Genomic DNA, 272,069 nt, shown 5'->3' with positions numbered 1-272,069 from the left:
TTCAAGAGCCTGATTATTGTTACGCAGAAGGTGCTCTTGAACCTGGAGCTCACGGGTCTCAGGCTCATGAACACTTTACTGACCTGATGTCAGTCAACATTAATGGAGAGAGAAACACACAGCCAGAATCACAGAAGTAAAGAATGAGATACCTCAAGTGGAAGAATTCAATATTGAGTCCAGAAGTCTGTAATTGCCCAGACAGAAGATGAGGCATTGATGCGTGTGTTGGGCCTGGCTGTAACAGTGTAGACACACACAGACAGAACGGTCAGGGTGGGGTGGGGAATTGAAGCAACAAGCAACACGGAGCTCAAAATCCAAGGACTAAACACAGGTTTTCTGCCAAGCCATTTACCAATCTGTTTGTCTTGTCCACTATAGAATAGACCACACTGTGAACATTAATGGAGTTCGCTAGATTGGAATAATGAGATAACTCAATGAGATGTGGCCAATAGTGCCGCCCAGTAGATGCTGCCCAGAGCCGGCGACCTTGGTTCCATCCTGACCTCAAATATCCGTGGAGAGTTTACACGTTGTCCCTGGGACTGTGTGGGTTCCTCTGGTGGCTCTTCTTTCCTCCCACATCCTCAATAATGTGGGTTAATTATACACTGTAACTTGCTCCTAGTTAATAATTGAATGTGAAAACAGGTCATTGTGGGCTTGGTGGGCCGAAGGGCCTGTTTCTGTGCTGTATCTCTCCATAATGATAAGTGCTAGTCAATCACTGCTGGTATCTGGGCGGTGGGGAGGGAAGAGGTGAAAGGATCCCTGCATTTGTATGGGAACTGCTATAAAACACGGAGTGGTTAGTGGATGGAAGGATGGAGCAGGGAGTGGTGGTGAATGATCCCATTGAATTTCCGAAGGCAGAGGAAATGGGAAGTTGTGTCTGATGGAGGAATCTTGTGGGAGCTGGTGAAAATTGTGAAGGATGATGTGTGTAGGTGGAGACTGGCGGAATGGAAGGCATGGGCTAGGAGAAGTATCCTGAGTCAATCCAGAAGGTGGAGGTTTGTGTGTGTGTGTGTGTTTGTGGGGGGGGGGGGGGGGGGGGGGGGGGGGGGGGGGGGGGGGGGGGGGGGGGGGGGGGGGGGGGGGGGGGGGGGGGGAGGGAGGGAGAGGAGAGGGGGGGGGGGGGAGAGAGAGAGAGAGAGAGAGGAGAGAGAGAGAGAGAGAGAGAGAGAGAGAGAGAGCGTGAAGCTGGAGGGGTAGGTGTGGGGATGAGAGAACAAGAGGTGTGGGAAATAGCTGACATGTCTTTAGCTACTCCCTGTCTACTGGTTAAAGGTTGGGAAGCATCAAATGAAGGCACCTTCCGTGCACAAACCAAGCGTACTATTGGCCCAAACAGCAATATACATTATGCTGGTGAGAGAACCTTTAAATAGAAGCAAGGAAGTGAAAACGGGAAAGTCCCAGGATGAGGTTCAACCCTGTTAGAAACTGGTTTAACAAAATAATTCAACTCCAGCTTCCTTCCCCCTCCCCCCCCCCCCCCCCCCCCCCCCCCCCGCCCCCGTAATCAGTCTGGAGAACGATCCCGACCCGAAACATCACATGTCCACGTTCTCCACGGATGCAGCCTGACCCACTGCGTTACTCCAGCCCTGTGTATCTTTCTTTGGTAAACAGGCATCTGCAGTTCCGTATTTGTTCGAACAAAACAATCTACTGATTTGCACAACATTGACTCCGCCCTATTCCCACCCTCACCCAGTGAGACGAGGGAACAGAGAGTCGTCATCAGTTGCCGGCTAAAGTGGGTCAATGTCAGTCTAATATTGTTGAGTTTGGCCCACTTTTGTTCTTTCCTCTGGCTTCACATTTCATGCCTCTTCTACCCTTATATTCTTCTCAGACTTTTTGTATTCTTGTCTCTTGCCTTTGTCCAACCACCTGACAATCAAAATAACCCTCACCTGTATTCACCTACCAATCAGACAGACACAAAATGCTAGGGTAACTCAGCGGGTCAGACAGCATCGCTGGAGAAAAGTAATTCAGCAGACAAACAAGCCGAGACGTCACCTGTTCCTTTTCTCCAGAGATGACTGAGCCGCTGAGTTATTCCAGCATTTTTTGTCTATCTTCAGTGTAGACCAGCATCTGAACTTCCTTCGTACATATTTTGTCTGCACCAACTATCAATTGCCAAGCTTTGTCCTGCCCCTACCTCTCTTCCAGTTGTCTTCACCCTCCTACTATCAGCTTGAAGAATTGTCCGGTCCCAAAAACATCTCCTATCCACGTTCTCCACAAATGCTGACTGACCCACTGAATTACTCCAGCACATTGTGTCTTTATTTGGAAATCAGCATCTGTAGCCCCTTGAGACTAAATCATTGAGTTTGGCCTGTCTGCACACACATTTATTTTATTTCAAATCTAATTATTAAACATATAAACAGGAAACACAATACAAACATTTACAGTCCATATTAGTCAATACATTCTACATATATCTGCTATCTGCCGCTGTCTACCGCATCAGAGACCTTTCTACCTCAGAGACCCATCTATCTCACCAGAGATCTTCATTCGGACTTTACTGGACTTTATGTTGCACTAAACGCTATTTCCTTTATCATGTATATGTCGATTGTAATCATGTATAGTATTTCCTTTGATTAGACAGCACAAAATAAAAAAGCTTTTCACTGCACCTCAGCATATGTGACAACAAATTAATAAACAAATATGTAGGAAGGAACTTCAGATGCTGATTTAAACCGAAGATAGACACAAAATGCTGGAGAAACACGGTGGGACTGGCAGCATCTCTGGAGAGAAGGAATGGGTGACGTTTTGGATCGAGACCCTTCTTCAGACTGATGCCAGGGAAGTGGGAGATACATAGATAAGGAATTGTCAGCTGTGAAAATATGACAAAGGGAATGGAGATCAAGAAAAATGAAGAATAGATCATTGTTATTTGATGTATTACAAGAGAGAGTTAGATATAGCTCTTAGGGCTAATGGAATAAAGGGATATGAGGAAAAAGTAGGAACGGGGTGCCGATTCTGGATGATCAGCCATGATCATATTGAATGGTGGTGTTGGCTTTGAAGGGCTTAATGGCCAACTCCTGCACCTACTTTGAATGTTTCTATGTTAGCTGGGAGAAGGTAACAACAAAGCAAATAGAGATAATATGTATTTAAGAGGGAACTGCAGATGCTGGAGAATCGAAGGTTACACAAAAAAGCTGGAGAAACTCAGCGGGTGCAGCAGCATCTATGGAGCGTATTTCCTTCGCTCCATAGATGCTGCTGCACCCGCTGAGTTTCTCCAGCTTTTTTGTGTAACCAGAGATAATATGTAGGTGGAGACAGTAAGACTTGTTGGAGAACTGGGTTGGGGAAAGGATGGAGAGAGAGGGAAAGCAAGGGTTGCTTGAAGTTAGAGGAGTCAATGTTCATACCACTGGGGTGTAAGCTACCCAAGCAAAATATGAGGTGCTGTTCCTCCAATTTGCTCTGGGCCCCAGTCTGACAATGGATTCAAGATTCAAGGGGTTTATTGTCACCAGTTCCATACATGGTACAACCCTGTGTGAAAAACTAGTGCTGGAGGATTCCGTACAGTAAATTTAACGTTGAATTATAAAGAGGAGGTGCAGGACAAAAAGGTCCATGTGGGAATGGGAGGGGGAAGTTAAAGTATTTAGCAACAAGGAGATCGGGTAGGTTTAGCCGGACTGATAGGAGGTGCCAGAGAAACGATAGCCGAGCCTGCGCTTGGTCTCTGCAATATATAGGAGTCCACGCCTGGAACAGCGGATACAGGAGATGAGGATGGAGGAGGTGGAAGTGAACCTTTGCCTCACCTGAAAAGACTGTCAGGCTCCTTGGATGGAGTCAAAGGGGGAGGTATAGGGACAGGTGTTGCATCTCCTATGGTTGCGGGGGAAAGTACCTGGGGAGGGGATGGTTTGGGTGGGAAGGGATGAGTCGATCAGGAATTGTGGTGGAAACGATCTCTGCGGATAGCGGAGATGGGAAAATGTGCCTGGTGGTGGGATCCCGTTGGAGGTGGGGAAAATGTTGGCGGATCATGTGCTGATGGGGTGGAAGGTGAGCAATAGGTGGACTCTGTCCCTGTGATGACCAAGGAGAGGGGGAGCAAGTGCAGAGCTGCGGGATATCGAGACCCTAGTGAGGGCCTCAACTATGATTGGAGAGGGGAACCCCCATTGCCTAAAGAATAAGGACATCTGCAATATCCTGATATGGTACACTTCATCCTGGGTGCAGATGTAGCGTAGCCGAATACAGGAAGCGGGGTGGGAAGACTTGTCATCTAGATAGCCGTGGGAGTCCGTGTGCTTATACAATAAACAAAGCTCTAGACTGTGATCCTCCCCAAGAGCCTTGGTGTTGTCTGCACCAAGCTTCAGTGCATCCATCAGCATGCAGTCCTGCAGTCTGGAATGGGCCAATTGGCAACATTCCCTGCTGGACTACTTGCTGTGCTGGGAAACCAAGTATCAAGCAGGCCAATGAGAGTCTTTCACCGTCAGATGGTCTTTCAGCACCACTTGATGCCTGTCTCCAATAACATCAGGAGTTGCTCTCTGTCAAGTAGAATGCTGCCTGGAGTGCAGGGTTATAAGTAGAATGCTGCCTGGAGTGCAGGGTTATTAGCAATAGGCAGTGGTTGAAAAAACTTGCATGGTTTTCTCCAGAATACTGATGGGAGGCCTGATAGAAGTATATAAAATGATGAGATGCATGCATAAAACAAACAGTCAGAACTTTTCTCCCAGGGTGGACGTCAAACACTAGAAGGGGGAGATTTATGGAATGTGGGGAGAGTAAAAATAGATCAACATAAGATTTGTGTAAATGTGATGATGGAAACTGTCTCAATGGGCCAAACGGCCTGTCTGACTGCTGTACAACTCCTAATAGCGTGTGCTGCATTCATCACCACTGATATCAGCTGGAACATGGGCCCACCTCACCAGAGGGTCTGACAGTTTGTTTGTTACTTGGACAATCGAGGAGACCTCTCAGTTTGTTCTATTGTTGCTGAATAAAAATTGCTCTTTCCTAAATCATGTTGTCTAGGTGATAGTTGCTAAATTTTGCTCCATTTCCAGAGTTTGGTCCGCACACTAAGTCTTTTGGAGTGGCTCCCGAACAAGGCGAGCCCCAGGCTGCTGCAGGGCCTCCAGCCATTGCCTAGCCGCGATAGGGAGAGGAAAGGTTGAGGTTATACTTGCAAGGCCCGTGTAAAATGTGTAAAATGTCCTAACTGAAATATCATGCTTAAAATGGTTGCTTTGCTGAAGTCCATATATAGAGCATCTACAGCTCTGCCCTCATCAACCTTTTTGGTTACGTCTTCAAATAACTCAATTAGATTTGTGAGATACAACCTCCCACGTACAAAACCATGTTGACTATCCCTAATCAGCCCTTGTCCAACTAAATGCATGTATATCCTATCCCTCAGAATATTCTCTAATAACTTTCTGCAGACGTTAAGCTCACTGGCCTATAGTTCACAGCATTTTCCCTTCAGCCCTTCTTGAATTGAGGCACATTTGCCACCTTTCAGTCTTCCGGAAACTCTCCTGTATTTAAAGACGCCTTGTGAATTTGAACCAGGGCTTTCCACAACGTCCTCGGATATATCTGATCAGGCCCTGGAGATTTGTCTACCTTCGAACACGATAGTACCTTCAGCAACTCCTCGTCAATAACACATGTCTTCTAGGGATGTAACGCTGAGGCTCTCTAAGGCGATGGTGAGGCCGCATCTGGAATAATGTGAGCAATTTGGGCACCATATGTAAGGAAGGATGGGCTGGCTCTGGAGAGGGTCCAGAGGAAGTTTACAAGAATGATCCCAGGAAGGAGTAGGTTAATCTATGATGAGCGTTTGTTGGCATTGGGCCTGTACTCGCTGGAGTTTAGAAGAATGAGGGGGGACGTCATTGACACATACAGAACAGTGAAAGGCTTGGATAGAGTGGATGTGGAGAGGATGTTTCCACTAGTGGGATACTCTAGGACTAGAGATCATAGCTTCAAATTAAAGGACGTTCTTTTAGGAAGGAGATGAGGAAAAATTTGTTTAGTCAGATGGTTATGAATCTGTGGAATTCTTTGCCACAGACACCAAGTCAGTGGATATTTTTAAGCGAGAGATAGATAGATTCTTAATTAGTACAGGTGTCAGAGGTTAAGGGGAGAAGGCAGGAGAAAGGGGTTAGGAGGGAGATAGATCAGCCAAGATTGAATGGCCATCTTAATGGGCCGAGTAGCCTAATTCTACTCCTAACATGTATGACCTTACAACTTCCAGCTTTCAAGACACTTCCATTGACAGCCCTAAGTACCTCCGTCCTCCTGCCTTTCTCCATGGTAAATGCAGAGGAGAAATACTCAGCGAAGACCTTGCCCATCTCCTCGGCTCCACACAGAGCTGACTGCCTTGATTCCTGAGGGATCCCACTGTCCCTCTAGTTACCCTTTTCCTCCTTATGTATTTATTTATTTAAGCTTTTCTGTTTATTTATTATTTACTGAGTACTGTGTTTACTAATCTGTTGGTCTGCTGCAGGTAAAAATGTCATTGTTCTGTTTTGGGACAAATGACAATAATGCACTCTTTACTCGTGAATGTTCATGGAAATTTGTACAGAGCAATGGAAGGGTGAAAGTTTCTTGAACAAATCCAATGACACATGGTGAGCACAATCAATAGCCAAGGCCATTGAGGGTCATAAAGCCAAGAAGGGACGCTGTCCTGCCATCAGTTACCTCTGTCTATGATGGGACAGGAGAGGATGAATGTGCTCCTCCTGCTGCCGTGTTTGTGGACACTCGCTGTGGATGATGGAGTTTGGGGACTCTCTGGGACCCTCAGCTGTTGGGGTCCAACCTTGAACAGAGAGCAGGAGCGGGTAGGAAAGGTCATGTTCTGCAAGGCAGGTGAGGTGGGGGTGTGAGGGCTGAGATGAGAGTGTAAAGGCGTTATGCTTCAATAATGGTTGGACATGACCTGGAATACTTTGTGCAGTTCTAGTCACCCCATCCGAGGGGGAGTGTGATTACAATGGAGAGGATACAGAGCAGATTCCCCAGGTTGGAGCGGTTCAGTGATCTGGAGAGGCTGTTTCTGTTCCCTCTGCAGAGGAGGAGATTGAGAGGGGACATGATTGAGGTAAATACAATGACTAAGGGACACTATTCTCATATCAGAGGTGAATAAAACTGGAGTACTGGAATGGATTTAGGATACGGAGGAGGAGATTAGGAGGGGGACTGGTGAGCACCTGGAACACACTGCCAGACAGAGAACAAGTCTCGATGAGCAACTTGAATCGCCAGGGCGTCGATGGTGGTTAATACAGGAAGATGGGATTCATTCATAAGGTAGACACAAAATGCTGGAGTAACTCAGCGGGACAGGCAGCATCTCTGGAGAGAAGGAATGGGTGACGTTTCGAGACGAGACCCTTCTTCAGTAAGTGTCACCACTGGTCAGTGTGGACGTGATGGGCCGAATGGCCTGGCTCCCTGCAGTCGGAATCTCTGATGGGGTGTTGCCTGGATTCAGAGGGAAGCACCGGACTGTAAAGGGTTAACTTTGGCTGCACTCCCTTGTGGAACGGCATCGGAGCTGAGTCTGACCGAGCAGCGACGGGCGTTGTACTGGGTGGGAATTGCTAACTGGAAAGTCCCTGGACCAGAATGAACCAAACATCCGCCCGGCTGTATCTCCGCCCCACAGCCCAGCAGCAGCCTGTGACAGGTGACAGCACACAGGCATCACCGGTTGCTGGCTGGAATGGATCAGTGAGAGTCTGAAACGGCAGCGTGTTGTCTGCAGGATTAGGCTTTCCTGCACCAGCAATGAGTGACCTCCACTGGACTACCCGACCGATCTCTCCGCACAGCCTTGCCACAGGAAGGCAGGGCAAACCCGCAGTGATCCCACTGCCCCCTCGCCCCACTCAAGCCCCCACACACACTCCCCACTGTGGATTGGAAACCACTGCAGACACTGCAATGTGCAGGGAATGTTGGGCACACACAGCAGGTCAAGCAGCGTGTGTGGGGATGAGGGGGAGCCCACAGCACAGTAACAGACCGTCCAGCCCAACACGTCGACCAACATACCCCAACTGTCAGTTCCATTTGTACGTTTGGCACATATGCCTCTAAATCTTGCAATCTAACCTAACACTACAGGTGTCAGAGGTTATGGGGAGAAGGCAGGAGAATGGGGTCAGGAGGGAGAGATAGATCCGCCATGAGGATTGAATGGTGGAGGAAACTTGATGGGCCGAATGGCCTAATTCTGCTCCGATCACATGATCTCATGATCTTTCCTCCACATATATTCCTATTGGGTTCCATATGTCAGATTGGAACAGGTGAATAGAGGGAACAATATGTCAGAGGAAGTATTGTTCCTGCCTCAACAACTTCTGGCAGCTCATTCCACACACCCACCAGGTTCCTATTAAATCTTTCCCCTTTCACTTTAAAGTTATGTCCTCTAATTCTTGATTTGTCAAACTGGAGAAACTAAAACAATGTGCATTTACCCTGTATCCATGCCTGCTATTTTATACATCTCCATCATATAACATATAACAATTACAGCACGGAAACAGGCCATCTCGACCCTTCTAGTCCGTGCCGAACACATAATCTCCCCTAGTCCCATATACCTGCGCTCAGACCATAACCCTCCATTCCTTTCCCATCCATATAACTATCCAATTTATTTTTAAATGATAAAAACGAACCTGCCTCCACCACCTTCACTGGAAGCTCATTCCACACAGCCACCACTCTCTGAGTAAAGAAGTTCCCCCTCATGTTACCCCTAAACATCTGTCCCTTAATTCTCAAGTCATGTCCCCTTGTTTGAATCTTCCCTACTCTCAGTGGGAAAAGCTTATCCACGTCAACTCTGTCTATCCCTCTCATCATATTAAAAACCTCTATCAAGTCCCCCCTTAACCTTCTGCGCTCCAAAGAATAAAGACCTAACTTCTGATCACCACTCATCCTCATGTGCTTAAAGGGATAAAGTCCTGGCCTGTTCAACCTCTCTGTAGTCCAGGCAACACAGTGACACAGCTGGTAGAGCCGATGCCTCAGTGCCAGAGACACGTGTTCTCATTCTGACCTTGGGTGCTGTCTGTATGGAGTTTGCACGTTCTCCCTGTGACTGCATGGGTTTCTTTTGGGTGTTCCGTTTCCATCCACATCCCAAAGACTTGCTGGTTTGTAGATGAATTGCCCTCTGTAAATTGCCTGGAATATGTAGGGAGAGAAGTTATTGGGTAACATAGAACTAGTGTGAGTAGTGAGCTGAAGGACCCGTTTCAATGCTGTATCTCTAAACTAAACTAAATAACCTCAGGCCCAGAGTCAACATTCAGGAGCTCCAGGTACAGAGCCAATAGCTCCGTCACCAGGACACTAACTGTCAGGTCTGGGCTAGGCCCCTCCAGTCCGTGCAAGGCCTCGAATGTCCCCTCACCTGGGTTTCATTGTTAGCAGTCAGGAGGTAAAATTATGTTGATGCACCAGAGTTTGTCTCTTCTCACCACCCACCGAGTGCCCACTGTTAGACTAGCACATAGTGAAACTTCTGCCATCCAGAATTATCAGAGGAATAGATCAGATCGATGCACAGAGTCTCTTGCCCAGAGTAGGGAATCAAGGACCAGTAGACACAGCTTCAAGGTGAAGGGGGAAAGATTTCATAGGAATCTGAGGGGTAACTTTTTCTCACAGAGGGTGGTGGGTGTATGGAACAAGCTGCCAGAGGAGATAGTTGAGGCAGAGACTATCCCATTGTTTAAGAAACAAACAGGTACATGGATCAGTCTGAAGAAGGGTTTCGGTCCGAAACGTTACCTATTTCCTTCACTCCATAGATGCTGCTACACCCGCTGAGTTTCTCCAGCATTTTTGTGTACCTTCGATTTTCCAGCATCTGCAGTTCCTTCTTGAACACAGGTACATGGATCGGACAGGTTTGGAGGGATATGGACAAAACGCAGGCAAGTGGGACTAGTGTAGCTGGGACATTGTAGGCCAGTGTTGGCAAGTTGGGCCGAAGGGTCTGTTTCCACACTGCATCACTCTATGACCATAATCTCCTCGCCTCCTCGCTTCACCCCCTGTCTGCTGAACCGACTGCTGGCCACACCTGGTGCCCCCTCACGGCTCAGCTGGCCCTTTAAATCCCTGCCAATCACTCACAGCAACACACAGGCAATTAGTCAATTAGCCCCTCAACACGCATGTCCCTTGGGATGTGGGAGAAAACTGGAGGATCCGGGGTGGGGGAAACTAAAGCAGTGACATGGAGAATATGAAAACTCCACACAAACAGCACCCGAGGTCGGGGTTGAACCCACATCGATGGCGCAGTGAGTGAACAGCTCTACTGTTGGACCATTGTGCCACTCACTGTAGTAACAAGCCACACTCATTACAACATCCCTCTCCCCACAAGGCAAGTGCAGAGCCTCAGGGCAGGAGGTTGCTCTTAGTCACCCAGCCCAAAACACCACTCCCAATCCCACACCCACCCTCACACATCCCTCTGACCGAGGGCCCGTCGTGCAGGCTGTGACCAGGGACGTCAGATTTCAACTCGGGGTCCTCTCCACAGAGAGGAGGCAAGTGTAGACCCTACGAGGCAGGAGGTTGCCTTGTGATGGGAGGATCTCGGATCTTAGCTTCACGGCCAGTTTGGAGGGTTCAGTGTGAGAGGTGTGGGGATTCATGTTTGGTGCTGTTCTGGTCTCCAGTTTCACACCAGCGTGATACCGGGTTCACCAGCGACTCAGGTACCCGATGTGAACAGTGGGACGTATGCAGTGTGATGTGGGAGGCCCCAGGGAGAAGGGTGTGGGGCCTATAGCACTGTCACAGTCACTGAATGGGCCCCTCCTGTACAAGGGTCCATGCAGGGCCCTCCATGTCCCCCCACCCAAGTGTTTCACTGCTGCCAGTCAGGAGCAGGGTGCACAGTGCACCAGACAACCCCTGACATCCCGCTCCATCAGTGTTGCCATCACGGCCGGGTTAGGTGGGCACCGCAGACCCACAGCTGGCCGAGCAAGAGCTCCCCGCAACAAGTGATCTTCCCCAGGGTTATCGATACACGATAGGACGATAGAAAACATAGAAAAATAGGTGCAAGAGCAGGCCATTCGGTCCTTCAAACCAGCGCTGCCATTCAATTTGATTATGGCTGATCAACTAAAATCAGTACCCTGCTCCTGCATTTCCCCATATCCCTTGATTCCTTTAGCCCTAAGAGCTAAATCTAACTCTCTTGAAACGATCCAGTGAATAGGCCTCCACTGCCATCTGTGGCAGAGAATTGCACAGATTCACAACTATCTGGGTGTAAAAGTTTTTCCTCATCTCAGTTCTAAATCTTCTGTATACACTGATATTGGGCAGGAGCAGAGAGCAAACTCCCCCATCGACAGTCTTGGTTTCCCTGGAAGTGAAAGCAGACAGCTCAGCTCAGAGCTGGAGCTAGGGGCGGAGGAGAGAGTCACAGGGAAGTGAAAGCTTCCTTGTGGTTTCAATGCGAAGAAGGAACACGTCTAAAGCACCAAACTGAATGATGGCAAAATGTCAACACCAGACTGGGAAATGCAGGACTGTCACTGTACCCATTCCTGTACCGGGCAATCCTGCTCCTGAGCAGAACTGACACCTGGTTCCTGCATCACACAATGGACCTCCTAGGAAAGGCCACAAGGACAGCCAGCTTGTCTGTCAGACTTGATCCAGTGGGTGAAACTCACTGATTCAAGGCTTGCTCCTGAGCCTTCATTTCATAAAGAGACTGGCTTTTGTGTCAGGGCCAGAGAGCTTCACCCTGGTACCCAACACCAGAGGCCACAGCATTTGGGTAAAGGGGGAAGAGGTTTAAAGAGGATCTGAGGAACAACCTTTTCTCCCCAAAGGGTATTTGGAGTCTGGAAATCATTGCCTGAGGGGGTGGTGGAGGCCAAGACTCTCACGAGGCAGAGAAGGTGATGGACCGAGTGCTGGTAAACAGGGGCAGCACAGTAACGCAGCGGTATATTGTTGCTGCCTTACAGCGCCAGACACCTGGCTTCGATCCTGACTATGAATGGTGCCCATACGTAGATTGTACATTCCCCCTGTGACTGTGTGAGTATTATCAGGAGGCTCTGGTTTCCTCCCTCACTCCAAAGATGTACTGGTTTGTAGGTTAGTGGGCTTCAGTGAAATTGTAAATTGTCCCTAGTGTGTAGGATAGTGCTAGTGTATTGCTGGTCGCTGCGGACTCGGTAGGCCAAAAGGCCTGTTTCTGAGCTGTATCTCTAAAGTCTAAAAGTAAATGGGAGGCTGATGGCTAGCATGGACAAGGTGAGCTGAGTGGCCTGTTTTGGGGCCGTCTGAATCTTTCTAGAATTAGGTTTGATTTTCCACCCTGACTGTTCCAGCTGTGCCCACGGACTAGGAGTTGATTGGATACATATAAAAAATGAGCCTGAACAGTGGGTGCATGAACGGAAATGATAGATGACTGTATCAAAAGGAACTACAGATGCTGGTTTACACTAAAGATAGACACAAAATACTAGAGTAACTCAAGCAGTATCTCTGGAGAAAAGGAATAGGTGACGTTTTGGGTCAAGACCCTATTTCAGACTGTGATTCAGGGGAGAGGAAAACTAAAGCTATGGAAAGGTGCTGAACAAATCACTGATGACCAAGGAAAGGTGGAGCCCATGATTGATTACTCCTGCATGTCTGATATGAAGCAAATTCCCTGGTGATAGGGATGACAATAACACTGGTTACAGACTCTCATGCTGCTGCTGTCTGCTGAATCACCACCACTGGTGTTTGTGTTCTGTTGGAGGGAGGCCACACAACTGGGGACAATGCTGACTTACAGTGTGGGGTCCATTTACAGATGAAGTGCTGATGTCAGTTCTCATAGACACGTATAATGATCTGTGGAATGGAGCAGTTACTCCCACAGACCAGCGAATCACATTTTAAGAAGTGCTTGTCCGGAGGTTACAGTATCGCTCTCTGAGAGAGGGGGCTGACCATAAAGTGGCCAATCTGGTTCAAACCTGACATGTTTGTACACAAACAGTATTCAGGCAACCAAAATGGATTTAGAACAGAGCCATCAAATTGTATGACTGTGCAGTGTGTGTGTGGCTGGAGATTAGCTTTATCTGTTTAACTGTGTACTGAGGGATCTTGGGTCCAAGTCCATAACACAAGTAATTAAACTGTCAATAAAGGCAGATTGTGTGATTGCTTTATTGGTCCGGGCATGAAGTATAAGAATCAACAAGTCATGTTGCAGCTTTAAAGTATTTTGCTAAGAGCATTTGGAGTATTGTGTACAGTTCTGGTCATCCCGTTACAGGAAGGATGTGGGGGCTTTGGAGCGAGCAGGTGCAAGAGGTTTGCCAGAATGTTGCCTGTATGGGAGGGTATTAGATGTAAAGAGAGGTTAGACTGATCTGTCCCCAGCATTAGGAACTGATGTGATAGAAGTATATAAAATTGTGAGAGGCATCGATCGGTTAGACAGTCAGATGCTTTTTCTCAGGAAGGAAATGTCAAAGACTAGAGGGCATACTTTAAGGTAAGAGGGGTAAAGTTCAGAAGAGATGTGTGCAACTTTTTATTTTAACAGAATGGTGGGTGCCTGGAACATGGTGCCAGGTGTAGTTGTAGAGGCACATACAATAATGGTGTTTAAGAGACTTTTAGACATGGATATGCAGCAAATAGAGAGATATGAATTATGTGCAAGCAGAAAATATTAGTTTATATTGACATCATGTTTGACACAGACATCATGGGCTGAAGGGCTGCTCCTGGGCTGTACTATATGTGATGCCTGGAACAGGGATTGTTCCCTCATTTTTACTATGAATGTTCAGTCACTCTATACTTCCATCCTCCACCAGGAAGGCCTTAAAGCCTTCCGTTTCTTCTTCGACTGCAGACCCAGCCCATTTTCCTCTACAAACTATCTCCACAACCTAGTGGATCTGGTCCTTACTCTCAATAACTTCTCTTGCGACTCCTTCCACCTCTTCCAAATCAAAGGTGTAGCTATGGGCACATGCATGGCTTTCTTGAGTACATGGCCATGGCTTTTTGTTGGGTACGTCGATCTATCCCTGTTCCAGGCAAACACTGGGCCTATTCCCGAAGTCTATCTCCGCTACATTGATAACTGCATGGGGGCTACCTCCTGCACCCATGCAGAACTCATAGACTTTAGTAGCCACTACTAACTTTCACCCTGCATTCAAATTCACCTTGACCATCTCCAACACCTCTCTCCCCTTTCGTGATCTCACCGGAGATAGACTTTCAACTAACATCGATTACAAACCACTGACCCCCACAGCTATCTTGACTACACTTCTTTCCACCTTGCCTCCTGCAAAGACTCTATCCCCTACTCCCAATTCCTCCACCTCTGCTGCATCTGCTCCCAAGATGAGGTGTTCCCATCCTGTTCCATCCGAGATGCCCTAATTCTTTAGGGACGGCGCTCCCCTCTTCTATCACGTGTGAGACCCTCACATGTGTCTCCTCTGTATCCCGTCGTTCCACTCTTGTTCCAATCACAACAGGGACAGTCCCCGAGTCCTCACCTTTCACCCCATCAGCTGTCGCATACAACACATCATTCTCTGACATTTTCAATACCTCCAACAGGATCCCACCACTAGTCACAACTTCCCATCTCCACTACTTTCTGTTTTCTGCAAAGACCATTTTCTCTGCAACTGTCTGGTTCACTCTTCCCTTCCCGCCCAAACCACCCCCTCCCCAGGAACCTTTACCTGAAACTGCAGGTGGTATAACACCTGTCCCTACATCTCCTCGCCCAACTCCATCCAGGGACTCTGACAGTACTTTCAGGTGAGGCAGAGGTTCACTTGTACATCCTCCAACCTCATCTACTGTATCCAATGTTCTCGATGTGGGCTCCTATCTATCAGTGAAACCAAGCGCAGACTGGGCGATCGTTTCGCTGAAAGCTTATACTCAGTCCACCTTGGTCTATGCGATCTCCCGGTTGCCAAACATTTTCATTCCCATTCCCATTCCCATAATGACCTTTCTGTCCTGACCCTCCTTCACTGTCAGAGTGAGGCCACACACAAATTGGAGGAACAGCACTTCATATTACCCAGTCTATTAACTACCCATGTCTTCAGCTGCCCTCTAGAGATTCCCACATTCCCGGTGAGGTGAGCCTGAAGGTTGTTTGAGTCACCAGTTGTCAGGCAGAAGACTTAAGGATAAAGGGGAAATCCTTTAAAACCGAGATGAGAAGAACTTTTTTCACACAGAGAGTGGTGAATCTCTGGAACTCTCTGCCACAGAGGGTAGTGGAGGCCACAGTTCATTGGCTATATTTAAGAGGGAGTTAGATGTGGCCCTTGTGGCTAAGGGGATCAGGGGGTATGGAGAGAAGGCAGGTACGGGATACTGAGTTGGATGATCAGCCATGATCATATTGAATGGCGGTGCAGGCTCGAAGGGCCGAATGGCCTACTCCTGCACCTAATTTCTATGTTTCTATGTTTCTAAGCTGGTGTGAAAGTGAGAATCAGTGCACATTTTTGGTGGATCCAGGAATGTGAAACACACATGTTGCCAGACTGGATGGGGGGCACTGGGCATTGCCCATTGAGAGACCAACATTACTGTTTACATGGGGCAAAGACTGGTGTGAAGTGTTGGTGAAGATGTAACCAAGGAGAGGGTGTCTGGGCAGTGGGGAGATGGGCTCTGTGTTAACACTCCTGGTCTGAGCTCCAGCATAGCTCCAGGCTCTCAGTACCCAATCCAAAGGCAAGAGGTGAAAAGGAGACAAAAGGCTGTTATATAAGGAGAGGAGGAATTAAGTGTAAGGAGGATAAATCCCCTGGGCCTGATGGATTACATCCAAGGGTCTTGAGGGAGATAGCGGTGGGGATTGTGGATGCATTGGTGATAATTTTCCAAAACTCCCTGGAGGCAGGAACGGTCCCAGTGGATTGGAAAATGGCCAATGTAACACCTATATTTAAAAAAGGAAGTAAACAGAAGGCGGGTAACTATAGACCGGTTAGTCTAACATCGGTGGTGGGTAAAATGTTAGAGACAATTATTAAAGAAACACTAACGGGGCACTTGGATAAACATGACTTCATCGGACAGAACCAGCATGGTTTTGTGAAGGGGAAGTCCTGTTTAACGAATCTGCTCGAATTCTTTGAGGAAGTAACAACCCGGGTGGATAAAGGGGAACCGGTGGATGTGGTATACTTGGACTTCCAAAAGGCTTTTGACAAGGTGCCACATAAGAGACTATTGCTAAAAATAAAAAATTATGGGATTGGGGGTAATATATTAGCATGGGTAGAGGATTGGCTAACAAATAGGAAGCAGAGAGGGGGGATAAATGGTTCATACTCGGGATGGCAACCGGTAACTAGCGGGGTTCCGCAAGGGTCGGTACTGGGACCCCAGTTGTTCACAATTTATATAAATGATTTGGAGGAGGGAACCAAGTGTAATATATCAAAATTTGCGGACGATACAAAAATGGGAGGAAAAGTAGGGGATGAGGAGGATAGGAAGAGTCTGCAAAAGGATATAGATAAGCTAGGTGAGTGGGCAACAACTTGGCAGATGAAATTTAATACTAATAAATGTGAAGTCATTCACTTTGGGAAAAAAAATGATAGGGCAAGTTATTTTCTAAATGAGGAGGAGCTGCGTTGTAATGCAACGCAAAGGGATCTAGGGGTATTAGTACATGAATCACTGAAAGTTAGTATGCAGGTGCAGCAAGCAATTAGGAAGGCCAATGGAGTTTTGGCCTTTATTGCTAGGGGGATTGAGTATAAAAACACGGAGGTCTTGCTGCAGCTGTACACAGTATTAGTGAGACCACATTTGGAATACTGTGTACAGTTCTGGGGGCCATACTTAAGAAAGGATGTACTAGCCCTGGAGGCAGTGCAGCGAAGGTTTACAAGATTAATTCCTGCAATGAGGGGATTGACATATGAGGAAAGGTTGGGTAGGCTGGGACTCTACTCTTTGGAGTTTAGAAGAATGAGAGGCGATCTCATTGAAACATATAAGATCGTGAGGGGCCTTGATCGGGTGGATGCACCGAGGATGTTCCCAATGATCGGGGAAACTAGAACTAGGGGACATAGTTGCAGAATAAGGGGGGGCTCTTTTAAAACTGAGATGAGGAAGAACTTCTTCACCCAGAGGGTGGTTAATTTATGGAATTCACTGCCCCAGGGAGCAGTGGAAGCAGAAACTTTAAATATATTTAAGACTAAAATAGATGGTTTTTTAGCTGCCAAGGGGATAAGGGGCTACGGGGAGAGGGCAGGGATATGGACCTAGGTATGGTTAGTATAGTAAGACCTGAGTGATCTCCTGGACAAGTGTCGATCGCCTGGATTGGGGTCGGAGAGGAATTTCCCGTTTTTTTTTCCCGAATTGGACCTGGGTTTTTATCCGGTTTTTTGCCTCCCCCAGGAGATCACGAGGTTCTTGGGGTGGAGAGGGGTGATAGAGGTATAAAGGGGAGGGTAGTGTCTTGTGTTCTGTGTCTTGTGTCTACTGTTTGTGGTAAGTGTGTCTGTTTAGTGTTCAGCCATGAGCGAATGGCGGTGCGGGCTCGACGGACCTGGTGGTCTACTCTCGCACCTACTTTCTATGTTTCTATGTTTCTAAAAGGGGGGTTATAGGTGGAGGGGATAGGGGGGTGGATGGGCAGGGGGGAGGTGCGGGGAGAGGAGGGATATTGGTGGGTAGAGTGTCATGAAAGATTCCACCAGTCTCTAGGGGCTAGCAGAATAAAGGGATATGGGTAGAAGGCAGGCTCGAAGGGCCAAATGGCCTCCTCCTGCACTTCTTTTCTATGTTTCTATAAGCTTGCTAACTGAATAGAGAATTGGCTTCATGGAAGGAGTGGGTGATGGTAAGGTTGTTTTTCGGACATAAGAACATAGAAAATAGGTTGCAGGAGGAGGCCATTCGGCCCTTCAAGCCAGCGCCACCATTCATTGTGATCATGGCTGATCGACCCCTATCAATAACCCGTGCCGGCCTTCCCCCCATATCCCTTGACTCCACTATCCCCTAGAGCTCTATCTAACTCTCTCCTAAATCCATCAAGTGATTTAGCCACTGCCTTCTGTGGCAGGGAATTCCATAAATTCATAACTCTCTGGGTGAAAAAGTTTTTTCTCACCCAGTCTTAAATGACCTCCCCTTTATTCTAAGACTGTGGCCCCTGGTTCTGGACTCACCCAACATTGGGAACATTTTTCCTGCATCTAGCTTGTCCAGTCCTTTTATAATTGTATATGTTTCTATAAGAACCCCCCTCATCCTTCTAAACTCGAGTTAATACAAGCCTAGTCTTTTCAATCTTTCCTCATATGACAGTCCCGCCATCCCAGGGATCAATCTCGTGAATCTACGCTGCACTGCCTCAATCACAAGGATTTCCTTCCTCAAATCAGGAGACCAAAACTGTACACACTACTCCAGATGTGGTCTCACCAGAGCCCTATACAACTGCAGAAGAACCTCTTTAGTCCTATACTGAAATCCTCTTGTTATGAATGCCAACATTCCATTAGCTTTCTTCAATGCCTGCTGTACCTGCACGCCAACTTTCAGTGACCGGTGTACAAGGACACCCAGGTCTCGCTGAACCTGAGAACTTGACTTGAGAATTAAGGGACAGAAGTTTAGGGGTAACATGAGGGGGAACTTCTTTACTCAGAGAGTGGTAGCGGTGTGTAATGAGCTTCCAGTGGAAATGGTGGAGGCAGGTTCGATTTTATCATTTAAAAATAAATAAAAGGTATATGGATGGGAAAGGAATGGAGGGTTATGGTCTGAGAGCAGGTAGATGGGACTAGGGGAGAATAAGTGTTCGGCACGGACTAGAAGGGCCGAGTTGGTCTGTTTCCGTGCTGTAGTTGTTATATGGTTATAACCTCCCCCTTACCTAACCTAACCCCATTGAGTTAATAATCTGCCCCTTGTTTTTGCCGCCAAAGTGGATATCCTCACATTTATCTATATTATACTGCATCTGCCACTCATCTGCTCAATCACTCAACCTGTCCAGGTCACCCTGCAATCTCCGAACATCCTCTTCACAGTTCTCACTGCCGCCCAGCTTTGTGTCATTCGCAAACATGCTAGTGTTGCTCCTAATTCCCTCTTCCAAATCATTAATATATATGGTAAACAGTTGCGGCCCCAACACCGAGCCTTGCGGCACTCCACTCGCCACTGCCTGCCATTCTGAAAAGGACACATTCACTCCTACTCTTTGCTTCCGGTCTGCCAACCAATTTTTTATCCATGTCAACACCCTACCCCCAATACCTTGTGCTCTCAGTTTAGTCACCAGTCTCCCGTGCGGGACCTTATCAATGGCCTTCTGAAAGTCTAGTTACACTACATCCACTGGCACCCCTTTACCCATTTTATTTGTCACATCCTCAAAAAATTCCAGAAGATTAGTCAAGCATGATTTTCCTTTCATAAATCCATGTTGACTTGGACTAATCCTTTTACTGCTATCCAAATGCCCCATTATTACCTTTTTAATAATTGACTCCAGCATCTTTCCCACCACCGAAGTCAGGCTAACTGGTCTGTAATTCCCCGTTTTCTCTCTCGCTCCTTTCTTGAAAAGTGGGATAACATTAGCTATCCTCCAATCCACAGGAACTGATCCTGAATCTATTGAACATTGGAAAATGATCACCAATGCATCCACTATCTCTAGAGCCACCTCCCTGAGGACCCTGGGATGCAGACCATCAGGCCCAGGGGATTTATCATCCTGCAGTCCCATTAGCCTACCCAATACTATTTCTCGCCTATTGAAAAATTATTTCAGTTCCTCTACCCCCTTAGATCCTCTGTCCTTCAGTACATCTGGGAGATTGTTTGTGTCTTCCTTAGTGAAGACAGATCCGAAGTACCTATTCAACTCTTCTGCCATTTCCTTGTTGCCCATAATAATTTCACCCATGTCTGCCTTCAAGGGACCCGCATTTGACTTTGCTATTCTTTTTCCCTTAACATATCTAAAGAAGCTTTTACTGTCCTTCTTTATATTCCTGGCCAGCTTCCCCTCGTACTTCATCTTTTCAGCCCGTATTGCCCGTTTTGTTTTCTTCTGTTGTCCTATGAAAGTTTCCCAATCCTCTGGCTTCCGGCTAGTCTTTGCTGTGTTATACACCTTTTCTTTTAGTTTTATTCTATCCCTAACTTCTCTTGTCAGCCACAGTTGCCTCCTACTCCCCTTAGAATCTTTCTTCCTTTTTGCAATGAAATGATCCTGTGTCTTCCGGATTATGCCCAGAAATTCCTGCCATTGCTGTTCCACTGTCATTCCTGCTAGGATCCCTTTCCAGTCTACCTTGGCCAGCTCCCCTCTCATGCCTTCATAGTCCCCTTTATTCAACTGCATCACTGCCACATCCGATTTAACCTTCTCCTTCTCAAATTGCAGATTAAAACTAATCATATTATGATCACTACCTCCAAGCAGTTCCTTTACCTCGAGTTCTCTTATTAAATCTGATTCATTGGACAGTACTAAATCCAGAATTGTCTTTTCTCTGGTCGGCTCCATTACAAGCTGCTCTAAGAATCCATCTCGGAGGCATTCTACAAACTCTCTTTCTTGGGGTCCTGAACCAACCTGATTTTCCCAGTCTACCTGCATATTGAAATCCCCAATCACCACAGTGGCATTACCTTTGTTACATGCCAGTTTTAACTCCTGCTGCAACTTACACCCTACATCCGGGCTACTATTTGGGGGTCTGTAAATAACACCAATTAGTTTCTTCTTGCCTTTACAATTCCTCAACTCAATCCACAATGACTCTACCTCGTCAGTCCCTATGTCTTCCCTCGCAAGGGACTGAATTCCCTCCCTCACCAGCAGAGCTATTCCCCCTCCTCTGCCCACCTGCCTGTCCTTTCTATAGGATGTATAACCCTGAATATTAAGTTCCCAGGGCAGATCCTCCTGCACCAGTCACGGACCTGGTATGCCTCAGGGATTCATACTTTGCCCATTGCTATTTATCAAGTATATCAACAAATTTAGGCAGGCACATGGATATACCCAGGATACACACAAATACACAGCATTCAGATTCAAGGAGTCAGCAGCAGGCTCAGGGAATGGCAGCTTTTATTACAAAGGACAAGGTATAAATGTGAAGATGTGTGTGAAAGAACTGCAGATGCTGGTTTAAACTGAAGATAGACACAAAATGCTGGAGTAACTCGGCGGGACAGGCAGCATCTCTGGAGAGAAGGAATGGGTGATGTTTGAAGATGTCTGACCATACAGGGAACTGTGAGGCCACGTGCTGGAGTACAGCCCACAGGTTCACTTTCTTTATTGAGGGAGGGATGTACCTGCAGGGGGGAGAGTGCATGCTGGTTCACTGTGATCATTCCTGGGGTAAATGGGTTCTCCAATGAGGTAAAGTTGAGCTGGGTGAGCCTGCAATCATAGGCGTGAATAAATGAGGTGATTGTGATCACACCTGGGTTCTCAGGAAGGGTTACTTGTCAGGTCTCGGGTTTGATCTAGTTTCTGGTTCTTATTGTTTTTTAGTATTAGAGTGTGCATTCTTGTTTTATTTTGGTGTTTCACATTTCCTCTTGTTTCAGGTCCCATTTCCTATCAGGTCGTTTACCCTCATGTGATTATTGGCCCCGCCCTGATGTGTTTCACCTGTGTCTCGTTATCCCCTGCTAGTCTGTATTTAAGCCTTTGGTGTTTTAGTGCTCATTGCCAGTTCGTTGTGTATGATACTTGATTGTACTGTTGCCTCTGTTTTGCTTACCCATGTACTGACTTGGACCGATTTAACTCTGAAGACTGATCTGCCCTGTGTCTGAGCCTGCATTTGTGTCCTCCTCCTTGTTCAGTTCTGATATTACGAACTGGCCAACAATGGACGCAGCGGGCTCTGATCCTTTTCGTGCAGCGCTCCAGAAGCAAGAGGAGCGCATCTCGCATTATGAGGGTCAACTCACTTCGATCGTCGCCGGGTTCCGGGACCTCGGTGAGCGTCAGCAGGGGTTCCAGGCGGACATCGGTTCACAGGTGAACACTTTAAGTTCTCGGTTTGAACACCTGGTTACTCGGCTGAATTCTTTGTTTCCTGCTGCGGCTCCTGTGCCTGCCGAGTCTGTTTCCTTGTCTGGGTCTCCAGGAGCTCCGAGTGCCACGGCTGCTGCAGCATCTCCATTCGTCCACCTGGCAAGACCGGAACACTTCTTAGGGGAATCGGAGAAGTGTAGACCTTTTTTGATTCAGTGTGGACTGCATTTCGAACTTCAAGCGGCTTCCTTTCCATCAGAACGCTCAAAGGTAGCCTTTATCATCACGCACCTGTCGGGTAGGGCGGAGGCTTGGGCCACGGCGGAGTGGTCTCGGAATTCTCCTGTTTGCCAGACGTCGGTCCTGTTCATGGAAGCTCTGTCTCGCACGTTTGATCACTCCAATCCTGGCCGAGAGGCTTCACAGAACCTGGTCTCCATGAAACAAGGTAATCGCTCAGTTATGGATTTTGCTATTGACTTTCGAACTGTTGCTGCTAAGAGTGGATGGAATGAGGCTGCTTTGTTGGATGCTTTTCGCAATGGATTGTCTGAAGCTATCAAAGATCAATTGGCTCCACTAACCCTGCCTTCCGACTTCGAGTCTATGATTTCGCTGGCTGTCCAGATTGACGCTAGGCTCAGAGAAAGAGAGCGAGAGAGGAGATTGGCAGCAGTTCGTTCCTCCTCCCAGCCGTGGCGGCAGCGTCGCCCTTCGCCTTCCGGTCGGGCCTTGTTCCCTCTCGGCCAGTCCAGTCAGTCCACAGTTCTACCTGTCTCTTCGGAGGAGCCCATGCAGGTGGGACGAGCCAAACTCAGCCCGGAGGAACGGCAGCGCCGCCTAAGGGAGGGGAGGTGTTTTTACTGTGGTAAACTGGGACATTTGTTGAACAGCTGTTCAGTAAAAGAAGGCTCACCAATGAAAGAGAGGACATGGGTGAGTTGTACCACTCCTATGAGCCATTCCTCTCATCAATTGTCGACGGTACAATTGTTGGTGCATTCCCAGTGGCACTCCCTGCAGGCTTTGGTTGATTCTGGGGCAGATGATAACTTCATGGACATTCGCTTGGCTGATGAATTGGAACTGGAATGTGAACAGCTTCAAAGTCCTCTGGAGGCTAGTGCACTGGATGGGCGCCTACTGTACAGGGTAACTCACCGAACTCAACCTGTTCAACTCATCATGGCAGGTAATCACCTTGAGACCATCAGTTTTCATCTCCTCGACTGTCCTCTTCATCCTCTGGTTTTGGGGCTCCCTTGGCTGTCTTACCATAATCCTCACATGAACTGGGGTACTGGGGAAGTAATTTCTTGGGGGAATAACTGTAAACTCATCTATCTGCATGATTCTTCTCCTGAGTCTATGAAGGATCCATCAAGGAGCAGTTTGCTGGGATCTTCCAGGTCCACCCTCCAGCAGCCTCCCCGTTCAAGGGAGGAGGATTTTCCAGATATCTCCAAGGTTCCCTCATGTTATTTAGACCTTAAGGAGGTGTTCAACAAGGCCAAGGCCACATCTCTTCCGCCGCATAGACCGTACGATTGCTGCATCGACCTTCTGCCAGGTACAGCGCCTCCTAAGGGTCATCTCTACTCCTTGTCTTCACCTGAGCGGCTCTCCATGGAAAAATACATTGACGACGCCCTTGCTGCTGGGATCATCAGACCTTCCTCTTCACCTGCAGGAGCTGGATTCTTCTTTGTGGATAAGAAGGTTGGTACACTTCGGCCCTGCATTGACTACAGAGGACTCAATGACATTACTGTTAAAAACAGATACCCTCTTCCTCTTATCTCCTCTGCATTTGAACTGTTAAAAGACGCTAAGATATTCACGAAGTTAGATCTTAGAAATGCTTATCATCTGGTGAGGATAAGGGAGGGGGATGAATGGAAAACTGCGTTTAACACACCCAGTGGTCATTATGAATATCTGGTCATGCCGTTTGGTCTTACTAATGCTCCAGCAGTGTTTCAAGGAATGGTTAATGATGTATTACGGGACATGCTGAACAGTTTTGTGTTTGTGTACCTTGATGACATTTTGATCTTTTCTCCAGACGAGACTTCCCATGTGCAGCATGTACACCAGGTGCTGGAACGTTTGCTTCTGAATGATTTGTTTGTGAAAGCTGAGAAATGTGAATTTCATGTTAACACGGTTCAATTCCTTGGTTATATTGTATCACCTGCTGGTATCCAGATGGACCCGAGCAAGGTCAGCGCTGTGGCCACCTGGCCTACACCCTCCAGTCGTAAGCGACTTCAGGGGTTCCTTGGGTTTGCTAATTTTTATAGGAAGTTTATCCGGAACTTTAGTGTCACTGCTGCACCACTCCATGCTCTTACCTCGCCCCACGTGCCTTTCTCTTGGTCCCCTCAAGCAGAAGCTGCTTTTATGAAACTCAAGAAGAGCTTCTCCTCAGCCCCCATCCTGGTTCACCCTGACCCATCACTCCAGTTCGTGGTTGAGGTGGACGCCTCGGGTGTGGGCATCGGGGCTGTACTCTCCCAGAAATCCTCCACAGATGGTCGATTACATCCCTGCGCTTTCCTCTCAAAGAAACTTTCTCCTGCTGAGAGAAATTACGATGTGGGTAACCGTGAACTGTTAGCGGTTAAAACAGCCTTGGAGGAATGGATCACTGGTTGGAGGGCACAGAGCAGCCGTTTCTAGTTTGGACAGACCACAAGAACCTGGAATACATCAAGTCAGCCAAACGCCTCAACTCGCGCCAAGCTAGGTGGGCTCTCTTCTTTAATCGATTTGATTTTGTACTGTCTTACCGCCCTGGTGCCAAGAATGGCAAACCTGACGCTCTCTCCAGACAGTTTGATCCTGACCCGTCCCCTAAGGTTTCAACTCCCATTCTGCCGGCTTCCTGTTTTGTTGGGGCAGTTACTTGGGAGATTGAGAAGAGAGTTTCCGATGCAAATGCTGGGGTTCAGTCACCGCTAGGGTGTCCTTCTAATCGTTTGTTTGTTCCCGAGTCTCTTCGTTCACAGGTGATTCACTGGGCTCATACGTCTCGGATCTCCTGTCATCCCGGTGTCCGCCGAACCCTGTTTGTGGCCAAACAAAGGTTTTAGTGGCCTTCCATGGAGAGGGAGATTAAGGAGTACGTCGCCGCCTGCAGTATTTGTGCTCGGAACAAGACTTCACGTCAGGCCGCCTTTGGCCTCCTGAATCCGCTGCCTGTTCCCTCACGCCCCTGGTCAGACATCTCCATGGTCTTTTTCACGGGCCTGCCCTCTTCTGAAGGTAACACCTCAGTCATGACTGTGGTGGAGAGATTTTCTAAGATGGTTCATTTCATTCCGTTGCACAAGCTTCCCTCCGCCAAGAAAACGGCAGAGGTCATGCTGTCTCATGTGTTTCGTCTTCATGGATTTCCCAGAGACATTGTGTCTGACCGGGGGCCTCAGTTCGTGTCCAGGTTTTGGAAGGAGTTTTGTTCTCTGTTGGACGCCACGGTCAGCCTTACATCTGGTTATCACCCGGAATCCAATGGACAGACTGAACGACTTAACCAGGAACTGGAGACAGGACTACGGTGCTTGGTGGCACAGAACCCTTCAACTTGGAGCAAACACCTTATTTGGGTGGAGTATGCACACAACACACTTCCTTGCTCCTCCTCTGGTCTCTCTCCATTCCAGTGTGCCTATGGTTATCAACCGCCATTGTTCCCTGCTGTGGAGAAGGAGGCCAGTGTGCCCTCCGCTCAGGCTCTCATCCGTCGCTGTCGCAAGGTTTGGAATGGGGCTCGTCAGATGCTGTTGCGCAGTTCTGCGCGTTACAAGAGGATGGCTGATCGTGGAAGAACGCCGGCTCCAGTATACTCGCCTGGCCAAAAGGTGTGGCTCTCCACTCGAGACTTACCTCTGAGGGTGGAATCTCGGAAGCTGGCTCCTCGTTTTATTGGTCCTTTCCCCATATCGAAGGTGATCAACCCTGTGGCGGTTCGTCTCAAACTCCCCCGTGCCATGAGGGTCCACCCTACTTTCCATGTCTCCCGACTAAAGCCATTTAAGGAAAGTCCTCTGGTCCCTGCCTCTATACCCCCTCCGCCCCCCCGGTTCCTTGATGGGGGTCCGGTGTTTACGGTCAGCCGGTTGCTGGGGATGCGTCGGCGTGGTCGTGGTTGTCAGTATCTCGTGGACTGGGAGGGTTATGGACCTGAGGAGCGGTCTTGGGTGCCGGCTCGCAACATATGCGACCCGGAACTTATTAGGGAATATCGGCGCCAACATCCTGAAGATCCTGGGCCGTCGGGAGCCGGCCGTGGAGGGGGGGTACTGTCAGGTCTCGGGTTTGATCTAGTTTCTGGTTCTTATTGTTTTTTAGTATTAGAGTGTGCATTCTTGTTTTATTTTGGTGTTTCACATCTCCTCTTGTTTCAGGTCCCATTTCCTATCAGGTCGTTTACCCTCATGTGATTATTGGCCCCGCCCTGATGTGTTTCACCTGTGTCTCGTTATCCACTGCTAGTCTGTATTTAAGCCTTTGGTGTTTTAGTGCTCATTGCCAGTTCGTTGTGTATGATACTTGATTGTACTGTTGCCTCTGTTTTGCTTACCCATGTACTGACTTGGACCGATTTAACTTTGAAGACTGATCTGCCCTGTGTCTGAGCCTGCATTTGTGTCCTCCTCCTTGTTCAGTTCTGATATTACTGCCACCTAATGCCACAGAAGGGGCCCATTTTCACAAGGCTGCTCATAAAGTTTGCTCAACCCGGGTTAATGTTTGGCTGCCTGGTTACACTACAGGACTGGACAGACAGGTGATAGGTCACTGTCAGGACAATCAGTAGATATCGGCAGGTATCGTGAAAGTCCTCTGTGATCATTCCCTCTCAAACACACACCTACCATCCTGGATATCGTGAGAGGTGAGCTTGTCAGGGGAAAACAGCACCAGCCTCGTCTGTAGCATCAAGGAGGTTTGGCTGGACAGCATGGGAGGGGAAAAACCATATAGAGCCCAGAAACAGGCCTTTCGGCCCAGCTAGTCTATAACAATCAAGATGGCCAGTCCCAAGCTAGTCCCATTGTTCTATATTTGCTTACAGAATAAAATTCTAGCCTGACTATAGCTCAGGCCCTCAAATCCTGGCAACATCCTCGTAAATCTTCTCTGTACCCGTTCCAGCTTATTGACATCCGTTCCATAGCAAGGTGACCAAAACCCAACACCATCGTCGAGGTATAACCTCACCAATGCCTTGTACAACTGTAACATAACATCAAACATCAACATGCAATACCCTGACTGATGAAGGCTAATGTACCAAAAGGCTTCTTGAGCACCTTATCTACTTGTGACATCACTTTCAGGGAACTATGTACACGAACATCTTGATTCCTCTGCTCTGGAAGTTCGGCATGTCCTCAATAACCTTCACCAACTTCTACAGAAGCGACATCAAAAACATTTTAGAGGGATGCATCACAGTCTGGTTTGTGAACAGCTCCATCCAAGACCGCAAGAAATTGCAGACATAGTTCAGACCATCACCTTCCATTGACTCTATCTACACTTAACGCTGCCATGGCAAAGCCACCAACATAATCAAGAATCACACTTACTCTTCTCCCCTCTCCCATCATGCAAGAGGTACAGAAGTCTAAAAATGTATATCTACAGATTTAGGGAGTTTCTTCCCAGCTATTATATGACAACTGAACATCACAACATTAGCCACTCTCCAGTCACCAGGCTCCTCGCCCAGCTATTGATTTGTGTATCTGTCCATATGGTGCCAGTGCAATAACCTGGCCCTCAACACCAGCAAAACCAAGGAACTGATTGTGGACTTTGGAAGGAGTAGGAGGGGGACCCACAGCCCCATTTATATCAACTATGGTTGATAGGGTCAAGAGCTTCAAATTCCTGGGCGTGCACATCTCTGAAGATCTTTCCTGGTCCGAGAACACTAATGCAATTATCAAGAAAGCTCATCAGCGCCTCTACTTCCTGAGAAGATTACGGAGAGTCGGTTTGTCAAGGAAGACTCTCTCTAACTTCTACAGGTGCACAGTAGAGAGCATGCGGACCGGTTGCATCATGGCTTTGTTCGGCAATTTGAGTGCCCTGGAGAGGAAAAGACTACAAAAAGCAGTAAACACTGCCCAGTCCATCATCGGCTCTGACCTTCCTTCCGTCGAGGGGATTTATCGCAGTCGCTGCCTTAAAAAGGCTGGCAGTATCATCAAAGACCCACACACCATCCTGGCAACACACTCATCTCCCTGCTACCTTCAGGTAGAAGGTACAGGAGCCTGAAGACTGCAACAACCAGGTTCAGGAATAGCTACTTCCCTACAGCCATCAGGCTATTAAACCTGGCTCAGACAAAACTCTGATTATTAATAACCACTTTCTGTTATTTGCACTTTATCAGTTTATATATTCATGTGTGTATATATTTATATTATGGTATATGGACACACTTATCTTTGTAGTAAATGCCTACTATGTTCTGTGTGCAAAGCAAGAATTTCATTGTCCTATACAGGGACACATGACAATAAACTCACTTGACTTGACTTGACTTGATCTCAGGGTGCTTTAAATTTATTCTCTAGCTTCCTACAATGTCCCTGGATATATCCGATCAGACTCGGGAGATTTATCCACATTCATACATCTTAGGATGTCCAGCACCTCATCGATGGTAATATGGATGTTCTCAAGACATCAACTGTCCCAAGTTCCCCAGTCTTACAATAAAAACTGAGGAGAAATCTTTGCATCTTCCTTGCCTTGGTACAACAAATATTGTTCATTTATTCAAGAAGGCCCAATGAGTCTTACACCAGTGTTGGGAAATTATTGGAAACAAAATTGGAGCAACGTTATTTATCTTCAATAGGAAAGGCAGGGTTTTATTTGGGATTGCCCATGTGATATATTTCATGGGAAGACACATGTCTCACTAATTTGACTCATTTATTTGGAGGCTGAACATAATGGTGAGGGTAGTGAAGTAGCTGTGGGCTACAAGAACTTTAGTAAGGGTCACATGGCAGGCTGGTACAATGGGTTTCAGTCCATGGGATCCAAGGAAAATTGACAAATTGGATACCAAACTGATAGGAAGCAGAAGGTGGTGGTAACAAGGTTAGGATGTGCACAGTGAATGTTCAGGCACAGGCAGAGCTGATGAACAGAGACATCTAGAGTACATCCACTACTGGGGAAAGTAGCTGCAGCACAGGTGGATACTGTGATGAAGAAGAAGTAAGGGATGGTTATCTTCATCAGCCGTGTCACAGAATATAAGAACATGGAACTCAAGATAGTTAGACTTCAAAATTAGGAGGAGGATCGATAGGGGCAGGTAATAAAAATATTTGTTGCCATCATGGGGGTGTTTGGCAGGGGTTTCACGTGAGATGCTAGGTAGCGAGAGGGGGGGTCTAAGGAGGGATGTTTTACCCCAGAGCGTGGCTGCAATCTGGAAGGCACTGCGTGAGTGGGCGGTGGAGGCAGAGGTTCGCACAATTATTTAAACACACACTTCAATGGTCGAGACACAGAAGGGTACGGATCTCATGGGGTCAGTGTAGGTATGTACAGTGGGCTCCATGTAAATGGTGGGCCGTTCCTGTTATATGCGACTCTAGGAATCATTCTCTTCAGTCCCAGCAGTGAAGGACGGGTTAAACAGCGTGAGGGAGCTGCTGGAGGCATGACCGTGATGGAAAGTCCCAGCTCCGCTTCCCCGGCCCCTGCACTGATCCCTGTCCGGTAACAACTGCGGGCAGTCTGATTGGAGCAGTGGGAACCCAGCGCTTTGGTGGAAAGTCCCAGTCTCACAGGTTGGACCAGTCGGGGCTCAACCCTCGGGGCAATGACAGCTTGTGTTTACAGTCCAGAATAGCAACGGGCTGCTTTATTGTTTGATTTCAGATATCACATTCATCAACAGACAACACACTCTGTGGCTCGGGTCACGGGTGAATCTGCCGAAGTCAGCATTGAATCACTCAGGGAGATGTCAGCGGCAAACAAACCACACATTGTGTCCCGGGATCAGTCCCACCTCACGGAACGCCGTTAAAATAAAGTCCAGCAAAGTAGACCTTGTGTCGGGAAGCATTAAGGTGGCGGTAATCGGAAATCTATCATCTAGTTTTAGAGGGGATAATTAAAGAAAAATGCTGGAAGACAAGGTTATTGGGTGAGAGCCCCGGCTACTGTGTGAGTTCCCTCCTGACAGACAATCGGTCAGCAGTCGCCGGACAGAGAGCGCCGCTGAAAGTTTCCTCCCGGAGCGGGCAGTCCTGACCCCACACTGAGGAGTCAGTATTAAACACCTTGGCCGGAGGCCCCCTAGATTTTGAAGCCCTAGGCTTCAGCCTACCAAGCCTATAGGGTGATTTCACCAAAGGTCAAATGAGCGTAGATTCCCCCCTCACGTGACCGAAAAATTTAACTGGAGGACATATGTCACTTCGGTACATGTTAGTGAATGGGGAAACACGCACTTTCACACCCGTTAAAAACATGGAAAACGGCCGATTTTTGAGCTGAAATGTTCTGTGCTAGTCGGGGTGACCATGAAGCACAGCGACCTAAGTTTTCAGGCAAAAAAAAAGATAGAAAGTAAGGTAATTACAAGAGGGAACTGAAGGTGCCAATCCAGCGGAAGTGCTTATCGGACATTTGCCGTGGAGATTTAAAGATCCAAAATATCGGGGATTATCGTGTTTGCTCACTGAATTTCATCAAAAGTAAGTTAATAATGCCTTACTTTTGATGAAATTCAGCGAGCAAACGCGATAATTCCCGATATTTTGAATCTTTAAATCTCCACGGCAAATGGCCGCTGTTCACTTCCGCTGGATTGGCACCTTCAGCTCCCTCTTTAATTTACCTTAGTTTCTATCTTTTTTTTGGACTGTAAATCTAGGTAGCTGTGCCTCACGGTCACCCCGACTGGCACAGTAAATTGTAGCTCAAAAACTGGCCGTTTTGGATGTTTTTAACGGGTGGGAAAGTGCGTGTTTTCCCATTCACTAACATGTACCGGATGTATAGCATGTACTCCACTTGAGATTTTCGGTCACGTGGGTGCGGATCTACGCTCCAGTGACCTTTCGTGAAATCACCCTATAGAGGACACAGGCACAGATATATATATATAGAGTACACAGGCACAGACATATATAGAGTACACAGGCAGAAGTTTTTTTCTGCAGGGTGGTAAAGTCAAAGACTAAAGGGCATAACTTTTAAGGTGAGAGGGCCAAACTGCGTAGGAGATGTGCAGGGCAAGTATTTTATACAGAGGGTGGTGGAGGCAGATATGATAGTGGGCTTTCAGTTGGGCACTTTGAAATGCAGAGAATGGAGGGATATGGATTACCTGCAGGCAGAGATATTGGTTTAAATTTGTATTAGGTTCAACACAGACATGGTGGGCCACTGTTCTTCTGTTCTGTGCTATGTTAGTCATATCAAAATCGTTAATGTTTACAAGAATTAGTAAGTGCGCAGCTCCACTCGTTCTAGTTAGACATCCAATCACAAAAGTACCAAGACCCTCTGTCTCTGATTATCTGCCAAATTTAGATCTAATTAGCTCACTTGCCCTGTGCCACAGGCTCTAACCTTTTGGACCACTGTCGCATGTGCAACCTTATCAAAGGCTCATAAACCACATCGACTGCACTGTCTTCATTGTCAGACATGATCTCCCACCAACTAGGCCAAGCTGACTCTGTGATTAATCTCTATCTTCACAAGGGTAGATTAATATTGTCCCTCAGATATCTTTTTCCAATAATTTCCCCAGAACTGACATAAGGTTCAAGAAGGGTCTCGACCTGAAACGTCGCCTATTCCATCTCTCCATAGATGCTGTTCCACCCACTGAGTTTCTGCAGCTTTTTTGTCTACCTAAGGCTCACATGTTTTCTCCCATCTCCTCGCTCCCCTAAGCTGCAGCTTGTCCCTGTCCAACCAGTCACTCTGGTTTCAGACAATGGGAACTGGATCTGGGCTGGAAAGTCCCCAGAAGTGAAACCAGGAACCAACAGAAACCATTGAGTCCTGTCACATCTACCGCTTCCCTACCAGTATTCCCCAATCACAGGCCTAGTCCCTCACTCGTCATCAGTTGCCGGGTGAACTGCGTTGTTGACGGTGTTTATCTGCCCCAGTGGTGAGGATTGACCCCCAGAGGCCGCTGGTGGGACTGCAGATAAACCACTGCTGCTGTCTGTGAGGCGAATCATTCAATGACCGATCAAGTAGCAGCGGGATAAGCAGCATCTGTGTATAGAAGGGATAGACCCTTCTATCCAGAGATGCTGTCTGTCCCACCGAGTTACTCCAGCATTTTGTGTCTGTCTTCAGTGTAAGCGATCTGCAGTTGTAAGTGATCAAACCCGTGCTGTTTGATCCGAGGCCCAGGTGCATGAAATACTATAACAGTGCATGGCTCACTATGCTCATGGTATTATTGGTTCCATAAGTCTGTAGTACGAACACCCTCCATGTACAGAGTACATCACCTCCTGGGATGAGACAAACTTCATGTGTCTGAGAGATTTCTACACAGACTCAGCCCCTCAAGTCCAGCAGCAGAAGGACCCTAGACTGTGTCCTCCACCATTGAGCCTTGGTGCTAGCTGCACCAAGCTTCAGTGTGTCCCTCAGCACATACGAAATTCACATATTATCGGAGCAAATTAGGCCATTCGGCCCGTCAAGTCGGCTACTGTGGGAGTTCCCTCCTGACAGACAATCGGTCAGCAGTCGCCGGACAGAGAGAGCCGCTGAAAGTTTCCTCCCGGAGCGGGCAGTCCCGACCCCACACTGAGGAGTCAGTATTATACACCTTGGCTGGAGGCCCCCTAGATTTTGAGGCCCTAGGCTTCAGCTTACCAAGCCTATAGGTAAATCTGGCACTGCTTCCTATAGTGTGGTGACTACAGCTGTGACTGAAATAATGTTGTAGAAATTTGGAGCATAACTTCCATTCTCCTGTGTGCTGTGTCCAGATAATAAACGCAACTACCTCATGTCTAAATTACTACCACATCTACCCGTGCTTCCACCTTCAGGGATCCTTGCACTCGCACACCAAACATCGTGTTCCAATCTTCCTTCAGGTCTGACCATTCCGTGTGTGTTGTCTTTATTGGTCCCCCCAAAGTACACATCACAAAAATGCAGATTAAATTCCATGTCACATTGGCTGAGACCATCCTTCTCACAGTCAACATACTAATTTTCCTGCATTCTGCAAACTTAGTAATCACATCTCCTTCATTGGTTAGACAACTTCCGGTGTATTGTGTGCAATTCTAGTTGCCCATTGCAAAAAGGACGAGGAAGCTTTGGAGAGGGTTTATGGAAGAGTTGTACCTGTACCAGAATGCTGCTGGATTAGAGACAAACGTGGTTTCAAGTACACCCTCCCTAACACATTGCTGGTAAATGTACCGCTATTGAAAACAATTAGGATGAACCTAAAGCTAGACTTACCAACCTAAGGGAAAAGAGGGACTCCTGTGTTTTACAGATACATGGCTCACCCCTTCCTCATCTGACTGTGCCATTCAACCTGAGAGCCTCTTGCTGCATTGGATGGACTGCATATCATCCTCAGGCAAAGTAAAGGTCTGCTTTCTAATTAACTCCACATGGTGCTTGAACGTGACAGTCCCCATAAGTGAAATATCTGACGGTGAAGTGTCGACCCTACTACAGGTTGAATACTGATTTTCCAGCACCCTCCGTGTAGGAGGGAATTTTGTGCTATTTTGTGCTATACCCATTTACTCAGATAGGCACAGGCACAAAATAAAACAGTTCGTAGATCAGTGGTGAGTCTATTGAACAAGTTGGTTTATTGAAAGCCTTATCAATGCACACCGGGAACACTGATGAAACCCAAAGTAAACCGCATCCACTGACTCGCCATTGTCTATCCTGCTATTTACCCTGAGGTTGAGTTGGGACAAGGACGAGATCGGGCTGGGGACGAGGTGAGGTTAGTTTGAGGACGAGATTGTCGAGATGGTTCAAGGACGAGGTGAGGTTGGTTCGAGGACGGGGTCGGGTCGGGTCGAGGGCGGGGTTAGGTCGGGACGAGGACGGGGTTACGTCGGTCTGAGCCTCGAACGGTCGAGCCTAGGATGGAGCCTCGGGTCGAGACAGGCCGAGGACAAGGTCCGGCTGAGGATGGGGTCGGGCTGAGGTGGACAGGTTATGTCACCAAGAACAAAGGGGCACCTAGTGGGGGGGATGAAAATGGATGAGTGCTTTTAGTTACTTTGTCCGTGCATTTGTGGTGACTCTTTTGTGTCATAAACCACATCAACTGTGCTGTACAAAGAATTTTACTGCAGAGATTACCCAGCTTGGTACAAGTGACAATAAAGTATCATCATCATCATCGTCACTCCCTTGGAGAATGAGGAAACTCAGCATGAATGTCTCCAATGACTAACAAACTTCTATAGGTGCACCATGGAAAGTGTACTGTTGGGTGGCATCACAGCTTGGTTTGGGAGCAGCTCTGCTCAAGACCAAATAAATTACAGAGTTGAAGATGTAGCCCAGTCCATCACACAGACCAAAGTCCTCACCATTGACCACGCTATGTTGGAATACCAGCCAACATAATCAAGTACAAGGCTCACTCTGGTCATTCCATTTTCTCCATGTTCCCGTCAGACAGAATGTACAGAAGCTTGAACGTGAACACCAACCGACTCAGGAAGAGCTTCTTCCCCTCTGTTATTAGGCTACTGAATGGTCCCTCCCATAAGCTAGGTAATGTCTTTTTCACCTCTACCCCATTGCAGACATTGGACTTTGTGTATGAAAATGATGCACTACAGTGCTGAGAACTATGTATATTCTGCACTCTATCTACTTTTTACTATACCTATTATACTTATGTTTGACTTGAAAGTATTCTTGCACAGTATTATCTGATCTGATTGGATAGCATGCAAAACAAAGATTCTCATTTAACTTCAGTACACGTGACAAAATAAACCTAAATGATATTAGAACAAATTTGGATTGTTTTCTCTGGAATGTCAGATGTTGAGGCCAGACATATATATAGAGTACACAATCACAGACATATATAGAGTACACAATCACATACATATATAGAGGACACAGGCACAGACATATATATAGAGTACACAATCACATACATATATAGAGGACACAGGCACAGACATATATATAGAGTACACAGACATATATAGAGTACACAGGCACAGACATATATAGAGTACACAGGCACAGACATATATAGAGTACGCAGACACAGACATATATAGAGTACACAATCACAATCATATATAGAGGACACAGACACAGACATATATAGAGTACACAGACATATATAGAGTACACAGGCACAGACATATATAGAGTACACAATCACAATCATATATAGACTACACAGGCACAGACATATATAGAGTACACAGACATATATAGAGTACACAGACACAGACATATATAGAGTACACAGGCACAGACATATATAGAGTACGCAGACACAGACATATATAGAGTACACAATCACAATCATATATAGAGGACACAGACACAGACATATATAGAGTACACAGACATATATAGAGTACACAGACACAGACATATATAGAGTACACAGGCACAGACATATATAGAGTACACAGGCACAGACATATATAGAGTACACAGACACAGACATATATAGACTACACAGACACAGACATATAGAGTACACAGGCACAGACATATATATACACAGACACAGACATATATAGAGTACACAGGCACAGACATATATAGAGTACACAGACACACACATATATAGACTACACAGGCACAGACATATAGAGTACACAGGCACAGACATATATAGAGTACACAGTCACAGACATATATAGAGTACACAGACACAGACATATATAGAGTACACAGACACAGACATATATAGAGTACACAGGCACAGACATATATAGAGTACACAGTCACAGACATATATAGAGTACACAGACACAGACATATATAGAGGACAGGCAGAAGTTTTTTTCTGCAGGGTGGTAAAGTCAAAGACTAAAGGGCATAATTTTAAGGTGAGAGGGCCAAACTGCGTAGGAAATGTGAAGGGCAAGTATTTTATACAGAGGGTGGTGGAGGCAGATATGATAGTGGCCATTATGAGTCTCTAAGATGGGCACATTGAAATGCAGAGAATGGAGGGATTACCTGCTTTTTATTCTATCTATTATACTTATGCAGAGTTATTATTTTAAATTTGCATTATGTTCAACACAGACATTGTGCACCACTGTTCTGTGCTATGTTAGTCAGATCAAAATCGTTAATGTTTATAAGAATTAGAAAGTGCGCAGCTCCACTCGTTCTAGTTAGACATCCAATCACAAAAGTACCAAGACCCTCTGTCTCTGATTATCTGCCAAATTTAGATCTAATTAGCTCACTTGCCCTGTGCCACAGGCTCTAACCTTTTGGACCACTGTCGCATGTGCAACCTTATCAAAGGCTCATAAACCACATCGACTGCACTGTCTTCATTGTCAGACAGGATCTCCCACCAACTAGGCCAAGCTGACTGTGATTAATCTCTATCTTCTCAAAGGTAGATTAATATTGTCCCTCAGATATCTTTTTCCAATAATTTCTCCAGAACTGACATAAGGTTCAAGAAGGGTCTCGACCTGAAACATCGCCTATTCCATCTCTCCATTGATGCTGCCTCAGCCACTGAGTTTCTGCAGCTTTTTTGTCTACCTAAGGCTCACATGTTTTCTCCCATCTCCTCGCTCCCCTAAGCTGCAGCTTGTCCCTGTCCAACCAGTCACTCTGGTTTCAGACAATGGGAACTGGATCTGGGCTGGAAAGTCCCCAGAAGTGAAACCAGGAACCAACAGAAACCATTGAGTCCTGTCACATCTACCGCTTCCCTACCAGTATTCCCCAATCACAGGCCTAGTCCCTCACGCGTCATCAGTTGCCGGGTGAACTGCACTGTTGACGGTGTTTATTTGCCCCAGTGATGAGGATTGACCCCCAGAGGCCGCTGGTGGGACTGCAGATAAACCACTGTTGCTGTCTGTGAGGCGAATCATTCAATGACAGATCAAGTAACAGCGGGATAAGCAGCATCTGTGTATAGAATGAATAGACCCTTCTATCCAGAGATGCTGTCTGTCCCACCGAGTTACTCCAGCATTTTGTGTCTGTCTTCGTTGTAAGCGATCTGCAGTTGTAAACGATCAAACCCGTGCTGTTTGATCCGCAGCCCAGGTGCATGAAATACTATAACAGTGCATGGCTCACTATGCTCATGGTATTATTGGTTCCATAAGTCTGTAGTACGAACACCCTCCATGTACAGAGTACATCACCTCCTGGGATGAGACAAACTTCATGTGTCTGAGAGATTTCTACACAGACTCAGCCCCTCAAGTCCAGCAGCAGAAGGACCCTAGACTGTGTCCTCCACCATTGAGCCTTCACGCTAGCTGCACCAAGCTTCAGTGTGTCCCTCAGCACATCCGAAATTCACATATTATCGGAGCAAATTAGGCCATTCGGCCCGTCAAGTCGACTGTCATTTAATCATGGCTAGTCTATCTTTCCCTCAGCCCATACAAAGTTCATAAATTATTGGAGCAAAATTAGGCCGTTCGGCCCATCAAGTCTACTGTCATTTAATCATCGCTGGTCTATCTTTCCTTCTCAACCCCATTCTCCTGCCTTCTCCCCATAACCCCTGATACCCTTACAATCAAGAATCTGTCAATCTCTGCCTTAAAAATATTAATTGACTTGGCCTCCACAGCAGAAGGCTGTGACAATGAATTCCACTACCCTCTGTCTGAAGAAAATCCCCTCATCTCCTTTCTAAAGAAACGTCCTTTTATTCTGAGGCTATGGCCTCTGATACTAGGCTCTCACACTAACCATACTTGCAATTTAGACTTTTACTTTAGTAATATAGGAATGAGCCTCAGTAGTAAAGGAATGGGTAACATTCCCCGATGGACATCTTGCTGTGTGGGGAGACCAAGAAGTTTTGGGCAGACAAAGCAGTGTCGTTAATCAAATTGATGGTCTTCCCACAAGGTTTGATGTCTGTTTCCAAGTGTGAACCTGTGAAAAGCTTGTATATCAGAGAGTCCTCTGTTATGCAGTTGCCCGGGATGAAGTGACAAGGATCCATGCATTCTACTGCCTGAACTTCTTAGCAAATATATAGTCCACAAGGATCCTCTCATCCTCACTGTTTATATATCCTTAGATGACTTTATTGATAGGATCACTGTAGGATAATGAGTGATCTTATAGTGTGTATAAGGTCATGAGGGAATGGACAATGGAAGGGGAATCAAGAACCAGAGCACATAAGTTTAAAATGAGGGGGGAAATATTTAATAGGAACTTGTGGGACAACTTTTTCAGAGAGAGAGTGGAGTGTATATGGAATGAACTGGTGGTTCAACAGGAGGTAGTTGAGGCAGGTATTGTAATGGCAGTTGAGACATTTGGGCAGGTACATGGATAAAAAAAGTTTAGAAGGATATGAGCCAAACACAGGCAGGTGGGATTATTGCAGACGGGGCATCTTGTAGGCATGGGCATGTTCGGCCAAAGGACCTGTTTCTCTACTTTATGACTCTGACACTATAGCCAACCCCAGGCGCATTGGTTGTATTACTGTGATGGTACAAGAAAGAACTGACTGGGAGGAATCCTCTGACCACCAGCCAAAGTAAGGTCCTGGTGCTTGTAAGTGAATCATGGCGATAAAACATTTTGCCGGACAAGCTGGGCAGTCTGCTCAGTGAACCACCCCACAGGATCCATTACATTCTTCTTCTGCAGGATGTTCCAGGCTGACCACTGCCCGCTGGACTTGTAGTCAAAGGTGTTGGTCCAGAAGAACTTTTCCACAAGGGCCAATAATGCGCCAATGTCCAGCTGACTGTCACATTGTGTGGCATCTGTGCCAGATTCAACACTGGACAATTAGACTTTAGAAATACAGTATATAAACAGGCCCTTTGGCCTTCACTGAGTCTGTGCCGACCAGTGATCATCCCATTCACTAGCACTACATCCCACACACTACACACTAGAGACAATTTACATTTTTTACCAAAGCCAATTACCCTACATACCCGTAAAAGTAAAGACTCTATCCCCTACCCCCAATTCCTCCGTCTATGCCGCATCTGTACCCAGTATGAGGTGTTCCATACCAGGGCATCGGAGATGTCCTCATTCTTTAGTGAAATGGAGTTCCCCTCTTCCATTATAGATGAGGCTTTCATTAGGGTCTCCTCGATATCCCACAACTCCGCTCTTGCTCCCTCTCCCCCCCTGGAGCAGACACTCTCCACTGGAGCAGGCACTCTCCACTGGAGCAGACACTCACCACTGGAGCAGACACTCACCACTGGAGCAGACACTCACCAGTGGAGCAGACACTCTCCACTGGGGGCAGACACTCACCACTGGAGCAGACACTCACCACTGGAGCAGACACTCTCCACTGGAGCAGACACTCACCAGTGGAGCAGACACTCACCACTGGAGCAGACACTCTCCACTGGGGCAGACACTCTCCACTGGAGCAGACACTCACCACTGGAGCAGACACTCACCACTGGAGCAGACACTCTCCACTGGACACTCTCCACTGGGGCAGACACTCTCCACTGGAGCAGACACTCTCCACTGGAGCAGACACTCACCACTGGAGCAGACACTCACCACTGGAGCAGACACTCACCACTGGAGCAGACACTCTCCACTGGAGCAGACACTCTCCACTGGAGCAGACACTCTCCACTGGAGCAGACACTCACCACTGGAGCAGCAGACACTCTCCACTGGAGCAGACACTCTCCACTGGAGCAGACACTCTCCACTGGAGCAGACACTCACCACTGGAGCAGACACTCACCACTGGAGCAGACACTCTCCACTGGAGAAGACACTCACCACTGGAGCAGACACTCACCACTGGGGTCAGACATTCACCACTGGAGCAGACACTCACCACTGGAGCAGACACTCACCACTGGAGCAGACACTCACCACTGGGGCAGACACTCTCCACTGGAGCAGACACTCTCCACTGGGGCAGACACTCTTCACAGGGGCAGACATTCACCACTGGAGCAGACACTCACCACTGGGGTCAGACATTCACCACTGGAGCAGACACTCTACACTGGAGCAGACACTCACCACTGGAGTAGACACTCACCACTGGGGTCAGACATTCACCACTGGGGGGCAAACACTCTTCACAGGGGCAGACAGCCACCACTGAGGGCAGACAAGCCACTGGGGGTAGACACTCTCCACTTTTTCCCCATATCCCTTGATTTCTTCCAGTGAACATCCAGTGAATATGAGTTGTTTTGGGCCCCATATCTGAGGATGGCTTTGGAGAGGGTCCAGAGGAGGCTTATGTGAATTTTCCTGGGGATGATTTGGTACGAGGAGCATTTGAAAGCTCTGGGCTGTAGTTTATAAGGATGAGCGGAGATCTCACAGAAACCAATCCGAGTTATGAAAGGCCTAGAGAGAGTGGACATGAATCAGTCTGAGGAAGGGTCTCTAACCAAAATGGCACCTATTACTTCTCTCCAGAGATGCTGCCTGTCCCGCTGAGTTACTGCAGCATATTGTGTCTATCTTCGATTTAAACCAGCATCTGAAGTTCTTTCCTACACAATAAGAAACCTAAGGGGGGGAGGATTGAGATGGGGTGAGGATGTCTCCAAGGGGATAGATGGACTGAGATGGGGGTGGAAGTTTTCTGAGGAGACACTGGCAAGAGGGATGAGGCTGGAGGGTTGAGGGAAAGTGTTGGGAGGGACGGGCTGAGATAGGGGTGGCTATTTCCTGAGGTGAGATACAAGGGCTAGGGTGAGGAAGGGAGAATGAGGGGAGGTTCTGGGAGGCACAGGCTGAAATGCGGATGGGGTTTCACGAGAGGGGATGCTGGGTGTTTGTAGGGAGATACTGAGAGGTTCGGGCTGAAATGGGAGTGTGCGTTTCCGGATGGAAAGGGATGGGTTGGGTGGGCTGGAGTTCCTGCTGGCTCCAGGGGTCTGTGGTACTGATCTGGATCAGTGAGCCACATAGAGGGTGCGTGTAGAGGGGGAGCCCATGACACATCAGGAGCAGCTGCAACAGAAGCCTGACACCACCCAGGACACAGCAACTGCTGTTCAAACAGTCCCTTTCTCCACACCCGGGGTCTCAGCAGGGCAGGGGTCCAGCAGATGTGGAGATGAGCTTGATGCTGGAGTGTTGCTCTGGGTGGGTGGGCACAGTGTGGGAAGGGGTACAAGAAGCTGGCAGAAGCGAGTGAGATCACCATCAGACGGAGCTTCTGTCAGCCCCCATCTCCACTGACATCCACCATCCATCGATCAGCCACCACCCATATCCAGCATGGATGCGATGGTATGTGAGAGCCCCAGTGCCCATCCCCACATGCAGGTCACCCTTCACTCCATCACTGGGATGATCCCCACCACTTCACAAAGCCCCTCTGCTTTAGGGCACCAGTGTATCCGCTAATGTGAAGGGTGGGGTCCCAGACAACAAGGATCGGTGTAGCACCAGGGAGGCCTCGTCTGATTCCATCCATGTGAGTGACCCCAGTAAATGAGGTGAACTTGTCTCCCATCTCCTCACTCCCCTGAGCTGCAGTTTGTCCCTGTCCAACCAGTCACTCGGGTTTCATACAATGGGAACTGGGCCTGGGCTGGAAAGTCCCCAGAAGTGAAACCAGGAACCAACAGAAACCACAAATTGCTGGAGCAACTCAGTGGGTCAGACAGCAGCTGGGGAGGGAATGGACATGTGATGTTTCAGTCTGATGAAGGGTCCTGACAAGAAACGTCAATGACCATTCCCTCCCCTGAAGCTGCCTGATCCGCTGCCAGCGATCCTCCAGAGCTTTGTGTTTTACTCAAGATCCAATCATCTGCAGTTCCTGGCATCAATCCACAGAAACTATTTACACCATGTCATGTTTATCTCTTTCCTACCAGTATTGTCCAATCACAGGGTGAGACCCACATGCGTCATCAGTTGCCTGGTGAACTGCGCAGTTGGTGGAGCTAATTTGTCCCAGTGGGTGCGGGCTGACCCCTAGAGGACGGTGGCAGAACTGCAGACGAACCACGACCGCCCTCACTCACCCGGTCTGTGGGACACCTGCCGGGGGGGAATCATTCAATGGAGCAGACACTCACCACTGGGGGCAGACACTCACCACTAGAGCAGACACTCCCCACTGGAGCAGACACTCACCACTGGAGCAGACACTCACCACTGGAGCAGACACTCACCACTAGAGCAGACACTCTCCACTGGAGCAGACACTCACCACTGGGGCAGACACTCCCCACTGGGGCAGACACTCACCACTGGAGCAGACACTCTCCACTGGAGCAGACACTCACCACTGGGGGCAGACACTCACCACTAGAGCAGACACTCACCACTGGAGCAGACACTCACCATGGAGCAGACACTCACCACTGGAGCAGACACTCACCACTGGAGCAGACACTCACCACTGGAGCAGACACTCTCCACTGGAGCAGACACTCACCACTGGAGCAGACACTCACCACTGGAGCAGACACTCACCACTGGAGCAGACACTCACCACTGGAGCAGACACTCTCCACTGGAGCAGACACTCTCCACTGGAGCAGACACTCAGATTCAGATTCAATTTTAATTGTCATTGTCAGTGTACAGTACAGAGACAACGAAATGCATTTAGCATCTCCCTTGAAGAGCGACATAGCAAACGATTTGAATTTAAAAAAAATAATAATAAGTGGGGGGGGGGGGGGGGGGGGGGGGGGGGGGGGGGTGGGGGGGGGGGGGGGGGGGGGGGGGGGGGGTGATTGGCAGTCACCGAGGTACGTTGTTGAGTAGAGTGACAGCCGCCGGAAAGAAGCTGTTCCTCGACCTGCTGGTTCGGCAACGGAGAGACCTGTAGCGCCTCCCGGATGGTAGGAGGGTAAACAGTCCATGGTTGGGGTGAGAGCAGTCCTTGGCGATGCTGAGCGCCCTCCGCAGACAGCGCTTGCTTTGGACAGACTCAATGGAGGGGAGCGAGGAACCGGTGATGCGTTGGACAATTTTCACCACCCTCTGCAGTGCCTTCCGGTCGGAGACAGAGCAGTTGCCATACCATACTGTGATGCAGTTGGTAAGGATGCTCTCGATGGTGCAGCGGTAGAAGTTCACCAGGATCTGAGGAGACAGATGGACCTTCTTCAGTCTCCTCAGGAAGAAGAGACGCTGATGAGCCTTCTTGATCAGAGTAGAGGTATTGTGGGTCCAAGAGAGGTCATCGGAGATGTTGACTCCCAGGAACCTGAAGCTAGAAACACGTTCCACCTCCGCCCCGTTAATGTGGATGGGGGTGTGCGTGCCACCTCTGGACTTCCTGAAGTCTACAATGAGCTCCTTGGTCTTCTTGGAGTTAAGGGCCAGGTTGTTGTCAGCGCACCATGCTGCTAAGTGCTGGACCTCCTCCCTGTAGGCCAGCTCATCGTTGTTGCTGATGAGGCCTCCTCCCAATCACCGTTGTATCATCTGCATACTTGATGATGGTGTTAGTACCATGTACAGGTGTGCAGTCATAGGTGAAGAGGGAGTAGAGGAGGGGGCTCAGCACACAGCCCTGAGGAACGCCGGTGTTCAGGGTGAGGGTTGAAGAGGTGTGCTTGTCTAACCTCACAGACTGGGGTCTGTTGGTTAGAAAGTCCAGTATCCAGTTGCAGAGGGAGGGGTCGATGCCCAGGTTACCGAGTTTGGTGATCAGTTTTGATGGAATAATGATGTTGAATGCTGAGCTGTAATCGATGAACAGCATTCTTACATAAGTGTCTCTGTTGTCAAGGTGGGAGAGGGCGGAGTGAAGTGCCGTTGAGATGGCATCCTCCGTACTCCTGTTCTTGCGGTAGGCAAACTGATAGGGATCCAGTGTGGGGGGTAGGCAGCTTTTGAGGTGTGCCAGGACCAGCCTCTCGAAGCACTTGGTGATGATGGGGGTAAGTGCAACTGGGCGGAAGTCGTTGAGGCTTGCCGCAGTGGAGTGTTTTGGCACTGGCACGATGGAGGTGGCTTTAAGGCAAGTGGGGACAACTGCTTGGGCAAGTGACAGGTTGAAGATGTCAGTCCAGACGTCTGTCAGCTGCGCAGCACAGGCACTGAGCACGCGCCCGGGGATGCCGTCAGGGCCAGCAGCCTTACGTGCATTAGTCCTACTCAGTGCCACGTACACGTCGTAGGGGGTGAGTGTGAGGGGTTGGTGATCGGCAGGTAGCACAGCCTTGATGGCTGTCTCTAGATTGTCCCTGTCGAAGCGGCCATAGAAATGATTAAGCTCCTCAAGGAAGGAGGCGTCGCTGGATGTGGGGGTGATGTTGGAGGGTCTGTAGTCCGTGATGGCCTGGATGCCTTGCCACATGCGTCGGGGGTCGGAGTTGTTGTTAAAGTGCTCCTCAATCCTGAGCTTATGGCAGTGCTTGGCCTTCCTGATGCCCCTCTTCAGGTTAGCCCTGGATGAACTGTAGGCTCGAGCATCGCCTGACCTGAAAGCGGTGTCCCGTGCTTTCAGCAGTAGCCTGACCTCGCTGTTCATCCATGGCTTCTGATTCGGGTATATGGTCACCTGTTTGAGGGAGGTGACACTATTGATGGTGGAGTTTATAAAGTCCAGAACAGAGGATGTGTAGGAATCAATGTCCGTGTGAGAGTCAAGGGTGGCCTGGGCTGCAAACGCCTTCCAGTCAGTGTTTCCAAAACACTGCTGAAGTGTGGAGTCTGCTTCCTCTGACCAGACTTTAACTGTCCTTACAGTTGGTTTAACCCGTCTGATGAGTGGGGAGTACTTAGGGAGCAGGAACAATGAGACGTGATCAGACTGACCAAGGTGGGGGAGGGGGATGGCTTTGTAAGCTTCAGCCATATTGGTGTAGACTTTGTCCAGTGTCTTGTCTACTCTAGTGGGGAAGGGTACATGTTGGTGGAATTTGGGGAGTACAGTCTTCAGGTTGGAGTGATTGAAGTCACCCGCAACAATGAAGGCTGCCTCGGGGTTGTGCGTCTGTTGTTTGCTAATGGCAGTATGCAGCTCTTTCATTGCAAGCTTGGCATTAGTATCAGGAGGGATGTAGGCTGCAGTCACAACAGTGGAGGTGAACTCTCTGGGCAGATAGAACGGTCTGCATCTAACCAAGAGGAATTCAAGGTTAGCTGAGCAGTGACTCTCACCAGTGGAGCAGACACTCACCACTGGGAGCAGACACTCACCACTGGAGCAGACACTCACCACTGGAGCAGACACTCACCACTGGAGCAGACACTCACCACTGGAGCAGACACTCACCACTGGAGCAGACACTCACCACTGGAGCAGACACTCACCAGTGGAGCAGACACTCACCACTGGAGCAGACACTCACCACTGGAGCAGACACTCACCAGTGGAGCAGACACTCACCACTGGAGCAGACACTCACCACTGAAGCAATTTAAACCAGCATCTGAAGTTCTTTCCAACACAATAAGAAACCTAAACCTACTTGAAGGCCGAAGGGCCTGATTCCAGGCAGCATAACTCGATGACTCTCTGATGTGAAGGGCCGGTGTTATTCCTTGTGTGTGGGGGGATTCCTGTGAGAAGGGGAGTGGTAGAACGGTCCGAAGTTGTGGAGGGAATGGTGTCATCAAAGGAGGAATAGAAATGGCAGGCAAAGTGAGGGGAGGGGTTAGTCCGGAGGGGCTTTCCTGAGGGAGATACTACGAGGGAGGGGGTCAGACTGTCGGAGGGGATTTGTTCCCTGAAGGAGAACTCAGTGAAAGCCAAGGTGGGTGGAGGGGGGGGGGGGGAGGGGATGGGAGGACTTAGGTGGGGTTAGGATGTCTCCAAGGGGGAGATGGACTGAGATGGGGGTGGGCGTTTTCTGAGGAGACCCACTAGGGGTGGCTATTTCCTGAGGTAAGATACAGGGGATAGTGAGGAAGGGAGAATGAGGGGAGGTTCTGGGAGGCACAGGCTGAAATGCAGATGGTGGTTTCTCGAGAGGGGATGCTGGGTGTTTGAAGGGAGATACTGAGAGGTTTGGGCTGAAATGGGAGTGTGTGTTTCCTGAGGGCACTCGGGTTTCATACAATGGGAACTGGGCCTGGCCTGGAAAGTCCCCAGAAGTGAAACCAGGAACCAACAGAATCCACAAATTGCTGGAGCAACTCAGTGGGTCAGACAGCAGCTGGGGAGGGAATGGATAAGTGATGTTTCAGTCTGATGAAGGGTCCTGACAAGAAACGTCAATGACCATTCCCTCCCCTGAAGCTGCCTGATCCGCTGCCAGCGATCCTCCAGAGCTTTGTGTTTTGCTCAAGATCCAATCATCTGCAGTTCCTGGCATCAATCCACAGAAACTATTTACACCATGTCATGTTTATCTCTTTCCTACCAGTATTGTCCAATCACAGGCTGATACCCACATGAGTCATCAGTTGCCGGGTGAACTGCGCTGTTGGTGGAGTTGATTTGTCCCATTGGGTGTGGGCTGACCCCTAGAGGCCGGTGGCAGAACTACAGACGAACCACGACTGCCCTCACTCACCCGGTCTGTGGGACACCCCGGGCCATCCTGCCGGTAGTGGCGGGCCTACATTTTTGGGGCCCTGAAGTTTGAACTGTTATGGGGGCCCCTTCGCAACCAGCAACGAGGTCTGGATAACCACTGTTATCTTCTTCAATAGGGTTGTTCCACGACAGGCTGGCTGGGCCCCCGGGTGCGGTCTGGGGGCAGCACCCTGGTGGGAGTTCAGGGGGCAAAATGCTCCTGCATTTTCAATAAATTGAAAGTGCATCCCAAGCTTTCTGCTGGTAGTTTACAAAACTGAAGCTTAGAATTCTTCTAACACGTAAGCAGTAAAATAACCCCAAAAATATATAGAAACATAGAAATTAGGTGCAGGAGTAGGCCATTCGGCCCTTCGAGCCTGCACCGCCATTCAATATGATCATGGCTGATCATCCAACTCAGTATCCCGTACCTGCCTTCTCTCCATACCCCCTGATCCCCTTAGCCACAAGGGCCACATCTAACTCCCTCTTAAATATAGCCAATGAACTGGGCTCAACTACCCTCTGTGGCAGAGAGTTCCAGAGATTCACCACTCTCTGTGTGAAAAAGTTCTTCTCATCTCGGTTTTAAAGGATTTCCCCTTTATCCTTAAGCTGTGACCCCTTGTCCTGGACTTCCCTAACATCGGGAACAATCTTCCTGCATCTAGCCTGTCCAACCCCTTAAGAATTTTGTAAGTTTCTATAAGATCCCCTCTCAATCTTCTAAATTCTAGAGAGTATAAACCAAGTCTATCCAGTCTTTCTTCATAAGACAGTCCTGACATCCCAGGAATCAGTCTGGTGAACCGTCTCTGCACTCCCTCTATGGCAATAATGTCCTTCCTCAGATTTGGAGACCAAAACTGTACGCAATACTCCAGGTGTGGTCTCACCAAGACCCTGTACAACTGCAGCAGAACCTCTCTGCTCCTATACTCAAATCCTTTTGCAATATATATTTAATGAAATAGACAATAGACATTTCTATGATCATTCACAATCTGTACCCCATTCCTGCCTTCTTCCCATATCCATTGAATCTGCTATCTTTAAGAGCTCTATCTATCTTTCTCTTGAAAGCCTCCAGAGAATTGGCCTCCACTGCCAATCCACTCTTGAAGATAGCGGAGTCAGGGGATATGGGGAGAAGGCAGGAACGGGGTACTGATTGTTGATTATCAGCCGCGATCACATTGAATGGCGGTGCTGGCTTGAAGGGCCGAATGTCCTACCCCCTATGGCCTGTCCCCCACACCTCTGTCCTAGCAATCACCTGGGCTGTCTTCCAGTTCCTCTGGTGACCAAAAATGGATCGGATCCAAAGGTCACAATTGACAAATCCACAGACATTGGGACAAAATCACACCCAACATCTCTCTCATCCAGGCATGTTCATAGATCCAAAGCCCTTGGGCACCAAGTATTACCTGTCCCTAGTGTTGCAAAGGATGGGCCCAGCGTCATTGCTGTGTAATGCTGCAGTCAGCTGGACATTGCCACACCACCTTGTCCTTTGTGGAAATGTTCTTCTGGACCAACACATTTGTGTAGAACATCCAGGCATCAAGACTTTGTTTGGCAGACGTTGAGAGGGGTCCTCCCAGTCACATCCTCCCTGTGGAGACTTATTCATGATGCACACTGTCCTTGGGCAGCGGCTATGCTATGACTGTTGCCCACCTCTTTACAGAGAAAATTGCAAGGGTCCTTGTCAGATTTCATCCTGAGCAGTCTCCTAACATATGACTCTCTGAATTACTGGCTGTTACCAGCGATGCATTTGGAGACGGACATCAAGGGCTGCTGGAAGACCATCACTTCAGTGAAAGACACTCCTTGGTCTGCCTGAGATTTGTTGATCTCCTAGCACAGCAAGCTGTCTGCAAGAGAATGTTGCTGACTGACCCTATCCAGACTGTAGAATTATGTGCTGAGAGATTCTGTGAAGCTAGATGCAGCCATCACAATGCCATGATGGGGGAGGCCCACAGTCAAAGTGTCTTCTGCTGCTGACATTGAGAGGCTGAGTCCAGTGGAAACTCCCCTCAAGTAAGGGAAAGGACATCACTCTAGAGACACATGAATGGCAATGGGGCAATGCGTGGAGAAAGAGAGGTGCTAACACTACTCATTGAATACATAGACAATGAAAATGTATTAAGAGTTTTGTAAGTATTTGTGTATTTTTTTAAAATCACAAATTATGTTTATATTTGAAATTAATAAAATGCACTCCCAGGACTTGGCAAAGGCATTGTACTTCCTATGCTGGTGTTTGCGTTGTTCTCAAATGCAGAATACTTGCCTGCACAATCTGTAATAGTGGGGGACAGAATTTGCGCTCAATCCATGACTCTCAATATCACAACAGAACTATCCAATGTATTTGTGACATTTAGTTGTTTGTAATTCCCATATATTCCACACTTACCTGTTTCACTCTTGCTCTAAACAGTTTCTTGTTATATTCTTTCATTCTATATTCTAATTGTGATTTCAAAATTCAATATTACAGCTTCAATGTTACTGCCACATTATACCTTCTTTTTGCTAGTTAGATATGTCCCCCCCCCCCCTCTGGCCATCAAAGTGTGGGCCACCGCAATACACCAGTACACTGTCAAAGTCAGTGTTAGAATTCTAAAGCACCAAACTGTGGCTGGTGGTGAGAGTGGCTCTCACCGTTAGATCATTCCCACACTCTCAATGCAGAATGCACGGGTCCTTGTCAAGATACACAGCAGCTGTACAACCGAGGACTCTCTTATCTATGGACTGTTCCCAGGTACACACACCAAGCCAATTGTCAATGTATACACAGCAGTACAGGGCAGTTTTACATTTTTATACACAAATATAACCATACACGAACAACGATAGTATCAATGATCATAACTGCTTCAATATTTAGAGCATGACAGGTAATATTTGCATTATTATATATTTACAATGGTAGCACATCCCAACTGACAGACATCTCTTAATATTCAGATATCAGTGAAAACAAAACCCCTAACGGCTGAAAGAATTCTGTGGACATCTCCAACCTCTCATTACTGAGATGTGAGGTCCCCACCTGCTTTAAAATGACATCAGTACGGTGCCCAAGAAGAGTAAGGTGACGTGCTCAAACATGTTGGTGATACCAATGTCTGTGGCGATGAAGTGCTTTAAAAGGTGAGTAATGGTGCATATCATATCCTATCTTAGCAAGAACATGGGCCCCCTACAATTTGCCATGCTCCACAATATGTCAACGGTGGTTGCGATCTGGCTAGCTCTCCACTATGCACTGGACTGTAAGGACACTTCTACCATATAACTCATTGGAAATCCTTGAACTATCTTAATCAGACTTTACTGGGCTTTATCTTGTACTAAACGTTATTCCCTTTATCCTGTAACAATACATAGTGGCCAGCTTGATTGTAATCACGTACAGTGCTTCTGCTGACAGGGTAGCCCACAATAAACAAGTTTTTCACTGTAACTTGGTACATGTGACAATAAATTAAACAAAACTAAACTGAAAACTTATGGCTGGCTGCTGTTTATCAACGACAGCTCATTGTTCAACATTATTGTCCACTCCAAACTTGTTCCCAAGCTCAGGGTAATGGATCTTTGCACAGCCTTATGCAAATGGGTCCTTAACCATCTCATCAACAGGCCATAATAGATAAGAAGTTCCTCCTTGATGGGCAACACCGTGGTGCAGAGCTAGAGTTGCTGCCTTACAGACGCCATAGACCCGGGTTCGATCCTGACAGTCTAGACAGAGGTTGTAAGTTCTCTCTGTCACCTGGGTGAGTTTTGTTTGAGATCTTCCTACACTCCAAAGAAGTATTGGCTTTGCATAAATGTAAATTGTCTCAAATATGCGTAGGATAGTGTTAATGTGCGGGGATTGCTAGTCGATACTGATTTGGTGGACTGAAGGTGAAGAGATGTAGCTGTGTGATCAAGATGTGGTTGCCTTACACTCCTGTGACCACTTGGTGGCTATCAGTTGGCTGGATGGATGCTAGGAGTTGTTTTCCATGTGGAGCAAAGGGGTGACCGGACTTTAGTCGCGGTGGCCTCTGCTGTCTGCAAATAGCCTGATGGAGGAGGTGATCTGGGTCCATGGCACGACGAGATAGTGCCAGTTCCTCCTTGCCTTTGGATCCCTGCAGTAAGAATGCCTGCAAGTATAGGGAGCTGCTCAACTGGAATAGGTTGAAGGCACCCAGTGATGGTTCACAAGGTGCTGTTCCAGCCTGTATCTACCAGGCTAGTATGTCTGCTTCTACTCCATACGGGTGCACAGTACTCAGCTGGGGAATACACAAGAGCTAAGGCAGAGGTACGAAGAGTTGATGGACTGGCTCCCCAACTTGGTCCTGCCAGGCGTTGGAAGAGGCCACTACGTGCCATGACCTTGTCGCGGACACCAGCCAGGTGTTGACGAAATGGAAGCGACCTGTCCAGCTTTACGTCGAGGTAAGTGGATGTTTGTTGGAAGTCCAAGCGCCTGTTGTTAACGAAAACAGCTAGCTCTCGCTTAGCTTCCTTGTAGTTTAGATGGAATGCTGTTGACACTGTTTTGCCTTCGCTCAGCTTTAGACGCCAGTGTCGTAATGATACTGCCAATGTCCCCATGTCTTGACTCAAGGAGCTTTCGATTGTCTTCCACTCTTTGTGTCTCATCAGGATGGCTAGATCGTCAGCATACCCATATTTTCCAGCGATGGTCTCTGGCAGGTCATGGATGTACACGGTGAGAACATGTTGTAAGCCAAGATGGATCCCTGTGGGACACCATTCTTCAGTAGATCAACCTTGGCTGAAACCTTCCCGCTCGTGGTGTAGTTGAGGGTCTATGATGGGGTTGATACGCCCGTGGATCAGCCTCTCAAGTAGTTTGTATGGGATGCAGAGGAGCGAGATGGGCCGGTAGCTTTTAGGATCAACCTTGGGCTTGTTCGGCTTAGGGAGAGTGATGACTGTTACACGATGCCAGATCTTTGGTATTTTGTACCTCCATGGGGGTTAACAGGTACTGTTGGATCCAGTTGGAGATTACCTGTACAAGAGGGACAAGTTGCACCAATATTCTGGCAGGGAGGTTTGCTCAGGAGGGTTTAAACCAGAATGGCAAGGGTGGAGGGGGGGACCTTGGCAGCAGAGGGAAGGACTAATGAGAAAGTGGAGGTTATGATAGGTAAATCTTAAAGGAAGAATAGGCAGGGAGATGTTCATGAATGTGGGGATAATGAAGGGCTGAAGTGTGTTTACTTCAATGCATGGAGTATTAGTGGTAAAGCTGATGAGCTTTGAGCCTGGATTAGTGCTTGGAATTGTGATGTTGTGGCCAATACAGAAATAATGTATGGTGACACAGTGGCAGAGTTGCTGCCTTATAGCGCCAGAGACCTAGGTTCGGTCTTGAGTATGGGTGCTATTTGAACGGAGTTTATACATTCTCCCAGTGACCATAAGGATTTTCTCCGGATGCTCCGATTTCCACCCACACTCCAAAGACATACAGGCTTGTAGGTTAATTGACTTCTGTAAATTGTCTCTAGTTTATAGGATAGTGCCTGTGTACAAGGTGACCGCTGGTCAGCATAGACTCGGTGGGCAGAGGGCCTGTTTCCATGCTGTATATCTAAAGTAAAGTAAAACTAAAGGCAAGTACAGAAACGTGGTTGCGAGATGGACACAACTGGCAGCTCAGCAAGCCTGGGTTTCAATGTTTCAGATGTGATGGAGAGGGGGGTAAAAGTGGTGCTTTGCTAATCAGGGTGAATGTCATGGAGGTACTCAGGTAAGACATATTGGAGGGTACGACTACTGAGGCTTCATGAGGTGATCTTAAAAATAAGAAAAGAGCAATGACATTACATTATAGGCCAGCAGGAGATAGAGGATCACATATGTACACAGATTACAGAAAGATGTAAGAACCACAGGGGTGTTGTAGTGGGTGATGTTATTTTCTCCAATATTGACTGGGATTTACTCAGGAGAAGAGGATTAGACAAAGCAGAATTTGTTAGGTGTATTCAAGTATATTTTCCGAAATAGTATATAGATAGTCTGACTCGAGGAGGGAGCATACTGGGCCATGTATTGGGAAAGGAGCTCCTGACTGGTGTTGCAGTGGAAGAAGAATTTGGAGATAGTGATCAGAACTCCATAAGTTTTAAGATTGTTTTAAATTGGGACAGGTCTGGATGTTGGGGGAAGGTACTTAGTTGACACAAGACAGATACAATGTCAGGAGATAAGGACCATAGTTTGGGATCAGTTGTTATTGGGTAAATCCACAAATGACAGTGGAAGTAATTTAAAGGCTAGTTGATACAAGTATAGAATGAGCATGGTTTACTGAGGTAGAGGGATAAGGATAAGGATAAGGAAACCATGGATGACCAGGGAGGTTGTAAACTTGGTCAGGCAGAAAAAGGAAGTGTACGTCAGGTTTAAGAAGATGGCATCAGATGGAGCTTATGAGGAAAGTAAAGCGAGTAGGAAAGAATTCAAGTTGGTGATTAGAAGGGACAAATTGGAAATTGGTGAGGCTTGACTTTAGAGATACAGTGCACCGAGTCTGCACCGACCAGCGATCACTGCATACACTAACGTACACACACTGGAGACAATTTTTACAACTTACAGAAGTCCATTAACCTCCATGTAAGAAAGGCATATTGGAGATTTCAATATGCAGGCAGACTGGGAAAATCAGGTTGGTACGGAACCCCAAGAAAGGGAATTTGTAGAGTGCCTCTAAGATGGATTCTTAGAGCAGCTTATAGTGGAGCCTACCAGTGAAAAGACAATTTTGGATTTAGTGCTATGTAATGAACCGGATTGGATAAGGGAACTCAAGATAAAGGAATCATTAAGAAGTAACAACCGCAATAGGATGTTTTAATCTGCAATTTGAGAGGGAAATGGTGATATCAGATGTGTTGGAATTGCAGCTGGGCAAAGGGGACTACAGAGGCATGAGGGAGAAGCTGGCCAAAGTTGACTGGAAAGGGACCCGAGCAGGGATGACGGTGGAACCGCAATGGCAGGAATTTCTGGGAATAATCGGAAGATGCAGGAACTTTTCATTACAAAGAGGAAAAAATATTCTATGGGGAGAAAGAGGCGACTGTGGCTGACAAGGGAAGTCAAGGACAGTATAAACTAAAAGAGAATGTGTATAACATAGCAAAGATTAGTAGGAAGCCAGGGGGTTGGGAAGCTTTTAAAGAACAGCAGAGGGTAACTAAACAATATGGGGAAAAAATATAATACAGTTTCTTCAGGTACATATAGAGCAAGAAAGAGGCAAAAGTGGAAGTTGGACTGCTGGAAAATGATGCAGGAGAAGTGAAAATAGGGAATAAATATCAGAGAATAACATTTTGTATCAGTCTTCACACCAGCAAAGTGCCTGAAATTCAAGAGAGTCGGGGGGTGGAAGTGAGTGGAGTGGCTATTACGAGGGAGAAGGTGCTTGGGAAGCTACAAGGGCTGAAGGCGGATAAGTCACCTGGGCCGGATGGACTGCACCCCAGGGTTCTGAAAGAGGTGGCTTTAGATATTGTGGAGTAATTGACAGTGATATTTCTGGAATCACTAGAGTCAGGAGTGATCCCAGAAGATTGGTCAATTGCCAATATTACCCCACTGTACAACGAGGGAGCAAGCAGAATAGTGGAAACTATAGGTCAGTTAGTCTGACTTTGGTGGTTGGTAACATTTTAGAGTCCATTATAAAGGATGAGGTTATGGAGTACTTCGTTCACGATGAAATAGGCCAAAGCCAGCATGGCTTTGTGAAGGGGACAGATTTGCTGGAATTCATTGAAGAAGTAAATAGCAGGACAGACAAAGGAGAGTCAGTAGATGTTGTTCATTTAGATTTTCAGAAAGCCTTTGATATGGTACCACACGTTAGGCTGCTTAACATGATGACAGCCCATGGTATCAAAGGGCAGACGCTAGCATGGACAACATGGATAGCAGGTTGGCAGAAGACAAAGAGTGGTAATAAAGGGGATTTTTTCTGGTTGGCTGCCAGTGACAAGTGGAGTTCCGCTAGGATCAGTGCTGGGGCTGCCACTCTTCACGTTGTATATTAGTGATTTGGACGAGGATTTAAGGCTTTATGGCAAAGTTCGTGGATGATATGAAAATAGGTGCAAGGGCAGGTAGTGTAGAGAGAGCAGGGACTCTGCAGAAGAGCTTGGACAGGTTGGGAGAGTGGGCAGAGAATTGGCAGATGGAATATCGAGCGGCAAAGCGTGGAGTCATGCATTTTGGTCGTAGGAATAAACGCATAGATTATTTTCTAAATAGGAAGAGAATCCAGAAATCGGAGCTGCAAAGGGACTTGGGAATGCCGATACAGGATTCCCAAAAAATAATATGTAAGTTGAATCGGTAATAAAGAAGGCAAACTCAATGCTAGCATTTATTTCAAGAGGGCTTGTATACAAAACAGGGATATAATGTTGAGGCTTTATAAGGCGCTGGTGAGGCCACATTTGGAATATTGTGAGCAATTCTGGGCACCATATCCGAGGAAAGATATGCTGGCTCTGGAGAGGGTCCAGAGGAGGTTTAGAAGAATGATTCCAGGAATTAGTAGGTTGACCTGTGATGAATGTTTGTCAGCACTGGGCGTACACTCGCTGGAGTTTAGAAGAATGAGGGGGAGGGGGACCTCATTGAAATATACAGAATAGTGAAAGGCTTGGAAAGAGTGGATGTGGAGAGGATGTTTCCACTAGTGGAGGGATCTAGAACTAGAGGTCATAGCCTCAGAATTAAAGGATGTTCTTTTATTAACGAAGGAGATTACGAGAAATGTCTTTAGTCAGAGTAGTGAACCTATGGAATTGTTTGCCACAGAAGGCTGTGGAGGTCAAGTCAGTGGATATTCTAAGGCAGAGATAGATCCTTGATTAGTACAGGTGTCAGAGGTTATGGGGAGAAGGCAGGAGAATGGGGTTAGAAGGGAGAGATTGATCAGCCATGATTGAATGGCGAAGTAGACTTGATGGGCCGAATAGCCCAATTCTACTCCTATTCCTTATGACCTACAAATGCGTACTTCTTTGGAGTGTGGGAGGAAACAGGAGCACCTAAAGAAAATCCACGTGGTCACAGAGAGAATGTACAAACTCTGTACAGATAGCACCTGCAATAAGGATCAAACCCGGGTCTCTGCTGCTCTAAGGCAGCAACTCGACTGTTGTGAAGTTGTGCCACCTAAAACAGATTAAGGTAAATCCCATGGCTTTGTATAGGTACATTAAAAATAAGAGGGTGACCAGGGAGAAGGTAGGACCGCTCAAAGATAAAGGAGGGAATATATGCTTGGTGTCGGAGGATCTAAGTAAGGTACTAATCAAGTACTTTTGCATCTGTATTCACCGAGGAGAAGGACTTGGAGGATAGAGAGATCAATGTGGAGAATATAAATATTCTAGGGCAGTTTGAAATCACGAAGGAGGCAATGCTGGCCTTTTTGAAGAATATTATGGTGGATAACTGCCCGGGGCTTGACGGGATCTATCTCAAATTGTTGAGATAAGCAAGAGAGGAGATTGCTTGAGTTTTGACAAGGATCTTGGTTGCTCCTCTAGCCAGAGGCACGGTACTGGAGTACTGGAGAGTGGCCAATGTTGTTTATGAAAGTAGTGAGAATCCAGGGAATTATAGGCTGGTGAGCCTCACGTCAGTGGTAGGGAAACTATTGGAGAGAATTCTTCAAGGCAGGATTTATACCATTCGGACGAGTTTCGGATAATTAGGGATAGCCAGCGTGGCCAGCAAGGCATTGTAAGACTGACGCAGAAGATTAGGATTTATTGGACTCACGATGATTGGGTCATATAGATCCATAACTGACTTATTCATAGAGGACGGAGTGTTTTGATGGAAGGTGGATATTCTGTTGTGAGGTCTGTGACCACTGGAGGTCTGCAGGGATCTGTGCTGGGATCTTGTGATATATATATAAATGAGATAGATGTAAACATAGATGGCTCGATAAGTAAGTTTACTGATGACACCAAAATTGGAGGAATTGCAGACAGTGAGGAATGTTGTCAGAAGTAACAGTGGGATAAAGACCAGCTGCGGAAATGGGTGAAGAAATGGCAAATGGAGTTTAACTCAAGCAAGTGTGAGGTATTGTACTTTGGGAGATTAAATGTAACGAGAGAGTTTACAGTTAATGCCAAGACCCTTAACAGCATTGAAGTGCAGAAGGATCTTAAAGTCCAAGTTCATAGCTGACTAATGGGCCTGTCCCACTTAGGCAATTACAGGTGACTAGGTTGTCACCGCATGGTCACCGGAGTGTCACCTGTATGGTCGTTAGTAATCTCCTCAGTCATCGAAATAGTCGCTGCTGGATTTTCAAGAAGTTGAATATTTTTCGGAGACAGTCGGTGACAGTGGGTTTGAAGCCAATGAGCGTAGCTTGACCTCTCCTGACATGTGTGCTGTCGTATTTGTCACCAGGTTAATGTAGGTTGTCACCAGGTTAATGTAGGTTGTCACCAGGTTAATGTAGTTGGCACCAGATTAATGTAGGTTGTCACCAGGTGATGTAGGTTGTCACCAGGTGATGTAGGTTGTCACCAGGTTAATGGAGGTTGTCACCAGGTTAATGGAGGTTGTCACCAGGTTAATGTAGGTTGTCACCAGGTTAATGTAGGTTGTCACCAGGTTAATGTAGGTTGTCACCAGGTGATGTAGGTTGTCACCAGGTTAATGGAGGTTGTCACCAGGTTAATGTAGGTTGTCACCAGGTTAATGTAGGTTGTCACCAGGTTAATGTAGGTTGTCACCAGGTTAATGTAGGTTGTCACCAGGTGATGTAGGTTGTCACCAGGTTAATGTAGGTTGTCACCTGGTTAATGTAGGTTGTCACCTGGTTAATGTAGGTTGTCACCAGGTGATGTAGGTTGTCACCTGGTTATTGTAGGTTGTCACCAGGTTAACATGTGGACTTACCATCGCGGAGCTGGCTGACTTCGGAGTTTGTGGCGGCGCTGTGGCTACGACACGACCATAGCATCAGAGGCTATGGCCGCGGGCTCATAGAGCAGCTTGTAATGGAGCCGACCAGAGAAAAGGCAATTCTGGATTTAGTGTTGTCCAATGAACCAGATTTGATAAGAGAACTAGAGGTAAAGGAACCGCTTGGAGGTAGTGATCATAACATGATTAGTTTTAATTTGCAATTTGAGAAGGAGAAGGTTAAATCGGAAGTGTCAGTGATGCAGTTGAACAAAGGGGACTATAAAGACATGAGGGAGGAGCTGGCCAAGGTAGACTGGAAAGGGATCCTAGCAGGAATGATGGTGGAAAAGCAATGGCAGGAATTTCTGGGCATAATCCGGAAGACGCAGGATCATTTCATTCCAAAAAGGAAGAAAGATTCTAAGGGGAGTAGGAGGCAACCGTGGCTGACAAGATAAGTTAGGGATAGACTAAAACTAAAAGAAAAGATGTATAACACAGCAAAGAGTAGCCGGAAGCCAGAGGATTTAGAACATTTTATAGGACAACAGAAGAAAACAAAACGGGCAACACGGGCTGAAAATATCAAGTACGAGGGGAAGCTGGCCAGGAATATAAAGAAGGACAGTAAAAGCTTCTTTAGATATGTTAAGGGAAAAAGAAGAGCAAAGTCAGTTGTGGGTCCCTTGAAAGCAGACACGGGTGAAATTATTATGGGGAACAAGGATACGGCAGAAGAGTTGAACAGGTACTTCGGATCTGTCTTCACTAAGGAAGACACAAACAATCTCCCAGAAGTGCTGGAGGACAGAGGATCTAAGGGGGTAGAGGAACTGAAAGAAATTTTCATTAGGCGAGGAATAGTATTGGGTAGGCTAATGGGACTGAAGGATGATAAATCCCCTGGGCCTGATGGTCTGCATCCCAGGGTCCTCAGGGAAGTGGCTCTAGAAATAGTGGACGCATTGGTGATAATTTTCCAATGTTTAATAGATTCAGGATCACTTCCTGTGGATTGGAGGAAAGCTAATGTTATCCCACTTTTCAAGAAAGGAGCGAGAGAGAAAACGGGGAATTACAGACCAGTTAGCCTGACTTCGTGGTGGGAAAGATGCTGGAGTCAATTATTAAAGAGGTAATAATGGGGCATTTGGATAGCAGTAAAAGGATTAGTCCAAGTCAACATGGATTTATGAAGGGAAAATCATACTTGATTAATCTTCTGGAATTTTTTGAGGATGTGACAAGTAACACTCTGAATTTCCTTAATTGCCTGAGGTGGTACACCTTGGCAGGACAAATCAAAATAGGACGTACATGGTAAATGGTAGGGAATTGAAGAATACAGTTGAACAGAGGGATCTGGGTATAACCGTGCATAGTTCCTTGAAGGTGGAATCTCATATAGATAGGGTGGTAAAGAAAGCTTTTGGTATGCTAGCCTTTCTAAATCAGAGCATTGAGTATAGAAGCTGGGATGTAATGTTAAAATTGTACAAGGCATTGGTGAGACCAAATCTGGAGTATGGTGTACAATTTTGGTCGCCCAATTATAGGAAGGATGTCAACAAAATAGAGAGGAGATTTACTAGAATGTTGCCTGGGTTTCAACAACTAAGTTACAGAGATAGGTTGAATAAGTTAGGTCTTTATTCTCTGGAGCGCAGAAGGTTAAGGGGGGACTTGATAGAGGTCTTTAAAATGGTGAGAGGGATAGACAGAGTTGATGTGGACAAGCTTTTCCCATTGAGAGTAGGGAAGATTCAAACAAGAGGACATGACTTGAGAATTAAGGGACAGAAGTTTAGGGGTAACATGAGGGGGAACTTCTTTACTCAGAGTGGTAGCGGTGTGGAATGAGCTTCCAGTGGAAGTGGTGGAGGCACTGTTTCCGTGCTATAATTGTTGTATGGTTATATGGTGGTAAAGGCGCTGCCTTGCCTTACTCACGAGTGCAGCGGCGTGTGATGTCCATGTCATATCCTCAGAGATGAGGACTCCCAGGTATTTAAAATAGCTCACCCTATCCACAGTATCCCCATTGATCCTCAATGGTGTGTACGTTCTCGGATGATGTGCCTTCCTAAAGTCCACGATCAGCTGCTTAGTTTTTTTGATGATCAAGTGGTCCTTTGCAGAATTGCAGGCAGTGGCGAGTGGAGTGCCACAAGGCTCGGTGTTGGGGCTGCAACTGTTTACCATATATATTAATGATTTGGAAGAGGGAATTAGGAGCAACACTAGCAAGTTTGCGGATAACACAAAGCTGCGTGGCAGTGTGAACTGTGAAGAGGATGTTAGGAGGTTGCAAGGTGAACTGGACAGGTTGAATGAGTGGGCAGATGCTGTATAATATAGGTAAACGTGAGGTTATCTACTTTGGTGGCAAAACAAGGGGGCAGATTATTATCTCAATGGGGTTAGGTTAGGTAAGGGGGAGGAACAGAGAGACCAGGGTGTCCTTGTGCACCAGTCACTGAAAGTTGGCGTGCAGGTACAGCAGGCAGTGAAGAAAGCTCATGGAATGTTGGCCTTCATAACAAGAGGATTTCAGGATAGGAGTAAAGAGGTTCTTCTGCATATGTATAGGGCTCTGGTGAGACCACATCTGGAGTAGTGTGTACAGTTTTGGTCTCCCAATTTGAAGAAGGACATCCTTGTGATTGAGGCAATGCAGCGTAGGTTCACGAGAGTGATCCCTGGGGTGGCGGGACCGTCATATGAGGAAAGATTGAAAAGACTAGGCTGTATTCACTGGAGTTTAGAAGGATGAGGGACGATCATATAGAAACATATAAAATCATAAAATGACTGGACAAGCTAGATTCAGGAAAACTGTTCCCAATGTTGGGCGAGTCCAGAACTAGGGGCACAGTCTGAGAACAAAGGGGAGGCCATTTAAGAGGTGAGAAAAACCTTTTTCACCCAGAGCGTTGTGAATTTGTGGAATTGCCTGCCACAGAGGGCAGTGGAGGCCAAATCACTGGATGGATTTAAGAGAGAGATAGATAGAGCTCAATGGGGCTAGTGGAATCAAAGGATATGGGAAGGCAGACATGGGTTATTGATTGGGGACGATGAGCCATGATCACAATGAATGGTGGTGCTGGATCGAAGGGTGGAATGGCCTCCTCCTGCACCTATATTTCTACGATTGTAATATCTGGAATTCGCAGGTCCCTGCTTGGTGACCGATTTTCGTGAGCTCCCGCAACAGAAGCTGAGTCCTCCACGAATCACGGGCTTTGAATCTGCCCGTTCGCGTGGCCTTTCATCGCCTGGCGCGGCTTAAAACCGGCTGCGGGATCTACCATCGCCTGGCGGAAGCTTCAATATCGATCGCCTCGATGCAGCAGTTTGATTTTTGCCTTCCATCACAGTGAGGAGGTGCCTGGATGGATGTTTGTGTTAAATTGTGTTAATTGTGTGTTTTGTTGCTTTTTACTGTCATGACTGCATGGTAAAATAATTTTACTGTACCTTAATTGGTGCATGTGACAAATAAGTGTGAGCTTGAACTGCTAAATAGGCACTAAATAGAAAAGCACAACCAAAAAGGTAATAATCTCTGGATTGTTATCTGAGCCACGTGCTAATAAGTTATATTTAAGAGGGAGTAAGATGTGGCCCTTGTGGCTAAAGGGATCAGGGGGTATGGAGAGAAGGCAGGTACAGGATACTGAGTTGGATGATCAGCCATGATCATATTGAATGGTGTTGCAGGCTCGAAGGGCCGAATGGCCTACTCCTGCACCTATTTTCTATGTTTCTAACTGGCACAGGATTGAGAAGATTAGTGTTGAAAATGTGCCTCAAAGACTGGTGTGGTAGATAGATAGATAGATAGATAGATAGCCTTTTATTGTCATTCAGACCGAAGTCTGAACGAAATTGCAGCAGTCATACATATACCATACAATAAAACAACAATAAACACATATTAACATCCACCACAGTGAGTCCACCCAGCATCTCCTCACTGTGATGGAGGCAAAAGTCTTAGGTCTGCAGTCTCTTCCCTCCTCTTCTCCCTCTGCGCTGGGGCGATATCCCCCCCCCCCCCCCCCCCCGGGCAATGTTAAAAATAGTCCCGCGGCTCAAACACCGCGGCCCGGGGTGGTTGAAGCTGCCGCCCACCAGTCCTGCAGACGCAGCCGCTAGCCCGCGGCCGAACCCCGGACTCAGGCCACCACCGCCATAACACCGTCCCAGCCACCCTCACGTGAGTACTGCGCCGTCTTCAGCCTCGGGCTGGGCCGCACCGACTTGGGCGCCGAACCTCCCCCGGACCGGGCCACCCCGACTTGTGCGTCGCTTCTTCCCCGGGCTGGGCCGCCCCGACTTGGGCGCCGAACCTCCCTCGGGCTGCCGGCGCCGCACCTTCCCGACCTCGGCCGCTCCGACGGGAGCCTCGTTCCACCCTCGTGCTGGCCGTCCTCACGGGAGCGTCCCAACCTTTTCCAGCCCTGAGCCGGACCACCCTCATGGGAGCGAGCTCAGGGCGAGTCCTGGCGGGCTCTGCCTCCGGAGCCTCGAGGTCGTCAGCTCCATTAGGCCTCAGCACAGACGGAGGCAGAGAAGGGGAATACGACAAAAAGGTCGTATTCCCCCGCAGGGAGAGACTGCAAACCCCGTTTCAACCACCCCCCCCCCCCCCAAAACACAAGCTAAAACCAAAAAACTAGACTAACCAAAACAAAATAAACAACATAAAAAACACAAAACAACGGGACCGCCGGTAAGCCGCTGCAGCCAGAGCCGCGCCGCCACTCCTCCTGGTGGAAGTAGGTTTGAATTTGTGGGACATGGGCACCAGTATTGGGGAAAGAAGGAGCTGTTCCACTGGGACGGCCTCCACTTGAAGTCGGCTGGTACCGGGTTCCTTGCAAACTGCTTAACCAGGGCCGTAGATAAGGCTTTAAACACCAATGTGTGTGTGGGGGCGTCAACAAATTGGTAATGTATGAATTAAATTAATTGGAAGGAGTGTGCAGGAGAGATTATTGAAGTCTCCAGAAGTAATAGGATGGAAAGTTTAAGAGGGATAAGAGAGTTAAGTCAGGTAAAATCAGGACCAATGTGAGAGGAGGAGTGGTGAATACCAAATTAAAGGTGTTATATTTGAATGCATGTAGTATAAGGAGCAAAGTTGATGAGTTTGTAGTACAGTTAGAAATTGGTAGGTACATTGTGAGCATTCCAGAGATGTGTTTGAGTGGATTACAGCTGGGAGCTGATTTTCCAAGGTTACAGATCCTATCAAAATGACAGACAGGTGAAAAAAAAGGAGGGTAGCTCTGCTGGCAAGGAATGAAATTGGGTCCTTAGCAAGGAGTGAAATAGGATCACCAGATGACTTTGTGACTAGAACTAAGAAACTGCAAGGGTAAAAAGACCCTGATGGGAGTTATTTACAGGCCCCCAAACAGTAGCCAGGATATAATGTACAAAGTAACATTACATTGCCATGTAAGCAAGGCAATGTTGTGCAAGGCAAGGCAAAGCAAGGCAGTGATCATGTGGGATTACTGGGGAAATCAGGTTTGTACTGGACCCCAAGAGAGGACATTTGTAGAATGCCTCCAAGATGATTACTTAGAGCAGCTTGTAGTTGAGCCAACCAAGGAAAAGGCAATTTTGGATTTGCTGTTCTGCAATGTTTCGGAAAATTAAAAAATGAATAACCCCAGTACTATTGCGAAACAATAGACAATAGGTGCAAGAGTAGGCCATTCGGCCCTTCGAGCCAACATCGCCATTCAATGTGATCATGGCTGATCATCCCCAATCAGTACCCCGTTCCACCCTTAAGCCCGTTGTGCAACCAACACAGTGCATAGTTTAGTATGTGTTCAACAGCTTAATGGTTATTGAGAAGCAGTTCTTCCTGAACCTGGAAATCATGAAGTTCTTCCTGAACCTGGAAACTCCTATACCTTCTTCCTGATGGTAGGAGTGAAATAGGTGCATGATCTGGGTGGTGTGGATCTTTGATGATGTTGGCTGCCTCTTTGAGACAGTGCCTCCTATAGATCCCTTCGATTGTGGGGTGGTCAATACCCTTGATGGAATGGGCAGCAGCCATCACTTCTTGTAATCATTTTCATTCCTGGGAGTTCGAGCTGCCGAATTAGGCTGTGTTGCAACCAATCATCATGCTCTTTACTGTACACCTGTAGAAGTTCAAGAAAGTATTTGTCAACATACCAAATCTCCTCAATCTTCTAAGGAAGCAGAGGCTTGATGGGATTTATTGATCATTACATCAATGGACTGGGCCCATGACATATATTCAGAGATATGCATTCTCTCTCCATGACCGATCTAGCAACGAAGACAGGTCCGTGCATCCCCTGCTTCCCTTTTCTAAGCTCGTAGGTCTTAGTGATGTTGAGACCAGGTTTGAAAAAACAAGGAACTGCAGATGCTGGTTTACAGAGAAAGACACAAAGTGCTGGAGTAACTCAGTGGTTCATGGACCATCTCTAGAGAACATTGAGAGATGGCGATATATCTCTCTCTAATACTCCGCCTCATCTTTAACCATAATTCATCGAACAAGATGGCATTAGAACTTTGTCAGGCCACAGTCATGGGTGCAGACTGAACAGTGAGGGGACTGAGCAGCCCTTAGATGCAGAACAGTTGATGGCGCGGGTCGGCAGTAATGTTACAGATAGGTGCAATAGAGTGAACTGGTATGGTTTATGTTATTTCCACTGCGTGGCGCCGTCGATGGCAAACTCGCCAACTTGTCCTCTTCTGTCTTTGTTGTTTATAGTACGTTGTTAAATGTATGTTTTAGTGTATCTTTAGCTTTCTATTATGTTGGGGGGGGGGGGGGGGGGGGGAGGTTGGGGGAAACTTTTTATCTGTTTTCCTCGATGGAGATGAGATTTTTTTTTCCGTATCATATCTCCGTCTGCACTGCAGCCTAACATCATGGTGCTGCCGGTCCCTTTGCTGGGGATCAACCTCGGGAGCTCCACCGCGGGAACCTGCGGACTTAACATCGTGGAGTCCGTGGTCCATTGGTTAGGAACTGACTTCGGGTGCTCCAAGCCGCTGGAGCTTCGACTGCCCCGATCGCGGGAGCTTCGATCACCCCCACTGCGGAAGCTTCGACCGCCAGTTAAAGGGATCAGAGCAACCTCCTATTGAAAGGGCACTGTCACAATGGTTACTGAGGAGCAGGTTTTGATGCCACTTTGCACTCATTGTGATCTGTGATGAGCGCTCAAGGATCATGTTGCATAAGGATGCTCAGAGACCCAGTTCTTGAAGGTTAAAACAGGTTTGGAGTGGATAATGGTGTTTGAACAGTGAGCTGTAGCATTTTAATCAAACTAAACTTTATTCAACATTAAACATATATACCAAACAAGAACCGTGCAACAATTCGTCCGACATTCTTGAAGGCTATACATACATCCATTTGTGTTGTATCGTAGTGTTCACAAATATTTCACTGATACTCATGTGGCCCCCTGGTGTGAAAACCCTTTCGTTATTTAAGGGGCATCTCCACCACACCCTGCCCTCTAATAGAATCGTACACTGTCGTCCTCCCCCACAGAGCCTTGGCGTTGGCTGCATCGAGCTTCAGTGCGTCCCTCCGCATATACTCCTACAGTCTGGAGCAGGCCAGTCGGCAACATTCCCTGACAGACATCTCACTCTGCTGGGAGACCAACAAAGTTCAGGCAGACAAAACACCGTCTTTCACAGAGTTAATGAGCTCCCAGCAGCAAGGCGTGTGTCTGAATGTGTCCCGGGGAACAGTCTGTAAATCAGAGTCTTCTGTTACAGTGCTGTTCGGGATAAACCTTGATAGGGATGCTTGCATTCTTCTTCAGATTCTCTTTGCAAATCCATACTCTGCCAAAAGGTGAAAGACCATCTTTGGTCTGCCTGAACTTTGTTGGTCTCCCAGCAGGTGGGTGGCCATCCTGAGAGCCACGTGCACTGGTACTGAGGTTTTGAAGGCAGAAGAAGGATCGGAGGAGGGCTCCCTCTCACCGCCAGCCAAGCCAGGTTTTGGCGCTTGTTGGTGAGTTTCACCGATGAGGCATTTTGCCTGGCAAGCTGGGCAGTCTGCTCAGGGGACACATCATGGCATCCATAGTCAGTTCCCCTCAGTTCCTGCAGGATATTCCGTGCTCACCACTGCCAAGCTAGTTTTTTTCAAATTCATAATAAACTTTATTCAGAGTAAAAATATATATACAACACTAGAAATGTGCAAACATTCTTCCAATATTCTTGGTGGCTCTACATACATTCCTTGCATCATAATAAAATTGATCCCCCACCCTTTCTACTCATGTGCCCCCCTGGGGTGGTATCCCTTCCTTTAATTGAGGGGGCGTCTCCACCACACCCTGTCCCCCAATGTAGGTATGTTGCAAAACTTACCTTCAGCGGCTCTGCAGATCTGTCGCTGCCCTTGTGCGCGATTTTGGCGCCTTTGAGAGGGGGGCGGGTTTAAAACGCGATTTTCTCTCGGCTATTCAGATCTCATGTAGGGGACAACGCAAGGTAGGCTGTTTATTTTTACATTAAAAAGCGCTTCTTAAGATCCCTTTATACAAATTTTTATGTTGCGAGTAGCTGATTTGGGGGCCCATTAAATCCTGCAGTATTTTTCTGGGCATATGGGGTACAAATTCACCACAATGGGAATGTTCCAAACCAGCGCTTTCCACAGGATCCCACTCGAAGGCTGATTTAAATGGCCATTCATTTACAGCAATTGAACACTAAATCCCTTCCATTTGGCCTATAAATTAATCTCAATGAGATTTAAAAATCATGTTTTATTGTGAATTCTTGTGTGAATGTTCTTTGGACACTTAGGCTATTTAAAAATGTTAATCTTTCCTTAAGAAATGGGTAGATGTTTAGATCTAGTAATTGAATTTTGGAATTAGCTACAATTGGGTAACTAACTAATTATATGCTTTAATTTCAGGTCATCCAAGTAAGAATGTTTAATATTTGTTTCAGAATGCTTCAATCTATAATATCTGAAAATTTCTTTCAGTTCTCTTAATTTTTAATAAAGTTATGGGCTTTTGACTGTCCTCGATCACAGCTTTTGAGTTAAGTCAATGGGAAATCAATAGGGAACAAGATGCTAATTTCCGAGTATGAAAATAGCCATACCATTTTTAATACTGAAGATATGAAAGTGAATTGGGTGTCAAATTAAACTTCTTTTTATGCTTTATCTGATGGGATAAATTGCAGACTTGATTTTTTAAATCTCAAAATTTTGTAACATTGCTACTATATCACCGTCTATATCTCTTGTTTCCCTTTCCCCTAACTCTCAGTCTGAAGACCCGAAACGCCATATATTCCTTTTGCTCTCGCATATTCCTTTTTGCTTGAGATGCCGCCCGTCCCGCCGAGTTACTCCAGCAATTTGTGGCTGTCTCCAGTTATATTCGTACTCTTTAAAATATACGTTATTCATATACATTGTCGTCCCTCACTGCAACAAGCTCATTGTCAACATTGACTGCAAGTTGGGACAGTCGGTTTCTAATTATTTCCGCAACATTGTGTTGTACATACGAGTTCTTCTTCTTCATCTCCATCTCCTCCCTCCCTCCATAACTTTTTTAATACTGAAGATATGAAAGTGAATTGGGTGTCAAATTAAACTTCTTTTTATGCTTTATCTGATGGGATAAAATTGCAGACTTGATTTTTTAAATCTCAACATTTTGTAACATTGCTACCCAGCAGCAGAAGGGCCCGAGACTGTGAACTCACCACAGAGCCTTGGCGTTGGCTGCACCAAGCTTGAGTGCGTCCCTCAGCACGTGGTCCTTCAGTGTGGAGCGGGGCCAGTCGGCAACAGTCCCTGACACGTGGACATCTCGCTCTGCTGGTGTCAGGGCGGCCGCTGGCCTTCCTCCACCATCTCCCTCCTTCCATCTCCATCACCCTCACCCTCACCCTCACCCTCACAAAGATCTAGCTCTGCCAGAAGATCTTCGCTCCCTCCATCCCGGCGCCGTCAGCGAGTGACTGAGCGCGAGCGCGCGCTGCTCGGATGCAACGGTCGGTGCGCGCGGGGCGTGGGGGGAGGGAGGGAGAGAGGGAGAGGCTGTGATTGGTGGAGCGCGGGGTGAGAGAGGGAGGGAGAGGCTGTGATTGGTGGAGCGCGGGGGCGCGGGTGAGAGAGGGAGGGAGAGGCTGTGATTGGTGGAGCGCGGGGTGAGAGAGGGTGAGAGAGGCTGTGATTGGTGGAGCGCGGGTGAGGGAGAGGGAGAGAGAGGCTGTGATTGGTGGAGAGCGGGGCGCGAGCGGCAGGATGCGGGGGGCCGGGGCTGCAGCTGCGCCGACAGCCAATCAGCGGCGGCCGGGAGGAGGGGCACGTGAGCGGTTTGAAAGAGGCGGGTGGGGCTGTGATTGGAGGAGAGCGGGGGCGCGAGGAGCCCAACGGTGGCGGTTGGCGGTTGACAGTTGACGCGGGCGGAGGAGGCGAGGGCGCGAGGGGGCGCGAGGCCCGGGTGGGTGGGTGGAGGGGTCCAAGAGGCCGCACTTAGCGGCTGCGAGCGGAGGAGGGGGAGATAACGAACCAGACGATTCCAGAGGGAGAAGGAGCTCAGACTGCGGACCTTCCCCACAGCCCCCGGTTGATGCTCAGCGCGGACTCCTGGACCCTCCCGGACATCTCGCTGCGCTGGATGTGGAAAAGCACCAGCTGTGGGGCAGAACAGAGGCGTCTCTCACCCACTGGTGCAACATTTGATGTGTGGCCCTGGGAACAGCACGAAGATCACACAGAGAGTCCTCTGTTAACCAGCCAGCTGCTTGCGATGGACCTCGGTAAGGACCAAGGACTCCTGCATCCTTTCCCGCACCATTTTTGTAAATCCACGGTATTTTTTTTTTCCAATCATCGAATTTAAAACATTACATAGATTATATTATTCAAAAACTAAATTAAATAAAATCTTCCCTAATGTTTCACCAATCTGTGATAAATGCCTATGTCAAGAAGCTACCATAGCGCACTCTTTTGTTTTTTGTACAAAAATCCAAAAATTCTGGTATGAAATATTTTATATTTTTTCAAAATTGATCAAAATAAAACTGGTACCAAAACCAGAATGGATTATCTTCGGAATATCGGAAGATAACCCTGAATTAAACGTGGTTCAGAGGAATTTATTTAATTACGGGCTAATAATGGGTAAAAAGCTTATACTTAAATTCTGGAAAAATGCGCCGACACCAACAATAAAAATGTGGATATCAAATATGTTTGAAACATTACATCTGGAAGAGATGAGATTCCTCCTAGCAGGTAAAGCAGACCAATTCCAAAAGACGTGGTCTATGTTTCTGGACCTATTACAAGTATGAGGTGCAATAGTAATTAAAAAAAAAACAAATATATAAATAAGTGGTATCAGGACCTGGTAACGGGAGGTAAAACAACAAAAACAGACTTGATTGGTAGTCCCCTTTCTGCGGAGTTTAATGTTATAATAGAGCGATTGTTTCTATTTTTTCTTTCTTTCTTTTCTAGGGTCTATTTTCTCACTTTACTTCCTTCTCTAACTTCTTTCCTAAGGGGCTTTCTTTTCCCAACACTCTTGCACTGCACGACTCTCTTGCACTTTCTTTACTTTCCTTACTTCTACCTTTTTCTTAAAGCTCAAAAAAAAAAAAAATGAAGCGGTACAAAAAATGTATTAAGATATATGTGTTGTGTAGGATTGTAATTTACCGTACTTCTAATAAAAATAAAATTAAAAAAAAAAAAAAGAGTTGTTGATGCCCTTCTCAGCGCTCATTAGGGCAGCATGTGTCGGGAGTGACTCTGTAGGAGGAAAACTCTGATGGGAAGGGTTCCTTTCACTGCCAAGCAACTGATTCTTGGTGCTCATTGTAGGTATGTTACAAAGCCTACCTGAAGCGTCGCTGAGAATCTGCCCCAGCCCGTGTGTGTGATTTTGGCACTGTTTTGAGGGGGGGGGTTTAAAACGCGATTTTTACTAGGCTGTTGCAATCGAAAATGTTCAGCCTAATAAATCATTAACGAAAAATCGCTGAAAGACTCCGTCGCAAAAGGTAATATTAGTTTTTATGGCCTTGTATAATAGTTATAGTAGTTAAAAAATCACTCTCTGAACCCGCGACCTCTCGCAGCCCCAGGGTTTTATAAATCAAACAATTAAAGGTATGTACCTTATTTTTACATTAAAAGGGGCTTCTTAAGAACCCTATATATAAAGTTTTCTATAGCGAGTAGTTCATTTTGGGCTCTTTATATCCCGCAGTATTTTTCTGGGCATTTGAGGCATAAATCCAGCGCAATGTGAACGTTCTAAACCAGCGCGTTCACAGTAACCCACTAGAAAGCTGATTTAACTTGACTTTAATTTACAGCAAGTGAACACTAAATTCCTTCCATTTGGCCTATAAATTAATGTAAATGAGATTTAAAAATCATGTTTTATTGTGAATTATTTGTGAATATTATTTGGACACTTGGGCTATTTAAAAATGTTAATCATTTATTAAGAAATGGATAGATGTTTAGATCTAGTAATTGAAGTTTGAAATTAGCCACAATTGGGTAACTAACAAATTATATGCTTTAATTTCAGGTCATCCAAGTAAGATTATTTTATATTTGTTTCAGAATGCTTCAATCTATGATAACTGAAAATTTCATTCAGTTCTCTTAATTTTTAAGAAGGTTATGGGCTTTTGACTGTCCACGGTCACAGCTTTTTTGTTATGTCCATAGAAAATTAATAGGGAACAAGATGCTAAGTTCCGAGTATGAAAATGGCCATAACTTTTTTATTACTTGAGATATGAAAGTGAATTAGGTGTCAAATTAAACTTATTGTTATGCTTTATCTGATGGGATAAATTGCAGACTTGATTTTTTAAATCTCAAAATTTTGTAACATTGCTATTATATGGTTATAAAGGATCTATAACGACTCTACAATCTTTGCTCCAACTAGAGTACACGCGATGAACTGCAGGTAGGCACTATCCATTATTTCCAGCGTAGCGGGCCCGTTAAAACCCGCTGAAATTGTCAACTTTTGTGCTGTAAATAATTATGGAAATCAGGATAAGCATGAGAGACATTTAGCCAACTTCAGAATTCCAAAAGTGAGAAGAAATGACAGTGGATAGAAGCGAGAGCTGAAGGGACAACAACAGCCAGAGTGCTTGGCGAACATTGGCCGTTTGCTCACTGCATTTCATCAACTAAGGCATTATTTGTGTTTTTTCTTGATTCCTTTGGCATCTAAAAAGTTTCAGAAGTGATAAATCTGGCTGTAATTTTTTCAAATCGCCCATGGTTCCCAAGTGGGTTTTTACATACAAAATGAAAACGCATCGGACAGCCAGCTTTATCACTTCTGAGACTTTTTAGATACCAAAGGAATCAAGAAAAAACACAAATAATGCCGTACTTGATGAAATGCAGTGAGCAAACACACGATAATTCCCAATATTTTCAATTCCGATATCTGCCCAGCCAATGTTTACCAAGCACTTTAGCTGCTGTTGTCCCTTCAGCTCTCGCTTCTCTTTACCTTCGCTTCACGTTTGGAATTCTGAAGTTGGGTACGTGTCTCTCACACTTACCCCGACTTCCACAATTTTTTTCAGCGCAAAAATTGAACATTTTGGCGGTTTTTAAACAGGTAGGAAAGCACGTGTCTCTTGCATTAATAACATATACCGGAAGTTACGGATGTCCTCCAGATGGATTGAGCGGCTCCGTGCGTCAAGCCCTCTGCCCAGTGACCTTACATGCAATCCAGTGACCTATTGTCATTGAATGTAATTTAAACCAGGAACAGCAAATGACGATTAGTGCCCGAACGTGACACAAAGTGCTGGAGTAAATCAGTGGGTCAGGCAGCATTGCTAGAGAAAGTAGATAGGTGATGACTAATTCAGTCTGTCTACTCCAGCATTTTGTGTTGGTTCGCCTTAAAACTAAGCATGAATGCCGCTGGTCTGCACTAGCGAGCCCTTCAGCTCATGCAGCCATTGGTGGGGCTCATATTGTAGCCCCTGGGTACGGCGCATTCTTCAGGTTACTGCAACTAACAGGATGCCCTCGGTCACTGTGGGCCTCCCTCCCCTCTCACCAGCTGCCACTACTTTTAGTGGTCGGGAAGGTATTGGAGAGGATTTCCTGCAAGTTTGAGCTCAAGGACATCTACTGGCTCCAGGACTTCTCGGGTAAGAGCTGCCCTCAAGCACCCGGTGGGATGGCAGAAGCTGCTGCAAGACACCCGGGAGAAAGGGAATGTAGATTAGCTGAAGGTGCAACCACTCTTCATCGTCCCCATATAGAAGGAACGGATGATTACGATGCACATGTTCAACCCATATGTGCCCACCATGGATGTCTTCACCGTGGCTCGTTATATTGAAGGAGCAAGGAACTGTGACGTAAAGTTCTTGTTCGTGATTTGGACAAGGAAGTGGCAAGTGAAATAAAGATGAGGATGAATGGGAAAGGAGCAATCCAGGGTGTGCAGAAAGTGCAACAAACCTGGACACAATGCGGCCCAATGCAGCACAGTTGTTTGCAAGGCCATGAGTTGAAGGAATGTAAGGAGAGTAAGTACTGCAAACTGTGCGGGGAAGCAAGACTCCTCTACAGGGCCTTGTGCACAGATGATGAGGGACATGTGTCAATACCCCCAGGGTTGGTGACATGCCCCATAACATGCCGAACCCCCAGAAGAAACTGAGGTCAAGAGGAATGAGAACAGCCCGACTCTTGAGCCCCCAAATGCCGGACAGGTGCTTCCCCAAGAGGGAGAGTCAATGGAAGAGGGGGAACAAGAGGGGACAGCAGTTAATGGTGAAAAGGAAAATACACCAAGGTGCTATGCCCAAAAACCAAAGGGCAGAGGAAAAGGACACCACCAAGAAAAGATTCCTTGGAGGCAGAGGAACAGAACAAATGCTGAGGTTGGGAAGGAAAAGGACGGCCAACCTACAGACACGCCTGTTGTCCCCCAGCTCAGAGACCGGGAAGACTGCAGAGGACAGTGGCCCCCCAGCTTCGAGAGACCAGGACCAATGAGGTGCAGAGAGTACCCCAGCTATAGGAAACCGGGAGCAGTACAGAAGATTGTGGACCCCAGCTCCGGGGGACCGGTTGCAGCAAAATGCCCATCGCAGCCTGAGTATGGGACATGAGGGGTTCTGTGCTCCCAAAGCAGAGATGAACAAGAAGGGATTTCCCCCTGACTGCATCTCCAGCTTCTGAGGAAGCCAGTACCTGAGCCCTGCAATTCACTGAAGGAGGGAACAGGACGAAGGTCAGTTAAATCTAAAGAACTATGGAGGTAAAACACATCTTTAAACGTGCAGTCTGAAGAGCACTGTCAATGTGTCAAGAGGTATGTGTCAATGCCTTGCAGTACTTGACCAACATCAAGGCAAACATGACTTTTCTGCAGGAGTGTGTCTGCCACACCGCTACTATTGGAGGTGGTCCTGAGGGTAACCATGTGGGCTGTGTGTGGTCGGGGGGCAATGACTGTCATGCTTATGTCATGAGGATCCTGCTGCAGGGAGGAAACATGATCACTGAAGTCGAGGAGGGGGCATCTCGTGGTGGATGTAATAGAAACATAGAAATTAGGTGCAGGAGTAGGCCATTCGGCCCTTCGAGCCTGCACCGCCATTTAATATGATCATGGCTGATCATCCAACTCAGTATCCCGTACCTGCCTTTTCTCCATACCCTCTGATCCCCTTGGCCACAAGGGCCACATCTAACTCCCTCTTAAATATAGCCAATGAACTGGCCTCAACTACCCTCTGTGGCAGAGAGTTCCAGAGATTCACCACTCTCTGTGTGAAAAAAGTTCTCCTCATCTCGGTTTTAAAGGATTTCCCCCTTATCCTTAAGCTGTGACCCCTTGTCCTGGACTTCCTCAACATCGGAAACAATCTTCCTGCATCTAGCCTGTCCAACCCCTTAAGAATTTTGTAAGTTTCTATAAGATCCCCTCTCAATCTCCTAAACTCTAGAGAGTATAAACCAAGTCTATCCAGTCTTTCTTCATAAGACAGTCCTGACATCCCAGGAATCAGTCTGGTGAACCTTCTCTGCACTCCCTCTATGGCAATAATGTCCTTCCTCAGATTTGGAGACCAAAACTGCACGCAATACTCCAGGTGTGGTCTCACCAAGACCCTATACAACTGCAGTAGAACCTCCCTGCTCCTATACTCAAATCCTCTTGCTATGAAAGCCAACATGCCATTCGCTTTCTTTACTGCCTGCTGCACCTGCATGCCTACCTTCAATGACTGGTGTACCATGACACCCAGGTCTCGCTGCATCTCCCCCTTTCCCAATCGGCCACCGTTTAGATAATAATCTGCTTTCCCGTTTTTGCCACCAAAATGGATAACCTCACATTTATCCACATTAAACTGCATCTGCCAAACATTTGCCCACTCACCCAGCCTATCCAAGTCACTTTGCAGTCTCCTAGCATCCTCCTCACACCTAACACTGCCCCCCAGCTTAGTGTCATCCGCAAACTTGGAGATATTGCCTTCAATTCCCTCATCCAGTTCATTAATATATATTGTAAATAGCTGGGGTCCCAGTACTGAGCCTTGCGGTACCCCACTAGTCACTGCCTGCCATTGTGAAAAGGACCCGTTTACTCCTACTCTTTGCTTCCTGTTTGCCAGCCAGTTCTCTATCCACATCAATACTGAACCCCCAATGCCATGTGCTTTAAGTTTGTATACTAATCTCTTATGTGGGACCTTGTCGAAAGCCTTCTGGAAGTCCAGATACACCACATCCACTGGTTCTCCCCTATCCACGCTACTAGTTACATCCTCGAAAAATTCTATAAGATTCGTCAGACATGATTTACCTTTCGTAAATCCATGCTGACTTTGTCCAATGATTTCACCACTTTCTAAATGTGCTGCTATCCCATCTTTAATAACTGACTCTAGCAGTTTCCCCACTACCGATGTTAGGCTAACTGGTCTGTAATTCCCCGTTTTCTCTCTCCCTCCCTTCTTAAAAAGTGGGGTTACGTTTGCTACCCGCCAATCCTCTGGAACTACTCCAGAATCTAAGGAGTTTTGAAAGATTATTACTAATGCATCCACTATTTCTGGAGCTACTTCCTTAAGTACTCTGGGATGCAGCCTATCTGGCCCTGGGGATTTATCGGCCTTTAATCCATTCAATTTACCCAACACCACTTCCCGACTAACCTGGATTTCACTCAATTCCTCCACCTCCTTTGACCCGCGGGCCCCTGCTATTTCCGGCAGATCATTTATGTCTTCCTTAGTGAAGACGGAACCAAAGTAGTTATTCAATTGGTCCGCCATATCCTTGTTCCCCATGATCAACTCACCTGTTTCTGACTGCAAGGGACCTACATTTGTTTTAACTAATCTCTTTCTTTTCACATATCTATAAAAACTTTTGCAGTCAGATTTTATGTTCACTGCCAGTTTTCTTTCATAATCCATTTTTCCTTTTCTAATTAAGCCCTTCGTCCTCCTCTGCTGGTCTCTGAATTTCTCCCAGTCCTCCGGTATGCTGCTTTTTCTGGCTAGTTTGTACGCATCATCCTTTGCTTTGATACTATCCCTGATTTCCCTTGTTATCCATGGATGCACTACCTTCCCTGATTTATTCTTTTGCCAAACTGGGATGAACAATTTTTGTAGTTCATCCATGCAGTCTTTAAATGCCTTCCATTGCATATCCACCGTCAACCCTTTTAGAATTACTTGCCAGTCAATCTTGGCCAATTCACGTCTCATACCCTCAAAGTTACCTTTCTTTAAGTTCAAAACCATTGTTTCTGAATTAACAATGTCACTCTCCATCCTAATGAAGAACTCAACCATATTATGGTCACTCTTGCCCAAGGGGCCACGCACAACAAGACTACTAACTAACCCTTCCTCATTACTCAATACCCAGTCTAAAATAGCCAGCTCTCTCGTTGGTTCCTCTACATGTTGGTTTAGATAACTATCCCGTATACATTCCAAGAAATCCTCTTCCTCAGCACCCCTGCCAGTTTGATTCACCCAATCTATATGTAGATTGAAGTCACCCATTATAACTGCTTTGCCTTTGTCGCAAGCATTTCTAATTTCCTGTTTGATGCCATCCCCAACTTCACTACTACTGTTAGGTGGCCTGTACACAACACCCACCAGCGTTTTCTGCCCCTTATTGTTTCGCAGCTCTACCCATACCGATTCCACATCCTCCAAACTAATGTCCTTCCTTTCCATTGCGTTAATCTCCTCTCTAACCAGCAACACTACCCCCACCTCCTTTTCCTTTCTCTCTATCCCTCCTGAATATTGAATATCCCGGGATGTTCAGCTCCCAGCCTTGGTCACCCTGGAGCCATGTCTCCGTGATCCCAACTATATCATAATCATTAATGGCTATCTGCACGTTCAACTCATCCACCTTATTACGAATACTCCTTGCATTGAGACACAAAGCCTTCAGGCTTGTTTTTACAACGCTCTTACCCCTTATACAATTATGTTGAAAAGTGGCCCTTTTTGATTTTTGCCCTGGTTTTGTCTGCCTGCCACTTTTACTTTTCACCTTGCTACCTATTGCTTCTACCTTCATTTTACACCCCCCTGCCCCTCTGCTCTTGTACCCATCCCCCTGCCACATTAGTTTAAATCCTCCCCGACAGCAGTAGCAAACACCCCCCCAATGTACCATAACTCTCCATTCTGCTGATCAATGTTTACGCCTCACCCATACGAAACGAGTGGCTGGTCGTTCTCCAGCAGCTCCCACTAATGCTGGTGACATCCTGGCTGGTCATTGTGGCCAGTGGCTTCAACTGCATCGTCGATGTGGCTGGACAATCTGGCAGTGCTGACCTCAGACTTGGACAGCACCTCCAAGCTCCTGACGGAGACGGTCAAAGATGTAAAGTTGTGCGGCGCGTTCAGCAACCCTGCAGGTGGATCTCAACTGCAATTCACGTGGATGAGACCGGATGCTTTAGTACGGTCCCGAATAGACTTCCTCTTCATGTCACAGTCATCATGGTCAGACACAACGATGTTCATCTCCAACCACTGCCTCCTTCAGGCTTCCTGTCATCTCCAGGAGGACCGGGAGACCGACAGAGGGACAAGGAAGTTAAATGTTAAGTTGCTGACCCCAGAGAATATCGATGAGCTAAACAAGGACTATGCAGGTTGGAGAAATGTGAAGCTCCTTTCGACTCCCTGACACACTGGTGAGAAGCAACCATAGGGAACATCAAGAGGTTCTTCATCCTCAAAGGTGTTCAGTGAGATGGAATCATAGGGAATTAAGGCAACTCCAGACAGATTTGCAGCAACTCCTGCATCCGAAAGGGGTGGATGTGAGGGAGAAACTTCAAGAGGTGAAGGGCCGGCAAGCTCGACTCTGCCTCAGAATTCTCCAAGATCAGCTTCCGTGTTCATACTTCTTTCATAAGGTTCACAGGGGGAACCATGAAAATTTCTACACGGGTTCTACAGCCTTAAGGAAGGGGGCAGCACAGTAGCATATTGAGGATCTGCAGGACCTTCTACGCTGGTCTGTACGATGGAAAGGCCACAGACAGCACAGCCTCCCAGAACTACTTGTCCTCTATCATGGAGGTCTTGGAGAACAGCAAGCTAGAGCGTGTGAAACAACCTCTGACCCTGGAAGTGCTCACTGGCTCCATCCATTCCTTTTGACTCGAATAAAACCACCCGGGTGCGGACGTAACCCTGGAAAAGGGGCAAGTATCTGGCTCGGGCAAAGCCCTCTTCTGCCTGGCGCCGTGACTCATGGATGGCCAGCTTGGCCAGGCCTTGGAGCAACCCAACCAGGACAACGTCGTCCCTGCCTGGATCCCGTCATCAGTCCTTCCGTCGCTGACAGCATAACCACTCCTCCCTTAGGTTGAGTGGCGGTGCTCCTTGCCCTCTGGACCCTGGCTACAAGGGATGCTCTATTGGTCCTTCGACCCTCAACAGGAACAAAACTTCTGGTCTTGGCGTCCCCCAGGTTGTCCAAGAAAGACCTGAGCTGACGCCGGTCGTTCCCCTTCCCCCCTGCACCTCCTTTCCCTTCCCCATCCTTTTGAGGGTGAGGTTCAGCGACCTGGTGAGCCCATGTAGAAACAGAAAATAGGTGCAGGAGTAGGCCATTCGCCCCTTCGAGCCAATGAACTGGCCTCAACTACCTTCTGTGGCAGAGAATTCCACAGATACCACTCTGTGTGAAAAATATTTTTCTCATCTTGGTCCTAAAAGACTTTCCCCTTATCCTTAAATTGTGACTGCCTTGTTCTGGACTTCCCCATCATCGGGAACAATCTTCCTGCATCTAGCCTGTCCAACCCCTTAAGAATTTTGTAAGTTTCAATAAGATCCCCCCTCAATCTTCTAAATTCTAGCGAGTACAAGCTGAGTCTATCCAATCTTTCTTCATATGAAAGCCCTGCCATCCCAGGAATCAGTCTTGTGAACCTTCTCTGTACACCCTCTATGGCAAGAATGTCTTTCCTCTGATTAAGAGACCAAAACTGAACACAATACTCCATGTGTGGTCTCACCAATGCCCTGTACAACTGCAGTAGAACCTCCCTGCTCCTATACTCAAATCCTTTTGCTATGAATGCTAACATACCATTCGCTTTCTTCACTGCCTGCTGCCCCTGCATGCCTACTTTCAATGATTGGTGTACCATGACCCCCAGGTCCCGTTGCATCTCCCCTTTTCCTAATCGGCCACCATTTAGATAATAGTCTACTTTCCTGTTCTTGCCACCAAAGTAGATAACCTCACATTTATCCACATGATACTGCATCTGCCACGCATTTGCCCACTCACCCATCCTATCCAAGTCTCCTCACAGCTCTCCTAGCCCTCCTCACAGCTAACACTGCCCCCCAGCTTCGTGTCATCCGCAAACTTGATGTTGCATTCAATTCCCTCGTCCAAATCATTAATATATATTGTAAATAGCTGGGGTCCCAGCACTGAGCCTTGCGGCACCCCACTAGTCACTGCCTGCCATTCTGAAAAGGACCTGTTTACTCCTACTCTTTGCTTCATGTCTGCCAGCCAGTTCTCTATCCACATCAATACTGAACCCCCAATACCGTATGCTTTAAGTTTGCATACTAATCTCTTATGTGGGACCTTGTCGAAAGCCCTCTGAAAGTCCAGATATAACACATCCACTGGTTCTCCCCTATCCACTCTACTAGTTACATCCTCAAAAAATTCTATAAGATTCGTCAGACATGATTTACCTTTCATAAATCCATGCTGACTTTGTCCAATGATTTCATCACTTTCCAAATGTGCTGCTATCTCATCTTTAATAACTGACTCGAGCGTTTTCCCCACTACTGATATTAGACTAACTGGTCTGTAATTCACTGTTTTCTCTAAGTTTGGCCACTGGAGCGACGCTAGTCTGGGCTGATGTTGGGCTCCTTCAGTGGCCTCGATGTACTCACGGATTTCCTCCACTCGTCCTGGGTGGGTTACTCCAGGGCTCCAGTGCATGATGTGCGACTCCCTCCCCAACATGAATCTCCCCCTGCTCCATATCACCCGAGTAGTCCCCATCGCCACCTTCTCCAGAATCTCCTCCAGAACATGGGACCGGGGCCCGAACCAGAGGCTTCCTCTATCACAGTTCCCGTTTGCCCGCCTTCCACTCCTCCCTGGAATTCCTCCTCTTTTTAGATGGGGAGCTCACAAACTCTGGGGTCGCCTGAGTTACCTTCGTCTGCTGCACCCCCTCCTCCCGCTCGATCCCCTCCGCCCTCGGTTGGAATATGGGAGGTGACGGGATGGGTGGAACGTTCTTGTCTCTGCGGGTTTTGTTCTCCTTGCATTTCATATTCTTTTCCACCTTGCCCCCCCCCCCCCCCCCTCTTTTGATCCTCCCCACCCGCGTTCTGCACGACCTCTAGGTTCCTTGACTCAACTACGGGGGGGGGGGGGGGGGGGGGATTGGAGGGGGGTTAGTGGCACCCCTCGGTACTTGGGGCATTAGAAACATAGAAATTAGGTGCAGGAGTAGGCAATTCGGCCCTTCGAGCCTGCACCGCCATTCAATATGATCATGGCTGATCATCCAACTCAGTATCCCGTACCTGCCTTCTCTCCATACCCCCTGATCCCCTTAGCCACAAGGGCCACATCTAACTCCCTCTTAAATATAGCCAATGAACTGTGGCCTCAACTACCCTCTGTGGCAGAGAGTTCCAGAGATTCACCACTCTCTGTGTGAAAAAAGTTCTTCTCATCTCGGTTTTAAAGGATTTCCCCCTTATCCTTAAGCTGTGACCCCTTGTCCTGGACTTCCCCAACATCTGGAACAATCTTCCTGCATCTAGCCTGTCCAACCCCTTAAGAATTTTGTAAGTTTCTATAAGATCCCCTCTCAATCTCCTAAATTCTAGAGAGTATAAACCAAGTCTATCCAGTCTTTCTTCATAAGACAGTCCTGACATCCCAGGAATCAGTCCTCAGAATATGCCCTACTTCCTTACAGGCATGGCAGCTTGGGTATTCCAATGTCCAGGAGATGTTGAAGTCATGCCCATCCTGATGGACACGGAAGTGCCCGTCAACTACCTCCCCCCCAGTCCAGCATCATCGTCAGTTGGCGTCGGAGGGAGAGAACGTGCCGCAGCTCCTACCTGGGATGTCGGGGTAATGTCCGTGAGTACCTTCCCCAGGGTGTGAAGGTGGGGAAGGAGGGCCTCATTTATGATGTTGGACAGGACCACCTGCTGTGCAGTGGTCGTCTAGGGCTCGACCTGCAGAAATGTTTCCCCCACTGAGATCCCATTACTCATGGCCGCGTTCACCCCCTCAACAAACTTGAGGAAGAACACGGCCTTCCCAAACATCCTGCCCACGTACAGGATGCCTGCGGTCTTGGCCGCCATAGCAGCCGCGCAGTCCTCCCAAGTTTATCTGGGGGGGGGGGGGGGGGGGAGATAGTGGCACCGTATTCCTTACTCGAAAGGCAGGCTCCTCATGGGGATCCGGGCCCCAAGAGGAGCAGCTGAAGCAGCTGCCTTCGCATAGCTCCTGGAAGACCCCGGTCCCCTAGAACACTGACCCTGCATGGTATCAGGTGCTACAATTTAAACATAGCACTTAAACACAATACCAGACAGACACAGACAGTCCAAATGGCCCAGAGCCTAGTCCACACTATGGAACAGTTCGAGGGAGGGAGGCAAGTGGTGTTGCCTCAAACTTCCATTCGTCGGTGGCTACCACCTCGTCACCACCTCTTCGCCCGTCTATCTTGGCTTTCCTACGTTTCCTGGAGAGCTGCAAACTTTCTCAGGCAATCCCGGCTGGCCTTCGCCACTTGTACAGCAACTAAACGGATTTGCTTGCAGTTTTTGTTGTTGGAAGTCTCCTATCTGCGCCGGTCTTGCCGAAAGAAGGGAGGCTTCGTCAGCTCCAGGATCCAAGGCCGCAGAAAATTGAGATGGTGCAGAGATCCTCCCACACCACACGAAGCCAGACCGGCCCAGTGAGCACCGACGAGATAGTCGGGGGGGGGGGGGGAGGTTTCTGGATGCAAGTGTAAAAGTCCAGATCAATTTTCTCCTCCTTTTGATGCACAACAGTTTCCTGGCAGATTGCCATGCGCCGCTGTGGGAGCTACGCAGTTAGCTGATAATACTGCTTGCAGTCCGAAAACACGCAGAAACATTTTAAACAAATCTCTGCAGTGTCGCACAGATACTCAAAGTACCTACTCCGAATTCCAAAAAGATGATAAAACTCACTCATTTTTATGTTTAGACAGGAGCTCCGCAACACCACACCTACTCGCGTAACCAGCTTGGAGGGGATGATGATATTGAATGCCAAGCTGTGGTCTATAAGCAATAGCATGACATATGTATTTTGATTGTCCACATGGGCCAGTGCCGATTGCCGAGCCAGTGAGATCGCATCCTCCATTGACCAATTGTGGGCGGTAGGCAAACAGTAGTGGGTCGAGGTTCTTGTTGTTCACCATGGATGTTAGTGCCACAGGTCGATAATCGTTGTGGCACATCAACATTACTCTCCTTGGGTATTATTGATGCCCTCTTAAAGCAGGTGGGAACCTCAGACCTCAGTAATGATAGATTGAAAATGTCCACAAAATCGCAAGCCAGTTGGTCTGCACAGGTGTTGAGCTCGACTGGGTATACCATCTGGTCCAGACACTTTCAAAGGTTCACCTACCTGAAGTATATTCTGACGTCAGCCTCTGTGACTAACTGTGACTGTTGTACCATCAGGGCATATGAGGGCTCAGAAAGGCACAACATTGGTCTCACCATCAAAGCGTGCGTACAATGCATTGAGTTTGTCAGGGAAACAGAAAAATAGGTGCAGGAGTAGACCATTTGGCCCTTCAAGCCAGCACCGCCATTCAACATGATCATGGCTGATCTTCTAAAATCAGTACCCTGTTCATGCTTTTTCCCCATATCCCTTGATTTCTTTAGCTAAATCTCACTCCCTCTTGAAAACATCCAGTGAATTGGCTTCCACTGCAGGGCTCTCACTTAACTTTTTTCCCCTGTTGCCAGCCGGGCAACCTTGGAACCTTTTTAGGTTGCTAAATGATAGTTTAGGTGGTCATTTAAGACAGTTTGGCGATACCCCACCGGGCGATGTTAAAACAGTCCCGGGGTGGTCGAAGCTGCCGTCCACCAGTCCTGCTGCCGCAGCCGCTGGCTCGCGGCCGAACCCCGGACTCAAGTCACCGCCGCCAGAATGCCGTCCCAGCCACCGGAGCACCGTTCCAGCCCTGAGCTGGATTGCCCTCGCGTAAGTACTGTTCAGCCTCGCGCCAGGCCGCCCTGACATGGGCGCCGCTCCACCCTCGGGCTGGGCCGTCCCGACATGGGCGCCGCTCCACCCTCGGGTTGGGCCGTCCCGACATGGGCGCCGTACCTCCCTCGGGCCGGGCCGCCCCGACATGGGCGCCGCTCCTCCCTCGGGCTGGGAGCGCCGTACCTCCCCGAGATCGGCCACTCCGATGGGAGCACCGTTCCTCCCTCATGCTGGCCGCCCTCACGGGAGCGTCACACCCCTCACGGAAGCCCTGGTCCAGCCCCGAGCCGGACCGTCCTCACGTCAGCAAGCTCAGGGCGAGTCCTGGCGGGCTCTGACTCCTGAGCCTCGAGGTCGCCAGCTCTGCCATTAGGCCTCAGCGCAGACGGAGGGGAAAGGGGAATACGACAAAAAAAATCGCATTCCCCCCGCACGGAGAGACAGCAAACCCTGTTTCAACCCCCCCCACCCCAAAACACAAACTAAAAACCAAAAACTAGACTAACCAAAACGAAAAAACCAACACAGGATGAATGAGGGGATCAGTACAGGGTGAATGTGGGGCGGGGGTGACAGGACAGGATGAAGACGGGGGACCAGTGTAGGATGGAGGGGGGTTGGCAGGAGAATCAATGCGAGGTGGATAGGGCGATCAGCGCAGGGTGAATAGATGGGGAGGGGAGCACAGGGGATGTCAGTGAGGACTGAATAGATGCGGGAATAGGGATCTGTGCGAGATGGAGAGGAGGGTCTCGGGATAAGGGGGGGGAGGAGGTGGGGAGGAAGGAAGGTCAGAGCTCCTCGGACAACATCGCCCAGCTGCCTTGGCCGTCCCTGTCCACCGTAAAGTGCTGCCGCCAAAGGGGGAGGCAGTGGGGATCTCCTCGCCACCGCCTCCTCTCCTCCGCCAGCCAACAGCAAGGTCCGGGGCTGACCTGTGCAGCTGCATGATCCTATAGCTATAGGATCTTTGGTGTAGCTGCCTCAGACGGCGGAGGGAGGCCTCCCCCTCCCTCTCTCCTGGCCTCGGCGTGCGAGAGGGTTTGTTTTGAAAGCGCAGTTAGCGGAGGGCAGCGTGTGGGAGGAGATGGAGCCGCTATCGCAGCCTCTGTGCGGGGCCTGTTATTCGCTCCAACCCTTCGTCACCCCGCACCTAATATCTTTGCCCCGCATTACAGCCATCGGCGGCACATCCTTTTCTCCAGAGATACTGCCTGACCCGTGGAGTTACTCCAGTTTTTTCTGTCTATCTTCGGTACAAACCAGTATCTGCAGTGCCAAGCTGGGCAAAATGACTCGGCGTTTAGCTTGCCCGGCGGCACTTTGGGTGGTGTGCAATGGTCATGTCATTGGCACCCGGGTAACCGTTAATTTCGAGCCCTGCCAAGACCAGGAATTTGTAGAATGCCTACCTCATAGCTTCTTAGATCAGTTTTAGTCGAGCCCACTTGGGAATAGGCAATTCTGCATTTGGTGTGCAATGAACCACACTTGATAGGGAGCTCTAAGTGAAGAAACCTCTAGGAGGCAGTCACAAAAAGCTGGAGTAACTCAGCGGGACAGGCAGCATCTCTGGAGGGAAGGAATGGATGAAGAAGGGTTTCGACCCGTAATGTCACACATTCCTTCTCTCCAGAGATGCTGCCTGTCCCGTTGAGTTACTCCAGCTTTTTGTGTCGATATTTGGTTTAAACCAGCATCTGCAGTTCCTTTTACGCACTCTAGGAGGCATCATCCTCTGGGTGGACATTCTCCAGCAGCTCCCACCGCTGCTGGTGACGTCATGGTCTCTCGTTCCGACCGGTGGCTTCAACTGCATCATCGATGTGGCTGGACACACCGGTAGTGCTGACAGCATCTCCAAGCTCCTGATGAAGACGGTCAAAGATGCAAAGCTGTGCGGCACCTTCTGAAACTCTGAAGGCAGATGTCTGCTGCAATTCATGGAGGGCGACCGAGCCGGGGATCCTGGAGGAGAAGGAGTCGGCGGAGGCATTGGAGGGGACGCAGGCGCAGCAGCGGTTGGACGGGGAACGAGGGCTGTCAGGCGGAGAGCGGGGCTGGATGAGCTGAGATGGCAGTGAGCGAGGCATGCGTGGGGCGGCGGAAAGTGTAGCGGACAACGGAGGGGAGAAAGGGTCGGTAAGCGGTGGTGGGGGCTCGTTGACAAGCCGCAGATGTTGGCGGGACCGGCGGTAGATGGTACCGTCGTGGTCGACCAGGTAGGACCGCGGCAAACCAGCATCACCGACGACGGTGGCAAGTTTGGAGTGACCGGAGGGGGACTGCATCCGGACGACTTGGCCGGGGAATAGACGCGGCAGGGGACGGCAGGACTGGTCGTGGGAGCGCTTTTGCACTGTGTGCTTGAGGGCAATGCGCTCCTGGACAGCAGCAGGCTGGAGATCAGAGGGCACGAGGGACTGCTGGGTCACAGGGAGTGGAGGTCTCGTTGTGCGAGCCATCAGCCGCTGAGCTGGCGAGCCCAAGGCAGTGTCGCGGGAGATGTTCCGAAGATTAAGGAGGGCCAGGTAAAAATCGGATTTGGACAGTCTACAATGCTCCAGCAAGTCCTTAGCACTGCGGACAGCGCGCTCCGCCAGGCCGTTGCTTTGTGGGTACTCTGGACTGCTGGTGTAGTGTCGGAAGTTCCAGCTGGCAGCGAAACCCCGAAACTCGGCACTGGTGAACTGGCTTCCGTTGTCAGATTGGAGGCTCGCCGGGGAGCCGAAAGTGGTGAAGTGGCGGCGCAGCTTCCCGATGACGGCCGAAGAGGTGAGGGAGTGCAGCTGGTCGACCTCGAACCAGCTGGAATAAGAGTCAACGAGGACCAGGAAGTGCTTGCCACGCCATTCGAAAATGTCAGTGGCGACTGCCATCCAGGGCAGTTCAGGGGCATGCTGTTGCAGAAGCGGCTGACGTTGCTGATGGGGAGCGAGGCTATTGCAGGTAACGCAGGCGGAGACCCTCTCCCGGATGTCTTGGGCCATGCCGGGCCAGTAGAACTGACTCTGGGCGTGGGACAGAGTGGCCTCGGCCCCAGGATGACCGCGGTGGGCGGCTTGAAAATAGTGGTCCCGCAGCGCGGCGGGCACAACGACTTTGTGTCCTTTCACCACCACACTGTCGTGCAGGACAAGCTCGTCACAGACCAGGAAGTAGGGCATGGCACCGGCTGGCAAGGATGAACGGCTGTCTGGCCAGCCCTGTCGGATGACGTCGGCAAACTGCTGCAGGGCAGGATCCTAGGCAGTGTGCTTGACCAGGGACTGCATCTGCTGTGAAGGCACAATGTTAACGTTAAGCACCATCAGGTCAGACGATTCGTATGGGTGGCGATCAGTGGACGATAGTGGTGCGCGGGACAGCGTGTCGGCCCCGAACATGTCCTTGCCCTTGCGATACACAATTTAAAAAGTGAAGCGCTGTAGCTGCAGCATCATGCGCTGCAGCCGGGAAGAGGCAACGTGGATCGGCTTGTTTAGGATGGTGACCAACGGCTGGTGGTCGGTCTCGATCGTGAAGTTGTTGCCCAGAATGTAGTCTTTGAACTTGGAGCAAGCAAATACCACGGCAAGCAGTTCCTTCTCAATCTGAGCGTAGCGCTGCTCGGCAGAGGTCATGGTGCGGGACGCATAGGAAACGGGCAGCTGCCGGCCATCGTGGAGCTGCAGGCAGGCGGCCGGCACCCAGACCAAGTTTGGAAGCGTTGCAGGTGAGAACGATGGGACGCTGTAGATCGAAGAATTTTAAAGTAGGGGCACTGACTAGTCTAGACTTCAGGACGTCGAAGGCATGTTGGTGATGCGAGAACCAGGCCCAGGCAGTGTACTTCTTGAAGAGCTCCCTCAGGGGCGTACTCAGCTCGCTGAGGTCAGGGATAAATTTTCCCAGGTAGTTGACCATGCCCAGGAAACGTTGCAGGCTGGGCACATCGGTGGGTGAGGACATCCCGGAGACAGCAGCCGTTTTTTGCGGGTCAGGCTTCAGCCCCGAGGCAGTAAAAACGTGGCCCACGTAAGTGACCTCCGGTACGCGGTAACGGCACTTCTTTGGGTTGAGCTTAAGGTTGATTTCATAGGCCTGATCTGGGACTTGACGGAGGTGGAGGTCGTGCTCAGCCACGTCCTTACCGTAGACCAGAATGTCGTCAACGATGATAGCACACGGCACACCGGCAAACAGCTGCTCCATGGTGCGCTGGAATACCTCGCTGGCAGAGTTAATCCCGAATGGCATGCGGAGGAATCGGAACCTTCCGAAAGGCGTGCTGAAGGTCGTCAGGTAGGAGGATCGCTCGTCCAGCGGTATCTGCCAGAAAGAGCTCTTGGCATTGAGGACTGAAAAAACAGTGGCCGGACCAACCTGTGCAGCGACGCCCTCCACTGTTCGCATTGGATAGTGCGGGCGTTTGATGGCCAGGTTCAAGTCCTTGGGGTTGATGCAAATGCGAATTTCAGTTTTGTCTTTTTTCGCGGCAACAACCATGGTGGAGACCCACCGGGTGGGATCGCTCACCTCTTTCAGTATGCCCATGGTGACCATGTTGAGCAGCGTAGATTTCACCTTGTCCTTCATGGCGAAGGAGATGCGGTGCGGCGGGCGGATCACCGGTTCAACGCTGGGGTCGACAGCAATCTTGTAGCAGCTGGGCAGCCTGCCCAGCTTTTCGTCGAAACGGTCGGGGTATTCGTGCAGGGGGTCCATGAGGGTCCGCACCTGGTGGATATCACGGTGAAAGGAGACCAAACCGAGGTCTTGGCACGCCTGGGCACCCAGCAAGGTAACGTTGTTGGAGTCTAGCAGGTAGAAGGTGAGGGGCCGAGAGGCCTTCAGGACCTTGCAGTGCAGGGTTGCCTTTCCCACGGGAACGAGTACGGCTCCCCCGTAGGCATGCAGGCGGGAGTTGGCAACAGTCACTATCTCATTAGTTCTTATCTTTTTGAAAAGGCTTGGTGACAATACATTGATTACGGCCCCCGTGTCAAACCATTGACAGTGACCTGAACCGAAGGCTCCGTTATCAAGGCATGTGCATCCAAGAGTGAAAAAATGCTGGTCTCCCCCTGGGATGAACTGGTATCAGACAAAGGGAGTTCGTCAGGCTGAGACTGGGAACCAGGCTCGCTATCAGCCTGAGCAAGGTTGATTAACATTCTCCGAAGAGGGGGGGCCGGCTTCCCTCGAGAGCAGCAGGCTGCAGAGAAATGGTTTAACTTCTTGCAAAAATTTGCTTGTCTTGCCCAAGGCAGGGCACACATTAAACTGATGGGAGGCAAAATTGCAGTTGGGGCAACGTCGTGGGCTCCCGCCCCCGGGTGCAGGGGAACCCTGTTGCCGTGGCGGGCCAGCGTTCCGCCGGCGGCCAGCAGCAGTGGCAAAGTTAATGTCATGATCAGCAGGCGACAGTGCCGAGGTGATAGCCTCAGCCATGCAGGAGGCGTGCAGAGCCTCCTACAGAGACAGGTCGGGCTTCCGCAGAAGTTCAGCCCTTAGCTTCACATTGAGAAGGCCATATACTAGGATGTCCCGGGTCACTTGATCGGGGGTCAGAGCGTCCAGACGACAACGCCTGGCCATGTGTCGCAACGCAGCGATATAGTTGTCGACTGACTCTCCAGGGATCTGACGCCGGTTGAACATTTTAAAACACTCTAAAATGCAGTTGGTGGGGATGTCACACATTGCTGTAAACTTAGCTATAAGACATACCGGGTCTCGAGCATCTTCACCTGCAGCATATACAAACGACTCGGGTCGTTCCAGGGCATCGGGACCAGCCAGGTTGAGGAGCAGAGAAGCCTGCATTTCAGCAGTGGCAGCAGGATGGGCGATCGTCACGTAGTGCTGGAAATCGTGCCGAAAGACACCCCACCGATGGGCAATGTCCGAGTCGAAGACAAGCACATCGGGCTTGCGGCAAGAGGTAGCCATGGCACGGGAGATAGAACAAGGGATAGGGAACTGGGTCAAACGTAAATAAAAACCGACAAACAGGAGGTGCGGAGGCACGATTGTGACACCATGTAAAGGGGAGTCATGAACACACTGTGTCTTTACTACTTTTATTGATATCACATAACCGTTGCTGCCCTAGCTGTACGTGGGGCTAGAGAGGGATCAATGGGTGGGGAGGTTGCAATTATACTTCTGATATGGGGAGTGGTTAGTAGTGGTGAGGTCACTATATTAAAGGTACATGCACATGTCATCTACAGAATCCTCCAAGATAAATCTGATGTGGTGCAGGATGAGATGTGCTCATGCTTCTTCCATTAGCTTCACAGGTGAGCTCTCTGATCTGCAGCCTTAAGGAAGCGGATGGCCAAGTAACATCCTTGCAGCCAGATATATTGAGGATCTGCAGATCCTTCTATGCCAGGTTACATGACAGAAAGGCCACAGCAGTACAACCTCCCAGGGCTTGCTGTCCTCTATAATGGAGGTCTTGAACAGCAGCACATGGCAAAGTCTGGACCAGCCATTGATGCAGGAGGAGCTGACCATTTCCATCCATTCCTTTAACTCAAACTATACTCCCAGAAGCGATGGTTTTAGGGTTGTTCAAATGTTCAACGGTCAGTTTATTGTTACGTGTACTAATTATGGTACAGCGAAACTCGAATTACCATACAGCCACAGTAAAAATAGCAACAAGACACACAACTACATAAAAGTTAACGTAAACATCCACCATAGCGGATCCCCCACATTATTCACTGTGATGGAAAGCAATCATCTTCCTTTTTATTCTTCCCACAGTCGTGAAGTTGAACCATCTGCAGTTGGGGCGATCGGAGCTCCCGCACCTGATGATTGAAGCTCCCGCATCGGGGCGATCAAAGCTCCCGCATGGGGCGGTTTAAGCTCCTGTGGCTTGGAGCTCCCGAATTCGGACTCTACGATGTTCCACGATGTGAAAGTCCGTAGGCACCCACAGTTGGATCTCCGAGGTCGATCCCCGACAGGGGATCCCCAGCTCTATGATGTTAATGACCGCAGGCTCCCACAGTTGGAACGCCCGACATTGGTCCCCAACACAGGCTGCAAACTCCTCCATGTTAGGCCGCAGTGCTAGGCCGCATATGGATGAAAATCGCATCTCCTTTGATGTTAGGGATTAAGAAATGTTTAGTAATTGGATCTACATTAGTAACTGGATCTACATTGTATCTACACTGATATCTGTAGTGCTGTCCAATGGGTGTGAATCGTATAGCTTACCGTGAGGTCTGGAGTCAGGCAGGGCTGCTCACTCTCCTATCTTGTTCATCTTGTATTGAACCATTTGCCGAGTCCATCAGGAAGGACGAGAGCATAAAAGAAGTGACATTACCAGGCAGTGGAGGTACTCGGGTCTAAACCCTGTACATGGATGATGCTGCCGACAATTGCTGTGATCTAGGATCAGTCTGCAGATTAATTAACAGCTGCATGCAGTTTGAGTCGGCACCGGGAACCAGGGTCAACCGCAGGAAAAGCATGGCCATGCTCAACCAATCTTCCATCCCCATCATCATCTAGCCTGACTTCCTGAAGGTGCTGGGGATCTGGTTTGGTGTGTGTGTCGGGTGGGAGGGGGTTGTGGGGATTGGGTGGGGGGTAGGTGTGTGATAAGAATTGCTTGGTGTAAATAGCCAGGGTTGGAAAATAAACTGAGGCTGGAAGCATCGCTCTGTCTTAATAACGGGAGGGGGAATTTGGTCATCATGTGTGAGGTGCTTGCATGACTGCTGGACCCGGGCCGTCTACCAGTTAATCTGGGGTTCAAAGATGGACCAAGTCGGATGGGTCACAATGCACAGGTTGGCAGGCAAGGGGGCAAAAGCATTCTGAACGTTGCCCTCACCCTGATGCCCACCTAAGTGTGTTGCTGCATCAGGCTGTGCATAGACCCAAAGCACCTGAGCGCTAAGTGTCACTACCTGCTGAGGTTCTACCTGTCTTTGCAAAGGTGTTGCAAAGGTTGGGCCTGATGCAGATGCCATGCAGTGTGCCAGTCAGCTGGACATTGCTGCACCATCCATCATTCGTGGAAAAGCTCTTCCAGCCCAACACCTTTTAGAACAAGTCCATCAGGCAGTGGTCAGTACGGAAACTCGCTAGGTCCTGTGGCATGGTTCATGAGCAGACTGCCCAGCTTGTCTGGCAAAATGCCTCATTTAGAACTTACCAACAAGCACCAAGTCCTGTGTAGGAAAGAACTGCAGATGCTGGTTTAAATCGATGGTATATACAAAATGCTGGTGTAACTCAGCGGGACAGGCAGCATCTCTGGAGAGAAGGAATGGGTGACGTTTCAGGTCGAGACAAGTCTGAAGAAATATCTCTACCCGAAACGTCACCCATTCCTTCTCTCCAGAGATGCTGCCTGTCCCTCTGAGTTACTCCAGCATTTTGTGTCTAGCACCAAGACCTGGGGTTGGGGTTACTCTCCCTGTCTGATCCTTCCTGCACTATCGGGATTTTACGATCAGTGCACACTGCCCTTGGGATGATTGTTATGGAGAGATTTTGCGAGGAGCATCTGGAAAATTATGCAAGTGTCCTTGTCACGGTTTATCCCAAACAGCTCCAAAACGGAACACTGCCCAAAACATATTGAACCCCCTCAGTAGAGCAAGAAGTCTGTCAGAGATGTTGCTGACTGGACCGTTCCAGACTGCAGTGCTAAGGGACTTGCTGAAGCTTGGTGCAGCCAACACCAAGCTCTGTTGGGGATGACCACAGTCGAGGGCCCTTCTGCTGCTGGACATTGAGGGGCAGGGTGTGGTGGAGATTCCCCTCAAATGAGGAAAGGGATATCACCGCATGGGGCTACATTAGTGACAAGGGTGCCGGGTATAATGATATTTCTGTGAACACTCCATATACTATGCTAATGAAGGTCTGTGTAGCTGCTGGGAATGTCAGATGAATTTATGCACAGTTCTTGTTATGTATATTCTTTATTCTGAATTATTATTTTATCCAAAATTAAACCTCAGTTGCCAGCTCTGATATATTCTGGCCTTTTATTTCTTCCAGTTTATTCCCATCATCCCCTTTCCCCAACCAACCTGACCTTTCAGTCCCTCTAGCATTTTGTGTCTACCTCTGGTGAGGGGGTTACCCGAATGGCAAAATGTTGGATACATGATGCGAGCCCAAGAGGGATACATGGTGGTGAATTATGAAGCTGGTTAACAAACTGTATGTGGAGTAGGGGGGGCGTTTGGGGAGAAAGTCACATAAGGTTCCAGACGAGGTGTAATAAATCAATTCTCAATCCATTTAAAAAAGGTTAGGCTCATTAATACAGAAATAGAGATTTGTCTTCACTAAGAGGGTTCAAGGGTTTGGCTTTCGATACCCCACATATTTAATGCATAGAGATTTCTAGACATTAATATCTTATATCTAGACAATCTTCTTCTTGCGTATGGCTTGCACAGCCTAAAGTTGTAAGACAACTTGTTCTGTCTGATCTTCTGTTTGTGCATGGCAGGTTAATTGAATTTGTTGAAGCAGGGTGGACCACGTGAAGGTTGCAATCTCCCAACCCATCTAGATAATAAAGGATCTAGAGAGGTGCAGCACAGCAATGTGTGGTGATGTGATTAAAGTGAACACAGGGCAGGTTTATGTTTTCTCAGTGGAGATACGAGACGATAGATGCTGGAATCATTGCTCAGCTGCTCACTCTGACCTGCTGGCATGTTGTACTTTGACCTTCTCATTACATATCTTTCTCTATTATCTTGTTCATTCCCATAAATGGACTGACTGCAGTTTGTTTCAGTTTCACAGATAGGTAGTACTGTTCTACTGTTTTTTCTCTCTCCACACCCACACCGGGTGAATGAGGCTGCGGTCTGGTCTCCGGTTCCTGACCTCTTCGATCCTGGCTTCTGGCACGGAGTGGGTTCAGTGCCCCCGGTCTCAGCGTCGTAGACATGAAAAATTCACTCGCGTGGATTTGGTGAGCAGACATGTTGCTGCTCGTTCGTTTTCTTCCACTGCTGCTTGCACTGGGTGTGTTCTTGGCAAAAGGTAAGAGTACAAGGGAACAATTTCAACCGACGTGGGACTTCACATTGCCCATTCCCACATTTCCCACCTGCTCAGTGTGGGATTGTACCTGCATGTTCTCAATGCAATGCTCTTAATATTAGTGTCCTTTGAAACATGGCAAAGTTCTGGTCAGTTCAGCCGCCCTTGTGGAGGGTGTATAGTGTTAAAAGGCCGAAACGCCCAGTGATGCAAGGGTACACTACTGATGATGTGTCCTGTGCCCAACTATCCTGAAGGTTACACAGGCCAGGATATATGTATCACCCCCCCGCCCCCCACCGATGTTGAGCGTCTACCACTCTCAACAATCAACGAATGTCGTGAAATGCTCCCCACCTATTGGCACAAGGGACTTTTAACATCTAGTCCTGTGTATTTGATTCAGGTCTCTTTCACAGCAGAAAGTCTGCATCGAGCGTGCAGTCTTCAGTGCAATAGTAGTTGGTGTCAGTGACATTCCTGGGCCTTGTCGGCAGTTGTTCCTTCATTGGACTCGGAGTTCAGTGTCAGTCACAGAATGATGGAGCACTGAAGGAGACTGCTCTGAATGTCATGTCTGTGTCATGCAGTCAGGATTTTTTATGTTTGGGGTTTGGCTGTCACACTGGACATAGATTTACTGCAGATGCCGTAATCTCCTCATACCTCCTCTTGGTCCATGGCCCCACAGACGAACACCAGGCCATTAACTCTCAGACTGTCTCTGATTTCACCATCTCTGGCAATCTGACCTCCACAGCCTCCAACCTAATCGTTCCACAGTCCCGCACTGCCCACTTCTACCTTCTCCACATAATCCACAAACTACCCTGGCAGACACGTTGTTTCTGCCTGCTGCTGCATCTGAACACATCTCCACATACCTCAATTTTACTTTCCCTTATCCAATCCTTTCCCACCTATGCCCAGGGCACCTCACATGGCTTTCAACTCTTTTAATGCCAAATGTTATTAAAGCTATTAATTTCTAGACCCTAATTGTCTCATCTTGACCATGGCGTCCAGTCCCTCTACACCTTCATCCCCCACTAAAAAGGCCAAAAGGCCCTCAATTTCTTCCTTGAACAAATACCCAACCAATTTCCCTCTGCTAACGCCTTCCTTTGCCTGGAGGAACTTGTCCTCAACATCAACAACTTTTCTTTTGACTCTGCTCACTTTCTCCATTAAAGATGGACTTACCTGGGTCCCAACTATGCTTGCCTTTTTGTTAGCTACGTCAAATAGTCCTTGTTCCACATGTACACTGGACTTATCCTCCAACACTTTCTCTGTTGCATCAGTGACTGCACCTGGGCTGCCTCCTGTACTCATGGACTTTATTAACTTAATTATTAACTTCAACCCTGCCCCCAAAATCACCTGGAATATCTCTGACAGCTCTCTCCCCTTTCTTCATCTCTCTGTCTCCATCATAGGAGACAGACTATAAACGAACATCTACTACAAACCTACTGACTCCGACATTTATCTGGACCACACTTCTTCCCACCCTGTCTTTTGCAGAGATGCTATCCCCTACTCTCAATTCCCCCATCTCTGCCGCATCTGCTCCCAAGATGAGGTTTTCCATATGAAGAACTCTAAGATGTCCACATGTTTTAGTGCACATTGTTTCCCCCCTTCTTTAACTTTATCTGGCTCGATTTGGCCTGTTCTTTCTTCGCTCCAGATTTCTCCCCCATTCTACATACTACAATCAGTCTGTAGAAGAGTCCTAACCTGAACCTATCCATTTTCTCCAAAGATGCTGCCTGACCCACTGAGTTATTGCAACATTTTGTGCTGTATCATTATGCTTTAACTACTTTTCTTTTCCCAAATGCACCACCACTGCATGCGCACACATTTCTCCCACCATCTCACTGCCCACTAAGTAACCCTACTCCTGCTTCCCCCAAATCCCTTTTAACCCTCCTCCTGTCCTATTCTATCCATATCCCTCCATCTGGCTTTACATTTCATGACTCTTCTTTCCTTATTTGAGGCCTACTTCCACCTCGTCTATTGTCATTTACTCCACTCATCTGCCAATCACCCCCCCACCCCCCCACACCTATCATCTATCCACCAGCCTTTGGCCCATCCTACCTTTTCTTTCCAGTTTTCGCCCCCTACTCCATCAGTATGAGGAAGGGTCCTGAAAGTTTGCCTACCCATTCTTTCCACAGATGCTCCATTGAAGAAACTTGCAGAGCACCTTCAGCATTTTGTTTTGTTTTTGCTCAAGATTCCAGCATCTATAGTTTCTCTTGTCTCCATGTAGATCTAGATTTTGCTCCTCTCTGTGGTTCTCTGGTATAAGTTGTTACATGCGGGGCTGTGGACTCGCTTACCAAGTCAGGCTATTCAAAATGAGAGAGACATTTGAAACAAAATTAGAGATGGATGATGGACAGAAATGCTCACTTCTGATGCAGGCCCAAAACGAACCCAAGGTTAGAAAATTTGATATATTTTTGAAGAATAAAATGTGATGTGCCCTGGGTTCTGTATGATCTGGATCACTCTTAAGATTATTATTTTTTTAAATTGTTGAAAATCTGAAATAAAATCAAAAAAATGATAGAAACCTCAGCAGTTCGGGCACTGTCTATGGAATGTTTTATTTTACATCACATAATAAATATTAATGATTTACATCTGGGAGCTTTTATAAGATCTGATAGAGAAACAAATGACTGGGAGTGGTAGCCAAGAAGCAAGTGCAGGACAGGGAGAGGCAAAGAGTGAGTTACAGTGGACTGATGCTAAATGGATTAAATAAAGAGTCAAGACCTTAATTCTCATGTCCGTTGGGAATGAAAAATGAAATTCTTAATTCCAGCAGCTTTACAGGCACATTAAACACAAAGAAACAGACACAAACAGCAAGACAATAAATTGTCAGTTTAATTACATAGCCAGGCCATAATAGTGCCTATTAATGTGTAAAGTAGTTCAGTGCTGAAGTGCGGTTGTGGTTCCGGTTGTGCATGGTGCAAGGTTTAAGAGCTTGATGTTTTAAGGGATGAACCTGTGTGTGGAATGGTTCTCAGGCTCTTGTGATTTTGTCCTGATGGCAGCAGTGAGATGAGAGTGTGGCCAGGGTGATGTTAGCTGCCTAATTTGAGGCAGCTCTACCTGTAGATACCTTTGATGTAGGTACAGGAAGACAGTACCTGTGATGACAGGACCGGGCAATGTCTACCACTTTCTGCAGTCACCTTCATTCTTGAGCATTTGAATTATCCAACCAGGCCTTGATGCAACCAGTCAGTATTCTTTCCACAATACAACTATAGATGTTTGATAAGAGTATTCAGCCATGTGTGTAATTATTGTTGTGGATCGATATACAGTGAAATATTTTGCATGTTATCCAGTCAAATCATACCATACGCAAATCCAATCAAGCCATACACAAGTACAAACAGGTAATGCAAATAGAAAGATAAACAGTGCAGAATATGTCGTTCTGCACTGTTCCAGCTGCAGCAAATGTGAAGTAACATTGAAGCTGCCAACATACAACAAGTGCACCTCCTGTCTCTCCAGAGGCCATCATCCACTAATGAACAATCAAAGACACTCACTGCTCTTTCCTCTGATTGCATTATGATAAATCTGACTACCGAGGCTACCTTTCGCTTACAAGCGGAGACGGAAGTTGCCGAACTGGTACAGAAAGTCATACAGTACTATTCTGAGGAAGCAGATTAGATCCATTGCCACTACTTTGAGTCAGTGGGCTGGGGGCCCATAATCAAGAACTCAGCAGCCAAACTAAATGAGTATGCCGGTACACAAAAGTGCTGGAGAAACTCAGCGGGTGCAGCAGAATCTATGGAGCGAAGGAAATAGGCGATGTTTCGGGCCGAAACCCTTCTTCAGACTGATGGGGGGGAGAAGGAAGGAAAAGGGGAGGAGGAGGAGCCCAAGGGCGGGCGGATGGGAGGGTGGGAGGAGACAGCTAGAGGGTTAAGGAAGGGGAGGAGACAGTAAGGGCTAGCAAAATTGGGAGAATTCAATGTTAATGCCATCCGGACGCAAGGTCCCCAGGCGGAATATGAGGTGCTGTTCCTCCAATTTCCGCTGTTGCTCACTCTGGCAATGGAGGAGACCCAGGACAGAGAGGTCGGATTGGGAATGGGAGGGGGAGTTGAAGTGCTGAGCCACCGGGAGGTCAGGTTGGTTATTGCGGACTGAGCGGAGGTGTTCGGCGAAATGATCGCCCAACCTACGCTTAGTCTCCCCGATGTAAATCAGCTGACACCTAGAGCAGCGGATGCAGTAGATGAGGTTGGAGGAGATGCAGGTGAACCTTTGTCGCACCTGGAACGACTGCTTGGGTCCTTGAATGGAGTCGAGGGGGGAGGTGAAGGGACAGGTGTTGCATTTCTTGCGGTTGAAACGGAAAGTGCCCGGGGAGGGGGTGGTGCGGGAGGGAAGGGAAGAATTGACAAGGGAGTTGCGGAGGGAGTGGTCTTTGCGGAAGGCAGACATGGGAGGAGATGGGAAGATGTGGCGAGTGGTGGGGTCACGTTGGAGGTGGCGGAAATGGCGGAGGATTATGTGTTGTATTTACCGGCTGGTGGGGTGAAAGGTGAGGACCAGAGGGACTCTGCCCTTGTTACGAGTACGGGGATGGGGAGAGAGAGCAGTGTTACGGGGTATGGATGAGACCCTGGTGTGAGATTCATCTATGGCGGCGGAGGGGAATCCCCGTTCCCTGAAGAACGAGGACATTTCCGATGCCCTGGTATGGAATGTGCGGGCATAAATGAGTATGCCACTGTTGTCACAGACTACATCAGCAAGTGTATAGAGGATTGTGTGCCAAAGAAGATTTTATAAATGCACCCCAACTGGAAACCATGGATGAACCATGTTCCATTTCTGGGCAAAGACCATGTCTGCAACATTCAGGTCAAACAATCTTGAGTGGTACAATAAATCTGTGCATGGGTTTCACAAAGCCATCAAGGATGCTGAAGGCGATTCTGGGTCAATTTAGAATTGCAGTAACCACATGGGCACCCATTGCTCTCGAAGGCTAACATGTTATGTTGGACTAGATGGGAAAGCCAGGCAGAATCAGTGGCAACATTGCATCTCAACTCATTCCCTGTTTACCTTGAGGAGAAGATCAATGGCATGATGTCATCCACCCTGACAGGCTTGGATATGCCTTTATGCAGATCACTATCGCAGTGTTAATCAGTCTACCTGAGAGCTAACCCACAGAAAGCAATTGATCCGTTTAGAGCACCTGGCTGTGTCTAGTTTAGTTTAGAGATACGGCATGGAAACAGGCCCTTTCGGCCCACCGGGTCCACCCCAACCAGAGATCCCTGCACATTAACTCTATCCTATACCCACCAGGAACAATTTTTACATTACCAAACCCATTAACCTACATACTTGTATGTCTTTGGAGTGTGGGAGGAAACCGAAGATCTCGGAAAATACCCATGCAGGTCACGGGGAGAACATACAAACTTCATACAGGCAGCACCTGCAGTCGGGATTGAACCTGGGTCTCCGGTGCTGCATTTGCAGTAAGGTAGCAACTCTACTGCTACACCACCATGCCAGGTTCCTTAGAACCTGAGCAGACGTGCTGGTAGGAATGTCTTTAACCTCTCCCTATTCTATTTTGATGTTTCCCTGCTTTAAAATGTCCATGTCATCCTGATGCTGAAGGAAAGCAAGATTAATGATGACCATTGGGTGGCTCGCATCATCCACCATAACAAGGACACCTATCCGACTCCGATGACTATAGCTCTGCGTTCAACACCATAATTCCAACCAAACTCGACCTGGATCTTAGCACCCTTCCCTGCAACTGGATATTTGACTTCCTGACCCTTTGACCTCAATCAAAGGATCAGCAATGAAACATCCTCCATGATCTCAATGCTGGTGCTCGGCAAGGCTGTGTTCTCAGCCCCCTACTATACTCCCATTAAAATTCCTCTCTTGCTCCGTTTACTGATTTGCAGATGGCACCACCATAGGGGACCAGATCTTCAAAAGTGACCAGATGGAGTACAGGAAGACGTAATCAAGGACCAATTATATCCTGAGCACTCGTGCTTCTCCCCTTTCCTGTTGTGAAAGGACATAGCACCTGTTTAAGGAAAAGCTTCTTCCCCACTGATATCAGACTGTTGAACTTCTCAGAATCCATTTAGTCCCAATCTTTCAATTTAATGTAATTGTCAATTGAAGAATTTCTTCAAAGCCAACCTTGTGAGCATACTGGAGTTTGGCAGGATATCTACAGGCCCCTGAATGGATGATTTACAATGATGATGTGTACAGTCAACAGATCTATATTTTGTGGCTAATTGTCACTGCTTCTGTGGAAATACACTGACTGTAAGATTATTATTATTATTATTATCAGGCTGACCTTTTGCTAATAGTGTGGGTATAACAAGGCAAGGCAATGTTGGAAGCATGAACCATTTGCTCATGTCCCTGTCAGTAGGTTGCAACATCCTCTCCATAAAGAAAGGGAAGCATTGTGGTGGTACAAACAGTTATCGTAGCAGACTGACTATTAGGAGCATGCAAGAGATCAGAATGGGAAAAGCAAGAACTGCGATTTTCTTTGTATCTTGTGGAAGATCCAGAGAAAATGAGAAATGAAGGCCTGGAGGAATTTGAGAACAAGATGAAGAATTGAGAATGTTAAAGCCAGTAGATGGATAGAACAGGTGCCAATATAGACCAATGAGCGATGTTCTGTTCAAACACGTAGCCTGTTCAAAGATAGCATTACGAAACATAGTCCACAGGTATTTGGAGGTAACAATGTAGTTAACAAGGTAGTTAATAATTTGCAAAAGATCCTGTGCTTTATGATCAAATTACAGCAGTTAAGAAGTTATGTTGAACTAACACACGGTTCAGGCCAGCCATAGTATCACCCATTTCTGCACACAGTAGGAAAGGTGTGAAACATAGAAACATAGACAATAAGTGCAGGAGTAGAGGCCATTCGGCCCTTCGAGCCTGCACCACCATTCAATATGATCATGGCTGATCATCCAACTCAGTATCCCATCCCTGCCTTCTCTCCATACCCCCTGATCCCCTTAGCCACAAGGGCCACATCTAACTCCCTCTTAAATATAGCCAATGAACTGGCCTCAACTACCCTCTGTGGCAGAGAGTTCCAGAGATTCACCACTCTCTGTGTGAAAAAAGTTCTTCTCATCTCGTTTTAAAGGATTTCCCCCTTATCCTTAAGCTGTGACCCCTTGTCCTGGACTTCCCCAACATCGGAAACAATCTTCCTGCATCTAGCCTGTCCAACCCCTTAAGAATTTTGTAAGTTTCTATAAGATCCCCTCTCAATCTCCTAAATTCTAGAGAGTATAAACCAAGTCTATCCAGTCTTTCTTCATAAGACAGTCCTGACATCCCAGGGATCAGTCTGGTGAACCTTCTCTGCACTCCCTCTATGGCAATAATGTCCTTCCTCAGATTTGGAGACCAAAGCTGTACGCAATACTCCAGGTGTGGTCTCACCAAGACCCTGTACAACTGCAGTAGAACCTCCCTGCTCCTATACTCAAATCCTTTTGCTATGAAAGCCAACATACCATTCGCTTTCTTTACTGCCTGCTACACCTGCATGCCTACCTTCAATGACTGGTGTACCATGACACCCAGGTCTCGCTGCATCTCCCCCTTTCCCAATCGGCCACCATTTAGATAATAGTCTGCTTTCCCGTTTTTGCCACCAAAATGGAAAACCTCACATTTATCCACATTATACTGCATCTGCCAACATTTGCCCACTCACCCAGCCTATCCAAGTCACCTTGCAGTCTCCTAGCATCCTCCTCACAGCTAACACTGCCCCCCAGCTTAGTGTCATCCACAAACTTGGAGAGGTCTGAGAGACATGTGGAGGGGAATTAGCAGAGTAGTTCTACGGATGAGGAATCATTAGTCTCTGGAAAAACTGGATGAGCTGAGGTTGGTAACTTTTAGTTCTAGTTTTTAAAATTACTCTGACTGGGAGAAATATAACATTAAGCTATCCTAAAGGATCAAGTAACATATGGACATAAGTAACTTTGGTTGTAATTCAGTTACATTTCTCTGTGTTTATGTGTCACTAAGTTGTTCAGCATGGAAACAGGTCCATTCAACCTGGACTTTACCATTCGCTGTTGCATTTCAATGTTTCACTGGCATCACAGCTAAAATTATTCTTTCTTTTGAAATCATGAACAGTGAAAGCCAGAGACGTGCTTGGTGTCCTTGGCTCATCAATTTTACTGGATCCTGAACTCAAAGTTGATCCCAACAAGAATGAAATTACTTGGACCTTCATTAGCAGGAGCATTTTACATCACGTCCCAGGCCACCCCACGATGGAACCAAGTATATGGTTCAAGTCTCGTTTGCAATATAATATTTCTAGCGGTACTCTGATGGTGAATAGATTGAAACATGGTGACCAAGGAGGTTACACCTTCGCTATAGATGGAAAAGTGTGGAGAATAATCCAACTGCTGGTCTTCGGTAGGTAGTTTTATGTTTTCTGATAGGATTGGCGAAATATTGAGGACACAATATGTTATTTCCATTTGTCTGTCAGCAACTCTTTGTACAGTATATCCATGTCTATCAGGGAATCCTCTACATCTCTGCATATCCATATGCCCATCCAAAAGTTTCTTAAATGCCACTACTGTATCTGCCCCAACCATCACCCCCAGCAGCACATCACAGGCACTCGCCACCCTGTGTGTAACAAAATACTTACCTTGCATATCTCCTTGAAACTTTGCACCACTTACCTTAAATCTATGACCTCTAGTATTTGATGTTATCTATTCTGGGAAACAAGTTCTGACTGTCTATCTTATCTATGCCTCTCATAATTTTACACACTTTTATCAGGTCTTCCCACAGCCTCTTGAAACAATTCCAGGGGAAACAATCCAAGTCCAACCACAGCCTGCAATTTAATCCAGGCGTCATTCTAGTAAGCACCCCTCTGCATCCTTTCCAAAGCTTCCATGTCCTTACTGTGGTAACCAAAACTGCACTCAATACTCCAAATGAGGCTAACCAAGGACATAAAGTTACATCATGGCTTCTTGACTCCTATACTCAATGCCCTTATGAATGAAAGCAAGCATATCATGCGCCTTCTTTACCACTCTATCAACTTATACAATACAATATTTATTGTCATTTGAACCTCAGTGAGGCTCAAATTAAACTCTGTTTATGCAGCCATACAAACAAAAACGATTCCTACTAGACACACAACCAATTTAATTCACACAAACATTCATCACAGTGAACCTCCTCACTGTGATGGAAGGCAAAGTCTTTTCTCTCTCCTGCTCTCCATTTTACTCCCGATGTTGAAGCCCCAGGCGGGCGATGGTAAGCCCCACGGCCATTTTAGGCCGTGCCGGGCGATGTACAGCCCCGCTCCAGGTCTAAATGTCACAAAGTTGGAGCCCCGGGCGGGCGCTGAACGTCCCGCGGCCATTAAAGCTGCGCCGGCGATGCACGGACCCGCTCCAGGTTGTTCTCCAGGTGACCGTGCGATGTCCCAGTCCACAGAGGGATGTCAGGACTGTCTTATGAAGAAAGACTGGATAGACTTGGTTTATACTCTCTAGAATTTAGGAGATTGAGAGGGGATCTTATAGAAACTTACAAAATTCTTAAGGGGTTGGACAGGCTAGATGCAGGAAGATTGTTCCCGATGTTGGGGAAGTCCAGGACAAGGGGTCACAGCTTAAGGATTAGGGGGACATCCTTTAAAACCGAGATGAGAAGAACTTTTTTCACACAGAGAGTGGTGAATCTCTGGAACTCTCTGCCACAGAGGGTAGTTGAGGCCACAGTTCATTGGCTATATTTAAGAGGGAGTTAGATGTGGCCCTTGTGGCCAAGTGGATCAGAGGGTATGGAGAGAAGGCAGGGATGGGATACTGAGTTGGATGATCAGCCATGATCATATTGAATGGTGGTGCAGGCTCGAAGGGCCGAATGGCCTACTCCTGCACCTAATTTCTATGTTACAACCCCACGACACGGGCTGGAGAAGTTGCGTTGCGGGAGCTCGGAAAAGCGGTCTCCCACCCGGACCCGCGAGCTCCCGATGTCCCAGTCCACAGGTCTGCAGCTGCAACCTCCGAGCTCCAGAGTCGGGCCGCAGCAGCGAGCCACCACGCTCTGAGGCCGGCCAGCCCCACGATGGTGAGTCCGCAGGCTCCGCACTTTCAGGGAGTTATGTACTTGGACCACACAGTCCCTCCGTACATCAATGCTATTAAGGGTCATGCCATCAATTGAACATTTTCACCTTGCATTTGACGTCTCAAAGTGCAACACCTCTCTCTTGTTCAGATCAAGCTCTACCTGCCATTTTCTTTCAAGCTCCCAAGCTCCTGCTCAATAAAGTTGTAGTTTACCTTGCTACAATTTGTACCTTCCTGCAAGGTCCAGCTTTCTCCCTATTCAAAACATTAAAAAACACATGAAATTGTGAACACTATTCCCCAAATGCTCTCCACTGTAACACCAGTCACCTGGTCAGGCTCCTTTTCCAAAGCAAGGTCCTGTATGTTCTCTTCTCGGGTTAGACTATCCACATCCCCTCAAGCAACCCTCTAGCATATGCAGTACCTCTCAATTCTGCCCCATCTAAGCCTTTGGCACTGATAAAGCAAAGTCCTCTATCTGCTACTTGCTATTGGGGGCTCATAACCATATAACCATACAACAATTACAGCACGGAAACAGGCCATCTCGGCCCTACAAGTCCGTGCCGAACAACTTTTTTTCCCCTTAGTCCCACCTGCCTGCACTCATACCATAACCCTCCATTCCCTTCTCATCCATATGCCTATCCAATTTATTTTTAAATGATACCAATGAACCTGCCTCCACCACTTCCACTGGAAGCTCATTCCACACCGCTACCACTCTCTGAGTAAAGAAGTTCCCCCTCATATTACCCCTAAACTTCTGTCCCTTAATTCTTTAATTCTCATAGTATAATCATATTAGAGTGCTTGCATACTACTTTAGAACACTGGCAACAGTTTTAATTTTCAGAATGTGGGCATAGATTAATTCATATTTTCCTCTCTAGATAATCTGACAGAAGCTTCCATTTTGCCCAACACCAAATCACTGGGGTTCACTGTCCAGCTCACCTGTGAGGTCAGTGGAGATCATATTGAGTATCAGTGGCAAAAAGATGGAGGAGAGGTCTCACATCATCACTGGCTAATGGATGGAAACAGGACCCTGGTCATCCCAAGCGCATCGATTGATGATTGTGGAATGTACACCTGTGTTGCAACTAATCCCGTCAGCTCCATCCAGGCAAATTACACCTTAATTCTTCAAGGTAAGGTTTTGTTTATGAATGATATTTTGAGAATATTTCTAACCACCTTAGTGAGCTATTAGATGCAGTTTGTGTGAATTAACACTGCAGCAAAGACAGGCAAGAGCCAAATTAATAGAGTTCACTGACTCGTGGAATGACTATAACATGGAAGGTACACATTGTTCACAAATGTACTAGTTTTATGCTAAAGCAATCAAGTTAATCACACTATCATCTCCTCTCCCCATTGCCCTGCAAAGTTTATTTAAGACATTTATCCAGATCCCTCACAGACACTACAATTGACTTTGTACACTGCCCTGAGTGAATTCCAGATCCCATCCACCTGCTGTGTACAATAACTTTCCTCATGCCACTTCTTTCCTTTGCCAGTCACCTTCATTTCCTGTCCCTAGTTCCTGGCTCCTCCATCAATAGGAACAGTTTCTCTATTTACTGTATCTGCATTCCTCTCAGTGTAGTTATCTCAACCAGATCTCCTGACAATCTATTCTGATCCAGAGACCTCCTCAGTTTCTACAATCTCCACATTTCTGAAAACTCCCATTTTGGACCCTTTCCAAACTCATCACACCAATCCTAGTGATGGACACAACGTGCTGGAGCAACTCACCTGGTCAGGCAACATCTCAGAAGAAAAACGATGGTTGACATTTCCGTTCGTGCCCCTTCCTCAGACCATTGGGAGCAGCCGTATTTGGAGAGAGGCTGTGTTGAGGCGAAGTACTGTGGAGAGGTAAAGTGAGAGTCTTTGGCTCAAGAGTCTTAAGTGCTGTGGAGAGGTAAAGTGAGAGTCTTTGGCTCAAGAGTCTGAAGTGCTGTGGAGAAGTAAAGTACTAGTCTTTGGCTCAGGAGTCTTTGGTGAGGAGACAGAGGCAAGGAGGCTATCAGAGCAAATCGGAGGATAATGTTCAATGTGCAACGTTATTTAATTATTGGTTTAGTTGCAAGTGGTAATGGCAGGTAAGTTAGCACAATGTTCCTCCTTCAAGATTTGGGAATTCAGGGAAACTGCTGGTGCCCCGGGGGTATAAAGCGCGCGTAGATTTGAAAAAGGTTCACCATAGTATCTTTGATTTTCACTGGGAAAATCCTTGCCACGGAGATCGGACTAAGTATGACGACATCGCAAATGGCTCTCAAAAGAAGCAGGGCCCTCAACAGAACAAATGGCGCACGACTGTTGTACTGCTAGATGATTTTCACGCGACCGTCACTGTCGGCCTGTCGCGTAAATGATGCACAAATTATACCCAAGTGGGACAGGCCCTTAACATGGACAGGATCTTACACTGTGAATGGTAGGACTCTGGCGAATGTTGGAGAGCAGAGGGGTCTCAGAATACAAGTACATAGTTGCTTGACATAGAAACATAGAAACATAGAAATTAGGTGCAGGAGTAGGCCATTCGGCCCTTCGAGCCTGCACCGCCATTCAATATGATCATGGCTGATCATCCAACTCAGTATCCCGTACCTGCCTTCTCTCCATACCCCCTGATCCCCTTAGCCACAAGGACCACATCTAACTCCCTCTTAAATATAGCCAATGAACTGGCCTCAACTACCCTCTGTGGCAGAGAGTTCCAGAGATTCACCACTCTCTGTGTGAAAAAAGTTCTTCTCATCTCGGTTTTAAAGGATTTCCCCCTTATCCTTAAGCTGTGACCCCTTGTCCTGGACTTCCCTAACATCGGGAACAATCTTCCTGCATCTAGCCTGTCCAACCCCTTAAGAATTTTGTAAGTTTCTATAAGATCCCCTCTCAATCTCCTAAATTGATGGTGATATCATGTTCAGTTCTGGACACCACGTTATAGGAAGGATGTTGTCAAGTTGGAAAGCATCCAGAGAAGATTTATGAGGATGGTGCCAGGACTGGAGGGTCTGAGATATTGGGAGAGGTTGAACAGGCGAGGTCTTTATTCGTTGGATGGCAGGAGACTGAGGCTGATCTTAGAGGTGTACAAAATCATGATAGGTCAGGTAAAATCATAGAGACTCATGCTCAGAATAGGGAAATTGAGAACCAGAGGACATAGGTTTAAGGTGAAGGGGGAAAGATTTGATAGGAATCTGAGGGATAACCTTTTCACACACAGGGTTGTGAATGTATGGAATGAGCTGCCGGAGGAGTTAGTTGAGACAGGAACTATTACAACGTTTAAGAAACAATTAGACAGGTACATGGATAGGACAAGTTTAGAGGGATACTAGACTAAGTGGGACTAGTATCACACAGGAGGGCTGGTCACCCAATGCAATATTCCACCTCTCCACCAATTCCAATATTGCTGGCGGGGGGGGGGGTGAGGGGGGGGGGCTTTCTGTTGCTCTAGTATGGACATTGTGTGCCGAATGGATTCTTGGACTGGCAGCTCAGTCACTGAGGCCAGGCAGCTCAGTCACTGAGGCCAGGCAGCCTGGCAGTCACTCACTCGGACCTGGCAGGCTGGCAGCTGAGAAACTGCCAGAAATTCTGCCCAAAACAGGTGACAGACTCTGCGAGAGAGAAGGGAGAGAGGATGGACTGAATGGATTATTGGGCTGGCAGCTCAGTCGCTTACAGATGGTGGGCTGGCAGTTCACTTACTCACGGCTGGTGGGCTGGCAGTGCAGTCACTCATGGCTGGTGCGCTGGCAGTTCAGTCACTCACAGCTGATGGGCTGGCATTATTCTTTAAAAAAATCGCAAACCGTACATAGGTTTTGAATTACATTTTACACAGATGCAAGCCAAGGAATGGCATAATTGTTAGCTGTTAATTGGACATAATCAACCTCAGCAAATTGACAATATCCTATTGAAAGACAGTGGGTGTTTAAGCTGTCAGGCCATTTTATTATTTGCCAAAATATACATCTCAATACCATAATTATAGATATGAATTATAGAAAGTGACAGAACTTTTCCACACACCACTCGTAAGTCTGGAGATTTTTTTAATGATAAATGTAGCTTCAGAAGCGTTTTCTTTTTGCATGTAAAAACCCACTTCAGAACCATGGGCGATTTAAAATTTTTACAGTCAGATTTATCACTTCTGAAACTTTCTAGATCAAGAAAAACACGTGCCTTACTGTTGATGAAACGCAGTGAGAAAATGCGATAATTCCCAATATTTTCAATCTCGATATCTGCACAGCCAATGTTCGCCAAGCACTTTAGCTGTTGTTGTCCCTTCAGCTCTCACTTCTCTTTACCTTCATTTCTTTCACTTTTGGAATTCTGAAGTAGGATAGATGTCTCTCATGGTTACCCCGAAGTCCACAATTATTTACAGCACAAAAAACTTACCATTTTGGCAGTTTTTAACAGATAGGAAAGTACGCGTTTCGTGTATTAACAACATATACCGGAAGCTGCGATGTCCTCCAGATGGATTGTGCGGTTCCATTCGTCAAGCCCTTTGCCCAGTGACCTTACGTGCAACCCCCATACACACACAGAGACTCACACACACACACACACATAGACATACACACACACACACTCACCCACACACTCAAATACAGACACAGCCCCACACAGACACGGACACACACTCACACACACACTGACACACAGACACAGACACACACACACACAGAGACTCACACACACACACACACACACACACCACACACACACACACACACACACACACACACACACACACACACACACACACACACAACACACACACACGCACAACCAATACTAAAATGCCAAGTAATTTCAGAACATGGTGAAGATACAGTGTGTAAATCGAATGATTCAAACGTTTAAAGCCTCTTGTTGAGGCTGCTGATGAAGCAAAAAAGTGCTTTAAATAACGTCCAACTGGATAAAATTACTATATGACAGGCCGACTGCTAGAATATTGACCAACCACATACTTTCTCTGAAATTTCTCTTATCCAGGGGCAATAGACAAGGTTGTGCAGAAAAGCTGGAGAAACTCAGCGGGTGCAGCAGCATCTGTGGAGCGAAGGAAATAGGCAACGTTTCGGGCCGAAACCCTTCGTTTCGGCCCGAAACGTTGCCTATTTCCTTCGCTCCACAGATGCTGCTGCACCCGCTGAGTTTCTCCAGCTTTTCTGTGTAACCTTCGATACTACAGCATCTGCAGTTCCCTCTTAAAGACAAGGTTGTGCACCCCTGCTATTTGCTCTTGCGATAGAGCCCTTAGCGGAAAGTATAAGAATGCATCCGAATATTCACGGTTATAATACTAAACATTCCAATAAAAAAATATCATTATATGCAGATGACTTATTATTATACAAAATCTCACGTTAGTATACCAAATATATTAAATCTAATAGAGGAATTCAGTTCTTTCTCAGGATATAGAATAAACTGGAATAAAAGTGAAATAATGGCAATAAAACCCCAAGAGTCGACACACCTTTTAAAATTTCCTTTTAGAATTGCTACAGAAAAATTTAATTACCTCGGTATCCAAGTAACCAGAAAATATAATTATTTATTCAATGCAAACTTCCTGCGTTTAAGTTACTAAATGAAACGTTCTGATTCAATTCTGGAAAACACTTCCGATGTCTCTAATAGGCAGAATAAATGCCATAAAAATGATCATTCTCCCACAAATTCTCTACTTATTTCAATCAATACCCATATATCTACCTAAATTTTTTTTTTTTTAAACTTGATTCCCATATTACAAATTTTATTTGGGATTATAAATCACACAGAATTCATAGACGACATGTATGTAAACCCAAAGAAATTGGTGGACTGGCGCTCCCCAACTTCTTGTACTATTAATGGGCAGTGAATATTAAAAATCTAATTCACTGGCTGGACAAGTCATGTCAACAGGTAGATTGGGTAGTAATGGAGAGAGAGGATTGTTTGCCTTTTAACTTCGGCGTGATCCTTCTCTCCCCAATAAAGTTGAAGAATACAATATACAAGAAAAAACGATTATTCATAGCACTTTAAGAGTTTGGAGACAAGTAAAATTTACTCTTAAACTAAGACATCTATCTCTTCTTTCTCCAATAGCTAATAATCTGTCGTTCAAACCATCTATTATAGATAAAACGTTTATTCATTGGGAAAGACTAGGAATTAAAAAGATTAAAAGATTAGAGATTTGTACGAAATGGGAAACCTTTTTATCATTTCAGAAATTACAATCAAAATACAGTCTGAAAGGTAATCAATATTTTAGAGATCTTCAAATTCGAGATTATTTGAAAACATATACCCACGAATATCAAACTCTGTTCCCAGATATATTAGATGAAGGTATGAATAGAATCCCAGGGTCAAATAATTTAATATCATACTTGTACAATATCATTCTAAATATAGAAATTCCACTGTCAGATGTAATTAGAAGAGAGTGGGAACAGGAATTAAGCTTAAAAATTCCCAAAGACAGATGGGGAAAATATCTTCTATATGTACATAATTGTTCGATTAATGCAAGACATATTCTAATCCAATTTAAAATACTACACAGAATATATTACTCAAAAACTAAACTGAACAACATTTCCCCAAATGTATCTCCCATTTGCGACAAATGTTTATTTCAAGAAGCAACTATAACACACTCCTTTGCCTCTTGCAAAAAACTCCATAAACTTTGGAAAGAAATCTTTGAAATCTTCTCAAAAGTATGAAAAACAAAACTGGACCCCGTACATAATTGATTATTTTTGGAACAACAGGTGCCTGCTCAGAACTTTCAATATTTCAAAGACATTTCCTGAATTACGGCAAAAAAACGTACACTTCCATTTTGGAAAAATGCATCCACCCCAACGCTTAAAATGTGGATCACAAGCATGCCTGAGACGCTACATCTTGAAGATATGAGACGCGTCTTAGCAGGAAAATCAGAGCAATTTTTAAAGATATGGTCTCCTTTCATTGATTCACTACAAGTATAGTATGGTGCAACACAACTCTGGAATTAAACTGATTCACGGACAGGGTGAGAGATGAAGCAGGTATATCAACACGTAAAGATCCCTTTTTTATTTTTCTTTATTATTTTTGGTCTTTGTCTTCTTATTCTTCTATAGGCTTTTACTCATTCACTCCTGGACTGCACTATCTGGTAGTCTAGGGGTTTACACATTCATTATTTTACACTCCCTCTTTCTCTCTTGTTCTATTTATTTATTGTTACATTTAATGTACATCTTCCATTTTAAATTTATTTTGTCATATGCCACGGTTTATACTACTGTACATTGCTTCTAATAAACATTTTTTTTTTTTAATTAAAAAAAAAAGCCAATTAGGCAAACACTTTGCAAGCCAACGAAAGACGTTCTCCGAAAGCCCTTTAAAAGCCAAGCCAATTGGGCAAACACTTTGCAAGCCAACGAAACACATTCTCTGAAAGCCCTTTAAAAGCCAAGCCAATTTGGGTCTGTTTCCCCAACGCGCGTTTGCGGGGGGGGGGGGGGGGGGGGGGGGGGGGGGGGGGCTGAGTGGGGGGGAGAAGAGGGGGAGGGAAGGAAGGAGAGGAGGGGAGGTGAAGTGGGGGGAGCGGGCGTGCATGAGTCGAGCCGCGGGCTGTGAACGCTCGTTCTCTCCAAAGATCCTATAGCCACTTAGCCGCTATGGGATGTTTGGTTTGGCAATGAAAACTTGGAGTAGATTGATTGGAGTGATTGAACAACAACGGGGAGCGTTGGAGTGACCGATGGAGAGAAAGGGCAGTGAGAGACAGAGAGAGGACAGAGCCATCGTTTGGAGAGCCCTGGTATACAGATTCACCAGTTTGGCACCATTTCCAATTCCCAGTTGCAGAGGTGTTGACCTGACCATGAAGGTCTGTTTTCTGGGGGGGGGGGGGGGGGGGGGGGGGGGGGGGGAGTGCGATGGGCGTACATGGGGCGGCTTTTTTTTTTGGCCCCGGTCACGGCCCCATCCCAAACCCACGGTTGGCCCCCACTCCAACTGGTTAGAGTGTGTGAGGTCTGCGGAGCGAGGATGTGGACGGGCGTGGACCCCGAGCAAGGCTGTGGTGGGCGGGGTTCTGCAGAACTTTCTCGATATTTCTGGGCTCCATGGGCTCGCATACTCGGCGCTTCAGACCCCTAGTACGGGGGGGGGGGGCGGAGGGCGGGGTGAAGTGGGGTGAAGGGGGGGAGAGGGGGGGAGTGGAAGGAGAGGATGGGGAGGGAGGGAGGGAGTTGAAGTGGGGGGAAAAATCTCGGAGGGGGGTGTTGTTACCAAACTGAACTCACTGGGGAATGAAGTGAGTGAAAGCTGTGGTTAGAGAGTGTGAGGCGTGGCATCCTCGGCACTTCTGAGACATCGGCTCTGTCACACTGGCTGTTCCCCCGCTGCTGGAAAAGCAGCGTTTGATGATGCGATGTTTGGCTTGAGTCAGCGTGGCAGGCAAAAATGGCGGCGTCTTTGGAGGAGAGCCGGGCGTCAGCAGCCGTTATGGTCGCTGGCCAGCAGGAGGCGACAAAATGAGTGAGGGGGACGGAGGGGGGGGAGGGGAGAGGGTGGAGAATTTTATTTAAAAATGGGTACATAAAAAAGAAAAAAATGTTTTGAGGAATGCAAAATCGGATGTAAACACTTTGCAAGCCAATGAAACACGTTCTCCAAATGACCTTTAAAAGCCAAGCCAATTGGGCAAACACTTTGCAAGCCAACGAAACACATTCTCTGAAATCCCTTTAAAAGCCAAGCCAAATAAAGGATTCAATTCAATTCAATTCAATTAAAAGTGAATGAGCCAGCGACATGGAAAAAATGATGGTGTTTAATGACGGAGTGCTGGCGTAGCAGTGAATCAAAGGCCAAATCTGGCACCCTTAAACACACACAGCCACAAACACACACACACACACACACACACACACACACACAGTTTTAATATATAATAGATATATATAAAACTAAAACTAAGTATAGTAAACTATATACAGTACATCTATACTAAATACATATATATATATACTATATACATCTATACATATATACATATATATATATACATACACACATACACAAAAAACAAACAATGCTAGTGCAATGATAATAATAATAATTATTATTATAATAATCTAATAATCGATTGTAGTTCAGAGCTTATCTGAGGTTGTAGTGTTTAATAGCCTGGTGGTTGTAGATCAGAAGCTGTTCATGAACATGGACTTTACAGTTTTCAGGCTCCTGTACCTTCTTCCCGATGGCAGGGATGAAATGAGTGTGGCCAGGGTGGTGTGGGTCTCTGATGATGCTGGCTGCCTTTTTGAGGCAGTGACTCCGATAAATCCCTTCAGTGGTGGGGAGGTCAGAGCCGGTGATGGACTGGGCAGTGTTCACAATTTTTGACGTATTCTCCGTTCCTGAGCATTCAAGTTGCTGGACCAGGCCATGATGCAACCAGTCAATATGCTCTCTACTGTTCCCCTGTGCAAGTTCAAGAGAATCCTCTTTCACATATTAAATCTCTGTCATTTTCTCAGGAAGTAGAGGCGTTGATGCGCTTTATTTATAATTGCAACAGTGTGCTGGGTCCAGGAAAGATCTTTGGAAATATGCACGTGCAGGAATTTCAAGTATTTGACTCTCTCCACCATCGTCCCATTGATATGGCGGACTGCGGGGGTGATGCGCCGTTGTGTATGGCTGCTCCTCCTGCAGTCCGTCCTTTCTCCCTTTTTTATTTTTATTTTTAGTCCTGTCCGTGAAAATTGTTCATTGGAAGTCTTCTTTTGTGTGGTGGGTGGGGGGGGGAGAAGGGGGAAACTGTTTTAATCCCAGTCCTCCCTGGTCGGAGATGCGGTTTTCTTCTGAACCGCTTCTTCGTCCTCTCTGTGCGGCCTACCATCGAGCTGGAGCAGCGCTGGAGCGACGATTTCCTGCCGGGACTACAGCTTCGCCGGCAGTGCAGATGCTGGGACACCAACACCAACACGGAGCTGGCGATGCCTTACCGGGTCGCCTTCCGGTAAGCTCCGGGGCACTGGGAACGCCGACTGCAACATCGCTGAGCTGCGGCTGCAGAGCGTCCAGCCGCGGGCGGGCGGCACTGGATTTCAACACCGCGGGGCCTGGTGTCCGAGTTCGCCAGTGTCAGAGGTCCGGCCAGCGCGGCCTGAGACCTTTGGACATTGCAGTCTTCGGGGAGGAAGCGGCCGCTTCAGTCCAGGCCGTTGAAGAATGTTCACCCGACGCCGATGATCCAGCTTCGCGGCAGAGGGCCTGAAAACATCGGGTTGGCTGAGGAGGCCACATATAGACCCCGACCTCGGGTGGACTATGAGGGGGAGAACTGGATATGTTTAGTGCCTTCCCTCACAGTGAATTCTGCTGTGGGGGGACGTTTCATGTTGATTTCTATAGTGTACTGTTCTGTGTCTTTTTTTCTTTTTCTCTTTTTTGTTTTGTATGGATTTATTGACATTTGATCTGTTCAATTAATTTAATCAATCTCTGTAAAGCACTTTGGTTCAAATACTGGTTTTGTTGAAAAGTGCTATATAAATAAACATTATTATTATTATTATATAAACAGGATTGTGGGTCTTCATCCTTCCTCTTCTAAACTCCACAATCAGTTCATCGGTTTTACTGATATTGAGAGCCAGGTTGGTGTGCTGGCACCATTTGGTCAATCGGTCGATCTCACTTCTATACTCTGATTCATCACCATCAGTGATTCGTCCCACAACAGTAGTGTTGTCGGTGAACTTGAAGATGGAGTTTGGACTATGTCCGGCTACACAGTCATGGGTATAGAGTGAGTAGAACAGGGGGCTGAGCACGCATGTCGATAGCCTTCCCTTGTCAACATTCTTAGTTATTTCATAAAACTAACTTTTTTAAAATCTGATGTCGAAGGGCAAGCCTATTGGGACCAGTGGCCACAATACTATTAACTTCAAAATAAATATGAATAAAGACATGGCCTGCCCACAAGATAAAATTCTAAAGATAGACACAAAATGCTGGTGTAACTCAGCGGGACAGGCAGCATCTCTGGAGAGAAGGAATGGGTGACTTTTCGGGTCGAGACCCTTCTTCAGACCCAATTTGGTATTGACCCGTAACATCACCCATTCATTCCCTCCAGAGGGTGGGATGGTTTGGTTGTCAAAAGCAATGGTACAAAGCCTGGTGCCCGATTGCATTTCATTATTTGAATTTATTTTTAATTGTAGGCCTTTCGCTCAAGGAAGTTGTACTTGTCGCAGCATCAACTGCAGGACTGGTGCTCTCTTCAGCATCTCTTCATCCAGCTATGTTTCCGGACCAGTGGAGATGGAAAACACTTGGAGGTATTTGGAAATGATTACTTTGCTTTGTATGGACTTTCAGGTGCCTTCACCTAGATGCCTTCAATTTGTACAAAAGCAAGCAAACAAAAGTGATATTGCAGCTTTCTGCCATCCTCCTAATCTCACCTCCCACTCTAGTTCCTGCTCTCAGTCCATGTGACCTGTGGAATGCAATTCTCCCACATTGTTGCACAAATTATGAACTGGTGCTTTGTCGTGTCGAATTCCTGAAAAGATTCTGGAGTCTCCTTTGACCTAACTCCAGAGGGGTGTTGAGGAGGTGGCCTTGAGAGAAGTCTTGTCACTTCTTGTAACACCAGTCAGGTTAGAGGCGAGAGGAGCATAGGTGGCAGTGGGGTGGAGGAGGGAAGCCTCTCTCATACCTTGTGGCATTGGGTGTGGAGCTTGATAGTAGGGAGCTGTGGGCGGTCCCCATGCACTCCTTGTTCAGCCACAGAGTCGCTCTCGTATCTCGTATCACACAATGGCAATGTGAAAGTATCTGTCCAGCAAGCCTGGTGGTCATTTCTCTTGGGTGTTAGGCCACAGTTCTTCAAAAGCACCTTTCAGTCCAGGATGTTTACCACAGAAACATTCATGCATGAACACATCACCATCGTGCAGTGCCTGTCCCATGTCCACCATCAGATACATTTGCCCTATTTGAGAGGACAGTCCTTCCCCTGAAACGTTTCAATGCAAATATATATATCCCCCATTACGTCCCTCCATCCAGGGAGCCAAATAGTCCATCCAGGTGCAGCAGCGATTCCAATTTTGTGTACTCTATTTGCTGTTCACAATGTGGCCTCTGCACATTGGCGAAACAATCACAGGTTGCATGACTGCTTTGCAGAACAGCAGCAAGAGTACTTCTCAGCTTCCAACAGCTTGTTACTTAATTCTGCACCTCACACCCAATTGGCTTCTTCCACTGTGCCGGCAAAGCCCAGTGCAAACTTGAGAAGCAGCATAGAATAGAATAGTTTCTTTATTGTCATTGTAACATGAACCATGTACAACGAAATTTTAAAATGTCAGCCAGTCAGCGCACCATTCAAACATTTCTAAAAGCTAACATACATACAAGATAACATAGAAATTAACAGGAGTAGGCCATTCGGCCCTTAGCACGCCTGCACCGCCATTCAATATGATCTTCTGTCGATCATCCCACAGTGTACCACAGTACCTTGTATCACCCCCTGATCCCCTTAGCCACAGTAGTATCACATCTAACTGCCTCTTAAATATAGCTACATTTATGCTTTTATAGCAGTGGGGTAAAAAAACTGTTTTGTAGTCTGTTCGTCCTTGTCCTTGTAGATCTGTACCGTCTGCCTAACGAAAACAGTTCAAACAGGGAGTGTCCGGGGTTTAAATGTCCTCTATGATACTCTTTTTTTGGTGACCCGGGAACTGGTAAGTCCTCCCAAGGATCGGGAACGACATCTTCCTCTGGGCGTTGTCAATGGCCTGTCCAAGCCCTTTCCTCTGAGCCGCTTGTAAGTTTCTATACCACACGCTCACAGTCTCCTAAATGCTCTCAATGGAGACCGATAAAGGACAGCAGTCTCATATTTGTCTTTCTTCATAAGACTGTCTTTTAGATCCTAGTCTAATCAGTTGGTATCCAATCTAATCAGGTGTCTATGAAACATAAAACTTATACAATTAACTCAGTTTTCAGCTCTCCTCACTTGCTGGGTCCAGGGAATATCTTTAATTTTGAGTTTTCAGCGAATGTATTGATTTGTCAGTCACAGAGGGTTCTTTGGAACAAAGGAGACTGAAGTGCACATAATTATACAAGATCTAGAGAGTTAGAACAGGAAGGAAATATTCCCATCAGACAGGTGGAGAATAACATTAATTTATTTCATTTGGTAGAAAGACTTGAGGTGTAGAAAATTGTTTTGTAACCAGTGAGTGACGGGGATCTGGAGCTCACTAACTTATTGTTTCCAAAGTTGATGGAGGTGAAATCCCTCACCATGTTGTAAAGCACTAGAAAACCACTGACAAGGACAGGGAAATGGGATTGTCCTAAAGTCCAATATTGGCCAACATGGTCACATTGGATAGAATATTCTTCTTCTTTGCTCTTTATAAACATCCTAATAGAGGGGCCCCCTATATCACAGGCTGTCATAGATTCATAGTCATAGAGCTTGGAAACAGGCTTTGCCCCAACTTGCCTATGCTGACCAACATGCCCCATCTATAATAATCCCCCCTGCTTGCATTTGGCCCATATCGTTCTGAACCTATCCTATTATTGTACCTGTCCAAATATTTTTTCAATATTGTGATAGTACCTGCCTCAGCTACCTCTTATGACAGCTCATTCCATATACCTATTCAATGATTCAACCAAGCATGCTTTGTGTTAAAAAATTGAGTATAGAAGTTGGGATGTAATGTTAAAATTGTACAAGGCATTGGTGAGGCCAATTCTGGAGTATGGTGTACAATTTTGGTCGCCTAATTATAGGAAGGATGTCAACAAAATAGAGAGAGTACAGAGGAGATTTACTAGAATGTTGCCTGGGTTTCAGCAACTAAGTTACAGAGAAAGGTTGAACAAGTTAGGGCTTTATTCTTTGGAGCGCAGAAGGTTAAGGGGGGACTTGATAGAGGTTTTTTAAATGATGAGAGGGATAGACAGAGTTGACGTGGAAAAGCTTTTCCCACTGAGAGTAGGGAAGATTCAAACAAGGGGACATGACATGAGAATTAAGGGACTGAAGTTTAGGGGTAACATGAGGGGGAACTTCTTTACTCAGAGAGTGGTAGCTGTGTGGAATGAGCTTCCAGTGAAGGTGGTGGAGGCAGGTTTGTTTTTATCATTTAAAAATAAATTGGATAGTTATATGGATGGGAAGGGAATGGAGGGTTATGGTCTGAGCGTAGGTATATGGGACTAGGGGAGATTATGTGTTCGGCACGGACTAGAAGGGTCGAGATGGCCTGTTTCCGTGCTGTAATTGTTATATGGTTATATGGTTTAAAAATAATTTGCCCCTCAGGTCCCTATGAAACCTGTGAAACCCTTCAACTTAAACCTATGTTCTTGATTCCCCTACTCAAGAGACAAGTGTGTTTTATTGTCATATGTCCCAGATAGAACAATGAAATTCTTACTTGCAGCAGCACAACAGAATATGTAAACATAGTACATTGTAAACAATATGATAAATGAGAATAAGAAAAAAATAAGTTCAGAGATAATATCTCAACTTATTTTATGAGTTACCACTGATCTTATTTTTTCCTCTCTCATTTATCATATGTTTACAGTGTACTATGTTTACCCCATCTGTGGGGCTGCAGCAAGTAAGAATTTCATTTTTCTATCTGGGACATATAACAATAAAATACTTTTACCCAGTCTATTCCTCTCATGATTTTATACACCTCAATAAACATCCTTTATCGACATGCACTCCAAGGAATAAAGTCCTAGCCTGCTCAACGTCGCTGCATAGCTCAGGTCCTCATGTCCTGGCAACTCCTCACAAATCTTCTCTGCACCATTTCCAGCTTAACAACATATTTTTTATAACAGAATGACCAAAACTGAACATAATACTCCAAATTAATACTCACCAATGTTTTATATGGTTGTAACATAACCTCCCAACATCCCAACCTCCCAACATTTCCCCCTTCAGGATAAGGGGGAAATCCTTTAAAACTGAGATGAGGAGAACTTTTTTCGCACAGAGAGTGGTGAATCTCTGGAACTCTCTGCCACAGAGGGTAGTTGAGGCCAGTTCATTGGCTATATTTAAGAGGGAGTTAGATGTGGCCCTTGTGGCCAAGGGGATCAGAGGGTATGGAGAGAAGGCAGGTACGGGATACTGAGTTGGATGATCAGCCATGATCATATTAAATGGCAGTGCAGGCTCGAAGGGCCGAATGGCCTACTCCTGCACCTAATTTCTATGTTGCTATGTTTCTATCTATATTCAATACTCTGGCTGATGAAGGCCAATGTGTCAAAAGTCTTTTTGACCACCCTATCTACCTGTGATTCCACCTTTAAGGAACTATGTACCTGCATTCCCAACTCCCTCTGCTCTACACTCCAGAGCCCTGCCATTCATTGTGCAGGTCCTGCCCTGGTTAGACTTCCTAAAACGCAACACCTCGCATAACTGAATTAAACTCCAATAACCAATCCTCAGACCAGCTGCCCAACCAATTAAGAGCCTGCTGCAATTTTTGATAAACAACTTTGCGATCTATGATACCACCCAATTTAGTGTTATCTGCAAACTTACTAATCATGCCTTGTATGTTCTCATTCACATCATTTATACAGATGATAAACAGCAATGGGCACACTACTAAACAACCTGCTAACTCTCCTTGGATCCCATGCGATCTCACCTTTCAGAGCAGCCTACCTTGTCAAATTCCTTGCTGAAATCCATATTTACAATGTCTGCAGCTCGACCCTCATCAACCTGTTTGGTTACATCTTCAAAAAACTACAATCAGATTTGTGAGACAGGACCTCCCACGGACAAAACTGTGCTGACTATCCCTAACCAGCTGTTGTCTATCTAAATACATGTATATCTTATCCCTCTGAATACTCGCTAGTAACTTTCCGATCACAGATGTTAGACTCACTGGCATATAGTTCCCAGGCTTTTCCCTGTAGTCCTTCTTAAATAGAGGTACACTAGCCACTCTCCAGTCTTCTGACTAATAAATCTCAGCCAGGGCACCTGCAATTTCTTCTCCGGCAACCCGCATTGTCCACAGAGATTTGTCTACCTTCATTCGAGTTAGAACATTTTTCACCTCCTCAACCATAATACTAACTGCCTTAAAACATTTCCATTGATTGCCCATGTTCCGCAGTCTTCATGTCTTCTTCCACGATATAGATAGGAGAAATCCTCATTGAGGTCCTTGTCCATTTCCTGTGGTTCCATGCAGTGGATTACTGAGTGGCCCTATTCGCACTCTGATTACCTTTTTCCCCCCTTAATGTACATAAAATCTCTTCGGATAAGATGACTTTGGAACTGAGATAATAGTCAATAGGTGCAGGAGTAGTCCATTCGGCGCTTCGAGCCAGCACCGCCATTCAATGTGATCATGGCTGATCATCCCCAATCAGTACCCCGTTCCTGCCTTCTCCCCATATCCCCTGACTCTGCTATTTTTAAGAGCCCTATCTAGCTCTCTCTTAAAAGCATCCAGAGAACCGGCCTCCACCGCCCTCTGCGGCAGACAATTCCACAGACTCGCCACTCTCTGTGAGAAAAAGTGTTTCCTCGTCTCCGTTCTAAATGGCTAAATTTTTCTTAAACTGTGGCCCCTGGTTCTGTTTAAGAATAAGGAGTAAGCCATTTAGAACGGAAACGAGGAAACATGAGATGGGATAGAATCTTGGAGGAGATGTAATTTAAACGCAATGGGAACAAGGAATATTTGGGAGAATTCAGAAACAAGGAACTGCAGATCCTGGTTTATATAAGAAGACACATAGTGCTGGAGTAACTCAGTGGGTCAGGCAGCATCTCTGGAGAACATGGATAGGCAATGTTTTGAGTTGGGATTATTCTTCCGACTGATATTTGGCATATTTTAGTCCAGAGGGCAAAGAGAAGTGAGGGACGGTGCAGGGTCGGAGGGACAATCTTATTCACATCGAACTATGGGTTCCTTATACATTTTGAGAGTGACTTAGAGGCAGCAGTAAGTGGACAGTTATTGTGGTACCACCGGATACGCTTCCAACAAGTATGGTGATGTGGAACACAATGATGTCAGATAGCACAATGGGCTAAGAGTTCGGCTGGCGACCGGAAGGTAGCCGGTTCAAATCCCGCTTGGAGTGCATACTGTCGTTGTGTCCTTGGGCAAGACACTTCACCCACCTTTGCCTGTAATGGAATGTAATTACGGCGGCAGGCGCGGGCAAGGACGCCCTGTGTCTCCCTTTCAAGGGAGATGCTAAAAATGCATTTCGTGTCTCTGTTGTACACTGACAATGGTGGATTTCATGTGAAGTGGGCCTTAGATGGAGCTGTTAATGGTTGCCTAGCTCAGTTTTGTACCAAGGACATTCAGGTTAAGTGTTTTGCACCTGGTGGATTCTGGTGAAAGACAATCAGTAATAATGGGGGGTACACAAAAAAGCTGGAGAAACTCAGCGGGTGCAGCAGCATCTACGGAGCGAAGGAAATAGGCAACGTTTCGGACCGAAACCCTTCTTCAGACTCTTATTCAGTAATAATGGGGGTATAGGAATCAGTAACTTTGATAGAAGGCAGAATCTGTACCTACAGATAAAAGCATTGGCAAAGGTATGAATTTGAAAGTTTCAGCAGTAATATTTTTGAGGAGTGAGATTGGAAGAGGGCAAGAGGAGTGAAAACAAGATGAAATCTTGCCACCAGATTTTTGAGAGCAGATTGAAGAAGAACAATAGATATCAAATCCATCAGCAATAGATGCGGCCTCACCCGTTGAGTTTCTCCAGCATTTTTGTCTACCTTCGATTTTCCAGCATCTGCAGTTCCTTCTTAAGCAATAAATGAATGATTTTGTTACGATGTGTGTCGGGGTGGTGGACTTCCTGGGCAGCCTCCATTTATTGTCCCCATAATTGGGCAATTTGGCCTAAATGGCTGTGCAGCTCAGTCTTCATCTGGGGTCAGAGCAATGGCCATGAGCACCAGTATATAATAATGTTCCAATTCTTGGCAGCAGAATGAATGTTCTTAATTAAACTGCAACTTCAGACTGGCTGTTGTTGCCCCAGGCAAGACAGTGGCAACAGCAGCCTTGAGATTATGTAGATAACACGGGAAGCTGATTTAAAGTGGGCTCTTGCCTCATCCACTGGATGTACACACGTATGCATAACCTGCCTTATTCATAGCCAGTGGGTCGTTAGTGTTATCAAATGTAATGGTGCTTTTTGTCTCTCCTGGGCTCTCCACTTGCTGTCATTGCAGCACAGAGTAAGCTAGTCTGCCCTATGACTTACCAGGAAGTAGGATACATATAATCACTAGTGTCAAGCTCTTATAATGGATGCCAAAGGTGGCAGGGTGGTGCAGCAAATGGTTAAATTGCCGTAAACATCTCCAGGGACCTGGGTTCAATCCTGACCAGAGGTGCTGTCGGAGTGGAGTTGCTCATTATCTTTGCGGCCATGTGGATTTTCTTCTCGTGCTCCAGTTTCCTCCCACGTTTCAAAGACATGTCAGTAGATTAATTGTTTAAGAAGGAACTGCAGATGCTGGAAAATCGAAGGTGGACAAAAGTGCTGGAGAAACTCAGCAGGTGCAGCTGCATCTATTGCTCCATAGATGCTGCTGCACCCGCTGAGTTTCTCCAGCTCTTTTGTCTACCTTTGGTAGATTAATTGTCTGCTTGAGCTACTCTTAATGTACTGTAGGTCCTTAGCAAAAGGCACTATTAGCCAGCGAGAGGGAATAGACTAAAGGAATATAAAATGGGAGGATTGGAATTCCGTCTTCTGTGTTGTAATAAGTATGTTTGGATTTTCAGCAGTTTTAAAAATTCTTCTTTTTTTCTCCACAGCACTTCTGAAAATTAAATTTTATTTTTTGAGCCTATCTTTCAGTAATACCGTGTTTTTTATTGTCATCTACATTACCTTCGCCTACTGGATTTTATTTAAAGGTTTGTTGACATATTTTCTTTACCGACCTAAAAATGTCCACTGTCATTGACTGGAATGAGTATCTGTCAGTATCTGAGCTGCTTCACCAGGACCAGCAACACCTGCGGTCTTCTGTCCTACAGCCAGGCACTGGAGAGCCTGCTGGAGGTTTTTGACTTCAATAGCTGAATGACATAAGGAATAGGATAGAATTAGACCATTCGGCCCATCAAGTCTACTCAGCCATTCAATCATGGCTGATCTATCTGTCCCTCCTAACCCCATTCTCCTGCCTCTCTCCATAACCTCTGACACCAGTACTAATCAAGAATCTCTGCCTTCAAAATATCCACTGACTTGGCCTTCTGAGACAAAGAATTCCACAGATTCACCACCCTCTGAATAAATAAATGTATCCCCATCTCCTTCCTAAAAGAACTTCCTTTAATTCTGAGGCTATGACCTCTAGTCTGGACTCTCTCACTAGTGGAAACATCCTCTCCACATCCACTCTATCCAAGCCTTTCACTATGTATGCTACAATGAGGTCCCCCCCTCACTCTTGTAAGCTCCAGCGAGTATAGGCCCAGTGCTGACAAATGCTCACCATACGTTAACCTACTCATTCCTGGGATAATTCTTGTAAACTTGTAATTAATTCAGAAACAAGTGTTCTGAACTTAAAGAAAGGTAACTTTGAGGGTATGAGATGTGAATTGGCCAAGATAGACTGCCAATTGATTCTTAAAGGGTTGACGATGGATGTGCAATGGAAGGCATTTAAAGACTGCATGAATGAATTACAACAATTGTTCATCCCAGTTTGGCAAAAGAATAGATCAGGGAAGGTAGTGCATCCGTGGATAATAAGGGAAATCAGGGATAGTATCAATACAAAAGATGAAGCATACAAATTAGCCAGAAAACTCAGCCTACCAGAGGACTGGGAGAAATTCAGAGTCCAGCAGAGGAAGACAAAGGACTTAATTAGGAAAGTGAAAATATATTATGAAAAAAAACTGGCAGAGAACATAAAGACTGACTCCAAAAGGTTTTATAGATACGTGAAGAGAAAAAGATTAGTTAGGGAGGAGAGGGGGGGAGAGAGAGTGCCTTTTTATTTCAACCCAAACAACCATTTGCAGGTAGTGCTTTTTTACTTTAATCATATTTTCATTCTCATACAAATTAGGTGCAGGAGTAAGCCATTCGGCCCTTCGAGCCTGCACCGCCATTCAATATGATCATGGCTGATCATCCAACTCAGTATCCTGTACCTGCCTTCTCTCCATACCCTCTGATCCCCTTAGCCACAAGGGCCACATCTAATCCCTCTTAAATATAGCCAATGAACTGTGGCCTCAACTACCTTCTGCGGCAGAGAATTCCACAGATTCACCACTCTCTGTGTTAAAAATGATTTTCTCATCTCAGTCCTAAAAGACTTCCCTCTTATCCTTAAACTGTGACCCCTAGTCCTGGACTTCCCCAACATCGGGAATAATCTTCCTGCATCTAGCCTGTGCAACCCTTTAAGAATTTTGTAATTGCCAGTCTATCTTGGCCAATTCGCGTCTCATACCCTCAAAGTTACCTTTCTTTAAGTTCAGGGCCCTTGTTTCTGAATTAATAATGTCACTCTCCATCCTAATGAAGAACTCAACCATATTATGGTCACTCCTGCCCAAGGGTGCATGCACAACAAGACTGCTAACTAACCCTTCCTCATTACTCAATACCCAGACAAGAATAGCCTGCTCTCTCGTTGGTTCCTCGACATGTTGGTTTAGAAAACTATCCCGCATACATTCCAAGAAATCCTCTTCCTCAGCACCCTTGCCAATTTGATTCACCCAATCTAAATGTAGATTGAAGTCATCAATTATAACTGTATAAACATTTTGGTTGTTGCAATAGGTAAAAGGTGTGCTGGTCATTTCTCAGGAGCCTGTTTGTTAATTGAATTCATTTTTAATTGCAGGTCTTTCACCATTGGATGTCGTGGTTATTATTTCATTGATCACAGGACTGCGGCTTTCTTCAGCATTTGTAAATCAGCCCCACAACACGAGTTCAGATAAAGGTATTGATGCTGTTTAATGTACAGGGGTGTAAACTCCAAGCACTTCACATTTAACTAGTTCTTATTTTTACACAAAGTAAAGTTTGAATAATCAATCCTCACTCGAACAGCCCCAACCCCATGACCCAAGGGATGTAAATGCCCTACCTTTTTGTCCAGTTGTGAAGTGTTTCGTGCTGCAAATATTTAGGCGATGTTTCTGAACTGACAGGAGAGGGTTCTTTGGGAGAAGAGGCGCTGACAGGAGCATTTCAATTCTTTTGCATTTCACAGATTATGTTGAACTTTATTGTAGCAATGATTCAGTTTAGAGGTGAGGACTGAGGGAAAGGCTGAATGTGGACTGAAAGAGTAGAGGAGATGTGACCAGTGTAAAGAGATGGGGAGCAGGGGTTGGACACGAGCAAGCAAGCAATAGGTGAGGTGGGGTTGATTGGCAGATACAAGTCGGGTATGGTCAAGGGTGATATAACGATACAGGCTGAGAGGTGAAAAGTGGGGTCACAAAAGCTGCAGATTCTGGAATCTGATAAGAAAGGAAAATGAATAGTGCATCACAGGGAACTAAACATCCTTTCCAGGTGAGAGAAACTCACCTGCACCTCCTTCCATTGTATTCATTCCAGTCAATGAGGTTTCCTCTATCTATCTATCTATCTATCTATCTATATCTATCTATATATATATAAAACTCAAATCCGTCCATCCGCCTGCAGTACGGATCCCTTCCTGCCTTTCGATTCGTGCCCAATACTCGCAGATGTCCAATCGGAATGGCCGTTGCTTGCAGACGTCCAATCGGAATGGATTCATTTGCATGTACGGCTGCCGGCTGCATTTCTTCCTTTGATTCATTGCCACGCCCAATCCAGACGCTCAATCTCCGAGATATTTTCCATTTCGGTAGAGATTTCACTTTTCTTTCTAAGTATCCGCTCCTCATTTCATTTTGTCGTGTTGAAGTACATGTTTTTAATCAAATCCTTTCCCCCCCCCCCCCCCCCCCCCCCCCCACCCCAAACCCCAAAATTTCAAAAATAAACAGGCTTCTCCATTTACATGTCAGCTTCCAACACACTTCGAAACAAAGTTGCAAAACAGGAACACTGAACTTTTCACTGCTGCAGCAGGCAGGGAGGTGCCATTGGATTTTTTTTTAAAGAGGCAGGGCAGTGCTGGAATCTTACTTTTGAGAACGGCTTCAGTTCCATTGGAGGAGACGGGTGCATGGGGGATCACACCATTGGGGGAGCAGACCCAACGGGTCTGCACTTGGTCTAGTGTCATTTACAAAGTGACTACTTTCTGAGCACCTGCACCTTGTCCACTGTGACCACCTGGATCTCCTGGTTGATAGCCATTTTAATTCTCCTTCCCATTATGACACTGGTCTGTCCATCCTCGGCCTCCTCCACTGGCAGAGGCCAAATGCAAACAAGAGCACCAGCTCCTCGTATTCTGCTTGGATGCTCCGCAAACCAATGTATGAACATTGAAACCTCTCATTTCAGGTAAACCCCTCCCCCTCTGCCACTTTGTCTCTGCTTCTATCTAGCCTGGCCCTTTCACGCACCGCATTCTTCCTGCAATTCACCCCCCCCCCCCCCCCCTCCCCCCCCCCCCCCCCCCCAGACTTCTGCCCATGGATAAACCTATTGCTTGCCAGCTCTTGCTCCATCCCACCTCCCCTACCTCCACCTTCCCTCCATTCTTTCAGTCCAGTACAGGGTCCCAACCTGAAACGTTGAATTTTCATTTCCCTCCACCAATCATGCCTGACCTGTTCCTCCAGCAGCTGTTCCGACATTTTAGAAATGGAAAAGATTGAGTGAATAGGGTGTAATTTTGTAGATGTTCTGCTTGGAGGGATGATTGGATGGAAACTAGAGAGATGTAATTTCAACACGTGGCCTTACAGGACTGATGCAGAGACTTGAACCTAAACACCAACTATTCATTTAATTTCCCAGATGTTGCTGAACTCCCTGAATTCCTCCAGCAGTCGTCTTTTTTGCTGGAGTATAGGTCTGATGATAATTACTAGGAAGTTGCCAGATCTGTTGATCAATGTTAAATCAGATTTTCAGTTGTGTTCTTATTACCAAGGCTTCCTAATGAGTGAATGGAGATGAGAGGGTGGAAGGGAGGGGAACAACAGGTGGGAGAGCAAGACTTTTAATGGAGACAAAGGACTTGGTGATATTGAAAAGGTTTGATGGAACACCAACAACATGTGAAACACGAACTGTAAGCTGGGAAATTTGTAAAGCCCTGGTGGGAGAATTGAAAGAGAATCTGTTCAATAAGTGAAATTTAAAATTGATGAGAATATGAGTGGCGATCAAAACAAAAAGGCAGTTCATGACCATCCAGCTTAGCAACTGGGGGAAGCACGCTGGTGCAGCAGTAGTGTTGCTGCAGCCTGGATTTGATCCTGACTACAGGTGCTATCTGTACGGAGTTTGTACGTTCTCCCCGTGATCTGCGTGTGTTTTCTCTGGGTTCTCCGGTTTCCCCCCCACATTGTAAAGACGTATAGGTTTGTAGGATGTGTAGGAAGGAACTCCAGATGTTGGTTTACACCGAAGATAGATACAGAATGCTGGAGTAATTCAGTGGGACAGGCAGCATCTCTGGATGGGTAGGTGCCCTTTTGGGTTGACACCCTTATTCAGACCTTAATTGGCCAATAAAAATTGTAAATTGTCCCTCGTGTGTGTAGAATAGTGTGTGTGGGGATTGCTGGTCGGCATGGACTCGGGAAGCTGAACGGCCTGTTTCCGTTCTGTATCTCTAAACTAAACTGAAAAAAACAGGAAGGGTCTGAAGAACGGTCTCTACCCAAAATGTCACTCATTCCTTCTCTCCAGCGATGCTGCCTGTCCCGCTGAGTTACTCCAGCCTTTTGTGTCTATCTTTGAACAAACAGCATAACCAGTATTGCAGCTGAGATTAGCTATTTCACAACTGGCAGGGCAATATAGAAACATAGAAACATAGAAATTAGGTGCAGGAGTAGGCCATTCGGCCCTTCGAGCCTGCACCGCCATTCAATATGATCATGGCTGATCATCCAACTCAGTATCCCGTACCTGCCTTCTCTCCATACCCCCTGATCCCCTTAGCCACAAGGGCCACATCTAACTCCCTCTTAAATATAGCCAATGAAATGAAATGAAATGAAATGATTCAATTTATTGTCATTGTCAGTGTACAGTACAGAGACAACGAAATGCATTTTTAGCATCTCCCTTGAAAGGGAGACACAGGGCGTCGCGGTGTGCCCGCGCCTGCCGCCATTCCATTACAGGCAAAGGTGGGTGAAGTGTCTTGCCCAAGGACACAACGACAGTATGCACTCCAAGCGGGATTTGAACCGGCTACCTTCCGGTCACCAGCCGAACTCTTAGCCCATTCTGCTATCTGTCGCCAATGAATCCAATGAACTGGCCTCCACTACCCTCTGTGGCAGAGAGTTCCAGAGATTCACCACTCTCTGTGTGAAAAAAGTTCTTCTCATCTCGGTTTTAAAGGATTTCCCCCTTATCCTTAAGCTGTGACCCCTTGTCCTGGACTTCCCTAACATCGGGAACAGTCTTCCTGCTTCTAGCCTGTCCAACCCCTTAAGAATTTTGTAAGTTTCTATAAGATCCCCTCTCAATCTCCTAAATTCTAGAGAGTATAAACCAAGTCTATCCAGTCTTTCTTCATAAGATAGTCCTGACATCCCAGGAATCAGTCTGGTGAACCGTCTCTGCACTCCCTCTATGGCAATAATGTCCTTCCTCAATATCAAACGCACCCCTCGATTGTCGGGGTAAACAGGAGATAAAAGTTCAGTGTGTGTCTGATACAGGTGAGTTGAGTGAAACTATAATGAATTCTCTGCTGTTGAGTTGCTGGCAAAATGTCACTACAGGCAGATATCTCTAAACTAAACTAAACTAAACCTATCTTTAATGATTTGTATGTGTCTTATTATTTTGATTACCAAATCATTTTAATCTTTTATTTTGTTTTTGACAAGAATCCCAGAGAACAGGACTATTTGTGAAATTGCTGTCCATCTGTAAAGCAGTTCTTTTCAATTGTATCATCCTTACTTTCGCTGTGAACACTGTGATGACAGGTTTGTGCTCAAATATTATTATTAGCATAAATCATTAACTCAATACACTGCAATGTTTGGACTAGAATTGGCGTCTCAACAAATTGGTTTCAAGTCCGAGGTATGAGCTCATAGATAGATAGATAGATAGATAGATAGATAGATAGCCTTTTATTGTCATTCAGACCGAAGTCTGAACGAAATTGCAGCAGTCATACATATAATACAATACAATAAAACAACAATAAACACATATTAACATCCACCACAGTGAGTCCACCCAGCATCTCCTCACTGTGATGGAGGCAAAAGTCTTAGGTCTGCAGTCTCTTCCCTCCTCTTCTCCCTCTGCGCTGAGGCGATACCCCCCCCGGGCAATGCTAAAAATAGTCCCGCGGCTCAAACACCGCGGCCCGGGGTGGTTGAAGCTGCCGCCCACCAGTCCTGCAGACGCAGCCGCTGGCCCACGGCCGAACCCCGGACTCAGGCCACCACCGCCAGAACACCGTCCCAGCCACCCTCACGTGAGTACTGCACCGTCTTCAGCCTCGGGCTGGGCCGCCCCGACTTGGGCGCCGAACCTCCCCCGGACCGGGCCGCCCCGACTTGTGCGTCGCTTCTCCCCCGGACCGGGCCGCCCCGACATGGGCGTCGCTTCTCCCCCGGACCGGGCCACCCCGACTTGTGCGTCGCTTCTTCCCCGGGCTGGGCCGCCCCGACTTGGGCGCCGAACCTCCCTCGGGCTGCCAGCGCCGCACCTTCCCGAGCTCGGCCGCTCCGACGGGAGCCTCGTTCCACCCTCGGGCTGGCCGCCCTCACGGGAGCGTCCCAACCTCTTCCAGCCCTGATCCGGACCACCCTCACGGGAGCGAGCTCAGGGCGAGTCCTGACGGTGCTCCGCCTCCGGAGCCTCGAGGTCGTCAGCTCCATTAGGCCTCAACAATTGTATCAACATGAAAATAATGAAGTACTCAGCTTGAAAAGTGCTTGAATTGGAATGTGAGTCTCAGTCAGTATACCGTGAGCTGCTTTACCTGGACACCAGAACCTGGAGTCCATGGCACCACAGCTGAGAGTAGAGAAATCTGCTGAAGATTTTGAGGTTTATGTTTCATAGCTGAATGTTAGTGGTCCAATTCAGAAGTGCCAGCTACACCCAGTACTGTTTGGTCCAATACATAAGTCGTGAAACGATATATAGATCAGCCAGGTTGCATGTTAGACTTTCCAGGTGGCATTTGATAACGTCCATCATGATTTGAAGCTCATGGATCTGAGTTTAGTGTAAGGAAAACTTGATGGGGGTCAAATTGGCAGGATTTGACTCGTGGCCTCCTGCAAGAAACTTGTTGAGGCTTCAGCTTTTCATTGGATAAAGGAATTAAAAGTCACATAACCAAGATTTCCAATGATGCAAAGGTGGGTGATACTTTAAGCAACATTAAATCACCAAGAAAAATAATAACTGGCACAACTAAACAAATGACTGGTAAGTAGATTTCAGCACAGGCAAAGAAAAGCTCATTCCTGACTATATAATTATGAATAAAGAATATTTGTGAATTTAAAAAAAATCTCTCTCTCTTCCTCAAGGCAAGCAGATGGGGAATCACAATAGTCTTGCCTGTGTTGCCCACATCCCCAGATCTAGTGTTGAGGAGGTGCTGCACTTTCAGAGATCTCTGCTTTTGAGTGGGACATTAAACCAAGACACACCTGTGTTCCTTGGGAAGTTGTAAAAATAAATCCCAGTGTCATTTCCAAAGGAGTAAAAGTGTTCTGTCTGATATCTGTTCACCAGCTTCACTAAAACACCAGGTGAAGCTCTTGAGCTGAAACGTTGACCATTCCTTTCCCTTCATTGATGCTGCTTGTTCTGCTGAGTTCCTCCTGCATTATTTTTGCTGTCTTATTCACCTTGCTTGGTTTCTGTCATAGGGTCTTGGTGAGACCACACCTGGAGTATTGCGTACAGTTTTGGTCTCCAAATCTGAGGAAGGAAATTATTGCCATAGAGGGAGTGCAGAGAAGGTTCACCAGACTGATTCCTGGGATGTCAGGTCTGTCTTATGAAGAAAGACTGGATAGACTTGGTTTATACTCTCTAGAATTTAGGAGATTGAGAGGGGATCTTATAGAAACTTACAAAATTCTTAAGGGGTTGGACAGGCTAGATGCAGGAAGATTGTTCCCGATGTTAGGGAAGTCCAGGACAAGGGGTCACAGCTTAAGGATAAGGGGGAAATCCTTTAAAACTGAGATGAGAAGAACTTTTTTCACACAGAGAGTGGTGAATCTCTGGAACTCTCTGCCACAGAGAGTAGTTGAGGCTACAGTTCATTGGCTATATTTAAGAGGGAGTTAGATGTGGCCCTTGGGGATCAGGGGGTATGGAGAGAAGGCAGGTATAGGATACTGAGTTGGATGATCAGCCATGATCATATTGAATGGTGGTGCAGGCTCGAAGGGCCGAATGGCCTACTCCTGCACCTAATTTCTATGTTTCTATGTCTATATTGCTATTTGTTCAGCCCAGCTCAGTGCAGATTGGATACCTTGTTCCCTTCACAGTGACTGTACTTGAAGTACTTCATTGGCTGAGAGCCGCTTCTGGACAGTAAGTGAAAGGTGCTGTAAAACTGCAGGTTTCTTTTCTCCTTGGAGAAATTCAGTGGTCCCTGCTCAAAGAAATGATCCACATTCTAGACATCAACCAGAACTACCCTCTGGGGTAAAATAATGCGAGGTATCAGATTGTAAAGTGGAATCGGGACAGAAAGGAATGCTCCACAATGAGGCGCTGGCATTTGGCTCCAGCTATGAGTAGCAGATACGACAGACTGATCAGATTGAAGATGGAAGATTTGGCAATTTCCCAGTGAGTTTGCAGGACTGTTGAACGAAGCAGCAACGGACTTGTGGATGTAGGAAGAAGCAAACCATAGATCATCTCCTGGATTCCCTGTTGTCCGTTCAGGTGGCACGCATGGCGCATATGGCACGGTAGAGTTGCTGCCTTACAGCGCCAGAAACTTGAGTTCAACCCTGACTGGGTGTTGTCTGTACGGTGTTTGTATGTTCTCCCTGTGACTGCTTGGGTTTTCCCAGGGTGCTCCAGTTTCCTCCCACATTCCAAAGACGTTTGTAGGTTAATTGACTTTGATAAATATTGTAAATTGTCCCTTGAGCGTGTAGGATAATGCTAATGTACAGGGACCGTTGGTCAGCACGGACTTGGTGGGCCGAATGGCCTGTTTCCATGCTCTATTAAACTAAATTCATCCCAGCAACAACTGGAGCAGCACAATATTGGCTGAAGATGACAGGAAAAGACTGGACTGGAGACTCGTGAGGAAGACTGAACAAGGTCCAGAAATCATCTGTTGTTGGCTGCAATAGCAGTTCAGTGTAATGTTCACCCTCCTCAGAGTGCATGTAGAGTTAGTTTGGCTTAGAGCTGTGGTCAAAGCTCACAAGATAGGGCAGGGATTGGCATTTTCATTTTTCTGCTGGGATAAGTATAACCATATAACAATTACAGCACGGAAACAGGCCATCTCGGCCCTTCTACTCCGTGCCGAATACTTATTCTCCCCTAGTCCCATCTACCTGCACTCAGACCATAACCCTCCATTCCTTTCCCGTCCATATAACTATCCAATTTATTTTTAAATGATAAAATCGAACCTGCCTCCACCACCTCCACAGGAAGCTCATTCCACACAGCTACCACTCTCTAAGTAAAACAGTGGACTCAACACAAATCCCTGTGGCACCCCACTAGTCACTGGCCCCCAACCTGACAAACAGCCATCCACCATTACTCTCTGGCATTTCCCATTCAGCCACTGTTGAATCCATCTTGCTACTCCACCATAAATACCGTACAATTGAACCTTCTTAACCAACCTTCCATGAGGAACCTTGTCAAAGGCCTTACTGAAGTCCATATATACAATATCCACTGCTTTACCCTCATCAATTTCCCGAGTAACCTCTTCAAAAAATTCAAGAAGATTAGTCAAACATGACCTTCCAGACACAAATCCATGTTGACTGTTCCTAATCAGACCCTGTTTATCCAGATGTTTATATATATTATTTCTAAGTATTCTTTCCATTAATTTGCCCACCACTGACGTCAAACTAAGAGGTCTATAATTGCTAGGTTTACTCTTAGAACCCTTTTTAAACAATGGAACAATATGCGCAATACGCCAATCCTCCAGCACTATTCCCGTTTCTAATGACAATTGAAATATTTCTGTCATAGCCCCTGCTATTTCTACACTAATTTCCCTCAATGTCCTAGGGAATATCCTGTCTGGATCTGGAGACTTATCCACTTTTATTTTTTCAAAAGTGTCAGTACTTCTTTTTCTTTGAATCTCATAGTTTCCACAGCTACTCTACTTGTTTCCCTTACCTCACATAATTCAATATCCTTCTCCTTGGTGAATACCGAAGAAAAAAAAACTGTTCAATATCTCGTACATGGACGTACATGGTAAATGGTAGCGAATGCAGTTGAACAGAGGGATCTAGGAATAAATGTGCATAGTTCCCTGAAGGGGGAATCTCATGTAGATAGGGTGGTAAAGAAAGCTTTTGGTATGCTAGCCTTTATAAACCAGAGCATTTGAGTATAGAAGTTGGGATGTAATGTTAAAATTGTACAAGGCATTGGTGAGACCAATTCTGGAGTATGGTGTACAACTTTGGTCGCTCAATTATAGGAAGGATGTCAACAAAATAGAGAGAGTACAGAGGAGATTTACTAGAATGTTGCCTGGGTTTCAACAACTAAGTTACAGAGAAAGGTTGAATAAGTTAGGTCTTTATTCTCTGGAGCGCAGAAGGTTAGGGGAGACTTGATAGAGGTCTTTAAAATGATGAGAGGGATAGACCGAGTTGATGTGGATCAGCTTTTCCCTTTGAGAATAGGGAAGATTCAAACAAGAGGACATGACTTCAGAATTAAGGGACAGAAGTTTAGGGGTAACATGAGGGGGAATTTCTGTACTCGGAGAGTGGTAGCTGTGTGGAATGAGCTTCCAGCGGAAGTGGTGGAGGCAGGTTCGATTTTATTATTTAAAAATAAATTGGATAGGTATATGGATGGGAAGGGAATGGAGGGTTATGGTCTGAGTGCGGGTAGATGGGACTAGGCTAAAATAATTGTTCGGCACGGACTTGTAGGGCCGAGATGGCCTGTTTCCGTGCTGTAATTGTTATACGGTTCTATCTCCCCCATCTCTTTTGGCTCTGCAGATGGCTGCCCACTCTGACTCTCTAATGGACCAATTTTATCCCTAGTTATCCTTTTGCTATTAATATAGCTGCAGAAACCCTTTGGATTTACTTTCACCTTACTTGCCAAAGCAACCTCATATCTTCTTTTAACTTTTCTAATTTCTTTCTTAAGATTCTTTTTACATTCTTTATACCCCTCAAGCACCTCATTTACTCCATGCTGCCTATAATTATTGTAGATCTCTCTCTTTTTCCGAACCAAGTGTCCAATTTCCCTTGAAAACCAGGGCTATTTCCAATTTTTACTATTTCCTTTCAACCGAACAGGGACATAAAGATTCTGTAAATTCTTAAAATGTCATCTTTAAATGTCCTCCATTTCTCCTCCACATCCTTCCCATCAAACAAAATGTCCCAATTCACTCCTTTTAAATCCTTTCGCATCTCCTCAAAGTTAGCCTTTCTCCAATCAAAAATCTCAACCCTAGGTCCAGTTCTGACCCTCTCCATAATTATATTGAAACTGATGGTATTGTGATCACTGGACCCGAACTGTTCCCCAACGCATACCTCTGCCCCCTGACCCGTCTCATTTCCTAACAGGAGGTCCAGCACTCCCCCTTCTCTAGTAGGTACCTCTATGTATTGCTGCAAAAAACTATCCTGCACACAGTTTACAAACTCCAAACCACCCAGCCCATTTACAGAATGTGTTTCCCAGTCTGTGTGGAAAATTGAAATCTCCCACAATCACTACCTTGTGCTTACTACTAATATCTGCCATCTCCTTACATATTTACTCTTCCAATTCTCGCTCCCCATTAGGCGGTCTATAATACACCCCTATAAGTGTTGCTGCAGCTTTCCCATTGCCCAGTTCCACCCAAATAGCCTCCCTAGACGAGCCCACTAATCTATCCTGCCAAAGCACTGCTATAATATCTTCCCTGACAAGCAATGCAACAGTGGAACAGTTTGTTGCAACAATGGGTAGTTGTGGTAGTAATTTAGTAAACTCATTTATTTTTTATTGCAGGCTTTTCCATCAAAGCAAAGGAATCGATTGTCTTGTTGATCACAGTTTTGGTTTGGCTAATATTGATTCTTATGATAGCGGGATATCTGTGGCGGAAGAGGAATTCAGACACAGGTATGTGTGTAATATATTCAGATTCCATTCTATCTGTAAAACCCAATGGTATGACCATTGAATTCTCCAACTTTAAGTAACTACAATCCTGCCCCCTACATTCCCCGCTCCCTCTCTCCCCTGTGCCCCACCTGGAGGCCTCAAGTTTCTGCACAATCTGCAACAATTCAATCATTCTCTCATGCTTCATTTTGTCTTTTCATCTCTGGCCTTTTGCCAACCATCTGCCTTCCATAAAACCTCCTCACCTGCACCAACCTATTACCTGCCAGGTTTTGTCCTGCCTCTCCTCAATTCCAGCTTTCTCCCCCCCCTCCCCATTACAATCCATCTGAAGAAAGGCCCTGGCCTGAAACATTGTGGATCCATGTGCTCCTCAGATGCTGCCAGATCTGCCTGCTGATATACTCCAGCATTTTGTGTCCCTTCAAGCCGACATCAGGACACCTCGCTCTCCTTCAATTCTTCAATAACTTTCAATTTCTAGGCCCCCGTTAACTCACCTTTATACCACCTTCCCCACCAGAAAGGGTTCAAGGCCATCTGGTTCCTTCTTGAATCAATTCCCCTCTGCTAACAGTCTCTCCCGCCTGTCCTCACCTGCAACATCTTCTCTTTTGGCTCCTCTTACTTTCTTCAAGTTAAAGTTGTAGCCATGGGCACTCACATGGGCCCAGCTATGCATGTTTGTTAGTAATATCAAACAGTTCTTCCATATATACACTGGCACCATCCTCCAACTCTTTCTCAATATCACCGACTGCATTCATGTAGAGCTTAATGATTTCATTAACTTAACCGCTAACTTCCACCCTGCCCTCAAATTTACCTGAACTATCTCTGATACCTCTTTCCTTTCTTGATCTCTCTGCCGTAATCACAGGAAACAGACTATCAACTGACATCTACTACAAACCCACCTACTTCCACAGTGACCTGAATCATACCTCCTCCCATCCTTCTTCAGTCTGGTTAGAGATAAGGGAAACAAGAGATATAGACGGTGATGTGGAGAGATAAAGAACCATAAATGAAAGATATGCAAAAAAAAGTAACAATGATAAAGGAACCAGTAAGCTGTTTGGCAAAGTCAAATGTGGGTCCCTTGAAGGCAGACACGAGTGAAATTATTATGGGCAACAAGGAAATGGCAGAAGAATTGAATAGGTACTTCGGGTCGCCCAATTATAGGAAGGATGTCAACAAAATAGAGAGAGTACAGAGGAGATTTACTAGAATGTTGCCTGGGTTTCAACAACTAAGTTACAGAGATAGGTTGAACAAGTTAGGTCTTTATTCTCTGGAGCGCAGAAGGTTAAGGGGGGACTTGATAGAGGTCTTTAAAATGATAAGAGGGATAGACAGAGTTGATGTGGATCAGCTTTTCCCTTTGAGAATAGGGAAGATTCAAACGAGAGGACATGACTTCAGAATTAAGGGACAGAAGTTTAGGGGTAACATGAGGGGGAACTTCTTTACTCAGAGAGTGGTAGCGGTGTGGAATGAGCTTCCAGTGGAAGTGGTGGAGGCAGGTTCATTGGTATCATTTAAAAATAAATTAGATAGGTATATGGATGGGAAAGGAATGGAGGGTTATGGTCTGAGTGCAGGCAGGTGGGACTAGGCTAAAATAAGTGTTCGGCATGGACTTGTAGGACCGAGATGGCCTGTTTCCGTGCTGTAATTGTTATATGGTTATATGGTTAACACATTTTGCAAATTCCACCCTTATCCAAGCCCTTGGCATAATCTCTTTTGGTTTGGTTGTGATGGCTTCCTGAGTTCACCAGTACCAGTGGACCTTCAAAACAACTTCTACCATTAGCTACATTAAATGCATCAGCATTAGCACAGTTTAGCCTTTATCCTATGGCGGTTAAGTTTTCATCAAGGACCAGCACACCTTTGTCTGTCTGGGCATAATGCTGCTCTGCCCTGCCCTATTGTTACATTCAGTACTACAGTTTGGATTAGTTATCGCCATCACTGGCAGGATGATGTCCATTGTAGTCCTCCAGATGAAAGGGAGCATTCTGCAGAGTTGGTTTACTGTGGACTTGTACCTCATTCACTCGCAAACTGCAGTGTATTGGCCATTAGCAAATGGATAAGCAATGATCAAACTGAAAGGGCTTTATTTCAGAATCAATAATATGAGTATTTTTTGACTCTCCCTGAGCTCTCCCCTTGTTGACAGTTTGATGGAGCTCTCTGAATATTCAAATGTGTGGTTAATTTATAACCATATAACAATTACAGCACGGAAACAGGCCATCTCAGCCCTTCTAGTCCGTGCCGAACCCGTATTCTCCCCTAGTCCCATCTACCTGCACTCAGACCATAACCCTCCAGTCCTTTCCCGTCCATATAACTATCCAATTTATTTTTAAATGATAAATTATATTTCTGAGTTTGTTGAATTGTTTTGTGCTTGGGACACTCAATATTACTTTAAAACTGATCAAACATGTGTTCACTTCTGTTCACTAAAACATCTAGTAAATCATTTGTCTAGATATGTACTCCGATTTTCAATTTTTCTTTTCATTTAGAAGAAGAATCTTGGAGAACCATGACATCTGTGCTGCTCATCTATACTGATGTACTTCTCATTGTATTCCTCACAGCCATCACTATCATCTTATTGATTACAGGTATGAGCTCAAATATTATTTTGTAACCACATAAAAATTATGAACTCATTATTCAGGAAGCCTCGACCCGAAACGTCACCCATTCCCTCTCTCCAGAGATGCTGCCTATCAGTTCCTTTTCAAGCCCTGTCCCACTGTACGAGGTAATTCTTTTTTTTTTTCCTTTTTTGTTTAAATGTTATTTTATTTTATTAGAAGCAATGTACATACATCTTAATCATAATATGCAACATACTACTTCGTGTACAACTTCTTTATTTTTTTTAAACTTTAACCTATAATAGAAAAGAGAGAAAAGGGAAAGAAGAGAAGAATGAGGATAGTAGTGAAGTGTAGTCCGCAGTAGTTGACGTTAAATGAATGATGATGGTTAAGGAGACTGCGTGCTTGAAAATGTGAGGAAAAAAAAAAAAGAAGAAGAAAAAAAAGGCCCCAAAGAAAAGAGGGCCTTAAGATAGCAATGTTGCTAAGCCTACCTGAAGCGTCGCTGAAAATCTGCCCCAGCCCGTGTGCGTGATTTTGGCGCTGTTTTGAGGGGGCGGGTTTAAAACGCGATTTTTCTCTAGGCTGTTGCAATCGAAAATGTTCAGCCTAGTAAATCATTAACGAAAAATCGCTGAAAGACCCCGTCGCAAAAGGTAATATTAGTTTTTATGGCCTTGTATAATAGTTATAGTAGTTTAAAAATCACTCTCTAAACCCGCAACCTCTCACAGCCCCAGGGTTTTATAAAGCAAATAATTAACGTTATGTACCTTATTTTTACATTAAAAAGGGCTTTTTTAGAACCCTTTATACAAGTTTAATATTGCGAGTAGCTCATTTTGGCCCCATTATATCCCGCAGTATTTTTCTGGGCATTTGAGGGCACAAATCTACCGCAATGTGAACGTTCTAAACCAGCGCGTTCACAGAATCCCACTACAAAGCTGATTTAAAATGGACTTTAATTTACAGCAATTGAACACTAAATTCCTTCCATTTGGCCTATAAATTAATGTAAATGAGATTTTAAAATCATGTTTTATTGTGAATTATTTATGAATATTATTTGGACACTTGGGCTATTTAAAAATGTTAATCATTTATTAAGAAATGGATAGATGTTTAGATCTAGTAATTGAAGTTTGAAATTTGCTACACTTGGGTAGCTAACTAATTATATGTTTTAATTTCAGGTCATCCCAGTAAGATTATTTTATATTTGTTTCAGAATGGTTCAATCTACGATAACTGAACATTTCATTCAGTTCTCTTAATTTTTAAGAAGGTTATGGGCTTTTGACAGCACACGATCACAGCTTTTTTGTTATATCCATAGAAAATCAATAGGGAACAAGATGCTAATTTGCGAGTATGAAAATGGCCATAACTTTTTAAATACTTGAGATATGAAAGTGAATTAGGTGTCAAATTAAACTTCTTTTTATGCTTCATCTGATGGGATAAATTGCAGACTTGATTTTTTAAATCTCAAAATTTTGTAACATTGCTACTTAAGAAAAGAAAGAAGTCAAGAATCCACAAAAGCATCTATGGAGCGAAGGAAATAGGCAACGTTTCGGGTCGAAACCCTTCTTCAAGGAGGAGAACTTCTTCAAGGTAGGCATACCTTGAGGAGATTTCGCAGTGGAGTAGACAAAATGTTTGAAGCCCCTGTCCCACTGTACAAGGTAATTCAAGAGTTCTCACGAGTTTCCCCTGATTCGAACTTGGAGAATTACGGTAATAGCCATTCGTAGGTACTCGGGGCTCTCGTGGCCATTTTCTCACACTATTTCATGAGTTTACCGCGTATCCCGATTACCTGCCGTTAGCTTTACGAGCTCCGACGTACCCGCTACGTACTTACCATGAGTTTGATTTTTGTAAAACTCGTGAGAACTCTTGAATTACCTCGTACAGTAGGACAGGGGCTTCAAACATTTTGTCTACTCCACTGCGAAATCTCCTCAAGGTATGCCTACTTTGAAGAAGTTCTCCTCCTTGAAGAAGGGTTTCGACCCGAAACGTTGCCTATTTCCATCGCTCCATAGATGCTGCCTCACCTGCTGAGTTTCTCCAGCATTTTTGTCTGCCTTCGATTTTCCAGCATCTGCAGTTCCTTCTTAAACAAGTTGCCTATCCCGTTGAGTTACTCCAGCTTTTTGGGTCTAACTCAGGAAGGCAGTCAGATTCAAATGATTATATCAGTCAATACATTGCAAGATACTTTACCTGGACCACCAGACCTACGTTTAACGTAGATGAAGGTAGCACGTAACTAGGAGGTCCACTGGTAGCGGGTGAACCAAGACCAGGCCAGTGAACCCTGCTGGAAGTTCAGAGTTCAATGGTCATTGTGAGCGGTTCCAAACAGAACTTCAGGCCAGCAGCCTGCATGATTCAGCTGAACATAGATAAATTATGGAAGGCCAGATGCTGTCTCTGGAATTCCAGGCATTTCACAAAATCCCTCATTAGTTTATGCTCATGGAATGGCAACTGTATTGTAGCACACAGGGGGATCATTAGTCAGGTGTCATGTTGGAAAGATTTAACTAATGGTGTCTTGCAAGGATGTGAGTTTGGGCAGTCACTTTTTACCAGCTTGACTCAAGTGATGGGATTGAAAAAAAATCCACATAAGTTTCCCCATGTCGCAAGAATAGGTGAAGTTATGAGCAGTGGGAATAGCAACATTGTCATAAAGAAAAGTATATGATGGTATGAGTGAATACATTTCTGGCAACAGGTTTCACTGCAAGCATAAGTCTGCAACAGCTTCATCCCCCAGGCCATAAGATTACTGAACAATCAAAAAAACCGAGGCTAGAACTTTTTAAATATCGACACTTTTTTAAAAACTTTTTTATATATATTTATTTTACAGAACCATGCGCATGAGGCATTTTTATGGACACACCTAGAACTTTTAACTATTACTTGATTTTGGAGAGTAAAATGCAACGAAATTTCGTTCAAGGTGCACTGTGTCTAGGTGTATATCTGAATGACAATAAAGTTTTCATTCATTCATTCAAATGCAAGGCGATTGACCTTGGATGTATAAGGGAAAGTATGTCTACTTCCCTTAACTGTGCTCTCACCTATCCCTCACCAACATACCAGCAACAAGAGTTGCTCGGCACTCACATTCCACCTCGCCAAGATACAAGATACAAGATACATTTAATTGTCATTTGGACCCCTTGAGGTCCAAACGAAATGCCGTTTCTGCAGCCATGCATTACAAACAAAGAGACCCAAGACACAACATAATTTACATCAACATCCATCACATTGCTGTGATGGAAGGCCAAATAAACTTATCTCTCCACTGCACTCTTCCCCCCCCCCCCCCCCGATGTCAAAGTCAAAGCCCCCGGCTGGCGATGGCGATTGTCCCGCGGCCATTAAAGCCACGCCGGGTGGTGCGAGGTCGCACACCGGGTTCTTGATGTTAGAGCCCCCGGCGTGCGCTCGCAGAGTCCCGCGGCCATTCCAAGCCGCGCGGGGCAGTGATGTAGGCCCCGCTCCAGGAGCTCTTCAACCCCGCAACTCGGGCGGGGGAAGTCGCCGTTGCGAGAGCCCTGAAAAGCGGTCTCCCTCCAGGGACCCGCGGGCTCCCGGTGCTGCCGTCCACAGACCTGCCTCTGCATTCAAAGAACAATTCATTGCAATGTCTGCCAGCATCAAGAAGCTTCCACTATCTTTCTGCTGGCTGGTTTACACTCAACAAAAGCTCGTCACTGTATTGTCAGTTGATGTCGGCAAATTGGCAAGACTGGAGAGGGGTTGGCATATTTCCTTGCCTGCGGGAGATGAGGGGAACAGTTTAGTTGTTGCAACAATGGTCATTTCTCTAATGTGATGTTACATGTATGTTTATTTGAATTTATTTTTAATTGCAGGTAGTATCGCCAAGGACAATGTAGCTGTGGCTGTGTCAATCACAATGCTGATTTTACTAGTCGCATTTTTTATGCCATTTGTGTACCTGCTCCGAAAGATTAATTTACACCAAGGTAGGTGCAACTGAATACATTGAGAGTCCTTGACTTAATGTCTGCCACAAAGAATATATGTTCTATAATGACATGCAAACAAATATCAGATCAGACAAAGTTAACGCAATTTTTGAGGAATTCGTGAATGAACAATTTATCTCAAGAAGGGTCTCGACCCGAAATCTCACCCATTCCTTCTCTCCAGAGATGCTGTCTGACCCTCAGAGTTACTCCAGCATTTTGTGTCTACCTTCTGAACAATTTATTGATGCACAAATAACTTGCACTGTGGACAAAGGGGAACCGTTGGATTCACTGTACATTTGTTAATGTATCACATCAAAGGTCATGTGTAGGAAAGAACTGCAGATGCTGTTTTAAATCGAAGTTAGACACAAAATGCTGGAGTAACTCATCGGGACAGGGAGCATCTCTGGAGAGGAATGGGTGATGTTTCGGGTCGAAACCCTTCTTCAGACATCAAAGGTCATTGTGGGAATGAAAATAGCTGGTGAAGGAGGTCATATACTGACATGGATAGAGGTTGGCTGGCAAGCAAGAAACAGGCATCAGATATATATGGATCTTTCTCCAGTTTCAAGTAACATATGATGCACCACTGGGATCACTATTACAGAACTGATTTTCTCAAAGTTTACTATCTACTTTACAGGGGGAAATAAAATGAAGACTAGAAATATGGCACATTAAATGGGTAGAAAGTAAGAAGATCCAAGTAAAAAATTCAATTAAATTATGAATGGAAGAGTGTTGATTAGGACCGAGTATTTGATATAGTGCACTTGGATCTTAGAAAAGCTTTCATAAAGTTTAGGTTTATTATTGTCATGTCCTGAGTTACAGTGAAAAACTGTGTTTTGCATGCTATCTAAACAGATCAGATACTATCAGATATTAACACCAACAAACTTGAAGCTCTCAACTATTTCCAAATGCACACCATTGATGCTGACTGGGACATCTACTCTATCATGCTTACTGAAGTCTGTTGCTGACATTAAGGGAGAGCTTATTGTCCTGACACCATTTCACTAAGTTCTCTATCACCTTCCTGCAGTCCGTCTCGTCACTGTTTGTGATTCTCCCATTATAGCAGTCTCTGCAAACTTGTAGATGAAAAAACAGCTGAATTTGTCAGTAGTTGCCAATGCACAGGAGGCATGGGAGGGAACTCTTGCCTGGCACTGCTGTTGAGAGTTATCGTGGAGGAGGTGTTATCACCTATCCTCACTAACTGCGGTTTGTTGGTACAGTCGCGGATCCAGTCGCGAGCACCTGATCCTGAAGTCCCAGAGTTCGGAGATGACTTTGGATGGGATTATGGTGTTGAAGGGAAAGCTATAGTCGATAAATAGGAATCTAACGTAGAAGTCACAACACCTGGAGTATTGTGTGCAGCTTTGGTCTCCAAATTTGAGGGACATTCTTGCTATTGAGGGAGTGCAGCATAGGTTCACCAGGTTAATTCTCAGGATGGTGGGACTGTCATATGTCGAAAGAATGGAGCGACTGGGCTTTTATACACTGGAATTTAGAAGGATGAGAGGGGATCTTATTGAAACAGATAAGATGTTGGGTCCCAGCATCACACGGGAGGGCTGGTCCCCCAACGCAATATATCACCTCTCCACCAATTCCTATATTGGTGGCCAGTGGGGGGGGGGGGGCTTTCTGGAGCGTTAATATGGTGTTGTGGGACTGGTTTCCAGAGGGCTACTATGGACATTGTCTGGCTGAATGGATTCTTCAGCTGGTGGCTCAGTCACTCAAGCCTGTTGTGCTTGCAGCTCACTCACTCATGGGTGGTGGGCTGGCAGTAGACTCACGGCTATTCCTTGAAATTCCATTCCAAACAGAGTACAAGGCCACCAAATTCAAGTGCAGTTTCCTACCATTTCAAGCGGGGTGCAAGCCACTAAAGATAGCGAAAGACGTCACTCCTCCCTCCTCCATCTTGCAGAGACCGAGCTATGCCCACACTTCTGGGTTTTATAGTCCATCCCCCCTTCCCACCAGAAGGGGCACGGCCTTCATGGTGTGATTGACAGAAGAGAAAATCTCAACATTTTTTAAACACCAGTAACTCTTATTTTTAATCGATGGGAAAAATTTGCGGCACCTGATGAGCGGAGGGGGACTCTAAGTAAGATGGCCAAAAATCACAACCGTACGTGGTAGCAGCTTTCCTAAAATTAATACAGCGCAAACAGGAGGTGGTCAAGATTAGATTTTTAATTATATAGATGGCAAGACAACTTTTGCATTGTCAAACCAACTTTTCAATTAGGCAAAGCATTCTCAAATCAACTTTTCAATTAGGCAAAGCATTCTCAAACCAACTTTTCAATAAGGCAAGACAACTTTTGCATTCTCAAACCAACTTTTCAATTAGGCAAAGCATTCTCAAATCAACTATTCAATAAGGGAAAGCATTCTCAAACCAACTTTTCAATTAGGCAAGGCAACTTTAGCATTCTCATACCAACTTTTCTATTAGGCAAGGCAACTTTTCAATTAGGCAAGGCATTCTCAAATCAACTTTTCAATTAAGCAAAGCATTCTCAAACCAACTGTTCAATTAGGCAAGTCAGCTTTAGCATTCTCAATCCAACTTTTCAAATAGGAAAGGCAACTTTAACATTCTCAAACCAACTTTTCAATTAGGCAAGGCAACTAGCATTCTCTAAAAACAACTACTTTTCAATTAGGCAAGGCATTCTCAAATCAACTTTTCAATTAGGCAAGGCAACTTTAGCATTTTCAAACCAACTTTTCAATTAGGCAAGGTATTCTCAGATCAACGTTTCAATTAGGCAAAGCATTCTCAAACCAACTTTTCAATTAGGCAAGGCAACTTTGGCATTCTCAAACAAACTTTTCAATTAGGCAAGGCCACTTTTAAATTCTCAAACCAACTTTTCAATTAGGCATAGCAACTTTGGCATTCTCAATCCAACTTTTCAAATAGGCAAGGCATTCTCAAATCAACTTTTCAATTAAGCAAATCATTCTCAAACCAACTTTTCAATTAGGCAAGGCAACTTTAGCATTCTCAATCCAACTTTTCAAATAGGCACCGCCATTCAATATGATCATGGGTGATCATACAACTCAGTATCCTGTACCTGCTTTCTCTTTAGTTCCTTTAGCCACAATGGCCACATCTAACTCCCTCTTAAATATAGCCAATGAACTGGCCTCAACTACATTCTGTAGCAGGCCATCTCGACCCTTCTAGTCCGTGCCGAACACATATTCTCCCCTAGTCCCATATACCTGCGCTCAGACCATAACCTTCCATTCCCTTCCCGTCCATATAACTATCCAATTTATTTTTAAATGATAAAAACGAACCTGCCTCCACCACCTTCACTGGAAGCTCATTCCACACAGCCACCACTCTCTGAGTAAAGAAGTTCCCCCTCATGTTACCCCTAAACTTCAGTCCCTTAATTCTCAAGTCATGTCCCCTTGTTTGAATCTTCCCTACTCTCAGTGGGAAAAGCTTTTCCACGTCAACTCTGTCTATCCCTCTCATCATTTTAAAGACCTCTATCAAGTCCCCCCCCTTAACCTTCTGCGCTCCAAAGAATAAAGCCATAACTTGTTCAACCTTTCTCTGTAACTGATAAATTGAGCTGAGAAAGCAGATGGCATAGAATCTTGGCAGAGATACATTTTCAGGACAGCAAAGATATTTGGTAGATTGGTCCAGTGTGCAAAGTGTAGGAATGGACACCACAGAGGCAGATGGATAGCCTGAATACCAACCATTCATGGGTTGAGAACATATTATTGCAAGATTACAGGAGAATGAATTATGGAGTGGGTGATGAAATTGGCATTAACTTTACACTTATGGATAATCTTTACTTTAAGCTTGGTTATGGATAGCAGGAGCTAATGATGCGTATTAGCTTGCAGCCAGAGCTCACCATTGCTGGTTAAACTACTTGTTATCCAAGGACATTCTCACTAGTGTCTCTTGGTATCGATGACACCTACCCCTTAGCAGCAATTCAGCTATAACATAGACAAGGGATTCCTTGATATTGAAGAAGGTGTGATTCAGCACCTTAATAGCTTCTGAAACCTGGATTAGGAGATTACAGTAGATATCAAATGTAAAGTGTTTTCCATGGTCCCTAGATTCACCATTTGCTACTTGTTTCCTTGACCCTTCTGTACCTTATTCAGACCAATGCCCTGACCTGCCCATGTTGGGCTCATTGGGTTACCTCAAGCACAGGACACTGAATAATGCCAGAAGTCTGACCAACCCTCAGTCCATCTTGTTTGCCCGGAACATGCTATACATTAATGCAGGTGTTAAATCATTTATGTAAATCTATAGTAGTTATAATTATAACTATATATTTGAAGTGGTTTCGTAGAGTGATAGAGCTCTACTGCATGGAGACAGGCCCTTCGGTCCAATTTATCCATGCTTACCAACTTGCTTAACTGAGTAGTCTCACTTACCTGCTTCAGGCTCATATCCCTTTAGAGCTTTCCTATCTAAGTCTCTTTTAAATGTACTTGCCTTCACTACTTCAATATAACCATATAACAATTACAGCACGGAAACAGGCCATCTCGACCCTTCTAGTCCGTGCCGAACACATAATCTCCCCTAGTCCCATATACCTGCGCTCAGACCATAACCTTCCATTCCCTTCCCATCCATATAACTATCCAATTTATTTTTAAATGATAAAAACGAACCTGCCTCCACCACCTTCACTGGAAGCTCATTCCACACAGCTACCACTCTCTGAGTAAAGAAGTTCCCCCTCATGTTACCCCTAAACTTCAGTCCCTTAATTCTCATGTCATGTCCCCTTGTTTGAATCTTCCCTACTCTCAGTGGGAAAAGCTTTTCCACGTCAACTCTGTCTATCCCTCTCATCATTTTAAAAACCTCTATCAAGTCCCCCCTTAACCTTCTGCGCTCCAGAGAATAAAGCCCTAACTTGTTCAACCTTTCTCTGTAACTTAGTTGCTGAAACCCAGGCAACATTCTAGTAAATCTCCTCTGTACTCTCTCTATTTTGTTGAAATCCTTCCTATAATTAGGCGACCAAAATTGTACACCATACTCCAGATTTGGCCTCACCAATGCCTTGTACAATTTTAACATTACATCCCAACTTCTATACTCAATGCTCTGATTTATAAAGACCAGCACACCAAAAGCTTTCTTTACCACCCTATCTACATGAGATTCCACTTTCAGGGAACTGTGCACAGTTATTCCCAGATCCCTCTGTTCACCTACATTCTTCAATTCCCTACCATTTACCATGTACCCTGCCACTTCCTCTGGCAGCTTGCTCTGTACTTTCTCACTGTGTGAGCAACTTATCCATTAGGTACCTTTTAAATCTATCACCTCTCACTATCAATCAATGCCCTCTAGTTGTTCATTTCCCTGTCATGGGGAAAAGACTGTGGCTGTTTGCCTTATCTATGCCCTTCATGATTTTACATAAGGTTATCCCTCAATATCCAAACATCCAGAGAAAAATGTCCCAACGCATTCATCCCCTCTTCAAACTCTCCAGATTCGGGAACATCCTCATAAATCTTTATTGCATCCATTCCATTTCCATTTCCAACCTTTCCTGTAACAGGGTGATCATAAATGTACACAGTATTCCAAATGTAGCTGTACAATCATCTTCTTGTTGTCCCAACAACTTTAACCTAATGAAGATAAATATACTAAATGCCTTCTTCACCCATCCTACCTTCATATCTTTTTTTTCTTTTGTCAGAAAATTTCCTAATATCTGGAAAATGGCTGTCCATCTGTAAAGCTGGTTATCTTAGTGCCATCCTCATTGCGGTCATTTCCTGGGTGGCGATTGAAGGTATGTACTCACATTTTGAATCTTTCCATGTTGTCCGGAGAGAGGTTGGACTTAAATGAGTATCTCAGTCAATACAATGCTTCATCTGGACCACCAGCCTCGGCCCCACAGGCAGAGAAACCTGCTGGAGGTTTAGGCATTTGATAAAACCCTCTGATTGGCATTTATTAACCTGAGCAGATACTTATTTAACATAGAAAACAGGCCATTCAGCCTTTTGAGCCAGCTGATCATCCAAAATCAGTACCCCGTTCCAGCTTTCCCCCCAGATCCCTTGATTCCTTTAGCCTAAGAGCTAAATCTAATTCTTGCTTGAAAACATCCAGAGAATTAGCCTCCACTGCCTTCTGTGGCAGAGAATTCCACAGATTCACAACTCTGGATGAAAAAGTTTTTCCTTGTCTTAGTCCTTAATGGTCTACTCTTATTCTTAAACTGTGACCACTGGTTCTGGACTCCCCCAAAATCGGGTATATTTTTCCTGCATCTACCCTGTCCAATCCTCTATGAATTTTATGTTTCTATAAAATATCCTCTCATCCTTCTAAATTCCAGCAAATACAAGCCCAATTGACCCATTCTTTCATCATATGACAGTCCTGCCATCCCGGGTATTAACCTGATGAACCTACGCTGCACTTCCTCAATAGCAATAATGTATTTCCTCAAATTTAGAGACCAAAATTGCACACAATACTCCAGGTGCGGTCTCACCAGGGCCCTGTACAACAGCAGTAGGACCTCCTTGCTTCTAAACTCAAATCTTCTCGCAATGAAGACCAACATGCCATTAGCTTTCTTCACTGCCTGCTGTACCTGCATGCTTACTTTCAGTGACTGATGTACAAGCACATCCAGGTCCCATTGCACCTCGCCTTCTCCTAATCTGACACCATTCGGATAATAATCTACCTTCCTCTCCTTGCCACCAAAGTGGATGTATTCACATTCTCCTGCATCTGCCATGCTTCTGCCCATTCGCCCAATCTATCCAAGTCATCCTGCAGCCTCATAGCATCCTCCTCACAGCTCACACTGCCACCCAGCTTTGTGTCATCCACAAACTTGGAGATGTTGCATTTAAATCCCACATACCTCAGTGGTAAAATGCAGAAATGGATGTAGAGATTATTTGCAGAAGTTTATATGGCTCAAATTGGCAAGATATGAACTACGGTATCCGCAAGGAGTTGTATTAACGCTTGTCACTATGTTGGCTCGGATACTGGGAATAAAGTCACCCAGCCACATTACTCATTGACGCAAAGAGAAGTGATGCCAGATTTGTGGATAGAAAAAATAAAGTACAGAGATTAGTAGATTGAAAGTGTTCATGAGCAAAATTTGGGTTAATATACTTAATTGTAGTCAATTAAATGTAATTAACTTTGGACCTAAAGGTATAAACTAGATTAATTTCTTAATGGTGAATAGGGAATGCAGTGGAGGACCAACAAGCCTCAAGATCAGGGTTCATCAGTCATAAAATGTCATGAATGGGTACTGAGCGTCACGAGAACAACAAATGGATTGCTGCCCTTCATATCCAGAGCAGTGGAATGCAGGGTGATAGGAGGCAATTCTGCCAGAAGACCTCCCTCCCGCTCCCTCAATTCTGCCTGGCTAAACCACACCTGGGAGATAGGGAGCAGTTCAGTGCCGCACACCTCAGGAATGATACATAGAAACATAGAAACATAGAAATTAGGTGCAGGAGTAGGCCATTCGGCCCTTCGAGCCTGCACCGCCATTCAATATGATCATGGCTGATCATCCAACTCAGTATCCCGTACCTGCCTTCTCTCCATACCCCCTGATTCCCTTAGCCGCAAGGGCCACATCTAACTCCCTCTTAAATATAGCCAATGAACTGGCCTCAGCTACCCTCTGTGGCAGAGAGTTCCAGAGATTCACCACTCTCTGCGTGAAAAAAGTTCTTCTCATCTCGGTTTTAAAGGATTTCCCCCTTATCCTTAAGCTGTGACCCCTTGTCCTGGACTTCCCTAACATCGGGAACAATCTTCTTGCATCTAGCCTGTCCAACCCCTTAAGAATTTTGTAAGTTTCTATAAGATCCCCTCTCAATCTCCTAAATTCTAGAGAGTATAAACCAAGTCTATCCAGTCTATACACAGTTCCTCATCATCTGTAGGCAGGTGAGGAGGTTCAGGCGGTCTCAGGCTTGTCCTAGTGGCTCTGCCTGACATCAACTCGTGCAAAGGGGAAGCACAGTTGGTGGGGAAGCACCCCACTTTCTCTCTCCTCAAATCTACAAAGGTAAGCACAGCTAGTAGGGAGGCTTTATGTTCTCACTCCTTTCTCTGGCTGGAATTGCCTTGGTTTTAAGGAGTAGGGTTGATGAGGTGCAGGTAAGTTAATGCAATCTTGATTAAGTGTATTTGCTCTTCTGGCTGGGGCTTCAGCTCAGTCAGAGCACTGTCCAGGATGCAGTTATTTTACGGCAGGCAGGCACTGTCCATGGTGCTGGACAATAGACAATAGGTGCAGGAGTAGGCCATTTGGCCCTTCGAGCCAGCACCGCCATTCAATGTGATCATGGCTGATCATCCCCAATCAGTACCCCTTTCCTGCCTTCTCCCCATATCCCCTGACTCCGCTATTTTTAAGAGCCCTATCTAGCTCTCTCTTGAAAGCATCCAGAGAACCTGCCACCACAGAGAATTCCACGGACTCACCACTCTCTGTGAGAAAAAGTGTTTCCTCGTCTCTGTTCTAAATGGCTTACCCCTTATTCTTAATCTGTGGCCCCTGGTTCTGGACTCCCCCAACATCGGGAACATGTTTCCTGCCTCTAGCGTGTCCAAGCCCGTAACAATCTTATATGTTTCAATGAGATACCCTCTAATCCTTCTAAACTCCAGAGTGTACAAGCCCAGCTGCTCCATTCTCTCAGCATATGACAGTCCCGCCATCCCGGGAATTAACCTTGTAAACCTTCGCTGCACTCCCTCAATAGCAAGAATGTCCTTCCTCAAATTAGGGGACCAAAACTGCACACAATACTCCAGGTGTGGTCTCACTAGGGCTCTGTCCAACTACAGAAGGACCTCTTTGTTCCTATATTTGATTCCTCTGGTTATAAAGGCCAATTCGCTTTCTTCACTGCCTGCTGTACCTGCATGCTTTCTTTCATAGACTGATGTACAAGGACCCCCAGATCCCGTTGTACTTCCCCTTTTCCCAACTTGATGCCATTTAGATGGTGATCTGCCTTCCTGTTTTTGCTAAAAATGTGGATAACCTCACATTTATCCGCTTTAAATTTTATCTGCCATGCATCTGCCCACTCTCCCAACCTGTCTAAGTCACCCTGCATTCCCATAGCATCCTCCTCACAGTTCACACTGCCACCCAGCTTTGTGTCATCTGCAAATTTGCCAATGTTACTTTGAATCCCTTCATCCAAATCATTGATGTATATTGTAAATAGCTGCGGTCCCAGCACCGAGCCTTGCGGTACCCCACTGGTCACTGCTGGTCCGAGCACCAAGCCTTGCGGTTCCCCACTAGTCACTGCTGGCCCCGAGCACCGAGCCTTGCGGTTCCCCACTAGTCACTGCTGGTCCGAGCACCAAGCCTTGCGGTTCCCCACTAGTCACTGCTGGTCCCAGCACCAAGCCTTGCGGTTCCCCACTAGTCACTGCTGGTCCCAGCACCAAGCCTTGCGGTTCCCCACTAGTCACTGCTGGTCCCAGCACCGAGCCTTGCGGTACCCCACTAGTCACTGCTGGTCCCAGCACCGAGCCTTGCTGTACTCCACTAGTCACTGCCTGCCATTCTGAAAGGGACCCATTAATCCCTACTCCTTGTAGTGGTTTCAGCTCAATCAGAGCAGATTTGTTCACGGAGGCCAATTAACCTACTGACCAGCAGGTTTGGGAGGTGCGAAGAAACAAGGCATCTGAGCGAAAGCCACATGGTCACAGGGAGAACGTGCAAACTCCATACAGACCGCATGGGAGGTGAGGATCAAGCCCAGGGACCTGGATCTGTGAGGCAGCTGTGTTGCCTGCAGTTCCCCTAGCCCACATATTGGCTGAGAGGATTATTTTATTTCACATTAGAGAGAACTTTGCACTTTTGGAAAGAGCGCAGTGGGATTTTTTTACATCCTTTTGAGGAACACAGACAGTCCTTGGCTTAATGTCCCCCAGCCAAATGCGGAGACATCTACAAGTGCAGCATTTCCCTCAACTAGTTCTGCAATGTTGATGGCACTGGGAAGGCTGCAGTTAATCCCTCCTTTTCACCCCGACAGGGTAATTAATATTCCACCTCCCACTGCAACTGCTCACAGTGATACTCGGTAGGGAATGCAGGACAGAACACCCAGTGGTGTTCCTGGTCCAGGAACACCACTGGGACCGTCAAACGGGCCCATCAGCGACTGCACTTCCTGAGGAAACTAAAACAGGCCTCACTCCCCACCAACATCCTCAGGACTTTCTACAGGGTTACGCTGGAGTCTGTACTCACGTACTGCATAAATACGTGGTACTCCACCTGCAACTGCTCGGACAGGAAGCCTCTGCAGAGGGTAGTGAGGGGAGCAGAGAGGATCATTGGCGTCTCCCTACCCTCGGTACAAGAACTGTTCCAGAGCCGGTGTCTGAAAAAAGCTCAGAGAATTGCTAAGGACAAACTGCACCCCCTCCACACACACCTGGATCTCCTGCCATCAGGCAAGAGATATCAAAGCATCAAAGCCCGGACTACAAGACTGCTAAACAGCTTCCTACCACAGGCTGTGAGGCTGCTAAACAGTCACTCTGCACTCACAGTCACTTGACTTGACTCTGCGGCTGGCACAGACACTTTAATAACTGGCACTGGCTACACAAATCAGCTGCCCCGGACATTTTTTATGATTGGTTTATTGTATTTTAACATTATGTTTTACCTGCTTTTAACTATTTATACTGTTCCATCAGGGACTGGATTGTTTTTAGTGTTATTATGTATGAAATGTTTTAAATTTCATTTGCGATGCTCCGCTATTCACTGGGAAACGTCTTTTCATTTTGCACTGTACAACTGTTGCTTGCAAGATGACAATAAAGGTTGATTGATTGATTGATTGATTGATACTATCCCAGTGACAAAAACTGCTGAGGTATGCAGGATCTGACACGTCATCACAATCTCACTGGGTCAATGCAGGTGGATTGGAGAGTAATAAAAATAACTGCATAACCGTTGGCTTGTCAGATCGCTTTTCCACAACCAGTGCCACATCTGTGCCTCTGTGGAGATCGACCGCAGTACATGCCTGTCCACCGCAAGTCAGTGGGTGGGCCATTGTCTATCTCTCACAGTTGCACTGGTCAGTGTCCGAGAAGCCTCACGTCTTCAAGTTGAGTCCGCAACGTCCCACTCCAGTGCGGAGGGGCTTTAGGGCTTTCCAGGTAGTGTCCTGGTGCCATCTGTTGTTTGCTTTTGATGCCTGGCACAGTTGGCTCAAGTTCCATGAAGCTGTTTCGACTCTTCAAGCGTTTCTTGGCATGTTGGTGATTGTGCAAGGGGTGACGGGGGAGGGGGTGTCCACATTGAAGCGTTCTACTGCAGCTGCCCGATCACGTCTTCCAGATGGTTCGTCGATGCCAGCCAGCTCGTACAGATGTTCAACCTTTCTCGGCTGCTGGCATCCTGTGGTTTTCCTGCAGGCAGTGTTCAATGCAGAGTCCACCTTGCGTGCATGTTTAGAGCAGCTCCAGACGAGACTTGCATATTCGGCCACTGGGAAACAGAGCTCCAGGGCTGCAGTGCAGATTGTTGTTGGGTCACTTCAAATTGAGCGGTTCCCCAATTTATCGATGACGTTGTTCCAGGTGTTGACCTTTGCCTTGGTTTTCTTAACATGTTGGCGATATGATAACATGCGATCAAGGACCACATCTCAGTACTTTGGGACTTTGGTGTTCCAACAGGACATCATTCCATCACACCCGTTTCCGGAGGTGGAAAGCTAAGCTTTGCGATTGTGTTAGGTATGGGCGCAGGGATTTCTGTTGACAGTGTGTTGTCATATTCTGCAGAGCAGCCTCTAGTCATGACAGAAGCCTCGTAGCGATCCCCGGAAACGATGACACGATGCACTCTGTAACACGTCGGGCAACCAATTCTTACAACATGTTAGATGACGATAAAATCCAACAACAGAGCAAGACTGGGAAGCAGGGACAAGCCTGGGACTGCAGGTGCCTCCTGCTTGATGTAGACCTGAAACCGCTGGTACCACCTACTCAAAGTAAAATTGAGCTGCCACGTCAGGCCTGAGACTACCAGTGCCACTTCTTGGAGTAAGACCGAGCCGCTGGAACAAGCTTGCGACCGGCAGCAACTCCTCACCTCCCTACAGATGAAGAGGGACTGTGCCACCACGTAGAGAGCTGGACCAAGCTGCTGGGACAAGCCCGAGACTGCCAGCATCTCCTCATTTGCTCATAGACAACGGATGATTATGTCATATAACCATATAACCATATAACAATTACAGCACGGAAACAGGCCATCTCGGCCCTACAAGTCCGTGCCGAACAAATTTTTTTTTCCCCTTAGTCCCACCTGCCTGCACTCATACCATAACCCTCCATTCCCTTCTCATCCATATGCCTATCCAATTTATTTTTAAATGATACCAATGAACCTGCCTCCACCACTTCCACTGGAAGCTCATTCCACACCGCTACCACTCTCTGAGTAAAGAAGTTCCCCCTCATATTACCCCTAAACTTCTGTCCCTTAATTCTGAAGTCATGTCCTCTTGTTTGAATCTTCCCTATTCTCAAAGGGAAAAGCTTGTCCACATCAACTCTGTCTATCCCTCTCATCATTTTAATGACCTCTATCAAGTCCCCCCTTAACCTTCTGCGCTCCAGAGAATAAAGACCTAACTTATTCAACCTATCTCTGTCCCCACATGGACCTGGACCATGTCACCATCCTCCTTTACAATAAATAAACCTTTTCATGAGAGTTCAGCCTACTATGAGTGTTTTGCTGTAGTCATTGTCCCAAGGGCTCGCCTTCCCCACACCATCCCTGGCACCACAGCCTTCTGATCGCAAGAGAGATTTCTGTTTTGGTTACAGGTTTAGTTATTCAAACTATTTTTTACCTACAGGCATTTCACCAGAGGACACTGTGACTGTCATTACATTGATCATGGGACTGGTGCTTTCGACAATATATGCCATTGCATTTCTCTGCTGGGCATGGAAAGGATTTCCAGGTAATTATTGTTGTTTAATTCGTACTTAAGCATAAACTCCAGTGACACAGTAACAAAACAAGAGAGCAAAACAAAACTTTCACCCTTTCCCTGGCTCCGCTCTACCCCACCCTTCCCCACAAGTTCCTGTAACCTTCAACTACAACTGTGACAAGTTGTGAAGTGGTGCTTTGCATTCAGGAAAGCCAGCAATGATTCAGGGCACACTCCAGAGGGGTCTTCTGGAGTGAGCTAGAGTGGGGGGAGTATCAGTTTATTTATGATGATATATCCATCGAGAGCCTGCTGACATAGTGCATTACAGCATGGTATGGCAGCTGCACCATGGCAGACAGGGAGAGGCTTCAGAGGGTAACTAGGACAGCACAGAAGATCATTGGTTGCCCTCTCCCCTCCCTGATGGACATCTACACCTCCCGCTGCCTTAGCAGGGCAAAGAATATCATCAAAGACAGCTCCCATCCTGCGTTTGGACTGTTTGACCTGCTGCCCTCTGGAAGGCGCTATAGGTGCATCAAATCCAGGACAAATAGACTCGGGAATAGTTGTTTTCCGAAAATTATAACTACTCTTAATTCAAATTCACACATGCACTGACTTCACAGCCCAACACCCGGACTTCCATCTGTATATATGTATATAGCGCCACAGAATTGTGCACCTACCCCCCCCTTCTCCCTTCTCCCTTCTGTTTTTGTTTTTCTGTTTCTTGTTTTTTGTACTAAATTATATGTATGCACTGAGTACGAGCAGCTGTTAATTTCATTGTACATGTATAGTGACAATAAATGGCATATCATATCATATCATATATCCTGTCAAACTTTATTGTGGCTTTAGAGGTGGGAATTGAGAAAATGTCTACCTTGATCTCGATGGCATATGTTGAGGGAGGACAGCCTACTGAACATCTCTCAAGAGTAGGACATGTTGGCGTGTGTCCCTCAACCTGGCTACAGGTGGATGGGATTACTCAATTCCTTCTTCACCTCTGACTGTGATTTGAAGGTGGTAGGTGGGGAGGTGATCCCCTCTATAGGCCTGGTGGCATTTTCTCTTAAGGGTTTGCAATTATTTTTTACCCCAGCACCTCTCAATCCCATGCTTTTTCTGTAGGCAATGAGTGCATGAGGTCACCAACACCTCCCAGACCCTGGTTAGAAACCATGCAGTCAGAATATTGCTCAATATATTAGTTACTAGACCAAGTGGAACCCGTTGGGTCCCAGGTTCACATGTGAGGGCTGGTCCCCCGATGCAATATTCCACCTCTACACCAATTCCAATATTGGTGGCCAGTGGGGGGGGCTTTCTGGAGTGCTGATATGGGTTCTTGGGGTGGCAGCTCTGTCCCTCAAGCATGATCTGCTGGCAGCTCACTCACCGAATTCAAGTGCAGTTTCCAACCACTTCAAGCAGGGTGCAAGGCCACCAAATTCAAGTGCAATTTCATACCACTTCAAGCTGGATCCAAGACCACCAAATTCAAGTGCAGTTTCATACCACTTTCATCAGGGTGCAAGGCCACCAAATTCAGTGCAGTTTCATACCACTTCAAACAGGGTGCAAGGCCACCAAATTCAATTCCAGTTCATACCATTCATGCAGGGTGAAACCACCACAAAAACCACACAAAACACCAAACCCACAGTTCAGTAGACATTCAGTGTGTCTTCTTGACCTTGGCAATGCGCACCACATATTCCCATTCTCTTCAGAACTCAGTTTCTGTAACCGATTCTCTCTCATATCCCTTCCCACTGTATTCCCTTATTCCAACTATGCATCCATATTTCAGGAGCTGCTGAATCACACCTTTTTCAACGTTTCAGGTTAAATGGGACAATGTTGTATCTGCTCCATTCAGTGTTAGTAACGGAGTGCGGCAAGGAGGAATTTTGTCTCCGATTTTATTTAATGTTTATATGGACGAATTGTCAAATCAGTTAAATAGGTTAAAAACTGGCTGTCTTGTGGGCAACACTATTGTTAATCATCTGATGTATGCAGACAACCTGGTCCTGCTCTGTCCATATAGTGCTGGGCTGCAGCAGATGCTGAAGGTGTGCTCTCAGTATGGCCTTGATTATGACATAAAGTATAACGCTAAGAAAAGCCGCATAATGATAGTTAGAAGCGCTGAGGACAGGGAATCAACTTTTCCGACCTTTTATTTGTCAGACAGTCCTCTTGCAGTGTGTGAGGAAATTAAATACTTAGGTCATGTCATATCTGATGACTGGAAGGATGACAAAGACCTGTACCGACAGCGGTGTAAAATTTATCTTCAAGCCAACATGCTTATAAGGAAGTTTTATATGTGCTCTGACCATGTGAAGTGTTCCCTGTTCAGAACCTACATCACACCATTATATACTGCTCAATTGTGGTCTAAGTATAAGATAAAGAGTATGCAGAGGCTTAAGGTAGCAAACAATGATGCAATGAGGTTGCTACTTCGTGTCCCTAGGTGGCATAGTGCCAGTCAATTGTTTGTGTCCACTAGAGTGCCAACCTGTGAGGCACTCTTAAGACAGCTGATGTTTAGTTTTATGTGTCGCCTGGACAAGTCAGAGACCACACCTGGAGTATTGTGTGCAGTTTTGGTCCCCTAATTTGTGGAAGGACATTCTTACTATTGAGGGGGTACAGCGCAGGTTTACAAGGTTAATTCCCGGGATGGCGGGACTGTCATATGCTGAGAGAATGGAACGGCTGGGCTTGTACACTCTGGAGTTTAGAAAGATGAGAGGGATTCTTATTGCAACATATAAGATTGTTAAGGGTTTGGGCATGCTGGAGGCAGGAAATATGTTCCCGATGTTGGGGGAGTCCAGAACCAGGGGCCACAGTTTAAGAATAAGGGTTAAGCCATTTAGAACGGAGACAAGGAAACACTTTTTCTCACAAAGTTGTGAGTCTGTGGAATTCTCTGCCTCTTGAAAATTATTGAAGAAAAATAATAAATGATGTCCACGTGGAACAGGCTGAATGAATTGAAGACACCAGTTGAAGGAGAGATGTCTCTTAGGGAGTGATGGATTCACTGGACCTGGTGCACTCAATAACAGTGATCCCCGGGCCAACCTCTACCTTCATCCACCATTAAATGCACAGTTCATAGATATTCAGAGTCGAGTCGGTCACACAGCTTGGAAACAGGCCCCTCAGCTCAACTTGTCCATGTCCATGTCAAGCAAGATGTCCATCTAAACTCATCGCATTTGCTGTGTTTGACCCAGATCCTACTAGACATTTGCTATCCATGTACCGTGTGCTTTTTTTATTCACAAAGGATGGCTTGCCTATTATTCCTTGCTGTTGGTGTTTCTGGCAGATCACATCCTAGAAGCTGTTTAAGGGCCAGACTGCCTATTTTAATGAATAATCGTAACTTTTTAGACTTTAGTAACATTTTTGTCATTTAAAAAATCGTTAAAAATTCTTATTTACTTTTGCAAGGTGCCAATATGCCATACATGTGCATACCGCCACAAAAACAGCAGTGTCTTTTGAATGTTTTATTGTACCTGCCCCAACTACTTTTTTTTGTTTAGTTTAGAGTTACAGCACGGAAACAGGCCCTTCGGCCGACCGAGTCAGTGCCGACCAGCGATCCCAGTACATTAGCACAAATCCTACACACTGCGGACAATTTACAATTTTTACCAAAGCCAATTAACCTACAAATCTGCACGTCTTTGGGGTGTGGGAGGAAACCAGGGCACCCGAGGGAAACCCACAAAGTTACGGGGAGAACTTACAAACTCCATACAGAAAACAAACATAGTGTCTTGCGCTGTAAGCAGCATTTCTACCGATGAGCCACTGTGCTGCCCCAATTATGGCATACTTCTGGCATTCCTTCCAAATACCCAGCACCCACTGTGTGAGGGAATTGCTACACAGATCCCTTTTAAATCTTTCCCCTCACGTTAAACTGGGAAGTTATTGATCACTAGAATAACACAGCAGGGCTGATTTGTCATGAGTTCTTATCTCAATCACTCGACATTACATGGGAAAGCTGCAGTGTCCCTGTCATTTCCAACTCCATGGCCTGCAGATAAAAGATAATCAAAGTCATCAAATGTGTTTCCATAGCAACTTCAGTCTCCCCTGGGATCTCCACACACTGCCAGTGTGGCTGAGCTCGCTGAGCCTCCAGTGCTCTGATGCCCGGTCCGTTCCTGAGCTGAATGGAATGTTGCATGGTCAGGAGATCGAATATGACAACCAACCTGACCAGTTCCCAATACATCTGTTACTTGAAACGCTTGCTGTTAACGTTTGTGTTGAAGCATTTGCGATGATCTGTTTTCAAACCATTTTAATGTTGTTATTCATTTCTCTATTCCACTCCAGGAAACAAATGGTGGTGGATCCTGAAAATTTGCAGCATCGTGTCTCTGGTCGTCATCCTCATTGCCCTCATTTGCTGGATTGTGTTCAAAGGTACATGCACAATGATTGTTTATTCTTTGGTTAATGGGGAACAGTACTCTGCAGGATGATTGGAATGCTATGAATGTCGCAGTCAGTGAACTGTGAGCTGCTACACCTGGTGCAGTCCTCAACCCCACAGCTGGGAACACAGAAACATGCTGCCGGTTTAGACCTTAATGGTTGGATGTCAGTTATTCCATTCAGAACTGTTGACCATTTATAGATAGATAGATAGATAGCCTTTTATTGTCATTCAGACCGAAGTCTGAACGAAATTGCAGCAGTCATCCATATAATACCATACAATAAACAACAATAAACACATATTAACATCCACCACAGTGAGTCCACCCAGCATCTCCTCACTGTGATGGAGGCAAAAGTCTTAGGTCTGCAGTCTCTTCCCTCCTCTTCTCCCTCTGCGCTGGGGCGATACCCCCCCCCCACCCCGGGCAATGTTAAAAATAGTCCCGCGGCTCAAACACCGCGGCCCGGGGTGGTTGAAGCTGCCGCCCACCAGTCCTGCAGACGCAGCCGCTAGCCCGCGGCCGAACCCCGGACTCAGGCCACCACCGCCAGAACACCGTCCCAGCCACCCTCACGTGAGTACTGCGCCGTCTTCAGCCTCGGGCTGGGCCGCCCCGACTTGGGCGCCGAACCTCCCCCGGACCGGGCCGCCCCGACTTGGGCGTTGCTTCTCCCCCGGACCGGGCCGCCCCGACTTGGGCGCCAAACCTCCCTCGGGCTGCCGGCGCCGCACCTTCCCGAGCTCGGCCGCTCCGACGGGAGCCTCGTTCCACCCTCGGGCTGGCCGCCCTCACGGGAGCGTCCCAACCTCTTCCAGCCCTGAGCCGGACCACCCTCACGGGAGCGAGCTCAGGGCGAGTCCTGGCGGGCTCTGCCTCCGGAGCCTCGAGGTCGTCAGCTCCATTAGGCCTCAGCACAGACGGAGGCAGAGAAGGGGAATACGACAAAAAGGTCGTATTCCCCCGCAGGGAGAGACTGCAAACCCCGTTTCAACCCCCCCCCCCCAAAACACAAGCTAAAACCAAAAAACTAGACTAACCAAACAAAATAAACAACATAAAAAACACAAAGACAACGGGACCGCCGGTAAGCCGCTGCAGCCAGAGCCGCGCCGCCACTCCGAAAAATTTGAAGCACATTTTATCCCAATATAGGTAGATAGATTATAGAGTACCCAGACGTGGTGCCGACAGACAAGAGGCCGATGCAAAGAAGTCGAAGCCAAAGAACCGAATGAAAACGAAGTCAACGCCAATAAACCGAAAGAGTCCGAAGACGAAACGCCTACTAACCGAAAGGATGGGACGCCTAAATGCAAACTAACCAAAAGGGCGGGATGCCTAAAAGCCAACGAACCGAAAAGCTGCGTGGCCTACAAGCAAATTTACCGAATGGCCGCTCGGTCGAAACGCCACCTACTCTGTCGAAACGTCGCCTACAGGCCAAAGGACCGACTGCCACTCAACAGTAAAGTCCAATAACGGACATGACGTTGCCGGGGGGCGGGACTTGTCAGCGATTGGTCCAGATCCCCGCGTTCATCACATCACTGTGAAGGCATGAACATTGTCCCAAACCTCCGTTCCACCCGACCCACAGCCCACGGAGGGTGGCCGTGGGAGAGTGGGGGCTGTACACCTTTGGCCCCTTTCAACTTGGTGCTTGGGTTCAGATTGCCCAGTCACCTATGGCTTGTGTGGGAAAATGAACCCCACGCTCCCGTCTCCCCTCTTCGCTCTCCTCCTCTCTCCCCTCTTCGCTCTCCTCCTCTCTCCCCTCTTCTCTCTCCCTCTTCTCTCTCTCCCTCTTCTCTCTCTCCCCTCTTCGCTCTCCTCTCTCTCTCCCCTCTTCTCTCTCCTCTCTTCTCTCCCCTTCTCTCTCTTCTCTCTCTCTCCCCTCTTCTCTCTCCCTCTCTTCTCTCTCCCCTCTTCTCTTCTCTCTCCCCTCTTCTCTCTCCCCTCTTCTCTCTCCCTCTCTCCCCTCTTCTCTCTCCCCTCTCTCCGAAGCGGCCAAAGGTGTACAGCCCCCACTCTCCCACGGCCACCCTCCGCGGGCTGTGGGTCGGGTGGAACGGAGGTTTGGGACAATGTTCATGCCTTCACAGTGATGTGATGGACGCAGGGGTCTGGACCAATCGCTGACAGGTCCCGCCCCCCAGCAACATCATGTCCGTTATTGGACTTTTCTGTTGAGTGGCAGTCGGTCCTTTGGCCTGAAGGCGACGCTGCCTTTAGGGTAGGTGGAGTTTAAACAGTGGCCATTCGGTAAGTTTGCTTGTAGGCGACACAGCGTTTCGGTTCGTTGGCGTTTTGGCCTCCCGCCCTTTCGGTTAGTTTACATTTAGGTGTCCCATCCTTTCGGTTAGTAGGCGTGTGGTCTTTAGACTCTTTCGGTTTATTGGCGTTTCGGCCTCGTTTCCATTCGGTTCTTTGGCTTCGACTTCTTTGCATCGGCCTCTCATCCGTCAGTGCCACGTCCGCACATGAGATTATAGAATGGTTGACTTTGTGTGTCAGGATTCCAGAAGGTAAGTGATGAATTCCTACGGTCAAAGCTCAAGGAATTTTATGCATATTATTGACCATGGTGGACAATTAATTTAGTGACAAGAGAAAGAGATTAAAGCCAATCCACTGATGCTCAGGTCTGAAGAAGGGTTTCGGCCCGAAAAGTTGCCTATTTCCTTCTCTCCATAGATGCTGCTGCACCCGCTGAGTTTCTCCAGCATTTTTGTGTACCTACAGATGCTCAAGTTGGCTGGGTGTGCCTTATGGTGTCTATCATGCAAGAGATTAGTATACAAACTTAAAGCACACGGTAATGGGGGTTCAGTATTGATGTGGATAGAGAACTGGCTGGCAGACTGAAAGCAAAGAGTAGGAGTAAACGGGTCCTTTTCACAATGGCAGGCAGTGACCCGTGGGGTACCGCAAGGCTCAGTACTGGGACCCCAGCTATTTACAATATATATTAATGATTTCGATGAGGGAATTGAATGCAACATCTCCAAGTTTGCGGATGACACGAAGCTGGGGGGCAGTGTTAGCTGTGAGGAGGATGCTAGGAGGCTGCAAGGTGACTTGGATAGGCTGGGTGAGTGGGCAAATGCATGGCAGATGCAGTATAATGTGGATAAATGTAAGGTTATCCACTTTGGTGGCAAAAACAGGAAGGTAGACTATTATCTGAATGGTGGTTGATTTGGAAAGGGGGAGGTGCAACAAGACCTGGGTGTCATGGTACACCAGTCATTAAAAGTAGGCATGCAGGTGCAGCAGGCAGTGAAGAAGGCAAATGGTATGTTAGCATTCATTGCTAAAGGATTTGAGTATAGGAGCAGGGAGGTTCTACTGCAGTTGTACGGGGTCTTGGTGAGACCACACCTGGAGTATTGCGTACAGTTTTGGTCTCAGGGAGTACAGAGAAGGTTCACCAGACTGATTCCTGGGATGTCAGGACTTTCATATAAAGAAAGACTGGATAGACTTTGTTTGTAAGCGCTAGAATTTAGAAGATTGAGGGGGGGATCTTATAGAAACTTACAAAATTCTTAAGGGGTTGGACAGGCTAGATGAAGGAAGATTGTTTCCGATGTTGGGGAAGTCCAGTACAAGGGGTCACAGTTCAAGGGTAAGGGGGAGATCTTTTAGGACCGAGATGAGGAAAACATTTTTCACACAGAGAGCAGTGGATCTCTGGAATTCTCTGCCACAGAAGGTAGTTGAGGCCCTTGTGGCTAAAGGAATCAGGGGGGTATGGAGAGAAGGCAGGTACAGGATACCGAGTTGGATGATCAGCCATGATCATATTGAATGACGGTGCAGGCTCGAAGGGCCGAATGGCCTCTACTCCTGCACCTATTTTCTATGTTTCTATGAACTGCTCGGCCTACGAATGCAAAATACATAAACAAGTTTGCCATTGACACAAAGCTAAATGATATTGTAACAAGGTGGATAAAACAATGTCGCAAAAAGAGATTGAAATGTGATGCAAATGGGGTTTTTAATGCTGGCCAAAAGTTATTTTCCTTGGATGTTAACAGGTCAGGGCAGAATAGTTACTAAATGCTGCAGAACATTGGATTAGAGAACAGTGTCATAGATCAGACAGCAACAATTTCCACTGTTAAAGACACCCAGGATATTTAAATGTCAGTGCAATCACCCTGACAGCAACCATTGTTTCTCTTACTGCTGATTTTTCTTTCCCCCTCCTTCCACTTCCACTCCTCTGGTCAACATTGCCAGTTTTATGGCAGTGTGGAATTCTCGGAGCTAGATCTGGACTCTGCAGATTCTGATCCAATTTCCTCCCCCAAAACATCAGGAAGATCAATTCATAGAAACATAGAAAATAGGTGCAGGAGTAGGTCATTCGGCCCTTCGAGCCATTCAACTGATCATCCAAAAACAGCGTTTCTGCCTTTCCCCCATATCCCTTGATTCTGTTAGCCCAAAGAGCTATACACCCTAGTTCTGGACTCCCCAACATTGGGAACATTTTTCCTGCATCTAGCCTGTCCAATACCAATACCTTAAGAATATTTCTATACAGCGGGATGGCGGGACATATGATGAAAGAATAGATCGACTGGGCTCATATTCACTGGAATTTAGAAGGGCGAGAGGGGATTTTATAACCATATAACAATTACAGCACAGAAACAGGCCATCTCGGCCCTACAAGTCCGTACCGAACAACTTTTTTTCCCTTAGTCCTACCTGGTATGAGTGCAGGCAGGTGGGACTAAGGGAAAAAAGTTGTTCGTCGGAAGAAGAGATGCTGGTGAGCCTTCTTGATCAGTGCTGAGGTATTGTGGGTCCAAGAGAGGTCATCAGAGATGTTGACCCCCAGAAACATTAAGCTGGAAACACGCACCACCTCCGTCCCGTTAATATGGATGGAGTTGTGCGTGCCACCCCTAGACCTTCTGTAGTCCACAATGAGCTCCTTGGTCTTCTTTGTGTTAAGGGCCAGGTTGTTGTCAGTACACCATGCTGCTAGGAGCTGGATCTCCTCCCTGTAATGGTCCAGCTCCTAGCAGCATCTCGACCCTTCTAATCCGTGCCGAACACATATTCTCCCCTAGTCCCATATACCTGTGCTCCCACCATAACCCTCCATTCTTCCCGTCCATATAACTATCCAATTTATTTTTAAATGATAAAAATGAACCTGCCTCCACCACCTTCACTGGAAGCTCATTCCACACAGCCACCACTCTCTGAGTAAAGAAGGTACCCCCTAATGTTACCCCTAAACTTCTGTCCCTTAATTCTCAAGTCATGTCCCCTTGTTTGAATCTTCCCTACTCTGTGGGGAAAGCTTATCCACGTCAACTCTGTCTATCCCTCTCATCATTTTAAAAACCTCTATCAAATCCCCCCTTAACCTTCTGCGCTCCAAAGAATAGAGAGTGGTAGCGGTGTGGAATGAGCTTCCAGTGGAAGTGGTGGAGGCAGGTTCATTGGTATCATTTAAAAATAAATTGGATAGGCATATGGATGAGAAGGGAATGGAGGGTTATGGTATGAGTGCAGGCAGGTGGGACTAAGGGGAAAAAAAATGTGTTCGGCACGGACTTGAAGGGCCGAGATGGCCTGTTTCCGTGCTGTAATTGTTATATGTTATATATATGTTATATTGTTCAATCTTTCTTGTTATTTATTTCAGATCAAGACTGTGACACCAACATTCCCATCTGGATCATACCCATTGTATCAATGGTCACATGTGTGATAGCATTATCCAGGTCCTTCCCGGTTTGCCAAAGTAAGTGGTCAAAATACAAGCATTTTCTAAAGACTATGGTCTCCCCCCAGGTCTTGCCTTCTGAAAGGAGCAGTTATGGGGAAACCTCTAGCACATTGCCAGTCTGCCCCTGACTGTCTGTCGGCATTCAGGAACTGCTCCAGCCTGGAATTTGCTAGGTCCTGCTGGAAATTCCACTCTTGGCTGCTGATATTTCCAGCACAAATGCCAGTGGGGTCCAGGATTCCTCTGGAATATAGAGATCAAGTTGAGAGTGTTTATTTGCCATATGTACTGCAATGGGACAATTAAATCCTTACTTGCTGCAGATTTTAGCAATGTTACAAAATTTTGAGATTTTAAAAATCAAGTCTGCAATTTATCCCATCAGATAAAGCATAACAATAAGTTTAATTTGACACTAAATTCACTTTCATATCTCAAGTATTAAAAAAGTTATGGCCATTTTCATACTTGGAAATTAGCATCTTGTTCCCTATTGATTTTCAATGGACATTACAAAAAAGCTGTGATCTTGGATAGTCAAAAGCCCATTTCTTAAGGAAAGATTAACATTTTTAAATAGCCTAAGTGTCCAAAGATTATTCACAAATAATTCACAATATAACATGATTTTTATATCTAATTTACATTAATTTATAGGCCAAATGGAAGGAATTTAGTGTTCAATTGCTGTAAATAAATGCCCATTTAAATCGGCTTTCTAGTGGGTTCATGTGGAACGCGCTGGTTTAGAATGTTGACAGCGCGCTGGATTAGTGCCCTCAAATGCTGAGAAAAATACTGCGGGATATAAAAAGCCCAGAATGAACTACTCGCTATAGATAACTTTAATTACAGGGTTATATATATGCCCCATTTAATGTAAAAATAAGGTACATACCTTTAATTGTTTGCTTTATAAAACCCTGGGGCTGCGAGAGGTTGCGGAATGAGACGGTAATTTTAAAATTATTATAACTATATTATCGAGGCCTATAAAACTAATAATACCTTTTGCGACCGGGTCTTGCAGCGATTTTTCGTTAATGATTTACTAGGCTGAACATCTGCGATTAGTACAGCCTAGTAAAAATCGCGTTTTAAACCCGCCCCCTCCAAACAGCGCCAAAATCGCGGACATGGCTGAGGGCAGATTCCCAATGACGATTCAGGTAGGTTTTGTAACATACCTACAGATTTACCGGCCATTAATGGAAAATACACAAGTAAGTTTACTATAATCAATAATACAATAATTTAACAATCAATAATACCAGATCATAATAGTGTAATGCCGAAATGGTGCAACCAAAACAAAGTCCGGGTAAATTATTGTTGCTGAGGCAGTGATTAGTGTTGTGCAGTAATCAAGAGCTTGATGGTTGCTGGGAGGAAGTTGTTTTTGAACATGGAAATCATGGTTTTCATGTTCCTATACCTTCTTCCTGATGGTAGCACCGAGATGAGAGTATGGCCCAGCCGGTGTGGATAGAATGTAGAACAATGCAGCACAGGAACAAGCCCTTCGGGTCACAATGTCTATGCTGATCAAGATGCTAGGATCAACCCATATCTGCTTGCACATAGTCCATATACCTCCAGTCCCTGTATATCGATGTGCTTGTCCAAAGTCTCATTATTGCCACTATTGTATCTTGTCTGCAGCAGCATCCGCGCCAGCGCATTCCAGACCCTCACCAACCTCTTTGTTAAAAATAAATTGCCCAGAATATTATCTTTAAACTATGCCCCTTTCACCTTAAAGCCCTCCAGTATTTGATATTTCCATCCCTTCAAAAAAAGTTCTGACTATACCCTATCAATGCCTCGCATCAATTCATATGAAATATTTATTTTCTGTCATAGCCCCTGATATTTCTACACTAACTTCCCTCAATGTCCTAGGGAATATCCTGTGGGGACTTGGAGACTTATCCACTTTTATATTTTTCAAAAGTGTCAGTACTTTTTTTTTCTTTTTGTCTTCTTCTTCTAACAGGTCTCCCTGCAACCTCCAGTGGTCCAGGGAAAACAAACCAAGTCTCTCCAACCTATCTCTGTAACTAATACCCTCAAATCCAAGCATCATTCCGGTAATCCTCCTCTGCACCCTTTCCAAAGTCTCCACGTCCTTTCTGTGACCAGAACTGCACGCAATACTCCAATTGCAGCCTAATCAAAATCCTACAAAGCTTCAACATGACCTCCTGACTCTCATGTTCAATACCCTGACCTATGAAGGCAAGAATACCACATGACGTCTTTATATCTACTTGTGTTACCACTTTCAGGGAGTTGTGGATGTAGACCCCCTGTACATCAAAGCTGCCACAGATCATGCCATTAATTATATTTTGCCCTTACATTTGACCTCCCAAAGTGCAACGCATCACATGCACAGACTAAACTCCATCTGCCATTTTCTGTACCTGGCCTACATCCCACTGTATACTTCCCTCAGAATCCATGATGGCCTTCCTCACAATCCATGACCTTGGTGTCATCTGCAGACTTTCCAACCAACCTGTCTACAAATACATCCAAGTCATTTATATATATCTTTGAATATTCGTTTTTTTTAGAGGCAGCGCCTTGTATAAATCCCTTTGATGGTGGGGATTATCAGTAAACGTTATAGGCCATGCAATGTCAATATCCATGAACAGCTGCTGCACTATGCATGGATCTACAGGTGGAGCAGAAACTAACTGAGCTTTCCTGGTTGAGGAATCTGCTCTCAGACTCTGTGCCAGGGTGGTGGAATAAACTATATATTTTAAACAATTTAGTTTAGAATGAGTTAAATATTTTCATTTTGATCAAGTTATTTCAAAGTTAATAGTTGTAATGTCTGTCATTGGGCGAGGGCTGTGGATGCCTGATGTTTCCAGAGGTGTTTGTATGTGGGTCTTGCCCTAGGCGGCCTACATCACCCAATCCAAAGCCTTGGAGTGTCGGGCATCAGGATTGGTGTTCCGGATCCGAAGAGGGTACGTCTGGAGCAGGCATGTGCCATGAGTAATCACTCAGCGTAGGCAGTCAGTCAAATTTAAAAAATCTGAAAAACTGCGCATGCGCAGATTGGTCTCCTCTCCAGTAGGCAGTCAGTCGATTTATATAAAGTAATGTGTCTTCAAAAGCCTTATCTCTTAATAAAATATTTTAAAAACATATAGTGCGAGGAAATGTACGTACCACATTATTTGTACACAAACTCCATTCTTCTCTCTTTGTTTGAAAAAACCGCCAAGATGAACACAAGCGCAGCACAGTTTCGGCCCGAAACGTTGCCTATTTCCTTCGCTCCATAGATGCTGCTGCACCCGCTGAGTTTCTCCAGCTTTTTTGTGTACAAGCGCAGCACACATGCGCTCCGTCTACAGTGCAAAGGCAGAATTTCAGCTGCCTTTATTGTCCGCTGTAAGTGAAGGCTTGAAGCAGCATCCATGGCACATGCGTTGCATAGTTTCACGTATTACATGCACTGTGGATTAAAGGCATGTGAGAATGATGCCTACCTTAGAGATCGATGAAATCAGGAAAATAACCATTTAATAAATTATGCATGTCATTTTGTGCATTAAGTTGCCAATAGTAAATGAATTGGAAATCTTTACTATTTATATTTAATAATTACCTTTTTATAATTTTAGTCAGGGTAGGCACTGCCTACTTCGCCTACCCAGACGGCATGTCCCTGGTCTGGAGGAGTGGTGAGTGTAGGCGGGGACCCCATTTGGGGAAATCTGGTCTCTGTCATCACTAGAACACTCTGTAGGCGGTGCGACTCTCGTCAGCAGCGGCCTCTGCAGCCCGTCCACGTTTTTATTATTTTTTGTCTATGTTTCTATGTAGTTTTTGTTATTTTTTGTTGGGGGGTGTGTGTGGGGGGGGTGGGGGTGGGTGGGGGGGAGGGGGTAACTTTTAAATCTCTCCCTGCACGGGAGACCCGACCTTTTTCTTCGGGTCTCCGTTGTCGGGTCTCCGGCTGGCAATGCAGGTGGCCTCCAACAACAGGAGAAGACTGGGGACTCTGGTGCCGACGACTCACTCACCTCACCGTCGCGGAGCTGACCGAGTCCGGAGCGGGTGGTGGAGCGCTGCTGCTGCTGCTGCTGCGGCCCGACCTCTCCGGAGATTCAGAGGCTGCAACTGCGGGTCTGGCGGACGGCGGCACCGGGAGCCCGCGGGTCCCTTGAGGGAGACCGCTTTTCAGGGCTCTCGCAACGGCGACTTCTCCCGCCCGAGTTGCGGGGTCGAAGAGCTCCTGGAGCGGGGCCTGACAGCACCGCCCCGCGCGGCTTGGAATGGCCGCGGGACTCTGCGAGCGCACGCCAGGGGCTCTAACATCAAGAACCCGGTGTGCGACCTTGCATCACCCGGCGTGGCTTTAATGGCCGCGGGACAATCGCCATCGCCAGCCGGGGGCTTTGACTTTGACTCTGACATCGGGGGGGGGGGGGGGGAGTGCAGTGGAGAGATAAGTTTTTTTTGGCCTTCCATCACAGCGATGTGATGGATGTTTATGTAAATTATGTTGTGTCTTGGGTCTATTTGTGTGTAATGTATGGCTGCAGAAACGGCATTTCGTTTGGACCTCAAGGGGTCCAAATGACAATTAAATTGAATCTTGAATCTTGAGACAGAGGGGGTGATTGAAACAGGTTGATGGGTCTTGTCATTTACTATCTGGAAATTCCAGCAATCCTGCAGGCAGAGAGTCAGGAGCAGTCCTTTGATGGGCATGTTTGAGCCACAAAGAGAAAACATAGGGTTTTCCATCCCATGGAGGCCAATCAGTGTTTGGAACCTTTCCCAGGAGGGGAGGGATGGTGGAGAACCAGCCCCGGGTTATTGGAAGGAACAGCTGGATGCTCCAGTGGGGGGATGGGGCTCTGGGAGTAGATCAATGAGCTGACTGACATCTTTCATGTCATCCCGCTAGTGACAAGAGTACACACATTCTCAGGATGGCTGGTGAAGGGATTCGCGGACAATGGGAGCAGATGTGGGGAATTGGCCAATGATTGCCCGCCTGTTGGATTGACGAGGCTGTGCCGGGAGCAAGGGTCCAGGGAATAATGAAGGGAATGGGAATTAGATGACTGACCTCATGGGAAAGACGAGCAGTGAGAAGGCAGATTTCCTGAGCCGGCTCCCGGTGCAGTTTGGGAGTCTGTATCCAGTCTCCATGCTCTCCGAGTGCAGGGGACAGTCACAGGCCAGGGAAGCAGAAGTTCCTGCTTTTCTCTGTGTGAATCTCCTCAGGAAGTGACCTTTAGGGCCCTGTAGGTAAAGCGACTCCCATTGATCAGTTCACCTTTTCCCATAATCTCATCCCGCACCTTCTTCAGTCGGTTACCCAGAGAGACCGACTGCACTTACTGTTCAAACTCACCTGGGCAGAATAGAAACATAGAAATTAGGTGCAGGAGTAGGCCATTCGGCCCTTCGAGCCTGCACCATTCGCCATTCAATATCATCATGGCTGATCATCCAACTCAGTATCCCGTACCTGCCTTCTCTCCATACCCCCTGATCCCCTTTAGCCACAAGGGCCACATCTAACTCCCTCTTAAATATAGCCAATGAACTGTGGCCTCAACTACCCTCTGCGGCAGAGACTTCCAGAGATTCACCACTCTCTGTGTGAAAAAAGTTCTTCTCATCTCGGTTTTAAAGGATTTCCCCCTTATCCTTAAGCTGTGACCCCTTGTCCTGGACTTCCCCAACATCGGGAGCAATCTTCCTGCATCTAGCCTGTCCAACCCCTTAAGAATTTTGTAAGTTTTGGATGCACTGATATCGGTTAACGTGAAAGAGCAAAGGTGAGTTGTTACTGTTTAGGGACTGGAATGAGCCATAAAGAATCTGGCAATATTGTGTATATGTGCAGAGTTGTAAACGGTTATTTTATTCATTATAGGCATACATGAAGAAACTAACAGAGACAGCTGTGCAGAAAGAAAACAGGTATTTTGTTAAGATAACTTTCTGTTGAATTCTGTAGAGGATTGTTTAATAAGTTTATAAATCTACTGATATCCTCCCCTTCCTCTTGCTCTCATGCACGTACACATTGATCGAAATCTGCTACTATATTTATATCGCCACGGTCTGACAGACATTGACACACATAACCCAGAGGGAATGTGCATGATACAGTATCTGGTTGGATTTAATGTATAACCATATAACCATATAACAATTACAGCACGGAAACAGGCCATCTCGACCCTTCTAGTCCGTGCCGAACACATATTCTCCCCTAGTCCCATATACCTGCGCTCAGACCACAACCCTCCATTCCCTTCCCGTCCATATAACTATCCAATTTATTTTTAAATTATAAAAACGAACCTGCCTCCACCACCTTCACTGGAAGCTCATTCCACACAGCTACCACTCTCTGAGTAAAGAAGTTCCCCCTCATGTTACCCCTAAACTTCAGTCCCTTAATTCTCAAGTCATGTCCCCGTGTTTGAATCTTCCCTACTCTCAGTGGGAAAAGCTTATCCACGTCAACTCTGTCTATCCCTCTCATCATTTTAAAAGAGCTCTATCAAGTCCCCCCTTAACCTTCTGCGCTCCAAAGAATAAAGCCCTTATTTGTTCAACCTTTCTCTGTAACTTAGTTGCTGAAACCCAGGCAACATTCTAGTAAATCTCCTCTGTCCTCTCTCTATTTTGTTGACATCCTTCCTATAATTAGGCGACCAAAATTGTACCCCATACTCCAGAATTGGCCTCACCATTGCCTTGTACAATTTTAACATTACATCCCAACTTCTATACTCAATGCTCTGATTTATAAAGGCCAGCACACCAAAAGCTTTCTTTACCACCCTATCTATATGAGATTCCACTTTCAGGGAACAGTGCACAGTTATTCCCAGATCCCTCTGTTCACCTACATTCTTCAATTCCCTACCATTTACCATGTAAGTCCTATTTTGATTTGTCCTGCCAAGATGTAGCACCTCACACTTATCAGCATTAAACTCCATCTGCCATCTTTCAGCCCACTCTTCCAACTGGCATAAATCTCTCTGTAGACTTTGAAACTCTACTTCATTACCCGCAACCCCACCTATCTTAGTATCATCTGCATACCTACTAATCCAATTTACCACACCATCATCCAGATCATTGATGTACATGACAAACATGTACATGTAGTGTTCAGTTTCTCTCAGTGCTTTATTTACAGCCATGACTGGTCACGTTCTCCGTGCAACATGTGGACATTCACTGTCTCTCCCAGTCTGGATCTGGTTCTGCAGACTGTGGCCTCTTTGGTTGTCTCCCTTTGCATCATTTGTTCTGTCCTGTTTGTACCTCTACTCCACTCTCTCACCATATTCTTTCCTCCCTGCCTGTCTGTCTGGTCCTGCCCTTACTGCTGTAGTTTGAATGTGAAGATTTGCCATTCAAATAACAAACGGATTCTGTTTATTCTAGGACAATGGAGAATTGCAAGAATTACAAACTATCAGACCAGATCATGAATCTGGACCCCAAAACCTTCAGCAGGATCAGAAAGACCCCGACAGCCTTCGGTTTCAGATGTCACTGTGAGGGCAGCTACTGAGTCCCTGATGTAGACAGTGGCCTGGAAAATCTTCCCTCCGGTTCTACCCGCCTGAGGTACAGTGACAAGCTTTTGTTGCATGCTAACCAGTCAGCAGATAGACAATACATGATTACAATTGAACCATTTACAGTGAATAGATACATGATAAGGAAATATAGTTTAGTGCAAGGTAAAGCCAGCAAAGTCCTATCAAAGATATTCCGAGGGTCAACAATGAAGTAGATAGCAGTTCAGCCCCTCCTGAAAAAACCTAACCTCGACCCCACCTTGCCAAGCAACTACAGACCCATTTCAAAACTGTCTTTCCTTTCAAAAGCCCTTGAAAAGGTAATTTTAAGTCAACTTATGCCTTATGCCTTCTATCTCCGCCTGAAGCCCAAAAAACGGTCAAATCTGCTTAGCCTCAAGTATATAAAGTGTTGGATGGCCCAACTAAATTTCCTCCAACTAACCGAGAGTAATCCTTCTGAGGTCATCCTTCTCGGCCCCTCGGACTCAATCAAAATGATAGCAGGCAGCCTTGGAAGCCTTATCCCACTACTCAAACCCCACGTCAAAAACCTTAGCGTGATATTTGACTCGGCATTGAAATTTGACAAACAAGACAATGCGTGGTAAAAGCGAGTTTCCTTCAGCTTCGGACAATAGCTAAAATAAAACAATTCCTCCAGTTTGATGACCTCGAAAAGATCATCCACACATTTATCTCCTCCCGCCTAGAATACTGCAACTCTCTCTACACTGGCATCAGCCAATCTTCCCTGTCCCGCCTGCAACTGGTCCAAAACGCCGCAGTGTGCGAGACTCCTGAAGGGCACCTGAAAAAGGGACCACATCACCGCGATCCTGGCCTCTCTCCACTGGCTCCCTGTGTGCATCCGAGTAAATTTCAAGATCATAGAAATATAGAAAATAGGTGCAGGAGTAGGCCATTCGGCCCTTCGAGCCTGCACCGCCATTCAATATGATCATGGCTGATCATCCAACTCAGTATCCTGTACTTGCTTTCTCTCCATAGCCCCTGATCCCTTTAGCCACAAGGGCCACATCTAACTCCTCTTAAATATAGCCAACGAACTGGCCTCAACTACATTCTGTGGCAGAGAATTCCAGAGATTCACCACTCTTTGTGTAAAAAATGTTTTTTTCATCTCACTTCTAAAAGATTTCCCCTTTATCCTTAAGCTGTGACCCCTTGTCCTGGACTTCCCCAACATCGGGAACAATCTTCCTGCATCTAGCCTGTACAAACCCTTAAGAATTTTTGTACGTTTCTATAAGATCCCCCCTCAATCTTCTAAATTCTAGCGAGTACAAACCGAGTCTATCCAGTCTTTCTTCATATGAAAGTCCTGCCATCCCAGGAATCAGTCTGGTGAACCTTCTCTGTACTGCCTCTGTGGCAAGAATGTCCTTCCTCAGATTCTCCTTTATGTCTCCAAAGCCCTTAACCGGCTTACCCCCACCTACATCAAAAGCCTGCTCACCCACCACACCACCTCCAGGTCACTCAGATCGGCCGACTTGGGGTTACTGAACATCCCGCGGTCTTGGCATAAGCTCAGGGGCGATCGCACCTTTGCTGTTGCAGCTACTAGATCCCTCTTCCCATCATGACTGCCCCCTCCATTGACTCCTTTAAGTCGAGACTTAAAACTCATCTTTGCTCTCAAGTCCTTCTTAGGGCCTCTGAGTGAGGGCTATATATATGTATTTATTTATGTATGTACTTAATCTATGAACCACTGTTGTGTAACGTTGGTACCTCCACCAATTTAAAGCACTTTGGCCAACGAGAGTTGTTTTATAAATGTGTTATATCAATAAAAGTGACTTGACTTCAGCACTGCTCTCTGGTTGTGGTAGGATGATTCAGTTGCCTGATAACTGCTGGGAAGAAACTGTCCCTAAATCTGGTGGTGTGTGTTTTCATACTTAATCTATACCTTTTGTCTGATGGGAGAGGGGAGAAGAGGGAGTTGGCCGGGGTGCGATGGCCTCTATGGTACATATGTAGAAGTTGGTGAAAGTTGTAGGGGACATACAAAACGTCCTAAGCCTACTAAGGAAGTAAAGGTGTTGGTGTGGCCCAACGGGACACTGGCTCCCAGGCCCAGCGCCAACCTCAGCTCACCTCCGCCTCTCCCGCCAGGCCAACTGACATCCCGGACCGACAACACCAGCGACCACAGACCCTCAGAACCCACAGCCACCGCCAACTCCAGCCCGACCCTGCTCCAACTCCAGAGGAACCCACTCCCTAATGGGCTGCTACGGTGACAAGTGCCACCTCGCCCACGGCCTCAGCCACTACCCCAAGTACAAGCCGTACCCTGCACGCCACTGGCCTCTGCCCCTTCATCCACAACCCCGAAGAGGAGTGAGGGCCCCGGCCTCGCCTGTGCCAGAGCACCAGCCTCCTCCGGCTTGGCGCTAGACTGGACCACACTGCGGGCTGCCTTCAGCCCCGATCTGGAGTTGGAGCTCGCTCAGACTTTGGGCTTGGGGCTGGGCAAGGGAGGGAGAGGAGGTTGCAGCAGCTGCCAGCACCACCATCACCAGCAACACCCGCAGCTCCAGCGGGCACCGGGCCGGCCCATGCCGGCAGGAGTCCGTCCGCAGACTCTCTCCGACCAGGACAAGTACGGACAAAATGCAAGCCCGCACACAATGCAGCCCCACCGTTGCCAAGACTGTTTTATAGCTAGTGACCTATAACCTCGGCATGCGCAGGAAGAATACCGAACTCGCTTATATGGGTGGTCCAGGATCGTTGTCGGCGAGATTGACTCCTAGGAATTTGAAGTTTTCAACCATCTCCACTTCGGCACAGTTAATGAAAACTGGGGTATCCAGCAGTGGGAAACAGAGTGCCCTGCATTTGTAACTAGACGTATCCTGGACAAGAACATCTGGAGCTAGATGGTGACTTTTGCGGAGCTCCGGAACATAAAAGGCTCAATTACAACTTCCAACAATTTACCTGGATCAGCAAAACGGCAGAAATCGGTGCCGTTTCGGACAAGCTGCTTGAGGACCTCAAGGCTCTGGCAATTTCGCGATCTCCGGCAGCTGCGGGAGCCCCAGACTTTAAATTTTCCCACGCTGGCTGGAAATCACCCGACCCAACTGAGGAACCCAGGTACGGTACCTGGCGACCCCGGGGTGACCATCAGAGCCAACGAGCTGGATCTTCCAGGAACAATGAAGCTGGAGCTGCCGACTTTGTATTGTATTGTATTCAAATTTATTGTCATTGTCTCAATTTGAGACAACGAAATGAATTTCCCTTACAGGCAGTATCATAAAAAAATCACAAATAAATAATAAAAATAAATAATAAATAAATAATAAAACATATTAAAAATAAAATTGAAATTGAATTAAAATTTAAATAAAGCACAAACACAGAAAGTCCACGACACAACATAACATAAATGGCACCCAGGTGAGGATGGCACCATAGTCCAGCCAGCCTCCCCTCCGTGTCCATCCGTAGTCGGGGCCTCCGAGCACCCGCAGTCGCCGCCCCGGGTGGCCCGATGTTCAGGCCCTCACGCCGGGCTGGTGGAACGCCGACGCCGAACCCCGACGGTGAGCATCTTCCTCCTCAGCGGCCCGGACCTCCTGATCAGCCGCCTCCCGCTGCCGGAGTCTGCAGCTCCTGAGTCCACAGGCCGAGCCGGGCAGAGTCACAGGACCCCGCGTTGTTAGTCAGCGCCGCCCGCGTTGGGAGCTCCGCAAACCGCAGCTCCATGATGTCGGTGCAGCAGGTCCAGCACTCCGGGCTCCAGACGGCGACCCCCAGTAAGGCATCGCCAGCCCCGCGATGTTCCAGCGCTGTCCATCAGCGCCGCTGCTGGAGCTCCGGTCGATCCCGGCAGGAAAGGCCGCGCCAATCCAGGTAGGTAGGCCGCTGTGGGGGGAGGGGGGGGAGGACGCGACTCGAATAATAGTCGCGTCCTCACCAGGAAGCGGCTGAAGGACGGTATCCCCCGCACCGTGCCCTCTTCCCCCACATAAAAACACAACAAAAACACAAAAACACACTTTTACATAACTAAATAAACAAAAACACACAAAGATACCGGGCTGTAGGTGGAGGCTGCTGGCACCAGCGCCACCGGAAGTACAATACGGACTTTTGAGGGAACCCCCGTTCATTACGGAGCTGGAGCTGCCGTCTGTGTGGGAATGCCCGTTCCAGCGCAGGTCCACAGAAACAGCAAGTACATTACCTGGAAACAAAGGGGAAACGGGCAGGACCAGGTCAGAATGAAGCGCAAGGGACCGGCCCCCTCTCCCTACTATCCTACTGGCCAATGTACAGTCCCTTGAAAACAAAGTGGAGGACTTAAGGGCAAGGCTGCTTTATCAAAGGGAGTTGAGGGAATGCTCTGTGTTCTGTTTCACAGAGACATGGCTCACCCCCAGCTCCCCAGACTCAGCGGTCCAGCCTGATGGGTTCTCCATCCACCGCATGGACTGTACACTGGCATCTGGGAAAGGGAGAGGAGGGGACGTCTGCCTCATGGTCAACTCTGCGTGGTGCTCAGACGTGACAGTCCTGTCCAACTCCTGATCTCCACACCTGGAACATCTGGCGGTGAAGTGCCGTCCCTTCTACCTCCCAAGGGAATTCACCTCCATCATCCTGTCCGCGGTCTACATCCAACCCCAGGCAGACGTCCGTCTGGCACTGGAGGAGCTGCACGCCATGGTCAACAAGCACCAGACGTCTTACCCCGAGGCATTTACCACCATTGCTGGGGACTTCAATAAGGCAAACCTAAAGAAATCACTGCCTAACTTCCACCAACATGTCTCCTGCAGCACCAGAGGACCTAACACCCTCGACAACTGCTACGCCACCATCAAGAATGCCTATCGCTCTATCCCTCGCCCTCACTTCGGTAAATCCAACCATACCAGATGCTTCTTCCTGCCTACAGGCAGCAATTAAAGAGGGGGGGGGGGGGCAGAATAACAACTCCAGGACTGTTTGGAGTCTGTAGACTGGGAAATGTTCAAGGACTCAGCAACGGACTTGAACGAATACGCCACAGTCGTTACAGACTTCGTAATGAAATGTGTGGAGGACTGCATCCCGACAAAAACCTTCCAAGTGTTTCCCAATCAGAAACCTTGGATGAACTTGGAGATCTGCTCTCTTCTGAAGTCAAGACACAGGGCATTCACTTCCAATGATACAGTGGCCTACATGAAGTCCAGATACGACCTTGGTAAGGCCATCAAAAAGGCCAAAGGGACTTCTGCTCCAAACTGGAGGATGAGACAGATGTTCGGCAGCTGTGGCGGGGCCTGAATGCAATCACCTCCTACAAGGCACCGATAAATGTCGGTGAAACATCACTCCCTGATGAGCTCAATGCGTTTTACGCACGCTTTGATAGGGAGAATACTGATGTGCCTTCCCAATCCCCCATTCGCTGTGATGGCATTTCAGTCTCAGTCACAGAGGCCGACGTCAGGAAATCCTTCAGAGGGGTGAATCCCCGAAAAGCACCTGGTCCTGATGGTATACCCGGTCGTGTTCTAAAACCCTGTGCGGGAAAACTGGCTGGAGTTTTAACGGACATTTTCAACCTCTCACTTCTGAGGTCTGAGGTCCCCACCTGCTTTAAAAGGGCATCAATTATACCAGTGCCCAAGAAGAGTAAGGCGACGTGCCTCAATGACTATCGACCAGTGGCACTAACGCCGGTGGTGATGAAGTGCTTTGAGAGGCTGATCATGGAGCAAATCAACTCCTACCTCGACAAAAACCTGGACCCACTGCAGTTCGCTTACCGCTACAACAGATCAACGGTGGATGCGATCTCGCTGGCCCTCCACTCCGCTCTGGACCACTTGGACAACAAAAACTCATATGTCAGGCTGTTATTCATCGATTACAGCTCGGCATTTAACACAATCATCCCCTCCTTGCTGGTTACCAACCTCGCAGAACTGGGTCTCTGCGCATCCCTCTGCAATTGGATCCTCGACTTCCTCATTCACAGACCACAGTCTGTTCGTATTGGTGGAAATGTGTCAGCCTCAATAACAATCAGCACGGGAGCACCTCACGGCTGCGTGCTCAGCCCCCTGCTGTACTCACTCTATACTCATGACTGCGTAGCCCGTCACAGTGCGAACTCCATCATCAAGTTCGCTGACGACACCACTGTTGTGGGGCGTATCACTGATGGGGATGAGTCAGATTATAGAAGAGAGATCGAGCAACTGTCCATATGGTGCCAGCGTAATAACCTGGCCCTCAACACCAGCAAAACCAAGGAACTGATTGGACTTTGGAAGGAGTAGGAGGGTTATATGGATGGGAAGGGAATGGAGGGTTATGGTCTGAGCGCAGGTATATGGGACTAGGGGAGATTATGTGTTCGGCACGGACTAGAAGGGTCGAGATGGCCTGTTTCCATGCTGTAATTGTTATATGGTTATATGTTCTATGCCCATGAGCTGAAGAGGCAGCTAAAACGCAGGCTTGTGATATTGGTTTGTGAATGGCAGCCATCAGGTCAGTTGACCTTCTCTCAGGGAGCTATCAGAGGAAGTAGATAAGGCACATCGCATGTCCTGCTCTATCTCCCCATCTACATAACAAGGGTCAATGTCAGTATGAAGAGAAAAGCAGCTCCGCTAAACAGGAGTCAACAAACATCACTGGAGTTGTTTCCATGTGAGTCTCTGTCACTAGTTGACAGCTGCACAGATTACTCGGAGAGCCCGGCCTGTTTCTAGGCAGCAGAAGACAAACTAAGAGTAAACATGAAAGGCTCAGAGCCCAGAGCACACAGCCCATCAGATACAAGTCACTCACCCTTCTCTGACCTGAAACACCATCTCTGCTTATCTCACCACAGATGCTGCCTGACCTGTGGAGTATTTCCTACACCTGTAGGTTTTTCGTTTCAATGACCCGGAATGCAAAAAGAGAATACATTGAGTCATAGAGTCAAACAGCACTGAAACAGGCCCTTTGTCCCACCATGCCCATGCCAACCTCTTTGCCCATCTACACTAAGCCTAGCTAACCATATAACAATTACAGCACGGAAACAGGCCATCTCGGCCCTACAAGTCCGTGCCGAACAACTTTTTTTCCCCTTAGTCCCACCTGCCTGCAATCATACCATAACCCTCCATTCCCTTCTCATCCATATGCCTATCCAATTTATTTTTAAATGATACCAATGAACCTGCCTCCACCACTTCCACTGGAAGCTCATTCCACACTGCTACCACTCTCTGAGTAAAGAAGTTCCCCCTCATGTTACCCCTAAACTTCAGTCCCTTAATTCTCAAGTCATGTCCCCTTGTTTGAATCTTCCCTACTCTCAGTGGGAAAAGCTTTTCCACGTCAACTCTGTCCATCCCTCTCATCATTTTAAAAACCTCTATCAGGTCCCCCCTTAACCTTCTGCGCTCCAAAGAATAAAGCCCTAACTTGTTCAACCTATCTCTGTAACTTAGTTGCTGAAACCCAGGCAACATTCTAGTAAACCTCCTCTGTACTCTCTCTATTTTGTTGACATCCTTCCTATAATTAGGCGACCAAAATTGTACACCATACTCCAGAATTGGCCTCACCAATGCCTTGTACAATTTTAACATTACATCCCAACTTCTATACTCAATGCTCTGATTTATAAAGGCCACACACCAAAAGCTTTCTTTACCACCCTATCTACATGAGATTCCACTTTCAGGGAACTGTGCACAGTTATTCTCAGATCCCTCTGTTCACCTACATTCTTCAATTCCCTACCATTTACCATGTACGTCCTATTTTGATTTGGCCTGCCAAGATGTAGCACCTCACACTTATCAGCATTAAACTCCATCTGCCATCTTTCAGCCCACTCTTCCAACTGGCATAAATCTCTCTGTAGACTTTGAAACTCTACTTCGTTACCCGCAACCCCACCTATCTTAGTATCATCTGCATACTTACTAATCCAATTTACCACACCATCATCCAGATCATTGATGTACATGACAAACAACAGTGGACCCAACACAGATCCCTGTGGCACCCCACTCGAATATCTCCTCTGCAATCTCTCCAGCACTCCAACCCTTTCAGTAGTGTAGTGATCACAACAGCCGTCAATACTCCAAACTCCATGTACGTATTGTGGTCTGTGGCGACACACAATGCATGTCAGAGGAATGGCAGTTGGAGAGCCATCAGCTGGGTGTCCACAACTGTAGATCTGTCCTGGGCCCATTGATGCCATTACGAAGAAAGCCCACTAATGTTATAAGGTCATAAGTCATAAGAGTAGAATTTGGCCCATGAGGTCTACACTGCCATTCAATCATGGCTAATCTATCTTTCCACCCTAACCCCATTCTCCAGCCTTCTCCCCATAACCAATGACACCCATAATCTATCTGCCTTAAAAATATCCACTGACTTGGTCTCCACAGCCTTCTGTGGCAAAGAATTCCACAGATTCACCACCCTCTGACTAAAGACATTTCTCGTCATCCTAAAAGTGTATCCTTGAATTCTAAGACTATGACCCTTGGTCCTAGACTCTCCCAAGAGTGGAAACATCCACCCTATCCAAGCCTTTCACTATTCTGTGCGTTTCAATAAGGTCCCCGTTATTCTTCTAAACTCCAGCGAGTACAGGCTCAGTGCCGTCAAACGCTCATCATATGTTAACCGACTAATTCCTGAGTCATTCTTGTAAACCTCCTCTGGACCTTCTCCAGAGCCGGCACATCCTTCCTCGGATATGGTGCCAACAATTGCTCACAATATTCCAAATACGGTCTGACCAGCGCCTTATAGAGCCTCAACATTTTTGGTCTCCAAATCTGAGGAAGGACATTATTGCCATAGAGGGAGTGCAGAGACGGTTCACCAGACTGATTCCTGGGATGTCAGGACTGTCTAATGAAGAAAGACTGGATAGACTTGGTTTATACTCTCTAGAATTTAGGAGATTGAGAGGGGATCTTATAGAAACTTACAAAATTGTTAAGGGGTTGGACAGGCTAGATGCAGGAAGATTGTTCCCGATGTTAGGGAAGTCCAGGACAAGGGGTCACAGCTTAAGGATAAGGGGGAAATCCTTTAAAACCGAGATGAGAAGAACTTTTTTTTCACACAGAGAGTGGTGAATCTCTGGAACTCTCTGCCACAGAGGGTAGTTGAGGCCAGTTCATTGGCTATATTTACTAGGGAGTTAGATGTGGCCCTTGTGGTTAAGGGGATCAGGGGGTATGGAGAGAAGGCAGGTACGGGATACTGAGTCGGATGATCAGCCATGATCATATTGAATGGCGGTGCAGGCTCGAAGGGCCGAATGGCCTACTCCTGCACCTAATTTCTATGTTTCTAACATTACATCCCTGTCTTTGTATTCTAGACCTCTCGAAATACATGCTAGCATTGCATTTCCTTTCTTTACTACTGAATCAAGTCAAGTCAAGTTTATTTGTCACATACACATACGAGATGTGCAGTGAAATGAAAGTGGCAATGCTCGCGGACTTTTGTGCAAAAGACAAACAACAAAACAACCAAACAAATTATAAACACAATCATAACACACATATTCTTTTACATAATAAATAATGGAAGGAAAAACGTTCTGTAGAGTTAGTCCCCGGTGAGATGGGCGTTTACAGTCCTAATTGCCTCTGGGAAGAAACTCCTTCTCAACCCCTCCGTTCTCACCGCATGGCAACGGAGGCGTTTGCCTGACCGTAGCAGCTGGAACAGACCGTTGCAGGGGTGGAAGGGGTCTCCCATGATTTTGTTTGCTCTGGAGTTGCATCTCCTGTTGTATAGTTCCTGCAGGGGGGTGAGTGAAGTTCCCATTTTGAGAATCCTGCACCAGCACTCCCAAATCCCTTTGAACCTCCGATTTCTGGATTCTCTACCCATTTAGAAAATATTCTATGCCTTAATTCCTACTTCCAAAATGTCTGGCTCCACACTTTGCTACACTATATTCCATCTGCCACTTCTCTGCCCACTCTCCTAACCTGTCAAAGTCCTTCTGCAGAGTCCCTGCTTTCTCTGCACTACCTGCCCCTCCACCTATTTTCGTATCAACTGCAAACATGGCCACAAATCCTTTAATCCCCTCATCCAAGTCATTAACATACAACGTGAAGATTTACGGCTGCAGCATTGAGCCATGCAGAACTCCACTATTCACTGGCAGCCAACCAGAAAAAGCCCCCATTATTGCCACTCTGCCATCTGCCATCCAGCCAACCTGCTATCCATGCCAATATCAGCACTTTGACACCATGGGCTCTCATCTTCCTTAGTGGCCTCACGTGTGGCAGATTGGGAAAGGGGGAGATTCAGCGAGACCTGGGTGTCATGGTACACCAGTCATTGAAGGTAGGCATGCAGGTGCAGCAGGCAGTAAAGAAAGTGAATGGTATGTTAGCTTTCATTGCAAAAGGATTTGAGTATAGGAGCAGGGAGGTTCTACTGCAGTTGTACAGGGTCTTGGTGAGACCACACCTGGAGTATTGCGTACAGTTTTGGTCTCCAAATCTGAGGAAGGACATTATTGCCATAGAGGGAGTGCAGAGAAGGTTCACCAGACTGATTCCTGGGATGTCAGGACTGTCTTATGAAGAAAGACGGGATAGACTTGGTTTATACTCTCTAGAATTTAGGAGATTGAGAGGGGATCTTATAGAAACTTACAAAATTCTTAAGGGGTTGGACAGGCTAGATGCAGGTAGATTGTTCCCGATGTTGGGGAAGTCCAGAACAAGGAGCCACACACACAGTTTAAGGATAAGGGGGAATCTTTTCGGACCGAGATTTTTTTTCACACACAGAGAGTGGTGAATCTCTGGAACTCTCTGCCACAGAGGGTAGTTGAGGCCAGTTCATTGGCTATATTTAAGAGGGAGTTAGATGTGGCCCTTGTGGCTAAGGGGATCAGGGGGTATGGAGAGAAGGCAGGTACGGGATACTGAGTTGGATGATCAGCCATGATCATATTGAATGGCGGTACAGGCTCGAAGGGCCGAATGGCCTACTCCTGCACCTAATTTCTATGTTTCTATATCAAAGCCTTTCTGAAAATTTAGGTAAACAACATCTACTGACTCACCTTTGTCTGTCCTGCTATTTACTTCTTCAAAGAATTCCAGCAGATTTGTCAGGCAAGATCGCCCCTTCACAAAACCATGCTGACCGATCTATTTTATCATGAAATTCTCCCTGCTCTTCTTCCGCTGAAGATTGAGGAGAGTAATTGTACGTTAACTATTACTCTGTTGTACAACTACAGATGTACGATAGAGAGTATACTGACTGGTTGCATCATTGCTTTGTTTGGTAACCCAAATGCCCAGCAGGGAAGTAGGCTGCAGAAAGTGGACAGCACTGCCCAGTCCATCACAAGTACTGGCCGCCCCACCATCAAAGGGATCTACAGGAAGATAAATGCCGCAAAAAGATAGCCAATATCATCAAAGACCCACCCCACCCTCTCATAGAAACATAGAAATTAGGTGCAGGAGTAGGCCATTCGGCCCTTCAAGCCTGCACCGCCATTCAATATGATCATGGCTGATCATCCAACTCAGTATCCCGTACCTGCCTTCTCTCCATACCCTTTGATCCCCTTAGCCACAAGGGCCACATCTAACTCCCCTTCGAGCCTACACCGCCATTCGATAGGATCATGGCTGATCATCCAAATCAGTATCCTGTACCTGCCTTCTCTACATACCCTCTGATCCCTTTAGCCACAAGGGCCACATCTAACCTAAATATAGCCAATGGACTGGCCTCAAGGGGGAACTTCTTTACTCTATTTTGTTGACATCCTTCCTATAATTAGGCGACCAAAATTGTACACCATACTCCAGAATTGGCCTCACCAATGCCTTGTACAATTTTAACATTACATCCCAGAGAGTGGTAGCGGTGTGGAATGAGCTTCCAGTGGAAGTGGTGGAGGCAGGTTCATTGGTATCATTTAAAAATAAATTGGGTAGGCATATGGATGAGAAGGGAATGGAGGGTTATGGTATGAGTGCAGGCAGGTGGGACTAAGGGGAAAAAAAGTTGTTTGGCACGGACGAGATGGCCTGTTTCCGTGCTGTAATTGTTATATAATTGTTATATGGTTAACTACCTTCTGTGGCAGAGAGTTCCAGAGATTCACCACTCTCTGTGTGAAAAATGTTTTTCTCATCTCGGTCCTAAATGACTTCCCCCTTATCATTAAACTGTGACCCCTTGTTCTGGACTTCCCCAACATCGGGAACAATCTTCTTGCATCTAGCCTGTCCAATCCCTTTCAAGCTTTCTGTACCTTCTGCCAGATGGGAGCGGGGAGAAGATGAAATGACCGGGTGGGAAAGGACAAGCTTTTGATAATATGATAGATACAAAAAAAGCTGGAGTAACTCAGCGGGACAGGCAGCATCTCTGGAGAGAAGGAATGGGCGACGTTTCGGGTCGAGACCCTTCTTCATGACATGTTGGCGGCATTGCCCATGCAGGTGAAGTGTAGATGGAGTCGATGGTGGGGAGTCTGGTGTAGCAGATATTATTATTTAGCTGAAGGTTAAGGGGGGACTTGATAGAGGTTTTTAAAATGATGAGAGGGATAGTTCCCTGAAAGTGGAATCTCATATAGATAGGGTGGTAAAGAAAGCTTTTGGTGTGCTGGCCTTTATAAATCAGAGCATTGAGTATAGAAGCTGGGATGTAATGTTAAAATTGTACAAGGCATTGGTGAGGCCAATTCTGGAGTATGGTGTACAATTTTGGTCGCCTAATTATAGGAAGGATGTCAACAAAATAGAGAGAGTACAGAGGAGATTTACTAGAATGTTGCCTGGGTTTCAGCAACTAAGTTACAGAGAAAGGTTGAACAAGTAGGGCTTTATTCTTTGGAGCGCAGAAGGTTAAGGGGGGACTTGATAGAGGTTTTTAAAATGATGAGAGGGATAGACAGAGTTGTCGTGGAAAAGCTTTTCCCACTGAGAGTAGGGAAGATTCAAACAAGGGGACATGACTTGAGAATTAAGGGACTGAAGTTTAGGGGTAACATGAGGGGGAACTTCTTTACTCGGAGAGTGGTGGCTGTGTGGAATGAGCTTCCAGTGAAGGTGGTGGAGGCAGGTTCGTTTTTATCATTTAAAAATAAATTGGATAGTTATATGGACGGGAAGGGAATGGAGGGTTATGGTCTGAGCGCAGGTGTATGGGACTAGGGGAGATTATGTGTTCGGCACGGACTAGAAGGGTCGAGATGGCCTGTTTCTGTGCTGTAATTGTTATATGGTAAGCAAGAATGTAATTGTTCTACACAAAAAAGCTGGAGAAACTCAGCGGAACAGAATGTCGTTGTTCTGTTCCCGGTGTGAATGACAATTAAAGACTCGACTGCTTGGAGCCCAGAGTGCCGGCGGCCACGGGTCGGGGACGTACAGAGAGGGGAGGGCAAGTCTGGCAGTCCCAGTGACATCTGATGCAGCGGGAGAAGGGGAGAGGGGGGATCGGGTTACTGCAACAGCGGCCCCGGGTTACCGGACCCGCCGGCTATAAGTGTCGGGCTGTTGCCCGAGCGGGGAGCACAAGATGCCGCGGGCAGCGGGGAGCGGGGAGCAGCCAGCCGGAGCTCAGTGCCCGGAGCACGGCGAGGAGGTAGAGCTGTACTGTACCCAGGACAAGAAGCCCCTGTGCCGACTGTGTGTGGAGGGCGGCCGGCACAGGGGCCACTCCATCAGCCCCGTCAATGAGTCCATCCGCGTCTACCAGGTAGGAGAAGCGAGGCATCGCCTACCGGGACATCCCTAACCCGGGACATCCCTAACCCGGGACATCCCTAACCCGGGACATCCTTCACCCGGGACATCCCTCACCCGGGACATCCCTAACCCGGGACATCCTTCACCCGGGACATCCCTCTCCCGGGACATCCCTCTCCCGGGACATCCCTAACCCGGGGACATCCCATCACCCGGGACATCCTTCACCCGGGACACCCCTCCCCCGGGACCTCCCTCCCCCGGGACATCCCTACCCCGGGACATCCTTCACCGGACATCCCTCTCCCGGGACATCCCTAACCCGGGACATCCTTCACCCGGGACATCCCTCTCCCGGGACATCCCTCTCCCGGGACATCCCTAACCCGGGACATCCTTCACCTGACATCCCTCTCCCGGGACATCCCTACCCCGGGACATCCCTCACCCCCGGGACATCCCTAACCCCTGACATCCCTCACCCGGGACATCCTTCACCCGGGACATCCTTCACCCGGGACATCCCTAACCCTGGACATCCCTAACCCGGGACATCCCTCACCCGGGACATCCCTCACCCGGGACATCCCTAACCCGGGACATCCCTCACCCGGGACATCCCTCACCCGGGACATCCCTCACCCGGGACATCCCTCACCCGGGACATCCCTCACCCGGGACATCCCTAACCCGGGACATCCCTAACCCGGGACATCCCTCACCCGGGACATCCCTCACCCGGGACACATCCCTCACCCGGGACATCCCTCACCCGGGACATCCCTCACCCGGGACATCCCTCACCCGGGACATCCCTAACCCGGGACATCCCTCACCCGGGACATCCCTCACCCGGGACATCCCTCACCCGGGACATCCCTCACCCGGGACATCCCTAACCCGGGACATCCCTCACCCGGGACATCCCTCTCCCGGGACATCCCTAACCCGGGACATCCCTAACCCGGGACATTACTAACCCGAGACATCCCTCACCCGGGACATTACTAACCCGGGACATCCCTCACCCCCGGGACATCCCTCTCCTTCACCCGGGACATCCCTCACCCGGGACATCCCTCACCCGGGACATCCCTCTCCCGGGACATCCCTAACCCGGGACATCCTAACCCGGGACATCCTTCACCCCGGGACATCCCTCTCCCGGGACATCCCTAACCCGGGACATCCTTCACCCGGGACATCCCTAACCCGGGACATCCCTAACCCGGGACATCCCTCTCCCGGGACATCCCTAACCCGGGACATCCCTCACCCGGGACATCCCTAACCCGGGACATCCCTCTCCCGGGACATCCCTAACCCGGGACATCCCTCACCTGACATCCCTCACCCGGGATCCCTCACCCGGGACATCCCTCACCCGGGACATCCCTCACCCGGGACATTCCTAACCCGGGACATCCCTCACCTGACATCCCTCACCCGGGACATCCCTCACCCGGGACATCCCTAACCCGGGACATCCCTCACACCCGGGACATCCTTCACCTGACATCCCTCACCCGGGACATCCTTCACCTGACATCCCTCTCATATAACCATATAACAATTACAGCACGGAAACAGGCCATCTTGGCTCTACAAGTCCGTGCCGAACAACTTTTTTTCCCTTAGTCCCACCTGCCTGCACTCATACAATAACCCTCCATTCCCTTCTCATCCATATGCCTATCCAATTTATTTTTAAATGATACCAATGAACCTGCCTCCACCACTTCCACAGGAAGCTCATTCCACACCGCTACCACTCTCTGAGTAAAGAAGTTCCCCCTCATATTACCCCTAAACTTCTGTCCCTTAATTCTGAAGTCATGTCCTCTCGTTTGAATCTTCCCTATTCTCAAAGGGAAAAGCTTGTCCACATCAACTCTGTCTATCCCTCTCATCATTTTAAAGACCTCTATCAAGTCCCCCCTTAACCTTCTGCGCTCCAGAGAATAAAGACCTAACTTGTTCAACCTATCTCTGTAACTTAGTTGTTGAAACCCAGGCAACATTCTAGTAAATCTCCTCTGTACTCTCTCTATTTTGTTGACCCTCACCCGGACATCTGTCACCCAGACATCCCTCACCCTCAAGATTCAAGATTCAAGATAGATTTAATTGTCACGTGTGCCTGATGGCACAGTGAAATGAATTTCCATACAGCCATACAATAAAAATCAACAGGACACAACACACTATAGGGTTTGACATAAAACATCCCCACACAGCAGAATCAAAGTTCCCCACTGTGTGGGAAGGCACCAAAGTCAGTCTCTTCCTCCACTGTTCCTCGTGGTCAGGGCCTCCCCGTGCCCTCCGCAGTTGCCGCTACGGGCGGCCCAATGTTCAGGACCGCTCGCCGGGGTGTTGTTAGTCCGACGTCGGGGCTGCGGGACGTCCTCAGCGGCGTGGACACAGAGTCGGCCCCCTCCTAGCGGAGTCTGCGGCTCCCATCTACACTAGTCCCATTTGCCTATGTTTGGTCCATGTTCCTCTAAACCTGCCCTATCCATGTACTTGTCTAAATGTTTTTTAAATGTTGGGATATTCCCTGCCGCGACTACTTCCTCCAGCAGCTTATTCCATACACCCACCACCCTTTGTGTGATAAAGTTACTCCTCACATTCGTATAAATCTTTCCCCCTTCACCCTGGGCCAGCGACTCTGTGCCTCTCATGATTTAAGACATTGCAGTCAACTCAATCTCTCCCCTTATGGAAAATCAGACGTGTCTGGAACCAGTCCGCTGAATCTTTGCTGCAGCCGCTCAAGGGCAGGGGAGTAATGATAAAATAATCTAACTTGGATGACCTGAAATTAAAGCATATAATTAGTTAGTTACCCAAGTGTAGCTAATTTCAAACTTCAATTACTAGATCTAAACATCTATCCATTTCTTAATAAATGATTAACATTTTTAAATAGCCCTAGTGTCCAAATAATATTCATAAATAATTCACAATAAAACATGATTTTGAAATCTCATTTACATTAATTTATAGGCCAAATGGAAGGAATTTAGTGTTCAATTGCTGTAAATTAAAGTCCATTTTAAATCAGCTTTCTAGTGGGATCCTATGAACGCGCTGGTTTAGAACGTTCACATTGCGGTGGATTTGTGCCCTCAAATGCCCAGAAAAATACTGCGGGATATAATGGGGCCAAAATGAGCTACTCGCAATAATAAACTTGTATAAAGGGTTCAAAAGAAGCCCTTTTTAATGTAAAACTAAAGTACATACCTTTAATTGTTTGCTTTATAAAACCCTGGGGCTGCGAGAGGTCGCGGGTTTAGAGAGTGATTTTTAAACTACTATAACTATTATACAAGGCCATAAAAACTAATATTAACTTTTGCGACGGGGTCTTTCAGCGATTTTTCGTTAATGATTTACTAGGCTGAACATTTTCGATTGCAACAGCCTAGAGAAAATCGCGTTTTAAACCCGCCCCCTCTAAACAGCGCCAAAATCACACACACGGGGTGGGGCAGATTCTCAGCGACGCTTCAGGTATGCTTTGCAACATGCCTAGTAACAGGATCGGTTCGAGTCAGCGTGGATTTACGAAGGGTAAATCATGCTTGACTAATCTGGAATTTTTTGTGGCTGTAACTGGGAAATGGACAAGGGAGAGTCAGTGGATGTAGTGTACCTCGACTTTCAGAAATCATTTGATAAGGTCCCACATAGGAGATTAGTGGGCAAAATTAGGGTACGTGGTATTGGGGGTAGAGTGCTGACATGGATAGAAAATTGGTTGGCAGACAGGAAACACAGAGTAGGGATTAACGGGTCCCTTTCAGAATGGCAGGCAGTGACCAGTGGGGTACCGCAAAGCTCGGTGCTGGGACCGCAGCTATTTACAATATACATCAATGATTTGGATGAAGGGATTCAAAGTAACAGCAAATTTGAAGATGACTCAAAGCTGGGTGGCAGAGTGAACTGTGAGGAGGATGCTATTAGAATGCAGGGTGACTTGGACAGGTTGGGGGAGTGGGCAGATGCATGGCAGATGAAGTCTAATGTGGATAAATGTGAGATTACCACTTTGGTATCAAAAACAGGAAGGCAGATTACTATCTAAATGGCATCAAGTTGGGAAAAGGAGAAGTACAACAGGATCTGGGGGGTCCTTGTGCATCAGTCTATGAAAGTAAGCATACTGATGTTGAGACAGGTCTGAGGGGCTGAGTGGCCTACTCTGGTTCCTACTTTAGTTTCAGATACAGAGTAAAAATAGGCCCCTGTGCTCACAAGTCCATGCCGACCATCACCCATTCACACTAGTTTCATGTTATTCCACTTTCCCATCCACATCAGGGGCTACATCTTGGCAGGACAAATCAAAATAGGACGTACATGGTAAATGGTAGGGAATTGAAGAATGTAGGTGAACAGAGGGATCTGGGAATAACTGTGCAAAGTTCCCTGAAAGTGGAACCTCGTGTAGATAGGGTGGTAAAGAAAACTTTTGGTGTGCTGGCCTTTATAAATCAGAGCATTGAGTATAGAAGTTGGGATGTAATGTTAAAATTGTGCAAGGCATTGGTGAGGCCAATTCTGGAGTATGGTATACAATTTTGGTCGCCTAATTATAGGAAGGATGTCAACAAAATAGAGAGAGTACAGAGGAGATTTACTAGAATGTTGCCTGGGTTTCAGCAACTAAGTTACTGAGAAAGGTTGAACAAGTTAGGGCTTTATTCTCTGGAGCGCAGAAGGTTAAGGGGGGACTTGATAGAGATTTACTAGAATGTTGCCTGGGTTTCAACAACTAAGTTACAGAGATAGGTTGAATAAGTTAGGTCTTTATTCTCTGGAGCGCAGAAGGTTAAGGGGGGACTTGATAGAGGTCTTTAAAATGATGAGAGGGATAGACAGAGTTGATGTGGACAAGCTTTTCCCTTTGAGAGTAGGGAAGATTCAAACAAGGGGACATGACTTGAGAATTAAGGGACTGAAGTTTAGGGGTAACATGAGGGGGAACTTCTTCACTCAGAGAGTGGTAGCGGTGTGGAATGAGCTTCCAGTGGAAGTGGTGGAGGCAGGTTCATTTTTATCATTTAAAAACAAATTGGATAGTTATGTGGACGGGAAGGGAATGGAGGGTTATGGTCTGAGCGCAGGTATATGGGACTAGGGGAGATTATGTTTTCGGCACGGACTAGAAGGGTCGAGATGGCCTGTTTCCGTGCTGTAATTGTTATATGGTTATATGGTATAAAAAACAGGAAGGCAGATTACTATCTAAATGGCATCAAGTTGGGAAAAGGGGAAGTACAACGGGATCTGGGGGTCCTTGTGCATCAGTCTATGAAAGTAAGCATACTGATGTTGAGACAGGTCTGAGGGGCTGAGTGGCCTACTCTGGATCCTACTTTAGTTTCAGATACCGAGTATCACCCATTCACACTAGTTTCATGTTATTCCACTTTCCCATCCACATCAGGGGCAATTTACAGCGGATCAATTAACCTACAAACCCGCACGCTCTGGGATGTGGGAGGAATCCGACCCCAAAAGTCAGCCATTACTTCTCTCCAGAGATGCTGCCTGTTCTGCTGAGTTACTCCAGCAGTTTGAGTCTATCTTCGGAACCCAGAGGAAACCCATGCAGCCACAGGGACAGCGTACACGCTACACATTCAGACAAGGCCCAAGGTCTGAAAAAGGGTCTTGACTCGAAACGTCACTCATTCCTTCTCTGCAGAGATGTTGCCTGTCCCGCAGAGTCACTCCAGTGTTTTGTGTCTATCTTCGGTTTAAACCAGCATCTGCAGTTCCTTCCTCCACAGAATCAAACCCGGGCCTCAGGTGCTATGAGGCAGCAGCTCTACCCGCTGCACCACTGTGTGTGTGTACTTTTTAATTTTACTTTTATTCTTTTTATTTGAATGTAATATTTGATTTGATTTTCTCAAGCTTGCTGTTAAGTAATAATTCCTATCCCTTGGCCCTGCGTTATTCACTGATCTCCCCCAGCCCATCTATTGCAACAACCTCAGCTGTCGTGTTCTTCCAGCCCAAGGCTGTTGCTCATCATCCACTTTCAGCTCACCAGCAGCAGCAGCTGTACTAACAGCTGCCACTGCCGTCTACTCCTTCAACCACTCTGCTCTCTGCTCTTTCAAAACCCTTCTTAAATCACATCTCGGTGACCTTGCCTTTCTCATTTGTCCCCAGAGCCTCTGTCCCTGTTTGTACTAGTTATTGTTTAGTTTAGTTTAAAACAGGGCCTTCACCCCACAGTGTCAAACCAGCAATCCCCGTGCACTAGCACTATCCTATACATATTTACATTCACAGTCATACACCACGGAGACAGGCCCTTCAGCCCAACTTGTCCAAACTGACCCAGTTGCTTAACCAAGCCTAGTCCAGGTCCTCTAAACCGTTCCTATCCATGTACCTGTCTAAATATCTTTTAAATGGCAAAAACGGGAAAGCAGACTAGAGGAGGATGCTAGGAGACTGCAAGGTGACTTGGATAGGCTGGCTGAGTGGGCGAATGTTTGGCAGATGCAGTATAATGTGGATAAATGTGAGGTTATCCATTTTGGTGGCAAAAACGGGAAAGCAGACTATTATCTAAATGGTGGCCGATTGGGAAAGGGGGAGATGCAGCGAGATCTGGGTGTCATGGTACACCAGTCATTGAAGGTAGGCATGCAGGTGCAGCAGGCAGTAAAGAAAGCGAATGGTATGTTAGCTTTCATTGCAAAAGGATTTGATTATAGGAGCAGGGAGGTTCTACTGCAGTTGTACAGTGTCTTGGTGAGACCACACCTGGAGTATTGCGTACAGTTTTGGTCTCCAAATCTGAGGAAGGACATTATTGCCATAGAGGGAGTGCAGAGAAGGTTCACCAGACTGATTCCTGGGATGTCAGGACTGTCTTATGAAGAAAGACTGGATAGACTTGGTTTATACTCTCTAGAATTTAGGAGATTGAGAGGGGATCTTATAGAAACTTACAAAATTCTTAGGGGTTGGACAGGCTAGATGCAGGAAGATTGTTCCCGATGTTGGGGAAGTCCAGGACAAGGGGTCACAGCTTAAGGATAAGGGGGAAATCCTTTAAAACCGAGATGAGAAGAACTTTTTTCACACAGAGAGTGGTGAATCTCTGGAACTCTCTGCCACAGAGGGTAGTTGAGGCCAGTTCATTGGCTATATTTAAGAGGGAGTTAGATGTGGCCCTTGTGGCTAAGGGGATCAGGGGGTATGGAGAGAAGGCAGGTACAGGATACTGAGTTGGATGATCAGCCATGATCATATTGAATGGCGAATGGTGCAGGCTCGAAGGGCCGACTGGCCTACTCCTGCACCTAATTTCTATGTTTCTAAATGTGGTAGATGTACCCCTCTCTACCACTTCCTCTGGCTGCTCGTTTCAGATATCCACCACCCTCTGTGTGAAAAAGTTATTCCCCAGATTGCCCTTTTGATTTTTAAATCAGACATATGATACGATACGATAGAACTTTATTTATCCCAGGAGGGAAATCTATGTGCCAACAGTCATAAGAAACACAAACGACATGAAACATGATATTAATGTGACGAGTGGAAATGCTTGGGGATATGCAAGGATTGGGGAGCGGGAGTCAGTCTCAGTCTACCCCATGATGTGGGGTTGCGGGTAATGAAGTAGAGTTTCAAAGTCTACAGAGAGATTTATGCCAGTTGGAAGAGTGGGCTGAAAGATGGCAGATGGAGTTTAATGCTGATAAGTGTGAGGTGCTACGCCTTGGCAGGACAAATCAAAATAGGACGTACATGGTAAATGGTAGGGAATTGAACAATGTAGGTGAACAGAGGGATCTGGGAATAACTGTGCACAGTTCCCTGAAAGTGGAATCTCATGTAGATAGGGTGGTAAAGAAAGCTTTTGGTGTGCTGGCCTTTATAAATCAGAGCATTGAGTATAGAAGTTGGGATGTAATGTTAAAATTGTACAAGGCATTGGTGAGGCCAATTCTGGAGTATGGTGTACAATTTTGGTCGCCTAATTATAGGAAGGATGTCAACAAAATAGAGAGAGTACAGAGGAGATTTACTAGAATGTTGCCTGGGTTTCAGCAACTAAGTTACAGAGAAAGATTGAACAAGTTAGGTCTTTATTCTTTGGAGCGCAGAAGGTTAAGGGGGGACTTGATAGAGGTTTTTAAAATGATGAGAGGGATAGACAGAGTTGACGTGGAAAAGCTTTTCCCACTGAGAGTAGGGAAGATTCAAACAAGGGGACATGACTTGAGAATTAAGGGACTGAAGTTTAGGGGTAACATGAGGGGGAACTACTTTACTCAGAGAGTGGTAGCTGTGTGGAATGAGCTTCCAGTGAAGGTGGTGGAGGCAGGTTCGTTTTTATCATTTACAAATAAATTGGATAGTTATATGGACGGGAAGGGAATGGAAGGTTATGGTCTGAGCGCAGGTATATGGGACTAGGGGAGATTATGTGTTCGGCACGGACTAGAAGGGTCGAGATGGCCTGTTTCCGTGCTGTAATTGTTATATGTTATATATGTTATAGATGCAACTAATGATTTTTAATGTATCTTGGTACACGTGACAATAAAAAAACGAAACTAACAGATCATTTCCATTAGGAACAATGAAACAGGCCCTTCATCCCACCTTGTCCATGCCTACCTAATTGGCATACTGGGCTAGTCCTTTGCCTGCATGTGGCCCATAGCCTTCCAAACCATTCCTATTCATAGATCTGTCCAAATGTCTTATTTTTCCCAACAGCTTAATGAAATGGTTTCATTGCAATTCCAGAATGAATTGAAGACCACTCTTGACAGCCTGAAGGAGAGGAAGGCAGTGTTTACTGTGATTATGGACAATCAGCAGCGCAAGATCTCAGCACTCAAGGTAAGATTAGTGAACGTGACTTTATTGGTCAGTGCTTAGTTGTAGCACGGTGGCGCAGCGGTAGAGTTGCTGCCTCACAGCGCCAGGGACCCGGGTTCAATCCCGACTACGGGTGCTGTCTGTACGGAGTTTGTACGTTCTCCCCGCGACTGCCTGGGCTTTCACTGAGCTCATATGTTTCCTCACATTTATCCACATTATACTGCACCTGCCATGCATCTGCCCACTCACCCAACCTATCCAAGTCACCCTGCAGCCTCATAGCATCCACATCGCAGCTCACACTGCCACCCAGCTTTGTGTCATTCACAAACTTGGAGATGTCACATTTCATTCCCTCGTCTAAATCGTGAATATATATATTAAATAATAAGTGGGGTCCAAGCACCGAGCCTTGCGGCCCCCACTGGTCACTGCTTGCCATTCTGAAAAGGACCCGTGAATTCCTACTCTTTGCTTCCTGTCTGCCAACCTCTTCTCTATCCATGTCAATACCCTACCCCCAATACCATGTGCTCTAATTTTGCCCGCTAATCTATTGTGTGGGACCTTGTCAAAGGTTTGTTGAAAGTCCAGATACACCACATATACTGGCTTTCCCTTATCCATTCCATTGACATGGGCATCACACGCCTCAGCACTCGTGAGTAAGGCAAGGCAGCGCCACCTCAGGCAATTGAGGAAATTCAGAGTGTCTCCGAGGATCCTCCAGTGCTTCTACGCAGCGGCGGTGGAAAGTATCTTGTCCGGGAACATCACCATCTGGTTTGGGAATTGCTCTGCCAAGGACAAGAAGGCTCTGCAGAGAGTAGTGTGTTCGGCCGAACGTACTATGGGAACTTCACTCACCCCCCTGCAGGAACTATACAACAGGAGGTGCAACTCCAGAGCAAATAAAATCATGGGAGACCCCTTCCACCCCTGCAACGGACTGTTCCAGCTGCTACGGTCAGGCAAACGCCTCCGTTGCCATGCAGTGAGAACGGAGAGGTTGAGAAGGAGTTTCTTCCCAGAGGCAATTCGGACTGTAAACGCCTATCTCACCAGGGACTAACTCTACTGAACGTTTTTCCTTCCATTATTTATTATGTAAAAGAATATGTGTGTTATGATTGTGTTTATAATTTGTTTGGTTGTTTTGTTGTTTGTCTTTTGCACAAAAGTCCGCGAGCATTGCCACTTTCATTTCACTGCACATCTCGTATGTGTATGTGACAAATAAACTTGACTTGACCATTCCACTTGTTACATCCTCAAAAAATTACAGAAGATTACTCAAGCATGATTTCACCTTCATAAATCCATGCTGACTTTGACTGCTTTCCAAATGACATCTTTACTAATCGACTCCATCATCTTCACCACTACTGACGACAGGCTAACTGGTCTATAATCCCCTGTTTTCTCTCTCCCTCCTTTCTTAAAATGCGGGTTTACATTGGTTACCCTCCAGTCCACAGGAATCAAGAGAACATTGGAAAATGATCACTAATGCAACCATGATTTCTAAGGCCACCTCCTTGAAGGATCTTTGAAACAGCAATGGCAGGCTTGTGACCTTCCCTAATGACACAGGAGTGTTGTTCTCTTACCCATGAGTCAGAGTATGATATCAAATCCCTCTACAGAGACCTGAACACTCAAGCACTTAAACTGAGCACACATTCCTAGCACAGTACTAAGTGAGTGCTAAACTATTTGAAGTGCTGGTTTTTAGAATCAGAGAGTCATTGAGTGATACCGCATGGAAACAGGCCCTTCGGCCCAACTTGCTCACTGTCCCAGCTACACAAGTCCCACCTGCCCATGTTTCACCCATGTCCTACCAATGTACCTCTCTTAAACTTTGGGATAGTCCCTGGCTCTCTGGCAGCATGTTCCAGATTGCTATTAAATCTTTTCCCCGTCACCTTATATCTATGTTCTCTGGTTGATTCACCTACTCTGGGCAAGAGACTCTATGTATTTACCTGATCTATTCTGCTCATGATTTTATACACCGTTATAAGATCACCCCAGCGCTCTAAGGAATATAACCATTTAACCATATAACAATTACAGCACGGAAACAGGCCATCTCGGCCCTACAAGTCCGTGCCGAACAACTTTTTTCCCCTTAGTCCCACCTGCCTGCACTCATACCATAACCCTCCATTCCCTTCTCATCCATATGCCTATTCAATTTATTTTTAAATGATACCAATGAACCTGCCTCCACCACTTCCACTGGAAGCTCATTCCACACCGCTACCACTCTCTGAGTAAAGAAGTTCCCCCTCATGTTACCCTCATGTTACCTCTCAGTTCCCCCTCATATGGGAATAGATTCCCACTCCCAGCCTACTCAACCTCTCCCTATAGCTCAGACCCTCTAGCCCTGGCAACATCCTTGTAAATCTTCTCTGTACCCATTCCAGATTGACAACATCTTTTCTATCACATGGGGCCCAGAACTGAACACAATGTTCTAAATGTGGCCTCACCAACATCTTGTACAACTGCAACGTGACCTCCCAACTTCTATACTCAATACTCTGACTGATGAAAGCCAATGTGCCACAAGTCTTTTTGTATGCATGCCTACCTTCAATGACTGGTGTACCATGACACCCAGGTCTCGCTGCATCTCCCCCTTTCCCAATCGGCCACCATTTAGATAATAGTCTGCTTTCCCGTTTTTGCCACCAAAATGGATAACCTCACATTTATCCCCATTATACTGCATCTGCCAAACATTTGCCCACTCACCCAGCCTATCCAAGTCACCTTGCAGTCTCCTAGCATCCTCCTCACAGCTAACACTGCCCCCCAGCTTAGTGTGATAAAGGTGCTCCTCAGGTTCTTAGATCTTTCCCGTCTCACCTTAATCCAATGTCCCTAGTTCTTGACCCCCAAGCCCAGGTAAAAAGACTGTGCATTCACCCGATATTTTCCCCTAATGATTTTATACGCCTCTATAAGATCACCCCACAACTTCCTGCGTTCCAAGGAGTTGAGCCCTGGCATGCCCAACCTGGTGTATCTGGACTTCCAGAAGGCTTTCGACAAGGTCCCACGTAAGAGATTAGTATACAAACTTAAAGCACACGGCATTGGGGGTTCAGTATTGATGTGGATAGAGAACTGGCTGGCAAACAGAAGCAAAGAGTAGGAGTAAACGGGTCCTTTTCACAATGGCAGGCAGTGACTAGTGGGGTACCGCAAGGCTCAGTACTGGGACCCCAGCTATTTACAATATATATTAATGATCTGGATGAGGGAATTGAAGGCAATATCTCCAAGTTTGTGGATGACACGAAGCTGGGGGGCAGTGTTAGCTGTGAGGAGGATGCTAGGAGACTGCAGATTGGGAGTAGGGGAGAAATCACAACCTAACCCTAACCCTAACCCTAACCCTAACCCCTAACCCTAACCCCTAACTGACCTCTCTGACCTCTGCCTTGCCTCTGTAGGGCACGGTGGAGAGCTTGGGCCGCCAGGTGACGGAGGATTTTGCAGCCATGAGGCGGTTGTTGGACGAGAGGGAGCGGGCAGTGCGGAGGGAGCTGGCAGTGTACGTGGGCAGCCTGGTGCAGCCGCTGGAGGGGAACCTGCGGGTGATTCAGCGGGCACTCATCACCGTGCAGAAGGACATCATCCAGTGCCAGGCCGTGGTCAACCAGTGGGACAGTCTGCGCTTCCTACAGGTACCCGTCTCTCTGCCTCTGTCACCCTCTGTAGCGCAGTGTGGCCTAGTCACGGGGAGAACGTACAAACTCCACACAGACAGCACCTGCAGTCAGGATCAAACCCGGATCGCTGGTGCTGCAAGGCAGCAACTTACCGCTGTGCCACCGTGCCGCCCCAGGTTTGAGCCTGTTGACAATAGACAATAGACAATAGGTGCAGGAGAGTAGGGAAGATTCAAACAAGGGGACATGACTTCAGAATTAAGGGACTGAAGTTTAGGGGTAATATGAGGGGGAACTTCTTTACTCAGAGAGTGGTAGCGGTGTGGAATGAGCTTCCAGTGAAAGTGGTGGAGGCAGGTTCATTGGTATCATTTAAAAATAAATTGGATAGGCATACGGATGAGAAGGGAATGGAGGGTTATGGTACGAGTGCAGGCAGGTGGGACTAAGGGGAAAAAAATTTGTTCGGCATGGACTTGTAGGGCCGAGATGGCCTGTTTCCGTGCTGTAATTGTTATATGGTTATATGGTTATGGTATGAGTTCAGGCAGGTGGGACTAGGGGAGAATATGTGTTCGGCACGGACTAGAAGGGTCGAGATGGCCTGTTTCCGTGCTGTAATTGTTATATGGTTATATGGTTTTAAAGTTGGAAATTCTGATCTGTTAAAGTTGTAAATTCTGAACATGATGCCAAGACCAACTCTTATCTGCCTGCACGTGACACATATCCCTCCATTCCCTGCCTTTCCAAAGTCAAATGCCACGATAGTTTTTGCCTCCAAGTCAAGTCAAGTCAAGTCAAGTCAAGTCAAGTTTATTTGTCACATACACATATGAGATGTGCAGTGAAATGAAAGTGGCAATGCTCGCGGACTTTTGTGCAAAAGACAAACAACAAAACAACCAAACAAATTATAAAAACAATCATAACACACATATTCTTTTACATAATAAATAATGGAAGGAAAAACGTTCAGTAGAGTTAGTCCCTGGTGAGATAGGCGTTTACAGTCCGAATTGCCTCTGGGAAGAAACTCCTTCTCCACCACCACCCCTGGCTGTGTGTTTAGGCAGTCAGCACTCTCTGTGTAAAAACATATCCCACATATCTGCCTCCTGCCCCTCTACCCTTCTCACCTTAAAAGCTATGCCCTCTACTATGTCATTATTCCACTCTGAGTAAAAGCTTCTGACTGTCTACCCTATCCATGCCACCCCGTAGTTTTATATACTTCCATCAGTTCCCCCTCAAGCTCCGGCATTCCAGAGAAAACAATCCAAACCTGTCCAACCTTGTTGTTCATACGCCCCTAATCAAGGCAGCATTCTGGTAAACCCTGCACCCTTTCCAAAGCCTCCATATCCTTTTTGTAAAGGGTCAACCAGAACTGGTCGCTATACTCCAAATCCCAGACTGCGACATAATCACTTCCTGACTTTTATACTCCATGCCATATAACCATATAACCATATAACAATTACAGCATGGAAACAGGCCATCTCGGCCCTACAAGTCCGTGCCGAACAACTGTTTTTCCCCTTAGTCCCACCTGCCTGCACTCATACCATAACCCTCCATTCCCTTCTCATCCATATGCCTATCCAATTTATTTTTAAATGATACCAACGAACCTGCCTCCACCACTTCCACTGGAAGCTCATTCCACACCGCTACCACTCTCTGAGTAAAGAAGTTCCCCCTCATGTTACCCCTAAACTTCTGTCCCTTAATTCTGAAGTCATGTCCTCTTGTTTGAATCTCCCCTATTCTCAGTGGGAAAAGCTTGTCCACATCAACTCTATCAATCCCTCTCATCATTTTAAAGACCTCTATCAAGTCCCCCCTTAACCTTCTGCGCTCCAGAGAATAAAGACCTAACTTATTCAAACTGTAACTTAAAGACCTAACTTATTCAATCTATCTCTGTAACATGCCCCGTAAATATGAAGGCAAACATACCATATGACCTTCGATTTTCCAGCATCTGCAGTTCCTTCTTAAACATATGACCTCTTTATCACTCTTATCCACTTCTTTATTTGCCCATTTCTGTAGCTGTAGGAAATTGAGTCAAGCAGCGTATTTTGCATGGGCAGCTTACACCCCAGCGGTATAAATATTGATTTCTCTAACTTGTAACCCTAGCTTTCCCCATCTCCATCCCCCACCCCCCTTTCTAATTCTCCGACCAGTACGACAGACCCCCCATTTTCTATCTGTATGCCTGGTTGTCACCTTCTTCGAGTGAACTATGATCTATTCCACATTTTGACCTCTGTGATGTCTCCTTTTCACACCTTACACTTCCTTATATTTGTGTATGGTTGGGTATTAATTGTGGAGTAGCAAGATGGATTCAACAGTGGCTGAATGGGAGATGCCAGAGAGTAATGGTGGATGGTTGTTTGTCAGGTTGGAGGCCAGTGACTAGTGGGGTGCCACAGGGATCTGTGTTGGGTCCACTGTTGTTTGTCATGTACATCAATGATCTGGATGATGGTGTGGTTAATTGGATTAGTAAGTATGCAGATGATACTAAGATAGGTGAGGTTGTGGGTAATGAAGTAGAGTTTCAAAGGCTACAGAGAGATTTATGCCAGTTGGAAGAGTGGGCTGAAAGATGGCAGATGGAGTTTAATGCTGATAAGTGTGAGGTGCTACATCTTGGCAGGACAAATCAAAATAGGATGTACATGGTAAATGGTAGGGAATTGAAGAATGTAGGTGAACAGAGGGATTTGGGAATAACTGTGCACAGTTCCCTGAAAGTGGAATCTCATGTAGATAGGGTGGTAAAGAAAGCTTTTGGTGTGCTGGCCTTTATAAATCAGAGCATTGAGTATAGAAGTTGGGATGTAATGTTAAAATTGTACAAGGCATTGGTGAGGCCAATTCTGGAGTATGGTGTACAATTTTGGTCGCCTAATTATAGGAAGGATGTCAACAAAATAGAGAGAATACAGAGGAGATTTACTAGAATGTTGCCTGGGTTTCAGCAACTAAGTTACAGAGAAAGGTTGAACAAGTTAGGGCTTTATTCTTTGGAGCGCAGAAGGTTAAGGGGGGACTTGATAGAGGTTTTTAAAATGATGAGAGGGATAGACAGAGTTGACGTGGAAAAGCTTTTCCCACTGAGAGTAGGGAAGATTCAAACAAGGGGACATGACTTGAGAATTAAGGGACTGAAGTTTAGGGGTAACATGAGGGGGAACTTCTTTACTCAGAGAGTGGTAGCTGTGTGGAATGAGCTTCCAGTGAAGGTGGTGGAGGCAGGTTCGTTTTTATAATTTAAAAATAAATTGGATAGTTATATGGATGGGAAGGGAATGGAAGGTTATGGTCTGAGCGCAGGTATATGGGACTAGGGGAGATTATGTGTTCGGCACGGACTAGAAGGGTCGAGATGGCCTGTTTCCGTGCTGTAATTGTTATATGTTTATATGTATCCCTCTCCCCTAACTCCCAGTCTGAAGAAGTGTTTCGACCACAAACGTCACCCATTCCTTCTCTCCAGAGATGCTGCCCGTCCCGCTGAATTACTCCAGCATTTTGTGTTTACCTTCGGGGTAAACCAGCATCTGCAGTTCCTTCCTGTACTTGCAGCATCTGTGGTGGGAAAGGAATTGTTGATGTTCTGGATCGAGATCTCTCCTCAGGACAAATATCAGTTTTATCAAATATCTGCCTTTTCACAAGTTATTGAATATAATCGTCAAATATTTTCTTCTGTTGTTTTTAGGAGTTCAATTGGCTGAGAGAAAGGTACGTGTGTCTCTCTCTTTCATATTCCATTGCCTGTGCCACCTGGAGGCTGTTGGCCACAGCTTCATAGAGGCAGACAGCACTGAAACAGGCCCTTCGGCCCAACTGAGCCATGCCGACCAAGGTACCCCACCTAGTCTAGCCCCATCAGCCTGTGTTTGGCACATATCCCTCAAAACCTTTCCTATCCATGCACCTGTACACCATACTCCAGATTTAGTCTCACCAATGCCTTGTACAATTTTAACATTACATCCCCGCTTCTATACTCAATGCTCTGATTTATAAAGGCTAGCATACCAAAAGCTTTCTTTACCACCCTATCTATATGAGATTCCACCTTCAAGGAACTATGCACGGTTATTCCCAGATCCCTCTGTTCAACTGTATTCTTCAATTCCCTACCATTAACCATGTACGTCCTATTTTGATTTGTCCTGCCAAGGTGTAGCACCTCACACTTATCAGCATTAAACTCCATCTGCCATCTTTCAGCCCATTCTTCCAAATGGCCTAAATCACTCTGTAGACTTTGGAAATCCTCTTCATTATCCACAACACCCCCTATCTTGGTATCATCTGCATACTTACTAATCCAATTTACCACCCCTTCATCCAGATCATTGATGTACATGACAAACAACAAAGGACCCAACACAGATCCCTGAGGCACCCCACTAGTCACCTGCCTCCAACCCGACAAACGGCCATCCACCATTACCCTCTGGCTTCTCCCATTCAGCCACTGTTGAATCCATCTTCCTATTCCTGCATTTATACCCAACAGTTGAACCTTCTTAACCAACCTTCCATGAGGAACTTTGTCAAAGGCCTTACTAAAGTCCATATAGACAACATCCACTGCTTTACCCTCGTCAATTTCCCTAGTAACCTCTTCAAAAAATTAAAAATAAATTGGATAGGCATATGGATGAGAAGGGAATGGAGGGTTATAGTATGAGTGCAGGCAGGTGGGACTAAGGGGAAATGATTGTTCGGCACGGACTTGTAGGGCCGAGATGGCCTGTTTACGTGCTGTAATTGTTATATATGTTATTAACTCCTCTGACAGCTCGTTTTAATACATACAATACATGAAAAACGTTGCCCCTCAGATTCCTGTGAAATCTCTCCAGACACTGCACAACGGAGAAAACTGTACAAGTGGCCGTCTCCCTGATGGAGCTGCCATCTCCATGCTCTGCCTGAGGGGAGGACAGTCTCTGCCATCGTTCCCCCACCCCCAGCACCCAATCCCCACTCCCTGTATTCACACCCCCCCCCCTCCCCCCCACTCATTCCCACCCCCTTTCACCCCCCCTCTGCTCGCTGCTTCCCAGCTCACCGCTCCTCCTCTCCCCATCGACAGGCCCCGCGAGGAGGTTCACTGTCCGGCTGCCATCTCTGCCCAGCCGTGCCTGGGCCTCTTCAGAGGGCCGCTGCAGTACCGTGTGTGGAAGGAGATGAGGAGCTGCATCAGCCCAGGTAACGCACCTGCATGTCCCGCATGCTTTAGCTCACGGAGAGGTACAACTGGGCACAGGGGCAGGGCACTCACCCATCAGCAGCCCCACCACCATGGGGTCTGTCATTATGCATCACCCATAGTGAAAGCACACCAACGCCTCTACTTCCTTGGTAGTGGGGAAACTGCTAGAGTCAGTTATCAAAGATGGGATAGCAACACATTTGGAAAGTGGTGAAATCATTGGACAAAGTCAGCATGGATTTACTCATTGGACAAAGTCAGCATGGATTTACGAAAGGTAAATCATGTCTGACAAATCTTATAGAATTTTTCGAGGATGTAACTAGTAGCGTGGATAGGGGAGAACCAGTGGATGTGGTGTATCTGGACTTCCAGAAGGCTTTCGACAAGGTCCCACATAAGAGATTAGTATACAAACTTAAAGCACAAGGCATTGGGGGTTCAGTATTGATGTGGATAGAGAACTGGCTGGCAAACAGGAAGCAAAGAGTAGGAGTAAACGGGTCCTTTTCACAATGGCAGGCAGTGACTAGTGGGGTACCGCAAGGCTCAGTACTGGGACCCCAGCTATTTACAATAAATATTAATGATCTAGATGAGGGAATTGAAGGCAATATCTCCAAGTTTGCGGATGACACTAAGCTGGGGGGGCAGTGTTAGCTGTGAGGAGGATGCTAGGAGACTGCAAGGTGACTTGGATAGGCTGGGTGAGTGGGCAGATGCATGGCAGATGCAGTATAATGTGGATAAATGTGAGGTTATCCATTTTGGTGGCAAAAACAGGAAAGCAGACTATTATCTAAATGGTGGCCGATTGGGAAAAGGGGAGATGCAGCGAGACCTGGGTGTCATGGTACACCAGTCATTGAAAGTAGGCATGCAGGTGCAGCAGGCAGTGAAGAAAGCCAATGGTATGTTAGCTTTCATAGCAAAATGATTTGAGTATAGGAGCAGGGAGGTTCTACTGCAGTTGTACAGGGTCTTGGTGAGACCACACCTGGAGTATTGCGTACAGTTTTGGTCTCCAAATCTGAGGAAGGACATTATTGCCATAGAGGGAGTGCAGAGAAGGTTCACCAGACTGATTCCTGGGATGACAGGACTGTCTTATGAAGAAAGACTGGATAGACTTGGTTTAAGCGCTCTAGAATTTAGGAGATTGAGAGGGGATCTTATAGAAACTTACAAAATTCTTAAGGGGTTGGACAGGCTAGATGCAGGAAGATTGTTCCCGATGTTGGGGAAGTCCAGGACAAGGGGTCACAGCTTAAGGATAAGGGGGAAATCCTTTAAAACCGAGATGAGAAGAACTTTTTTTCACACAGAGAGTGGTGAATCTCTGGAACTCTCTGCCACAGAGGGTAGTCGAGGCCACAGTTCATTGGCTATATTTAAGAGGGAGTTAGATGTGGCCCTTGTGGCTAGGGGATCAGGGGGTATGGAGAGAAGGCAGGTACGGGATACTGAGTTGGATGATCAGCCATGATCATATTGAATGGCGAATGGTGCAGGCTCGAAGGGCCGAATGGCCTTACTCCTGCACCTAATTTCTATGTTTCTATGTTTCTATGTGTCTATGTTTCTATGTTTCTATGTGTCTATGTGTCTATGTGTCTATGTGTCTATGTCTATGTCTATGTGTCTATGTGTCTATGTGTCTATGTTTCTATGTGTCTATGTGTCTATGTGTCTATGTGTCTATGTGTCTATGTGTCTATGTGTCTATGTGTCTATGTGTCTATGTGTCTATGTGTCTATGTGTCTATGTTTCTATGTGTCTATGTTTCTATGTGTCTCTATGTGTCTATGTGTCTATGTGTCTATGTTTCTATGTGTCTATGTTTCTATGTGTCTATGTTTCTATGTGTCTATGTGTCTATGTGTCTATGTGTCTATGTCTATGTGTCTATGTGTCTATGTCTCTATGTGTCTATATCTCTATGTGTCTATGTTTCTATGTGTCTATGTGTCTATGTGTCTATGTGTCTATGTGTCTATGTTTCTATGTGTCTATGTTTCTATGTGTCTATGTGTCTATGTTTCTATGTCTCTATGTGTCTATGTCTCTATGTGTCTATGTGTCTATGTTTCTATGTGTCTATGTGTCTATGTGTCTATGTGTCTATGTGTCTATGTGTCTATGTGTCTATGTTTCTATGTGTCTATGTTTCTATGTGTCTATGTTTCTATGTTTCTATGTTTGTATGTCAGCGGGACCACATGCCTGGGAGCAGCCGTGTGACATCTCCCCTTCTCCCCGCCCCAGTGCCAGCGTCGCTGAGCTTGGACCCGGACACCGCCAACGCCTGGCTGGAACTGCGGGCGGATCTTGCGGCTGCCGGCCTGGGCGACAACTGCCGCCCTCTGCCCACCAACCCGCGGCGATTCGACCCTTCACCGTGCGTGCTGGCCAGCGAGGGCATGGAGGGCGGCCGCCACTACTGGGAGGTGGAGGTCGGGGACAAGACGGAGTGGGCGCTCGGGGTGGCGAGGGAGACGGCGGAGAGGAAGGGTCACCTCACCCTCTCCCCCCAGGACGGCTACTGGGCCGTGTGGCTACGCCGGGGCGTGGATTACCGGGCGCTCACCTCGCCCCCAACCCGCCTGCTCCCCGCCCTCCGCCCTTCCCGGCTGGGCGTGTACGTGGACTACGAGGCCGGGCAGGTGTCCTTCTACAATGCTCGCGACATGTCCCACCTCTACACCTTCTCCGCTGCCTTCACCGAGAAGATCTACCCCTTCTTTAGCCCGGGGATCCGGGACGGGGGTGAGAACCGGGCCCCGCTCACCCTGTTCCACCTGCGGCTGTAGACTGTCTCTTCCACCCGGCCTGGCCCAGCCTGGCCCGGGACACCGGTCTACAAGGCGGCTTCCTCCCTGTGAGACAGGGGATGCATTGTGTTAGCAATGGTTTATAGACGGGGGATGTGTTAGCATTGGTTTATAGACGGGGGATGCATTGGGTTGAGAAGGAGTTTCTTCCCAGAGGCAATTCGGACTGTAAATGCCTATCTCACCAGGGACTAACTCTACTGAACGTTTTTCCTTCCATTATTTATTATGTAAAAGAATATGTGTGTTATGATTGTGTTTATAATTTGTTTGGTTGTTTTGTTGTTTGTCTTTTGCACAAAAGTCCGCGAGCATTGCCACTTTCATTTCACTGCACATCTCGTATGTGTATGGACAAATAAACTTGACTTGACTTGACTAGCAGTTCTGCAGTTGTACAGAGCCCTAGTGAGACCACACCTGGAGTATTGTGTGCAGTTTTGGTCCCCTAATTTGAGGAAGAACATTCTTGCTATTGAGGGAGTGCAGCGTAGGTTTACTAGATTCATTCCCGGGATGGCGGGACTGTCACATGCTGAGAGAATTGAGCAGCTGTGGGCTTGTATACTCTGGAGTTTAGAAGGATGAGAGGGCATCTCATCGAAACATATAAGATTGTTAAGGGCTTGGACACGCTAGAGGCGGGAAACATGTTCCCGATGTTGGGGGAGTCAAGAACCAGGGGCCACACAGTTTAAGAATAAGGAGTAAGCCATTTAGAACGGAGACGAGGAAACACTTTTTCTCACAGAGAGTGGTGAGTCTGTGGAATTCTCTGCCTCAGAGGGCGGTGGAGGCAGGTTCTCTAGATGCTTTCAAGAGAGAGCTAGATACTCTGGCCAGGGGCCCCCTTACTTGCGGGCCCAATTGGGAGCAATCGATCCAGTCGGATTAAGGCCGGCCCTGCCGAGGTACAGGGAAAAGCTATGTTGTCCGTATAGACTAAATAGTACATGAATACAATTAGTTCAAACACAAATACAATAGGTAGACCAAAGGGGAAGATACAGAGTGCAGAATATGGAGTGTAGAACAGTCAACATGGATTTGTGCCTGGAAGGTCATGTTTGACTAATCTTTTTGAATTTTTTGAAGAGGTTACTAGGGAAATTGACGAGGGTAAAGCAGTGGATGTTGTCTATATGGACTTTAGTAAGGCCTTTGACAAGGTTCCTCATGGAAGGTTGGTTAAGAAGGTTCAACTGTTGGGTATAAATGCAGGAATAGCAAGATGGATTCAACAGTGGCTGAATGGGAGAAGCCAGAGGGTAATGGTGGATGGCTGTTTATCGGGTTGGAGGCAGGTGACTAGTGGGGTGCCTCAGGGATCTGTGTTGGGTCCTTTGTTGTTTGTCATGTACATCAATGATCTGGATGAAGGGGTGGTAAATTGGATTAGTAAGTATGCAGATGATACCAAGATAGGGGGTGTTGTGGATAATGAAGAGGATTTCCAAAGTCTACAGAGTGATTTAGGCCATTTGGAAGAATGGGCTGAAAGATGGCAGATGGAGTTTAATGCTGATAAATGTGAGGTGCTACACCTTGGCAGGACAAATCAAAATAGGACGTACATGGTAAATGGTAGGGAATTGAAGATTACAGTTGAACAGAGGGATCTGGGAATAACCGTGCATAGTTCCTTGAAGGTGGAATATGGAATAGATAGGGTGGTAAAGAAAGCTTTTGGTATGCTAGCCTTTATAAATCAGAGCATTGAGTATAGAAGCTGGGATGTAATGTTAAAATTGTACAAGGCATTGGTGAGACCAAACCTGGAGTATGGTGTACAATTTTGGTCGCCAATTATAGGAAGGATGTCAACAAAATAGAGAGAGTACAGAGGAGATTTACTAGAATGTTGCCTGGGTTTCAACAACTAAGTTACAGAGAAAGGTTGAATAAGTTAGGTCTTTATTCTCTGGAGCGCAGAAGGTTAAGGGGGGACTTGATAGAGGTCTTTAAAATGATGAGAGGGATAGACAGAGTTGACGTGGACAAGCTTTTCCCTTTGAGTATAGGGAAGATTCAAACAAGAGGACATGACTTCAGAATTAAGGGACAGAAGTTTAGGGGTAGTATGAGGGGGAACTTCATTACTCAGAGAGTGGTGGCTGTGTGGAATGAGCTTCCAGTGGAAGTGGTGGAGGCAGGTTCGTTGGTATCATTTAAAAATAAATTGGATAAGCATATGGATGAGAAGGGAATGGAGGGTTATGGTATGAGTGCAGGCAGGTGGGACTAAGGGAAAAAAAGTTGTTCGGCACGGACTTGTAGGGCCGAGATGGCCTGTTTCCGTGCTGTAATTGTTATATGGTTATATATGTATATGAAGGAACTGCAGATGCTGCGTTACACTGCAGACAGACACAAAATGCTGCAGTAGCTCAGCGGGACAGGCAGCATCTCTGGAGAGAAGGAATGGGTGACATTTTGGATCGACACCCTCTCTCAAAGTCTGTAGTAGGGCCTCGACCCGAAACATTACCCTGTCCTTCTCTCCAGCGATGCTGCCTGTCCCGATGAATGGAGTACATAGTTCTCAGCATTGTAGAGCATCAGCTCCAGAGACAAAGTCCAATGTCCGCAGTGGGGTAGAGGTGAATGGGACAGTACCCTAGCTTATGGAAGGGCCGTTCAGAAGCCTGATAACACAGGGGAAGAAGCTGTTCCTGAGTCTGGTGGTGTGCGCTTTCAATAGGTATGTTACAAAACCTACCTGAATCGTCGTGGAGAATCTGCCCCAGGCCGTGTGTGTGATTTTGGCGCTGTTTAGAGGGGGCGGGTTTAAAACGCGATTTTTACTAGGCTGTTCCAATCGAAAATGTTCAGCCTAGTAAATCATTAACGGAAAATCGCTGAAAGACCCCGTCGCAAAAGGTATTATTAGTTTTTATGGCCTTGTATAATAGTTATAGTAGTTTAAAAATCACTCTCTAAACCCGCGACCTCTCGCAGCCCCAGGGTTTTATAAAGCAAACAATTAAAGGTATGTACCTTATTTTTACATTAAATGGGGCTTCTTAAGAACCCTTTATACAAGTTTACTATAGCAAGTAGCTCATTTTGGGCTCTTTATATCCCGCAGTATTTTTCTGGGCATTTGAGGGCACAAATCCAGCGCAATGTGAACGTTCTAAACCAGCGCTTTCACAGGAACCCACTAGAAAGCTGATTTAAAATAGACTTTAATTTACAGCAATTGGACACTAAATTCCTTCCATTTGGCCTATAAATTGATGTAAATGAGATTTAAAAATCATGTTTTATTGTGAATTATTTGTGAATATTATTTGGACACTTAGGCTATTTAAAAATGTTAATCATTTATTAAGAAATGGATAGATGTTTAGATCTAGTAATTGAAGTTTGAAATTAGCTACAATTGGGTAACTAACTAATTATATGCTTTAATTTCAGGTCATCCAAGTAAGATTATTTTATATTTGTTTCAGAATGGTTCAATCTATGATAACTGAAAATTTCATTCAGTTCTCTTAATTTTTAAGAAGGTTATGGGCTTTTGACTGTCCACGATCACAGCTTTTTTGTTATGTCCATAGAAAATCAATAGGGAACAAGATGCTAATTTCCGAGTATGAAAATGGCCATAACTTATTTATTACTTGAGATATGAAAGTGAATTAGGTGTCAAATTTAACTTATTGTTATGCTTTATCTGATGGGATAAATTGCAGACTTGATTTTTTAAATCTCAAAATTGTGTAACATTGCTACTTTCAAGCTTCTGTACCTTCTGCTGGACGGGAGCAAGGAGAAGAAGTAATGACCGGGGTGGGACAGGGACAAGTCTTTAATGATGTTGGCTGCTTTCCCGAGGCAGCGTGAAGTGTAGATGGAGTTGATGGTGGGGAGTGTGGTCTGTGTGACGGACTGGGCTACATCTACAACTCTCTGCAGCTTCTTGCTGTCTTGGGCAGAGCTGTTCCCAAACCAAGCTGTGGTGCATCCCGACAGTGTGTTTTCTGTGGTGGATCTGTAGACTTTTAATAATAATAATAATAATAATAATAATAATAATTTTATTTATAGAGCACTTTAAAAACAAACATAGCTGCAACAAAGTGCTGTACATCACTAATCATTGACAAAAAAGTTAATACACACCAAAAATAACAATGAAAAGAAATAGTAGGAAAAGACATGTAAAATAAAGAAACATCAAAAACACCACAAACAGAAGCAAAGCCTCAGGCAAGGTCAAAAGCCAGGGAGTACAAATGTGTTTTAACACTGGATTTGAAGATGGACAGTGAGGGGGCCTGTGTGATGTGCAACGGCAGGGTGTTCCAGAGTGCCGGAGCAGCAACAGAGAAGGCTCTATCCCCTCTGAGCCTCCGACTAGACCTCAGTACCTCCAGGAGCAGCTGACCAGCTGACCTGAGGGACCGGGCAGGAGCGTATGGGTGGAGCAGCTCAGAGAGGTAAGGCGGGGCGAGCCCATTCAGAGATTTAAAAACAAATAACAGTATCTTAAAATGAACTCGAAAGTGCACCGGGAGCCAGTGTAGGGAGGCCAGAATTGGTGATATGTGCTCCCTCTTTCGAGTCCCTGTTAAAAGGGGAGCAGCAGCATTCTGAAGCAACTGGAGACGAGCCAGATTTGCAAGATTTACTGGAGAAATGCTGAATTCCTCGGTCTCTCAGTCTCCTTTCTTCAGTTTCCCGACACCCTTTTGCCCCCCTGGTTCACTCTCCCGGGCATTCTAGGGGTTTGGTGCAGTCTGTGAGTGAGAGAGGAAGACAAGGGTCACTGCTGTCTGATCGGGGGAATGTAATCATGAAATGACAACATATCTTACAGTGAGATGTCTTACCGGTTTCCCCCACACGGACATGAGCTCGACGGAGCAAATCTGCAAAGGACAAGAAAGACATTTTAGTTTAGAGATACAGCGCGGAAACAGGCCCTTCGGCCCACCGAGTCCGCACCGACCAGCGATCCCCGCACACACGGGACACACAGCCAGTGCCATCCTCTTCACTGTCGTGTGCTGGGACAATAGAGTTGCATTCATGGAACTAGGTCTTGGAGGGGAGGATGCTTGGATTGAGTATAGAAGCTGGGATGTAATGTTAAAATTGTACAAGGCATCGGTGAGGCCAAATCTGGAGTATGGTTCCTCCAGCACTTTGTGTTTTGTTTAAGGTTTGTTCAATTGCATTTCCCCAAAGAGACGAGAACTGTAGGGCCATTTGGAAAAATGGGCTGAAAGATGGCAGATGGCGTTTAATGCTGATAAATGTGAGGTGCTACACCTTGGCAGGACAAATCAAAATAGGACGTACATGGTAAATGGTAGGGAATTGAAGAATACAGTTGAACAGAGGGATCTGGGTATAACCGTGCATAGCTCCTTGAAGGTGGAATCTCATATAGATAGGGTGGTAAAGAAAGCTTTTGGTATGCTAGCCTTTATAAATCAGAGCATTGAGTATAGAAGCTGGGATGTAATGTTAAAATTATACAAGGCATTGGTGAGACCAAATCTGGAGTATGGTGTACAATTTTGGTCGCCCAATTATAGGAAGGATGTCAACAAAATAGAGAGAATACAGAGGAGATTTACTAGAATGTTGCCTGGATTTCAACAACTAAGTTACAGAGATAGGTTGAATAAGTTAGGTCTTTATTCTCTGGAGCGCAGAAGGTTAAGGGGGGACTTGATAGAGGTCTTTAAAATGATGAGAGGGATAGACAGAGTTGATGTGGACAAGCTTTTCCCTTTGAGAATAGGGAAGATTCAAACAAGAGGACATGACTTGAGAATTAAGGGACAGAAGTTTAGGGGTAATATGAGGGGGAACTTCTTTACTCAGAGAGTGGTAGCGGTGTGGAATGAGCTTCCAGTGGAAGTGGTGGAGGCAGGTTCGTTGGTATCATTTAAAAATAAATTGGATAGGCATATGGATGAGAAGGGAATGGAGGGTTATGGTGCGAGTGCAGGCAGGTGGGACTAAGGGGAAAAAAGTTGTTCGGGCACGGACTTGTAGGGCCGAGATGGCCAGTTTCCGTGCTGTAATTGTTATATGGTTATATGATGCTCTTCAAACAGCGGAGTGTCCTGTACAATACAGCTCACACCCTCCTGAGAAGCACCTTCAGCAATTGTGAAGAAGGGTCTCAAACCAAAACATCACCCATTGCTTCTCTCCAGGGATGCTGCCTGTCCTGCCGAGTTACTCCAGCATTTTGTGTCTACCTTCAGCAACAGACAAGTTCCAACAAGATGCAGGATTGGACACCACAGGAGATCCTTCTTCCTGTGGCGATCAAACTGTACACCACCTCCCCATTCTGTCGTGGCGTAGAGTGAGACTGACTCCCCCCACCCCAATCGTTGCACTTTTCCCAAGCCTTTCCACTCATCACTTTAATTTCATGTGTTGTGTATTCTGTGTTTTTATGACTATTGGCAGATGGATTTCCCTCCTGGTATAAATAAAGTTCTATCTATCATCATATCAACGAAACATAGAAATTAGGTGCAGGAGTAGGCCATTCGGCCCTTCGAGCCTGCATCGCCATTCAATATGATCATGGCTGATCATCCAGCTCAGTATCCCGTACCTGCCTTCTCTCCATACCCTCTGATCCCCTTAGCCACAAGGGCCACATCTAACTCCCTCTTAAATATAGCCAATGAACTGTGGCCTCGACTACCCTCTGCGGCAGAGAGTTCCAGAGATTCACCACTCTCTGTGTGAAAAAAGTTCTTCTCATCTCGGTTTTAAAGGATTTCCCCCTTATCCTTAAGCTGTGACCCCTTGTCCTGGACTTCCCTAACAATCTTCCTGCATCTAGCCTGTCCAACCCCTTAAGAATTTTGTAAGTTTGTATAAGTAAAGAAGTTCCCCCTCATGTTACCCCTAAACTTCAGTCCCTTAATTCTGAAGTCATGTCCCCTTGTTTGAATCTTCCCTATTCTCAAAGGGAAAAGCTTGTCCACATCAACTCTGTCTATCCCTCTCATCATTTTAAAGACCTCTATCAAGTCCCCCCTTAACCTTCTGCGCTCCAGAGAATAAAGCCCTAACTTGTTCAACCTATCTCTGTAACTTAGTTGCTGAAACCCAGGCAACATTCTAGTAAATCTCCTCTGTACTCTCTCTATTTTGTTGCCATCCTTCCTATAATTAGGCAACCAAATAGCTGAGTTACTCCAGCTTTTTGTGTCTATCACTGATCCACTCTATCCACATGTAGCCTTTCACTGTTGTTCACCTGAGGTGCGTGCAGCTGACACCATCTTGACGTTTGTCACCGTGTTGCGGGCGATGCAGATGACAGAGTGCGGCACGTCGTGGTGGGCCCAGTACTGGATCTCCAGCCCGTACAGACCAGCCTCGCCCCTGGTCCTGCTCACGTTCGACCGCGGCAACAGGCTGGTCCCGTCACTGCTCTTCCACACCAGGGCAGGCTCGGGGAACCACCCACCCGATCGACAGCTGTAGAGGAGGGTGGAGTCACCGACACACTCGACTGCGATGATGGGCTTCGTCCCAAGAGCTGCAATCCAAGGGGGACATAAGGTCATTAGATCATGAGTGATACGTACAGAATTAGGCCATTCGGCCCATCAAGTCTACTCTGCCATTCAATCATGGCTGATCTATCTCACATGTCCCTTGGGCAGCTTACAACCCAATGGTATGAATATTGATTATCTCACTTCAGGTAGCCCCAGCATTCCCTCCCCCCCCCCTCCTCCCCCCCCCCCCCCCCCCCCCCCCGACCCAAGTAGCACCAGCTTCTTGTTCTCACCCAACAAACAGCTAACAATGGCCTTTTTCCTTTATCATCATCACTTTTTGCATAACTTTCATTCATTGTTCCTTATCTCCACATCATCATCGATCTCTCTCATATCACTAACCAGTTTGAAGACGGGTCTCGCCCCGAAACGTTACTCAGAGATTCTCGTTGAATTATATATATAACCATATATATAATATATATATATATATATATATATAACCATATATAACCATATAACAATTACAGCACGGAAACAGGCCATCTCGGCCCTACAAGTCCGTGCCGAACAACTTTTTCCCCTTAGTCCCACCTGCCTGCACTCATACCATAACCCTCCATTCCCTTCTCATCCATATGCCTATCCAATTTATTTTTAAATGATACCAACGAACCTGCCTCCACCACTTCCACTGGAAGCTCATTCCACACCGCTACCACTCTCTGAGTAAAGAAGTTCCCCCTCATGTTACCCCTAAACTTCTGTCCCTTAATTCTCAAGTCATGTCCTCTTGTTTGAATCTTCCCTACTCTCAGTGGGAAAAGCTTGTCCATGTCAACTCTGTCTATCCCTCTCATCATTTTAAAAACCTCTATCAAGTCCCCCCTTAACCTTCTGCGCTCCAGAGAATAAAGACCTAACTTATTCAACCTTTCTCTGTAACTTAGTTGTTGAAACCCAGGCAACATTCTAGTAAATCTCCTCTGTACTCTCTCTATTTTTGTTGACATCCTTCCTATAATTAGGCGACCAAAATTGTACCCCATACTCCAGAATTGGCCTCACCAATGCCTTGTACAATTTTGACATTACATCCCAATTTTAACATTACATCCCAGCTGGGAACAGTCGGTGTCATTCTGCACGTTGACAGGAGGGTGTGAGGGGAGACCAGGGGGTGGTGATAACAGCTGGGAACATCTGGGAACAGCTGGGAACAGCTGACCACCCGTACTAATCTAGTATCTATCTATCTCTGCCATGCATATATCCATTGCCCTGCCCTCCCCTGCCTTCTGTGCCACGGTGGGAGCTGGTAAAACCGGGGATTGTTGGCGATTGCCTTACCGGCCACGCTGAGCTCCATCAGTGCGGTGCTGGAGTGCCTGCCGGTGAAGATGGTGCACTTGTACCTGCCCGCATCGGTCACTCTGACTGTGTCCAGGTGCAAGGACAGGTCTCTGGCCTCTCGCCCACTGTCCAGCAGCCAGGCCCCCTCCCTGTAGCCCCGGCACTCTCCCCCGTCCTCTCCACACGCCAGGATCACGTCTCCTGTCCGCAGGTTCCTCCACTCCAGCCCCAGGCTCCCGGCCTGTGTGTGGGTCACCGCCCGGCACGGCAGCACCACGCTGTCTCCCGGCACGGACACGGTGGGTCTGTCTGTACCCACTGCCCGCAGCGGCTCTAGACCAGAGGGACAGGGAGACAGGTCAACATGCACACTGTGTACCCCACCCCCCCCCCCCACCCATCCCCCACCCAAACACCAACCCCACTCAAACCCCCATCCCCCACTGAACCCCCATCCCCCACTGAACCCCCATCCCCCACTGAACCCCCATCCCCCACTGAACCCCCACTGAACCCCCATCCCCCACTGAACCCCCACTGAAACCCCACTGAACCCCCACTGAACCCCCACTGAACCCCCACTGAACCCCCACCCCCACTCAAACCCCACCCCCACTGAACCCCCACCCCCACTCAAACCCCACCCCACCCCACCCCCACCCCACTCAAACCCCACCCCACCCCACTCAAACCCCCACTCAAACCCCACCCCCACTGAACCCCCACTGAACCCCCACCCCCCACTGACCCCCCACCCCCCACTCAACCCCCACTGAACCCCCACCCCCCACTGACCCCCCCCCCCCCCCCACTCAACCCCCACTGAACCCCCACCCCCCACTGAACCCCCACCCCCCACTGAACCCCCACCCCCCACTCAACCCCCACTGAACCCCCACCCCCCACTGAACCCCCACCCCCCACTGACCCCCCACCCCCCCACTCAACCCCCACTGAACCCCACACCCCCACTGAACCCCCACCCCCCCACTGAACCCCCCACCCCCACTCAACCCCCACTGAACCCCCACCCCCCCACTGAACCCCCACCCCCCACTGACCCCCCACCCCCACTCAACCCCCACTGAACCCCCACCCCCCCTGAACCCCCACCCCCCTGAACCCCCACCCCCCACTGAACCCCCACTGAACCCCCACCCCCCACTGACCCCCACCCCCCCCCCACTCAACCCCCACTGAACCCCATCATCCCCCACTGACCCCCCACTGAACCCCCACTGAACCCCCATCCCCCACTGACCCCCCCCACCCCCACTCAACCCCCACTGAACCCCCATCCCCCACTGAACCCCCACTGAACCCCCATCCCCCACTGAACCCCCACTGAACCCCCCACTGAACCCCCACTGAACCCCCACCCCCCACTGAACCCCCACTGAACCCCCATCCCCCACTGAACCCCCACTGAACCCCCACTGAACCCCACTGAACCCCCATCCCCCACTGAACCCCCACTGAACCCCCACTGAACCCCCACTGAACCCCCACTGAACCCCCACTGAACCCCCACTGAACCCCCACTGAACCCCCACTGAACCCCCATCCCCCACTGTACCCCCACTGAAACCCCATCCCATCCACCCTCTGCAAACTCACCTGGGCAGGATGATCCCCAGTAGCAGAACAGCATTGTTGGTGCCAGTATCATCACCTGTAGCAGAAGCTCCAGTGCCAGGCTGCCCCTCCCCTCACACCCTGGCCCCTCACACCCTCCTGTCAACGTGCAGAATGACACCGAGTGTTAGTGACTCCAGCCCTGTATCTGTGAACTAAACTAAACTAAGACTAAGGAAATTCTCTTCAGTGACTCTAACTGATTTGTACAGATGCACCACAGAAATCACACAGAGTTGGTACATGCACCACATATGCACATTGTGCATCACAGCTGGGTTTGGGAACAGCTCTGCCCAAGACCACAAGAAATTGTAGAGATGTGGAAGGACATTATTGCCATAGAGGGAGTGCAGAGACGGTTCACCAGACTGATTCCTGGGATGTCAGGACTGTCTTATGAAGAAAGATTGGATATACTTGGTTTATACTCTCTAGAATTTAGAAGATTGAGAGGGGATCTTATAGAAACTAACAAAATTCTTAAGGGGTTGGACAGGCTAGATGCAGGAAGATTGTTCCCGATGTTGGGGAAGTCCAGGACAAGGGGTCACAGCTTAAGGATAAGGGGGAAATCCTTTAAAACCGAGATGAGAAGAACTTTTTTCACACAGAGAGTGGTGAATCTCTGGAACTCTCTGCCACAGAGGGTAGTTGAGGCCACAGCTCATTGGCTATATTTAAGAGGGAGTTAGATGTGGCCCTTGTGGCTAAGGGGATCAGGGGGTATGGAGAGAAGGCAGGTACGGGATACTGAGTTGGATGATCAGCCATGATCATATTGAATGGTGGTGCAGGCTCGAAGGGCCGAATGGCCTACTCCTGCACCTAATTTCTATGTTTCTATGTGGACGCAGCCCAGTCCGTCACACAGACCACACTCCCCACCATCGTCTCCGTCTACACTTCACGCTGCCTCGGGAAATCAGCCGACATCATCAAAGACTTGTCCCTGTCCCACCCCGGTCATTCCTTCTTCTCCCCGCTCCCGTCTGTACAGGTGGCCCACAGAGCTTGCACGGACATGATGGGCCAAAGGGCCTGTTTCTGGCCTGGATCACTCTGTGACTCCGTGAGAAACAAGAAACAAGCAGCCCATCAGTAGGATCGCTCAACACTTTACCGCCTCCTCCCATTCCCACACTGACCTTTCTGTCCTGGGCCTCCTCCATTGTCAGAATCAGGCCTCAATTGGAGGAACAGCATCTCATATTTCACTTGGACAGCTTACACCCCAGTGGTATGAATATTGACTTCTCTAACTCCAAGTAACCCCAGCGTTCCCTCTCTCTCCATCCCTCTCCCTTCCCAGTTCTCCGTTACCTTCTCCCAGATAACGACAATCTGTTCTACATTATCCTTGATCTCCATCTCATGTGACGTCTCATAGTCATAGAGCGATACAGTGTGGAAACAGGCCCTTCAGCCCAAAGTGCCCACACCGGCCAACATGTCCCAGCTACACTAGTCCCAATTCCCTGCGTCTGTCCTATCCATGTACCTATCTAACTGTTTCTTAAATGATGGGATAGTCCCAGCCTCAACCATCTCCTCTGGCAGCTTGTTCCATACACCCACCACCCTTTGTGTGAAAATGTTATCCCTCGGATAAAATCTTTTCCCCTTCACCTTGAATCTATGTCATATAGCCATATAACCATATAACAATTACAGCACGGAAACAGGCCATCTCGGCCCTACAAGTCCATGCCGAACAACTTTTTTTCCCTTAGTCCCACCTGCCTGCACTCATACCATAACCCTCCATTCCCTTCTCATCCATATGCCTATTCAATTTATTTTTAAATGATACCAACGAACCTGCCTCTACCACTTCCACTGGAAGCTCATTCCACACCGCTACCACTCTCTGAGTAAAGAAGTTCCCCCTCATATTACCCCTAAACTTCTGTCCCTTAATTCTCAAGTCATGTCCCCTTGTTTGAATCTTCCTTATTCTCAAAGGGAAAAGCTTGTCCACATCAACTCTGTCTATCCCTCTCATCATTTTAAAGACCTCTATCAAGTCCCCCCTTAACCTTCTGCGCTCCAGAGACTTGGTTTATACTCTCTAGAATTTAGGAGATTGAGAGGGGATCTTATAGAAACTTACAAAATTCTTAAGGGGTTGGACAGGCTAGATGCAGGAAGATTGTTCCCGATGTTGGGGAAGTCCAGAACAAGGGGTCACAGCTTAAGGATAAGGGGGAAATCTTTTAAAACCGAGAAATTAGGTGCAGGAGTAGGCCATTCGGCCCTTCGAGCCTGCACCATTCGCCATTCAATATGATCATGGCTGATCATCCAACTCAGTATCCTGTACCTGCCTTCTCTCCATACCCCCTGATCCCCTTAGCCACAAGGGCCACATCTAACTCCCTCTTAAATATAGCCAATGAACTGTGGACTCGACTATCCTCTGTGGCAGAGAATTCCACAGATTCACCACTCTCTGTGTGAAAAAAGTTCTTCTCATCTCGGTTTTATTAATGTCCTTCCTCAGATTTGTAGACCAAAACTGTACGCAATACTCCAGTCCCACCTGCCTGCACTCATACCATAACCCTCCATTCCCTTCTCATCCATATGCCTACCCAATTTATTTTTAAATGATACCAATGAACCTGCCTCCACCACTTCCACTGGAAGCTCATTCCACACCGCTACCACTCTCTGAGTAAAGAAGTTCCCCCTCATATTACCCCTAAACTTCTGTCCCTTAATTCTCAAGTCATGTCCCCTTGTTTGAATCTTCCCTATTCTCAAAGGGAAAAGCTTGTCCACATCAACTCTGTCTATCCCTCTCATCATTTTAAAGACCTCTATCAAGTCCCCCCCTTAACCTTCTGCGCTCCAGAGACTTGGTTTATACTCTCTAGAATTTAGGAGATTGAGAGGGGATCTTATAGAAACTTACAAAATTCTTAAGGGGTTGGACAGGCTAGATGCAGGAAGATTGTTCCCGATGTTGGGGAAGTCCAGAACAAGGGGTCACAGCTTAAGGATAAGGGGGAAATCTTTTAAAACCGAGAAATTAGGTGCAGGAGTAGGCCATTCGGCCCTTCGAGCCTGCACCATTCGCCATTCAATATGATCATGGCTGATCATCCAACTCAGTATCCTGTACCTGCCTTCTCTCCATACCCCCTGATCCCCTTAGCCACAAGGGCCACATCTAACTCCCTCTTAAATATAGCCAATGAACTGTGGACTCGACTATCCTCTGTGGCAGAGAATTCCACAGATTCACCACTCTCTGTGTGAAAAAAGTTCTTCTCATCTCGGTTTTATTAATGTCCTTCCTCAGATTTGTAGACCAAAACTGTACGCAATACTCCAGTCCCACCTGCCTGCACTCATACCATAACCCTCCATTCCCTTCTCATCCATATGCCTACCCAATTTATTTTTAAATGATACCAATGAACCTGCCTCCACCACTTCCACTGGAAGCTCATTCCACACCGCTACCACTCTCTGAGTAAAGAAGTTCCCCCTCATATTACCCCTAAACTTCTGTCCCTTAATTCTGAAGTCATGTCCTCTTGTTTGAATCTTCCCTATTCTCAAAGGGAAAAGCTTGTCCACATTAACTCTGTCTATCCCTCTCATCATTTTAAAGACCTCTATCAAGTCCCCCCTTAACCTTCTGCGCTCCAAAGAATAAAGCCCTAACTTGTTCAACCTTTCTCTGTAACTTAGTTGCTGAAACCCAGGCAACATTCTAGTAAATCTCCTCTGTACTCTCTCTATTTTGTTGACATCCTTCCTATAATTAGGCGACCAAAATTGTACACCATACTCCAGATTTGGTCTCACCAATGCCTTGTACATTTTTAACATTACATCCCAGCTTCTACACCCAATGCTCTGATTTATAAAGGCTAGCATACCAAAAGCTTTCTTTACCACCCTATCTATATGAGATTCCACCTTGAAGGAACTATGCACGGTTATACCCAGATCCCTCTGTTCAACTGTATTCTTCAATTCCCTACCATTTACCATGTACGTCCTATTTTGATTTGTCCTCTGGTCCTTGATTCCCCTACTCTGGGTAAAAGACTGTGCATCCACCAGATCTATTCCTCTCATGATTTTATACACTCTATAAGATAGCCCATCATCCTCCCACGCTCTATGGAAAAGAGACCCAGCCTACTCAACCCTATAGCTCACACCCTATAGTCCTGGCAACATCCTTGTAAATATTGTCTCAACACTTTCAAGCTCGACAATATCTTTCCTATAACGTGGTGCCCGGAACTGAACACAATATTCTAAATGCGGTCTCACCAACATCTTATACAACTGCAACATGACCTCCCAACTTCTATACTCAATACTCTGATTGATGAAGGCCAAAGTGCCACCTTTTTGACCACCTTATCTACCTACGACTCGACTTTTAAGGAACTATGCACCTGCACCTGTTCCCTCTGCTCTACAACTCTGCCCAGAGGCTACCATTTACTACTCCATTCATTCATTCATTCAAAAAACATGCTCTGTCATTCCTTCCGTACTTACGTTTGCGAGCTATAACCCAGGTCGTCACGCTGACCATGATCACAGCTACTGTGAGGACATCCCAAGTCTGAGATGACCAGGTTGAGATACCTGTGGGTGCCAATCGCCCTGTAAAACACGCAGACCCATAGAGTGAGAGACCGGCTCCGCTGAGAACAGACACACACAGAAAATCGTTCCCGCAGTCCCCACTCATACCTATACACATAGAAATATATAACATTGCGGGGAAAGGTAAGGACTTTTCACATCATTGGGCTCTGGGGTGAGTAGGCAGATGTTTGGCAGATGCAGTATAATGTGGATAAATGTGAGGTTATCCATTTTGGTGGCAAAAACGGGAAAGCAGACTATTATCTAAATGGTGGCCGATTGGGAAAGGGGGAGATGCAGCGAGACCTGGGTGTCATGGTACACCAGTCATTGAAGGTAGGCATGCAGGTGCAGCAGGCAGTAAAGAAAGCGAATGGTATGTTAGCATTCATAGCAAAAGGATCTGAGTATAGGAGCAGGGAGGTTCTACTACAGTTGTTCAGGGTCTTGGTGAGACCACACCTGGAGTATTGCGTACAGTTTTGGCTGATTCCTGGGATGTCAGGACTGTCTTATGAAGAAAGACTGGATAGACTTGGTTTATACTCTCTAGAATTTAGAGAGATTGAGAGGGGATCTTATAGAAACTTACAAAATTCTTAAGAGGTTGGACAGGCTAGATGCATGAAAATTGTTCCCGGTGTTGGGGAAGTCCAGGACAAGGGGTCACAGCTTAAGGATAAGGGGGAAATCCTTTAAAACCGAGATGAGAAGAACTTTTTTCACACAGAGAGTGGTGAATCTCTGGAACTCTCTGCCACAGAGGGTAGTTGAGGCCAGTTCATTGGCTATATTTAAGAGGGAGTTAGATGTGGCCCTTGTGGCTAAGGGGATCAGGGGGTATGGAGAGAAGGCAGGTACGGGATACTGAGTTGGATGATCAGCCATGATCATATTGAATGGCGAATGGTGCAGGCTCGAAGGGCCGAATGGCCTCTACTCCTGCACCTATTTTCTATGTTTCTATGTTAGTGGGGAAAATTAGAGCACATGGTATCAGGGGTAGGGTATAGACATGGAGACTCACCAGGAACATCGCTGGGGAAACCCACTGCGTTCATCCCGAGACCCGTTGTAGCCGTGACAGACTCTTCGACCCCGTCACCAGCGCACACGCCCGCCCACCCACACACTCATGGTTCACAATGGGGCAGTGACTAACACACTCACACTCACACTCACACTCACGCAGACTCACACTCACACGTGCACACGCAGACTCACAAACACACACACGCGCACACACTCCCTCCCACACACACACACAGTCACGGGCGTACATACACAAACACTCACTCTTCTTACACACACACACACACACACCTTCTCTCACACACTCTATCACACACACACACACACACTCACGCACACTCACACACACACTCACGCACACACACACACACTCACGCCCACTCATACACACACACACACACACACACACACACACACACAGACACACAGACCAGTAGCTACCACACACACACTCCCTCTCACACACAAACACACACTCACACAATCTCTCTAACACGCAAATGCGCACACACACACACTCACCCACAAACAAATTCACACACACTCTCGCACACACCCACCCACCCACAACCAAAAAACACACACACACACACACACACACACTCACTGACAGACACAAACACACTCACCTCAGTAACTGGCGCGTATGCACACACACACACACACAGACACTAGTAACGTGCGCGCATTCACACACAGACATGAACACACACACAGACACACACACACAGAGGCATCAATAACCATTGCTGACAAAGCAAGCTGTCAGTGTTTCACTGACTCACTATCCCTTTAGGCATGTCTGTGAGTTTACATCACACCCTGTTCCCACCCAACCCACAGTGAGACGAGTCCTCACAAATAAACCACAAGATTACATCCCACACGCCCAGAAATCAAATGGGAATTAAATAACATCCCCAAATGGAGACACAGGGAACTGCAGATGCTGAAATCCTACGCAATATACAAAGTGCTGGAGGAACTTGGCGAGCCAGGCAGCATCTGTGGAGAGAATGGACAGACAAGTATTTAATTGTCAAATGTACTGGGGCCGGATCAATTAGGGCTGGAGGGAGGAGGGATTATTAAAACAGATGATTTTCCCTGTAATAATAACTCCTGTAATTATTGGTATGTACATGATATTTTGACAAGCATTTAATATTGGTGCCAGAATATAGTTGCAACACCATTCTGCAATCAGATGGAGGGAGCATCTAGATATGTCTAGACAGTTCAGTGGTGATGTGATTAATATGCCCTGTATAGGTAGGAACTGCAGATGCTGGTTTAAACCAAACATAGACACACAAAGCTGGAGTAACTCAGCGGGACAGGCAGCATCTCTGGAGAGAAGGAATGGGTGACGTTTCGGGTCGAGACCCTTCTTCAGACTAATTAAGATGCCTTTCTGTTTGTGAAGGGAGTTTTGGAACAGAGGTATGTTGTTTATTCATGGTTAAATATACACATTTAAAGCACACGGCATTGGGGGTTCAGTATTGATGTGGATAGAGAACTGGCTGGCAAACAGGAAGCAAAGAGTAGGAGTAAACGGGTCCTTTTCACAAAGGCAGGCAGTGACTAGTGGGGTACCGCAAGGCTCAGTGCTGGGACCCCAGCTATTTACAATATATATTAATGATCTGGATGAGGGAATTGAAGGCAATATCTCCAAGTTTGCGGATGACACTAAGCTGGGGGGCAGTGTTAGCTGTGAGGAGGATGCTAGGAGACTGCAAGGTGACTTGGATAGGCTGGGTGAGTGGGCAAATGTTTGGCAGATGCAGTATAATGTGGATAAATGTGAGGTTATCCATTTTGGTTGAAAAATGGGAAATCGGCCACTATTATCTAAATGGTGGCCGATTGGGAAAGGGGGAGATGCAGCGAGACCTGGGTGTCATGGTACACCAGTCATTGAAGGTAGGCATGCAGGTGCAGCAGGCAGTAAAGAAAGCGAATGGTATGTTGGCTTTCATTGCAAAAGGATTTGAGTATAGGAGCAGGGAGGTTCTTGTACAGGGTCTTGGTGAGACCACACCTGGAGTATTGCGTACAGTTTTGGTCTCCAAATCTGAAGAAGGACATTATTGCTATAGAGGGAGTGCAGAGACGGTTCACCAGACTGATTCCTGGGATGTCAGGACTGTCTTATGAAGAAAGACTGGATAGACTTGGTTTATACTCTCTAGAATTTAGGAGATTGAGAGGGGATCTTATAGAAACTTACAAAATTCTTAAGGGGTTGGACAGGCTAGATGCAGGAAGATTGTTCCCGATGTTGGGGAAGTCCAGGACAAGGGGTCACAGCTTAAGGATAAGGGGAAATCCTTTAAAACCGAGATGAGGAGAACTTTTTTCACACAGAGAGTGGTGAATCTCTGGAACTCTCTGCCACAGAGGGTAGTTGAGGCCACAGTTCATTGGCTATATTTAAGAGGGAGTTAGATGTGGCCCTTGTGGCCAAGGGGATCAGAGGGTATGGAGAGAAGGCAGGTACGGGATACTGAGTTGGATGATCAGCCATGATCATATTGAATGGCGGTGCAGGCTCGAAGGGCCGAATGGCCTCTACTCCTGCACCTAATTTCTATGTTTCTATGTTTCTAAATGATCCATTTTTGGGACGTCTGTTTTGCTTTAGTGTTTGTATTTCTATATTCACATATAGGGAGAGGGTGAGTAGGCTGGGTCTCTATTCCTTGGAGTGCAGGAGGATGAGGGGTGATCTTATAGAGGTCTATAAAATCATGAATTGAGTAGACACATAGAATCTCTTGCCCACAGTAGGGGAATCTAGGACGAGGACATAGGTTCAAGGTGAAGGGAAAAAGATTTAATAGGAATCTGAGGGGTAACCTTTTCACACAAAGGGTGGTGGGTGTATGGAGCGAGCTGCCAGAGGAGGTAGTTGAGGCTGGGACTATCCCAACATTTAGGAAACAGTTAGACAGGTGCATGGATAGGACAAGTTTGGAGGGATATGGACCAAATGCAGGCAGGTGGGACTTGTGTCGAGACCCTTCTTCCGCCAGAGCCAGGGGATAGGGAAACGAGAGATATAACCATATAACAATTACAGCACGGAAACAGGCCATCTCGACCCTTCTAGTCCGTGCCGAACACATAATCTCCCCTTGTCCCATATACCTGCGCTCAGACCATAACCCTCCATTCCCTTCCCATCCATATAACTATCCAATTTATTTTTGGAATGAGCCTCCACCACTTCCACTGGAAGCTCATTCCACACCGCTACCACTCTCTGAGTAAAGAAGTTCCCCCTCATGTTACCCCTGAAGTTCAGTCCCTTAATTCTCAAGTCATGTCCCCTTGTTTGAATCTTCCCTACTCTCAGTGGGAAAAGCTTGTCCACGTCAACTCTGTCTATCCCTATCATCATTTTAAAAACCTCTATCAAGTCCCCCCTTAACCTTCTGAGCTCCAGAGAATAAAGACCTAACTTATTCAACCTATCTCTGTAACTTAGTTGTTGAAACCCAGGCAACATTCTAGTAAATCTCCTCTGTACTCTCTCTATTTTGTTGACATCCTTCCTATAATTGGGCGGCCAAAATTGTACACCATACTCCAGATTTGGCCTCACCAATGCCTTGTACAATTTTAACATTACATCCCAACTTCTATACTCAATGCTCTGATTTATAAGGCCAGCACACCAAAAGCTTTCTTTACCACCCTATCTACATGAGATTCCACTTTCAGGGAACTGTGCACAGTTATTCCCAGATCCCTCTGTTCACCTACATTCTTCAATTCCCTACCATTTACCATGTACGTCCTATTTTGATTTGTCCTGCCAAGATGTAGCACCTCACACTTATCAGCATTAATCTCCATTAAAATTTCAACTGTATTCTTCAATTGGGGTATGTTGGACAGCATGGAGGTGTTGGGCCGAAGGGCCTGTCTCGGTGCAGGGTGAGTCTATGATCCAGAGGGATGATCGGTGTTTTCACACGTTTCCTGTTGTGTTACAGGCTCCGAGCGGCAGCTGCTGAACCCCGACCCCTGCCCACTCCACCCGGGTCACCAGATACCCAGAGATCCACAGAACCTCCTGGATAGTGAAGGTGGGCCGGGTGGGTGAGAGAGTGGCTCGGCAGGAAGAGGGGGATATCGCCCCATCTTCCCCCCCCCACCACCAGCAACGGAGACCACCACACTGTCCCCACCTCCTCACCCCACCAACTCCACCTGGACCAGTAGAGACACAGCCAGGGAGTTATAGAGTGATACAGCATGGAAACAGGTTGCTATTGAATCTTATCCCCTTCACCTTAAACCTATGTCCTCTGGTCCTCGATTCCCCTACTCTGGGCAAGACACTTTACGCAACTATTCCTCTCATGATTTAGTACACCTCTTTCAGATCACCCCTCACCCTCCTGCGCTCCAAGGAATAGAGTCCCAGCCAACGCAACCTCTCCCTGTAGCTCACACCTGTCCTCCTTGCAACATCCTCGTAAATCTTCTCCGTGCCTTTTCCAGCTTGCCAACATTGCCAAGGGCTACTGTAGCTGGGTTGGGTTGGAGGGATAGCTAAAGACCCTCTATGCTCGTGGTGGGATGTCCCATGTCTGTGCCTCTAGTGTTCAGCTTGCCCATGTACCCCTCCCTCATGCAGACCCTGGGCTGAGGGTGGACCCTCTGCAGCTGCCCCTCAAGGTGGGGGCATCTGGAGGAGGTGGCCGGGGCAGCCGGCGTTGGGAATGGCTGGGCCTGGCGCTGCTCCTGGCTCTTCCCGCGGCCTCTCCGGACAGTGCCGAGCTCTACCTGGTCTGCTGTGCCCTGCTGGGATCCGGTGGCCTCTGCTGGTCCCTGCTGGGGCACACCCGCCTGGCCCGGGCCTGCTGGGATTCCTGCGGGGCGCTGGGCTTTGTGGGGCTCTCCTGCCTCCTGCTGGCCTGTGCTGGGCCTGCTGGGATGTGTGTGGTCGCTGCCTGTGTGGCGGTGGTGTGGAGAGGTCCAGCCCATCCACTTCTGCTGGCGCTGAGCTGGGGGGGGTTTCTCAGCCTGCTGTGGCTGTTGGAGACGGACGTGTGGGCCTGGTGGGTGTGCTGTGCTGTGCTGGGAGTCGCTGGCTCCTGCTGCTCTCTGCTGGGCCTCTGCAGGGCTGCGGGGCTGTGGCGATGGTGCTGTGGGGCCCAGGGCTATGTCGGGCTGTGCCTCCTCCTCGCTGCCCCATTCGGCCTCCTGTGGGCTGCTCCCGGCACCGTCACCCTTGCCCTGGCACTCCAACGCCCCTATGCCCAGCCCTGGCCCACAGCTGCCCTGCTGGGATACACCATCGCCCTGCTGGGATTCACCGCCACCTGGTGCTTGCTGCTGGGGAACCCTGAGATCCCAGTGCTGGCTCTCACCACTGCCGCCTGTGCATGGTGGCGTCTGACCCCTGCCCACCGTCACTGGCTCCCCACCCAGGAAGATGCAGGGCCAGGGGTGTAAATATCACCAGCACATCGACCCGGAACAGACACGTCAAGGGTCAAGAGTTAATTCCCCAGTCTGTGAGGTTAGACAAGCACACCTCTTCAACCCTCACCCTGAACACCGGCGTTCCTCAGGGCTGTGTGCTGAGCCCCCTCCTCTACTCCCTCTTCACCCATGACTGCACACCTGTACATGGTACTAACACCATCATCAAGTATGCAGATGATACAACGGTGATTGGCCTCATCAGCAACAACGATGAGCTGGCCTACAGGGAGGAGGTCCAGCACTTAGCAGCATGGTGCGCTGACAACAACCTGGCCCTTAACTCCAAGAAGACCAAGGAGCTCATTGTAGACTTCAGGAAGTCCAGAGGCGGCACGCACACCCCCATCCACATTAACGGGACGGAGGTGGAACGTGTTTCTAGCTTCAGGTTCCTGGGAGTCAACATCTCCGATGACCTCTCTTGGACCCACAATACCTCTACTCTGATCAAGAAGGCTCATCAGCGTCTCTTCTTCCTGAGGAGACTGAAGAAGGTCCATCTGTCTCCTCAGATCCTGGTGAACTTCTACCGCTGCACCATCGAGAGCATCCTTACCAACTGCATCACAGTATGGTATGGCAACTGCTCTGTCTCCGACCGGAAGGCATTGCAGAGGGTGGTGAAAATTGCCCAACGCATCACCGGTTCCTCGCTCCCCTCCATTGAGTCTGTCCAAAGCAAGCGCTGTCTGCGGAGGGCGCTCAGCATCGCCAAGGACTGCTCTCACCCCAACCATGGACTGTTTACCCTCCTACCATCCGGGAGGCGCTACAGGTCTCTCCGTTGCCGAACCAGCAGGTCGAGGAACAGCTTCTTTCCGGCGGCTGTCACTCTACTCAACAACGTACCTCGGCGACTGCCAATCACCACCACCCCCCCCCCCCCCCGGACACTTATTATTATTTATTCAAATCATTTGCTATGTCGCTCTTCCAGGGAGATGCTAAATGCATTTCGTTGTCGCTGTACTGTACACTGACAATGACAATTAAAATTGAATCTGAATCTGAATCTGAATCTTAATTGTAAAGATTTAAGTGTCAAGGGTTAAGTCAAGAGTCAAGTATCAAGAGTGTTTTATTGTCCTTTGTCCCAGATAGAAAAATTAGATTCTTAATTGCAGCAGCACAATTGAATCACAACTGTCCTCAAACACGTGGAAACTATGGCCAAGGCTTCGGGAGTTCGGCATGTCCCCAACGCCTCTCATCAACTTCTTCAGAAGCATTTTATCGGGATGCATCACGGCACAGTTTGGGAGCAGCTCCATCCACGACCGCAAGAAATTGTAGAACTGTGGACGCAGCCCAGACTGTCGAACAAACCAACCTCCCTTTCGTTGACTCCGTCTACACCTCACGCTGCCTCGGCAAGGCCAGCAGCATCATCAAGGACCAGTCACATCCTGGTCACCCCTCTTCTCCCCTCTCCCATGAGGCAAGAGGAACAGAAGTGTGAATACGCACACCATCAAATCCAGGGACAGTTCCTTCCTAGCTGATATCAGGCAACTGAACCATCCAAGGTACACAAAAAAGCTGGAGAAACTCAGCGGATGCAGCAGCATCTATGGAGCGAAGGAAATAGGCAACGTTTTGGGCCGAAACCCTTCTTCAACTGAACCATCCATATATATTAATGACTTGGAAGAGGATATTAGGAGCAACACTAGCAAGTTTGCAGATAACACAAAGCTGGGTGGCAATGTGAACTGTGAAGAGGATGTTAGGAGGTTGCAGGGTGACCTGGCCAGGTTGAGTGACTGGGCAGATGCATGGCAGATGCAGTATAATATAGATAAATGTGAGGTTATCCACTCTGGCGGCAAAAACAAGGGGGCAGATTATTATCTCAATGGGGTTAGGTTAGGTAAGGGGGAGGTACAGCGAGACCTGGGTGTCCTTGTACACCGGTCACTGAAAGTTGGCGTGCAGGTACAGCAGGCAGTGAAGAAAGCTAATGGAATGTTGGTCTTCAAAACAAGAGGATTTCAGTATAGCAGTAAAGAGGGTTTTCTGCAGTTGTATAGGGCTGTGGTGAGACCACATCTGGAGTACTGTGTGCAGTTTTGGTCTCCTAATTTTAGGAAGGACATCCTTGTGATTGAAGCAGTGCAGAGTAGGTTCACGAGATTGATCCCTGGGATGGTGGGACTGTCATATGAGGAAAGATTGAAAAGACTAGGCTTGTATTCACTGGAGTTTAGAAGGATGAGGGGGTTCGTATACAGACATATATAATTATAAAAGGACTGGATGCAGGAAAAATGTTCCCAATGTTGGGTGAGTCCAGAACCAGGGGCCACAGTCTACGAATAAAGGGGAGGTCATTTAAGACTGAGGTGAGAAAAACGTTTTCACCCAGAGAGTTGTGAATTTATGGAATTTCCTGCCACAGAGGGCAGTGGAGGCCAAGTCATTGGATGGATTTAAGAGAGAGTTAGATAGAGCTCTAGGGGCTAGTGGAGTCAAGGGATATGCGGAGAAGGCAGGCACGGGTTATTGATAGGGGACAATCAGCCATGATCACAATGAATGGCGGTGCTGGCTGGAAGGGCCGAATGACCTCCTCCTGCATCTATTTTCTATGTTTCTATGTATCCCACCAACAACTAGAGCGTGGTCCTGAACTACTATCTGCTTCACTGGAGATCCTTGGTCTATCTTTTTTTCGGGCTTTACTTGTTCTACCTTGCACTAAACGTTATTCCCTTTAACATGTGTCTGTACACTGTGGACGGCTCGATTGTAATCATGTATAATCTTTCCGCTGATTGGATAGAGTGTAAAAAACGCTATTCACTATAGATAGATAGATAGATAGAGATAGATAGATAGATAGATAGATAGATAGATAGATAGATAGATAGATAGATAGATAGATAGATAGATAGATAGATAGATAGATAGATAGATAGATGGATGGATGGATGGATGGATGGATGGATGGATGGATGGATGGATGGATGGATAGATAGATAGATAGATAGATAGATAGATAGATAGATAGATAGATAGATAGATAGATAGATAGATAGATAGATAGATAGATAGATAGATAGATAGATAGATAGATAGATAGATAGATAGATAGATCTAGATAGATAGTTCGTTTCGCCGAACACCTCCGCTCGGTCCGCAATAACCAAGCTGACCTCCCGGTGGCTCAGCACTTCAACTCCCCCTCCCACTCCGCCTCCGACCTCTCTGTCCTGGGTCTCCTCCATGGCCACAGCGAGCAGCACCGGAAATTGGAGGAACAGCACCTCATATTCCGTTTGGGGAGTCTGCACCCCGGGGGCATGAACATCGAATTCTCCCAATTTTGTTAGTCCTTGCTGTCTCCTCCCCTTCCTCAGTCCCCCTGCTGTCTCCTCCCATCCCCCAGCCTTCTGGCTACTCCTCCTTTTCCCTTTCTTGTCCCCACCCACCCCCGCCCCCGATCAGTCTGAAGAAGGGTTTCGACCCGAAACGTTGCCTATCTCCTTCGTTCCATAGATGCTGCTGCACCCGCTGAGTTTCTCCAGCTTTTTTGTGTAACCTTAGATAGATAGATAGATAGATAGATAGATAGATAGATAGATAGATGGATGGATGGATGGATGGATAGATAGATAGATAGGATAGATAGATAGATAGATAGATAGATAGATAGATAGATAGATAGATAGATAGATATATAGATAGATAGATAAATAGATAGATAGATAGATAGATAGATAGATAGATAGATAGATAGATAGATATATAGATAGATAGATAGATAGATAGATAGATAGATAGATAGATAGATAATCTTTATTTGCCACACGACCAGGGTTGGTGGTCTGTGGGTTCGGTACATGATGCTACGCTGCTTTAGTCACATTAACACTAATAACAACACAGATCACAGTAATAAAGTGCATCCACACCACATCACAAATCACAAATCACAAATCTCACCAACAACTCTTTAACGGGGGCGGGGCCTTGGGACGGGGCGGGGTCAGTGGGCGGGGTCAGCGGGCGGGAACCAGGGACGTGTGACGGGTCTGTGGAGAGGCGGGGCCAGAGATCATGTGGGCGTGTCTATGGGCGGGGCTACTAGAGGGACGGGGCCAGTGTGTCGGGGCCGGTGTGTGGGCGGGGCCAATGTGTCGTACATGTGGGCGGGGCTAGTGTGATGGGCGGGGCCAGTGTGTGTGGGCGGGGCCATGTGTGGGCGGGGCCAGTGTCGTCATGTGGGCGGGGCCGGTGTGTGGGCGGGGCCGGTGTGTGTGGGCGGGGCCAGTGTGTGGGCGGGGCCGGCGTGTGGGCGGGGCCGGTGTGTGGGCGGGGTCAGTGTGTGGGCGGGGCCGGTGTGTGGGCGGGGCCGGTGTGTGGGCGGGGCCAGTGTCGTCATGTGGGCGGGGCCAGTGTGTGGGCGGGGCCAGTGTGTGGGCGGGGCCAGTGTCGTCATGTGGGCGGGGCCAGTGTGTGGGCGGGCCAGTGTGATGGGCGGGGCCAGTGTGTGGGCGGGGCTAGTGTGTGTGGCGGGGCGGGGCCGGTGGTGTGTGGGCGGGGCCGGGTGTGTGGCGGGGCCAGTGTCGTCATGTGGGCGGGGCCAGTGTGTGGGCGGGGCCAGTGTGTGGGCGGGGCCAGTGTGTGGGCGGGGCTAGTGTGTGTGGGCGGGGCGTGTGTGTGGGCGGGGCCGTTGTGTGTGGGCGGGGGGCCAGTGTGTGGGCGGGGTGTGTGTGTGTGGGGCGGGGCCAGTGTGTGTGTGTGGGCGGGGCCAGAGCGTGTGTGTGGGCGGGGCCAGTGTGTGTGGGCGGGGCCGGTGTGTGGGCGGGGGGCCGGTGTGTGGGCGGGGGCGTGTGTGTGGGCGGGGCCGTGTGTGGGGGGGCGGGGCCGGTGTGTGGGGGGGGCTGGTGTGCGGTGTGGGGGCGGGGCCGGTGTGTGGGCGGGGGCCGTGTGTGTGGGCGGGGCAGTGTGTGGGCGGGGCCAGTGTGTCGGGTGTGTGGGCGGGGGGCGTGTGTGTGGGGGTGGGGCCAGTGTGTGGGCGGGGCCGGTGTGTGGGGGGGGCCAGTGTGTGTGCGGGGCGGGGTGTGTGTGTGTGGGCGGGGGGTGTGTGGTGTGGGGGGTGTGTGTGGGGGGGGCCGGTGTGTGGGGGGGACCGGTGTGTGGGCGGGGCCGGTGTGTGGGCGGGGCCGGTGTGTGGGGGGGGGTGTGTGTGGTGGGGGGTGTGTGCGGGGGTGTGTGTGGGGGGGTGTGTGTGTGTGTGGGCGGGGCCGGTGTGTGGGCGGGGCCAGTGTGTGTGTGGGGGGGCCGTGTGTGTGGGCGGGGCCGGGGGTGTGGGGGGGGCGGTGTGTGTGGGGCGGGTGGGGCGTGTGTGTGGGCGGTGCCGGTGGTGGTGGGGTGTGTGTGTGGGGCCGGTGTGTGGGCGGGGGGCGTGTGTGTGTGGGTGGGGGGTGTGTGGGCGGGGTGGGGGGGTGTGGGGCGGGCCGGTGTGTGTGTGGGCGGGGCCGTGTGTGGGCGGGGCCGGTGTGTGTGGGCGGGGCCGTGTGTGTGGGCGGGGCCAGTGTGTGTGCGGGGTGGGGGGGTGGGGGTGTGGGGGGGTGTGTGTGTGGGCGGGGTGGTGTGTGGGGGGGGGGTGTGTGTGTGTGGGGGGGGTGTGTGGTGGGGGCGTGGGGTGGGTGTGTGTGGGCGGGGGGTGTGCGGTGTGGGGCCGGTGGTGGGTGTGTGTGGGGGGGCGTGTGTGTGGGCGGGGGTGTGTGTGTGTGTGGGTGGGGGTGTGTGTGTGTCTGTGTGGTGGTGTGTGTGTGTGGGTGTGTGTGTGGGTGTGTGTGTGTGTGTGCGGGGGTGTGTGTGTGGGTGGGGGCGTGTGTGTGGGGGTGTGGTGTGTGGGGGGGTGTGTGTGTGTGGGCGGGTGTGTGTGTGTGTGTGGGGTGTGTGTGTGGGCGGGGTGTGTGTGTGGGGGGCGTGGTGGGTGTGTGGGGGGGGTGTGTGTGGGGCGGGGGGGGTGTGGTGGGCGGGGCCGGTGTGTGGGGGGGGCCGTGTGTGTGGGGGGGGTGTGGTGTGTGTGGGTGGGGCCGGTGTGTGGCGGGGCCGGGCCGTGTGTGGGCGGGGTGTGTGTGTGGTGGGGGCGGTGTGTGGGGGTGTGGGGGGGTGTGTGTGAGTGGTGGGGTGTGGGAGTGGGTGGGTGTGTGTGTGTTTGTGTGGGTGTGGGTGTGGGTCTGTGTGGGCGTGGGTGTGTGTGTGTGGGTGGGGCCGTGTGTGTGGGGCGGGGCCGGTGTGTGTGTGGGGGGGGCGTGTGTGTGGGCGGGGCCGTGTGTGGGGGCGGTGTGTGTGTGTGGGGTGTGTGTGTGTGGGCGGGGCCAGTGTGTGGGCGGGGTGTGTGTGTGTGTGGGCGGGGGTGTGTGTGTGGGGCGGGCCAGTGTGTGGGTGTGTGTGGGCCGGTGTGGTGTGTGGGCGGTGTGTGTGTGTGGGCGGGGGGCCAGTGTGTGTGGGCGGGGCGGTGTGTGTGGGCGGGGCAATGTGTGTGTGGGGGGGGGGTGTGTGCGGGGGGGGCGTGTGGGTGGGCGGGGCCGTGTGTGGGCGGGGCCAGTGTGTGTGGGCGGGGGCGTGTGTGTGTGGGGGGGCCAGTGTGTGTGGGCGGGGCCGGTGTGTGGGCGGGGCCAGTGTGTGGGCGGGGTGTGTGTGTGTGGGGTGGGGGCCGGTGTGTGGGGGGGGGGCCAGTGTGTGGGCGGGGCCGGTGTGTGGGCGGGGCCAGTGTGTGTGTGGGCGGGGCGTGTGTGTGGCGGGGGCCAGTGTGTGGGCGGGGGGCCGTGTGTGTGTGGGGCGGGGCCCGTGTGTGTGGGCGGGGCCGGTGTGTGGGCGGGGCCAGTGTGTGGGCGGGGCCAGTGTGGGCGGGGCCAGTGTGGGCGGGGCCAGTGTGTCGTGCTGTGGGGCGGGGCCAGTGTGTGTGGGCGGGGCCAGTGTGTGTGGCGGGGCCAGTGTGTGGGCGGGGCCAGTGTGTGTGGGCGGGGCCTGTGTGTGGGCGGGGGGCCTGTGTGTGGGCGGGGCCGTGTGTGTGGGCGGGGCCTGTGTGTGGGCGGGGCCAGTGTGTGGGCGGGGCCAGTGTGTGGGCGGGGCCGTGTGTGGGGCGGGGCCTGTGTGTGGGCGGGGGCCGGTGTGTGGGCGGGGCCAGTGTCCAACGGCCGGGACGGTAATGGCGGCGGCGGCGGCGGGTTCGGGTTCGTTGTCGAGTCTCCGTCTCCGTCTCAGCTCCCGTCTGGCGTTGGTCACAGGTGCAGGGGGAGGGGAGGGGGAGGGGGAGGGAGTTTGGGAGAGATGAGACTGGGAGCGAGGGAGATGTTGGGGGTGAGGGGACAGTGCACGTCTCGTCTACCGGAGTCCAGGTGCCAAGACGGAGATATATATATCTTTCTCATGCTGTTTAGTGATGATCCTCCTGCACGGTCACAGTGTAGAGAGTGGGGTCGGGTTGTGACCCTGGGACATAGTTCCCCCTCACACACTCTCCCCCACACACCACTCTCCCTATCTCTGCCCCTCCCCCCTATCTAACCCTGCCTGCCCCCCCACATCCCTCCCCCCCCCCCCTACTACCCTGCCTCATGTCTACCCCTCTCCCTCCTCCCCTATCACTCTCTCCCCCCCCTTCCCCCCATCCCCTCTCCCCCACATCCCTCTCCCCCTCCCCCCTCTCCCTCTCCCCACCTTCCCTACCACTCTCTCCACTCCACACCCCCCCCCCACACCCCTCTGCCCCATCCCCTCTGCCCCCACACCCCTCTGCCCTATCCCCTCTGCCCCATCCCCTCTCCCCCACACCCCCTCTCCCCTCCCCTCTGCCCCATCCCCCTCTGCCCCCATCCCCTCTCCCCCACCCCCTCTCTCCCATCCCCTCTCCCCCCATCCCCTCTGCCCCATCCCCTCTGCCCCATCCCCTCTGCCCCATCCCCCTCTCCCCCCCCCTCTCCATCGCATCTCCCCACCTTCCCCTCCCCACCCTCCCCCATTTCCCCTCTCCCCCACCCCCCTCCCCCCCCTCTCCCCCCTCCCCCCTCCCTACCCCTCTCCCCATCCCCTCCCCTCTCGCCTCTCCCCACCTTCCCTACCACTCTCCTCCCTCCTCCACAACCCCCTCTTCCGCACCCTCTCTCCCCACCCCCCCCCCCATCCCCTCCCCCCCCCATCCCCTCCTCTCTATCGCCTCTCCCCCCTTCCCTACCACTCTCTCCCCCCCCCCCCTCCCCCACCCCCTCTCCACAACCCCTCTCCCCACCCCCCCTCTCTCCCCCTCCCCCACACCCCCTCTCCCCCCTCCCTTTCCCCCCCCCTTCCCTACCACTGTCCCCCCCCCCCACCCCCTCTCCCCCCATCCCCTCCCTCTCGCCTCTCCCCACCTTCCCTACCACTCTCCACTACACAACCCCTCCCCCACCCCCTCTCCCATCCCCTCTCCCCTCGCCTCCCTCCCCCATGCCCCTCTCCCCCCATCCCACTCCCCCTCCCTCTCCCTTCTCCCCCCTCCCTATCCCCCTCTCCCCTCCCTTCCCTCTCCCCCCCCTCCCTGACCCACCCCCTCTCTCCCCCAGCCCCCCTGTCCACCCGCTGCCCCCCCCCTCTCTCCCCCTACCTCCCCCCCCCACCCCGCCCTCTCCCTGAGTACCATGCACCCTCCCCCAGCCAGTACCCAGATCTCTCTGTGTTTGCCCCCTGTTGCTCTATCCGTGGGCACCGTGCCAGTAATGCCCCTGTGGTTTTGGTGCAGGTGGAGGGAGTGGCATTGGGCGAGCCGTGTGCCAGCGGTTTGCCGAGGAGGGATCGGCGGTGGTGGTGGTGGACGTGGACGAATCCTCGGCTGAGGAAACGCTGCGGAGCTTGCCCCACGGTGATCAGCGGCACTCTGTGTTTGTGGCGGATGTGTCCTGCCCGCAGAGTGTCCACAGCCTGGTCTCTGCGGTACAGGTGAGGCACTGGCCTCAGGAGTCATAGAGTGATGCACACAGGCCCTTTGGCCCAGCTTGCCATAACCAGCCAGCATGTCCCACCTCCACTAGTCCCACCTGTCTGAGTTTGGTCCACTCCAAATCTGTCCTCTCCATTTACTTGTCTAACTGTTTCTTATACGTTGGGATAGTCCCTGCCTCAACTATCTTCTCTGGCAGCTTGTTCCAGCCACCCACCACCCTTTGTGTGGAAAAAGTTACTATCAGCCAGAAGAAGGGTCTCGACCTGAAACGTCACCCATTCCTTCTATCCAGAGATGCTGCCAGACCCGCTGAGGTACTCCAGCATTTAGTGTTTTGTTCAAGATTCTAGCATCTGCTATGCTTTGTGTCTTTATTCATAATTAATTCATTGTTAGTCATTCATACATGGTACGTACATGGTAAATGGTAGGGAATTGAAGAATACAGTTGAACAGAGGGATCTGGGTACAACCGTGCATAGTTCCTTGAAGGTGGAATCTCATATAGATAGGGTGGTAAAGAAAGCTTTTGGTATGCTGGCCTTTATAAATCAGAGCATTGAGTATAGAAGCTGGGATGTAATGTTAAAATTGTACAAGGCATTGGTGAGACCAAATCTGGAGTATGGTGTACAATTTTGGTCGCCCAATTATTATAGGAAGGATGTCAACAAAATAGAGAGAGTACAGAGGAGATTTACTAGAATGTTGCCTGGGTTTCAACAACTAAGTTACAGAGAAAGGTTGAATAAGTTAGGTCTTTATTCTCTGGAGCACAGAAGGTTAAGGGGGGACTTGATAGAGGTCTTTAAAATGATGAGAGGGATAGACAGAGTTGATGTGGACAAGCTTTTCCCACTGAGAATAGGGAAGATTCAAACAAGAGGACATGACTTCAGAATTAAGGGACAGAAGTTTAGGGGTAATATGAGGGGGAACTTCTTTACTCAGAGAGTGGTAGCGGTGTGGAATGAGCTTCCACTGGAAGTGGTGGAGGCAGGTTCATTGGTATAATTTAAAAATAAATTGGATAGACATATGGATGAGAAGGGAATGGAGGGTTATGGTATGAGTGCAGGCAGGTGGGACTAAGGGAAAAAAAAGTTGTTCGGCACGGACTTGTAGGGCCGAGATGGCCTGTTTCCGTGCTGTAATTGTTATATGGTTATATACATCTTCCTCTATCCAGGTACTGTTCAAAAGTTGGGACATGGTGTTGCAGTTGTCCATGTTGTTGGTGAGACTACACTTGGGATGCGGTCTGCTCGACTGCTCACCCAGCTATGGGAAGGATGCCACTGAGTTGGGAAGGGTGCAGAAGATATTGACCAGGATGTTGCTGGGGTTGTGGGCTTGAGTTATAGGGAGAGGCTCTTTATCTCTTTGGAGCGCAGGAGAAATGGAGAGATGGTGTTTGGGCCGGGACCCATTTTTAGCCTCCAGTCTAGTCCGAAGATGGATCCTGATTCGAAATGTTGTGGAGTTTTGATATGGAGTACAGGCCCTTCAGCCCATTCCCCTCTTAATTGCTCCTATCCATGTACCTGTCTAAATGTTTCATAGAAACATAGAATTAGGTGCAGGAGTAGGGCATTTGGCTCCACCATTCGATATGATCATGGCTGATCATCCCCAATCAGTACCCCGTCCCTGCTTTCTCCCCATAATTCCATTAGCCCGAAGAGCTAAATCTAACTTTCTTGAACACATCCAGTGTATTGACTGATAGTCCCTACGTTTCCTGTCCACTTCCCGGCACAGATGCTGCCTGGCCCATTGAGTTCCTCCAGCACGTTGCGCTTTACTTGTGATTCAGGCACTTGCAGTTCCTTGTGTCTGCAGGATGTCAGCAGAGTGTGGATGGGGCATTCTCTGTAACCATGAGGCCCCAATGATGGAGTGCTGGATTTAGCTGGTGAGCAGCACAGAGAGAGAGAGAGAGATCTGTGAGTGGTGTTCCCTGCACCCACTGCCCATGGCCTTCCCAATGGTGTTGCTTTGGGACTTGGACTGCTATTGCACCATATGAATTTTGTGAATGCCAAGAATCAAGAGTCAAAAATATTTAGTTTCCGCTTAGTTTATTGTCATGTGTACCGAGGCACAGTGAAAAGCTTTTGTTGCATGCTCACCAGTCCACGGAAAGACAATGCATGATTTACAGTGTACAGATATATGATAAGGGAATAACGTTTGGTGCAAGGTAAAGTGCGATCAAAGATAGCCCGAGGGTCACCAATGAGGTAGATAGTAATTCAGGACTGCTCTCTAGTTGTGGTAAAGGGGGAGATGCAGCGAGACCTGGGTGTCATGGTACACCAGTCATTGAAGGTAGGCATGCAGGTGCAGCAGGCAGTAAAGAAAGCGAATGGTATGTTAGCTTTCATTGCAAAAGGATTTGAGTATAGGAGCAGGGAGGTTCTACTGCAGTTGTACAGGGTCTTGGTGAGACCACACCTGGAGTATTGCGTACAGTTTTGGTCTCCAAATCTGAGGAAGGACATTATTGCCATAGAGGGAGCGCAGAGACGGTTCAACAGACTGATTCCTGGGATGTCAGGACTGTCTTATGAAGAAAGACTGGATAGACTTGATTTATACTCTCTAGAATTTAGGAGATTGAGAGGGGATCTTATAGAAACTTACAAAATTCTTAAGGGGTTGGACAGGCTAGATGCAGGAAGATTGTTCCCGATGTTAGGGAAGTCCAGGACAAGGGGTCACAGCTTAAGGATAAGGGGGAAATCCTTTAAAACCGAGATGAGAACTTTTTTCACACAGAGAGTGGTGAATCTCTGGAAGTCTCTGCCACAGAGGGTAGTTGAGGCCAGTTCACTGGCTATATTTAAGAGGGAGTTAGATGTGGCCCTTGTGGCTAAGGAGATCAGGGGGTATGGAGAGAAGGCAGGTACGGGATACTGAGTTGGATGATCAGCCATGATCATATTGAATGGCGCTGCAGGCTCGAAGGGCCGAATGGCTACTCCTGCACCTAATTTCTATGTTTCTATGATAACAGCTGGGAAGAAACTGTCCCTGAATCTGGAGGTGTGCGTTTTCAAATGTCTGTACCTCTTGCCTGATGGGAGAGGGGAGAAGAGGGAGTGGCCGGGATCAGACTTGTCCTTGATTATGCTACTGGCCTTGCCGAGGCAGCGTGAGGTGTAGATGGAGTCAATATTTAGTTATCTTATGTACCAAAACAGAACAGTGAAATTCTTACCAGCAGCAGCATAGCAGGCTTGTAAGCACAGTACACATAGATAATATATAATAAAAATTTGATAAATGATTAACCACAATACTAGTCTGTGCAACCTTTGGCACACCTCGGCCATGCCGACCTCGTCTCCCCATCGACGCTCGTCCCATTTATCCACTTTTGGGCCATATCTCTTCAAACATTTCCAAGAGACAACTTGAACTTATCGAAGTATATCTTCAACGTTGCCATAGTACCTGCCCCAACAACCTTCTCTGACAGCGCATTCCACATACCCACCACCTTCTAGTGGGGATAAAACAATCTTATCTGCTTTCCCTAAACCTCAGTCCTCTGGTTCTTGATTCCCCTGCAGATGATAGACACAAAACCCGGAGTAACTCAGTGGGACAGGCAGTATCTCTGGAGAGAAACATAGAAACATAGAAATTAGGTGCAGGAGTAGGCCCTTCGAGCCTGCACCGCCATTCAATATGATCATGGCTGATCATCCAACTCAGTATCCCGTACCTGCCTTCTCTCCATACCCCCTGATCCCCTTAGCCATAAGGGCCACATCTAACTCCCTCTTAAATATAGCCAATGAACTGGCCTCAACTACCCTCTGTGGCAGAGAGTTCCAGAGATTCACCACTCTCTGCGTGAAAAAAGTTCTTCTCATCTCGGTTTTAAAGGATTTCCCCTTTATCCTTAAGCTGTGACCCCTTGTCCTGGACTTCCCTAACATCGGGAACAATCTTCCTGCATCTAGCCTGTCCAACCCCTTAAGAATTTTGTAAGTTTCTATAAGATCCCCTCTCAATCTTCTAAGTTCTAGAGAGTATAAACCAAGTCTATCCAGTCTTTCTTCATAAGACAGTCCTGACATCCCAGGAATCAGTCTGGTGAACCGTCTCTGCACTCCCTCTATGGCAATAATGTCCTTCCTCAGATTTGGAGACCAAAACTGTACAAAATACTCCAGGTGTGGTCTCACCAAGACCCTGTACAACTGCAGTAGAACCTCCCTGCTCCTATACTCAAATCCTTTTGCAATGAAAGCTAACATACCATTCGCTTTCTTTACTGCCTGCTGCACCTGCATGCCTACCTTCAATGACTGGTGTACCATGACACCCAGGTCTCGCTGCATCTCCCCCTTTCCCAATCGGCCACCAGAAGGAATGGGTGACGTTTCGGGACGAGACTCTTCTTCAGACTGACAGATTCCTACCTTTGACATACACCACGTCTATTCCCCTCATGTTTTAAAAAACGAAAACTCTAAAACTAGCCCTCAGCCTCCTGTGCTCCAAGGAATAAAGTCCTAACCTGTCCAACCCTATGACCCCATAGCTCCGGCCTCCATGTTCTGGCCACATCCTCGTAAATCTTTTCTGCGCTCTTTCCAGCTTCATGACATCCTTCGTACAGGAGGGTGACCAAAACTGGACACAGTTCTGGTCACAGTAAATGTGACCTCACCAATGTCTTGTGCCACTGTAATATGATGAACAAACCTTTATACTCAGACATAGAATGCTGGAGTAACTCAGCGGGCCAGGCAGCATCTCTGGATAGAAGGAATGGTGATGTTTCGTGTCGAGATCCTTCTTCAGTATGAGAGCTTCCTCGGACTACCCTCTGTTCCCTGACTGATGAAGTCCAGTGTGCCAAAAGCTTTCTTGACCGCCCTATCTACCTGTGACGTCTCGTTCAAGGAACTATGTACCTGGGCTATGAGGTCCCTCTGGTCCACAGAGGGACCTCATAGCCCAGGTACATAGTTCCTTCACAAGATCCTAAGTAGAGGATGTTTCCACCAGTGGGTGAGTCTAGGTCCAGAGGGCACAGCCTCAGAATAAAAGGATGTACCCATAGAAAGGAGATGGTGAGGACTTTCTTTATTCAGAGGGTGGTGAATCTGTGGAGTTCTTTGCCACAGACGGCTATGGAGGCCAAGTCAATGGATATTTTTAAGGCGAACATTGACAGCTTCTTGATTAGTACGGCTGTCGGGTTATGGGGAGAAGGCGGGAGAATGGGGTTAAGATGGAAAGAATTAAGGGACAGAAGTTTAGGGGTAATATGAGGGGGAACTTCTTTACTCAGAGAGTGGTAGTGGTGTGGAATGAGCTTCCAGTGGAAGTGGTGGAGGCAGGTTCATTTAAAAATAAATTAGATAGGCATATCGATGAGAAGGGAATGGAGGGTTATGGTATGAGTGCAGGCAGGTGGGACTAAGGGGAAAAAAAAAGTTGTTCGGCACGGACTTGTAGGGTCGAGATGGCCTGTTTCCGTGCTGTAATTGTTATATGGTTATATGTTATATGGAAAGATCGATCAGTTATGATTAAATGGCAGAGTAGACTTGATGGGCCGAATGACCTAATTTCAGCACCTGCAACTTATGAAGATGCCATACATTGTACTTACCTGATTTAAACTCCACTTGTCACTCCTTGGCCCAAGGCCATCTGATGAGGATGAGTGGATGGTGGGAGCAGGTTGTCTTGGGGATAGTGGAGGCACTGGGGAATGGACTGGGGCCAACACTGGGTTACTTTCCTGGAAGGATGGCCCTGTAATTGTCCTGGAAGGATGGCCCTGTCAACAAAATAGAGAGAGTACAGAGGAGATTTACTAGAATGTTTAAGAAGGAACTGCAGATGCTGGAGAATCGAAGGTTACACAAAAAAGCTGGAGAAACTCAGCGGGTGCAGCAGCATCTATGGAGCGAAGGAAATAGGCAACGTTTTGGGCCGAAACCCTTCTTCAGAAAACCCGTCTGAAGAAGGGTTTTGGCCCGAAACGTTGCCTATTTCCTTCGCTCCATAGATGCTGCTGCACCCGCTGAGTTTTTACTAGAATGTTGCCTGGGTTTCAACAACTAAGTTACAGAGAAAGGTTGAACAAGTTAGGGCTTTATTCTTTGGAGCGCTGAAGGTTAAGGGGGGACTTGATAGAGGTTTTTAAAATGATGAGAGGGATAGACAGAGTTGATGTGGAAAAGCTTTTCCCACTGAGAGTAGGGAAGATTCAAACAAGGGGACATGACATGAGAATTAAGGGACTGAAGTTTAGGGGTAACATGAGGGGGGACTTCTTTACTCAGAGAGTGGTAGCTGTGTGGAATGAGCTTCCAGTGAAGGTGGTGGAGGCAGGTTCGTTTTTATCATTTAAAAATAAATTGGATAGTTATATGGATGGGAAGGGAATGGAGGGTTATGGTCTGAGCGCAGGTATATGGGACTAGGGGAGAATATGTGTTCGGCACGGACTAGAAGGGTGGAGATGGCCTGTTTCCGTGCTGTAATTGTTATATGGTTATATGGTTAATTGAGCACATGGATGAGATTGACTCCCTCTTGCTGTTTGTCTTTCAGAAGCAGTTCTCCCGGCCTCCCTGCGTGGCAGTGAACTGTGCAGGCATCACCATGGACGGGCTGCTGCTGAAGATGGAGGCTGAGGCCTTCGAGCGGGTGCTGAAGGTTAACTTAATGGTGCGTCTCCTCGACCCGAGGATGGGAGCTGAGTGGTGGGTTGCTGAAAGGGGAACATTACTGGGAGGAGGACGAGTCTGAAGAAGGGTCTCGACCCGAAACGTCACCCATTCCTTCTCTCCACAGATGCTGCCTGTCCCGCTGAGTTACTCCAGCATTTTGTGTCTGTCTCGGTGTAAACCAGCATCTGCAGTTCCTTCCCACAGTTTACTTTTTACATTAGATTATGCGGCACAGAGGCGCAGTGGTAGAGTTGCTGCCGACACCCGGGTTCCATACAGACTACGGGTGCTGTCTCTATGCAGTTTGTACATTCTTCCCGTGACCTGTGTGGGTTTTCTCCGGGTGCTCTGGTTTCCTCCTACACACAAAAGACATACAAGATACAAGATTCAAGATAAATTTAATTGTCATTTGGACCCCTTGAGGTCCAAACGAAATGCCGTTTCTGCAGCCATACATTACAAACAAATAGACCCAAGACACAACATAATTTACATAAACATCCATCACATCGCTGTGATGGAAGGCCAAAAAAACTTATCTCTCCACTGCACTCTCCTCCCCCCACCCCCCCCCCCCCCCATGTCAGAGTCAAAGTCAAAGCCCCCGGCTGGCGATGGCGATTGTCCCGCGGCCATTAAAGCCGCGCCGGGTGATGCAAGGTCGCACACCGGGTCTTGGTGTTAGAGCCCCCGGCGTGCGCTCGCAGAGTCCCGCGGCCATTCCAAGCCGCGCGGGGCGGTGCTGTAAGGCCCCGCTCCAGGAGCTCTTCGACCCCGCAACTCGGGCGGGAGAAGTCGCCGTTGCGGGAGCCCTGAAAAGCGGTCTCCCTCCAGGGACCCGCGGGCTCCCGTGCCGCCGTCCGCCAGACCCGCAGTTGCAGCCTCCGAATCTCCGGAGGTCGGGCCGCAGCAGCAGCAGCGCTCCACCACCGCTCCACCCGCTCTGGACTCGGCCAGCTCCGCGACGGTGAGGTGAGTCGTCGGCACCAGAGTCCCCGGTCTTCTCCTGTTGGAGGCCGCTCCTCGTTGCAGCCCCAACGACAACGGAGACCCGACAAAGAAAAGGTCAGGTCTCCCGTGCAGGGAGAGATTTAAAAGTTACCCCCCCCTCCCTCCCACCCCCCCCCCCCCACACACACACACACACACCCCAACAAAAAATAACAAAAACTACATAGAAACATAGACAAAAAATAATAAAAATGCAGACGGGCTGCAGAGGCCGCTGCTGACGAGAGTCGCGCCGCCTACCGCTAATGCAGGTTTGTAGGCTAATTGGCTTTGGTAAATATTGTAAATTGTCCCTGGTGTGTAGGATAATGCTAGTGTACGGGGAGATCGCTAGTCTGAGCGCACTCTGTGGGCCGATGGGCCTGTTTCTGCTCTGTATTTCTAAACTAAACTAAAATGTGATATACCGTGTGGAAACAGGCCCTTCGGCCCAACGAGTCTACACCGACCAGCGATCACCTTGCACCCTGGTTCCGACACTCTAGGGACAATTTAAAAGGCCAATTAACCTACAAAACCGCAGGTCTTTGGGGTGTGGGAGGTAACTGGTCACAGGGAGAACGGACAAACTCCACACAGACAGCATCCGAGGTCGGGATGGAACCCGGGTCTCTGGCGCAGTGAGGCAGCAACTCTACCCGCAGTGCCACTGGAAGATGGGACAGAAGAACACATTCCTTCTGATCCTTCTGAATTTTGTAGTCGGCAGGGCAGTACTCTACATATCGCCAACTGGGACAATTTTACATTTACACCAAGCCAATTAACCATATAACCAATTACAGCACGGAAACAGGCCATCTCGACCCTTCTAGTCCGTGCCGAACACATAATCTCCCCTAGTCCCATATACCTGCGCTCAGACCATAACCCTCCATTCCCTTCCCATCCATATAACTATCCAATTTATTTTTAAATGATAAAATGATAGAATTAAGGGACAGAAGTTTAGGGGTAACATGAGGGGGAACTTCTTTACTCAGAGAGTGGTAGCGGTGTGGAATGAGCTTCCAGTGGAAGTGGTAGAGGCAGGTTCATTGGTATCATTTAAAAAATAAATTGGATAGGCATATGGATGAGAAGGGAATGGAGGGTTATGGTATGAGTGCAGGCAGGTGGGACTAAGGGAAAAAAGTTGTTCGGCACGGACTTGTAGGGCCGAGATGGCCTGTTTCCGTGCTGTAATTGTTATATGGTTATATGTTATATGGTACCTATCCAATTTATTTTTAAATGATAAAATCGAACCTGCCTCCACCACTTCCACTGAAAGCTCATTCCACCCAGCTACCACTCTCTGAGTAAAGAAGTTCCCCCTCATGTTACCCCTAAACTTCTGTCCCTTAATTCTCAAGACATGTCCCCTTGTTTGAATCTTCCCTACTCTCAGTGGGAAAAGCTTTTCCACGTCAACTCTGTCTATCCCTCTCATCATTTTAAAGACCCCCATCAAGTCCCCCCTTAACCTTCTGCGCTCCAAAGAATAAAGCCCTAACTTGTTCAACCTTTCTCTGTAACTTAGTTGCTGAAACCCAGGCAACATTCTAGTAAATCTCCTCTGTACTCTCTCTACTTTCTTCACAAAATTAACCTACAAACCTGCACATCTTTGGAGTGTGGGAGGAAACCGAAGATCTCGGAGAAAACCCACGCAGGTCATGGGGAGAACGGACAAACTCCACATAGACAGCACCTGTAGTCGGGATGGAACCCGGGTCTCTGGCGCTGCATTTTGCTGTGAGGCAGCAACTCTCCCGCTGTGCCACCACGACAGCTGTCGGGTGTAGGGTGGCAGTGCTTCCCGCAGAGTCTCCAGTGGAGACCCGAGCCTGGCTTAGCCTAGTGGGGGCATCAGACGCGGGGGGGGGCACCTGCTCATTGTGGAAGTGGTTTCCTGCATTTAATCCCGTGTCTTGTACGTGTCTCTCTAACTCGGGATTCCCCATTTGCCCGTCCGCAGGGAACGTTCCTGGTGATCCAGGCTGTTGCCAGAGCGCTGATTGGCAGCGGTGCCAAGAGGGGCTCCATTGTCAACCTGGGCAGCATCGTGGGCAAGGTAGGCACAGGGGGCAGCATTGTGGGTAAGGTAGGCACAGGGGGCAGCATCGTGGGCAAGGTAGGGACAGGGCACAGTGGGCAGCGATTGGGTTTGGCAGTGAGGCAGGGGAGGGGGGGCGATTGGGAAGGGGGGGGGCGGAGTGGTGTAGAGGAGGGGGAGGGGAATGTGTGTCTATGTGGGGGGGTGGTTTGGAGGCAGGTGGGGAGGGGGGGGGTATGTGTGTGCGTGAGGTTGGGGAGTGGGGGAGTATGTGTGTGCGTGCAGTTGGAGTGAGGTTGGGGAGAGGTGTGTGTATGAGGGGTTGAAGTACGTTGGGGGGCGAGGGGAGGGTTGTTTGGGGTGCACATGCTCATCTGTGGGTGTGTGCGTGCGCACATGTGTGCGTGTGGTATGCGTGGGCAAGGTGGGGGGGGGGGGGGGTGGGGACAGGGGGGGGGCTGGAGGAGCTGCTTTATTGGCCAGTGTGGAGATTGCTAATGATGATGCTGTCCTACAACAGGTTGGAAACGTGGGACAGACCAATTACACGGCATCAAAGGCAGGAGTGGTGGCCCTGACAAAGAGCAGCGCAAAGGAGCTGGCCAGGTATTGTGTGTGTGTGTGTCCCTGTGTGTCCCTCTGTGTCTATATCTGCGTGTGTGTCCCTGTGTGTCTATATCTGCGTCTGTGTCTATCTCTGCGTGTGTGTCCCTGTGTGTCTATATCTGCGTGTGTGTCCCTGTGTGTCTATATCTGCGTGTGTGTCTGTGTGTGCGTGTGTGTCTATATCTGCGTGTGTGTCTATATCTGCGTGTGTGTCCCTGTGTGTCTATATCTGCGTGTGTGTCTATATCTGTGTGTGTGTCCCTGTGTGTCTATAATCTGCGTGTGTGTGTATCTATATCTGCGTGTGTCCCTGTGTGTCTATATCTGGTGTATGTCTATATCTGCGTGTGTCTATATCTGCGTGTCTATATCTGCGTGTGTGTCTATATCTGCGTGTGTGTCCCTGTGTGTCTATATCTGCGTGTGTGTCTATATCTGCGTGTGTCTCCATGTGTCTATATCTGCGTGTGTGTCTATATCTGCGTGTGTGTCTATATCTGCGTGTGTCTATATCTACGTGTGGTCTATATCTGCATGTCTATATCTGCGTGTGTGTCTATATCTGCGTGTGTCCCTGTGTGTCTATATCTGCATGTGTGTCTATATCTGCGTGTGTCCCTGTGTGTCTATATCTGCGTGTGTGTCTATATCTGCGTGTGTGTACGTGTGTGTCTATATTTGCGTGTGTGTCAATGCGTGTGTGTCCCTGTGTGTCTATATCTGCGCGTGTGTCTATATATCTGCGTGTGTGTCTCTGTGTGTCTATATCTGCGTGTGTCTATATCTGCGTGTGTCTATATCTGCGTGTGTGTCTATATCTGCGTGTGTGTCCCTGTGTGTCTATATCTGCGTGTGTGTCCCTGTGTGTCTATATCTGCGTGTGTCTATATCTGCGTGTGTGTCTATATCTGTGCGTGTCTCTGTGTGTCTATATCTGCAGGTGTGTCTATATCTGCGTGTGTCCCTGTGTGTCTATATCTGCGTGTGTGTCTATATCTGCGTGTGTGTCTATATCTGCGTGTGTGTCCCTGTGTGTCTATATCTGCGGGTGTGTCTATATCTGCGTGTGTGTCTATATCTGCGCGTGTGTCCCTGTGTGTCTATATCTGCGTGTGTGTCTATATCTGCGTGTGTCCCTGTGTGTCTATATCTGCGTGTATGTCTATATCTGCGTGTGTCTATATCTGCGTGTCTATATCTGCGTGTGTGTCTATATCTGCGTGTGTGTCCCTGTGTGTCTATATCTGCGTGTGTGTCTATATCTGCGTGTGTCCCCATGTGTCTATATCTGCGTGTATGTCTATATCTGCGTGTGTGTCTATATCTGCGTGTGTGTCTATATCTGCGTGTGTCTATATCTACGTGTGTCTATATCTGCGTGTCTATATCTGCGTGTGTGTCTATATCTGTGTGTGTCCCTGTGTGTCTATATCTGCATGTGTGTCTATATCTGCTATGTGTGTGTCCCTGTGTGTCTATATCTGCGTGTGTGTCTATATCTGCGTGTGTGTCCCTGTGTGTCTATATCTGCGTGTGTGTCTATATCTGCGTGTGTCCCTGTGTGTCTATATCTGCGCGTGTGTCTATATCTGCGTGTGTCTATATATCTGCGTGTGTGTCCCTGTGTGTCTATATCTGCGTGTGTGTCTATATCTGCTGTGTGTCTATATCTGCGTGTGTGTCCCTGTGTGTCTATATCTGCGTGTGTCCCTGTGTGTCTATATCTGCGTGTGTCTATATCTGTGTGTGTGTCTATATCTGTGTGTGTCCCTGTGTGTCTATATCTGCATGTGTGTCTATATCTGCGTGTGTCCCTGTGTGTCTATATCTGCGTGTGTGTCTATATCTGCGTGTGTCTATATCTGCGTGTGTCTATATCTGCGTGTCCCTGTGTGTCTATATCTGCGTGTGTGTCTATATCTGCGTGTGTCCCTGTGTGTCTATATCTGTGTGTGTGTCCATGTGTGTCTATATCTGCGTGTGTCCCTGTGTGTCTATATCTGCGTGTGTGTCTATATCTGCGTGTGTGTCCCTGTGTGTCTATATCTGCGTGTGTGTCTATATCTGCGTGTGTGTGTCTATATCTGCGTGTGTGTCCCTGTGTGTCTATATCTGCGTGTGTGTCTATATCTGCGTGTGTGTCCCTGTGTGTCTATATCTGCATGTGTGTCTATATCTGCGTGTGTGTCTATATCTGCGTGTGTGTCTATATCTGCGCGTGTGTCTATATCTGTGTGTGTCCCTGTGTGTCTATATCTGCATGTATGTCTATATCTGCGTGTGTCCCTGTGTGTCTATATCTGCTGTGTGTCTATATCTGTGTGTGTGTCTATATCTGCGTGTGTGTCCCTGTGTGTCTATATCTGCGTGTGTGTCCCTGTATGTCTATATCTGCGTGTGTGTCTATATCTGCGTGTGTGTCCCTGTGTGTCTATATCTGCGTGTGTGTCCCTGTGTGTCTATATCTGCGTGTGTGTCTATATCTGCGTGTGTGTCCCTGTGTGTCTATATCTGCGTGTGTGTCTATATCTGCGTGTGTGTCCCTCTGTGTCTATATCTGCGTGTGTGCGTGTGTGTCTATATCTGCGTGTGTGTCTATATCTGCGTGTGTGTCCCTCTGTGTCCATATCTGCGTGTGTGTCCATATCTGCGTGTGTGTCTATATCTGCGTGTGTGTCCCTCTGTGTCTATATCTGCGTGTGTGTCTATATCTGCGTGTGTGTTCCTGTGTGTCTATATCTGCGTGTGTGTCCCTGTGTGTCTATATCTGCATGTGTGTCCCTGTGTGTCTATATCTGCGTGTGTGTCTATATCTGCGTGTGTGTCTATATCTGCGTGTGTGTCTATATCTGCGTGTGTGTCCCTGTGTGTCTATATCTGCGTGTATGCCTATGCGCGTGTGTGTGTCTCTATCTGTGTAGGTAGAAACTGCAGGTGCTGGTTATTACTGAAGATATTCACACAATGCTGGAGTAACTCGGTGGGTCAGGCAGCATCTCTGGAGAAAATGAAAAAGAAGAAGAACTTTCAGTCTGAGGAAGGGTTGCAACATCCCCCATTCCTTCTCTCCATCTTAACGTGCCCCATCCTGTTCACCCAGTGCCCCGTGATCAGTGAGTGACACTGGGTCCCCATCGTACCTTGCCTCGGGTTTAAACATTGTCCGACCAGTGCTCAGCCCCCCTCTCCGCCACCTTCTCTCCCCCCCTTCTCCCCCCCCATCTCCCCCCTCTCCCCCCTCTCCCCCTCTCCCCCTCTCCCCCTCTCCCCCCCCCCTCCCCCCTCTCCCCCCTCCTCCCCCTCTCCCCCCCCCCTCTCCCCCCCTCTCCCCCCCCTCCCCCCCCCCCCCCCCCCCCCCCCTCCTCCCCCCCCCCCCCCCCCCCCCTCCCCCCCCCTCCCCCCTCTCCCCCCCCCCTCCCCCCCCCTCTCCCCCTCTCCCCCCCTCTCCCCCCCCCTCTCTCCCCCCTCTCTCCCTGCCAGTGTTAGAGCCCATGTCCCCCTCACTCTGGGAGTCCCTGAAAAAGTTCCTTTTATAACTACGAAACCAGGTTCGCTTCTTAATAAACAGACACCACACAAACTGTTTGGTAGACCAGTTCAAAACTTTACTTAACATCGGCCGATGGCAGGGAGCGAGAATTCCAGCTAAGTGACCAATGTAGACACGTAACTGTGCTCAGCCACCTCCTCTGAACAACAGAATTACATTGCCTTAAATAGAGTTTTTTTGTCCCCTTAGCACATTCCACAGACATTAGTCATGGTCAGAGGTACAGGAAAAGGTTCCACAGAATGCATCACATCAAAGGCCTTTTGTTTACATGGTACAAGAAATACTAAAAACATTGGCCATTTGCTTTAGGTTATTTTATCTCCAAATAGATCACCCTAGCTCTTTTCACTGCTTCCTCTCTGTCACTTGGTCCCTCATAAACATAGGCCATTTGGTTTATGGCATCCCTTTATGGAAGCTGGGATGTAATGTTAAAATTGTACAAGGCATTGGTGAGACCAAATCTGGAGTATGGTGTACAATTTTGGTCGCCCAATTATAGGAAGGATGTCAACAAAATAGAGAGAGTACAGAGGAGATTTACTAGAATGTTGCCTGGGTTTCAACAACTAAGTTACAGAGAAAGGTTGAACAAGTTAGGGCGTTATTCTTTGGAGCGCAGAAGGTTAAGGGGGGACTTGATAGAGGTCTTTAAAATGATGAGAGGGATAGACAGAGTTGATGTGGACAAGCTTTTCCCTTTGAGAATAGGGAAGATTCAAACAAGAGGACATGACTTGAGAATTAAGGGACTGAAGTTTAGGGGTAATATGAGGGGGAATTTCTTTACTCAGAGAGTGGTAGCGGTGTGGAATGAGCTTCCAGTGGAAGTGGTGGAGGCAGGTTCATTGGTATCATTTAAAAATAAATTGGATAGGCATATGGATGAGAAGGGAATGGAGTGTTATGGTATGAGTGCAGGCAGGTGGGACTAAGGGGAAAAAAATGTGTTCGGCACGGACTTGTAGGGCCGAGATGGCCTGTTTCCGTGCTGTAATTGTTTAAAATTTTTTTTTAAAAAATCTTACTTCAAAGATGTGACTAGCTATGTCTCTCTTCCTCTCTGTCACTTGGTCCCTCATAAACATAGGCCATTTGGTTTATGGCATCTTACTTCAAAGATGTGACTAGCTATGTCTCTCTTCCTCTCTGTCACTTCCTCACTTGGGAGACAATGTTATGGTATTTATTATCCCACACACTGCAACCTGAGGCAAGCCTAATTTGACACTAAATATAAGCTGTAAGCTAGCCCAGAAACCTATTTTAATATCTTCTTATATTTTTAACTAAAATTCGGCCTGATCATCTGTACTCACGGACTGTGCCTGCAGGTTTGGCATCCGATGTAACGCCATCGTGCCGGGGTTCATAGACACACGGATGGCAGCCAAGGTGCCCCCCAAGGTGCTGGACAAGGTAAGGCCAGCGGTGAATCCCCACAGTGGTGGCGCGTGGACCACACCGCTCCCTCCGCCAGGCCACAACACACACTATCGCAGGGTGTAGAAACATTTAGACGGGTGCATGTTGGTCGGCGTGGGCAAGTTGGGCTGAAGGGCCTGTTTCCACACTGTGTGACTATATACCATGGACACAGACTCTTCACACATCAGGACATGCCTGTACTGGGGCAGAAAGTTAAATACCCATCATGGGTCGTCTGGGCCTGAGGGGGAAGGGAGGAGCTTTCCACAAGGGGGCAGTAGGGAGGGGGGGGGGGGGGGAGGTGTGGTGAAGCTGCCCCCACCCTAACCCCCATCTTTACAAACACCCTCTTCTCCCCCTCCCCCCCCAAAGGTTCAAACAGTGAGGTCAAAGTGAGATTACAGAGAACAGTGAACACTGCCCAGTCCATTAACCACATCACATATAACAATTACAGCACGGAAACAGGCCATCTCGGCCCTACAAGTCCGTGCCGAACAACTTTTTTCCCTTAGTCCCACCTGCCTGCACTCATACCATAACCCTCCATATCATTTAAAAATAAATTGGATAGGCATATGGATGAGAAGGGAATGGAGGGTTATGGTATGAGTGCAGGCAGGTGGGACTAAGGGAAAAAAAGTTGTTCGGCACGGACTTGTAGGGCCGAGATGGCCTGTTTCCGTGCTGTAATTGTTATATGGTTATATATGTTATATGTTGTATAAGACGTTGGTGAGACCGCATTCAGAGTATTGTGTTCAGATCTAGGCATCGTGTTATAGGAATGATGTTGTCAAGCTGGAAAGGGTACAGAGAAGATTTACAAGGATGTTACCAGGACTAGAGGGTCTGAGCTATAGGGAGAGGTTGAGCAGGCTGGGACCCCATTCCTTGGAGTGCAGGAGGATGAGGGGTGATCCTCTAGAGGTGTATAACTCATGAAATAGATTGGGTAGATGCACAGAGTCTCTTGCCCAGAGTAGGTGAATCGAGAACTGGAGGTTTCAGATGACGGTGGGAAAGATTTATTAGGAACCTGAGGGGTAACCGTTTCACACAAGAGGTGCTGGGTGTATCATATAACCATATAACAATGACAGCACGGAAACAGGCCATCTCGGCCCTACAAGTCCGTGCCGAACAACTTGTTTTCCCTTAGTCCCACCTGCCTGCACTCATACCATAACCCTCCATTCCCTTCTCATCCATATGCCTATCCAATTTATTTTTAAATGATACCAATGAACCTGCCTCCACCGCTTCCACTGGAAGCTCATTCCACACCGCTACCACTCTCTGAGTAAAGAGGTTCCCCCTCATGTTACCCCTAAACTTCTGTCCCTTAATTCTGAAGTCATGTCCTCTTGTTTGAATCTTCCCTATTCTCAAAGGGAAAAGCTTGTCCACATCAACTCTGTCTATCCCTCTCATCATTTTAAAGATCTCTATCAAGTCCCCCCTTAACCTTCTGCGCTCCAGAGAATAAAGACCTAACTTATTCAACCTATCTCTGTAACTTAGTTGTTGAAACCCAGGCAACATTCTAGTAAATCTCCTCTGTACTCTCTCTATTTTGTTGACGTCCTTCCTATAATTGGGCGACCAAAATTGTACACCATACTCCAGATTTGGTCTCACCAATGCCTTGTACAATTTTAACATTACATCCCAACTTCTATACTCAATGTATGGAACGAGTTGCTGGAGGAGGTGGTTGAGGCAGGGATTATCGCAATGTTTAAGCAACATTTAGACAGGACATGGATAGGACAGGTTTAGAGGAACATGGGCCAAACGCAGGCAATAGTACTAGTGTAGCTGGGACATGTTGGTTGGGCCGAAGGGCCTGTTTCCACATTCTGTGACTCTTGGTACAATCCACTGTACACAGATGAAGTGTACAACGTTTAGTACAAGATATAACATTGAGGTCCAAATAACCCGATTCAAGAGAGTTTGTAGGTCTCCAATGAGATAGATGGGAGGTCAGGACCACTCTCTAGCTAGTTGAAGGATAGGTCAGTTGCCTGATAACAGCTGGGAAGAAACTGTCCCTGAATCTAGAGGAATTCCCTGCCACAGAAGGCAGTGGAGGCCAAGTCACTGGATGGATTTAAGAGAGAGTTGGATACAGCTCTTGGGGCTAGTGGAATCAAGGGATATGGGGAGAAGGCAGGTTGGGGATGATCAGCCACGATCACAATGAATGGCGGTGCTGGCTCGAAGGGCCGAATGGCCTCCTGCACCTATTTTTTATGTTTCTATGTATGCGTTTTCAAACTTCTGTACCTCTTGCCTCATGTGAGAGGGGAGAAGAGGGAGCGAGCAGGTGAGACTGATCCCTGATTATGCTGAAGATACACACAAGAGGCTGGAGTTACTCAACGGGTCAGGCAGCATCTCTGGAGAAACGGAATAGGTGACGTTTCTGATCAAGACCCTTCTTCAGTGAGAGTCAGGGGAAAGAGAAACGAGAATTATCTAAATGGTGGCCGATTGGGAAAGGGGGAGATGCAGCGAGACCTGGGTGTCATGGTACACCAGTCATTGAAGGTAGGCATGCAGGTGCAGCAGGCAGTAAAGGAAGCGAATGGTATGTTGGCTTTCATTGCAAAAGGATTTGAGTATAGGAGCAGGGAGGTTCTACTGCAGTTGTACAGGGTCTTGGTGAGACCACACCTGGAGTATTGCGTACAGTTTTGGTCTCCAAATCTGAGGAAGGACATTATTGCCATAGAGGGAGTGCAGAGATGGTTCACCAGACTGATTCCTGGGATGTCAGGACTGTCTTATGAAGAAAGACTGGATAGACTTGGTTTATACTCTCTAGAATTTAGGAGATTGAGAGGGGATCTTATAGAAACTTACAAAATTCTTAAGGGGTTGGACAGGCTAGATGCAGGAAGATTGTTCCCGATGTTGGGGAAGTCCAGGACAAGGGGTCACAGCTTAAGGATAAGGGGGAAATCCTTTAAAACCGAGATGAGAAGAACTTTTTTTCACACAGAGAGAGTGGTGAATCTCTGGAACTCTCTGCCACAGAGGGTAGTTGAGGCTAGTTAATTCGCTATATTTAAGAGGGAGTTAGATGTGGCCCTTGTGGATCAGGGGGTATGGAGAGAAAGCAGGTACGGGATACTGAGTTGGATGATCAGCCATGATCATATTGAATGGCGGTGCAGGCTCGAAGGGCCGAATGGCCTACTCCTGCACCTAATTTCTATGTTTCTATGTTTCTAAAGTACATAGAACAGAGAAGGTACAGAGAACAATTGAAAAATGAAAGATGTGCAAACAGCAACGATGATCAAGGGAAGGTAGAGCCCACAATGGTCCATTTTTGGCTGTGGGGAAGGTGATGAAGAGTTATACAGACAATGAAACTCAACAGGACAACAGTGAAACTAGTACGACGACTAAGGTGGGAGAGGGATGGAGAGAGAGGGGATGAAGGGGTTACTTGAAATTGGAGAAATCAATATTCATACCGAAGATAGACACAAAATACTGGAGTAACTCAGCGGGACAGGCAGCATCTCTGGAGCAAAGGAATGGATGGCGTTTCAGGTCGAGACCCTTCTGCAGACTGAGAGTCAGGGGAGAGGGCAGAATTGTTGTCGGGGAGAGGAGTAGAACTTCTTCAAAGTAGGCATACCTTGAGATTTAGCAGTGGAGCAGACAAAATGTTCGTACCACTGGGTCGTACGTTGCCCAAGCTAAAAATTAGGTGCTGTTCCTCCAGTTGGTGTTTTATACTGCTGGCCTTGCCGAGGCAGCGTGAAGTGTAGATGGAGTCCGTGGAAGGGAGGTTGGTTTGTGTGATGGTCTGGCCTGCGTCTGCGATTCTCTGCAATTTCCTGCGTACTTGGATCGCGATGTTGGCAAACCATGTTGAACGGTTCCCCTCTCCTTCCCCAGGTGTTACAGCTGGTGCCCATGGGACGTCTGGGAGATGCTTCTGGTGAGTGAGGCTGTCTGACGCACATATAACATATAACAATTACAGCACGGAAACAGGCCATCTCGACCCTTCTAGTCCGTGCCGAACACATAATCTCCCCTAGTCCCATATACCTGCGCTCAGACCATAACCTTCCATTCCCTTCCCATCCATATAACTATCCAATTTATTTTTAAATGATAAAAACGAACCTGCCTCCACCACCTTCACTGGAAGCTCATTCCACACAGCCACCACTCTCTGAGTAAAGAAGTTCCCCCTCATGTTACCCCTAAACTTCTGTCCCTTAATTCTCATGTCATGTCCCCTTGTTTGAATCTTCCCTACTCTCATTGGGAAAAGCTTTTCCACGTCAACTCTGTCTATCCCTCTCATCATTTTAAAGACCTCTATCAAGTCCCCCCTTAACCTTCTGCGCTCCAAAGAATAAAGCCCTAACTTGTTCAACCTATCTCTGTAACTTAGTTGCTGAAACCCAGGCAACATTCTAGTAAATCTCCTCTGTACTCTCTCTATTTTGTTGACATCCTTCCTATAATTAGGCGACCAAAATTGTACACCATACTCCAGAATTGGCCTCACCAATGCCTTGTACAATTTTAACATTACATCCCAACTTCTATACTCAAAGTGGGTATAGAACACACAGTGGGATGGTGGAATGAAGTGCTGCCCTTCTCACGTTTAGTCTAGAGACACAGCGCGGAAACAGACCCTCCGACCCACCGAGTCTGCACCGACCACTGATCCCCACACATTAACACTACCCTACACCCTCTAGGGACATGTTTTACATTTTATACCAAGCCAATTAACCTACAAACCTGTACGTCTTTGGAGTGTGGGAGGAAACTGAAGATCTCGAGAAAACCCATGCAGTCAAAGGGAGAACGTACAAACTCTGTACAGTCAGCACCCGTTGTCTACTCTCTAGAATTTAGGAGATTGAGAGGGGATCTTATAGAAACTTACACAATTCTTAAGGGGTTGGACAGGCTAGATGCAGGAAGATTGTTCCCGATGTTGGGGAAGTCCAGGACAAGGGGTCACAGCTTAAGGATAAGGGGAAATCCTTTAAAACCGAGATGAGAAGAACTTTTTTTCACACAGAGAGTGGTGAATCTCTGGAACTCTCTTCCACAGAGGGTAGTCGAGGCCACACAGTTCATTGGCTATATTTAAGAGGGAGTTAGATGTGGCCCTTGTGGCTAAGGGGATCAGGGGGTATGGAGAGAAGGCAGGTACGGGATACTGAGTTGGATGATCAGCCATGATCATATTGAATGGCGAATGGTGCAGGCTCGAAGGGCCGAATGGCCTACTCCTGCACCTAATTTCTATGTTTCTATGTAGTCGGGATCGTACCCGGGTCTCTGGCGCTGTGCGGCTGCAACTCTACCGCTGCCCTGCTCTGTGCACTGCTCTGTGTTCTAAGTGGTGAGAGGTCGTAGAGAGAGGGTGGCTTAGTAAAGTTGTCGGAAGGAACTACAGATGCTGGTTTAAACTGAAGATAAACAAAATGCTGGAGTAACACAGGCAGGCAGACAGGCAGCATCTCTGGATAGAAGGAATCGGTGACGTTTTGGGTCGATTCTACATTTTCCTTGAACTCATCCCCTTTTGAGTATAGAAGCTGGGATGTAATGTTAAAATTGTACAAGGCATTGGTGAGGCCAATTCTGGAGTATTGTGTACAATTTTGGTCAAATTGTAAAATAGGACGTACATGGTAAATGGTAGGGAATTGAAGAATACAGTTGAACAGAGGGATCTGGGTATAACCGTGCATAGTTCCTTGAAGGTGGAATCTCATGTAGATAGGGTGGTAAAGAAAGCTTTTGGTATGCTAGCCTTTATAAATCAGAGCATAGAGTATAGAAGCTGGGATGTAATGTTAAAATTGTACAAGGCATTGGTGAGACCAAATCTGGAGTACGGTGTACAATTTTGGTCGCCCAATTATAGGAAGGATGTCAACAAAATAGAGAGAGTACAGAGGAGATTTACTAGAATGTTGCCTGGGTTTCAACAACTAAGTTACAGAGAAAGATTGAACAAGTTAGGTCTTTATTCTCTGGAGCGCAGAAGGTTAAGGGGGGACTTGATAGACGTCTTTAAAATGATTAGAGGGATAGACAGAGTTGATGTGGACAAGCTTTTTCCTTTGAGAATAGGGAAGATTCAAACAAGAGGACATGACTTCAGAATTAAGGGACAGAAGTTTAGGGGTAACATGAGGGGGAACTTCTTTACTCAGAGAGTGGTAGCGGTGTGGAATGAGCTTCCAGTGGAAGTGGTGGAGGCAGGTTCATTGGTATCATTTAAAAATAAATTGGATAGGCATATGGATGAGAAGGGAATGGAGGGTTATGGTATGAGTGCAGGCAGGTGGGACTAAGGGGGGAAAAAGTTGTTCGGCACGGACTTGTAGGGCCGAGATGGCCTGTTTCCGTGCTGTAATTGTTATATGGTTATATGTTATATGGTTTTCACCTTGCTACCTATTGCTTCTACCCTCCTTTTACACCCCTCTGCCTCTCTGCTCTTGTACCCCTCCCCCTGCCACATTAGTTTAAATCCTCCCCGACAGCACTAGCAAACACTCCCCCAAGGGAGTTTTGGGCCCCATATCTGAGGAGCGATACGTGGCCTTGGAGAGGGCCTTGAGGGGGTTTACAAGAATGATCCCAGGGATGACTGGGTTAACATATGATGAGCGTTTGACGTCTCTGGGCCTGTACTCACTGGAGTTTAGAAGGATGAGAGGGGACCTCATTGAAACTCACTGAATAGTGAAAGGCCTGGATAGAGTGGATGTGGAGAGGATGTTTCCACTGGTGGGAGAGTCTGGGACCAGAATAAAAGGACGTACCTTTAGAATGGAGATGAGGAGGAGTTTCTTTAGGCAGAGGGTGGAGAATGTGGGCTTCATTGCTGCAGAGAGTTGTGGAGGCCAAGTCAATGGGTATTTTTAAAGTGGAGATAGAAAGATTCTCAGTGCCTCTATTTTTTTGCTGAGGTTGCCGCTGCATAGACCTCGTCTCAATGCCTGTCCCTCTGTACAGGTAGTGTCCCATCTCACTGTACGTATCCCCCTACAGAGGTTGCCTCCGCCTGTAACCAGTCTCACTGCCTCCGCCTGTACTGTCTCACTGCCTGTGTTCCTCCTACAGAGGCTACCTCTGCCTGTACCCAGTCTCACTGCCTGTAACTAGTCTCACTGCCTGTATCCCTCCTACATAGGCTACCTCTGCCTGTACCCAGTCTCACTGCCTGTAACTAGTCTCACTGCCTGTGTCCCTCCTACAGAGGTCGCCTCGGTGTGTGCTTTCTTGGCATCTGACGACAGCAGCTACATCACAGGAGCCAGTGTGGAGGTGACAGGTGAGAGATGTGTGGTCATCGCCGAGCTTGTGACACACTGTTCTGTGCAGCTGCACACACAGGGAAACAGGCACCCGTAGTACTGGTGGCGTGGTTACATCACCATCGTCTCAAGGTGCTGGTGGACAGTGATGTTCGACAGGTGCATGGATAGGACAGGTTTGGTGGGATATGGGCCAAATGTAGGCAGGTGGGACGAGTGTAGATGGGACATGTTGGCTGGTGTGGGCAAGTTGGGATGAAGGGCCTGTTTCCACACTGTATCACTTGTATAACAGCCTCAGATAATACAAGAACATTCCATAAAATCCTTCTTGGAAGCGAGGGGATGTATGAATAGGATGTACATGGTAAATGGTAGGGAATTGAAGAATACAGTTGAACAGAGGGATCTGGGTATAACCGTGCATAGTTCCGTGAAGGTGGAATCTCATATAGATAGGGTGGTAAAGAAAGCTTTTGATATGCTAGCCTTTATAAATCAGAGCATTGATTATAGAAGCTGGGATGTAATGTTAAAATTGTACAAGGCATTGGTGAAACCAAATCTGGAGTATGGTGTACAATGTTGGTCGCGCAATTATAGGAAGGATGTCAACAAAAAATAGAGAGAGTACAGAGGAGATTTACTAGAATGTTGCCTGGGTTTCAACAACTAAGTTACAGAGATAGGTTGAATAAGTTAGGGCTTTATTCTCTGGAGCGCAGAAGGTTAAGGGGGGACATGATAGAGGTCTTTAAAATGATGAGAGGGATAGACAGAGTTGATGTGGACAAGCTTTTCCATTTGAGAATAGGGAAGATTCAAACAAGAGGACATGACTTCAGAAGTTTAGGGGTAATATGAGGGGGAACTTCGTTACTCAGAGAGTGGTAGCGGTGTGGAATGAGCTTCCAGTGGAAGTGGTGGAGGCAGGTTCATTGGTATCATTTAAAAATAAATTGGATAGGCATATGGATGAGAAGGGAATGGAGGGTTATGGTATGAGTGCAGGCAGGTGGGACTAAGGGGAAAAAAAGTTGTTCGGCACGGACTTGTAGGGCCGAGATGGCCTGTTTCCGTGCTGTAATTGTTATATGGTTATATGGTTATTATATTGCCGATGTCTCCCACACAAACCAGAACCTACAGAAACAATCTCCAGCTACCTTTAACACCTGTGTTGACCTGAATATTCAATAGTCACTTTCTTACTGATCGCATCATCGCATGCAACAAATATCCCCCATCACGTAATTTAGTTTAGAGATACGGTACGGAAACAGGCCCTTCGGCCCACCGAGTCCATGCTGACCAGTGATACCCACACACTAACACTATCCTACACACACGAGGGACAATTTACTATTTTAACCGAAGCCAGATAACCTATGTCTTTGGACTGTGGGAGGAAACTGGAGCACCCGGAGAAAACCCACGCAGTTCACAGGAGAACGTGCAGACACCGTACAGACAGCACCCGTAGTCAGGATTTAACCCGGGTCTCTGGCGCTGTTAGTCAACAATTCTAGCACTGTGCCACCGTGCCGGCCAAAACATCTTCTAAGTATGGTGTTCCTCAGTTTCAGAATATCTGCTGTGACAACATCAACTCTTGAGCCACTGTCATTGTGTCTTGGCCAGAAATGCCTGATCTCTGCCCTTGAGCATTGTATCCCGCACCAGCTATTGGGGTGGAACCTTCACATTAGGTTTTCCTCCCATTTATAGCAAGTTGTCTTACTAACATGAATTAGTTTTTTTGAGGAGGTGAGGAAGATGATTGATGAGGGTGGGGTGGTGGATATAGGCCTGAATATACATGGTAAATGGTAGGGAATTGAAGAATACAGTTGAACAGAGGGATCTGGGAATAACTGTGCACAGTTCCCTGAAAGTGGAATCTCATGTAGATAGGGTGGTAAAGAAAGCTTTTGGTATGCTAGCCTTTATAAATCAGAGCATTGAGTATAGAAGTTGGGATGTAATGTTAAAATTGTACAAGGCATTGGTGAGGCCAAATCTGGAGTATGGTGTACAATTTTGGTCGCCCAATTATAGGAAGGATGTCAACAAAATAGAGAGAGTACAGAGGAGATTTACTAGAATGTTGCCTGGGTTTCAGCAACTAAGTTACAGAGAAAGGTTGAACAAGTTAGGGCTTTATTCTTTGGAGCGCAGAAGGTTAAGGGGGAACTTGATAGAGGTTTTTTAAAATGATGAGAGGGATAGACAGAGTTGACGTGGAAAAGCTTTTCCCACTGAGAGTAGGGAAGATTCAAACAAGGGGACATGACTTGAGAATTAAGGGACTGAAGTTTAGGGGTAACATGAGGGGGAACTTCTTTACTCAGAGAGTGGTGGCTGTGTGGAATGAGCTTCCAGTGAAGGTGGTGGAGGCAGGTTCGTTTTTATCATTTAAAAATAAATTGGATAGTTATATGGAGGGGAAGGGAATGGAAGGTTATGGTCTTGAGCGCAGGTATATGGGACTAGGGGAGAATATGTGTTCGGCACGGACTAGAAGGGTCGAGATGGCCTGTTTCCGTGCTGGAAAGGGCCGGAAACAGGCCATCTCGGCCCTACAAGTCCGTGCCGAACAACTTTTTTCCCTTAGTCCCACCTGCCTGCACTCATACCATAACCCTCCATTCCCTTCTCATCCATATGCCTATCCAATTTATTTTAAAATGATACCAATGAACCTGCCTCCACCACTTCCACTGGAAGCTCATTCCACACCGCTACCACTCTCTGAGTAAAGAAGTTCCCCCTCATATTACCCCTAAACTTCTATCTCTTAATTTCCCCCACATCTAGGGGGAGTACAGAGAAGGTTCACCAGACTGATTCCTGGGATGTCAGGACTTTCATATGAAGAAAGACTGGATAGACTTGGTTTATACTCGCTAGAATTTAGGAGATTGATGGGGATCTTATAGAAACTTACAAAATTCTTAAGGGGTTGGACAGGCTAGATGCAGGAAGATTGTACCCGATGTTGGGGAAGTCCAGGACAAGGGGTCACAGTTTGAGGATAGAGGGGAAATCCTTTAGGACCGAGATGAGAAAAACATTTTTCACACAGAGAGTGGTGAATCTCTGGAATTCTCTGCCACAGAAGGCAGTTGAGGCCACAGTTCATTGGCTATATTTAAGAGGGAGTTAGATGTGGCCCTTGTGGCTAAAGGGATCAGGGCGTATGGAGAGAAGGCAGGTACGGGATACTGAGTTGGATGATCAGCCATGATCATATTGAATGGCGGTGCAGGCTCGAAGGGCCGAATGGCCTACTCCTGCACCTAATTTCTATGTTTCTACCCCAAAGACGTGTGGGTTTTTAGGTTAATTGGCCACTATTGTGTAGGGAGTAGATGAGAGTGGGATTACATGGAACGTATGTCCATAAGTGTTAGGAGCAGAATTAGGCCATTCAGCCCATCATGTCTAATCCGCCATTCAATCATGGCTGAGCTATCTCTCCCTGCCTTCTCCCCCTCACCCCTGACACCTGTATTAATCAGGAGTATCTCTATTTCTCCCTTAAAAGTTTTAAAAAAGGACCAAGTGTGAACGGGTGATTGATGGTGGGTATGGACTCGGTGGGCTGAAGGTCCTGTTTCCATGTTGTATCTATAAACTAAACATAGAACTAGTGTGATCGGTGGGTCGCTGGTTGGCTTGCCAAAGGGTCAGAGAGAGTACAGAGGAGATTTACTAGAATGTTGCCTGGGTTTCAGCAACTAAGTTACAGAGATAGATTTGAACAAGTTAGGGCTTTATTCTTTGGAGCGCAGAAGGTTAAGGGGGGACTTGATAGAGGTTTTTAAAATGATGAGAGGGATAGACAGAGTTGATGTGGACAAGCTTTTCCCACTGAGAGTAGGGAAGATTCAAACAAGGGGACATGACTTGAGAATTAAGGGACTGAAGATTAGGGGTAACATGAGGGGGAACTTCTTTACTCAGAGAGTGGTAGCTGTGTGGAATGAGCTTCCAGTGAAGGTGGTGGAGGCAGGTTCGTTGGTATCATTTAAAAATAAATTGGATAGTTATATGGAGGGAATGGAGGGTTATGGTCTGAGTGCAGGCAGGTGGGACTAAGGGGGAAAAAAGTTGTTTGGCACGGACTTGTACGGCCGAGATGGCCTGTTTCCGTGCTGTAATTGTTATATGGTTGAACAAGGGGACATGACTTGAGAATTAAGGGACTGAAGTTTAGGGGTAACATGAGGGGGAACTTCTTTACTCAGAGAGTGGTAGCTGTGTGGAATGAGCTTCCAGTGAAGGTGGTGGAGGCAGGTTCGTTTTTATCATTTAAAAATAAATTGGATAGTTATATGGATGGGAAGGGAATGGAGGGTTATGGTCTGAGTGCAGGTATATGGGACTAGGGGAGAATATGTGTTCGGCACGGACTAGAAGGGTCGAGATGGCCTGTTTCCATGCTGTAATTGTTATATGGTTATATGGTCTATGTTTCTCAGCTGCATCTTTCAGTGTGAGCTGGTTTGACAGGGCAATGACTAAGCGGATGTTGTCACATGTGGGGGAGGCTTAAACTAGAGGGGCTTGGATTCCACATGGTACCTTCTCGGTTATCTTGCCTGGTCCTCACTGATGTCCTTGTGCTATCTGTCTCCACAGGCGGCCTCTTCATGTGAGGCTGAACACTGAGCCACAGGTGTGGGGTGCCAAAGATGCGGAGAATAGACCAAGCAATTCCCAAGGAATGTTTCCTGGGAGAATCTCCCTGCTTTCCTCTCGTTGGGATGGTGCACCTCAGAAGATGGCCGCTCTCTGATCTCTCTCACTGGGCTGTGTGCCTTTATTGTTGAGGGAGCCTCTCATACCGTACTGTACTGCACTGTGTATGATAATGTCCCTGATACTGGGGCTGTGTACATTAAACCAGGACGATGTCTGATACTGGAGTAAGACAGAAAATGCTGCGAATACTCAGCAGAGTTGCTGTTTCAGGCTGATCAGTTTGGACGTGTGATGCAATGAATTTGTGCCTCACGGCCCCAGGGTCCACACGGACCTCGGGTGCTGTCTGTGTGGAGTTTGCTTGTTCTCCCTGTGACTGTGTAGGTTTCATCCCATATCCCAGGTTAACTGACTGCTACAACTGCCCAGAGTGGGTTAAGATACAAGATACAAGATACATTTAATTGTCATTTGGACCCCCTTGAGGTCCAAACGAAATGCCGTTTCTGCAGCCATCCATAAGAGATGGAACATAGAAAAATAGATGCAGTGGGCCATTCAGCCCTTCGAGCCAGCACCACCATTCAATATGATCATGACTGATCGTCTAAAAACAGCAGCCCGTTCCTGCTTTTCCCCCCCATATCCTTTAATTCCTTTATCCCTAAGAGCTACGGTATATCTATCACTTGAAAACATCTAGTGAATTGGCCTCCACTGCCTTCTGTGGCAGAGAATTCCACAGATTCACAACGCTGGGTGAAAACGTTTTTCATCATCTCAGTCCTAAATGGCCTACTGCGTATTCTTAACTGAAACCCCAGGTTCTGGACTGCCCTGACATCGGGACATCTTCTCCTGCATCTGGCCTGCCCAATCCCTTAAGAATTTTATATGTTTCTATAAAATGTTATATGTTTCTATAGGATCCCCTCACATCCTTCTAAATTCCAGTGAACATAAGCTCAGTCGACCCATTCTTTCATCAGATGACAGTCCAGCCATCTCGGGAATTAACCTGGTGAACCTACGCTGCACTCCCTCAATAGCAAGAATGTCCTTCCTCAAATTAGGCACACAATACCCCAGGTGCGATCTCACCAGGGCCCTGTATAACTGCAGTAGGACCTCCTTGCTCCTAAACTCAAATCTTCTCGCAGTGAAAGATAGATCGGCCATCGTAAAATGGCTGAGTGGACTTGATGGGCTGAGAAGTTAGGAGGTCATGTTGCATTTGTTGGTGAGACAACAATTATAGTTTTGTGTTCATATTATAGAAATATGTTAAGCTGGAAAGGGTAGAGAAGATTTACAAGGATGTTGCCAGGCCTCTAGGGTCTGAGCTATAGGGAGAGGTTGAGTAGGCTGAGACTATTCCTTGGAGAGCAGGAGGATGAAGCGTGATCTTATAGAGGTGTATAAAATCATGAGGAATATATCGGGTAGATGCAGTTTCTTGCCCAGAGTAGGTGAATGGAAAACCAGAGGACAGAGTGAAAGGGGAAAGATTTAATAGGAATCTGAAGGGTAGCTTTTTCACACAATGGGTGGTGGGTGTATGGAACAAGCTGCCAGAGGAGGTAGTTGAGGCAAGGACTATCGCAATGTTTAATGAACAATGAAACAAGTACATGAATAGGACGGGTTTGGTGGGATATGGACCAAATGCAGACGTGGGAGTTGTGTAGCTGGGACATGTTGGTCAGTGTGGGCAAGTTGTTTCCACGCTGTATATCACTGTATCTCCCCACTGATGCTGCCTGACCTGCTGAGTATTTTGAGACTTCTGTTTTTATTTCAGACTTTCAGCATCACCGGTCTTGTGCTGAAATGTGAGTGTGTGCATCTTTGTGTACAGGTTATCTGTCGACACCTCGCTGGTCAATGCTGTCCCTCCCCTCGAGAGCTCGGGACACCCTGTGGCTCAGCTGCTTCTAAAACCAGCTACTGTTTGCCAGCTGTGTGTACAGCCTGTGGAACAATGGTCAGCCAGCGACTAACAAAGGAGGACCTGGTGAAGTGGGGGGGGGGGGGGTTTGGAGGACAAAGGAGGACCCGGACCACTGTGTGGGGGTAGAAGAAGAATAAAGGAGGACCTGGTACGGGATACTTAGTAACCTTGTTGGTGCCCTTTACATGGCGAATATTGGCATACCTTGCGTATACAAACAAGGAATTTCTCTGTGACTTCTCACATTGTGTGCAGTTTTGCTCCCCTAATTCGAGGAAGGACATCCTTGCTATTGAGGGAGTGCAGCGTAGGTTTACAAGGTTAATCCCAGGGATGGCGGGACTGTCATATGCTGAGAGAATGGAGCAGCTGGGCTTGTACACTCTGGAGTCTAGAAGGATGAGAGGTGATCTTATTGAAACATATAACCATATAACAATTACAGCACGGAAACAGGCCATCTCGACCCTTCTAGTCCGTGCCGAACACATATTCTCCCCTAGTCCCATATACCTGCGCTCAGACCATAACCCTCCATTCCCTTCCCATCCATATGCCTATCCAATTTATTTTTAAATGATAAAAACGAACCTGCCTCCACCACCTTCACTGGAAGCTCATTCCACACAGCCACCACTCTCTGAGTAAAGAAGTTCCCCCTCATATTACCCCTAAACTTCAGTCCCTTAATTCTCAAGTCATGTCCCCTTGTTTGAATCTTCCCTACTCTCAGTGGGAAAAGCTTTTCCACATCAACTCTGTCTATCCCTCTCATCATTTTAAAAACCTCTATCAAGTCCCCCCTTAACCTTCTGCGCTCCAAAGAATAAAGCCCTAACTTGTTCAACCTTTCTCTGTAACTTAGTTGCTGAATCCCAGGCAACATTCTAGTAAATCTCCTCTGTACTCTCTCTATTTTGTTCTCTTTCTCTGACACAATTTTGTTTCCATTTCACCTCCAGCCATTTCCTCGTACTCCACCTATCTGCCAATCATCTGTCCACCCACTTGCAAGGCTTTCTTCCACTCTCCCTTCTCTTGTATTTCCTCCCCCCGAATATAATCAGTCTGAAGAAGTGTCTTCACTTGAGACGTCCCCTGTCCATTCGCTCCGTAGATAGAACATGGGAGGAGCTGATCATGGACTTTAGGAGGGCACATCATCCGAGGACGTACACTCCATTGAGGATAAATGGGGATCCTGTGGATAGGGTGAACTGTTTTAAATATCTGGGAGTCCACATCTCCGAGGATATGACATGGGCATCACACGCCTCAGCACTCGTGAGTAAGGCAAGGCAGCGCCTTTACCACCTCAGGCAATTGAGGAAATTCAGAGTGTCTCCGAGGATCCTCCAGTGCTTCTACGCAGCGGCGGTGGAAAGCATCTTGTCCGGGAACATTACCATCTGGTTTGGGAATTGCTCTGCCAAGGACAAGAAGGCTCTGCAGAGAGTAGTGCGTTCGGCCGAATGCACTATGGGAACTTCATTCGCCCCCCTGCAGGAACTATACAACAGGAGGTGCAACTCCAGAGCAAATAAAATCATGGGAGACCCCTTCCACCCCAGCTACGGACTGTTCCAGCTGCTACAGTCAGGCAAACGCCTCCGTTGCCATGCGGTGAGAACGGAGAGGTTGAGAAGGAATTTCTTCCCAGAGGCAATTTGGACTGTAAATGCCTATCTCATCAGGGACTAACTCTACTGAACGTTTTTTCCTTCCATTATCCATTATTTATTATGTAAAAGAATATGTGTGTTATGATTGTGTTTATAATTTGTTTGGTTGTTTTGTTGTTTGTCTTTTGCACAAAAGTCCGCGAGCATTGCCACTTTCATTTCACTGCACATCTCGTATGTGTATGTGACAAATAAACTTGACTTGACTTGAACAGTACAACACAGTTACAGGTCATTTGGCCTACAATGTTGGTACCAAGCTGAGCTCAGCTGCTGCACGTGATCTAAATCCCCTTATTATCTGTGTTTAAAAAATGCTGCCTGACCTGTTTAGTTACACCAGCATTTTGTGGTGGGTTGAGCTAAGTGGAAGAGCCACATAGTCTGGATACAAACTTGGCTTGAAGACAAAAACAGAGGGTGGTGGTATCGGGTTTCTCAGTGCAGGCCTGTAACAAGTATTGTACCATAGAAACTACAGCAGTACAGTACAGAATCAGATCCGGTGGCCTGCAGTGCCTGTATTAAACATATCAAATTAAACTAATCTCATCAGCCTGCACGTGATCTATATCCATCAGTTTCCTGAATATCCATGTGCCCATCCACAAGTCTTGTTCACACATTGTTCAAGTCGTCAATTCAAGTTTATTTGTCACATACACATACGAGATGTGCAGTGAAATGAAAGTGGCAATGCTCGCGGACTTTGTGCAAAAAGACAAACAAACAAACAACCAAACAAACTATAAACACAATCATATTCTTTTACATATTAAATATTGGAAGGAAAAACGTTCAGTAGAGTTAGTCCCTGGTGAGATGGGAGTTTACAGTCCGAATTGCCTCTGGGAAGAAACTCCTTCTCAACCTCTCCGTTCTCACCGCATGGCAACGGAGGCGTTTGCCTGACCGTAGCAGCTGGAACAGTCCGTTGCAGGGGTGGAAGGGGTCTCCCATGATTTTATTTGCTCTGGAGTTGCACCTCCTGTTGTATAGTTCCTGCAGGGGGGTGAGTGAAGTTCCCATAGTGCGTTCGGGCCGAATGCACTATTCTCTGCAGAGCCTTCTTGTCCTGGTCGGAAAGTCCCGTTGTATAGGCCTCCACCACCACCACCCTCTCTATGGAAATAAAACCATACACATCTCTTTTACATTTTTGCCCCCTCACATAAAATTTATGCTTTTTGGACTTTGACGTTTCTACCCTGGAGAAAAGTTCTCACTGCCTACATTTTTTTATGCCTCTTAAAATGTATATACTTCTATCAGGTGTCCCCTCAACCTCAACAATCCCAGTTGTCCAAACTCTCTTTTTATCTAATACCCTCTAATCCAGGCAGCGCTCCGATAAACAGCTTCTCCGCCCTCTCCAAAGCCTTCACCTGGAATGCAGTGTCCAGAACTGCATTCAGTATTCCAAATGCATCCTTATCAATGTCCTATGACTTCCTAGCTCTTGTGCTCTATGTCCCGACCAAAGAAGGCAAGCATACAATGTCACCTTTACCGCTTATAACCATATAACCATATAACAATTACAACACCTTCACTGGAAGCTCATTCCACACAGCTACCACTCTCTGAGTAAAGAAGTTCCCCCTCATGTTACCCCTAAACTTCAGTCCCTTAATTCTCAAGTCATGTCTCCTTGTTTGAATCTTCCCTACTCTCAGTGGGAAAAGCTTTTCCACGTCAACTCTGTCTATCCCTCTCATCATTTTAAAAACCTCTATCAAGTCCCCCCTTTAACCTTCTGCGCTCCAGAGAATAAAGACCTAACTTATTCAACCTATCTCTGTAACTTAGTTGTTGAAACCCAGGCAACATTCTAGTAAATCTCCTCTGGACCCTGAATATTGAATACTGCTACATGTTGAGCTCCCAGCCTTGGCCACATTGAAACATTTAACACGTACAGCACAAGTACAGTACAGGTTTCGATAGACATGGGTCAAACGTAAGCAGGTGGGAGGTAGTATAGTTTACCAAGCCAATTAACCTACAAACCTGCACGTCTTTGGAGTGTGGGACGAAACCGAGGAGCTCGGAGAAAACCCACGCAGGTCACGGGGAGAACGTACAAACTCCGTACAGACAGGAACCGTAATCGGGATCCATCCCCTTAGCCACCCAAGGGTCCATGCCTCTGGTCTCTCCCAAGTGTCTGTCCTTAGATAGACAATAGACAATATGTGCAGGAGTAGGCCATTTGGCCCTTCGAGCCGGCACCACCATTCAATGTGATCATGGCTGATCATCCCCAATCAGTACCCCGTTCCTGCCTTCTCCCTATATCCCCATGACCCCACTACCTTTAAGAGCCCTATCTAGCTCTCTCCTGAAAGCATCCAGTGAACCTGCCTCTACCACCTACCAAACTGAGGCAGAGAATTCCATGGGCTCAACACTCTCTGTGAGAAAAAGTGTTTCCTCGTCTCCGATCTAAATGGCTTACTCCTCATTCTTAAGCTGTGGCCCCTGGTTCTGGACTCCCCCAGCATCAGGAACATGTTTCCTGCCTCTAGCGTGTCCAAGCCCTTAACAATCTTATATGTTTCAATGAGATACCCTCTCATCCATCTAAACTCCAGAGTGTACAAGCCCAGCTGCTCCATTCTCTCAGCATATGACTGCCCCGCCATCCCGGGGATTAACCTTGTAAATCTACGCTGAACTCCCTCAATAGCAAGAATGTCCTTCCTCAAATTAGGGGACCAAAACTGTACACAATACTCCAGGTGTGGTCTCACTAGGGCTCTGTACAACTGCAGATGGACCTCTTTGCTCCTATATTCGATTCCTCTTGTTATAAAGGCCAACATGCCATTCGCTTTCTTCACTGATTCTCTATCGCCAGGGTCTGTCTAGATAGTCAGTATCATGTGTCTCCTAGAATTTCGGAGATTGAGAGCGGATCTTATAGAAACTTACAAAATTCTTAAGGGGTTGGACAGGCTAGATGCAGGAAGATTGTTCCCGATGTTGGGGAAGTCCAGGACAAGGGGTCACAGCTTAATGATAAGGGGGAAATCCTTTAAAACCGAGATGAGAAGAACGTTTTTCACACAGAGAGTGGTGAATCTCTGGAACTCTCTGCCACAGAGGGTAGTTGAGGCCACAGTTCATTGGCTATATTTAAGAGGGAGTTAGATGTGGCCCTTGTGGCTAAGGGGATCAGGGGGTATGGAGAGAAGGCAGGTACGGGATACTGAGTTGGATGATCAGCCATGATCATATTGAATGGTGGTGCAGGCTCGAAGGGCCGAATGGCCTCTACTCCTGCACCTAATTTCTATGTTTAAGGGACAGAAGTTTAGGGGTAATATGAAGGGGAACTTCTTTACTCAGAGAGTGGTAGCGGTGTGGAATGAGCTTCCAGTGGAAGTGGTGGAGGCAGGTTCGTTGGTATCATTTAAAAATAAATTGGATAGGCATATGGATGAGAAGGGAATGGAGGGTTATGGTATCAGATTCAGATTCAGATTCAATTTTAATTGTCATTGTCAGTGTACAGTACAGAGACAACGAAATGCATTTAGCATCTCCCTTGAAGAGCGACATAGCAAACGATTTGAATTAAAAAAAAAAAAAAAATTATGGTATGAGTGCAGGCAGG

The 272,069-nt window shown here is 47.3% G+C and overlaps 6 protein-coding genes across 7 annotated transcripts; 5 read left to right on the top strand and 1 right to left on the bottom strand.

The window, feature by feature from the left end:
• Window positions 1-92,034: 92,034 nt before the first annotated feature.
• On the top strand, window positions 92,035-128,521 carry LOC129694457 (CD48 antigen-like). Its single transcript, XM_055631174.1, has 7 exons — window positions 92,035-92,862; window positions 101,122-101,412; window positions 104,012-104,272; window positions 114,431-114,547; window positions 122,123-122,224; window positions 124,186-124,287; window positions 128,315-128,521. Exons 1-7 carry the CDS (start codon window positions 92,802-92,804, stop codon window positions 128,452-128,454), a joined length of 1,074 nt encoding a protein of 357 aa, XP_055487149.1. The 5' UTR covers window positions 92,035-92,801; the 3' UTR covers window positions 128,455-128,521.
• A 6,104-nt stretch (window positions 128,522-134,625) lies between these two features.
• Window positions 134,626-172,446, top strand: LOC129694469 (uncharacterized). The gene is made up of 9 exons (XM_055631186.1): window positions 134,626-134,798; window positions 137,351-137,452; window positions 141,346-141,459; window positions 147,240-147,335; window positions 154,480-154,587; window positions 158,953-159,042; window positions 164,737-164,835; window positions 170,744-170,790; window positions 172,279-172,446. Exons 1-9 carry the CDS (start codon window positions 134,756-134,758, stop codon window positions 172,393-172,395), a joined length of 816 nt encoding a protein of 271 aa, XP_055487161.1. The 5' UTR covers window positions 134,626-134,755; the 3' UTR covers window positions 172,396-172,446.
• Window positions 172,447-185,733: 13,287 nt separating this feature from the next.
• Window positions 185,734-207,217, top strand: LOC129694464 (nuclear factor 7, brain-like). Its single transcript, XM_055631181.1, has 6 exons — window positions 185,734-186,203; window positions 194,996-195,091; window positions 198,544-198,777; window positions 202,505-202,527; window positions 203,897-204,012; window positions 206,283-207,217. Exons 1-6 carry the CDS (start codon window positions 186,024-186,026, stop codon window positions 206,825-206,827), a joined length of 1,194 nt encoding a protein of 397 aa, XP_055487156.1. The 5' UTR covers window positions 185,734-186,023; the 3' UTR covers window positions 206,828-207,217.
• A 4,710-nt stretch (window positions 207,218-211,927) lies between these two features.
• Window positions 211,928-223,137, bottom strand: LOC129694465 (butyrophilin subfamily 1 member A1-like). The gene is made up of 5 exons (XM_055631182.1): window positions 222,983-223,137; window positions 221,863-221,970; window positions 217,315-217,431; window positions 215,695-216,030; window positions 211,928-214,379 (listed from the first exon to the last, which is right to left on the bottom strand). Exons 1-5 carry the CDS (start codon window positions 223,014-223,016, stop codon window positions 214,081-214,083), a joined length of 894 nt encoding a protein of 297 aa, XP_055487157.1. The 5' UTR covers window positions 223,017-223,137; the 3' UTR covers window positions 211,928-214,080.
• Window positions 223,138-223,847: 710 nt separating this feature from the next.
• On the top strand, window positions 223,848-228,462 carry LOC129694460 (uncharacterized). The gene is made up of 2 exons (XM_055631177.1): window positions 223,848-224,430; window positions 226,995-228,462. The coding sequence occupies exon 2, from the start codon at window positions 227,584-227,586 to the stop codon at window positions 228,460-228,462; it is 879 nt and encodes a 292-aa protein (XP_055487152.1). The 5' UTR covers window positions 223,848-224,430; window positions 226,995-227,583.
• A 7,167-nt stretch (window positions 228,463-235,629) lies between these two features.
• hsd17b8 (hydroxysteroid (17-beta) dehydrogenase 8) lies at window positions 235,630-266,648 on the top strand. 2 transcript variants are annotated; one of them, XM_055631183.1, is made up of 9 exons: window positions 235,630-235,742; window positions 237,233-237,429; window positions 244,022-244,138; window positions 247,115-247,210; window positions 247,713-247,798; window positions 252,686-252,770; window positions 256,701-256,743; window positions 260,053-260,127; window positions 264,755-266,648. In XM_055631183.1, the coding sequence occupies exons 1-9, from the start codon at window positions 235,664-235,666 to the stop codon at window positions 264,769-264,771; spliced, it is 795 nt and encodes a 264-aa protein (XP_055487158.1). In that variant the 5' UTR covers window positions 235,630-235,663; the 3' UTR covers window positions 264,772-266,648. The 2 variants fall into 2 exon arrangements, with proteins under 2 accessions (XP_055487158.1, XP_055487159.1); XM_055631184.1 differs by having other exon boundaries at window positions 235,657-235,742; window positions 244,025-244,138.
• Window positions 266,649-272,069: the final 5,421 nt, after the last annotated feature.

Source organism: Leucoraja erinacea, unplaced genomic scaffold (assembly GCF_028641065.1).
Source record: "Leucoraja erinacea ecotype New England unplaced genomic scaffold, Leri_hhj_1 Leri_67S, whole genome shotgun sequence".
NCBI classification, from domain to species: domain Eukaryota; kingdom Metazoa; phylum Chordata; class Chondrichthyes; order Rajiformes; family Rajidae; genus Leucoraja; species Leucoraja erinaceus.
This window is presented reverse-complemented; position numbering and strand designations above follow the sequence as displayed.

Excerpts from the sequence above, each read along its gene's own strand:
- LOC129694457 (XM_055631174.1), top strand. The coding sequence starts at position 92,802 with ATGTTGCTGCTCGTTCGTTTTCTTCCACTGCTGCTTGCACTGGGTGTG. Across the intron at positions 92,863-101,121 it reads GGGTGTGTTCTTGGCAAAAG|TGAAAGCCAGAGACGTGCTT; the intron begins GTAAGAGTACAA and ends AATCATGAACAG. Across the intron at positions 101,413-104,011 it reads AATCCAACTGCTGGTCTTCG|ATAATCTGACAGAAGCTTCC; the intron begins GTAGGTAGTTTT and ends TTTCCTCTCTAG.
- LOC129694465 (XM_055631182.1), bottom strand. The coding sequence starts at position 223,016 with ATGAACGCAGTGGGTTTCCCCAGCGATGTTCCTG. Across the intron at positions 221,971-222,982 it reads TTTCCCCAGCGATGTTCCTG|GGCGATTGGCACCCACAGGT; the intron begins GTGAGTCTCCAT and ends CGTGTTTTACAG. Across the intron at positions 217,432-221,862 it reads CTGGGTTATAGCTCGCAAAC|GAGGGTGTGAGGGGCCAGGG; the intron begins GTAAGTACGGAA and ends GCACGTTGACAG.
- LOC129694460 (XM_055631177.1), top strand. The coding sequence starts at position 227,584 with ATGTCCCATGTCTGTGCCTCTAGTGTTCAGCTTGCCCATGTACCCCTC.
- LOC129694469 (XM_055631186.1), top strand. The coding sequence starts at position 134,756 with ATGATAGCGGGATATCTGTGGCGGAAGAGGAATTCAGACACAG. Across the intron at positions 147,336-154,479 it reads TTCCTGGGTGGCGATTGAAG|GCATTTCACCAGAGGACACT; the intron begins GTATGTACTCAC and ends TTTTACCTACAG. Across the intron at positions 170,791-172,278 it reads GCTGTGCAGAAAGAAAACAG|GACAATGGAGAATTGCAAGA; the intron begins GTATTTTGTTAA and ends TGTTTATTCTAG.
- hsd17b8 (XM_055631183.1), top strand. The coding sequence starts at position 235,664 with ATGGCGGCGGCGGCGGCGGGTTCGGGTTCGTTGTCGAGTCTCCGTCTC. Across the intron at positions 252,771-256,700 it reads CCCCCAAGGTGCTGGACAAG|GTGTTACAGCTGGTGCCCAT; the intron begins GTAAGGCCAGCG and ends CTCCTTCCCCAG. Across the intron at positions 256,744-260,052 it reads ACGTCTGGGAGATGCTTCTG|AGGTCGCCTCGGTGTGTGCT; the intron begins GTGAGTGAGGCT and ends TCCCTCCTACAG.
- LOC129694464 (XM_055631181.1), top strand. The coding sequence starts at position 186,024 with ATGCCGCGGGCAGCGGGGAGCGGGGAGCAGCCAGCCGGAGCTCAGTGC. Across the intron at positions 198,778-202,504 it reads ACAGTCTGCGCTTCCTACAG|GAGTTCAATTGGCTGAGAGA; the intron begins GTACCCGTCTCT and ends TGTTGTTTTTAG. Across the intron at positions 204,013-206,282 it reads GAGGAGCTGCATCAGCCCAG|TGCCAGCGTCGCTGAGCTTG; the intron begins GTAACGCACCTG and ends TCCCCGCCCCAG.